The sequence below is a fragment of the Podarcis erhardii genome (genome assembly GCF_964252035.2).
Source record: "Podarcis erhardii genome assembly, chromosome: 9".
Classification (NCBI taxonomy): domain Eukaryota; kingdom Metazoa; phylum Chordata; class Lepidosauria; order Squamata; family Lacertidae; genus Podarcis; species Podarcis erhardii.
Genome location: NC_138512.1, coordinates 53,831,355 through 54,119,712, shown reverse-complemented (window position 1 = coordinate 54,119,712; position 288,358 = coordinate 53,831,355). Strand labels below are relative to the sequence as shown.

At 41.6% G+C, this 288,358-nt stretch overlaps 2 protein-coding genes and 1 long non-coding RNA gene across 9 annotated transcripts; 1 reads left to right on the top strand and 2 right to left on the bottom strand.

The window, feature by feature from the left end:
* The first annotated feature begins 35,931 nt into the window (after positions 1-35,931).
* On the top strand, positions 35,932-74,298 carry UGT8 (UDP glycosyltransferase 8). Of its 4 annotated transcripts, none has more exons than XM_081876948.1 (6): positions 35,932-36,553; positions 57,208-58,031; positions 70,143-70,285; positions 72,323-72,399; positions 73,270-73,489; positions 73,818-74,298. In XM_081876948.1, the coding sequence occupies exons 2-6, from the start codon at positions 57,210-57,212 to the stop codon at positions 74,179-74,181; spliced, it is 1,626 nt and encodes a 541-aa protein (XP_081733074.1). In that variant the 5' UTR covers positions 35,932-36,553; positions 57,208-57,209; the 3' UTR covers positions 74,182-74,298. The 4 variants fall into 4 exon arrangements, with proteins under 4 accessions (XP_081733074.1, XP_081733075.1, XP_081733072.1 ...); XM_081876949.1 differs by lacking the exon at positions 35,932-36,553 and adding an exon at positions 48,371-48,451; XM_081876946.1 differs by lacking the exon at positions 35,932-36,553 and adding an exon at positions 48,525-48,659.
* On the bottom strand, positions 43,931-51,189 carry LOC309350429. Of its 3 annotated transcripts, none has more exons than XR_014160360.1 (3): positions 51,047-51,184; positions 48,267-48,651; positions 43,931-44,163 (listed from the first exon to the last, which is right to left on the bottom strand). It is a non-coding gene; the product is annotated as an uncharacterized lncRNA (long non-coding RNA). The 3 variants fall into 3 exon arrangements; XR_014160361.1 differs by having other exon boundaries at positions 48,267-48,643; positions 51,047-51,183; XR_014160359.1 differs by lacking the exon at positions 48,267-48,651 and having other exon boundaries at positions 51,047-51,189.
* A 56,450-nt stretch (positions 74,299-130,748) lies between the features above and the next one.
* On the bottom strand, positions 130,749-250,851 carry NDST4 (N-deacetylase and N-sulfotransferase 4). Of its 2 annotated transcripts, XM_081876759.1 has the most exons (16): positions 250,322-250,851; positions 231,432-231,538; positions 226,080-227,335; positions 193,873-193,960; positions 187,329-187,483; positions 179,306-179,491; positions 176,883-177,011; positions 147,909-148,091; positions 143,957-144,053; positions 140,557-140,680; positions 139,788-139,962; positions 138,651-138,821; positions 135,363-135,472; positions 133,251-133,353; positions 131,042-131,796; positions 130,749-130,961 (listed from the first exon to the last, which is right to left on the bottom strand). In XM_081876759.1, the coding sequence occupies exons 3-15, from the start codon at positions 227,058-227,060 to the stop codon at positions 131,677-131,679; spliced, it is 2,622 nt and encodes an 873-aa protein (XP_081732885.1). In that variant the 5' UTR covers positions 227,061-227,335; positions 231,432-231,538; positions 250,322-250,851; the 3' UTR covers positions 130,749-130,961; positions 131,042-131,676. The 2 variants fall into 2 exon arrangements, with proteins under 2 accessions (XP_081732885.1, XP_081732884.1); XM_081876758.1 differs by lacking the exon at positions 231,432-231,538.
* Between the last annotated feature and the right edge of the window lie 37,507 nt (positions 250,852-288,358).

The following is a 288,358-nucleotide window of genomic DNA, read 5'->3' as shown; positions in this document are numbered from 1 at the left end:
GTGTGGTGTTCCTGTTCTTCTCTGAGAAGGACTAGAGATAACTTGAAAATATGAAAAAGAAGCAGCAGCTCAAACTGAGGTAAGTATATGATGTTGTGTGTTTCCCGTCGGCTGGGGGCTTTATCAGAGTGTGTGTGCACAAAGTCACCTTGTCCATAGGGCAATATGTTTCATTTGTTTAAATGTCATGTTAAGACAGAGCTTTTCAGGACTTTGTCTGAAAAACCATGGGGCATGTAGAACCTTCCAAAGGAGCTTCAAATTCTGGCTTCCCAGAATAAAAAGATCGGCTGCAGAAAAGACCTTGAGAAGCTTTACTTGGCGTCTACTGCAGTGCTTTGAAGTTCATGCTGCTCAGGAGCTTCCAAAATAGGATGCCCCCACTGCTCTCACACTCCTGGCCGACGTGCATGGCTGAACACCCAAAATGGTGTCCAGGGGTCCTTTACCTTTACCTTTCTTTTAAAGGTGCCACACAATAAACAAGAGGCCCCATACATTTCCAGACCTATGGGAAAAGATTATTCTCCTCTTCCAGCTTAATCACTTTTACATTTTTCCCCCAGAATGTAGAATCAGGCAGAGGAATATTAATGAGACTAAGAGCTGGAAGATCAGGGTTAAAATCAGCCATGTAGCTCGCTGTGTGACCTTGGGCCAATCACTCTCTCTCAGCCTAACCTACCTTGCAGGATTGCTGTGATGATAACATGAACACCAGCCCAAGCTCCTTAGAGAAAAAGAGGAATGAATATAAACATAAACTGATAAATAAGGAAGAATCAATATAAACATTATCTCTGTAGACTACCTGTGCTTCGCTTTGAATTGGGGGAACAGGGCCAGGTTTGGAATCATGAACAAAATAAACCTAAAAATCAAAGCAAGAAGAATCTGGGACACAATCAGGATATTCAAATCTGCAAGCATTGGGCTTTATGTGTAAGTCATTGACAAAACAAGTGTGTGGCTATCTGCTAAAAATGTAAAAATGGTAAATGACCCCTAGACGGTTAAGTCCAGTCAAAGGTGACTATAGGGTGCAGTGCTCATCTCGCTTTAGGCCAAGGGAGCCGGTGTTCATCCACAGACAGCTTTCCGGGTCATGTGGTCAGCATGACTAAATCACTTCCAGTGCAACAGAACACCGAGACGGAAGCCAGAGCACACGGTAACACCATATACCTTCCCACCGCAGTGGTAGCTATTTATCTAGTTGCACTGATATGCTTTTGAACTGCTAGATTGGCAGAAGCTGGGACAGAGCAAAGGAATCCCACCCCATCGTGTGGATTCAAACTGCTGACCTTCCGATCCGCAAGCCCAAGAGGCTCAGTGGTTTAGACCACAGCACCACCCACTTGACTAGGTGGGGTGTGTAGGCAGGTTGTAATCCATGATCCTGTTCTGCACATAGGTTATGCACACTGAATTCTCATCTAAAACATCTTCTGCATGATCCTACATTTTGTAATAGAATGGGCTCATCTACACTTCCATTTGCCCCACTGCTTCCCCCTGGGAAAACCTGTGGCTTAGTGCTGAATCAGAGCAAATCAGAGATTTTCCATGGATTGCCATTTGTTCTGATTTATTGCTAAAGAGTAGGTTTTCCAAGGGAAAGTTGTGAGTCAAATGTAAAACCAAGCCTCCTACATTCACAAATGATTGCAAAAGATGGCATATAGAAACATACACACTCAATCCAGCATCAATTTCTCATAAAAAATATTAATAAAAACAAACTGCTCAAAGTAGCACCCACACCCTTCTCCTGGCTAGCTACAAAGTGCTTCAAGGTGTGGCTGTGGTCCGGGAAACAGCCCTAAGGCTGCTCAGACTTTACAAACTTAATGTTTGATTGCATTATTTGCACTGCATATGCACAGAATGTTTCTTGGGCAGTGGGTATATGTGGATTGTTTGTTACTTGTATTTCTAGAAATTGAAAAATAAAGTTTAGAAATGAAAAAACAAAACAAAACACTGAAACTGCTGGCACATGGGACTAGAATAAGAGCCATATTGATTTTAGACCTGACAAAATACCCTAGAAATTAATAAATGGTAGAATTTTGATCATTTGGGATGTGAGGGGAGAAATACAAGCTGCAGAAGAATTCCTGGGCTAGCTTATGCAAAATGACCTGACAAGCTAGGATGATTAAGAAACAATACAGGGCCATTGGCAACGCAAGAGAACTGTCCAACCCCCTTGCCCTGAGATGTGAAAAGAGACTGGGGGTTTGGAATATTGCCAAGGTAACTGGGTGTGAGGTGAAAGGAAGAATTTTTAGCAAAGTGTTCTGGGAGGGAGAAGGGGGAAGAGAAAAGACGGAGATCCCTCTTGGGCAGGTTGGCTGGCAGAGATGCCTTGGGCTGCACTGCTGTGGGCTACAAGTCCCTCTTGACATAACCATGCTGTAAAACCTGGAGTCCCCCCATGGGCCTGCAGCTAGACTACCCTTGTAGAGGGCACAGCCTAAACAATTAAGCAATCTGCAAAACCAAGTTCACTTGGGCCTCTTCTGATGAAATAACTCCATGCTCATGACAATTATCATGCTACAATCAAATAAATGGAACATCACAAAGGAGAGATCATTCAAACTCTGCACAGCCAGTTCATGAAAATCTTTTATAATATATAATTTTTTTTCCAATAGAGAAGTTGTCTCTTCTATCAAGAGGGGGAAATTTGCTGGACTGTGACAAAGTCATAATAAAAATATTTAGGGTGACCTAGCAAATGTATTTTCTTTTCTTTTTAAAATCCAAGCACTCAATCTCTCTGCATCTTTCTCTCTTAATTTTCCATACTCTGTTTCTCTATTGCCCTTGTCAAAGGGTGATGTGATGCTGGGCCTCAGGCCAATATCATGTGCATTGCACATTTCATCTTGTTCTTTCCATCTATAGCTGAATGACTTATAGGCATTTTGAGAACATCTCATTAAAGTCTTATTAGCGTTTTACATTTGTTCAAAAGCAGATCTTGCAAATCTTCTCATTGTCCCTAGTTTATAGAGGGTGAAACTTGTACCGCCTTTTTAGAGCAGTGAAGCAATTTAGCGACTGCCCAGAGTTTAAACAGATTTATTCTCTAGCCATGCCCTGGGGGAGGGATTTCTACAAGTTCAAGCAGATATTGCCTATGCACAGCACTGATTGACTAACCCCAGTGATGCCACCAAAACACTTTTCAACCTCTGCAACAATTATTTTTAAGTAACTTTTTTATTAATAAAAAGACTCATGAACTTTCATTTGGTGCTTTGAAAAACAAATTTAAAAGTAGACATTGTACACAAAGATTGATAGCTACACCAACATTTAATCTGGTATGCACATTTGTCATTTTGGTTGTGAAATAATATGTCTATTATCATCCAACATTGTCTTATTACGATGTTTCAGGATATTGTTAGAGGAGTCTAGGTTTCTGGCTTGATAACACAGTAAGCGCATGTAGTTAAAAAGGATTTATTGCAAAAAAAACCCCAAGCAGTTATCTCCGGACTGCTCTAGCAAGCCTCTGGCCCCCATCACTCAGTTGACCCTTCTGAGGAGTTCTTTCTGTATCAACAGAAGAGATTGAACCTTTGACCTTTACGTTTCTTATTTTGCTTCTTGTCTAGCAGCCTTCCTATCTGCCTACGCCTTGGACTTATTTGGTCAGCTGCAGCCCCTTCCTGTTCTGAAAAGCTGTCTGTGGCTTTCTGCGCCTGTTTGGGCTTCCGGGGAGCTTTGGCTGTGTTCCAGCCTGCTCTCTGTCCCTCCCTTATCAGCCATCAGTCCAAGGTCAGGAGAAGTAGACACTGGCAGCTGCGGGCTCTCCTGTGCCAGCGTGAAAGCCCAGCCTCCCTGTTCCTGACTGCATTTTGCAGCCAGCTGTGAGATTACACTTGGAGCTGGAGTGTTCATGACAGATATAGTTACAACTGGTTGAAAATGTCCCACTTTCCATCACCAGCATAAATTAGGAGAGCTTCCCCACCCCCTTTTGTTTGCTTCACTGACCTTTAGAAACTTCTGGAGCACCATTCAGCCACCTCTTCTGTTCAAAGAGATGGAAACCTATCACCAGTGTGTGTGTGTGTACGTGTGTGTTTAAAAAATATGTTTCCATTGTAATCATTTGTCGAAGAATGTGAAGCAACTGGAAATCAATCTGTTTTGACTCAATGTGAAAATAGTTGCAGCTCAGTGTTACAGCGCTTGCATTGCATAGAGCAGTGGTATCCAAACTTTTTTCAAAGACGGCCAGATTTAGTGAAGTGAGGGCCGGCCAAAGTTGTTGAGCTTTTTGGGTTTTTTTACGATTTTACCCCAAGGTTGAGGATTGAAGTCACTGGCGGACTTATTCCTTTGGGGGGGGGGCAAAAGTTGTTGCTCACCAACAGGTGGATAATAGATAAACAGGCAAGAGCGGCTGTGAAAGTGCCCGCAGGCAAGTGGGCGGGAGAGCAAGCCACACATTGAGCCGCTGCAGGAGCCCGCAGGCAGGCAGCTGGGAGAGTGTGCTGCACAGGAGAGCGAGCTGCACACCGGGCGCACAGCAGCCACAATAGAGAGCCGCACACAGGGCGCCTGCATGAGCTGGCCAGTGGCCGGGATAGAGAGCCACACGCAGGGCACCTGCACAAGCCAGCCAGCAGCCGGAAAACATAACAGGGTGCATATGTGAGCTGGCGGGTGGGCTGGAGAGCTGCAGCTCTCCATCAATGCGTTGGCTCCTGGGCAAAACAAGCCAAGAAGCAGGCGCTCGGGGGCCGCAACAGATTCATTTCTCAGAATTGCTTGGGGGGGGCAGATTAAATCGACCTGGGGGCTGGATTTAGCCCCCAGGCTGGACTTTAGACATGCCTGGTATAGAGGGTCCCAGCTTCAGTTCTTGGCATTTCCAATTAAAATGTGTTGGATAGCAAGTGGTGGAAAGGACCTCTGCCCTGAGGCCTGGGATAGCTGCTTTCAGTGGAGCAGACAACACTGGACCAGATGGACAGAGAGTGTGACAGCTTCCTGTAGTATTCAATTTCTGAAAACTTTATTCATATACACGGAATTCCTCTTTTGATGATGCAGCCATTAAACAGACTGGTTCCAGAATGAAGCACTGGCACTGCACCCCTTTTCATAAGGTGACAGATCTTCAATTTTGACATTTCCATGGGCACCTATTTCTATGCTGGATGCTTTTAGATTGTTTGAAATGTATGCACTGGGTTCTGAAAAGTGCATTTGGATATATGTATCCCTGAGCAGTTCAAAGCTATTTGAGGTATTTTGATGTAGAGTTTAGACTAATTTTTTTGCAGAGAATGATTGACCCTTTTTATGTTCCATATTTCAATCATCCTTCTTCTTATTCTTTCCTGTAGCTTGCAGAATAGCAGTACTTACAACCCTATGTGTTTTTCTCTAATGTATATGTAATACAATCCTCCTTTTAGAATTCCATCAACCCACACTGAAGGTCAAGGCGAGCATGAAACCAGGCACTGGGAGCAGGCAATGTCACAATACTCTGTATTCAAACATTTGTACCAAAGGAAATACATAATAGCTTTCATTGTCTGCATGCTGCCTGAACCCTTCAGGGACAATCACATCCTTTCTTTCTATGGGCTTTCACTAACCTTATTGTTTGTTTGTTTCTCGATCAAGACCCAACCTAGTTTCTATCAGATTACCAGCACCTTTGATACTAAACATATGATAAGCTTTTTTGCATATGCTGAGTCTGCAGAGTCTAAGCTACTGACAAAATCAGTAAGTTTTTGCAGGTTAGACAAAAACACATAAATAAAAGAACCAGAAATTACCATCAGATACCAGAATACTAGTGTCTCTCTAGACTACAAAGACTTACATAATTAAAGTTGGGCATATAATTAACTTGCTAAACATGCTTTCAAGTTTTTTAAAAAAGAAAATAACCTCTTTTACAGTACATTTAGAAATGACCTATTTTGGTAAATAGTAGTACAAATAGTAGTAACCTTGTATAGGTCAAATACTTATCTGGAGTTCACTGTTATATAGACAGATTATTATGCTCTACACCAGGTTGCTATTGGATTTCGATATTACAATTCAATGACTTTTGCACTGACCTTGGTGGTTGCCCTAGGAGGTTAGATTGAATTGCCTAACTATAATAAGATTACCAGATTTTTTTCAATGAATCCTGGGACACTTTTCAACTTCAGTCGGAATGGATGGATTTTGTCAGGGGACTGATATGTAAATCCGGGGACTGTCCCCGGGAAACGGGGACGTCTGGAAACCTTAAACTGTAAGTTTATATTGACGATCATGGTTGTGATAGACTCTCATCCAAATCCTTGCAAGTGACTTTAAACAAGTTGCTCTTTATCATATTTTTGTTTACATTTAGGATCAGTCTAGATGCAGCTGCATGCAATCATCTGCATGCAACCCAAGACAGTGGTAAAGGCATGCAGTGCAAATGGGGCCACATCAAATGCTTCATGCTTAAAAATGCACCACACTTGTGGGAGTCATAAGGCCATGACAGAGGCTTGTATTGTGCCTGCTGACCTGTTGACCAGCACTCTGTGCCTGGCAGTGTATAGAATGTATTGACCTTATATGAAGTTGTGTTTCCTTTGGGCAGTGATTACCTTATATGGTGATGGGAGTGTAAAGCTATTACCAGGATGTAACGTGAGACATTAGCACACGGCCATGCAGGCTGAGAGAGACAAAGGATAATAAAAGTTACCGGACAAGAGGGAAGTCGAAGGAGCTGCCCCTCCATCCTGCAAATACTTGCTGCCTCTTTGTGTCTTTTTTCTATGCTATGCTAAGCACCATTTAATGACGGCTGGTCTTGCGTCACACACAGCAGACATACATATGGAAGGATATCCTCTTCTGGATTGTGCCCTAGCAAGGAAATCAGTGCTCTTAAGCACCCCGCATTTCACATGCTACACTTTTTTTTTCTATTTGAAAATTTGTGCTGGTTTCTAACAATTTGAAGCATGAATCGTTAGGCTGAGCTAGGTGAATTTAAGAGTTCTCAGAAACTAGTCTAGAGGCGTTAGCGAGTGGAAAGAGAGATTAGAATTTGTTCACACATCTGACTTACAGGTCACACGCCTAGTTAATGAATGACATCCAAACAAGTCTGCTGATGGGAAACTTCCAAAAGGTGGTGCATCCTGGCACCAAATATAAAAATGTACAAGTTAAATACTGTGAGAGAACTCATTGGAATGGGGGAAGTACAATTGAATGAATGCAGTAGTGGGGAAAATAATAGTTGAACCTTCAGTTCTTAAAGCACTGCAGTGGTGCATATGAATGCATTGTAGTTCTTCAAGTCTTACCATGTACTGGCTGTTCGTCTTTCAAGCAAATGAAAGGAACAAGAAACTTGCAACAAAACACTGTAATGTGGAGGATTCCTGTCAGCCAGTCAGGCATATCCTTCTCCAGGGTATTCCACTCCCACTCCCACTCAGTTTTCCACTTTTACTTCATCAGTCATTCAACATTCTTGGCCACTAAGCATGATGAGTCGCCTTAAGATGTTTTGATGTCCCTCTTAGGATTCCCCCCATCACTTCTTTGTGGTCCTGCAAATCTTGGCACTTCCCCAAGCCCGCTGATACCTCCTTCTTGTGTGTGGATGGCATCATTTTGAATACATTAAAATGCACAAACAAAATAAAAAAAATCCTTCCAGTAGCACCTTAAAGACCAACTAAGTTAGTTCTTGGTATGAGCTTTCGTGTGCATGCACACTTCTTCAGATACACACTCTGTGTATCTGAAGAAGTGTGCATGCACACAAAAGCTCATACCAAGAACTAACTTAGTTGGTCTTTAAGGTGCTACTGGAAGGAATTTTTTTATTTTGTTTTGACTATGGCAGACCAACACGGCTACCTATCTGTAATTAAAATGCACACTCACTTTTGAACTTTGAATGGAAAGAAAAAAGATTCTGTTAACATGAAGAACAACTGAAGTTTCCCTTCCCCCTTTTTGCACCCCCGTCCAAGTGATAATATTATCAATGGCCAACAATTAGCAGCAATGGAACTCAGATCATCTTGCTAATGATTTAATTAGGTAGGAAAGAACTAGAATTAGGTGTACTTACAATTTTTATATATCATATGGCAGAGTTCTCAATCTTCATGACAATCAATATTCCAGAGTGTAGAAAAAAAATAAAGGGTTTAAGCCTTCTAATGCAGTAAAACAGAGACTTTATTAGCATTTAGTCCAGGGCCCAGAGAACACAATGTGTATGTTTTGTTAAATCTCATGTGATGAAGAGAAGTCACCTTGGACCAGGCAAATACTTCAGAACATGAACTTTTCTGAGGATGAGGTTAGGAAGAGAGAAGATTAGAGAACCATACTTATTTGGATTGCTGCCATCAGGGAAAAATGAGGGCAAAGAACACCATTACAATAGATTTGGATGAGTCTGGAACAGCATATTGAGGATGCAATATAGACAATATTTAAAAAGCAGAGGGTCTTCTGAGGTAGATAGGGTTCCAGATTCATTCTGTTGCATCTCCAGTTTAATGAATCTCTGGTAGGTAACAGAGCTGGAAAAGAGCTCTGTCTCTGTTGAGCCTGGGGCCTAGCATTCTTACAGATTCATTTGGAGCCCAATTTTGGGAAAGGTAGGCAAGGATCAAATAGGCAAGAGGTAGAACACATACTCAGAAGACAGGCTGATGGTTTATTAGAAAGACAAGAACAAAAGGTCCAGCCAGAGGTCAGGTACTCTCTGACAAGTTATTCTGGGAAACACACCTTGGTGCAGGGCCTGTACTGGTACCTCAAGTCAGATGGTTCTGGTTAGAATGAAGAGCTCCTGTTCTAGCTGTGGCCACCAAAGTAGGTAGTACAGTAACATAGTAGAGACTGAGTCCACAATTTAGTCTGAAAACAGTCCTAGTGGCATATAGTAAGTAAGGTGCCTAAGCTCTGCTGACTGAGTCACGGTAGAGGATGTGGCTGGAAGGTGGGGAATTGTGCAGAAAGTAAGTGTCAGTAATAGAGGTTCCACTTAATTTGAAATGAAAAGCAACAGTTTTGCTCAATGTTAAGGATAGAGTTGAAGCCAATATTTCTAGAGTTTGATACCTGCACACACATTCTTTACTTTAACACAAATATGTTGTATTTACCTTGTTTTTGTTCACAGAGAACTGTTTTAGTAGGGCTTGTTCTGACAGTTGACTTTTCAATTAATGAACCTCCCATTTTAAAAATCATTTAACAGCTTTACATTTTTTTTAAAAAGATATTTATTAAATTTTCCAATTTAATACAAAAAGAAAAACCACAAAAAACAAATAATGCACAAAAAAATAACAAAAATACAAAAATACACAATTAAAACAAACCAAAACAAATATAATTCCCATTACTTATTTCCATTACCATATATCACGGACCTCCTCTCACCTCCCCCCTTTGTATTCCAGTTCAGATTCTTAATTCAGCAAATCCTTATTGTAACTTAATGTAACTTATTTTAGCTTATTACTCAACCTTTGCATTACAGCTGGTAACCACTTAATTTCTGTCCAACATAATTCTAACATTCCTTAATTTTACAATATTTCTGTAAGTAGTCTTTAAATTTCCTCCAATCCTCTTCCGCCGACTCTTTTCCCTGGTCTCGGATTCTGCCGGTCATTTCTGCCAATCCCATATAATCGATCATCTTCGTCTGCCATTCTTCCAGAGTGGGTAAATCTTGTGTCTTCCAGTATTTTGCGATGAGAATTCTTGCTGCAGTTGTCACATACATAAAGAAAGTTCTGTCCTTCTTTGGCACCAGTTGGCCAACCATGCCCAGGAGAAAGGCCTCTGGTTTTTTCAGGAAGGTATACTTAAATACCTTTTTCATTTCATTATAAATCATTTCCCAGAAAACCTTAATCCTTGGGCACGTCCACCAAAGGTGAAAGAATGTACCTTCAGTCTCCTTACATTTCCAACATTTGTTATCGGGCAAATGATAGATTTTTGCAAGCTTGACTGGGGTCATGTACCACCTATAAATCATTTTCATAATATTCTCTCGTAAGGCATTACATGCCATAAATTTCAAACCGGTGGTCCATAACTGTTCCCAGTCAGCAAACATAATATTGTGTCCAACATCTTGTGCCCATTTAATCATAACAGATTTCACCGTTTCGTCCTGAGTATTCCATTTCAGCAGCAAATTGTACATCTTTGACAGATTCTTTGTTTTGGGTTCTAACAATTCTGTTTCTAATTTCGATTTTTCCACCTGGAATCCAATTTTTTTATCCAATTTATAAACCTCCATTATCTGATAGTAATGAAGCCAATCTCGCACTTTACTTTTTAGTTTCTCAAAACTCTGCAATTTCAATTTGTCTCCCTCTTGTTCCAAAATTTCCCAATATTTTGGCCATTTGGACTCCATATTAAGTCTTTTGAAAGCTTTCGCTTCCATTGGTGACAACCACCTTGGGGTTTTATTTTCCAATAAGTCTTTGTATCTTATCCAAACATTAAACAATGCTTTCCTGACAATATGGTTTTTAAATACTTTATGTATTTTAACCTTGTCGTACCACAAATATGCATGCCATCCAAAAGCATTATCAAATCCTTCTAAGTCCAAAATGTCTGTGTTCTCAAGAAGTAGCCAGTCTTTCAACCAGCAGAATGCTGCTGATTCATAATAGAGTTTAAAGTCTGGCAGGGCAAATCCGCCCCTTTCCTTTACATCAGTTAATATCTTAAATTTTATTCTGGGCTTCTTGCCCTGCCAGACAAATCTAGAAATATCTTTCTGCCACTTCTCGAAACAGTCCATCTTGTCCACAATCTGCAATGTTTGAAACAAAAACAACATTCTAGGCAATACATTCATCTTTATAACTGCAATTCGGCCTAACAAGGAAAGCTTCAAATTTGACCATATTTCTAAATCTCTTTTTACTTCTGTCCAACATTTTTCATAATTATCTTTAAATAAGTTCACATTTTTTGCTGTCATATTTATCCCCAAATATTTCACTTTCTTAACCACGGTCAAACCAGTCTCATTCTGAAACCTTTCTTTTTCAATTAATGTTAAGTTTTTCTCCATTTAACAGCTTTACAAATTCTTTTGAAATCCTGCACTGCAGAGGATTGGACTAGATGAGGCTTGGGGTCCCTTTCAACTCTACGGTTCTATGATTCTATGAAACTACATACCACATCAGTACAACATAGTGATCTTCATAGGGCAGCTGGAGGAAACTCAGCTGGATGTTTCCAAGAAGCAGCTTCAGGAACCCCTTGGAGAAGACAGAGCTTTGAGCTGTTCCCCCTGCTATTGCTTATCCCTCATTTCTTTCACCTCCACATTGCTATGTATGGAGGAAGTCAGCCCTTCAATACTCTGGTCCTAAACTATTTAGAGGGGTTTAAAAACAATCACCAGAAATAGATTAGGAGCCAGTACAGCCTTTTCAGTAAGGGAGTCACATGATCCCTATGTGTCCAGGAGAAAGATATTTGTATAATTATTAATAACAACAACGCGTTTTTATATTCCACTTTCCTTCAATGAGCTCAGGGTAGACACCCCCTTTATCCTTTCAACAACTCTGTTAGGACTAGAGAAGGTGAGTGGTTCGAGGTCAGTAAGTGAGCTTCAAGCCTGGCTCAGTCCAGCACTCTCAGTCTAAATAAGAGTCTTTTAAGGCACTGTTTAATGCCCCATTATCTGCCAAAATGGTGTCAACTGTCCAGGCCAGCTCTCCTTTTGGCTTATGAATGGCTGAGCCTATATATAAAAATATAATGACTTACTAAGAATGTTACAACTATGGGGGTGACTGGAATATCTTGAAACCACCCTCAGAAGGCATCAAAGCATAGCTAATTGGCCCTTGCATGTGTTCTCAAATCATTAACCTGTTCAAAATGCTTGAACAAATATAAATAGGCCCAAGTTTGCTCTAGAGAAGTTTCTATTAGTGAACCTTTCAGGTCAGATGAAAAAAAACACAATGCAAAATAAATATACTACCATTTTTTGACACCTGTATCCATAACAAGGTAAAACATACCATCTACTGTGTATTATATTTAATCTCAAGCAAACAATAATGTAAGGGATTTGCCTGACTGGCACTGCAGTCCTTTATTCAAGTATTAGGTTTGTTGGTAGCACACTTATAGTACAAACCTATTCATCTCTGTTTAGAAGTAAGTATTAGCAAGTTCAATAGAACTTACTACCAGATAAGTGCTTGTAGGATCAGGTTTCCTCAGACATTCAAAGCTGTGTCTGCTCTTCTGGTTTGCAGTGGTGGAGCGAGCTTGTCTGCTTCCTTGGCTCTCTCTCATCTGGTTTAGACAAGTTCTTATGAGCTGTGATCCAACATATCTATGTACAAAGGTCAGCAACTATTTCCCCTAGCACCAACTTTCACAAGTGGCTTTGAGCAAGAGTGTGGGTACTTTTTGCTATCCTGGTTGCTTCCAACACACCTCTTGACACACTCATTCACATTTTCTATATATTGCACCATGCATAGCTGTTGTCTATATCAGTTTAGGTTACTTCCCCATTGTCCAAGGTATTTGCTGCAGAAGTATACCAATCTAACCACAAATTAGTAAATATATTCTTGCTCAATAGCCTTCAGTGCAGCACATCTTATAACATAGATTTAATTTTGCATCTTCAAAGTCCCTGTGACATGGCCTTTCCTGCTTCAGTCTGTGTTCTTAGATCCTAGGGACTTGTTTCAGTTCTGGAGTTTGGGGTTTCTAGCTTGTTACAGGTCTCAATCAGAATTGACAGAACATTCTGAATTGGCACCCTTCAAATGCTTTTCCTTCACACACAAAATTGATGGTGTTGAGCGTGCTGTTCAGAGGGACTATATAAATGCTCAGTTAGCACGAAGCACATATTGGTACAAGCTGTTTATCCTTGGACCTGTCCAATGTACTGAAGGCCCCATCTTTGACTACTCTTGCTTCTTGGCTCTAGTTCTTGACCTTTTCAGTAGATACAATGTAGGTGGTTCATTTGGCCTATCTCATGCACTGAAAGCATGTGTAAAGGGCCATTGGGTTGTGATAGGTAGCCCTTCCCACCCACCAATCACATTTGTGCTGGCAATTCCCTCCACTGGACATGCATTTGACAGTTGTGTGAAAAGGTATTGCAAATGCATCAATATATGTGTGTAGAGCATAAGACAGGATTGTGTTTTGCTTGTGTCTGCTGCTATGCACATAGGACCATTTCACATGGCCTTCAAATAAACTGCCAGAGGGGAACTGGCTGGGGTGAGGGTGTAGGGTGAGGCCAGACAGCATGACTCCCTCAGATGTGCTGTCAACACATGAAGAGGTGCAACAGGGCTTCAGTCACATCCTACCTCTTCTTGCTGTCTGCTTTGGACCAATAGGCCATCCCTGAGCCAAATAATAATAATAATAATAAATTTTATTTATATCCCGCCCTCCCCAGCCGAAGCCGGGCTCACGGCGGCTAACAACACTAAAACAGTGCAACATTATAAAAACATTATAAAAATTAATTAAAATCAAAATTGATGGCAACCATAAACTAAAGTTTTGTAAAGATTGCCAAAGGAGGGAGTCAGGCTGCGCCCTGACCAAAGGCCTGGTGGAACAGCTCTGTCTTGCAGGCCCTGCGGAAAGATGTCAAGTCCTGCAGGGCCCTTGTCTCTTGTGACAGAGCGTTCCACCAGGTTGGAGCCGCAGCCGAAAAAGCCCTGGCTCTGGTTGAGGCCAGCCTAACCTCTCTGTGGCCTAGGACCTTCAAGATGTTTTTATTTGAAGACCATAAGTTCCTCTGTGGGGCATACCAGGAGAGGCGGTCCTAGGCCGTATAGGGCTTTGAAGGTTAAAACCAGCACCTTAAACCTGATCCTGTACTCCACCGGGAGCCAGTGCAGCTGGTATAGCACCGGATGAATGTGATCTCGCAGCGAAGACCCCGTAAGGAGTCTCGCTGCGGCATTCAGCACCCGCTGGAGTTTCTGGGTCAGTCTCAAGGGCAGCCCCACGTAGAGCGAGTTACAACAAAGAGGTAAGTGTCTGTACAACCTTTAGAAGACATCTGAAGGAAGCCCTGCATAGGGACGTTTCTTAATATTTAATGTTTAACTGTGTTTTTATATATGTTGGAATCCACCCAGAGTGGCTGGCGCAATCCAGACCAGTGGGTGGGTTATAATTAAATTATTTATTATTATTATTATTATTATTATTATTATTATTATTATTATTAAATAGGACATCCCTATTTTCATTGGAGAAATGTTGGAGGATATACAATGGCAGGCCTGCTTCTTCTGGACAATGGGGCCAGATGAATTACTGGGAGGAGGGTAATAAGCTTATATTTGAATGTACAGAAATGGCTCAAGGCATTATTAATATGTTTTAGTAGACACATAAACTAAGTTATTGACAATTTGCTGCCTTTTAATGGTATCTAAAAGTCCACTACCCAAAGCAGCTGCCTCGTTTTGCCTAAGGCCAGACCAGGCCTGTTGTGCATTGGCAAAATCAAGGCTTATTTCCCACTTTAACAATACTTCTGTTTCCATTCCTGACCAGAGAAATCAAAGTCCAAAAGTAGCTGGAGAGATAACACAGTTAACCTGTTAAACATACAAGGGAAATAGGTACAGACACTGTTTTATAGTTTTGCATGGCAAAAGGGTATGTATGAAACATTATAGAAGTGTATGTTAGCCTTTAAGCGCTATTGTTCTGACTTGAGCTGCAGCCAGGTAATGAATAAGTACATGGTACAGAAACACACACACATTTTAATCTTAACCTTTGTATGGTCCCATTGTGTATTTCAGCCTGCCCACTAAGACACTTGCGTTGAACGCCTTTGGAAACATTCCACTCAGGACAAAGGCATATTTTAGAGATGTCCCTCTCACAAAGAAGTATTGATGGGCCAGAAAAAAAAAGTTTGGTCAAATGACCATTTCATTATAATACAGCCTTTTGTTTATGCTCTTGACATTGCAGGGAATTTTTTAAAAAAAGTTTGTCAGTTCTGTAGATACCAGAAAGTAGCTCCTCCCCATGTTTTGTTATATATGTCTACTATATATTTTGGGAAATGGTTTGTATGTTTGTTTGCTCCCTATACATTCAGACACTTCTCTGTATGATGGTTCCTGATGTGGGAGTGACAGTCAATGTTCGGCTGCCGGCCACCATTTTGAACTTGGCCCAGTAGGAAATTGGCAACCGGTGCAGATTTCTTCGTTAATACCAGATAACGTAGGTATTATATGCTGACAAGACCTCACTCCTGTCAGCAATCATGCTGCAACATTCTGAACTGACTGCAGCTTCCACATCAAGAGCAAAGGAACTCCGACATACAGCACATTTCAGTAATCCAGTCTAGAAGTAGCCAATGCTACTTCAATGTGGCAATGCTTTACCAGTCCAGGAAAGGCCGTAGCTGTTGAATCAATCACAGTTGTCAAAAGTCACTTCTAGCCACTGAGCTTACCTGAGCCTCCAGTGACAGAGATGGATACATAAGCATCCCTCCAACTGTGGACCTGCTTCTTCAGGGAGAGTGCAATCCAATCCAGGGTAGGCAACTGACCAATTTCTCGGACACAGGAGCTACTCACCCACTGTGCCTCCATCTTGCTGGATTCAAGCTCAGCTTGTTCTTCCTCATGCATTTCACCACTGCATCCAAGCAATGGCTCGGAGACTTTATTAAATCAGATGTCATGGAGAAATAGAGCTGAGTTTTCTCAGTATATTGATAGCATCTCATCCCAAAATTCCTAATGATCACTCCCAGTGAATTCATGTAGATATTAATTAGCACTGGATAGAAGATAGTCCCCTAAGGCACCACATAACATAGCCACCAGGGGGCCAAAATGCACTCTCCCAATGCTGCTCTCTGGACTTAGTCCTGAAGGTACTATTGGAACCAGTGTAATACAGTGTACCCCCAATTCCCATTCCCATTCCCCAGAGCTGGTCCAGGAGGATGCCATGGTCAAACTGTCACTTTGACATGACCTTGCCTATTTTATGGCATAGGCTTGGCCTTCTCTTGAGATATTATAGCCAAACTCAGCATAAGGGTTTCTGAGTTGGGGACAGTGGTCTTTGTTGATGTTCAGATGCTAAGCACCATTTTGAATCACTATAGCAGACCAAAATGTGACTTTGCTGTAACTTCACCTAATTTTAATATGACGGGTCCAAAACTCACAAATCACACTAAAATCACAATATATTTTTGGTTTCTAAAAATTTCTGGGCAGATCAATCGATTAGATAAATAGATAGATAGATAATACTCTCCACACAGTAGAGAGTCTGAATCCACACAGTCCGAATCCAACTAGCTTGTCACTGAAGTCACTGAAGCAAGAACTTCAATTAAAGAGAAGAGGCTGAAAGATTCATCACCTCAGTTCATTCTCTTAGAAAGCTAAAGACAACTGTTCCCAGTGATGGGGGGAATCAGATCAAAACAGACGTGGCAGTTTGCAAGGGCGAAGGGGTGTGGAGGCAATGTCACGTGAGTGACATCACACATATGCAACGTCCTGATGTCTGGCGCGTGATGTCGAGATGTTGGGAGGAGCTGGGGGTAGAGCAGCTGCACAGCTTCAATGGCCAGGAGCTCTTCCTCCACCTCCTCCTGGCATCGTCAGAGGCAGGAGACTGCTTCGATCTTCCTTCCTCTCTGCAACAACAGCAGGAGAAGGAGCCACCCACTGGAGTCATGCTGTGCTGGGTTCCGTGCTTCGCTTCTGCACTAATGGGACACTGCAGGGGCCCAGTCCCTACCTCCCAAATATTGAGAGGGCCAAAAAGGGCTTGGCCCCTGCAGCTGGTGCCCCTGGATCAAACCATATCTCCATACTATTCTCTCAATCCATATCTCTTTTCTTCTCTTGGGGTTATGCATTAAGTAGCCACCTGGATCCCTTTCTCTTTTTCACACATTTGTGTGCACGCACACACACTCACCTGAGCTGTTATTTGCTCAGTGGAGATAAACTTTCAGGTTCCTGCATAGTATCTGCATGTTTCCTCCCAAAATAATTAAACCTACCATCCCCCCCATCTGTGAAAGTAGCCATCTACCCTTTTTGATGTGATGATCTAGCTACAGATTTCTTTTCATCTCATATAGTGGTGCCTTTAGTGTCACACTCCACTTAGGCCAGAATAGTCTTCTTCATTTAAACTTTCTTTATGTTAGAAAGCTCTCTCCATTTTTGTATGCAACCGATCCAATGAAAATTTGGATCAATAAGTTGCTTTCTGTACTTCCTTTGAGACAAGCGACTATCCTTAGCACCGTCTTCCAAAGGGGAAGGATCTAGTTCAAGGACTATGGCTATGGGGAGAGCTGTAGTTCAACTGCAGAGCATGCATGTTCAATCTCTGGCATCTCCAGGTAGGATTGAAAAAGGACCCTATCTGAAAGCCTAGAGAGCAGCTGCCAATCACTGTACAGTGGTACCTCGGGTTAAATACACTTCAGGTTACAGACGCTTCAGGTTACAGACTCCGCTAACCTGGAAATAGTACCTTGGGTTAAGAACTTTGCTTCTGGATGAGAACAGAAATCATGCTCCGGTGGCGCGGTGGCAGCTGGAGGCCCCGTTAGATAAAGTGGTGCTTCAGGTTAAGAACAGTTGCAGGTTAAGAACAGACCTCTGGAACGAATTAAGTACTTAACCCGAGGTACCAATGTATACAATGGGCAAATGATTTGTCTTGGTAGAAGTCAACCTCCTATGCTCCTAAGGTAAATGATTAATTTGAGCAAAGCATAGTACTTGGTTTCAATGGTGTGACCTAGTCCTGAAAATATGAATTGATAACCTCCAGTCATTGAGGCCTGTATCTATTCTTGCAGTACTGCAGCTTAGGTGTTGAGAACTTAGGATGCAGAGCTGGAACCGCAAGGGTCATCTAGTCCAACTCCCTGCAATGCAGTAATCTTTTGCACAGAATGGGACTCGAACCTACGACCCTAAGATTAAGAGTCCCATCAAGAGTCCCTATTGGCTATGCTGACTGAGATAGATGGGAGTCCAAAAACATCAGCAGGTCCATGGATTCCCCATCACTGCTATGAGGAACAGACTTGTCTGGCTACGTTCCAGAGATGGATGAGGCAGCTGGAATCACAATGTGACTCTCTACAGCAGGGATGGAAAACCTGTGGTCCTCCAAATGTTGTTAGATTCTCAGTTCCCATCAGCCCCAGCAAGCCCAGCCAATGGGCAGGGATGGTAGGAGTTGCAGTCCAACAACATCTGGAGGGCCACAGGTTTCCCACTCCTGCTCCAAAAATGTTTCCTGCCTGCTATTGGCAATGCTAATGTTACAAGTCACATATGCATGTGTTTCTCACAGCACATTCACAGAATGTGTACCCACATCATCTCATGTTAATTACACACAAATGTAAGAAAAACATGTCAGTGTACTCAAAAGGCAGTCAGACATACCCGACTCCCAAAGATACTACCCCCTTGGTATGCAAAGGTAGATTAGTTGTGCAGTTGTTTGGATGATAGAACCTCTCAAGACACGCCAAACATGTGGGACTGTAAAATCAAGAACTTAGCCACTATGGTCAAAGCTACATTGTAGAAGGAAAAAAGCACCAGCCACTACACCTGCTTAGTAATGGAGGTCAATGTGGACATAGGATTCTGTTGTTCACAATGCATCTTCATTTAACAGGGAATCCTGTGTAAGGTCTCTTTGCTGACATTCAAAGCCTTCCATGTGATCAATGCAAGCTTGTTAAGAGAGCATCTCTCCTTTTGCTAACATGACCTCCTGCAGGAAACATGAAACTGCAAGGGGAATTTAATGAGGGCCGAAGTGAAAGCCAGCTAATCAGGGCAATGAACTTTTCAAGAAGGAAACAGAGATACCTGTTAGAGTATAATTATTCTGTTTAGAGTCAATACTGGTGCATGTGTGCTTAAGTATGTGAATGTCATATGAATGTGAATGAAGAAAATGTTTTGGTGTTGTTGTTTTTAAAAAACCCACACATTTACTTTTTAAATTAATATTGTTAATGGTTTGCAGGGGTCAAAGGTCCTCTAAAATTCCTGGATGCCAGATTCTCCCCATAATTTCTAAAATTAGTATATGTTGAGTTTTTTTAATGGATTTAGCAAGAAGTCAAGCCAATTTCCTCAGGAGCTTGGCTTAGAGGTGTGCCATCCACGAACAAAGGTGGGTGGTGACAGAGATGACAAAAGATGAGACATTTAATGCCAGAAAAGAAAGGGGGAGGCTACCAGGATTGTAGGTGGTGATTTTGCAACAGGCATCTGAAACAGAGATTGCCAGGGTGATGGGGAGGATGCTGGCAGCGGGAGGGGAGGATTTGTCTTCTGCAAAGGCTGCTGCCGCAAAGGAGGAGGAAGTAGGCAGAACTTGGGAGAGGCTGCACAGAGAGAGGGGGGGCATGATACTCTTGGGGTGTAATGTTCTGCACCCCCTCCAATGAAGGTTTCAGGTGTAATATGTGTAAAATAAACTATTTTTAAAAAACACTAGTCTCCGCTGTGCCTCATTCCAAAGGAACACAAACTAGGATTAAGTGCCAAGATTCCAGAGGTATTGGCACTTAATCTGAGTTTGTGTCCTATAACAATACAGTGTATACAGTAGTTGTAAATACTTAGGAAATGAGCACATTTCTTCAGTGCCTGGGCTCAGCACTTGAGTAGATATAACAATACTGATACAAAGGAGAGTATATCTGAGCATGTGTTTCTCCTCTGTACTCAAACACAACTGGAAAGAGTCTGGCTTCCACCATAGCATTTATTATTATTTTTGAAGTAATCCCTTCAGATTATGAAAGCACCCAGGATTAGATCAATTTAATGTTGCCATCACCCTTCAATGTTTTCACCAGGAACCATACTGTTTTTAACATTTGATTGGGAGCCGCCCAGAGTGGTTGGGGAAACTCAGCCAGATGGGTGGGGTATAAATAATAAATTATTATATTATTATTATTATTATCTGACTGTTTATGATGACAGCTAGATAGATTTGTGGCAATCGTGCATTGCCCTTTAACAGAACGTAGCTGTATGTTGCCCTTTAAGAAACCACAGTAAGTCCAGTGAAATTAACTGGCATAACAACAGAAATAGGGGGAGAAAAATAGCTAATGAAATTCATGATTTTGAATTTTGCTCTTCTTCATACATATTTTATCCAGGAGAATTTTCTTCAACTTTGTTAAAATTACCAACTATGTGGGCTGAAATCCCACACACATTTACCTGGTCTAGGGATGACTCCTATTGAATTCACTGAGACTTAATTATGAGCAGACACTGCGCAGGAGGAAACAACGGAGCATGCCCTTCTTTATTGCCAGTATTACATAGATGTTATCCAGCAGATCCTATATAAGTTCTCTGGGTGTTCAGAACAACGCTACATATCCACCAGGACGAAAGCCCAGAAGTCACATATTTAGTTGCCTGATTTTGCACTGCCATGATAGATTTTCGTCGACGGATGGTCTCTGCTACAAATCAATCCTAGGATAAATAGAAGGCCCATATTGTTAGATCCGCACTTCGGAAGACCCACCCCATACAGCTGTTCTTTTTTAACTGATCTCCTTTAAATTTTCCTTATTGGTTTTATTCATCCATTACCTATGCTTAATCAAGTATTCTATGTATATATTTTAATCTACGTTTGGTTCTTGATCCCAATTAATGTAATAATTATCTGCTTAGAGATATTGTTTTGCTATTTATTTAGATGTTTTGTTTATGCTGGTCTGTGATCATAATGAAGTAAATTCATTCATTCATATGAGCAGACATGTTTAGGATTGCAGAGTCGTTCACGACTGGACCAAACCGTCAGGGGGTACTTTACCTTTATTGATTACCTAGGGGCTTGTCCACGCTTCCGCTTGTCCTGCTGCTTTTCCTTGGGATAAGTGGAAGTGTGGACAAGCCCTAAATAAAGGTCAAAGCTGACCTCTTGTGTTAATGAAACATACATGTGTTGGTTTGGTTATAAAAGGGGGAAATGTCATTTTTTGAGGTTAAATGGAGCATGCAGTCTATTTAGCATAACCCCAACTCTTATTTTACAGCCAAACCAGTGCATGTGTGCAAGAAAGTTGTGTATATATGCTTTGAGTCTAATATTCCAGTACATAGTTTAGAATTCAACATGATAATCATTTGTAAGGAAGAGGCTGAAGTTCCATGGTACAGCAACAGGTTCCATCCCCAGCATCTCCTGCTAAGACTGGGAATGTTCCCTGCTCCCAGTCAGTGTAGACTAGTTAGAGTATTTGTCCTTTCAGGTGTTGCTGAACTACAACTCCCATCATCCTTGACCATTAGCCATGCTTGCTAGGCTTGATGGGAACTGTAGTTCAGTAACATCCAGAGGGTCAAAGGTTCCTCATACCTGGTGGAGACATTGAGCTAAAAGGACTAATGCTCTGACTCAATAAAGGCAGCTGCCTAGACTCCTGTTTAATCACTTGAATACTAGCAGTAAACATCCTGTTGCAGGTGGAGTCTCTTTTACACAATACAAAGATGTGGCAACAGTTGCATAATCTTAATCTTAATTGTATAATCTTCTGCAAATGTGTTAATCCTAAATATAGATCTCATAATCTTCTGCAAATGTGCTTATCCTAAGAAACGCATACGGTCAGTTATTACTAGAAAGAGAAATATTCAGATACTGCAGCCCAGACATCTTGACAACAAACTTCATTAGGCATGACAGCAGCTGAAACTAAATACTTAATCTGGGTAGGAAGTTTTATAACATCCACCACCTTTGCCAGCAATGGCCAAACCTGGCCCTCCAGCTGTTTGGGGGCTACAACTCCCATCATCCCTAGCTAACAGGACCAGTGGTCAGGGATGATGGGATCTGTAGTCCCAAAACAGCTGGAGGGCCAAGTTTGGTCATGCCTGACCAAGGCAAAGCATAAAATCCAGACCATTCTAAGGTGTGACTTTGTAAACCTATTTTATCTGGTAGATGTGGAAGGTTAAGTATTCCAGCTAAGTGTTTTTCAGGACACTATGTTGTCCTGATGAAGGAGTCATCCGAAGGCCCTATTATAGTTGAAGGGAAACTTTCAAGGGAATTCTTCGATCTCAACTTGGGGGAAAATTCCATTTCTTTCAGCCGCTTGCAAGAAGTTCCTCGGAAAGACATAGTGCAGAGTTCAGTGAAGCAGGCACATAGTCCTTGAAAACGTGGAGCTTGATGGAACTATATCGATTCCCCAATATGCACCAGAGCAGGGCATATGTCTAATTCAGGGGTAGCAAATGTGGTGCCCTCCAGACTACAACACTCATCAGCCCCAGCCAACACAACACATGGTCAGGTTTGATTGGAGTTTTTGTTCAACAACATCTGGAGGGCACCACACTGGCTACTCCTTGTCTGATTCATATAGCACTGGAAATCCACTGTGACATGGTAGCCATTCCAGATTACACAGTGTTTTTATGTAAGCAAGGAATATTGGGGGGGGGGGGGGACTGCATGCAGCACAACTGCAACATACTGAAGCAGCTGGGCACCGGCCGAAGCTGATAGAAGGCACTCTGCACCACCAAGGCCATTGTAAGATTAATATGGTTTTGATACCCTACAGTCTGCCAAGCCACAATATGAGTATGTGACTGAGGAATCAGGTTTGTATATAGTCTCAATTCTTCCTGCTTCAATTCAGTATTAGCCTTCCTTACCTTCTTTCACATTCCTTGGATGTTTTTAAAGTTGCAAAGAACACAATAAGGGATGCGAGTGGGGATGAACATGAGGAACTCATTGGTAACAACATAAAGAGCAACCATGCAATTTTCTTTGAATACATCAGAACCTGGGAGGAGGATAGACCATTAGATGATGAGTGGATCAAAGCTACATGAAAGCACTGCAGAGGCTACAGAAAAGCTATTAAGAAACATATCCTTGTGCTTGAACCATGGAAAATGTGGGACAGATCTTATTATAATTATTGGCACCCGCCCTGTGGAACGCCCTCCCACCAGATGTCAAATAGAAAAACAACTTTCAGACTTTTAGAAGACATCTGAAGGCAGACTTGTTTAGGGAAGCTTGTAATGTTTAATAGATTATTGTATTTTAATATTCTGTTGGAAGCCGCCCAGAGTGGCTGGGGAAACCCAGCAAGATGGGCGGGGTATAAATAAATTATTATTAATATTAATATTATTACAGATACCCAAGCGTGAACTGACATTTTCCAGCAAGGGGAATATATGAAGAATGGAGCAAACAGTAGTGACAAGGAATGAAGTGCTTCATCTTACTGAACTGACAAATAAAAAATTAACAAATCACCAAGTCCAGATGATATATAGCTATGAGTTCTTAAAGAACTCAAATATGAAATTGCTAGTCTCGTGAGACAAATTACTATTATTTATTTATTTCATATAATTTATATACCTAATGACTGGACCTAATGGTCAGGGGTAGCTTTACCTTTATTGATTACCTAGGGGCTTGTCCATGCTTCCGCTTGTCCTGCTGCTTTTCCTTGGGATAAGTGGAACTGTGGACAAGCCCTAAATAAAGGTCAAAGCTGACCTGTTGTGTTAATTAAATATACATGTGTTGGTTTGGTTATAAAAGGGGGAAATGTCATTTTTTGAGATTAAATGGAGCATGCAGTCTATTTAGCATAACCCCAACTCTTATTTTACAGCCAAACCAGTGCATGTGTGCAAGAAAGTTGTGTATATATGCTTTGAGTCTAATATTCCAGTACATAGTCTAGAATTCAACATGATAATCATTTGTAAGGAAGAGGCTGAAGTTCCATGGTACAGCAACAGGTTCCATCCCCAGCATCTCCTGCTAAGACTGGGAATGTTCCCTGCTCCCAGTCAGCGTAGACTAGTTAGAGTATTTGTCCTTTCAGGTGTTGCTGAACTACAACTCCCATCATCCTTGACCATTAGCCATGCTTGCTAGGCTTGATGGGAACTGTAGTTCAGTAACAATCCAGAGGGTCAAAGGTTCCTCATACCTGGTGGAGACATTGAGCTAAAAGGACTAATGCTCTGATTCAATAAAGGCAGCTGCCTAGACTCCTGTTTAATCACTTGAATACTAGCAGTAAACATCCTGTTGCAGGTGGAGTCTCTTTTACACAATACAAAGATGTGGCAACAGTTGCATAATCTTAATCTTAATTGTATAATCTTCTGCAAATGTGTTAATCCTAAATATAGATCTCATAATCTTCTGCAAATGTGCTTATCCTAAGAAACGCATACGGTCAGTTATTACTAGAAAGAGAAATATTCAGATACTGCAGCCCAGACATCTTGACGACAAACTTCATTAGGCATGACAGCAGCTGAAACTAAATACTTAATCTGGGTAGGAAGTTTTATAACATCCACCACCTTTGCCAGCAATGGCCAAACCTGGCCCTCCAGCTGTTTTGGGGCTACAACTCCCATCATCCCTAGCTAACAGGACCAGTGGTCAGGGATAATGGGAACTGTAGTCCCAAAACAGCTGGAGGGCCAAGTTTGGTCATGCCTGACCAAGGCAAAGCATAAAATCCAGACCATTCTAAGGTGTGACTTTGTAAACCTATTTTATCTGGTAGATGTGGAAGGTTGAATATTCCAGCTAAGTGTTTTTCAAGACACTATATTGTCCTGATGAAGGAGTCATTCCAAGACCCTATTATGGTTGAAGGAAAACTTTCAAGGGAATTCTTCGATCTCAATTTGGGGAAAAATTCCATTTCTTTCAGCCGCTTGCAAGAAGTTCCTCGGAAAGACATAGTGCAGAGTTCAGTGAAGCAGGCACATAGTCCTTGAAAACTTGGAGCTTGATGGAACTATATCGATTCCCCAATATGCACCAGAGCAGGGCATATTTCTAATTCAGGGGTAGCAATTGTGGTGCCCTCCAGACTACAACACTCATCAGCCCCAGCCAACACAACACATGGTCAGGTTTGATTGGAGTTTTTGTTCAACAACATCTGGAGGGCACCACACTGGCTACTCCTTGTCTGATTCATATAGCACTGGAAATCCACTGTGACATGGTAGCCATTCCAGATTACACAGTGTTTTTATGTAAGCAAGGAATAGAAGGCAATCTGCACCACTGGCAGGATTTGAATAAACTTCACAATTTCACTTGAGTAACAGATATTTCACATAAATTATAAGGGATTTTATTTTTGTGTAGGAAAAGCAGGATACGATAAATAAAATCAAATAACTCAGCAGAGGGGGAGTTGAGGGAAGTCCAGAAGAGGGGGGGGGGGGAAGAATAATTGTAAATAACATGATGAATGAGATTTGTATCATTAATTGTTATAAAATTCAAATAAATAAATAAATAAATAAAACTCATCCAAACTTCCAAGCATCTGGGTAGGCTTGTCTAAATAATAATGTATTCTTATGGTAACTTGTCCCTCATGGGTGTGGGTATGTGGCCTCCTTACCAGAGGACTGGAAAGCACTCCATGTAACACCAGATTTTAAATACCAGATGCATAGTTAAAAGACAACCTTTGCTAGTGCAAAACATGGTGTTGGACATCAAATTAAGATGGCTCTAAAGGTAGATTGGACAAATTCATGGAGAATAAGGCCATCAATCATTACCAGTTATGAAAAGCCTTATGCTGTCTCAAGGATCAGAAGTAGCTTACACCTGAACACCAGGGCCTGAGGAACAATGGTCGGAGGATTCCATTGTCCTCGTGTTTCAGCTTTTGCACTTCAAATAAGCATCTGGTTGGCCACTAAAGGAAAAAGCACACTGAACTAGATAAAAGCCAAGAAGTCTTTAAAAAACCTGATCATGAGATCCAGCAAAGTAACAATGGTGGGTTTTTTAAATTACGCGTTTTGTGTTGTCATTTTGTATTTTTATGTTGTGAACCACCCTGTGATCTTCAGGTGAAGAGCACAATACAAATTTAATTAAACAACAACAACAAGTATGATCTCAAAAACATAACCACCAAAAATCCAGGTAAGCAAAAATTTTCAACCTCAGGGGCGACCAGTCCTATTCCCCATCTGAGGTAAAGTGGGAAGATGCTCTCCCCTGCTGCAGCTGCACTTGCTTGTGACACATATCTGCTTCCAGTGAGATCTTACTGGAAGCCACCATTGTGCAACCCTGGCAGGAGCAGCCAAGGCACTCGCAGGGGCATTGCTCCAAAGGATTCTGCCACCTGAGGTGACTGCTTCAATCTGCCAGCCCTGCTCAGCCTGGTGCTTAAAAACTGACAGTGGTGTGCCAGGCATGTTTCCTCATAGAGAGCATTTGTCAAATGTGGGGGCAGAAAGACACCACTGAAAAAGCCTGTTCTTGTGTTGCTCTGCTCTGCTTATCCCTTGGATGAGGCATATGGAGAAAGGCTTCTGATGAACTTCAGGTTCATGTAAGGAAAAGCAGATCTTGAAATTCTGGTGTCCTAAACCACACAATATTTACCAGCCACACCAGAAAGTTTTATATAATATGAATAAGTCATTAAAAACATAATTGTTACTTAGCTTTGCTTTTCACCCAAGCATTTCCTTGTTATGGTAATTATTACATAGGTACTAATTGCACATGTGAAATCAGCCTTAAGGCTCAGATAATTACTTAAGAGTTCTCTATTCACAGCAAATATATAATCATTCTGAATGATATAATCATTTTTTAAAACAAGGAAATCAGGAAAAAATAGTAGCAACAGTAAATGAAGTGCTGCTTATTTTGTTGAGAATAATATCAGAGAATAAGCTTGTAACCGTCTTCTTATTGGCACAAGCTGGGGATCTGGGCGCCATAAACAAAATGTATAATTCACTTGTGATGCTCATTGTCTAAAAATATAAATTGATGCCCAAGAATCTCCATGCTAAAAAGAATCTCCATGAAATTAGATTGGATTGACATTCCCTGAAAATGATGCATACTTTGATACACAAATAAAGCTCTAATAGAAATTATTATTTAATAAATAATCTTCTCAACATACATCATTATGTTATCGTCTCCAACAGGGTAGATTTTCATACAAAATAGTGGAGGATCAGATATTTGAGTTTTCAAAATTAGGATGTTTTTAAAGAAGTTTGCTTTTTGTTAGTACTGACATAAGCATCATTTACATCTTGATTATTAATATTTTTGGGAAATGCAGAACTATTAGTTATCACAGAATATATTTCTCTGTGTTTGCTGACCGAGTGGCTCATCATAGATATGCAACAGATGTTCTTTTGACAAATTATGGATTTATTTATTTTTTTAAAAAAAACCTTTGTCATCACTTCTGTTGCTTTATCGTTTCGGATCATGAACATCACCATACAGCTAGAAGTCTAAGTGTGGATTTTCATTTTACCTCTTTTACTCAAGTACAAAATACTCATGCACAACCCATCAAGTGTGAAGGACACAGCAGCCATGAACAGATCAGGTTTCTACGTCCAATTTTTAAAGAGAGACAGACAACTAATTCAACACACGCACATTCTTCACACTTGGTGGGGCATGTTTATAACTTTTGCACTTAGGCACAAAACAGAGTAAGAATGGAAAGTTGGACTCACTGTGAAGAAATAACTTACAAACAAAATACCATTAGCAGATTAACATTTATCAATTACAGATAAATACATTGGGACAAGATATATGAGCCCTGTGGTGTCCTGTCAGAAGAGACAAGTGAAGAAGAGATGCACAAACTACCCTCTAGAATTTTGCTGCTCGAATATAGTGTGGATGGACCTGTCTGTTCTATTACCTGCTGACCAGAAAAAACATTTCCACAGCTTCGATAGTGCCACTTTAATACCTGAGGCCTCAGGTTGACTAGGCCACCTTTTTAGTAGTAATCACAACTTTTTAAACTAGTGCCAGGCCCATTCCCTACAGCAAGGGTGGGGAACCTCCAGCCCACGGTCCTACTTAGGGTTGCCGGGGGTCCCAGTTCGGCCCACAAGGACAGTTTCCTCACATCCAACCCGCCTGCCCCACACCTGATGTCATGCAACATTAAATGTGGCATGTGGAGCAGATACATACAACTTTTAGAAGACATCTGAAGGCAGCCCTTTATTGGGTAGTTTTTAATGTCTGACATTTTATTATGTTTTTATATATACTGGAAGCTGCCCAGAGCAGTGGCGTAGCGTGGGTTGTCAGCACCCGGGGCAAGGCAAGTAATTTGCGCCCCCTAACCCATGGATTTGCGCCCCCAACCCGTGGATTTGCGCCCCCTAACCCGTGGATTTGCCCTAACCCCAGATGTTGCGCCCGGTGCGGCCGGCCCCCCCTGCACCCCCCACGCTACGCCACTGGCCCAGAGTGGCTGAGGAAACCCAGCCAGATGGGCTGGGTATAAATAATAAAAATTATTATAATTATTATTATTATAGAGAGAGCTGGTATCAAGGAAAGAAGGGCATTAACCCAATCAGGTTGGAAAGCAGTTGAACACAAAACAATATCCCCTATAAATAACCCTTTCAAAACCTTAGTAAGGAACAGCAATCCTTACACCAGATATAAATCTTTGCACTTGTACAGAAGCCCTTATAGGAAGGTTTCCCAAATACAGTGGTACCTCAGGTTAAGTACTTAATTCGTTCCAGAGGTCCATACTGAACCTGAAACTGTTCTTAACCTGAAGCACCACTTTAGCTAATGGGGCCTCCTGCTGCCGCTGCGCCACCAGAGCACAATTTCTGTTTTCATCCTGAAGCAAAGTTCTTAACCTGAAGCACTATTTCTGCGTTAGCAGAGTCTATAACCTGAAGCGTATGTAACCTGAAGCATATGTGGTACTGCTGGCATGCTGAAGGGAATGATAGTCAGCTGCTTAGGAGACAAGGATAGTAGTGACTGGAAGTAGTGGCTCCCCTCCATTTTGTTCTTACCTGAAAACTACGCCTTTGTGATGCATTGGGCTCCTGCCACACTCCAGCCCTGCACCTCATCTGGGAGTGGGGCAGGGCGGGGAGGAAGGCATTTGCTCAGAAGGAAAAACACACCACCACTCTTCTTCTCCATTTTGTTGTTACTTGAAAAGTTGAGCCTCGGTGCAGCCATTAATCTTTTGTCACACTCCAACTCTGAACCTCGTGATAGGAAGGGGGTAAAGGTAGCTCTGCCTTCTCAGAACACAGAGGTGTGGCTGGACTTGCTCTCCAATCAGTACTGAAGTGCACTTCCATCTGTAGATGGTATATGACACCGGCAAAATTAGCAAAAATGTATAAGACATGCAATAAGTGTTGGAAATGTAAAGATAAAGAAGGTACTTTTTATCACATGTGGTGGGAATGTAAGAAAGTGAAAGACTTCTGGGAAAAGATATACAATGAACTGAAGAAGATTTTAAAATATACATTCATAAAGAAACCAGAAGTCTTTCTGTTAGGAATAGTAGGAAATGAGATAAAAAGAAAAGACTGTAAAATTTTTCAATATGCAGTAACAGCAGCAAGAGTGTTACTGGCCCAGAAATGGAAACAACAAGAAATACCGACTGTGGAAGAATGGAGAATGAAACTGTTAGATTACGCAGAGCTAGATAAATTGACAGGGAAGATTAGATACTTAAGAGACCAAAAGTTCATCGAGGACTGGGGGAAATTTGTGGAATATCTGGAATATATAAGTGAGGGACAGATGACGCTTAAGGGATTTAAAGAAGCATTGTGAAAAAGTAAGAAGTATTGTCTAAAGGGAATAGGAAAAAAGAGATAAACAATGTCAATATGAATTTGAGAAATGTGTAATGAAAATTATAACTATGGATGATTTACGGAACAGCTGAGGGAAGTCCAAAAGAGAAATAAGTTGTGAAAAATGATGTGAAATTAATATATTTTGTTTTGTTTTGCTTATTGTTAATTAATAAAAAAATATATGAAAAAAAAATGAAGTGCACTTCCAGCTTTCACCAACAAAGAGACAATAGCTTCTTAAGGAGGACCAGTTATTTATTCCACATGCAAAGCTATTTAGGCCTACAGCCCTTCATTCCAACCGGCCACATGAGTGCTGTCACCTCAGGGCAGCCAATCAGTCCACACGCTACTAGGAGGCAGAAGAGCCTCCCTCAAATATTAACCTTCCACTCAAATGGGCAGTTTGCAGGTTCTTAACAAAACTTGCTAGGCCTCAGTACATGGATTAGGCCGTTTCCGTGGGGAAGGAGACTAATTGCTTCAAGAAAAGAGTGAGAGCAAACACATGCTTCTTCTGCCTCAGAGACATTGAATGGAAAAGGCAGTCCACATAATAAAATGCCAGGAGGAGAGGACCCAGGCAACCCTTTTGGTTCATACCTTCATAGCTTCTCCATAGCTTGCTTGGAATCTGTGAGCTACAATGACTGCCAGGCAGCCACTTAATGGCTCTTTCAAAATAGTGCGGAATGCCATGGCGCAAAGGCAGTCAACATGGTGCCCTCCAGATGTTGCTGGATTTGAATGATGGTGTCCAAAGATCAGGGAGAAGGCGCTACCAGTCAGTGCAAAGGTCAAGCCATAGTGGCTGAGTAGCCCCTTCACCACACTTCTAGGCCTGGATTCATGGAAGAAAGAGGTGCTGCTGAACAGGGGCCCTCAACTGCTTCAATGTCAGTTGCTTTCCGGCTCTGAGGGTCTGAAAGTGGGGGTGAGACACAGGATATAAACCCAGGAAAACTATGTAAGGAGTCGAATGTTCAGGAGCTCTTCTGACTTTGGGGTCAGTGTAGCCAAAACTCATAGCTGCAACCTATCTGAAATAGTGGGGGTGCTGAAAAGCAGAGCTCCCTCCATTGACTCTGGTATGACCGGCCAGCTCTGTCAGGCCTCATTTCCCATCAGGGGTCACATCAGGGCAGCCATTGCATCAGACTGCCTCAATACAGAGCTCATTTCATCAGCTTTGCTGGAGGCCCAGCTTCACCAGGAACCTCCTACCCCTGAATATGCTAGCTGGTTAATTGTAGGTGAGGCATAATTACCTTTCTTCCGCCCTTTCCAGGTATGATTGATCTGTGCTTTAAAGCTCTGTGTCTGAGCACCCTTTTTATTTTTTCCTCTTGACCTTTTCTCATGATAACTTGCTCTTTAAAGCTCAATTGGAGCAAACAGCGATGCGCTTAAGATCTCAATTGACATTTGTGCTGACTTAACATTAAAGACCATATATTAAGATTAATATATTAAACTGAAGAATCACCATTACCAGTACTTTGCTTTTTTAAAAAACAAAACAAAACTTGATTTGTGTTCTTAGAATTTCTGCTTCATGTAATTTAGGATAGTTTTAATTTTTTAAAACTAAAAGTGTGGGCTGACTCCAATTTTTTAAAACTAAAAGTGTGGGCTGACTCCAGACTGGAAAGAGAAGCTGCTGAATTGCAACTTATTACCAAACTTAAAACCATGGAGAGACCTGGTCTGAACAAAGACATTGGATTCTTATCTCATTATACATGACAAAGCCATTTTTCACCTTCTCACCCCTTGCTTTTTCCTGTAAGACCTATTGCAGTCGTTAAGAGTCGTCAACAGGCTCATCACAGCTATCTGCCAATCACCCATTCCCACCACCCTTCTGAGTAATACCCCTCCCCACCTTCTCACTATATAGAAGGGTCTGGTGACTTCTGTTTCAGTGTATCTGAAGAAGTGTGCATGCACACGAAAGCTCATACCTAGAACTAACTTAGTTGGTCTTTAAGGTGCTACTGGAAGGAATTTTTTTATTTTGTTTGGGCTGACTCCATTATCCTCTTTGTTATTTTTGCTGGGAAAGCTCTGGGGGAACATCCTCACACACAAAAAACCATGCTTAGACACAGAGCTTTTAAGCATGCACCTGTGCCTGGAAAGAGTGGGGCAGAAGGTAATTGTGAATAATTTTGATTTTCCTCTTTTCTCCATGTCCCTTTTCCCTTTTGTGTTGTGGGATTAAGATGGTAAGTGTTATGTACTGAAGTTCTCACCCTGGGCCAGCAGGGGGATACTGTAGATAGTTATGCAAATGAAGGATTGAAAGTGACGTTCAGTGATTGGATAGTTTTAGAAAGTTGTTACAGTAACAAGGTAGTGGAGCTCTATATAAGCAGGCTGACTGAGCCCTTCAGCTCAGTTCAGTTCTGGCCTCAGAATAAAGAAGAGCTGTTTGAATAATCACTGTGTCGTCTGATATGTTCGCCCACAACCTAACAGTAACCCTCCAGGTAGGACCTGTCTTCTTTGTTTGATCATATTTAAGCTGCTCTGGAATTCGTTTTGGCTGAAGAAAAAGATGCTAATGCTGTAATTACCGTATTTTTTGCCCTGTAGGACTCAACAGCCCATAGGATGCACCTAGATTTTTTGGGGGGGGGAATAAAGGGGGGGAATTATTTCCCCCTCCCCCCAGGCGCAGGGCTGGGGCGGGGGAAACCCGAGCTTCCTCCTCCCCCAGCCCCCAGAACGGGACCCAGAGTGATGCCGAAGCTGCGTGCAGCTTTGGCATCACTCTGGGAGCTAGCGGGGCTGGAGGAGGAGGAAGCCCTTTGCCAGCCTTCTAACCAAGTCAGAGGACAGCGGGAAAGGCGCGCTGCGCCTCTCCCGCTGTCTCCCGAGTTTGTGGGGCTGGCGACGGGGAGGAGCAGGCTTCTTCCCCCCCCCCGCCAGCCTTCTAACCAAGTCGGGGGACAGCAGGAAAGGCGCACTGTGCCTCTCCCGCTGTCCCCCGAATTTGCGGGGCTGGCAACGGGGAGGAGCAGGCTTCTCCCCCCCGCCAGCATTCTAACCAAGTCGGGGGACAGCGGGAAAGGTACGCTGCGCCTCCTGCTGTCCCCCGAGTTTGTGGGGCTGGCGGTGGGGCTCTCCTGAAGCCTGGAGAGCGAGAGGGGTTGGTGCGCACCGACCCCTCTCGCTCTCCAGGCTTCAGCGAAAGCCTGCATTCGCCCCATAGGACGCACACACATTTCCCCTTCATTTTTGGAGCGGGAAAAGTGCGTCCTATAGGGCAAAAAATACGGTAAAAATAAATAAATAAAATATAAAAAATACGGTGAAAATATAAATAAATAAAAATCTTTAAACAACATTGCAACAGCTTAGAAATGAGTAAAGCCAAAGGCTTGTTATTGCTAAGCAGCCAGTGCTCAGGTGGGTGCTGTGAAGAAAATTCTCTTTTGTGACAACTTACATTGGTGAAGCGAAAGAGGCTATGATAACTGTCCTCTGAAGGTTTTAGGAGGAGAGATTCTGCGACTTGCCTCCTCCTTGGCTTCCCCTGCCATTTTGCAAGACAGTAATGCGACTGAATTAGTGCTGCTCAAAATGGTTGCTCTCCTGGGCTGAGTTCTGGCATCCTGTAGAGCTACCCAGTGGCGTTGCAAGGTGGGGGGGGGGCGGTGCACCCTGGGTTCTGTGTTGGGAGGATGACAAGAAGGCACCCCTTGGGGTGCTTGCCCTGCCGCCCCAGCCTGAGTGTGGCGGCGTGAGCAGCCATTGCACCTCCGCGGCCGCATGTGGAGGATCCTCTGTTTGCGGCTGCAGCAGTGAGCAGAAGATCCCACCGTCCGTACGGCGTTCGAGTGGCGCTGGCAGCAAACTTATGTACAACATATGTGCGGTGTCGAACGCATGCGCTGTACGCAGCAACGCCGCACATGCGCTGTACATAGCGGTTTACCGCCGGCGTCACCCGAGCACCGTACAGACAGCGGTTTGATGCCGCCATTGCCACTACAGCCACACGCAGAGGATCCCACCACCATCTGTACGGCTCTTGGGTAGCGCCAACAGCAAACCACTACGTACAACACATAGGCGGTGTCGCATGCATGCGTGGTGCATAGCGACACTGCACATGCGCTGTACATAGTGGTTTGCCACTGGTGCCGCTGGACCACCATACGGATGGCGGTGGGACACCCCCCCCCCCCCGCTGCCAGCAGGAGCTCGGGGTACTTGGGAGTTGCAGGGGTCAGGCACAGAGGTATAGGAAGGGGGGCGACTCCCAAGCCTACCCCAAGCTGTGTGCGGGGGGGGGGGGGGAGTGACAAAAAAAATTCTGCTCCAGGTACCACCTGGGCTTGCTATGCCTCTCGATCTGACGGCCTGGGAATCTGATTCAGAGGCTGAACCTGAGGAATCCCAGCCTGCACAGGGGTCCCCGCCTCCAGGGCCGGCTGAGCTGGGGCAGGGGCTTGAACCTGAAGGGCCCTCACCTGTGCCGGATTCTCAGGAGCAGACACCATCTGAATCCGCTCTGGCTCCGGAGGTGATCGAGAACCCATTGCCTGCAGGTGCTCCTCTCCCAGCCCTGTCAGGGGAAGGGGAGGTTGCCTCTGGGTCCAGTAACCTTCCAGCCTCTCCTGAGCTGCAGAGGCTCAGGGCAGAGAGGCGGTAACTAAGTTCTCACAGGAGGAGTGCTCGCCTCCAGGCCAGGAGAGGCGAGTCACCTGTGGACCGCCCTATGGGCCACCCATAGGTCACCTGTGGGCCGCCCTATGCCTCAGAGGAGATAAAGGCCAGCCAGCCCAGCCCCAGGTTGCTTTCTGCCAGAGTTCCTGACCACGTCCGACTCCCTGACCTGGACCCCGCTTCAGCCTCAGACCGGACACGGACCACGCCACGCGGTAACCCCCCCCCCGGACCAGCACACTCGAGCTACCCACAATCCTCCCCAGTAGGTTTTGCCCCAGTGAAGTTATTGCAAGGATTGGAGGTCTCCGCCTTCCCACCACTCTCTAAGGCTCATCCCCCAGTTCCTTCCCCAGCAGCCAAAAGCTTCATCTCTTGTTCTCATTGCTCTTCCCTCTTTATTTCTCTGCATGTTCTGGGAGGGTGGGGGGAGGACTGGTTGCAGCAGGAGGGGGAGACTCCCTGGGTTCTTCAGTAGCCTGCCTCATCTGTGTCTCCTAGTCCGCCTCCTCTCCTGCCACAGCCTCTTCCAGCTCACTAACCCTTCTTGCCTCTTCAGCTTCCAGTACCCCATCCTCCCAGTCTGCTCCCTTTTCTTTTTCTGACCATCACATTCTGCTGATTTTGCAGATTGAGTGATGTGATGCAAGTTCTAGGGTTTGGATTTACTGGAATGATGTACCATATTTTTCCGTGTGTAAGATTTTTTTACTTTTAAAAAAATTGTAAAAAAAATTGGAGTCTTATACACTGATGGTGCTAACCTGTGGACAGAAAACCATTTTAAAATTCAAACTTGCATTCCAGCCAACTTCAATTTCACGTTGCAAAGGGATCAAACGCGAGCAGCATTGGGGTGTTGTAGACCGAACACCCTGCGTTTACTCGGAAGCGGACCTAGCGCCGTCTCCTCTCACTTTGAGCCTCGCTGGAGCCAAAAGGATGCAGGACAACGCTGCATCCTTTTGCTTGTGGTGCTGCTGCTGCTGCACCAAGATGCTGGGCTACTCGGCGAGATGCAATCGACACTTTCGCTAATACTTTGGGACCAATGAATCAGGCGAACCCGCCCCTCCCATTTATTTGCACCCCGCTTTGATCGATCACCTTTTCGGTGCTGCAGCGATGGGACAGCCCACCCCACCAAGGCGTCAGCCCCGTGCAGCGTCTGGAAGCAGCTGCGTGGTGGCGTCCTTTTTCGCCCGAGTCCCGATCCCTAGCTCCGCTGACACCTCCTCCTGCCCGAGAGCGCCCCTCTGTAAGTGGCCAGGCGTCTTGGAGAGGGAGGGAGGCTCGGTCCCGCCCGCTGGGAGGTGGGAATAGGGGCTGCCCCATGGAGCGGTCCCTGCTGCTGCTGCTGCTGCTGCTGCACTGGGAGCCGGGGTCAGTGCATGCCATCGGAAGGTGCCCGGGGGGCCACTGAGAGCGGCTGTCGGCGAGGGAGGAGGGGGAGGGGAAACGGATCTCCTCCTTCCTGGAGAGACCTGGACCCGGCGGCGGCAGCAGTAGCAGTAGCTGCCTGACCTTCCCGTCTCTCTCCAGGGACCTTTCGCTGGTGCAGCACGCGGCTGTGCTTGGGAGGTGCGCTCTCAATGTCACGAGCGGTCCATGTGCGCAGCTGATACTGAGGGCCCAGCTCTGAAGCCCGGGGGCGATCAGCAGCAGCAGCAGGAGGAGGGAGATCAAGGGGACGCCCAAGTGATGAGAAGTTGAGGGAACCCTGAAGTTGCACCCCCTTGCTTGCTTGCTTGCTTGCTTCCTCCTCCAGCCCGGAGGCAGCAGCCGAGCTCCGCATCAGGTACAGCGGCTGATAGCGGAAGAGACACCTAGGGGAGCGAAAGGAATCTGCTGCTTCTCCCGGACCGGCCGCCGCCTCCGCAGCGGATTTGGAAAAGAGCAGCAAACGCCCATTGCGTTTAAAGGGGACGGGCGGGACATCGCCGCGGGCTAGACGCTCCCCAACCCTCTTCTCGCCCCCATTTCCGAGGCAAAGGCGGGGGATCAGGCCCTAAAGTGAGGTAAGGAAGCGGAGGAGCTTTGCAGGAAACCGCTGCCTCTTGGCGCTGGCAAGAGAAGGGGATGCTGAAGGTGAAACAGGCGTCGCTGCTGGAGAAGAGGGGTTGGGCAGGTGGGAAAGTTGGCCGGCGGGGCGGGCGCACGCCCGGGGAGCGGGTTGTGTGCGCGCGCGCGCCTGCCTGCCTGCGAGCCCGCACTTGGCCACGAGGGCTGGGGAGGGTCGCCGAGGGGAGACGGAAGCCGGGGGCAGGGGTGGAGTCGACGCCGCGCTGGGAAACTGAAGGGCGCGGGTAGCTTAGGAACCGCAGGTGGAGACAGAGCATCACGTGTGTGCTGTGGAGGGAGCAGGGGTGGGTGGGAGTTGTGGACACACAGCTTAGTATCCCAGTCCGGGGTGTGTGTATGTGTGTGTTTTGCTCTCTCTCCCTATGTATGTGTGTGTGTGTGTAGAGAGAGGGGGGAGCGCGCGCGCGCGCCCAGGCAAGAGTTTGTATCTATTATGTGTCCCCGCGCGCGTCTGTCCCCTTCCACTCCGGGAGTTTGTGTATACAGTATATGTACAGTATGTCTATATATGCGCGCGCGTGTCTCGGGCGAGGAAGTTGGCCGGAGGGCGCCGAGGAGGACTAGGAGAGGGCTGCTTCTGAGAGGAGCCTCGTCCAAATCCTCGCCCGCTCTTTTCTTCCTCCTGCAGAAACTTTCAACTCATTTCCCCGGCCGCAGACTCCTTCTCCCCACGCAACTGAACTCCCGGCTGCCCTTGACTGGCGGGACGGTGCCCGACGCCCCGTTGGGGGCTGGCGACCTTAAGCCCGGGGCCCCGTGGGAAGGAGGCATCAAGGGTAGGGGGTCGTGGGGGTGGGGAGGGGGAAGGGGTTGCTTCCAGAAAAAAGGGGGTTTTGTGTCTGGGGAAGTAAGTTGGAAGTTTCTGGAGGAGGAAGAAAAGAACGGGTGAGGATTTGGACGAAAGAGTACATTAAGGGAAGTGGAGGCAGGCCGTGCACATGGCTGCAGGAGGGCAGGCTTTATGTGTTTTTTGGGGGGGCAGAATTGAGTTATCAGCCATGTGGTTGGCTAGTTAAGTATTATTTATTTGTCCGTTTGTTTGATGGGGGGGGGAGCAGCTGCCCTCCCCGCCCCCTTTGGTTATGCCCATGGTTGTGCATCCAACAGCCCGCTGGAGTGGGGGGGGGGATGAGGGGCTTTGTTTTAAAAAGTGCTTCAGAAAAGGGAGAGTATCTTTGGGGAGGGAAAGAGGCTGGTCTCCCAGGAACAACAACAAAACTTAGTGCCATTGCCATGAACAGATGGGGTGGAGCTCCTAGACCTGGAAGTAGAGCTTATTTCTAGGGCCTCTATAAGTTGTGTTTGAGATATGTAATGCCAGTAGAAGAAGAAAGAAAGAGGGTGTGGGGAGCCTCTCTTGGGCAGCAGGCCAAGCAGGCTTGTATGGAAGTGAGATCAGTAGCTCAGAAGCATGGTGGGGTGAACTAGAGGGCTTATTTTAACTTGCTAGGAGCAGGTCCAGTATTGCAGGCAGGAGTTGAAAGTCTTCTGGGGGGATTATAGACAGTTGTCATTGGAGGGGATATGCATACAGAAAGGGCATAGGCAGTGCTATTTTTCCAGAAAAAGAAGTGCCGGAACTCACTATGAATGCCTCCCTTGTTGTCTTACAATGGTAATGGCTCCCACCTGAGAAGTGCCAGAACTGTGTTCTGGCTGAAAAAAGCCCTGGGCATTGGAATATAGGGAATTAACTAGTGCTGAGTTGCACTGCTCCCCTGATCTGGTTAAGAAGGGTAGAATGGAAGGTGTATCTGAAAAAAACTGAATGGCACAAACTCAAATGTGTATTGTTAGGCTGAACACACCTGGCTTGTAGAGAGAGAGAGATGATGCTTCATGTGGGAACCGATGATGGGTCCTTAACAAAATGCTAGTGGAGTCTCAGCTATATACGGTATTTGGAAAAGGAACAGACTGTGTGGAATAATAATAATACAGGACAGGTACCATCTAGATACAGTCTACTCTAAAGAAGAAGAATAGTGTGTTGCAAAGGCTTTAGGAGAACCAAAATCCCAGGTGCAGCTTGACTTTGCTCATTTGCTTCTGCTGCACCACTGCAGTAAGCACCTCCTCTCCATCTGTTCCAATGCTACTGTTTCTTCACATTCTTTGTCCTTCTTAGAACCGTAATGCCACAATCCTTGCCAGTCATGCAAAGCGTTCATTATTTTTGTATAGGAGCTGTGAAACTGAAGTATTTAAATGACAAAATGCCTTTTAATACAATATGCCTACTTGTACTTTTATCACTGTTTAAAAACTAATTTTGTGTAGATATTGGTAGATACAGATTCATTTTTGTTGTGACATTGAAAGTGAAGTATTCAATTTTGTTTGAATATATTTAGGCACTGGCATAAAAATGAATACAGTAAATAGCCAAAGAAATAATTAAATACAGTAGGAACATATAGCTCTTCAATTTGCTTAAGCAATCTTTTTTTCTGATTAAAATATTTTGGCTGCTAACTTGTCTTTCCATACAGTACGCAATTAAGTTCAACCAAAACTATCTCACAAATAAAAAAGGATTGCGGATTTCTTGATAGACCCCTCCAGTGATGGTTGCTAGACATTACTGGATTATGATTTGTTTAAAAAATTGGAATTTATATTAGTCAAAATAGAAATAGTGGCATAACATAATCATTTATTTTTAATGTACCACATTCGTATCCTCTATCTTTCCTCCAAAGATACTGCCAAATGCTATCTTGACAAGCACCCTGTGCAGTTGCATAGCCTGAGAAATAGTGACTGGCACAAGGTCACTTTGTGGCTATCTGAAATTACATCTCTCCAGTCCTACAGAATAATGCTAACCATGCCCTGAGGGATGATGAGAGTTGCAGATCCACTGCCACACCTGAATCCTTTCTGGCTTCTGCTGTTCAGGGTAGACCGTGGGAAAGGCTATTCTCTTGAGATTTTGCTGTACCAGTTTCAGGCTGGCACAGTAGAGAATATTTTCATATATGATCAACCACATATAAATGGGAGATAGATATTACTTCAAGGAAAAGTAAACATTCTTCTTGACTCATCCTGATGTTTGAGTAGATAAATAGGCACAGAACGCGACAGATTTGCCAGCTACCTTGTTTTAGTGGTGCAGCCAGGAAAAATGAAACTAAGCTTGAGATAATAATGTGTATTTATTCCTATACTTGATAATGTGGTGAACCAGTCATGCTGCATGGGGGAGAACATGCACGTTTTGCTGGATAGGACTAGGAACTTCTGCCCAAAGTCCTGCCCTGAAGGCACCACTGTCCTACACCAGCACTTTGGGTAGAGGTTATGCATTTTTGTACACTAATGGAGCTCCCTCTTCCAAACCTTGATGAAGGTTAATGTTTTACTCAAGCTATGCAATCCAGAGAAATAGGAGTAAGCCATAGCACGGCTTGACAAAGGGCGTTGGCATAAATTAGCAAAATAAGGTGACATTGAATTGGGATAATTTGTTTCGGGACAAGTCTGGTGGAAGTCAAGGAGCGGTGTTTGGTAATGGGGCTTGGTTAAAATGTAAGAAATGCTGGGGGTGAATGACGTTTGGGGAGGCGAATGAGGTTTGGGCTAAGTGAGAATGGGGGGGGGAGTGAAGGGAAGGAGGCCATGCTGTTGGAAATACTGGGGTGCCATAAAAGGAAAAGGTTATTGGTCCTACCTTTTGCCTTTTAGCTCACATGTGACTGCTCCTCAGGAGCTCAGAGTTTCAGCTATATATACATTTTAAATGGGTCTGTGTAAGTAGGCCAGAAGTCATGAAGGTTCAATAGTTGTTACGAGATTTTTTTAAAAAAACCAGCTATACTAGTCACAACAAATGTTCTAGCCACAATTTACAGTCATACCTTGAGTTGAATGTGCTTCGGGTTGAGTGTGTTCGAGTTGCGCGTTACTTCCGGGTTCCGCTGCTCCCGCAGATGCTCAAAATCATGTCACGCGCGTGCGCGGAAGTGGTGAAACGCAGCACGCACAGATGCATCGTCGCGTCTTGCGTTCCATTCGGGATGCGAACGGGGCTCCGGAACGGATCCCGTTCGCATCCCAAGGTACCACTGTATTGAAATCTGAAGAGGTGAAGCAATTTCTTTATTCTTGCACACAATCCTTCATACTCACTGATGATACCCCCAACTCTAAAATGTGAAATAACACTGCTGATAAAGTGAGAAACAGTGATTGCGTGGGTGCCTGAAGTGAGGAAAAATGAAGGGGCTGAGTTATATAATAAAATTTGGGAAAGAGGCATGGAAAGAAAGGTATAGAAATAGGATTACAGATTTATCAGGCTTCTTGAGGAGTGCCCATCATCTTCATGCAAAATGGAAGTGGGAAGAAGCCAGGGGATTTGGAAAGAGCCAATAATTTTTTATTGCTTAACTATGCGTGGTGTAAACAAATGCCTGTACACTTCTAAACAGCCTCCCATCTAACTGTGATAATGAGCATCTCCAAAAACAAAATGAGGGGGTGGCTGATTTTTGGGGTTATGAAATGCAGCAAGTTGTTAGGTATTATTGTAATATTACTACCTGGGGCAAGTACTTGTGGGATTTGGGGGGCGGGTACCATGTACCTGGGACGCAGGTGGCACTGTGGATTAAACCACAGAGCCTAGGACTTGCTGATCAGAAGGTCAACGGTTCGAATCCCCTCGACGGGGTGAGCTCCCGTTGCTTGCTCCTGCCAACCTAGCAGTTCAAAAGCACGTCAAAGTGCAAGTAGATAAATAGGTACCGCTCCGGCGGGAAGGTAAACGGCGTTTCCGTGCGCTGCTCTGGTTCGCCAGAAGCAGCTTAGTCATGCTGGTCACATGACCCAGAAGCTGTATGCCGGCTCCCTCGGCCAGTAAAGCGAGATGAGCGCCGCAACCCCAGAGTCGGCCACGACTGGACCTTTACCTTACCATGTACCTTGACTTGAGTGGTGGGATCAGCATTTGCTGTTTTGCCTCAGACATAATCATGTCTTCGGTTGGGCCAGACTAGACAGGACAAAGCTTTACAAAAGTTAAATCTGCCTAATTTGGAGCCACGAATTATTATTATATATATAAGCAATCAGCCTAGTAATTTTTTTCCACAGACTAGTAAATTTTGCATACATATTGACAAGTCATATGTCAACTTTATATGTTCTGAAGCTACTTTCAATGGTCACCAGTTTAAATGGTTTTAAAACAGGATTAACCAAATTCATAAAGCATAAGGCAGGGGTGCCCAAACTTTTTTCAGAGAGGGTCAGATTTGATGAAGTGAACATGCGTGGGGGTCAACCGAAGTTGCTGAGCTTTTTTAAGGATTTTACCTCAGGACATATACTGCCATGGGGCCTGGATTAAATCGACTGGCGGGCCGGATTAGGCCCCCCAAAATGGACTTTGGACATGCCCAGCATAAGGCTGTCAGTTATAATGGCTATGCAACTGTCTGCAGAGGCAGCATGTTGCTGTATACCAGTTGCTATTGCATTAATATCCTGATTTTGGGCTTTTCATAGGGGTACGGTTGGAAACAACATGCTGGATTAAGCAGGTTTTTGATCTGCCAGGAGGGCTCTCCTTATTTAATTTGTGTTAACAAATTCTCATATACAGCAAAACCTTGACTTATGTGCATTTACGGTAATTTGTAATTACGTGTGGCAAATAGTTGAAAAAAAAATAAAAATAACAAGGGTATGGAAATGGGACAGGGTTCCAGGAAAAATTACTTTGGTAATCCCACCTGTCATTAAACCCAATGTGTTTTGGCTATACGCAATTTTGGCTTTAGGTGGTATCCCTGGAGCATAACCCCCACTTAAGTTGTAGCCAGTGTACTAAAATTTGGACTGTTTTTATTCTTTCCACATTGTTTATGGATCTATCTAACATAGCCCCATTAGTCACTCTTTTTCTTATGAGAAAGTTTCTCCAAACCCTTGACCATTTAAATTGTCCATTTGGTACCAATTTTCAGCTATATTCCAATGCCTCTTTCTGGCTATGGTGCTGGTTTGTGAGCTACAGGCAGTGCTGGGCAGAGATTACTTGGCTACAATACTCCATGTTCTCTTTTTTTAAATATAATTTTTATTGAACTTTCACTTTAAACAATAAACAATAATTTCCAATATGCGCCTACCAATCTCATTCCCTACTGCTCTGCCAAGTTTATGACTTCCCTCCATCCCGCCAACAAGCTTTCCTTTTTCAAATCTATATCTCACAGTTTAGTCTTATATTATAAAGTCTACATCGTAGGATTTATTTCAATCCTGCTAGTGTCTTCAAACTTCTACAGTTATTATTTATATAGTCAATAAATTTACTCCAGTCTCTTTGGAATTTTAGATCCATACTCCATACTCTTTTAACTTCCAGGCTGGACTGCTGCAAGGTACTCTATGTGTGGCTGCCCTTGATGATTGGGAAATCTGGCCCAAAATGCAGTGACTGTGTCACTGATCAGGTAGACTGTTTGGAGCACATATAATTGGGTTTTAAAACAGCTGCTCTGGTTGCCAGTTTGTTTCCAGGCCTAATTCAAGATGTTCATATTGATGTTTAAAGCTATAAACAACTTAGGCCTCAAATGTCTGAAATGCACCATCTATTCCAACAGACCCCATCAGGTGTTAAAAACAGGAAAGAAGCTCTCTTGATAGGTTCCACCACCCTCTGAAGTGTGGTGAATGGCAATGCAGGAGAAGGCTTTCTTTGTGGTAACTCCTAAATTGTGGAACTCCTTTCGCCACAGACGTGTGCCTAACAGTTTCATTATACAGCTCCCATTGTATGCTGGGGTCATGTGTCTTTACCTTGGCCTTTGGCAGTTGAGGAATCTTTGTGGGACCCACCTCTTCTGTTTTGTTTAATCTATAATCTGTTTTGTTTAATCCGTTCCGCGAGTCTCTTCGTCTAGCGGTTTTTTCGTCTTGCGAAGCAAGCCCATTGACGGCTTAGCGGATTAGCGCTGTTAGTGGCTTATCGGCTTAGCGGATAAACAGATAAGCGGCTTAGCAGCTTAGAAAAAGGGGGGGGGAGGAAAAACCCCCCGCAGGAACTCGTAAGACATTTTCGTCTTGCGAAGCAAGCCCATAGGAAATTCGTTTTGCGAAGCATCTCCAAAACGGAAAACTCTTTCGTCTAGCGAGTTTTCCGTCTTGTGAGGCATTCGTCTTGCGGGGCACCACTGTCTGGTTTTGCTTTACAATTGTATAAGCTGTTTAACTTGCTTTTAAAGGATATGAAATTTTACGATCAGATAACTTAATAAGTATGACTGTGTAAGCAGAACTGCAAACAATACTTTAAATATGTATGCACAATAAATTTATTTAGCTGCAGTATACTTTTTCCGATATTCTTTCTAATAATTTCTGACCTAGAGTTTCTTTTATTCGGTCTTGCAACAACCTGATGTTCATTTGTATATTCTTGTAGAGTTAGTGTCAAGAGGGTCACTTTCTCTTGTCTTTTTTTCCCTTGCAGCTCTGGTAAAATCTAGATCAGAGTTTGTGAGCATCATTCAGGTGGTCTGTGGCATGTCTGTGGAAATACAATTAAAAATCATACAGAATTTAACGCAGCACATTACAATAAAATCCTAGGCAATTTTCAAGTAGTCTGGTGGAGGGAGGGGGGGAGTTTAGGAACCACTCGTCTAGATGAAGGAACTACGGGGGGGGGGGAATGCTGTTCTTCAAGGGCGTCATCCATGTGGGGCTGTGGGGGCTGAGCCCCCCAATTTTAAATGAGGGGGCTGGCCCGCCTCAGTATTCAATAGCCCACACCATGAAAGGAGGCCTGATGGGGCATGTCATGCCCTCCAAATGGCCTGCTGTGGCTGTGATGGGCTATGTCGGCTCCTCCTACTGAAGCAGAGACTGTCACAGCCGCAGGAGGGCCCGTCAGGCCTCTTTCCACAGTGTGAAGTCATGTGTGTGCCAGGCCCCCACAATGTTAGACAGAACCCTGTGCATCTGGTGTTCTTTATCACACAAATGTCACATTCAGTTTTGGGGCAAATTCGCAAGGAAGTTGTTCCCACCGAACTGGAGTAAAGTATCAATCCACCTAAAAAAACCTGGTCGATTTTTGAATTAACTCTCCTTAACCATTTTTTATCTTGTCCCCCACACTGAGTACATGGGAGGTTTAGTATATGTATTTCTAATATATCCTGATCCAGACATTTGTCAGCACCTGTCTGTTTAAACTTTAAAAAGCTTCTCTATACTTTTTTGACATCAAGTGCTCTCAGTCTGTGTCAATTATAGTTCAGGTGGAGACTTCTTTGCTTCATAAATTACTTTGAGGTTTGTTTATTTTTACAATCAAGCATTATATAAATTTTATGAAGTAAAATAAATATAATGCATTCTAATACGTTTACACAGGCATCCCCAAACTCGGCCCTCCAGGTGTTCAGGGACTACAACTCCCATCATCCCTAGGTAACAAGACCAGTGGTCAGGGATGATGGGAATTGTAGTCCCAAAACATCTGGAGGGCCGAGTTTGGGGATGCCTGCGTTTACACATCCATGCAAAGTTTTCAGAAACCCCCCTTATCACCTACATGTGTTATCTTTCTGCAAGCTGAGATAGTAGAGCAGGCTTCCTCAACCTCAGCCCTCCAGATGTTTTGAGACTACACTTCCCATCATCCCTGACCACTGGTCCTGCTAGCTAGGGATCATGGAAGTTGTAGGCCAAAAACATCTGGAAGGCTGAGGTTGAGGAAGCCTGTAGTAGACAATTGAACTATTGTTCATCCTTTCAAACCCTCATTCTAATGATACACTCTGGCTTGAAATTAATGTCTGTGATAATTTTGGTTGATTAATGGATCTTCTCTGAGTAAAAGTTGAATACAACCCTCTGTCTTTATTTTACATGTTGATAATTAGCAGTATGGCCCAAGTGCCATTTGCAATGGAGGGTAGGGTTCCTGTTCCTTTAAGAGTACAGTGGTAGCTCGGGTTACATACACTTCAGGTTACAGACTCCGCTAACCCAGAAATAGTACCTTGGGTTAAGAACTTTGCTTCAGGATGAGAACAGGAATCGTGCTCTGGAGGCGTGGCAGCAGCAAGAGGTCCCATTAGCTAAAGTGGTGCTTCAGGTTAAGAACAGTTTCAGGTTAAGAACGGTCCTCCGGAACGAATTAAGTACTTAACTTCCCTCCCAACTCCTGCATCACAAAGACATTCCCATAGCTGTCAACTTACAGATTTGAAAATAAGGGACCAGCAGCCAAAATAAGGGACCTGCAGCCTCACCTGTTCCAGGCACTCCAGTCTTCCTGTCCTCCTGCAGTCTGGTCAAACTCATGCTGGTAGCTTTGATAACACTGTCCAACCAACTTTGTAACCAGAGGTTCAACTGAATAGAATCTGAATCACATGCACCACAAGGCCTATGCAGCCTCAACTTAAGATGGCTCCCCAGCCTGGCTTTGCACTGCAAAGTTTGCAGTAGCACGTGCAACAAAATGGCGTCCAGCATTCAAAAAACCCCTCAGCTTGCATTAACTAGCCACACACAAGGCATGCAAGCTCCACCCCCCAGTCGTTCTTAGACTTCTTATGGGGTGAGCAACACAGCCAAGCAACACAGTTGAAGCCTCCTTCCTCCCTGGCTGGCAGGGAGGGAGGGAGAGGAGCTGCTTCCTTTGAAATTTAAGGGACATCATTTAAGGGACATCCATCAATAAGGGACAGCAGCGGGACATGGTGTTGGAATAAGGGACTGTCCCTTCAAATAAGGGACACTTGACAGCTATGCATTCCTTTTTCTTCATATTCCAAATGAAGACATGTGTGCCTTCACACCTTGTAACCCTGTCTTAAGCAATTTCTAAACACGGAATTGCCATTTGGAATGTAAAATGCCATTTTGTTTTACTGAGTGTTGATTTGCAACAGAAACAGAAAGGCATGCACTATCAGACTTTTAATGCATTTTACATTGAGATTCATTCTGTGAGTTAAATTACAGCTCTAAACAATTACTAGGCATGAAGCTGATAGGAACTTATTTCAGAGTAAGCATGCACAGCATTGTCCAGTAAGTGCAACTAAGTCTGTTAGTAAATCTCACTGAGCTTGGTGAGACTTGCCTGTGAGTTGGCATGTGTAGAATTACACTGCAAGTCATAGAAATGTGATGAGGTCAGAAACAGAGCAAATACCTTATTTCTGCTGTAGAGTTTGTAGAATCCAGATAATTGGCTTTCTAAGCTGCCTCCACACAACTACCGGGAGCAGGGCTACACCTCTGGTATTGGACATACTTCAAGTTGGCCTCTGCATGTTGTTGTTGACTGTACATCAAGAAAACTTACATGTGAGCAGCTTCTCGTTCATCAGCTTCCACATACCTTCCAACATTTCTCCAAAGAAAATAGGGACGTTCTATAGAATAATAACAATACCGTGCCCATCTGACTGGGTTGCTCCAGTCACCCTGGGTGGCTTCCAACAAAAGCATAATAAAACATTAAACATTTAAAAACTTCTCTGAAGGCAGTCCTGTATAATAGAGGTCTTCTAAATGTTGTATAGTTACTTATCTCCTTGGCTTGGGGGTTGCATAACTCCATACCTTCCAACATTTCTCTGATGAAAATAGGGACATCCTAAGGAAAAGTGGGACATTCTGGCATCAAATCAGAAACTAGGACAGCTTCTGTAAATCCAGGATTGTTCGTGGAATATAGGGACACTTGGAGGGTCTGCTTCCATCCATGAATAGAGCTATTCATATGCAGGTTGTCTGGCAGTGTGTTTGATGCCTGAAATTATCTAGCAGCTTGGCGTTCCTCCTGATAATTGCACAGTGTGATTCATAATATTAATGAGTAAAGGGTAGCCTACTGGTGTGACATCAGGATAGCTACCTTGTACCAAGCCAAACGTAATAAGACAGAAATCCAAATATTCCCAAGTTACAGGGAACCAGGCAGAGGGCCTTCTCAGTAGTGGCGCCCTCCCTGTGGAATGCCCTCCCACCAGATGTCAAAGAGAACAACAACTACCAGACTTTTAGAAGCCATCTGAAGGCAGCCCTGTTTAGGGAAGCTTTTAATGTTTGATGTATTAGAGTATTTTAATTTTTTTTGGGGGGGGGGAGCCGCCCAGAGTGGCTGGGGAAGCCCAGCCAGATGGGCGGGGTACAAATAATAAATTATTATTATTATTCTATCTTTTTGCATAGAATTGTTTGTGGTTATCCTTCAGTAGATGCCCCCACCCACAGATGCTATGGTTTAAAACAGTCTTCCTCAACCTCGGCCCTCCATATGTTTTTGGCCTACAACTCCCATGAGCCCTAGCTAGCAGGACCAGTGGTCAGGGATGATGGGAATTGTAGTCTCAAAACATCTGGAGGGCCGAGTTTGAGGAAGCCTGGTTTAAAATTAGGAAATTTAATTCATACTGTCCACTGGTTTGTATCACATGGAATCATACTGAAGAGCTTGACGCTTCCTTTTACAAGGTTGGAAAGACTTTTAACCACAAGCCTGTTGTGCTTCCACCTGTCAATGTTTCGTGAGAAATATTGCCTTGGAACTCTGCGTTATAAGAGACAGTATAAATTAGCAGTAAAAAGATGAAGCCGGCAAGATTAACTCTTAAAATATGTTACTTTCTCAAGTAATCTGAGATTCAAGTCCTCCGGCCCTCTAGAGGGAGATGAAGCATGCATGCCTTTATCTGCAGTTTTTCCTCATTTTAACATGACAATTTGTCAGCCTGCCCTAGATGGAAATCTGTAAAGGCCTTAGGTAGGCCTTCATCTTTCTGAAGCCCTGGAGTGTCCTGTTCATTTATGTATGTTTCTTCTCCTCTGGAACCTTCAGCGCAAGCTGATTGCTTTCCATTTCTTCACTATTTCTGGTTGTATATTTGCTTACAGACTGCATGTTAGATGGTTCCTTTGTCTCCCTCTCCTGTACCGGATATTCTCTCAGAGGGATTTTCTATTAGGGATCTGTTCCTCCGGCAATGCTGCTTTGTAACACACTGCAGGCCTCAGCAGGTAAAAAGATGGTGATTATGCTCATACGTTTTCCATTCAACTTTCAGATTATGCTTGTTCTATTTAGGAAACCGTGAATTGAAGTCTGCGGCCAGTTTATTTAAGAAAGATAGCTGAAATGCTTTGATGGTAGCGACAGAAGATAAATTTTATATAACCACATATTGGGCAAAATTGATGTTAGTGGAAAATAATAGTAAACTCAAGTAAGCTCTCAAGTTAGATAAAAGGGGGGAGGGTATTCCTGTTCCTTTGTATTTCTTGTGATCTTTCAAAACTCATCTATAAGAAACTGCATTCAAGATTAAGTTCTTTGATTTCTTTAGAAAAACCTATTTATGGAGACATTTCAAAAGTTCAGATATTCAAAAAGACACTGCTGTGGAAATTTAGGAATAAGTAAATATTATCTATAGGGTTTATGGTGACATAAGCTTTGTCAGATGTATGTATGAAGGGTGATAGGGAGGAATATATAATTTCATTGTATGATTAACTGTCTTTTGGAAAATGAAGGAAATCAGGTTTTTAGACATTCAGCAATGAAAAAGAAAATATATTACTCCTGACTTGTGTTCAAAGAGGTATATTGCTCTATAATTTAGAGGAGGATTACTAATGTTTAAAATACCGCATGGCTTATGTTGTTGTTTTCTCTCATTCTAAAAAGTGACCTTCAGTATCAGCACTAGTGCAGATTCATATGCTAATTTATTGTGGACTCTTGACTGCACTTGGATAAAACAGAATGCCTGGCAAAACTTCTTGCTGCAGTCCTGGGCTTATTTTACACAAAAGTATAGTATGGTTAATTGTGCAGTACAGATATATCCCTTATGTTTAAGTGGCAAAACTGATAAAAGTTGTGTTACATAGGTTTATAGGCTACTGGGAGAATCATTTAGCAATATAGCTCTGATTTCCCCCAAATGTTTTCCACAGTAATTTTATTATTATCAAATCAGTGAAATTTATTATTCACTTTGAAACTTAGATCAACTTTGATTTTTACATTGTGGATTATGATGAAGCAGGAAAATCAGAAACTGCCTTATACCAGATCAGACCATTGACCCATCCAGCTAGCTATTGTGTACACTGAGTAGCAGTTGCTCCACAGGGTTTCGGTAAAAGGTAACGGTATCCCTGACCATTAGGTCCAGTTGTAGCCGACTCTGGGGTTTCGGCGCTCATCTCGCTTTATTGGCCAAAGGAGCCGGCGTACAGCTTCTGGGTCATCTGACCAGCATGACTAAGCCGCTTCTGGCAAACCAGAGCAGCGCACGGAAATGCCGTTTACCTTCCCGTCAGAGCGGTCCCTATTTATCTACTTGCACTTTGATGTGCTTTCGAACTGCTAGGTTGGCAGGAGCAGGGACTGAGCAACCGGGAGCTCACCCCGTCGCAGGGATTCGAACCGCCGACCTTCTGATCAGCAAGCCCTAGGCTTTGTGGTTTAACCCACAGCGCCACCTGCGTTCCCCGGGTTTTTTTTTTTAGGGGGGGGAGAGCATAAATACGGGATCTTTCGTGTGCATAGCATATACTCTACTACTGAGTTACCACCTATAAAAGTGAGAGGGAATGCACAGTGCAAGCAGTGCAAGAACATTCCTACAGAAGAAAGTGCAACTTGCAATATAGACCCCTGGTGTTGCAAATATACATATTTTTATTTCATGAAAAAAATATTTTGAAATCAGTTGAATTCCTAACAGTAGCACAGTAAGGCTGTTTTATAATATTGGGCATATCATTTGTAAAAATGAGTGATTCTGCAATATATTTATTAACTTCAGTTCTAGTCTGCCCATCTATGTAGATCATAGGGCAGAGTAAGAGTACAAGTAGTATATATTTTCATGTGGCCAGGAACAGTATGTAAAACCCTAAGTGTTTCCACCCACAAAGTTGTGTTCTGCAAGTTCACTGCTTTAACTAAACTGCATAGAATTCTTAATCAGTCACACAGCAGAAGACATCTTTACAATTATGTATGGAACAGAGTAGTTTACAAATGCACATATTTTTGCTCTTCTCTCAAAAACCCTATTCAGATGACCAGTGAATAAACAGAAGGGGGGTGGAATCAGCATCATTGTCTGTTGCGTCACTGACCTCTTCTAATATTCTTTATAGAGTCTCTCTGTGTTGTTCAACTTATACAACAACTTTGGCAAAACAAACAAACCAGTTAGACCAGTGTTCAGTATGTCAAATACCTTACGTAATTCGGCCTACTATATTAGTAGCCTAGATTGCTTTCTGTGTAGCCAGGAATAAAGGACTCTTAAACTCTTCCTTATGGAAAGCTCTGTGTAATTCAAAACAATTATACCAACTGAAGCTGTTCTTCCAAAACTTACTGTTGTGCCTATTTTATATACCTTGGAGGCAAAACATGATCAGGATGTTCCCTGCAGAACAATTTGAAATCACTGCCTGAGTTCATAAAGGCCCTGGAGCATCATAAATGGCACATTTGGCTAATCACCTTCCTCTTTCTCTGACCTAATAGCATAACTGAAGCCTATTGGCTGGAACTGTTCAGAAATGGCTTTCTTGATTTCAAACCACCACATTCTAACTGAAATTCCAACACAAACAGGGGGTGGTCTCTTGATTGAGGGAACTTGATAATTTAGCTGGCTGTTGGGTCAGACGGGGGTCTTTCTGGAGAACTATCAAGATCTTTACTTCGCAGGGAAAGAAAGTAAAGTAAAAAGAGTAGGATAGAAAGTAAACAGTTGCTGGTGTGTGTGGCACTGTCTCTGAGGTGGTGGTACCTATAACTTTGTATGCCTTACTGTCTCAGCTTCAGGGATGTTTCCATAGCACAGTCGCCTGTGTTTGACAATGAAGTAGAGTCGCTAAACTATTATAACTAATTAACTGCTAATTTGGATTGGAATGGCGATTTCAAGAGGTTAAAGACATATTAATTAAGCAGATAATGTGCTAAGAGTCCTGCCCTGCTTTGCTATCTCTTATGATGTAACAAGTAATTTAAAACCTCCTGGTAACATGATGAGTGAGACTGAGGCTGTAAAGATTGCTGAGCTGCTGGCACTAAAGTGCTGCTAATTGGTTTGAAGAGCCTCTCTTTAGCCATGACTTTTTCTTCTTGCTGAAGAGACTTAAACTGCTCAGGAAGGAGCGAAGTGAACTGAACAAAGAAAGATATGAGGTAACGTGTTTAACTGTGTTTTCCCTATTTCCCTGGACTTTTTCACCTGTGGCTGAAATGTCAAGAGAGATTAATGTCCTTATATATTGTAATTTGGTCAATTCTTCTGTTGAGAATAGAGATATTTAATGATTGGCAGAAATGCAGGTCATACCTATCTGAGTTTACTTGGAAGTAAGTCCCACTGGTTTCAGTGGGGCTTATATATAGAGAGAAGTGTGTAAAGGACTGCTGTTTATTTTTGATGTTTCTAGTATTTCCTGAGTTCAGAAAGGAGTTTCCAAACACTTCACCTTATTAAAGGTACTGCAGTATGCTTAAATGACCAGCTTCTGATTGGTATGAGAATTGAGCTTTAGCATGTTAGAAATAATGGGTTGTAAAGCTGTGTTTATCCATTTTGCTTTCCAGTGCCGATTTGCTTTAACCTCTCATCTAGGGAAGGGGGGGGGGTGCGAATTAGATGCAAGAGCCACTTGTGTTCATTTTTATAAGCATGTGGAACTTTCCTCATCCACAGAACAGTTGAATTTTAAAATCAAAAAGGGTGTATAGGCAAGGAGGGTAGAACCCCCTCCTTGCAGACAGCTGAAATCCCATTCTGGAATTGTTGTTATCTGGGTGAAAAGAGGCAATGGGGACATTAGTTGTAGGCTTGGTTCTGTCTGCCCTGCTTGCTTTTAAAGTAGTTTCATAGTTCTGGGGCTACTGACCGTAATGACTATCTGGTGGATCAATAAGACCTATAGATGGTATTGTTAAGGATGTACTCATTGGAAAGCTGGCCTGCTTTAGAATTATGTGGGGCTTAATCTACAAACCCTATGTGTTGTGCTGACATACAGTAATTCCGTGTCCCGTATCAGCACAGACAAACTGCTAGTCATCTCTCGCAAATTCTAAGCAATCCTAGAAGCCATGGCCTGGAAAAACCACAGGCCAGTCACAGAGCCTCTGCCATGAGCTGCAATCATGTAATACCCACATTCCACTCAAAACTAAGGACAGCTCAGGGCCAACCCATTTCTATCAGCAGGAGGGGAATAGGTAGATTTTGCACAGTATTTAGGCCATGCAGTAGTTTGGCTCATAGTTGTGCCTGTGATTGCAAGGGATAGGTTGCTTGAATGTTTTGGAAACGTGGGTATACCTGTAGTGCGGTGCAATTGTAAAACACGCTCTAAAAAGTGTACCCTTTCTTCTCTTAAAATCAATACCATAAAATCTTTGTTTTGTATACAGAGCTTGCCTATATTAGTTAACTATGTTTGAATGTACAGCTTGAATGTACAGGTTTAACAGCATAAGCAGTGTAAAGTGGGTGTCCTTGGACATTGTGCTTGCATGAATCTTGTTGCATATGTTTGAACGAGGTCACAGCTAAAAATGTAAGACAAACCTGCTTGATTCTGCCAATGGTCTATCTAGCCCAACATCTTGGTTGACCAGATGCCTGTGGGAAGCCCCCAAGTGGGACATGAGTGAAAAGCATTCTGTGTGCCTGCAGTTCCAAGAAACTGGTATTTAGGGGCATACTGCCTCTGACATTGGAAGTAGTACATGGCCATCATGGCTAGTAGCCATCATAGCCTTGTCTATGACTGTATCCATTCCATGCACAATTTTATAAACCTTTATCATGTTTCCTCTCACTCACTTCTGCTTTAAACGAAAAAGACTCCAATGCTGCAATCTTTCCTCATGGTAGAGTTGTTTCATCCCTTTGATCATTTTGGTTGCCCTTTACTGAACCTTTTCCAACTCTTTTCTTAAGTCTTAAAGGAGAAACTTGTGCAAGCGTGGATTAGCCCATAGGACAGCCATTGTGGAAGGTTACATGTTGACCCAACTGGTCTGCCTTTTCCTTCCCCTGCTATTTTTTTTTCTTTTGGAGCAGGGAAGAGGATTGCCAGTACCAGGCAAGTTCATTTTCCATTTCTGTTTTTTAAAAAATAGATTTAATTCTGAATGCTTAAAAAAAGGTGAATTACAAGTATTTATACCACACCCCTTAAGCCTAAAATGGTTTCCAAGGTGTCTTACAATGTAAAAACCAACAGTTAAAAACAGGTGGGTCACTTTTTCTTGAGAGCTGCATTCCTGGCCATAATCTATGGCCCCAACCAATAATCTGTTAGTGGGGCCATAGATGACCAGGGACAAGCTGGAAGGTAAATAATGTTTTTCTGGGGTTTGACTGCTGGCCCTGTCTCCACTGTAATAGTTTTGTGCTGTTTCTATGAAATCATGATTATCATAAGTGGAATAAATCACATTCCAAAGACAGTGACAGATAGGGCCACCTCATATTTTTATTTCTCTCAATCCTTCCCTTCCCAACATAAATTATGTTCCTGCACAGCATGTAGTCTTAGAAAACCCTTCCCACTTGCTGCAACTCCCCCCAAAATTTCCTGCTGGATAGCATGCATAGTGGGGGTGGGGGTAAAAGGTCACATTGGCACCACTGAGAGCTTCTTCTGCCCCCCCCCCCCGGCAATCCTGCTTGGTGGGAAAGCGAGACAGATTTCTAGATTTTTTTGTAGTGTAGGGACAGTTTCTATAACTCTGCAAGGTCTCAGCCAAAGCAACGTGCTGAACTAAATCTCTGTTACTCTTTTATTTGGCTTCTTATGTTTTAACTGTTTGTTGAACCCTTCCCTGCAGAGCTAAAGCAGAAGCTTAGTTTATTTGATAGGCTGTTAGAATGGTTAAAGTTTAACTATATGGTGTTTACACAGTTTTGTTTTTGTTTCCACAGCCATTATGCATTCTATCTTGTACTAGTATGAGCTTGTATCTATAAATAGCTAAGTTTTGCTCTAGGTGTGTTTTGTCTAATATAAGTGGTTATGGACCAAGCCTGCCCTATGGGTCTCCTCCCACATGCATACCACAATCCCAATACATAGCAGTCATGAAATACATCTCCTTCATCCCATGCAAATCAAGAAAGAAAAGCTTCTGTTTTCATTCTGAGAGTACATTTTCTGCATTTTTGAAATAACATTACAGTATGGCTCCACTGGGTCTTTTCTGCTGTACCCTAAACATACACTGTTTTTGCAGTTTTTGTTTAACATAATAGCCAGCCTGAGAAAGAGTCCTTCAAAGCTGTTTTATAACCTTTTGGTTAAAAAAAGGTGTTATCCTGTTGCTGTTTTTCTTAAAATTATTATTCTAGTAGATGAGCACAGCTGGAAGCATTTCATAAATAGATCAGTTCTGTCTTAAGCCTTATTTTTTTAGTCTTCATCATTAAAAAATCATGAATTATTTTCCCAAAGTCATTTTCTCCAGATGGCTTAACTTTTCTGGCACCCTGGAAGTGCGGATTATACTTCACTGAAAGTTGTGCAGTTGGTTTTTTTTTTTTTTTAAAGTAATATTTTTTTTTAAAGTAATAAGATAAGCGTAGTAGTTCATGCTTTTCCAAAGCATTTATATATATATTTTCAGATGCAACACTTGACAAAGATTTTTTTTCTGATGTTCTGTTGTGAAGTAAGCATTTGATCTCATATACATTTTGCTTCTGCACATTCTTCAAGCAGCCCTGGCTCCCACTGTCCCTGAGATAAAGATTTCCTTGACCATGGTGTTTGTCCATATCACTTGCTCTCTTACCCTTCTGCTTTTATCACATATCAAACTACAAGTTCCACTTTAACTGCAAATGCACACTGGCTCATCCAGAAACTCAGAATGTTGCTTGTTCTGCTTTAACACTTCAAAAAAATCTCCCAGAATTTGTATAATAAGTATAAACATGCAAGGAAGTAAGTTTCAAGCACGCTCTCAGCAAAGGAATAGGCAGTGTGGTGCCTGTGGGTACCTTTGCACCTGCCAGTAGCTCCTATAGCTCCTTCGAGAATGTTTCAGTTCAGAAGGGACACATAGGTAATCTTGAAAGGGTTGCCCATCTTTTAGTTCCAGCACTGTCTGCAGACCATGTTGTGAGATCTGTGACGTACATTACACTAAATTTAATGAATTAATATGTTTCAAGGGAAGTGCATGACTCTTCCTTTTGATTTTAATTGATGTGATAATAAGGGAGTTGCTGCTTACTTACACTGTAATCACACATAATTCTACCCAGTGGAGTTCTTCTGAATAAGAGGAAGCACTATTACAGAAGGCGTTATGGCCAATTAAAATGATAGAGGCTTTCTGGGAAATATGTAAGAATTGGGTGCTTGCATAAAATGTTGGGTTTGTTACTATTGAGGGCTTTCTTGGGAGTTGCGCCCTCCCTGTGGAACGCCTTCCCATTACATGTAAAGGAAATAACTATGTTTTTAATTACTGGAATTTTTAATTATTAGAACATAATATTTTTCTACAATTTGCCTATTCAGAGATGAGTTTTATCTTGTGGTTTGTTGAAATAGCCTCTATTGTGTTGTGCTATGAGTTCACACGGTTCTTAACTGCAGCAGTGGTGGGTAGCATTTTGGTACCATGCAGGTGACTGCAAACTCATGGTTCTGGGCAGTTTTCAGACTTGATACCTATGTGTTGTATTTAAGCTGATTGCATTGACTGACATTAACTATTAATACTTTCTGTGATTCTCCCATCTATTTATCTCTTGAAAGTTGCACTTAGTGTTAAATAAGATGTAGCAGGCCCTGTGAAATCATACATGACTGATGTTGGAGTGACTTGTGCCTCATAAAATGACTTGTGAAATCTTGTGACTTTGTGGTGCAGAGTCCAGAACAGTTCTGATGGAGAGTGAAACAAATGTTCCACCAAAATTCCAGAGGACAGGGAAGCATCCAGAAGGGATTCTACAATTTACTCTTGCTGTATGAAAGGAGCCTAGCACAGCATGTAGTTTTTCAGTGTGATCAGAGGCCAGTGAAATGGGCCATCTCCTAATTCTTGGCTGTGGAGAAGTCAATGGGAGGCCTAGTGCATCAGAAGTTCTTCAGTGATTGCACCCGGCATGCAGGGAGCCTTGGAAAAGACAAGAGGAGTCCTGGAATGTCTCCTAGGCAGCACTTGGGCTCACTTCATCTGTTGAGGTTTATTTCATGTCAAGCAAGCAGCTACATTGAGCACTGGCCATTTAGTGGTCTGAAGGGCTCCAGGCATAGTGGGGAGATGTAATACTGGAATGGACCAAAAAGCATCAAGTCTTGGGTCCTCTCTGGAAATGCATCTAACCCAATTGGGTAGCCAGAACTTTGCCCCATCTCTTGTCCAGGCTACATTATTTACATGATACAATAATGAACAATATGATGTTGGAGTTTAAAATATCAGATACTTCACATTGTTACTGGGCAGTGTTTATTTTTTTATGTTCTGAATAACATATGTTGAAGTAATTCTTTTTGTTTGTCATTTCAGCTATGAAGTCTTACATTCCATTTTTCATTCTTCTTTGGAGTGCTGTCGGAATCTCAAGGGCTGCCAAAATCGTTATTGTGCCGCCAATTATGTTTGAAAGCCATCTGTATATTTTCAAGACCCTGGCCTCAGCCTTGCACGAGCAAGGCCACCAAACAGTTTTCCTTCTGTCTGAGGGCAGAGACATCCCTCCATCTAATCACTATAGACTGCAGCGTTACCCAGGAATCTTTAATACCAGCACCTCAGATGAGTTTCTTCAATCCAAAATGAGGAGTATCTTTTCTGGGAGATTAACAGCCCTGGAACTGTTTGACATTCTGGAACACTATTCCAAGAATTGTGACATGATTGTAGGCAACAAGAAGCTCCTGCATGCCCTGAAACAGGAAAAATTTGACCTGCTGCTAGTGGATCCTAATGAAATGTGTGGATTTGTTATTGCTCATCTTTTAGGGATTAAATACGCGGTTTTTTCCACTGGACTTTGGTATCCAGCAGAAGTAGGTGCTCCATCACCTTTAGCATATGTTCCAGAATTTAATTCACTTCTCACAGATCATATGAACTTGCTAGAGAGGCTTAAGAACACTGTTGTATACCTGGTTTCAAGATTTGGAGTCAACTTTTTGGTTCTGCCAAAATACGAAAGGATAATGCAGAAGTACAATGTACAGCCAGCAAGGTCCATGTATGACTTGGTTCATGATTCTAGCCTGTGGATGCTGTGCACTGATGTAGCACTAGAGTTTCCAAGACCCACCCTTCCAAATGTTGTGTATGTGGGAGGAATCCTTACCAGACCAGCCAATCCTCTACCAGAAGTAAGGTTTGCAGAGTTTTTTTGTTTTTGTTTTTTACCTTTATGTATGATGATATCGTACAACTACTGTTTTATACTCTATTTTTAAACTATTTTTCTGTGGCTTCTCAAGATCACAGGACAGGTGTATTTTGTAATAAGGTTTTATATGCTCACTTATTTCTAGGACTAGTGCACAGATTGCTAGACTTTTTCAGCCTGAGGGCTGCATTCAAGGTTAGCCAACCCTTTTAAGAATTGCATAGGGGGCACATACAAATAGCACACATGCAGCACACGCACACACACAAATTTACTGGCACACAGTGTTCCATTTTTACATTCTGAGCATGATTTAAATTCACTGACTTGAAAGTAATTGCATTGCTTTTCTAGAATCAGGTCTGTGAAACCAATTCTAGATGAAAGCCAACAGCTTTAAGTTAAGAAAAAGCTAAGAAACCATTTTAATTATATGGAAGAGGCAAGTTGTGGTTGCTTAATATTGCAGAGGACCTTTTCAGTAGTGGTGCCCGCCCTGTGGAACGCCCTCCCACCCTCAAAGAGATAAACAACTATCTGACTTTTAGAAGATATCTGAAGGCAGCCCTGTTCAGGGAAGTTTTAAATGTGTGACATTCCTTGTAGGAAGCCTCCCAGAGTGGCTTGAAAAGCCCAGCCGGATGGGTGGGGTACAAATAATTATTATTATTATACAGATGCCTACTTCTGATGTAGATGGAATACTTCTGACTCTACAAAGTTGCTAATTCTTTTTGGTACTTATTTTTAATTAATGAATTATGAAAGTGGTAAGGCATTATGTCAGTAAACAAGGGCAGATAACACCTTAACTATTTAGTCATAATGAATTTTAGTCTGGAGGTTATTAGGCAAGAAACAAGGAGCAAATTTATCTATCTGTGATTGTAGCAGATGACATACTTGTGACGGTTCTTCATCTCCTAAGTGAGAAACCAGCCAACATCCAGGTATACAGCAGAAATGTGCAATCTTGTCTCTGAGGCTGCATATGGCAGAGCCTGGTGGATTGGGGACTGCATAGATAGAAATGCATGCACACAGGCAGGCAGAGTGCACAAAATGCCTATTTCCATTCTGATTAGCAGCAAAGGAACAGATACTTTCTCCGCTGCCCAGCTGATGGCTCATTGGCTGGGTAGTGGGGAAAGATGGGCATGGATCCCCAAGGCTTTGTGGAGCATACAGAGAGCAGCAGCAGCAGGGTTTGGATAGCCCTACATATGGTAGACAGTGAGTCTATGACAGAGTAGTGATTTAAATGCCACAGTCCACAGTTACTTTAGCTGTACACAAGGGTTTGCATGCTCCCAAATGGACTTGAGGTTTTTGAACTAAAGAATTCAGCATCTTAAATTCCCAAAAGGGTTTGAGAACTAATTTGAGTTGGTTCAGGCTTACAAAAACATTTTCAAGGGGCTATCCTGTCCTGTCCTGTTCATTGTACACACTCCTTTTCTCTCTCCACTCCGAATGATTCTTTATTGTGCCCCCCACCCCACCCACCAATATGCCTGTCCTCTTTCTCATGTGTACTTTATTCCTTTTTCCATCCCATCTGAATGGCAGCTGCTGGTCTTCTGCCCTCTGATTCTTCAGGTGTTAGTGGTGGTTTCCCACAGCGTATTTTGTTCCAATTTTATCTTGGGGAAGTTTTGTTCTTTGGTAATACTGCTCTTTAGGGAGAATTTTGGGTTTTGTGACTATGTAATGCATTGTACACTTTATCTCTTGAGAGTCCTGATTTAAACATTTAGTGCTACTATAATCTGTGGAACCCAGAGTAAATAGGAATACTCTCGTAGATAATTCTCACAATTCTCATTATTTATTTATCTTTTATTTCATAAAATTTATACCCTCCTTAATTGTAGAAAAAACCCTCAAAGCAGGTTATGAAAAAGATAAAAGAATAAAATTATCACCCAAAAATTTACACCCATAATTTGAAATATGCGGAAAGTTAAAACCACAGCAGATTGGACTAAAACAAATGAACAAATTTGTTACTAACAAATTCATACTAACTTTCTAAGCATCTGGGTAAAGGTAAAGGTAAAGGTAAAGGTACCCCTGCCCGTACGGGCCAGTCTTGCCAGACTCTGGGGTTGGTGCGCCCATCTCACTCAAGAGGCCGGGGGCCAGCGCTGTCCGGAGACACTTCCGGGTCACGTGGCCAGCGTGACATCGCTGCTCTGGCGAGCCAGAGCCGCACACAGAAACGCCGTTTACCTTCCCGCTAGTAAGCGGTCCCTATTTATCTACTTGCACCCGGGGGTGCTTTCGAACTGCTAGATTGGCAGGCGCTGGGACCAAACGACGGGAGCGCACCCCGCCGCAGGGATTCGAACCGCCGACCTTTCGATCGGCAAGCCCTAGGCACCGAGGCTTTTACCCACAGCGCCACCTGCGTCCCTACAAGCATCTGGGTAGGCTTGTCTAAATAAGAATGTTTCCAGCAGGCACCAAAATAGAATGTTAAAATTATGATTAGGAAAAGTAGAAAAGAGGCATAAAGAATGAAGGAAAATGCAGCCACCCAAATTTTAGCTAAAAGACTATAATCCTATCTCTACGTACATGGGAGTAAGCCTCATTGAACTTGGTCATAGAAAGAGTATCAGTGTGTTCAGCATTATTCTCAGCATCAACTCACTCATTTTTAATAGGATATTTTGGTATGAAACATTTTAGTTGAATAATCTTTATGCATATGCATAAAAAGCTATTTTTGTTCAGTTTAAGTAATATGTAGAGTTGCTCAGATTTGTTCTGTACGTGATGGTTGTTCTGTTCGTCTTGCCTTCTGAATTAAGTACAGTGATCAATTTTCAGTGGGGTTTTTTCCTTAAAAAATTGCATGTTATGAATGCAAGCCTAATGAAATCACACACACATACATTTGTGCTGTAACTTTATGTGCATTTGCACTCGTGTGAATTGGTGACCTGTAAGAGGGAAAATGGTTTAAATTGAAAACTGACAAATCTCCGCCCTTTCTCAAAGTCTGGAATTCATGAACTGAGGATTGAAGCATTGCTTGCCGGTAGTGCATATGAGTATGTATGCACCTGTGGACGAAGTCCAGCTCAGGCATGAGAGACTCTCTCTTGCTTCCTTCTCCATTCTCCTTGTATGAAAGAAGAGTCATTTTAAGACAGTACTAGCAGCTGTCTCCCAGAAAAAGTTTTCAGGAAGGAACAGAAAGTACCACTTCTTTCCTCTCAAGAAAACGTGGTAAGAAAGGAGAAAGTGCTTCCCCTCTCCCCGTTTGTGCATTTATAGGACGTTGCAGTAGTGACACACTACTTGTATGTTCTGCAAAATGGCAAATACAGTATCTCTCCATTCCCTGAGACCTCTGCAAATGCAGAGGACTTGGACTTTAGAGAAGGTGTCAGTAGTGACCACAATAATGAGTTTTGATAGGAAGCAAAGTGAAAATTTGTGGTGTTCTGTGGATTAACTGAGCACTATCACTTTGCAAAAAAGATTAAATTATTTTGTAACCTTTCATAATGCTTTCAGCTTGGTAAAAACTGCCTTGCCAAACATTTTTGCATAAATAAAGGCGTGAGTTTTATGCAGCTAAATCTATTCAGATGCCTATTTATGTTGTTTATCACTGCAATTAAACTTGTAAAAATGTTTGGAAGTTTCTTCTACAGAATTATACTTAAATAACATAGTTACACAGGTAGGTAGCCATGTTGGTCTGCCGTAGTTGAAACAAACAAACAAAATTTCCTTCCAGCAGCACCTTAGAGACCAACTAAGTTTGTTATTGGTATGAAGCTCATACCAATAACAAACTTAGTTGGTCTCTAAGGTGCTGCTGGAAGGATTTTAAATTATTATTAACTAACATAGTGAGGGTGCAGGAAGCAGCTTTTCATAACCTAAAAAAAATGCAGTATATATTAGGTTTTTGGCCTTTCCGATTTGCAAACACCGGTCATAATTTCCTTTATTCCTTCTTTCTCTGTGCTTAAGAAATGTGAAATGTTTCTTGTTAGATAGTCAGTTTTTCTTTTTCTCAAAAATCCTGGTGATTAGGTTATCTGGTAGAATTTCATAGATGGAAGTTCATAGATGGAAAGCGTTTACAGGGATAAAGAGAACTGTCTTTTACTGAGCCAGGCTCAGTTTTCTCTTGGTCAGTATTGTGTACCCTGACTGGAAATGGCTTTTCCAAATGGGGCCTTTCCTTCTTGGAGATGCTGTGGATTGAACCTGAGATCTTTTGAGGAAAGCATGTGTGCTCTGCCACTGATCTACAGCCATTCTGCCTACCCCATTGCAGCTCAGGGAGAATAAGTTGTAATGTTGAGTAATGAAATGTAATTTTAATTGTTATTGTTGTATCATGAACAATAATTTAAGAACCTGTAGTTCATTCCTCCCTGACTTTAAACTAATCTTCATTTCTAAGGGGAGGAGCGCTTACTATTGTATCACTGCTTTGAAGGAAATGCATATTTCATATTGGTAGTGATGCTTCTTTTGAGCTAAGAACTGCCAGTTTTAGGTAGAGAATGCGATAGAATGCTCCCCCAAATAAGAAGCTATTTGCATGTAGAAAAATGAATGTTGGGGATTCAAGTAGGGATTTCTATTACCAGAGAACAATACAATTCTGAGTAGTTTTGGAATTAGTTTTACCGCATGAAGATCCACTGATCTGTATTTGGCTCAATTCATGCAAATTTAAAGCGATGATATGAAATTTGGAAATATTGCCCAAACTATTGTGAATTGGTTTTCAGGTGTTTGTGAATCAATCCTTGTTCTAATTTCACTAGCTGCTGGCGTTTAGAATTTGGGCAGTCAGGTTTCTTTTTCCGCTGATGGTTATACTTGTAACAGCTGTACAGTGGTCCCCCGGGTTAAGAACTTAATTCGTTCCGGAGGTCCATTCTTAACCTGAAACTGTTCTTAACCTGAAGCACCACTTTAGCTAATGGGGCCTCCCGCTGCCTCTGTGCTGCCGCACAATTTCTGTTCTCACCCTGAAGCAAAGTTCTTAACCCGAGGTACTATTTCTGGGTTAGCGGAGTCTGTAACCTGAAGCGTCTGTAACCTGAAGCGTCTAACCCAAGGTACGACTGTAGTAGACTTGGGACACACTGTGCAGAGGTTAGCAGGGAGGAGGCTGTGCTGTCCTACACCTCTCTCCTTGCTTTCTCCAGCAATGGTGGTCTCACAGTTAGAGGCTGACCCAGAAATGGGGCACTCTCACCATTTGGCAAGTGAAGGGAGCAAGGAAGGCGGGGGGTTAGCTCACTTCTCCTTTGACAGCACTGCAAATTGGAGCGGCACTTGCTGTTGCTTCTGGCAAGCACAGTATGTGCACGAGAGCTCTAAATATGAGTAGAGGACATCAGTAATTGGAAGACATTGAAGCAGCCATTTTCAGATAAATTCTGTATCTCAATTCAGAGTTGCATTTTCGTGCATTGCTTCCATTGTCAACTATAACTAGCAATGTGGAAAGTCACTCATACACACTTTTTAAAAAGAAGTACTTTCTCTCCCCCCCCCCCGCCCCAAAGTTAAATCTAGATTGCATTTTTGACAGTGTCAGACCTAGTTCAAGGAGGTGTTTCTTAAAATTGGTTATACTCCATATTGATGCTAGGGCTATGGCTGAAGGAGGCTAGATATTTGGATTAAAGCAAAATGTGGGAAAACTTTTCATAGAGGTGCTGATTAAGTTCTCCAGGCTTGGACGCCTAACACAGGATTTTACAAGCTCTCTGAGGCTCATCTTAAAAGGGAGGTGAGCTTTATGAACTCCAAAATTATTTTCTATGAGATTAAGAGATTCCTAGTTTACTCACCCAGTGATTTCCCAAACCCATTCCCATCTTTCTATTTAAATTACATTTAACGCGGTGGCTAGACAGGAGCACCAGTGATGATTAGCTGGAATGTAATGAATGATATTTTGTATCAAGGAGAGAGGTAAGGGACTCCCCCCCCCCCATTTTTTCTGGTGTACTGCTAGCATGCTGTTGAAGCCACTGTGCCCTTCCATCCTATCACTTGAGCAGTTTGCCAGAGGGAATGGAAGAAGTGATCTGATTCCCCTTTTTACCTTTAGTTTATCTCTGACATGCTTCTTGACAAGAGTAACTTTAAAAGGAAAGGGTTGCGGGGCTGCTGATTTATTAATTTATTGCAAAAAAACCCCTCAAAGTGGTTTTCCAAAAGACAAAACAATAAAATGCAGAATAGTTGAATGATTTCCAAAGTTAGATTGCCTTGAAAAATTAGCTTCTTATTGGTGCGGTATTAAGAACTGTGAGGTTGTCACTTCAGACAGTGCCAGGATTATTATTTTTATATTTTCTGTTTCTGATCATGGGTTTTCTATTTGGAAATGGACACGCACATGTTTCTAAGATTTGTAATGTAAGAAGAAGTAGACTATTTGTTAGACCCTAATTTTGAGAGCACATCCTTCTAAGATAAAAGTTGTAGCAGCAACATGTACCATCATGTTGAGGTGCTTTGAAACTCCATTGCTCATACAAATGTTACAGACATTGGATAGACTTAGTATATATTCTCAGACTGATTTAATAATTATTTTTATAGATTTATGTGAAACATTGCATCTAAAAATTATTATTTTTAAGCAAATGCATTCTCCTAGAATATCCTCCACTGATTTTCCAGAAAGCATTTATGATGGGGTAAAAGCTTTTTAAATGTAGCCTTTTATATAGTATTTGTAACAAAACTTCAATAAACTTAATTTTACCTACTAATAAAGTAGCTCATCTTTCAGTTTTTTTCTAAATAATTATTTTATAAATTATGTATTCATGGCTTGTACAGTAACATCATCAAGATATATTTTTGTGAATTGATGATTGCTCACAAAAGTCTTGGGCAAATAGGCGCTGATGCTTCTGCATATTTGATTCCAACAGCTGAACAGGGAGAGAGCTGCAGACACTGAAACCAAGTTATGTTTGTATTTATGTGCTTTGTTTATCTGAAACAAAGCTCAGTATTAGGCACCACTGGTTACTGCCAGCTGGGACCTCACACTATAGTCACAGCTGTGCAGAATAGCTAGCTAGAAAAACCAAAGAGAACAAAGATCACACAGTACTGTAAATACAATACCATATCTGTCTGATATCTTGTATTTTTTATATAAATACTAAAATGGTTAAAGCAAAACTGCAGGGAGCACTTTAGTAGTGCTAATTCACAAGCTTGAAACCCTCTCCTAAAGTGTATGACCTTCCATAAGAATATGAATTCATGTGATTTGACATAATGTTTTGTCCTTGCAACAGTTTCCTAAATGGAACCTGCTTTTTTGGAAATGTAGCTGAAGTTTAGGTTTAAAATATAGCTAATACTCATTTCCAGATTAGAACCTGCTCTGAAGAAAGATCTCTGTATGCAGAATGGTACTAACTTAATAGCCCATGTTTCTGTTTCGTTAGTGAAATGTTATCAGTGTTAGGAGGCATGTCCACTAATCAACTTAACTCAGTTCCATTGCTGATAGGGATAAAATATAGTTTGATATGATTCTTACCTTAGAACAATATTCTGGATTTTAATTCAAATGACTTTGATGGAACTTTTGACCAGGGCAACATCCACATTTCCCTTCTTTCCCTTCTTTGTGGTACCCTTTCAAATCCAGTTCAGATTTATGGGACCAGTTCTGATGGGCACGGTTGAAACAAAAATGTCAGGTAGGTAATATAGATGTAAAAGTGCCAATAACTAGGCCTTTGGTTGGTATGTTTGACATCCTATACCCTTTTAAAATGCGGCTCTTTTTTGGGGGTGTGTGTGTGTTATTGGGTGGTTGTTTTTATTCTGATTATATATGTTGTGATCTTTTCTGTGAACTGCCCTGAGACCTCTGAGTATAGGGTGTTATATAAACTCAATAAATTGGTAATAATACTACTACTAATAATAAGGCATGAAAAGGAATATAAGTTGCCTTCATACTGCCCTGGGCTTTCTGAAGTGAAGACTAAAATAAAGTTCAAAGGCCTGCAGCCAAAGATTTGACTGAGAAGTTCCATCAGTATATGAAATTGAGTCCTCATTAGGAGCAATCACTTCTTAGGATTCCCTGGGCCCAGCCACCAACCTACAAAATTTCCCTCACAGGGAGGTGGGGTTTGGGATGGGTTGATTGGGTGGAGGAACTTGTAAGGCCACAGTTCACCTCCAGTCTTCACAGGAGCAAGTTTCCCACTTGAAGGTTTCCGTGGTGCTGACCTGCGTCATGAGTACATGCTATAGGCATTCGGAATATCTAGCCTTGTACTACTGTTAGAGAAAGATGAGCACATGCCAGTCAGTTTTGCCTTCTAGCTGTCGTCATACGTATCCCGTTGGTTACAAGGCTTCACTTACATAAATGCAATACATTTTAGATGGACCTCACCTGTGATTTTACAATTGGAGTTTTTTATATAGTGCTTCTGCTGTGTAAGGTGCTTTGCAGAGTGCAGGAGGGCAGTTCCTGCCCTATAATTTGACACAGGAGAGTGGTAAGGAGTGGCAAGTTGGTGGAAAAGGAGAAGCAAATGTCATTTGAAGACATGTACAGGGAAATCAGAATGAGGAGAGGAGGATGTAAGGCTGTGGAGGACTTTCAGCATAAGAACAAGAAATCTGTGCTGGATTCAGGAGTGGGCAGGAAGCCAGTATAGAGATTTGAAAAGGGGCAGAACAGGCATCATGGCTAGTATCCATGAAAGAGGTGAATGGTTTTGTCTGTAAAGTGCTGGGGGACGGACGGACGGAGAAGCCTCCAGTAAGTCAACGGAAGATCATAAAAGCAAATATTGTAGAATTTAGTTCAAGAGCTGACTGTAATATGAACTGGAGTTTTCACCAAGGGAATAGAGAGGAAGGGCCAAATTTTTGCCATGCTGTAAACACAGAAGCATTGTGACTTCACAGCAAAATATAGGGGAGAAAAGAGACAGATGAAATGTTTGTGTCTATACAGCAGGGTGACAGGAGACATTGTCGACTAATAAGTAGAAAGTACAATGAGAGAAGGGCTTGGGTGGAAAAACCAGACATTCAGAGTTGGCTATGCTAAGACATTAAAGCATTCAAGGAGAAATATCAGGTGGGGATACAGGAGTGGATGAAGGTGTAAAAGTATCAGGTAGAGAGATGTGAAACTGGATATTGTCATTGTAATGGGATGGGATTTGATAAGGTCTCACAGAGACAGTGTGTGAAGAGAGAAAGGCCAAGAATATATGGCTCTCCAGTGGAGAGAGGAAGCACTTCCACTGTGGAAATACTGAAGGAATAAAGTTGGAGTGGAATCAGCTTAGGATAAAGTCATGGCTAAAGAAATCAAGTGTATGGAAGGCAGCAGTGAATTGAAGATGGATGAGACAGAGGCATTCTGATGTGTAAGTGATTTTAATGAGAGTGATTTCAGTGACCTGCAGAGGGTGGAAGCCAGACTGGAGACAGTCAAGATCCAAGTAGTCTGAAGAAGAAGTTAATGCAACATGCTCTAGTAATTGAAGGATAGGCCAAACAACAGTTTCTGGAGGAAAGGGGAGAGAGTACTGTTTTTGAATACTGCAGGAAACAAGCAAGAAGGGGTTGATAATATGACAAAGAGGAAGAATAGCAGTGCTGCGTGTCTGTGTGTGTGTGTGTGCGTGTGTATACAATTTGGAGTTGGTAGGAAAATAATAAAAGGTGCACATGGAAGGGTTAGATGAGGACACTAGTCAATTCAAGGGAGATGGGGATGTTGCAGGAGGTGTAGGAATATGGAAACCTCAAAGATTCCTATCCTTAAATTAGAAAATATGTTGACTTCACTAAGGGCTTGTGAAAATTCTAGGACCAAACCCCCCCAATCTGCCTCAGATGAAGTGTCGGTCAGTAAGTGAAAAATATTCTGTAACTTTCAGATATTTGGGTTCTTTTATTATTCTTTTGGGACGCGGGTGGCGCTGTGGGTAAAAGCCTCAGTGCCTAGGGCTTGCCGATCGAAAGGTCAGCGGTTCGAATCCCCGCAGCGGGGTGCGCTCCCGCTGCTCAGTCCCAGCGCCTGCCAACCTAGCAGTTCGAAAGCACCCCCGGATGCAAGTAGATAAATAGGGACTGCTTACTGGCGGGAAGGTAAACGGCGTTTCCGTGTGCTGCGCTGGCTCGCCAGATGCAGCTTGTCACGCTGGCCACGTGACCCGGAAGTGTCTCCGGACAGCGCTGGCCCCCGGCCTCTTGAGTGAGATGGGCGCACCAACCCCAGAGTCTGTCAAGACTGGCCCGTACGGGCAGGGGTACCTTTACCTTTACCTTTATTATTCTTTTATTCTTGGTTACTGATTTACCTCAAAAAGTATTTCCTTGTGTGATGCTAATCTTTGCTACTGAATAAAGTAAATAAAGTTTATGTTCTGCAAGCATATAATTAATCACTTATTCTACTGGCATTACCCCAAAGTTTCAATACTGTACTGTTGCATCAGATCTCCCATGAGTGATTTGGCTGACTTTGTGCTGGAATATGAGAGGCAACGTTCACGTCTTGGGGTTTTCCAATTACATGTAAAAATGTGTGGGCCTTGTATTATTATAGTGATTGTAATATTCTGGATTATATTTGTACTGTTTTAAAAAACTCTGCTCAGAGTGCTGGAAATTTAAAAGTCTTCAGGAACAATATGTAAATTTGTATTACCTCCAAAGTTCAGGCTGTAGATGAAAAGCTAAGAAAGAGTCGCTTGCCTAGTGCTTCCAATTAACTTAATGGCTAAGGCCTTCTGGGTCATAGCTCATGTATTTCACTGTCCTGCCACATCCGTCCACAAGATGGCCCACACTGCAAGACTTAGAGGTTGCAATCATACATATGGCCAAGAGTAGCAGTCCCTGCTATGACTGCATCTCCCTCAAGACTTCTTCAGCCAGACACAGGGGTGCCAATTTGAATGAAATATTAGAGGGGCACATGTAAGCCCTGCCCCACATAAATAAATCATCATGGTACGATGCACGCACACAATTTGAATGGCAATGCCCATAAACTTGGGTGGGGCTCCTCCCTCAAATATTTTATGGGGGGGCTGAAGACCCCTCCTATAGGAGTTGGCTCCTATGGCCAAGCATGTGTCTCTTGGCCCCCATCTTTGCAAACTGCCAACCTGCCTGCTTTCCCTGTAAAAAAGTGCTGCTTCCTCTTTTAGCTGGGGAAAAGGTGTAGAGGAAAAGGGATTGATCCTGAATTGCTTGGCGTTTGAGTCACCATTTGACCACAGCCACACAGCTGAGACATTCTTGGCTCAATTTACACTCTCCTTATGAAACAGGTCATTTTTTTTAAAAAAAAAATTACAGTTACAGACAATAAACTGTGATTCAGCAGTTGAATCCATTCCTGAAAGTCATAGTGGTATTTGCATGTTAGAAATGACTTTCGGAACTGTAAGACTCATTTGATTATTAAAAGATAGATTAAGACATATGGCTTTTGCATTAAGTGCTTTAGGCACAATCTATGCATTACCCTGCATACCAAGATAGTGTATGAATCCTTGGTGCAACTGATCAGCCCCCGGAGGATGCTCAGGTGTCCAGTGTGTATGCCAGTTTGTGGTTCCATCTCCACCTTAGTCATGAGATGCCTCGAGCTATGGGCAGCAATAGGAGAGCCTCAAAAAAAGTCTAGTTTGCTCATGGTTTTGATTGTGCAGGATCCTCCTGACTTATGGGATGAGGAGGAAGGACTTAACTAGTGACATGCTCAGGCTACTTGATTACTTCCTCCTTTTATCCCATCCATGACTCCCTAAATATCGGATGCCCTGTAGCGGGTGATGGAAATCTGTTTCCCTTTGAGTATCTAGTAATTCCATGGGCTGGGTTTCAATTCTGCACTTGTTGCATTTGTGCTTTCTGGATTGTACTCACAGTTGTTTTTAATTAATGAAATAATGAATCTTCAACAAAACTGCATTTATCGTATGGATTTGTTTTGACACTGTTTGATGATAAGGGAGCATTTCACTTTGTGGCATGGCGTTTGCTAGCCGTGACAGCAAGCTCTTTATTTTCTCAGGATCTCCAAACGTGGGTGGATGGTGCTAATGAAAAAGGCTTTGTCCTTGTTTCATTTGGAGCAGGAGTCAAATACTTGTCAGAAGATATAGCACATAAATTGGCCCATGCTCTGGCAAGACTTCCTCAACGAGTTATTTGGAGGTATGTATAATAGCACAATAGCTTTGTCAATGGGTTTAAAACATTTATGGATATCCAGGACCAAAGTCCATGCATTTAAAGCATATTGAAAGCACATTTCTCATTCAAAGAATTCTGGGAAGCGTAATTTGTTTAGGGTTATAGGATTTGTGGTTCTGTGAAGGGTAAATTGCACCTGCCTGCTTTTTTTTGTGGGGTGGGGATGTGCTTTGAATGAATGGTGTTTATGCAGCCCAAGTCTTGTCTAGGAGAGTGCAACACAGGCAGCAAAAATTACAAAGGAGTGGCACCGTCTATTCCAGGCACATTCACTCACCTTTCTGTACCACCTGCCCACAGAACTTTTAAGTTGCAGTTCACAACAGGTGGGAAAGAAGTGTAGGCCAAGAAAATAACTCTTAAGGTCCAAATCAAGGGGGGGGGTCTAAAAATGTATTGCAAATATTACATGGTTGTTTAATTTAAATTTTAACAGTCTTATTTATCATCAGTGTGTTACATTGCATGTGCTTTCTTGAACTGAAAACTGATCTGATGTATTTGGCTTTTAGCCTGTTTGTGAAACTTTTAAAATCCATCCCCAGTGTGCCTCATTTGATGCACCTGATTTTCTGCCCTTGTCCTAACCCAGGGCAGAGAACTCCACCCTCCCATGGGCCATGTTAAACAAGTGGCCTGCCCCAGTCCTGCCAATCAGATGTTAGTGGTGCTTGCAGTGAGACACTTTGAAACCCTGACAATGATCTGATGCTTCAAAGCGCCATGCAGCTATCTGCAAACCGCCAGTCAGGGCTTCCAAAGAGCCACAAGGTCTTTGTGGGCACCATCAACCAGCTGATTGGCAGTGCCTGCAACTCCCAGTTTTTGGTCCAGCCACAACTTTAGCTGCCGCACACTTCATAACATGTATTTATTTTATTTATTTCATAAGATTTAGGTACCACTCAAAGCGGTTTACAAAAAAGATAAAACAGTAAAATTATCACTAGAAAATTTACAAAATTACAGAAAGTTAAAAACCACAATGGAAGAGAGTAAAACAAATTAAAACTCATACAAACTTTCTAAACATCTGCATGTTTAGAAGGGGACCCCTGACCATTAGGTCCAGTCGTGACCGACTCTGGGGTTGCGGCGCTCATCTCGCTTTATTGGCCAAAGGAGCTGCCGTACAGCTTCCGGGTCATGTGGCCAGCATGACTAAGCCGCTTCTGGCGAACCAGAGCAGCGCATGGAAACGCCGTTTACCTTCCCGCCGGAGCGGTACCTATTTATCTACTTGCGCTTTGACGTGCTTTCCAACTGCTAGGTGGGCAGGAGCAGGGACCGAGCAACGGGAGCTCACCCTGTTGCGGGGATTCAAACCGCCGACCTTCTGATCAGCAAGTCCTAGGCTCTGTGGTTTAACCCAAAGCGCCACCCGCGTCCCTAAACATCTGCATAGGCTTGTCTAAATAAGAATATCTTCAGACACCAAAAAGAATACAGTGAAGGCACCTGCCTGATACCAGTAGGCAGGGAGTTCCAAAGTTTTGGTGCTGCCACACTAAATGATTGTCTTCTTACAGATGTGGTGCAAGTATTATGTGGCAACTATAAAATGCCTGTTCCTCCAATTGAAGCAGTTGATTGGGTACATATGGGTAAACTGGTGTCAAGTTGTTAAGGGCATTGTATACTAATGGTAACACCTTGAACTCAGCCATTGAAGTGCATCAGCAAGCAGTGCACAGCATAGGTGTTAACATGCTGAGAAGGCGGCAACATATATGATGTCAGCTATAGGACAGATGTGTTTCACTTGGCCAAAACAGCCTCTTGGGTAGCCCTGGCAGGTGTATTTTGGCCCGAGGTCCAGAAATTGCCTACCCTTGTCCTAACACATAAGCTATGTGTTTCTGTTTTTAATGAATTGCATACTGGATTTTAAATCCTTTGATTTGCAAGTCACTTGCACAGTAGAAAAGGAGCGAGCAAATTGTTCTATAGATCTTCCTTAGAATGCATTTTGAAACTGGTTTCTTTTCTCTGTGTTAGGTATTCGGGGAAGAAACCTAGGAACTTGGGTAACAATACAAAACTCATAGAATGGTTACCGCAGAATGACTTACTGGGTAAGTAGAATTGGAAGTGATGTTTAGTTCTCTCTGCTCTTAAACACTAAAATCCCATTGTATCTTATTTGTATAATACATTGGATTTCTAGATTTGGTATTTATTATTAAAAACCCAGGTTCTGATAACTCAAATAGTGTTTCGGAAAGATATGTCCACTTTCTGTCTTCACTTTTGGTTGTGAATATGGTTTTATTTGTTTATTATTTATTATGTCAGTATACCACCTTTTCCTCCAGGGAGATCAAGGTGGTATACGTGCTTCTCCGCCTCCCCAGTTTATCCTAACAATAACAGCCTTGTAAGGTAGTGACTGCAGTGGTCGCCCAGTGGATTTCATGACTTGAGTGGGGATTTGAACCCTGGTCTCCCAGGTCTTAGTCCAACACACTAACCACTACACCACACTGGCTCTTTTCTTTGCACTACCAAAGTTATACTAATGTTCTTAGTGGTACATCAGCTATATTATCGCTAATAATGTAGCATTTAAGGGAGATTGCCTCTCTTGGCAGTATATACACCTACTTAGCATCTGCTCTGACCATTGTTTGAAAAGTGAAGCCACTGATGTTTTTATTGCCCACACTTTGAAGCATGAAGACAGAATTTAGATCTCGTGTGTAGTTCGAAAAGTGGCTTGGCAAGCAATAGCTTGTTTCTGTGTTCTGCAGCCATGGCAACAACACTGCCACATGCACATGTCACCTGCAATGAAAAAGCACTTTTCCAAGGGAGATGGGGAAGCCCTCCTATTCCCATTATAAGTTTATGCAAATGCCTATTTATACATAGATACGGTATTTTATGATAAGTTAAAGCTAACATGAAGCGTTTTCTTCCCTACACCTTGCCTCTTGCCGCTTTAGGACACTCTAAGATTAAGGCCTTCCTGAGTCATGGTGGTCTGAACAGCATTTTTGAAACCATGTACCACGGTGTACCTGTGGTGGGAATTCCTCTTTTCGGAGATCATTATGACACTATGACCCGAGTGCAGGCCAAAGGCATGGGAATATTACTAAACTGGAAGACTCTTACGGAGGATGAATTATATAAAGCACTAGTGAAAGTTATTAATGATCCCAGGTAAGATTCCTTTGCTAAGCTTCCACTAATGTGGAAAAACAAGTCTATAAAGTAGTTATAGTAGCCATATGCAACTGTCCACTGAGTTTTAATGGTTGATATTTTATAGATATTTATGATTGTGTTGTATAATATCAGATGTATTTTATTTTATATTATAAAGCCCTGGGCTCCTCTGAAGGAAGGGCAAAACAGAAATGTAACAATATAATAAATAGATTTCATAGATTCACCTCCAGAAAATTACATTCAGAGGTGATGAAGCAATTAATTGGGGGAATTGCATAGATGCAATATGCTGAATTAGTTCTGTTTTTCCACTTCACAGCTACAGACAAAGGGCCCAAAAGCTGTCTGAAATTCATAAAGACCAACCAGGTCATCCTGTTGATCGAACAGTCTACTGGATTAATTACATCCTTCGTCATAATGGAGCACAGCATCTACGCGCTGCTGTTTTCACAGTCTCTTTATATCAGTATTTCTTATTGGATATTGCCGTTATTGTACTGCTTGGTACTGCCTTACTCTGCTACGTTTTGGTCAGGATAGCAAAATTTATCCGCAAGCAAAGCAAACATCTTTGGTCCACTGATGAACATGCTACCATTAATGGACATTACCAAAATGGGATACCAAATGGCAAGTATAGAAGAAATGGCCACATTAAACATGAAAAAAAGGTGAAATGAGCCAACTACCCAATGTACATTAGCAGCGAATCAGTTCTATAATTGAATTTTATAGCTGTAACTTAGTCTAACACCTACTTAAAGCAAAACAATAAACAGTTCTAACGCTCCCCTACAGTATGTAATCTTATGCGATTAAATTTTGCAGAACTAAGGAAAATCTTTAGAAAAATGAAGCACAACCTAAAATGCAAAATGTATTTTATTCTTAATACTGATGCAAAAAGGTTATTCTGGCACTGAAGTTTTTTTAGAAGCCTTAATTCTCTGAAGTAATTCAATAAGTATATTTATGACTTCTCCATTTGTGAATCTACATGTGTGCGTCCCAGATAAGGAAAGGTTCACTCTTACTTGGCAACTATTCTTCATTTTTTTCATGTATTCATTCACATTTTTTCAGAGAGAACTTTGTTTTGATTCCTTGAAGTTTCACTATGTTATCTGGCAATGATGTTAAAGTCATCTTTCCTGGTGTTTGGTATATAGCAGTGAACAAACTGCAGAATCATAATGCAGCCATATAAATCATATTCTTAAATGGCGCTGAAGAATATGATAACAAAACACTAATTTTGATATACTTCTTAACTCTTCCTTTCTCTTCCATTTCTTTAGAGAAAAGGAAATTGCACAAGAGTACCGTAAGCTGTAATTTTATATTTATGTATATTTTATCTTCCTTCTTCACTTTCCACATATCCATTAATTTATGCCATTGTAAGGGTGTTGTTTTATTTTGATAATTACAAGGGCTGTGTGGATAGATTAGATAGATTTAGAAAAACAAATGAAGCAGAGGGGAAAGAAAATCTGCCCCAGGCTCTTTGGAAAAGGTCTTGCCATGTCCCTTGAGCAATGCAGAATCAAACCACCTTTGGGATTTGTTACAAAGTTGAATGTCTTTGCTTTTATATTATTGCAATTAAGTTCCCCACTCGCACCCCAGAGCCATGGTGGTTCTGAGGTTCACTGTCAATAGTTCTATCTGTGTTCCTTCTGCTGGTCTGGGCCACACAATCCATGTTACATAGTTGCCAACATCAATTCTCTGAATAAATTGGAGGCTATCCTTTTTGTCAGTTACTGCTGTCTTTGTAGAGGTTTGATATCATGCATGACATTGAACCTAGGAAACCTAGTTGGAATGTTTGTCTCTGCCCACGCCCATAGCTACCCTTCTGCACAACACTTTCAATCACTGTAGCCGATACCAGACTTTTCTGGCTTTAAACAGAGAATGGGAACATAGGGCGTTGAGCAAATATCAGGACGGTCCTATTGAACCAGTGTTGGCAACTATGAGTTTATTAATTTCCATGTCATTCTGTTTACTTGGAATTTGCACTGCACATGTTGTGAGTGTCCGCTGTATTTATTTGCAGTTTGAAATCCCATGTCTTAACAGCAGGGGGCTGGGGGGGCGGGAAGTCTCTACTGAGTGTTGTTCACTAACATGGGAAGAGTTCTGAACAAAACAGAATGCTAAAAATCATCTTCATACACAGTGACATGGCATTCCATTATCATCCCATCAGGAGCCTCTATCTTGTAGCAATAAAGTAGCATTGCAAATGTGCTTCTAATATTCAGTACAGGACAGTTGTACTGCCTTTCCAAATACTTGAAGAAAAAATGATATTATCAGTAAGTCTGTTAGCTTTATCTTTTTACAATCCTATCAATATGTGGCAACTTAAAGGAACACAAAGAGGCAATGAGTGTTGGGAAAGTGACAGGACCTAGAGTGTATGAATGAGTTGGTTTTAATGTTTTTCTTATTGATGGTACACAAGCACTGACCGGATGATTAAGAATAATTTAATCTCCACTGTGATACAACTTAAGCAATAAACATGGATTTAATATAGAAACAAATGGTTGGAAGCACATCTTTATTCAAACACACTTGTCTGTTTATGTGTATACTTAACAGCTATACCCTTTGTGTGCATGGCTAATATCTGTTAGGTTTTATATTCTTGTGTGCGTATGTTCTGTATATACACTCAGTCACACATTACATAACACAGTTGAAAAGAAGAAATGCTCCTATTTCCTCATGCCTTTGGTCCACTGTCAGTTTAATAAAATGGGCTCACTTAAGTCTGCAACATTGTGTTCTAGTACAGTGCAGTTTTTCATCATACGGAAATTCTTGGACATTGCTCACTGTGTGAAAAATAAAGCAAGAAAAGAATCAGTGTGGTACCAATATTGAAGTTATTTAGATCGAGGAATAGCTAATTTCCAGAAAATCTTCCAGGTATCTCTATCTTGTACCTAGTTTGTATGCTCCCTAACATACCAGACACTTTTTATTCTAGATATGTTTGTAGACCAGACCATTCGAGATATGTTTGTAGAAGTAAATCCCTACTGGGAGTAATGGAAGCTAGGGTTGATTAGTGTAACTATTTAGGAAGAGCTACTTTGACAAAAACTTCCTTGTGTTTATTAGATGTGTCTGTGAGGAGCACTGTTCATGTGAATTGGCTATCGTGAATATCCCCAAAAGGCACATCATGATCTATGTGCGAAAATTCACCCAGCTTGTCACGTGCACAGCAGCAACTTGTCCTTTTGGCAACCAGTTGTCACAACAGATTTGCAACAAATGTTTTCACATAACCTCAAAGTGGTTGCTATTGAGTCCTGTTTGCCCCCAAAGTTTTGATGATCTTGTAGTCCTTAGTATTATACCTTCACAATAAATTGGTTGGGAGAGACTCTCATGAGACTGCTGTTCCCAAATAATTAATTTCTTAGAACAGTAGTCCCTCGGGTTAAGAACTTAATTCGTTCTGGAGGTCTGTTCTTAACCTGAAACTGTTCTTAACCTGAGGTACCACTTTAGCTAATGGGGCCTCCTGCCGCCACGCAATTTCTGTTCACATCCTGAAGCAAAGTTCTTAACCCAAGGTACTATTTCTGGGTTAGCGGAGACTGCAACCTGAAGCGTCTGTAACCAGAGGTACCACTGTATAGTTAAGAAAGTTAACTTGCCATGTAATTTTCCTGAGTTTGTTTATTATCTATTATTTTATTTCATAAAAATTATACACCACCTGATTGTTAAAAACCTCAGAGTAGTTTACAAAGGGAATAAAACAATGAAAGCTGGATGTTGGCATTTCACCCAGCTGTTTCTTTTTCTCCTCATTTCCCTTCAGGGAAAGATGATCCTTCAGAAACCTCAATGGGAGCAGTTCAGGAACAGCAAATTCATTTGAGCCATTGTCTTTCATATGATTTTTATAAATCAAGATTGCATCTTGTCAGCATTGTTGGGTGATAGTGTAAAATTAGCGTTGCTCAGTTTGAATAGTGAAGATGGAGTTAATTTTTCTGCTATTCAGTGAATTAAAACGCGTGTTACCTGAGTACTCGGAGGGGTGCTTAAAATAACTGAATAAACAGAAATTATGACACGCATTTAACTAAGCTGCTTTTGTATTGGCTCCAGAAGAACACACAACATTTTAAAACACGCACAAACAAACAAATAGTTTAAAACACACAATTCCACATTGACATTGCTGTTTAGCTCAAATGTATCAAATTGTATCCCACCTTCCAGCTCATATTCTGGCAAGTTTATGGGAGGAATGTGAAGGAGAAGCCCTGTTATGCTAGTAGACACCACCTTATGCTATGTTGGAACTCACCCTGAATCTGATTGAATTTTCCTATATTCTTCTATACCCCAAGTTTCTACAGTGTCCCATCATTCATCTTTATTTCTTTATTTCTTTTCATTAGTTCTTTATTGTAATTAAGTGTTTTGTGGCTTTGATACATTTATTTATCTTTGGTACCGTAGGCCTGATGCAGTCAAAATTGAGCAGTCTTCACTGAAATAAAAACGAAAGGACTTGAAAGTGCCAAATACTGGATGGATCACAACCATTTTGAGATACCCTTATTTAAAAACACATTAGCTAGCTTAGAATCTCCCACGGTTATTTCTTAATTCCTCAGGGGTAGGCTTAACCCTGGTCCTCACATTCCTTCAGTATCATGCTCTCTCTGCTGTGTTATCTCCTAGGGCTTTAAAAAAAATAGCATTTGTCAAGTATCACTTGTCTATTGTAGAAAAAGATTTGGAGACCTACTTCTGTCCGACAAGGAGTAAGACATAATTCAATGTATTATAATATTCAAAACCATCAGATATATTTTCAAACTATAATGTGATTTTAAAACAATCCTTCAGATAGGTCTAGGGGTTTTTTGTGCTAGTACCTGTGAAGTTTATTTGGGTGCTGGTGAGAGAACTAAAGGGGATTTGTTTCTCTCCTTGTGGTTTTTGTGGGTAATAATTTTATGATGAAGATGGGATAAGTTGTACTGGTGCCCTTGCGCAAGTAGACTACAATGTTCCAGAGGGATGGGGGCAGGTTCTAGGGAGTAAGGTGTGTAGGGGGACAATTACAGGCATGTGTTCCCCACAATTGGCACCAAAGATCACAGAGATGATAAGTAGTTGTTTGAACAGGAGTGGATGAATGGGCATATAGCACAGAGGCAGAAGGATACGAATGTCTGGAATTTTCTGAGCAGGGACCATGAGTAGAACTAGCAAAGTACTCAGAACAGACAAGAACAAGACAGTAAGTTACACCGATATCATTCCCCTAAAGCACTGTTTTTGGAGAGCCCTGTTAAAATAATCTCTGGTTGAAAGCTAGGCCTGCTGTCACAAAACAGCTTCTCCTTTCCCACCCTGCATTTTAGTATACATGCAGGTCTCACTATCCTAATGCAATGCATTCTCAGGCAAGTGTTCACACAGTGAGTTAATGATTTCCCTTGATGCCTATGGGAAAATTTATAATGTGTTCCCGACCATGGAACACTGCAATGTTGTTTTTAAACATACAAATCTCTGAATCTGAATCTGACAATGATAAGGGCTTTGGTCTCCTTATCTAAGCTGACTTTTTGCACTCTTAATAAAAATACAAGCATGTAAAATGGGGACCAGAAGAAAGTTTCCCAATCGCAGTGCAGGTATTGTAGATAAGTGGCTCCTTTCAGTAAAGAGATTCTCATCTCATCCATTCGCATGTGTGTGCACAAAAGCGTTTATCATTGTGTATATAAATATGCAAGACCTTTGATGTGCATGGATGATAAACAGGTTGATAGTGCAGTCCTGTAGAGCAGTGGTTCCCAATTAGCTAAGTACTGCAGACCCCCTGTTTTTCAAAAGCCAAGCCATGGAGCCCCTAGTTTTGAAAATTTCGATATCTCTGTGGTAGTTTTTGTTATGGGAATGGTGCCATGGACCCCTTGGGGGTCCGCAGACCACCAATTGGGAACCACCATTGTAGATTTTGCCTCCTCTATTTTCCCTCTGTAGATGGGAAGGTGAATACGTCACACATATAGTCTTAAACAAGGCATGCATGTTAAACATTGAATGGCTGATTACAAGAATAGATACAATACACATTAGCCAAGAGACTCCATTAGTTCAGTGTGCTTAAGGTCACTTTCATGTTTCCTGGGCATTTGGCTCCCTGCCCTGCAATGCAAATCACTTTCTGGAAGGGTCGATTTGAAGGCACCTACATGAGGTGACAATCTGCTGGTTAAAGACAAAAAATTTAATTTTCACTGTGTAGGCTCAACATTGTGGGGGCATGCAACGTAGCTTTTTGGAGTACAGCCAGAGTATATTCTTTTGATTCATCCCATATGTATTGCATACTACTGCCAGATATAAGTGAGGTTCAGTAAGACTTCCCAGCTGGTGTGCCACTGCCAGTCAACATTTAAACCATCAAATAATATAGGTCTCAAAAATAAATATAAATTGCACACATGCTTTTCTCTTCTCCCCTTTGCCTTTTGTGTGGACCCTTAAGATGCTCAGACAATGGACACTAGAAGCAGAAACTGTAGCTTATGTTCAAGAGCTTACAAAGACCAGGATTATTAAGCCTGGAAAAGAGATGCAGAGTGACCTCATTGAGGTGTTTATAAAGGGCACAGTGAAAGCTGAGCTGCGTCTCCATTTTCTTTGTTGCATAATAGAGGAAAGGAAGCACCTTTTGATGGGCACAAAAAGGGAAGAAGGCTCGAAGGACGGAAAAGAAATGCCTCCTTACACAGCATGTGGCTAATAAGACAGCTCACTTAAGACATAATACCAGAGAGGATTGTACAGGGAACACACACCACACAAGTCAGATTTTAGCCACAAGCCCATTGCAGCGCCGTAACATCCTACACTTGGGGAGAAGGAGAAGCATCCTTCCATTGCGCTCCTTGAGGCTGCTATTTTCAGTGTTAATGCATAGCTTTCATGTGGGGCTGGTTTTGAACAAACTGCCCTCCAACTGGAAAACTATCCTTACAGAACAAGTTTGTTAGCTCAGTCCAGCTTCTTTGGGCTGCCATCCCAAGGGGCAGCAGGAGGAAGAACCCGCCTGATCCTACTCACTGCCAGGCTTGCAGCAGCAGGACAAAACTGAAATTAGAGCAATGTTCTTCTCTCCTTCCTAGTCTTCTTAGGAACATAGGAAGCTGCCATATATTGAGTCAGACCATTGGTCCATGCAGTTCAGTACTGTCTGCAATGACTGGCAGCAGTGCTCAAGGGTTTCAGACAGGAGTCTCTTCCAGCCCTACCTGGAGATTGAACACGGGACCTTCTCCATGCAAAGCCACTTCTCTGTCACTGAGCCAGCCCCCCTTCTCGCTCCATGTTGGGAGTGAAAATACATATGTCAGACACAGGCCTAATATATACTTTCCCCCATGTTAAAGGGATGTTAGGAAACTGGCATGTTTGGGTCTATAGACTTCAACCAATCTACCCTCAGCACTTTATAACCCCTTTTGATCCCAGAGCTCTGATGTCAGGGGTAAGGTCTCCCTCTTTGAAGGTGGGCATCTCTTTGCCTTCAGAGAGGGAGATCCAAAACATTCTATCCTTCCAGGGACCATAAGGTTGAAGGCCCGGTTCAGTCTCAGCTGAGACGGCCACAGGGCTGAGAGAGAGATTCAATACACCATAGTTTTCAGAATATGGAATTTTTGTTTCAGCCTGTGCATTCATTTCTGTTTCCTTCTAGCATTCACATAGGAAAAGGATCTTGTGAATTTCAAGGAGCCCGCAATAAGTAAAACATTGTTTAACCGAGATAACAGTAGGAAAACTCTGGCCAGATCCTTTCAAATAAACATTCATTACTGGTTTTAGCAGGTAAAGTACTGGCAGACTGATAAAGCAACCATTAATGAAAATGCCACAGGCAAATGAAACCATTTTTATCAACTGTCAGGCAAAGGTTGCTTCTTGTATGTGCAAAATAATTTGGACACTTTAAGCAATGTTTCCCCTCCAAAAAAAGAGAACAAAATAGAAATCTCCTTATGCTTATAAACAATGGCTTCGATCCAGACTTAGACATGTTTATTGTGGACCCATTGAAGGCTAATTTCAGTCCTAATGATTTTGGTGGGTCTTCTCTAAGCATAACTTAAGTTGGATCCAATCCTGGAGGATTATGTTAAATGTTTGGAAATATTTACTTCCAGCTGGGTCATCGTCAAGTGTGCAGGTGCAAAGAGGAATTAACACCACAATGCTCTGAGTTACAATTGTTATTTCCTGGCGGTGATTTATTTAAGCCAGAGTATTTTTCATTCAGCACACCAATATGGGTCACAACCTGCAAGAGGCAGGTAAAACCAAGTCTTACATTACCTATTTCATGCAGCTTCATGATGCATAATTAGGGCTGTGTGCATGTTGCCTCTTGAAATTCTCCATATTTGTGGTCAAAGAAACGGGGGGCCATTTCACCAAATTTCTTCTTGGGGGAGGCAGAATTCTTATATTTCTCAGGGATGTGCCCTAGCACAGCTCCTCTCCTCTGGTATTTCTGTGCTTCCACAATTCCCCAGGACCTAGCATCATTTCAGGGTTCTGTGGAGGGAAAATGGTGGCCACCCAAAGGAAAAGAAAAGTGCACAAGTACCTGCTTTTTCTAGAAGGGAGAGAAAAGAAAATTTCAGGATTTGTCTCAGAAAAATGTTTTCTGGGAAGTTTTGGCTCAGCTCTACTCAGAATGCTCCACGTAGAGATATTTTCTAATATCTGAGCATATATAGTGCATTTTATGACTTATGCTTACATCAGAATGAATCCACTGTTTCTGATGTGGTTTAAGATACATTGGGCTCACAATGCAGTGCAAACACTGATCCTAGTTCAACTGGAAATAGTTCTTCCTTGGGGTTATTGTTATTCAGTTTTTGGTTTCTGGATTGCCCGCACCAGATAGTCCTGCCCACAGATTCAACCTGATAAAACCCCCAGTAATCTTATTAACCACCACAGTGAAACCTGAAATGGACAGAATTATCTCTACCACAAAAGCAATTTGATACTTATCCTCCAGTATTATTATCTCCTCACACTGTTTCATATTTATTACAGATTTTACTTTTCCTAAAAGATCTGGGGTCATTGCACGGACAGGCGGAGTCCCCCCAACCCCAGGCAACCCCCGAGCAGAGTAATGACTCAAGACAACGTGCTATGGGATTAAAATTGGCAACAGCTTTATTAAGTTTTAGATGTGGGGAAACCTTGGCTCAGGCATTGGGCATTTATCCTTCCCAGTCCCCAGCTGGGGGGTTATCCAGAATGTGTGGGGTTGGACTGGCTCTGGAGAACATATGTTCAAGCAGATAGCCCATCCCCTGTTTCGCTGCCGTTGGAGGGGTAAGCAATGACAACCTCTCAGCTTATGGCCAATACCTCCCCTCAAGACCCCTTTAATGGGGAACCCTGGTATCACTGCCTCAAGGGGGGCATGGGTCACCACTTCACGCCCCTCCCCCCCATTTAGGAAGATAGACTAAAGGATTATGCCCAAGGCCTGAAACCTCCAAAGTTGTGACGTTTTGCTACGGGAAAGGCAAAACCTGCCAGTGCAGGAAAGTTCCTTTCCGGCCCTTCAACAGCGACCCTGACGTAGCAGCACCTGTGAACCTGTGAAGAAGGGTAAAGGTAAAGGGACCCCTGACCATTAGGTCCAGTCGTGACCGACTCTGGGGTTGCGGTGCTCATCTCGCTTTATTGGCCAAGGGAGCCGGTGTACAGCTTCCGGGTCATGAAGAAGAGGTTAACTTGCAAAAGAAGACAACTGAAGGAGGGGAGGGTGGGAGAAGCTCTGGAGCCAACTGCTGCTTCTCAGGTAAGATTCACCTACTGTTGTGTGGGCAGGGCGGTCCCTCCCTTTACCCGGCCAATCCCCTGGCAACGCCTCCCCAGGCGGGAATTGGGCGATTGGCTGAGGTAGGCAGAGACCTCCAGGTATCCAGCCTGGGAAGGATGAAGCCAGCCTGAACTACCAGGAGTCGCACTGGGATCCGGGGGGCTGTGCACAACCACACAAAAGGTGCCCCCCTGTGAACTGCCTTGAGATCTATGGATGAAGGGCCGTAGTAGTAGTAGTAGTAGTAGTAGTAGTAGTAGCAGCAGCAGCAGCAGCAGCAGCAGCAGCAGCAGTAGTAGTACAAAGCTATTTAAAAATATAAATCCAGATATAATTTATTTCAAAAATTATGCTATGAAGCCTCATGAGTACCAATAGGCTTGCCATATGTCAGGAAAATTCCTGGCATGCCCTGGTTTCCATGTGATCGGCAAGTCCTAGGCGCTGAGGTTTTACCCACAGCGCCACCCGCGCCCCTGTTGGGGGGGGGGGAGGTTTCCCCAAAAAAGCTCAACAATGTTGGTGGTTTCCTAAAAAAGAAAAGAAAAGAAAAGCTCATCAATTTGGGGGGTGTAATGAATTTTACTTTTTGAAATATGGCAATCCTAGTCTCAACAATAATTTTTTGAATTTATTACCTGCCTGTCCCACCTTTCCTTCAAGGAGCTCAAAGCAATGTGCATTACTCCCTCTATTTTATCCTTGAAGCAACCCACAGGGATAGATAAGGCTGAATGATGGAGACTGGCCTAATGTCAGCCAGTGAGTTTCATGACTCAATGGGGAGTTTAAGGTGTTTCCACAGTGACTGTGTTACAAAGGTGTCTTGTTTGTGTGTGTACACGCGCCAATTATGTGGCTATAACAAGTAAGAGTGTGCTTCTGTACCTAATTAGGTTAGTGGGAGTTTTCTAAAGTGGTTTCAACAAAATGGCTTCCTATGAGCAATTTTTCCGGTGCACAGGGTGATTCTCCTGTTGTTTCTCTACTCAGTGTTTCAAAATATGTGCAAGGCAGCAGTCATAAAATGGATGCACATCTTTTCCTTTCCTTTCCTTATAATGTAAAGGTAAAGGTAAAGGTAAAGGGATCCCTGACCATTAGGTCCAGTCACCGATGACTCTGGGGTTGCGGCACACATCTCGCTTTACTGGCCAAGGGAGCCGTCGTACAGCTTCCGGGTCATGAGGTTTAGACCACAGCGCCACCCGCGTCTACCTAAGAAGTGCTCTGGCATCTCCCAGGGCTAGTCCAACTGCACAAGCCATCCAAGATGTTGTAAGGCATATGCATGACAGGGTGAGCTCCCGTTGCTCTGTCCCAGCTTCTGCCAATCTAGCAGTTCAAAAGCACACTAGTGAAAGTAGATAAATAGGTACCTCTGTGGCAGGAAGGTGAACAGTGTTTCCATGTACTGTGGCTTCTGTCACTGTCCTCCGTGCTCCAGAAGCGATTTAGTCATGCTGGCCACATGACCTGGAAAGCTGTCTGAGGAGAAACGCCGGCTCCCTTGGCCTGAAAAGCAAGATGAGAGCCACACCCCATAGTCGCCTTTGACTGAACATAACCGTCCAGGGGTCCTTTACCTTACCTTAACTTATGCTATCAAAGATAAAACACCTCATGCTCTCTTGCCATTTTGTACAGGGTTTCAGAGTGCAATTCTTGATTTAACATGAGGCAGGGCTTTTTTTCAGCTGGAACTCAGTTCAGGCACCTCTCAGGTGGGCGCCATTGCCATTATAAGAGAACAAGATAGGTGTTCATGGTGAGCTCCGGCACCTCTTGTTCTGTAAAAATAGCACTGCAATGATCTGAGAATTACACCCCATATTCTATATCAGTCTTGGAAGAATTACACTGGTACCCAATTTGCTTCTGGGTCCAGATCTTGACTTTGACATCTAAAGCCCCAAATGACCCAGGTCACAAATAGCCAAAAGAACTCTCCTCCCATTCAGGCCAGCTGGGAAGTTAAGATAAGCAGGGAAAGACTTGCTAGTAATTCTGCCAACTTCAGAAGTCCATAGGATGGCACTATGTGGTAGGGCCTTCTTTGTGGTGGTCCCCAGACAGAAACAAATGAGTTATTTTACAGTGTGGGCTATATATGTTGCTGTTGTTAACTTTGCTGTCTGGTCTTTGACCGCAATAAAAATTGATTTGATTTGATACATAAAAATCAATTAACTTAAGTGTGTGATGCTCATGGTTTACTCTGAGTATGATTTAATCTGATACAATCCATACTTATTAAATATATGGACTTACTTTCCAAGAGCGTTATAATCAATGCCTTTTTTTCTAAAAAAATATGTTTAGGGGTACTCTCATTTTGGCTCAACAAAATCACCATTTTATAGTTCAAATTGGGAAAAATAAATACAGTAAATGGACAAAAGTACAAAGATTCACAAAATGTTTAGGGGTATGCGTCCCCCCAGAAAAAAGCACTGGTTATAATGTAATGAAACCAAGGCACTTTTTTTCCTTGTTTCAAATGATATATTGACATTTTATGTTCATCTTTTAAAATATTTCTTAGCCTTTGGTGACATCTAGTGGTGGAAATAATTCAGTTTTCTTTGGATTATGTCCAACTGTGAAGAGCACCTAACTGCAAGCAGCATCTCAGGAGCCAAATAGCAGGCAGGGTGGGAGTAGTTTTTAGCAGAAAACAAAGATAAGGATATGCAGATATTGTCCTTTACTCTGGTTCAGCGCATTGTCAAAACTGTTCTTTAAAATTACCCGCAAACCACCTGTTCCCAAAATTACCCACAACCCACTAGTCTCTTCTGAAATACTGTGTTTTGATGCAGTTTCCCCAAATTTTCACTCTAGCCCCATCTGCACTATCTATTTAAAGCAGTAGCAAAGCAACTTAAGTCATCATGGCTCCCCCAAAAGAATCCTGGGAACTAGTTTATTCAGGGTGCTGCTAGCTTTTAGGAAACCCTATTCCCCTCAAATAACTAATTTCCAGAGTGTTTTAACAGTCATTTCCTTTTTTTCCAGGGAACTCTGGAAATATTATCTCTGTGAGGGAGACAATTCTCTGTGTGGTAGACAATGTATGTATTTCCCCCACCTGCAATCCCATAGCCTCCAGCATTCCTCAGATGAAAATAGGGACATCTCTCCCCCCGCCCCCGGTTATACCAACAGGACATAGCACACATGTCCTCCATCCTCCTGAGAAAACCCCTTGAGCCATCTGCCCACCTGTCAAAATGACCTGCAGATGGTGGAGATGGTTGGAATCTGGCCCGTAAGTCAGAAAAGGTTTTCTTCTGCAGTATAGTGTATGGAGAACAGCACTGCCAGTAAAGGTGCAGGTTGTGTACTTTTCAGCCAATGAGGAATTAACTGCAGAAGCAATAACAACATACATTCATAAGGACAAAAGGCAGAAACTGGTGCGGGAAATAACCCAATTAATATTAATCCACTGCTCACAGATCCTCCAAGTGTTCCTACTTTCCAGGGACAGTCCCAGATTTGCAGGAGCCTTCCTGGTTTCTTTCTTTCTTTCTTTCTTTCTTTCTTTCTTTCTTTCTTTCTTTCTTTCTTTCTTTTTATTTTTTATTATTATTATTATTATTATGTAAATTTTATCAACATATAAAACACATACATATACATTTGCACAATTACACAATACACGTACATAACACACTACCTTATATTCATAACATAGAATCATAGAATCATAGAATCATAGAATCATAGAGTTGGAAGAGACCACAACGGCCATCGAGTCCAACCCCCTGCCAAGCAGGAAACACCATCAGAGCACTCCTGACATATGGTTGTCAAGCCACATAAAACATACCTACATTGCAATGTACTCTTGAGTATTATACCTACCTATACTGTACATATCAACATACCTACACACCTACCCCACACGGACACCGACCAAGTGACTTGACTTCTTGTTACATTCTTGTTACACTACTTTATTTTTCCAACTAGCTTAAACACATCTCATTACTTCTTTAATCTCTTCTTCTATCTTAACTTTACTCTCCTTTCACTCTAATCATTTTCTGGATTCACTCAATATCTGCCAGAAATTCTACTTTTCCCACATAAATTTTGATATATACCTTAAAGATAGCCCACTCTTTATTCACTTTTTGTACCATCCTGGTTTCTGATTTGATCCTGGAATGTCCCGCTTTTCCTTAGGACGTCTCTATTTTCATCAGGTAAATGTTGGAGGGCATAGAGTTAGGCGACTCCCCCAAGCCAAGGAGATAAGTAACTGTGCAACCTTTAGAAGACATCTGAAGGCAGCCCTGTATAGGGAAGCTTTTTTAAAAAAATGTTTGATGATTTATTGAGTTCTTGTATCTGTTGGAAGCTGCCCAGAGTGCCTGGGGCAACCCAGTCAGATGGGTGGAATAATAATAATAATAATAATAATAATAATAATAATAATAATGGAATAGGACATCCCTACTTTCATCAGAGAAATGTTGGAGGGTAGGTGCTCATTCAAATACATTTCAAGGACTTTTAACATTGGCATGTGGTGTGCAGTAAGTATATATGATCTCATCCAAATGGTAATATTCCAGCAACTGATCACTCTGAGGTCCAACTGATCACTCTGAGGCTAGGATGTCAGCTTCCAAGGAATGGCAGGGAGTCAGAGTCTTTACACTCAGATTTTAAACTTCTTTATCTCAAGCCTGTGGGATACTTGCAGATGCCACACATCCATACACTTGATCAAAGTCTGAAAGCGTTTGCCTCTCTTGACAAGTAGCAGCTAAGAGGGGTTTTTTTTAGCAGTCAAGGCAGCTTACAGGCACCTTCTAAGAAAGCGATGGTAAAGCAGTGGCCCTCTAAATGTTGTTGGACTCTGATTCCTTTAAGCCCCAGGCCCATGATGCCAACAACATCTGGAGAGCCATGGGTTCTCCACCTGTGATCTAAGACAACAAACAACAACAGTTTTGAAACACATAATTTAAACAAATAACCGTAAACTATATATGTACAATGGTACCTTGACTAAAGTCCAGTCTATTATAAGTCCATCTTGGACTTAGTCCAATTGCAACCTGGAAATGAGTGCTCTGGGTTGAGTCATTTTTTGATATAAGTTGGGCCCGGCTGCTGTTTTAGGGGTTGCTTTTCATCGTCTGGTTGCTGCTGAGTGTGTTTTGCTGCTAATCAGAGGCTTCCTGTTGAGACTGCTAGCTGTTGAGTCCCGAGAACCCACACAACACAGAGGTAATATTTGGAGGTTTTGTTTTTGCTTTTTTTGCGTTTTGGTTTGTGTGGCTTTTTCAGTTTTTTGGCTGTGACTTTGTTTTATGGGACTGACCTGTGACTGTGGCTTGTGGCTTTGTTTTTGTGACTTGTTTTTGTGACTGTGTGGAACCCAGTTCAGCTACTGGTTGATTGTGTGACTGCAGAAATGATTAAAGCCCCTCATCCAAACAATGACTATCATCAGTGCATGTAAGGGGGGGGGGAATGTTATTTTTTTCCATCTACAATATGGTCTTATTTATTTTATAATACAGTACATTGATTATTGCCTTCATTTTATGGATCAATGGTCTCGTTAGACAGTAAAATTTGTTTTAAATTGCTGTTTTAGGGGGTGTTTTTCATTGTCTAGAACGGATCTATCCATTTTCAATTACTTTCTATGGGAAAGCATGCCTTGTTTTAAGTCCGCTTTGTTTTAAGACGGGACTTCTGGAATGGGTTACGGTCTTAAATCAAAGTACCACTGTACACCTTTAATAAATAAGGCCAATGTCCATTGTACACCTACAAGGGACTAATCCATACTGAACTCTGTTAGCCCTGCACCTAAAATTAATCAAACTAGGCACCAGGCAAAGAGCTTGGGGACAGCATTCCAAAGATGAGGTGCTGAAACAAAAAAGACTTGGGGTAAATGCCTTCACACTATCACTTCTATCAGAAATATGGGAAACAGGGGAAGTGGTAAAATTCTTGAACCATGTTTTCATGCTACATATGACTGGCTCCCCACATGGTTGTGAGTCCCCAGCAGTATGTCCCCCTCTGGTAAAGAGTTACCTTTTAATCCCAAACTTTTTGCTGCTCAGAGAGAAAAGAAGAAAGCACACATCAAACTCCTTTGCAATCGCTGCAGTTATATAAACAAATGCATTGCTATTACATTTCAGCCAAAATGGATTTAGAACAAGGACGAGATCATATTAAGGTGAAGGATGGTTTGACTGTTTCCTTGCAAAGGTATTAAATGAGCGCTGTTTGTTAGCACAATTACCATTACACAGTCACCCCTCCTTTTAAAGTTCACATCTTTCTTAGTCTGAAGAATAGTCAAAGCTCATAGCTTCCTCCTTGCAGAGTTCCTCAAGGATAAAAAAGGTAAAGGTACCCCTGCCTGTATGGGCCAGTCGTGTCCGACTCTAGGGTTGTGCGCCCATCTCACTTAAGAGGCTGGGGGCCAGCGCTGTCCGGAGACACTTCCGGGTCACGTGGCCAGCGTGACGAAGCTGCTCTGGTGAGCCAGCACCAGTGCAGCACACGGAAACGCCGTTTACCTTCCCGCTATAAAGCGGTACCTATTTATCTACTTGCACTTAAGGGTGCTTTTGAACTGCTAGGTGGGCAGGAGCTGGGACCGAAAGACGGGAGCTCACTCCGCTGCGGGGATTCAAACTGCCGACCGTGCAATCGGCAAGCCCTAGGCACTGAGGTTTTACCCACAGCGCCACCCGCGTCCCTTCAAGGATAGATTCCCCTTTATCACTTTTCATTGCAGAGTTCCCCAACCCCTTCCATATTTGATGGGATGAGATTAAAGTGATTTGCAATTAGAAGGGTTCCCAATTGCATGGAGAAGCCTATGGAAACACCGCTGTATGCGCACAGAGTCCATTTCATGCTTCCACTGGGTGTGCGGATGGCAGGCCACTTGGCACTATTGAACTCTTATGCCCATGCATACATACAATATCCACAGGGAAGAACAAGGGCTCTTTGCTTGTGTGGCAAATGGCTTAATTTTTCATGTTGTGCTGCTTTTGCACAGCCTAGTATCTGGTAAGTCAGCAATGAGGAAAACTTGTGGTCCTGCAGACACAGCTGGAGTCCACTCCTAGGGGCCATGGGGTCTTAATCTTCCCCACAATAAAATATTTGAGGGGGCTGGGTCCCCCTCAAAGTTGATGGGCACTGCCATTCAAATGGGGTGTGTGCACCCCATCATGTGATTGATTGTGTGAGACGGGACTTGCCCCTCCAATTTTTTGTTCAAGTTGACACCCCTGGCTGGACTACAGCTCCTATCAATCCTGACTCTTGGCCATGTTGGCCGGGGATGTGAGAGTTCAGCAATACTTGGGCAACCACAGGTTCCCTACCCCTGAGGTAAGTGGTGACTATTTAATTAAGGTAAAGGGACCCCTGACCATTAGGTCCAGTTGTGACCGACTCTGGGGTTGCGGCGCTCATTTCGTTTTATTGGCTGAGGGAGCCGGTGTACAGCTTCTGGGTCATGTGGCCAGCATCACTAAGCCGCTTCTGGCGGACCAGAGCAGTGCACGGAAACGCCGTTTACCTTCCCGCCAAAGCAGTACCTATTTATCTACTTGCACTTTGACATGCTTTCGAACTGCTAGGTTGGCAGGAGCAGGGACCAAGCAATGGGAGCTCACCCCATTGCGGGGATTCGAACCGCCAACCTTCTGATCGGCAAGTCCTAGGTTCTGTGGTTTAACCACAGTGCCACCTGTGTCCCTATGACTATTTAATTACTACAAAATTAATGCCAATTAGAATTCAAGCTGATTAAAATTTGAGAAGGATTGATGCCAGTGTCCAGGGACTGCATAGTTAACAACAGCATCAGAAAAAAGCAGTGAATTAGGTGATAAATTACTTTATACTTGCCAGTGGCAAAGAAGTTGATCAATTGGGTCTTCACATTAGGTTTACTGTTGATTGAGGGCTAAATCTCTGCACTGAATAAGAACCGAATGTAATTAACTTCAGGCAATAAAAAATTCACAGCAGGTGTGTGTGTGAAGTACTGAAGTTTCATTATGCATTCCTATACTATTCCCATCACACTTATGTTAAAGATACCAGTGAGCTTTAGCTATTCGATATTTGCATTCAGATTATGCATGTCAGCATATCCTTTTTTTCTCTTTTCTTGGCTATAATGCTTGTCGTGTGTCTGTATTTTAGAATCAGCCTTTAATGATAATTCATTTCACTTTTCCATTTGAATCTTAGTAGCCATTTCCATCCGGTTTCCATTTAAAAGGCAGCCAAGGGGAACAGTATCTGCGATAATGAGATGGCAGAGCTGGAGGAAAGCAGATCGTAACATTTAAGGAAGCAGATCTGTCGGCAGTCACAAGACGGAAATACAGAAGAGAAGACGCAAAAATGTTCCCAACAGTTGGATGTTTTTAGTAATGTCACCATTTACAAGGTATACTTTCACATCCTGGAGATAAACCAAAGAGGCTGCCAAGTGAAGCCCATTTACCTTTGATTAATGGCATCCTCTGAAACAAAAAAAGTCATCAGATAGATTTCATCTCACACAGAAGATGCCTTGTTGGGGAAAACAAGATATCCAAGGCTGTAACGTTAGCTATTATTCAATGACAGTATAGAACCCTTAGTAAACTCGGGCTGGAGGTAAATGTATTCCTTTTTCTAAATGCTACAAAGACAGGGAATACACAGTCCAGTTAATAAGAGTACAAGCTTCAGGCAGGAAGGATCACAATTTAGAATGGGAGCAAATATCAAAAATTGACTGAAGTGCTGATGTTCTGCATGGTTATGAGATAGATTTGTGTGTTGTTGTTTTAAATTTGCTTCCTATCAGCAATGAGACAGGGACAAAGAGATGCACTTGTTCTGTTAGGGTTATCTGGTTTCTGTTAATTGTTGCTGATAACTTTTAGGCTGCAATCCTGTGCACATTTACCTAGAAGTCAGCCCCATTAAACACAGCGGGACTTACATCTGAGTAAACATGGATAGGATCATGCTGTTAGACGCATTGATCATCAACTGCTTGCTAGAAGTCTCTGCTTCTCAGCCCAGTGGGAAGTTGCAGGCAAGAATTCGCAACACAGCTGTAGGCAAGAGAGTTGCTTTCATCCGTGCTGAGGCTGTGTTATACATGACTGGCTTAAAACACAGTGAGGCTCCCCACTGCAACATATCAGAATGCATTTGTGCATTTCCAAGTCACCTGCTGTCTGTCCACACCAGTGGGTGGAGAAAGGGGGTCTGGATGTCTTCATATTGCTCATGCTTTCCTGACACAGTATTTCTCAAGAACCTATGGGATAGATATGGATTGTGGCTAACACCATGCATACATGGCTTTACAAACCAGTAGTGGGAGCGTGCTGGTTGCAGAGTAAATGGGTGTGTGTAAACAAAAAAATTCCTTCCAGTAGCACCTTAAAGACCAACTAAGTCAGTTCTTGGTATGAGCTTTCGTGTGCATGCACACGTGTGCATGCACACGAAAGCTCATACCAAGAACTGACTTAGTTGGTCTTTAAGGTGCTACTGGAAGGAATTTTTTTGTTTTGACTACGGCAGACCAACACGGCTACCTATCTGTAACTGGGTGTGTGTACACAGCCTTAACCTCTGAATATTAATGCACAAGTTTATTGGGCTGGCTATGACGACAGTTGGCAGGAGGTGAGCATTCTTCCACCTACAGACATTTTGTACTTGCTTATCTGAAGGTTTCCATCTGTAAGTGTTACCGCAAGTTGCCTGCCAGCGCTTTTAATACCTTGATGCTTTCTCTCTCACAAAAATAGCAATGAGGAACATATGCTTGCAGAAGCCAAACATTAGGCACACCGAGGTTTCAGTATGTTTCAAGATAATCAGGAATATAGCACAGCTCTGATATGAAAGCAGACTTCTTGATTGGAATCTGACTCAGTAAGGACTCAGTAAGGAAAAAAGGGAAATATAAGTTTTGAAATCTATATATATCTCCCCACCCCCCAACTTTGCCACACACAAGTGTGGCTGTGGTGGTGGTTATTTTGAGGCCCAGGATAGCAAACATATCACCAGTGTAGAACATAGCATTCTAGAAAACAGAGCCCCTGTGGTGTAGTTGATAGAGCGTTGGACTAAGACCTGGGAGACCAGGGTTGACGGCACTGTGATCTAAACCACTAACCCTCTTTGGGCCTGCTGTTTGGAAGGTTGGCAGTTCGAATCCCCATGACTGGCTGAGCTCCCGTTGCTTTGTCCCAGCTCCTGCCAACCTAGCAGTTCGAAAGCATGCCAGTGCAAGTAGATAAATAGGTACTGCTGTGGTGGTTTCCATGCATTCTGGCACTCATCACTGTGTTCTCTTGTGCCAGAAGTATTTAGTCATGCTGGTCACATGACCGGGAAAGCCGTCTGTGGAAAACGTCAGCACCCTCGGTCTGAAAGTGAGATGAGTGCTGCACCCCATAGTCGCCTTTGGCTGGACTTTACCTGCCGTGAAGTTCCCTGCATGGCCTTCGACCAGTCACCATCTCTCAGCCTAACTAACCTTGGATAACAATGAGGAGAGAGGGAGAACCGCATGCACCACATTGAGCTCCTTTGGAGGAAAGGTGGATATATCTAAATGTAATAAATAAACAGTTACAAACAGTTTAAAAATTATGCGAGTGATTTCAGGGTTGCCCAGAACAGTGTCTTTCAGACATCAAATGCCTGGGCAAACAGGAATGTTTTAAACTTTATCCTAAAAGCCAGTCGGAGATAGATGCACATTATGAGGGAGAGCATCCCACAAATGGGGAATGACTACTGAAAATACCAGCCTGCAACCCTCAGTGGCACCAGCTATAAGGCCTCACCTGAGGGTTGCAGTGTCTCAGATAGTTGATCCTGGGGAAGACACTATTTTAGGTTAGCCTGAGAACCAGGACAAATAGCTCCATGTTTGATCGTTGGTTTTTCCTGTTGTAATTTTTGCTTCATCAGTTAATAGTACTACTATTTAAGATGGGAAGAGCTGCAGTTGATTTGCCACCACAAATTCTTTTCACAGTTCTCACCTGTGAATTGTAATGGCAACTGTTCACTGGATATTTAAATGTTTCCCATTTAATAGATAGTTGCTTGTTTATTGCATTAATATGCCTCCCTCCATATTTATCCCAGGGTGGTTTATAACAGGTAGAATGGGAGAAAGTGGGTCATCCCTAAATATTTATTTTCTTGCTGTGAAGTACCAAAGAACTATATAGTTTTGTAATGAATTGCATTTTCTTTTCATTGCTGGTGAGAAATCAGCCCTGGTGCTTTTGTATTGTTAGCAAACAGATTTTATTAACAGCTTTGCAGTTTAGATAAATTGTTATTAATATTTTGTTCAATGCAGCTAAGAACACCTCCAAATCATATTAGAGGCCAGAGAAGTGCAACTACAGAAATCTGTTAAAGTGTATTTCTACCTAATGAGGTCTGTCTTTAAGTATGAGCTGATCTAGGCAGAAGTTTGTTCCCCTCACATCCTTCAATTCAATGCAATCATAAAGAGATATGTTTTAGAAGGAAATAGACCTTCCTTCCTTCCTTCCTTCCTTCCTTCCTTCCTTCCTTCCTTCCTTCCTTCCTTCCTTCCTTCCTTCCTTTTTTTTTTACCTTTAAAACATATCACATAGTAAGAGCAAGCTGCAAACTAGGCTAGAAATAGAAATCTTTTCTCAAAGTCACAAGTTAATACCAATGACATGGGTTGTGGGAAGGAGAGAGAGAGAGAGAGAGAGAGAGAGAGAGAGAGAAGTACTGACATGCTTGTAAGCCACATATTAAAGGCTTAGGTTGGTTTGTTGTTGTCTGTTGACCAGGGCTGGCTCAATACATTTTGCCGCCTGAGGCAAGGGACAAGATGGTGCCCTCCCACAGCAGACCCTCCTTGTTCCTATTTTCCAGAGATATTCCTGATTTAGAGACGCCATCCCGGTTTCTGATTTGATCCCAGAATGTCCCATTTCTCCTTAGGATGTCCACATTTTCACTGGAGAAATTTTGGAGGGTATGGAGTTATCCGACACCCAAGCCATCTGAAGGCAATCCTGTATAGGGAATGTTTAATGTTTAATTATGTTTTTATATATGTTGGAAGCTGCCCAGAGTGGCTGGAGCAATCCAGTAAGATGTGTGGAGGTATAAATAGTAAAATTATCATTATGGAATGGGATGTCCCTAATTTCATCAGAGAAATGTTGGAGGGCATGCCACAAGACACAAAGGGAAGCCAATCAGATGGGCAGTTGACTCTTACTTCAATGGTGGTGAAAGTATCTTCCACTGCACACAAGGGCAGCATGCTAGTGTAGGAGGAACAGGACACGCAGTGGTGGACATTTGGGGGGCCCTGAAGCTCAAACTGTCCTTCACAACCAGCAATGGAGGGTGTCTAACCCAGGCCTGCAGCAGAATTTCTCCTTGTCTAAGTGGAGACAGGGGAACAGCTTGGAAGGGATGTCGCAGTTAATTCATAGTAGGGATGGGAGATAAATCTGATTAGAGTTTGCATTTCAAGAAAAAAACCTGCCTAATTCACACTTTCTGAAACCAGGGGCAAACGAAGGCGTCGTGACACCCAGGGCGGGTGTTGCTACATAGGGTGCATGTGCAGGATCACTACGTATGGTGCGCCGTCCATAGTGACGCTGTACATGTGCTGTACATAGTGGTTTGCCGCCAGCGCCGGGATCCTCTGCTCACGGCTGCAGCCGCGAACGGAGGATCTTCCACATGCGGCTTCGGCGGTGCAATGGCTGCTCTCGCCACTGCGGTGGTGCGAGCCCCCGCGGGGTGCCTTCTTGTCACCCCCAGACATGGCACCTGGGGTGAACCGCCCCCCCGCCCGCCCCCCCATTTCAATGCCACTGACTGAAACAATACATGGACTGAAACGTGTCCAGCCTTTGAAATTCATGCTTCTCCAACGTTTGCAATGCTGTTTCCTGTCAAGTAATTGGTGACGATGATGCATATACTTGGTGAAGTGCCCATTGAAAAGTATATGTCAGTGAAAATAATATGCATTATTTCAGGGAAATGCATTATGTTAGGGGAAGTAGCTTTGCAGAAATATGCATATTCGACAAATTTGCATACAAGCATGGGTGTACTCAGAGATATTCTCACTAAATTTCTGTAGTTGACCTCCTTTGTAGTGGGTTTTTTTTAAAAAAAATCTGGAAGATAATATTTTAGTTTTCTGTTAATTTTGTTGCTTTGACTGTATACTTTACATTTGACTTTCTTCAGAAATGTTTGATTCTGGATTATTTTATTGATGTTTTAATATGCTGTAAACCACTTTGTGATTTTTCTTAAAAATATAAAGCGGTATAGAAATGAAATAAATAATAATAATTCTGATAATTTTTCATAATTTAATAATTAATTATTTATTGCGAACTGGTGTGGAAATGTGGAGAACTGACCTCAAGATTGGGAAAAATTGAAATTGACAGATTTGCCCATTCAGGATATATACTCAGTAGATATCCATAATGTTCACTTGGTAGATTCAGGTATTCCTGGGAACATACCCAAAATGTTGATTCTGTACATCAATAACTCCTTCCCCCGTAATTTTCAATGACACAGATACCAAAAAGTTGGAAACAGTGACTACTTCATAGCAAGGCCAACTAATATTGGTGGGAGTTTGTCCTGTGGCACATCATTCCTACCCCCAAAATCAGAAATCCTTATGCTTTGGCTTTCAGCGAAACAGGAAAAGCATTTGAAGGGAGGATAGCAAGGAGGAAACAAACACTGTTTATTTACTTCCAAAAATGCTTTGCACCACAATCTCAAGTATCAGATACCGAAGTGGTTTAACAATTGCCATATAGGAACAATAAAAACCACATAAAAAATTAAAATTAAAGAGCACCAGCTAACTATCTCAAAAAAAACAGAAAAAAGTTTTTTCTTAATTGCCTGAAAAAGCCTGCCAGCATAAAGAAGTTTTCAGCAAACGTTTAAACTTTAATGCGGAAGACACCGGCAGAATCTCTTATTAGAAGTCCAGTGACATGATAGGCTTGGTTTTGTGTTTGTACAATGAACCTCTCCAACTCAGGGGAGAATCAGTGATGTTTCTACAGATGCTCTCAGCGATCAAGCTGGGATATAAGAGCACAGGTTGTCCCCAAGATACCCTGGAGCTAAGTTGTTCAAGTCTTGTAAATTAATACAGGGAACTTTAACCTGGCTGGGTAATAGATGGGCAGCCAGATGTTTTAACAATTCTGTCCCATTTTGTCGGCAGTCTGGCTGCTGCATTCTGTAGCATCTGGAGTTTCTGGTCCAGCCCTGAGGCCAGTTCTACATAGAGCACATTGCAGCAACGCAGCCTTGAGCTTACCATCTACAATGCTCAGGCTGTTGTGATACAGCTTGTTCTGAATTTCCAGATGTCAAACCACAAGACCATCATTTCTTGGAACAGAACGCTAGATAATATGCAACTCTGTCAATTTCCCTCTATAAAGGGAAGAGATATTTTTTTTAATGTATATAAAAAATAAAAAGTACCAATCCAGTAGTTTTGTAGGCCCCCAACAGGCAGAGACCGGTTTAAGGCAGTGTGACCAGTTCTGCTGCACTGGGCGCTGAGCTTTTTTTGGGGGGGGGGAGTGTGCTGTAGGGCATTGCAACTATGATGTAGGAAATTGAACAGAACGGAAGGTGAGAGGCAGGGTGGAGGACACCAAATTTTGGCCTCGCCTAGGACACTGCTGAAATGTGAAAGGATTCTTGCAACAGGAAAGCAGATGGCATTTCCCCTCAGATTCCTCCGTTTTATCAGCTCTGCCATAGAGGAAATAAATGCAGAAAGACATCATTCAAAGAGGCAAGGAACTGAGGGGGTGGGGTGGCATCATAATAGGCCAGTTTGTCTCAAATTGCAGCCACTGTACAGCTTGTGGAGACTTTGCCTTTTATGTAGTGAGCCACCAGGATCAGAACGCTAATGCAGGCCTTTTGACATGTGTCACAAAGCTGGACTTTGTTCTGAGAGTCCCTCTTGAATTTCTGCCTGGTCATTGTCATAAGGCGGATAAGCAGGGAGGAGATTTCACTGCAGCTTGTCGCTGACAAGAAGGGCAGCTGTCGCTATGCTTTTTCAGACGATTGTTTCCTGACAGCCAACTCAAATTTGAACTTCAAGATGATACTAATTCTAATCCCATTCTCTCCCCACCCCCGTCCCAGCTTTCATTCTCAGCAATGTAAATGTGCACAACAACCCACAACAGATTGAGAAGATGTGATTGTGCTTTCCCACTGCTGAATATTTAACCCTGTGGATTTAACCACTTCTCCTTTCTCTGTGGAACCTTTTGTGAAATGACAGGTTTAACCTGAGGCTCATTTATTTCATGCAGAGTCCATATTTATAATAAATAGAAAGCCCCTGGGTTCAAATAGATTCTCAGGGCCGGTTCACAGTTTACACACTGTGTTTTATTTGACGCACATATACATTAGAGGTGCTTATGGAAGAAGGACTGTTGATGCAATTTTGCTTTTGTTGTGGGTATATATCAGCAGGTATTGGATATATATTAGTGATTCCTGTGTCATGGTGTTAAGCAAGAGCTATTCTGAACTTTAAAATGGAAAGCGTAATGCTGGTGGTCAACAAAAGAGGTTTAAAGACTGTCACAAGGCAAATCTAAGAAGAATGTCTTACAGTCATACCTCATGTTACGTTTGCTTCATGTTATGTTCTTTCAGGTAACGTCCTGTGGCGACCCAGAAGTACCGGAAAGGGTTACTTCTGGGTTTCGCTGAATGCACAGAAGCGCTAAATCACGCTTCGCGCATGCGCACAAGTGCCAAATCGCACCGCGGACCTGTGCATATATGGCACTTCAGGTTACGCTCTTTTCATGTTACGAATGGGCCACCGGAATGGATCCTGTTCGCAACCAGAGGTACCACTGTATAAACACCGACAACTGGGAAACACTGGCCTGCGAGCATTCCAATTGGAGAGCAGCCTTTACCAGAGGTGTCATGGGCTTTGAAGACACTCGAACTCAGGACGAAAGGAAGAAACATGCTAAGAGGAAGGCACGTTTGGCAAACCCTCACTGTGATCAACTCCCATCTGAAAGCCTATGTCCCCACTGTGGAAGGACGTGTGGATTCAGAATTGGCCTCTACAGTCACAGACTCACTGTTAAATCCATGTTTATGGAAGACAATCTTACTCAGCTATGAGTGAGTGATCAGCAAAGAAGAAGTTAAAAACAGGGTAGAAAAAATGTGCCAGGGTAGAAAAAATGTTTTTCTGCCCCATAACACCAGAATTTGGGGACAGCTAAGGAAGCTGATGACGCGGGTGGCGCTGTGGGTTAAACCACTGAGCCTAGGACTTGCCAATCAGAAGGTTGGCGGTTCGAATCCCTGCAACGGGGTGAGCTCCCGTTGCTCAGTCCCTGCTCCTGCCCACCTAGCAGTTTGAAAGCACATCAAAGTGCAAGTAGATAAATAGGTACCGCTCCGGCGGGAAGGTAAACGGCGTTTCTGTGTGCTGCTCTGGTTCGCCAGAAGCAGCTTAGTCATGCTGGCCACATGACCCGGAAGCTGTACGCCGGCTCCTTTGACCAATAAAGCGAGATGAGCACCGCATCCCCAGAGTCGGCCATGACTGGACCTAATGGTCAGGGGTCCCTTTACCTTTCAGGAAGCTGAACATTGGATGATTCAGGACAGATGAAAGAAGGTACTTCTTCACATGCTGCATAGTTAAACTATGGAAAATGGATGCCACAAGTGGCAGTGATGGTTACCACCTTGGATGGCTTTAAAGGAGAATTAGACAAATTCATGGACCATCCATGGCTACTTCCCGCAATGGGCTATGTTCTACATCTACTGTTGGAGTCTCTGTGTCTCTGGATACTACTTTACTACTTCCCAATCACAACTTGGGAAGAATACCTTTGTTTTCAGGTCCTGCTCGCCAGTTTCCTGTAGACGTCTGCTTGACCACTGTGAAAACAGGATGCTGGATTAGATGGGACTTTGGCCTGATCCAGCAGAGCTCTTCTTTGGTTCTTACCTCAGCTTCTTCACTGGCAGCTTTTACCTAATTTTAACACTGGATGGTTTGTACTTATGGCTGTAACCTACTCTACAGATGGAGGGTGGGATTTAAATATTCAAATAAATAAATGCACGAATAAATAAGGAGTTCCCTGGTGTCCATCCTATGTCCCAGTCTCCTGCACACTTACAGTGCTTGCTGGTAAATATGCATCAAACACATTTATGGCATAGTTTAAATTGGCGCCCGATGAAAGCTATAGGTGATATATGGAGTCTTTCTGACTCAGTTTGCCACCTGCTGACCAGTAATGCTCACAAGCTGTGTTGCAGTGTTGTGAGAATGAGCAAATCGGCAAAGCCCTTTGTGTATTAAAAGCGCTAGCTAATCCATATCTAAATCAGCCACTTCTGCTCATGGAAACCACAATTAACAAATGTTTGAACTCCATGTCCTAGTGTGGCATCTGAATATAGACTGCATTTTTAATCAAGACTTATATTGGCTTATATCTTGATCAGGTTCCTAAATTAAATGGGCTTAGATTTTCAAATGTTTCATGCCAGGCAGAGAAAACCTTGGCCATTCTCCTAAGACAAGAGGGCCCCATTGATTTATAGTAGAAAAACAATTCTCAAAGTCATAAAAAGGGGAAATTACATACACTGCCCTTGCAGGCTGAGAAAACACAATTAAGAATAATACCAATGTGCCTCCCAGTAAAATGAGCCAGATCTTCTTTCTAAGGTTGAAAGGCCAGGAGCAAATGGGGAAAAATATTTAGCTGACAGAAAAAGAGAACATTTTTGAAAGGTCTCTTCTAAAGCTGTTTCTTAAACTGAGAGAGTTAAAAAGGTTAAAATGTGTTAAATGTTGGAAAGGCAACTGGCTTGGCAGAAGAAGAAGCTTCTTCCTATTTTATTTTGAGGCTGGAAAGGGGGGTGAAAGGGGGAGGTGTACACTGAAGAGGCTTCTTTTAAAAGCTGTGTTTTACTGAGTTTCTTCCTTTTTACTTTGAAAAGCTTTATTCTTTTAAGAGGCTACCTATGATAAATGTATGAAATATATTAGCTTAAATATATTGGCTTAAATGTAATTATGCAAAGGATTTAAGAAATGCTAGATTCTTATTTCATAGAGTCATATTGCAATAGGAGACCAGAGGGGCAAATGAGCCTAGCCCCCCTGCCAGACAGAAGACGCCATCCAAGCAGTCTTGATATATAGTTGTCAGGCATTTGTTTAGAAACCTTAAATGAAGGAAATCTTTCAATGTTGATGTGAAACTCAAGATCCTTGACATCTGTTGAACATAAAAATGTAAGATTAACCATTTGTTTTAGAAGGCAATAGGGCAAGGAGGGCAAGAGGTGAGCTGGTAATTAAGATTCCATGTAAGATATATTATTACTTATATGTCATATATATAGCTCTTTGTCTCCCTTATAAGGGCAAGGAAATGGGTGTATCTTTTGTGGGTGTATCTTTTGTGATTGGTTCTAGCAAACAGCCAATAGGAATTTCAACCAGGCTGATTGGACAGAGGCAGCCACAGGAGGAGCAAAGGGGGCTGGATTAAGGGAATATAAGTGCTGGCCAGAATGGCAGGAGGCCAGGCCAGAGCTTGGTAACCATGTACCACTGTGCCTCTTATTTATTTGTCTGACAAATAAATTACTATTTTAATTTCTCTATTGCTGCGTTGAATATTTCATTCCAGCTAAGCGTTAACCACAAGCAGGGTGCTACACTAGGGCATTCCTAGGTCATTTTCCCCTGCAGTGCACTGTTCCATTGCCATGTGCCTGGTGTCTGGGAAAAATCTTGTGATGGAAAAGTTTTTTCTAGTTCTTATGGAGGGCTTAAAAGTATGATTTTTAATGAGTATCAGGGGCATGCTACAAGGAGCTTTTGTTGGGCTCCAGGTTCTGTGCAAAGCCTGTGGCTTTAAGAGAGATTTTAAGCACCACCTTTTGCTTCCCAACCCTGTCTTCCATGTTAATGATAGCCTTGTTAGAAACAATACAGTTGTTCCCCAAGGAGCGTCCTGCTCTGCTCTGTTTCTTGATCAGGAGCACCTACCTTGTGAGAACTAGACTCCAGGTATGTATGTGCCTTGAATTCTAGGGTTGCCATATTGCCAAAAGTGAAAATCCAGACAAAGCTGTTGAGCTTTGGGCGGGGGTGGGGGCAGCGGGGAGTGTTTCTTTGATTTGTAAAGCATTTAAAGAACAAAAAACAAAAACACCCTACTTGCCATACGTCTGGGTTTCCCTAGACATTTTGCCGATTCCACAAAAATCCGCCCAGACGCCAATTCTGATTACCAGATGTGACTAGGAAAACCCAGACGTATGGCAGCCCTATAATTCAAAGTCAACAAGATGATGCTACTCCTAAGGCATGTCCCAAATAGAGACATGGAAGCGTTCCTGAGGTATTTTGTGAAGCTGGTCTCAGCTTAGCTGTGCCTGATTTTACCGTTAAAAGATCCTTATTACTCTTTTTAGGGGTGCGGGAAATCAAAGTGGAGGTAATGAACATGATCAGCCACTAGATGGCACAACACAGAATGAAATACCGTGAAGCCAATATATGGAGAAAAATTTTCTTTATGTCCAGCTGGTTAATCTAAGTGACTAGAAAAAAGAGTATTAGGAAGTAAGTATGACTGAACTAATTAATAATAATAATAATAATAATAATAATAATAATAATAATAATAAACAAGGCCAATGTTTATGACATCAGTGCTCCAAAACATGCACTTTGATATATATTGCAATACAAATTACACAAAGAAGCACTGATAGTTTATTTTTTTGCTTGGGTTGTACTGGTGAATTTCATTTTGCATTTACATACCCCTATTTCTTTACTGTTACTTCCTTTCCTTTTTTTTGCAGAAAGTAAAATAGTCATAGACAATTTATTTAAGACACTGCTAGAGTATAAGACTGAGTGTGGGAGTTTCAGCCGAAGGCTATCGTGCTCACTTAAGTCTAGAGAATCCGTCATATAGGGGAATTGTGCTTCTGTCTTTAGGAATAATTTTAGTTGTTTTTATCCATTATATGCTTTTTTTGAAATTTTTATATACACTGCTTATTAACTTGGATGATTAAGTGGTGTATATAAATAGTTGGAATCAATAAATAAAATGTGTTGTGGGATCTGCTGTGGCTTGAAGATGCAATTTGAACAATGAATTTCCATTTTCAAAATACTACATTTTTTGCCCTCCAAATCATGGCAAGCTAGAGCCCCTAAAGGCCAAGTTGTCTATTCGTTTCTGATGTAGTGGATGTTTCTGATCACACCTCCTTGTGTTAAGTTTACATCCTGCACAGCCATCAGAAATCAAGTTCACATTATTATGAGGGAGTTAGGTGTGTTTAGCCTGGCGGAGAGGAAACTGAGAGGAGATAGGATAGCCATCTTCAAATAACTAAAGGACTGTCACATGGAAGATCTGTTTAAGATTACATTAATGAAGCAAACTTGTTTTCTCCTGCTATGGAGCCTAGGACCAGAACCAATGGATTCAAGTTACAAGAAAGGAGATCCTGACTAAACATTGGGAATAATTTTCTGGTGGTAGGAGTTTCTTTGACAGTGGGTTAGACTACCTTGAAAGGTGATGAACTATTTTTCCTTGGAAGCTTCTAAGCAGAAGGTGGGTGGCCATCTTTCATGGATGCTTTAATTGCATACTCTGCAAGATCTTGCACAATTTCAGACCTGATTTCAGCTGAAATTGGCACCGCTATCAGTGCTGCTTCTGTGGAGGTGGCAGGGTGCCTGCAAGGCTGCCACCTTTGGGCTTTTGCGACCTGAGGCAGCCGCGTCAGTCTGCCTAATGGCAGAGACAGCTTTGAATGCGGGGAAATGGTCACCCTCCTGTGGTTACTTTGTTGTTTTGGTTACATGCATCCTATTAGATTAGAATAAAAACGTGATGGTCCTTGCAGCCCAAGGACTGAACCTCTGCAAAAGTTCGTGTTTAGTAGCAAACTTCACCGCCTCAGTTGCTTTTTATCTTATAGAAACCTATCTAATACAATGAATCGTCTTTGGTATCTCCAGGTACTGTTGCCAATGACATAGTAGTCAATGTGTAATATTGGATGGCTTTAGGGACACTAACTTAATAAAGATTATCAGGCTCCTTGTTTGAAAATTAAATTGCAGTGCCAAATATTGAGCAAGATAGTTGACTTTGGCACTGAAAGTTATTCACAGTCTGAAGCTCTCTTGTGGCGCTTTGTGTTTCAACACACATTTCCTTAATAGTGTTGCCTTCCCCAAAGACCTGATTTATCAAATCCAGTAGGTACAACTTCATCATTTTGCACTACCCTACGATTCATCAAGCCTCTTCTGAAACAGTCTGAAGAGAAATAAAACAGAGGCAGTAATGTTGTCTTTGGCAGCTGGGTTAGTCGTTTCACAGTGACATAAATTTCATCTTTTCAGCCATCATGTAAGTCAGTTGTTTGACTTCAGGACAAGCCCATGTTTATTCAGACGAACATCTTTTTGTCTTCCTGAGCTGGATTAGCACCAGTCACAACAGATTAATATTTTAGCTATTACTTTGGCCTGGCAATCTGATACTGAGCACTGGGAGAAGAGCATGAAAAATCAGTGCTTTTTTCTCATCTCAGTCCTTGATATGTTTGGTCCACTCTGTCAGTAATGGCTTTCTTGTAAAATGCATTGAATTTTCTGAAAGCTTCAATAACCACAGAATACCAAAGTTTCAAACAATGGGTTGTTTTCAATGTTAATCCTACTCAGAGCAGACCTGTTGAAATTAATGGGCATGACTAACTTAGAGTCATTAATTTCAATGAGTACAGTTTATTCAATTTCCCTGACATTTCTGTTAATTTCCGCATCGTATTTGAGCTTTCACTCAATGTAAAGGCCACTTCTGGAAATATAGTGGAATGTAGCACAAGTTTAATGGTCATTTGTCTGTTATTTGCAAATGGATTTCTTCCCCCTGGAAGCAAATGGCATGGAAATGAGTACTAAACTTGTGCTATATTCTGCTATATTTCTGGAAGTGGCTTTTAAAGCTCAAATATGATGTGCAAATTAACAGCTGGGGAAAGGATGTGGAAATGGAATAAACTGTTGTGTGAATGCAACAATAGCTAGTTACAACCCAATGTAGTTAAAGTAAAATGATATATACTGTATAATTCTTTTTCTGAGCAGCTTGAGTAGATTGAAACAACAACAGCAAATGGTCCAGCATCTCTCTTTTTTAGCAGCCCCATCCAGATAAATGCTTTTACCTGCTGATGTTTCTTGTATCTTTTGAATAAGGATCTCTATTTGACAAGAACAAAAAGAGCATAGCAAAATGGTCAAAAGGACATCCAATCTCTCAGTTCAGTAGGGACCAAAATAAAGGAAAACCCAGAACATTTTCTCCTGGTGGCACCCGAATCCCCAGAAACTGAGTCTCGTTTTTAAAAAGAGTAGCGTTCATTGTGGGAAAGGCAGTGAACTACTTGGCACTTTCTTCCACATGTGGTGGAAGTGGAAGTGGAAGAAGCATGTTGGGTTCAGTGTTTAATAAGTGCTACAACATCACAAATGATAAGAAAACATCCCAAATGAACACTTCTATTCATTGATGAGGGGGACAGTGAGGATTTTGACATAGAAAGAGTTGCTAATCTTTTTTTTATTTGCAGACTCATAGAAATTAATTATTATTATTATTATTATTATTATTATTATTATTATTATTATTTATACCCCACCCGTTCCGGTTCAGAAAACTGGGCTCAGGGCGGCTAACAACAAATTTAAAACACTTAATTGATGCAACAAAAAAAACAGCATAAAATACAGTATAAATGTACAATGGAAACCTTCTGCTTTTAGAGAGTTGTGGTAGTAACAAACCTGGAGCATTCAGTCCCTAGAGAAACTTTCAATACAAGTAAAGAAAGGCTAAAGGACAAGGAAAGGAAGCTAAAGTATCTTTGTATGACTTAATTACATTTCTAAACAGAGAAAGCTAACGCAGGGTGCTATTCTGTGGAAACACAAATCATCATGGTGTGATACAGTTCAAGGCAGCGGGTGGGAGACATAACATCTTAACTGTTAAACAGAAGCAAGAAAGACTCTGTCACTTTCTCTCATGCTCATTTTTTGAACATTTCATTTATGTGTTGTATTGTTGATTTACTACGGATCTGTAAAATCAAAGACAAAGAAAAGGGGGGGGAGAGAAAGTGGAATCTCTACCTGCTAGTAATCTGGCAGGGGTTGCAATATACTCAAGCTGCTGATATATTATGTTGTTCTGCTTCACTTTGCAGATTTCAGGACTGGTTCCAGTCTAGAGGCAATCTGGAGCAAGGTTCAAGAGCCAGAAAAGCCCGGTCCTATTTTAGAGTACAATGAGAGATTAAGAACTCAACATATGCAGGACTGACTTGGTCTTCAAACCAGAATGCTGAACGGGCCCTGTTAATAGGTGTTAAATAATACCCATTCTGCACTTGCAAGAAATCAGTGTTATAGTGTGGCAACACCTGCCCCTTGGCATTAGGCAAGCGTGCCTATTCAGCATGCCTCCCAGCAGCCACATATTACTTGTAGTGAGAAAGAGGCTTGCTCTCCAGAATCCGTGACCAAGAGAAAGAGACGGTGGAGGAAGATTGGAAGAAATTTAAAGCTTATCTTAAGAACTTTTATAAAATTGATGAGTACTAAAATGTCAAGGGAAAGGAAGATGCAGAATTACAGCTGAAATTGTTTGATGAATTAAGATGAAACTGAGAAAGAATAAGTTAAAACTTATTGGAGTAAAGGGTTGCTGAAAAACTGTAAAACAAGGATGCAGTGAGGGTGAGGTATGGGGAAGTCTGAGAAAGAAGGTTTATGAAAATGAGGTTATGAAATTACACTTGTTTGTATGTTTTTGTTTGTTGATGTTTGTATGTCATTGTGTTGTAAAATTGGAAAATCATTAAAAAATTATTATAAAAAAAAATGAAAAACACCAATTTGAAAGAAGCCCCCCCCACAAAAAAAGAAAAGAAAAAAAAGAAAGAGGCTTGCTCTCATACACCTGTACATGCAAGTATACTTCCTCCTGGTCAATAATCCTGAGTGTCCCAGGGCTCCCATTCCCCAGCAGGAAATCTGTGTGCATTCAGCTGTACATGAAGAGGCACCTTTCTCACTAATGCTCAATGCATGGCTGCTGGGAACACAGCCCATGGGCATGTGGGAAGGCATGCCTAGTGGGCACAATCCTGCTTCTCTTTGCAAATTCATGAATGCAGAGGAGAGGGGTAGTGCATATAGGGCTTCTATCTGTGTATTTTGGAGTCTGAGTTTCTTTCCTCTGGTTTAGAAAACAGCACCATTTCTCAGATTTTCCTTTCCTTTTTCTAAACACACAAACACATACAGTATATAGACACTTATACAGAAAGCTGTGGGAAGGCTTAATAGTGAATATTTGCATTATGCTTTGAAGATGTAAATGTACTTAAACGCTAAGCATTATTATTTCATGTCTGTACAACGCAGCAAAATTCACCCAAGAATGTTTACCCTGTGGGTTTAATTTATTTCTGTGAGGATTGCTAAATAATTTATAGAGGAGGCTTGAGGGGTCCCTCCCCCCTCTCCAGTGAGATACTAAAATTATTTAAAGGGAAATAAATGGACTAATGTATGTATGTGCAAGAGATCAAAATAACACTGCTGATTATTTTTTAATAGCAAAACTCCTGGAGACATACCATGTTGACAAGAAGTGCTAAATTGTAGAACAGCATTAGCACCCCAGAGTGTGATAGGAATTAAGTGTGTTGGCATGTATATATGAAGGAAGATTTAATCTACCACTATCAAAAACTGCAAGGAAAACTGAGCAGTAATTCACTATTTTGTCTAAATCTCCACACTGCAGTGCGTATGTAAATAAATGCATATGGACTTTCAGCAAAGCTTCTGTCTGCTCAGAGGTCCTATTGAATTCCCAAGTAAGAGGGGTTGGGATTGCATTCTTAGTCAAGGATTTAAAAATGCACAGGCATCATATCCAGTTGAAAAGGAATATCTTAACACCATACAAATAATATAATTATAGTTTTGCAGAGTTGGAAGGGACTCTTAGGGTCATCCACTCCAACCCCCTATAATGCAGGAATCTCAACTAGGGTGGAACCTACACATGTTCTGAAAAATGCTTTTTAAAAAAGCGTTTTTAAATATACATTGAATTTTCCATAGGGCTCACCATCGCCATCTAGTGGCACATTGTATATGTCACTTAAAACAAACTGAAAACGTTTTATTTGCAGCTGTGTAGCTGAGTTCTAGATCATATATGACAGGTGGACGTACAACCTCTGCTTGAAAACCTCCAAAGATGGTCTATCACATCTGGAATAATGTGTAGAGTTCTGCTTGTTGGAAAAGGTCCAGAAAAGGGCAAAGAGAATTATTAAAGGGTGGACCAATTTCTGCTACTGGAAATCCAAGAGTACTGATAATATGGACTTAGATGAATTAGGGATTCTTTAGCTGTGATTCTCACATTGCCGGGGCTTGGACTGCATGACCCTTAGGATCCTCGCAACCCTACAATTCTATGAATCTATGAAACAATATTTTTCTAGCCAAGCAGACTAGATCTGGGGGATCCTAAGTTACTGACACCCTGCTCCCCAAGCACCCTGTTCCAGAGTTTCCCACTTATGAATGCTGCAGAAGAACCAGCAGCTGAAGCTTTCTGCCAGCTCAGGAATACCTGGGGTGTCTGCTGTGGCAGGATCTGTATCCACCAGCCATGCTCCTCTCTGTAACAAAGTCTAGCAGAGAAGGAAGTGCAGGCTAGCAAGGACAGTCATCAACATACGGGTGCAGGGTTAAGATTGTACTCTTAGTGGTTTCTTTGAGGAATCCCTGTCTTCAGCAGAAGGCTGTACACAACCTATGGCCCAGGCCAAGCCAAAATGTAGGCAAACTCTCAGTGTTTCCTCCCTTACCTCCCTCCCACTGCATTAATACTTGTTCCTGCTTTGCCAACTTCATCTCCTCCTGTTGTAGTTTGGGAGCACAAAGACTCAGAAATGCCAGGGAGGGAACTGGTGGTAGGAAGAGGAGGAGAACATGGTAATCAAACGTGGTCTGTAAAGCTTCATGTTGCTCTTTGTGTTTGCTTTTCTGCAGGCACAGAGCGATGCATTATTCAGGGCATCTCTCTCTTCTTGCAGCTAGACAGAAGGAAGGAGCTCAAGGTTCTTCATGGAAGTTTTCGTCAGCCATGCAGTTAATGATCTGCCATAAGTCAAGGTACAGAGAAGGCTGAGAAAATAAAGCAAAATATTCACCGCTGTGCTAAAAAAAGTGCTGCATGCTTTCAGCGAAGAAGCTATAAATTGACTATGTTCTTTGTACTGTTATTCTCTGGTGGAGGGGGGGGGAGAGAAATAATTGTGCTTGTATATAAGTTATTTCCTGGTGGCTTCGTCCTCTCTTAACCTGATGGTGGTGCTTTTTTGAAATCTGCAACAAAATGTTTTCTAAAATGTCTAGTTGGGCTCTCAGAGCTCACCAGGAACCAAAGCTTCCCTAGAAGAACAGCGTGACATGTTAAAGACTAACAGATGTATTGTGGCATAAGTTTTGATGGACCAGTGCCTGTTCAAATGTAGCAAATGCATATTAAGTTAGGTACATATGTTCCACGCTGAAATATTGACAACAGTTGTAAACAGTGGGCCCAAAAGTCCAGTGGTACAGTCTGTGACAGCTCCTCAGATGTGTTTTCCCCTCAGTATACTTAGCTTATTCACTGCAGTTGGTTGAATGGTGGAAGGAAGATGAGCCTTAGAGAGGGAAACGTTTTGACCAGCGTGTTTGCAGCTTCTTCCTTAAACATTCAAACAATCTTCAATTAAGACAAAATAAACCCATACTTGGATAAGCATGTGAATGTAAATACTTTGCATATGTTTTTCTTTAGCTATATATTCTGCAAGTAGGAACATTTGAATATTTTGGCAAGTGTTTGGACATTGTTATAATTTCAAGAAAAGAGTCTGTATTGCACATGGTTTGGCTTCCTGGCTGCAGTCTAGCTACAGTGGTACCTCGGGTTACGTACTTAATTCGTTCCAGAGGTCTGTTCTTAACCTAAAACTGTTCTTAACCTGAAGCACCACTTTAGCTAATGGGGCCTCCTGCTGCCTCCGCACTGCCGGAGCACAATTTCTGTTCTCATCCTGAAGCAAAGTTCTTAACCTGAGGTAATATTTCTGGATTAGTGGAGTCTGTAACCTGAAGCATATGTAACCCAAGATACCACTGTACTCTGCTAACAAGGCTTCCATGGTCTCAGGCCAGAAACAGCCACCAGTCAGTGCAGAGACAATACTGAGCTAGATTGACCAATGGTCTGATTTGGTATAAGGCAACTTCGTATGTCCATGTAAACAGTAGCATAGCTGCCACTTCAGCTGCCAGAAATACCTGTAGTTTTTTAAAGCAGGAGGTTGATCTTATATTTATCACGTAAAGGTAAAGCTATTATACAACAAATACAAATTGAGCCTGGGCCCCTGTCACCTAAGAACTGTGCGGAATAGCTGCAGTTCATTGCTATAATGCATCTTCCTCTTTCATAGGCAATTTGAACAGCCAAAATCAGAATTTGTCCCATGTTCTCTTCTGACACCTGTACCCACAAAGTTCAGCTCGGTGCTCCAGTGTTGAGCTGACATTGTTATTTCTTTCTGTGGAGCAGACCTGTGAAAAAGCCTTTGTGTTTGCAGGAGGGGGAATGGTTTTTTAAATTGTTATTATTGTGTATTTTGCATTTTCATTTTGTATATGTATGTTGTGAACCACCCTGTCATCTTCAGACAAAGGGTGTTACGCAAATTTAATTAAAATAAACATTGCACATAACTTTGAAAACCAAGAAATCATTCATATATATATATATGTATGTATCTCAGCATATCCACTCTGATATTTATTCTTCTATATTACGTTGGCCTGCTTATCCCCCACATTTCTTCCTCCAAAAATATCAACCCTATATATATAAGTTGCCTTGGTAGAATGTGGTGAAAGGAGAAAACCTTGAAATAAATCTTCCAAAATGACCTTTTATCTAGGCAATCAATATTTTTTTAAAAAAAACCAAAGAGCTTTGCTTTGCTTTCTCTAGGTAGGCATTGCTCCGGATCCATGCATAGCATACACTGTTGGTGTCAGCTCAAAAGGTACAGAAACTTTGTAGATCAATACGAAACACTTATTTAAGTATATCAATTCACATCTGTCCAGACTGATAGCTTGATACGTTCTTGTAAATTACACTTCTGTCTCTATGTAACATCACGCTCTGGGTAGTCTGAGACTATAAGATTATACTGCATTTGAGACCTTCAACAAGAAATTGATTTCCCTTTCTGAACCACCCAAATATGTAAACATTTGGGCGTTGTTGTTGTTTTTAGCGGCACAGAACTCGTAGTGTCCATGCCATTTATTAATTTTTTTAAAACCAAACACTTCCACTTCAAAATTGTTCAAGAGCACGTATTTTTCTGGCTTGCATGCATACATTGCTTCCTTGGTTAATTAGGTAGCAAATGGCAAGTAATGATTCTCCATGGTCTTCTCAGTCAAGCCCACTTTGGAAACCTGCTGTTGTCATGCTCCCTAACTGCTGCCTATGATAACACTAAGTAACAAACGTCAGACAAAATCACTTCTCTGCTTGCCTCTGAAGAGTGATCGTGCCATTTAACTCCAGGAATTATTGGTTTGCCTTCTGTTGGGCACAGCATTCTACCCTCTTTATCCCAAGAACTCATGCCTAGAGAGACATTAGGATGCACTTCCAGAATTGCAGGAATTTCAGCTTCAAAACTACACTACTGCAGTATCAATCTACTGATACTAAGACTATGCTGCTGAATTTTTATGGGGTTTAATCCCCACCCCCGGCATTGAAGCTTTCATCAGTAGCAAAGTCTGTTGCTTTACTAATCATTTAAACACCCTTTTCAAGTTATTCATATGATTCATAATGGTTTCCCCCCAATGATTGTCATTGCCAGGATTCGGACACGGACATTTCTGCAGCCTAAGAGAGCTTCTGGGATGTCAGTAACTGAGAATGTGGGAGATCCCTCTCTCCGCGCCAGCTCAGGAAGCAGTCATCAGAAACTAAATGGCATTGAATTCAGCACATGGTAAGATGGAAGAGAAGCCAATGACACAATGCAGTGAAATGACCATGTATATGCTATTCTTATAACTTGATTACACTTTGCATATCAGTAAATTAAGGTTCAGGTGGAAACAGGTGGGCCTCAACAGAGCTTCCTTGTTTTAAGGCACAGGTGCTCTCAATAGCTGAAAGAAAAGGCTATTTCACTGCAAAAAAATTGAATGGGCTTCTTATGAGCTGGATGGATTCATAATGTTCCTTTTATCCGATCTGAGATTCCCATGCTGTTATCTTCCAGTATTGTTGTTGCTGCTGTTTTATTAGTGATGGTGAGTTACATTAATCAACTGAGAAAAGTACAGTCTATCTATGTGGTGTGCCATTCAAGGCCCCTGGAGCCATGCCCTTAAACTTCAGTTTGCTTTCTCAACCGAATAGAGTTTTGGGGCTGAAACAAGTGTCTATTTTTACCTGCAGCCTTCAATTTATGAGCATCCATAACAACAACTTGAAAAAGTGCAATCTGCAAGTATTCTTCGGCTTAAGAACACTGAATCATGCTTCCTTTCTCTCCATGGTTTTATGGCGTGGGATTTCAGAAGTACTTTTAGCTATTTTAGAGCGTGACTCTGTACAACACATAGGTGATCCGAGAGGGGTTGTTTTGACGTGGAAAGTATGTGGCAGAAACACATCACTTTACTCTTTCACCTGCCTTGCTGAAAAATACCTACGCATCTAAGCTATTGTGGTGCTAATGACCTCTGCCTCCCCCTACACAACAAAAGAACTCATGAGGTGCTCCTTATGTATGAAGAGCTGTTCAATATCCATGCAAACTATTGGATTTCCTCTGCAGGGAAGTTTGTCTGGTGCCTAAATTGATGTTCTTCAGTGCCTGGTGAAGATTTTTTTTGGAAGGGCACACCTTGAATTAACTTTTCTGATCCAGTAGGGAAGGAAACTCTATTTTCAGCACTATAACTGAGCCATCCATTCTTCATTGTGAATGGATTTGAGCAGGGCTTTTTTTCCAGCTGAAACTCACTGAAACTCAGTTCCAGCACCTCTCAGGTGGGTGCCACTGCCATTATGGTGAGTTCCGGCACCTCTTTTTCTAGAAAAATAGTACTCGGTTTTGGAACTGCGACCTCGCAAGGTGCTTTTGTTTTAACTGATTTTTTTGGTGGTATGTTAATTTTGTAATTGCATTTCATCATAACTCATTGCAAACGCCCTGGGATAGATCTGTACGAAGGACAATATACAACCCCCCCCCCAGTGGATGGCATATTGAAGAGAAAGAGGACTTCAAAGAGGAAGTCCTGCACATTGTGGCCCCCCACACCCTGTAACTGCAAGAAGTCACTGCATTATATGGGGTCATTATATGTCCAATTTATATATAACAATATGTTTATTTATTGATTGTATATTATCTACATACATTTTGCTTTCTGAAGACTGAGTGTTGCTTTCAGTGTTATATTTCCTTGCTTGCATTCTCAAAAGAAATGCCAGGAAGTCGAAACCATGCATCCTAATGATGTGCAAATTGTTGCAGATGAGTTTCTAACACCCTTCTGATAAACCTTTTGGGAGTTTCTGTGTTAGTTGTTGCTACTGCTGTTATTACATATATACATACATAATTTTATTTGTATGGCACCTTTCCTTAGTTAAAACAATGCTCAAGGCAGTGCCAGAGGTATGAAACAGCCAGCCGAGTTGTTAGGAAGCTCACACAGGGAGCCTGCTTCAAACTAGATCCCAGCTCTGGAGAGACTTCAGGTCATTTGTGATCTGAAGCCTTGCTCTTGTGAAGCAAAAGCCCAGCAGACTTTTCCCTGCGCCCTCTCTCTTTCGCATATTCACATGCTTTGCTGAGGGAAGTAGGGGAGCAGCAGATTTGGAATGGGGAGGCATCAAATTTCATCTGCGTGTGCCTCAATTATATCAGCATCTCACCTGAAGAGAGAAATCTTTAGCTTGGAAGAGGTTAATCATGGTCACAAGGAGGTGTCTAATCAAAGATAATATTAGATCAGTTGTGACGAAAGAGCAGCATATAGGAAGTAACTTCACTTCACGCCTTGTCAGTATTGGATGGTGCGACTGAAAAGAGTTTCAAAGAGGGCACCAGCAATGAAATGAGCTCTGGTGTGATTAACACAGCTTGTCTACCAGTTTAACTTTATTTTAAGATTGTGCGAAATCACTTCATTTCTTTCTTTTTTATCCTAACATGCATATTTGCAAAGAGGTGTTACAAACAGAGTCTTGCACTAACTATAGCTTGGCAAATAAAAGCAGTCTATTCCTGTTTTTTCTTTATTTGGGGGCAAAATCCTTTCATGAATATGTGGGATAACCAGCCTCATATAACCAACATGTTTAATTAATGCATGAAAGGGTTAAGAGCATAGAGTAAGTTGTCCTGCCAGGCTTAGCTCACCTTGGGAGGAACAAGGTAATTAGACCTACTGTTTTCTCTCAGTCTACCTGAGAAGTTCAACATGTGATCTAAGCTGGTTGCTCTAAGCTCAGACCATATGGCTTTTACAAGCTATTATTTAGGTCCTGTACCAGTACTTCAGGAACTAAACCAGGTTTTATTGCATGTGTTTTCTGGCTGCTCTATGAAAAAAACACCTGACTCTGACCTTTGGAGATTTGTAAGTAAACAATTTTTTAACTTACCAGTTGTGTGGTCATTTTTCAATGCTAGGGAAAGAGGTGAACTTTGAAAGGAACTTAGAAGTAAATCTTTTAAAGGTCTTTCATCCTATAGTTCCACACTTTTCCTTTGTTGCATATTTTGTGATTTTAAATCTCTGCTGGGGTTCTCTCATCAAAGAATACTTGCTCCATATCTTGATCTTGGCATCTAGGGAATACTCCTTTTATATCTATTTTCCACTTTGCCACCAACAGAATATGCTCTTTTTAAGACTGGCATTAACTTTGCCAACCTTGTGCCATCCAGCTGTTTTGGACTACAGCACTGGAAAGAGACAGATTTGCCTGTCCCTAAAAAGAGACTGATGCACTCCAGAAAGTTCCAGATGCTTAAGCCATGTTGTTGAGCTACTGTATGATGCACAAGACTGGAAGTCTCTGTTGATGGTCACAACTGACTGGAAACTCAGCGGCGGAGAAGCCATTTGGACGCCTGGGGCGGCATGCCCAGGGGTGGGGCAAGCTGCCCATAGGGGCAGGGTGAGCCACCCATAGGGGCGGGGTGCACCGCAGGGCTTCCAGAGTCTGCCTGCCTCCTCCCACTCTGCCGCCCTACAGCTGGGGGGGGGGGGAAGCAGTGGGCAGACCATTTGGGCAGTGTGGAGCCTGTGCATGCCCAAGCCACCACGACTCTCCCAGGAGAGACGCATGGCTCGGGCGTGCTGCAGGCACCATGGTGAGTGCCACCCGGCATTTTGTCACCCCCCTCAGTGGTGACACCCGGGTCAGACGCACCCACTGCACCCCGCTTCCTCCACCCCTGCTGGAACTCTCTAAGATTCTGATATGTTTCCTAGTGGAACCAGATATTTCCAGACATTCTCAGACGTTTCATGCAATCTGGATGAGAAAGCAGGGCAATTTCTAGTGCTGTCAAGTGGTTCAGCCATTTCTAATTTCACCTAGGGTTTTCCGCTGCAGTCAATACGCAGCTCACATGGTTTTAACTGAGGTCCTTTAGGTCCATTACCAAGCCTTTCTGGCTTTAATGATGTCCAAGAATTTTGCCTAGTGAGATACCCTTTCAACATAAACTTGTTATGCAACCACATAGTTTCATCTTTTATTGAAAAGACATAGGCAAATGTTAACAAAGCTTAGAGTTGCAAGAGGCCAATTAACAGACTACAAGCTCTTTGTATCTGGGGAACCTGGTGTGTGGTAGCAGAACAGCTGCCTGGTGGGAGCGCAGACTATTTGCCTCCATGCCTACTCTGTGAATTTGTAAATAAGCCAATGCCACCAACTTAGATGGCTTTCAAAGAGAATAAGATCATAGAGGATAAGTCTATCAGTGGCTGCCAGCCATAATAACTATGATCTACCTTCACAGTCAGAAGCTATATGCCTCTAAATAAATGCCAGTTTTGGGGAATCATAAGTGAGGAGAATGCTGTTGGGCTCAGGTCCTACTTGTGGGCATCCCATAGACATCTGGTTGGCACTGTGAGAAGAGGATGCTGTGCTAGATAGGCCCTTGGCATGATCCAGCAAGGGTCTTCTTCTGTTATGTAAACAAAAACTCTATCAGTCTCCAAAGAGTGCCTTCCTTTCCTCCCAAACAAGGAAACACAGGACATGCTTCCCTTGGAACTACTCAACACTTGGGGGAGTGGGGAGTAATGCAGTAGTATTTTCTGTTGCTCAGGTGACTGTCTGCTCCATATTACTGCCACACACTTCTGTCTCCAAAGCATAATGTTCAATCAGGAACAGCAATGTCCTTCACCTTTGTTGAAGTGTTTGCCATTTTTTCCTCATCCACATTATTTTGGCACTCTTAATGGCTTCAAAGCTTTTATCCCCCCCAACCCCCTTGCAGTCATGCCATATGGTCTCCGTTTTGGAGAAGGGGATGAATCAGCATAAATAACCAGGCTATTAGGCGGTGACAGTGAGCGATGTGCTGTGTCACCTGCCCTCGACAACCTGCTCTATCAACAGGCACCGAGTCCGTGTGGGCAGGATTCCAATTAATCACCGCCTGGCAAGACAAGGGCCTGGGTGTTTAAATAACTGTGAGGCAATCCTTTGTTGGCAATGTAAATTATGCAGTCCAAGCTGAGGATAGCTCCCTAACTGCAGGAAGGCAGTCTATCAAAATGTCATTAGCCGGTGTGGAAAGCCAGGCTATTACTGTTAATGCCTGTGCACGTAGTTGGAGATTTTGCTTAATGATGAATTTGATGAAGTCTGGATGAATCACTGTTGATTGCTCCTCCATATTCACGTCAGGTATCTTTCTCACAAACATGCCCAACTTCTTCTTCTTCTTCTTCTTCTTCCTCTGTGATCACTCGTAGCCGAGTAAGATTGTCTTCCATGGACACAGTCTTAACAGTGAGTCCGTAAGTGACGGTGGAGGCCAATTCTGAATCCACACGTCCTTCCACAGTGGGGACATAGGCTTTTGGACAGGAGGTGATCACAGTGAGGGTTTGCCAAACGTGCCTTCCTCTTAGCACGTTTCTCCCTTTCGTCCTGAGTTCGAGTGTCTTCAAAGTCCACGACACCTTTGGAAAAGGCTGATCTCCAATTGGAGTACTCGCAGGCCAGTGTTTCCAAATTGTTGGTGTTTATACTGCTCCCCCCCAAAGATGCCCAACAAATAGCCCTACCCTTTCATTAGCCTTGCTCTTTCCATTATAGCCAAACTATAAGGGAATAATTGGGAATTGTCAGTAAGGCAACAGAGAACCGTGCAAAAGATGGTGGTGGGTCTGTCTTTCACTCGGTGCTTGAGGGATCTAGAGGACTGGGGAAAACAAAACCTCTTGTTTGTGTCCTTTATTTGTTAGATGACAGAATTGCAAAGAAATGGCTGAGGGCTAGGATATCTGAGAGACCCCCTGCTCCTGCGAGAACCTGCCTGTAGGTTGAGATCATCTTAGGAAACCCTGTTGTGTTCTCCTCCACCACCAGAGGTTCACTGAGTGGGAATGCAAGACAGGGCAGCACCTGGTGGTAGGATTCCTCTGCAAAGGCGGCAGCACTGGCTCCATTCCTGATGGTTCTTTCATGCAGGCTTTGTAAACATGGTTATTCTGTTTTGCATTTAACGGTTTTGAATATACGATTGTTCTTGTATGTGTGTGTGTTTAAAAAAACCCTGCTGCTTTTGAATTCAAAGTTACAGTTTTATTTTTTATTTCAGAGAATGTGTGACCTAGGAGCAAGGGTGTGACCTGGGGAGCATCTTAAGCACCAGCTAGAGAGGCTTAGAAGACCAAATTTTGCGCCAATCCCTGCCTTTTGGGAATTTATCGCAAGCATTTAAATAAAGCATCTCCCTATGCTTCTGCAATTTGTAAAGAACTTTTTTATTTTTATAAAGATAGATCATTTGGCAATTCTATCTGAACATAAAATAACTATGTATTGTTCCATCAGGATGATTTGATCTCAGCAGGAACTGGCAATGCTATGTTACCCTGTTGAAATACTCTTTTTTATGGAGTTTCAAGCAGGCATTTTGGAGAGTTTTATCTTTTACAAAAGCCAATATGTGATTCTCATTATTTCATGCCTTTCTAAAAGTCCCAAATCAGATTAGAGCAAACACTAAAAATGCAGCACAAAAAAACATTTGCTGGAGCAAACTGTGATTCCAATCTTCAGGAAACATTTTATTGCTGTATTTGTTGTACTTTCTACTGATCAAAATCCTATTGAAGAAGTCTTCATTTATCAAATTGTATTATAGGCCAGATTCAGAAGATCAAAATAACCAAGGGAATCCTTTTCACTAAATCAAGCAGTGAAGATGTACGCAAAGCTTCGAACTCCATAGAAACTTTATTATAAAGAATGGAAGTATAACTTGCATGCCCAAGCACCACAGCCCCCAATACTCTGACTTAATAAAAGAACCAGTCACGACATGATATACAAATTTTGGGTTAAATAAGACCGCATCTTTTATTGATTGCAGATGTAATAGGTTTGGCATAGGCATTGGGTATAACCATTAACAACAAGCCCGCCTGCTGGAAATATTTCCATGGGGGTTGCCCCTGAGGTGAGGAGGACCTATGACATACATAAAAAGGGATCACCCCCGCATGAGTGCCGCCTTGAGGAGTGCGATGGCCTTAGCCCCTGCCTGGGCATCCAGATAGAAGCACCTCCTTCAATGGGATACCCCTTTCCTTTGGAGGGGCAGACGAAGGCTTACAATGTCCCCTCCACCAAGACTAAGTCCAGCCCAATGCCTAGACCGCCAAAGCTGTTGCAATTGCTATGAGGTAGGCAAAACCCACAGATAGTGCCAATTGGTCTGAAGGACAAAATCCTGCCCAGCCCTGAATACGGCGACCAACGTTGTCCATAGGAAGGTCAAGTACATAACAACACAACAGACAAACAAAGGGAGGGTGTGCAGGTGAGCAGACCCTGCAGAGGACAGCGTAGGCCTCACTGAGTGTACTTTAGTGAAGCCTGCAGGCTCAGTTAGTCCCGCCCCCTGAAGAGCATCTGCCCCTGAAACTACCTACCATTGGTGAATTGGATCCAAGAGGTCTCCTGCATCCTCAGCATCTTCCTCTGAGGATGGGAAGCTGGAGCCCTATGGCATGACAGCCAGGCCCAAGTCAAATGCAGCCTAAAGTAACTTCAAGTAAACCCATTCTGAATTGAGCAGTGGGGTGCTCACCTTTCCACTAGCTTTCTTGTAGTACAGAAATAACTTGAAGTTGTGATTTTGACTATTGAGAGTCTAGAGATTTTGGGTTTTGTTTGTTTGTCCTGCCCGGACACTGAGGTCCAGCACTGAGGGCCTTCTGGCGGTTCCCTCAGTGCGAGAAGCCAAGTTGCAGGGAACCAGGCAGAGGGCCTTCTCGGTAGTGGCACCTGCCCTGTGGAACACCCTCCCACCAGATGTCAAAGAGAAGAACAGCTACCAGACTTTTAGAAGACATCTGAAGGCAGCCCTGTTTAGGGAAGCTTTTAATGTTTAACAGACCACTATATTTTAATACTTTGTTGGAAGCCACCCAACAAATCATCATTATTATTATTGTTTGTTTTGGGGTGGGGGATGGAGAATGGGAAGCGGCCATCTCCTGAGTCAGAGCAGAGGGCTATCGAGCTCAGTACCATCAACACTGACTGGCCGTGGCTCTCCAGGGTTTCAGGCAGGGCTCTCTCTCACCCCCACCTGGAAACATCTGGAATTGGACCTGGGCCTGTTTGCATGCCAAGCATGCACTTTACTACCACTGAGCTACATTTCTTCCCTGAACTCAGAGAGAGAAACTAGCACCGAAGGAGTGAAGCAGGTCACCAGAGAGAGATTATGCTGTACTGTAGGTTTATAGATTTTCTGCTGCTTTTGATTTATTTTGACTGATTTACTATCCGATCAGCAGCCATTTCCCCTTCTTTGTTATTACAAACAGAAAAAAAACAACCCCAACACAACACCCTGAATTATGAAGAGGCTACAGGAGAGAACTGAACACAAACATCTACTTCCAAGTCTCAGGCAGGTTCTATGCAATGAGTCTTTGATATCTGCATTTAATTATGTCTCAATTGGATTATAATAATCCTTTTCCTCCTTGTTTCTCGCTTACCGTTTTCTCCACTTGTCTTGCACTTAATTAAAAATGCAGGCAGCGCAGCTAAGATGGTGAAATTAAGGTTGACACACAGGAGAATTTTGCTTCTGCTGGATCTTTTTTTAACCTGTAAAAATCTGAGCCTTGGGGGATCTTGGTGGGTGATTTTTTTTTGGGGGGGGGTTATATGTGTTCTAATATAGGAAAATCTGACAAAAGCAATTCCACTGGCATTGCTTGAAGGTGAGATAAGATTCCTATGAGATCTGTCCTAAATAAAGTCATCCTTTGGGGGGGGACCCCCCCAACATCCATGTTATACATCCATTTGGAGCGGGTTTGTGTTTTTAAAAGTGTAATTACAGATGTTCCCCAGGGCTGAGGAGAAAAATTCTATTAGTGATAGGAACAAATAAAACTAGCGGATAATTGTGATAGTCCAGCCCAGCCCACTTTGTGCTATTCTACACCTGCTGGGTAAGGGCAGTTTACACGGTGATCACAAACAATGGGAAATGAAAAGCAAAGCAAAGCAGTTCAAAGTCGTTGTAATACAGGGATATTCTATATTTTATTCTGCTATTCCCCTCAGTCCAATAAATATCCCTCATGCTTGGTCTCTTCATGCCCTGCTGAGAGCCATTTTGTTGCTTGTTGTCTACAAGAAGGGACAACATAATTGCAAAAATCCAGCTGGGGTCACACCTGGATCCACAGGATTGTGTGTTTGCATCCGTAGCTGGATAAGGAACCAGATATGCAAATAGATGCTCTGTGTATTTGGTCTTTGATGTGATCCAGCTGCTAAGGTTTACCTGCACATAGTCCTAACGTGGTCATTGACAAGATCCCCGAGTATAGCCATCCCCTTCAAAGTCCTTCTAAACTAGTAGACCCTCAACCTGTTGAATAACCTTTTCTTTGATCACCATGGTGATTGCTTTTTTCATTTTGTAGTTTACATCTAAATTAATCCTAAAAGCTACCTTTTTTGATCTGCAATCCCTCTGAACGCTCTGTGTTGAGAAGTTGTTTGTTCAGAAACCCTATTGTTATCACTGCCTGCACATATTGAGTACTGTCCTTCTGCAATAGGTGTAGCCAATATAGCATCTTCCAGATGTTATGGGCCTACAACTCCCATCAGCATGACCAGTCAGGGATTATGGGAGATGTAGACTAACAACATCTAGAGGATGGCATGTTGGCTCCCCCTTCTCTAGAGAAGAGATAGTTGGATCCTTCTTGTCATAGCTACAAGGGCTGAGTGGGCTCTCTCCAGTCACCTACCCAGAGATAGTCATTGGTTGGAGAGAGAGATCTCATTCCCCAGGCTAAGGAGCCTTCCCAGCATCCAAGTGCTAAGTAAGAAGGTGCTCTTGAAGTTCCTGCAGTGTTCCAGGTGTAGCTTCTTCTTTTTTGGTAGGAAAACTTCCTGGTCAGAAACAAAGTCTTATGTCGTATTCAGCAGTACACAAGGCACTTCTTCCTGCCCAACAGGTACCCCATGCCAGCTACCCACCACTCCTGAGAGCAGACAAATTAGCATTGCAGGGAGTTGGACTTGATGACCCTTTTAACACTACAATTCTATATTTTTACATTTTTGATTGATGGAGAATGACACAAATTCACTATTTTTAAAAGGATGTGTTGATAGTGGGCTTCTAAAGACTGGGGATTTTTTCTTCTTCCTCAAGTGTTATTGTCGTTGCTGCAGTAAGAGTGTGTTAGCGGTGAGTTTATACTGGACCATCTACACATCATTGTGTTTTATTAGTTGTTCTGTGAAGCCTCCCCAGTGTAACTGCTCTCTGGAGGGGCAGTCTTCTGCTTTGTTGTTGTTGTTTAATCGTTTAGTCATGTCTGACTCTTTGTGACCCCATTGGCCAGAGCACGCCAGGCACTTCTGTCTTCCACTGCCTCCCGCAGTCTGCTCATACTCATGTTTGTAGCTTCGAGAACACTGTCCAACCATCTCGTCCTCTGTCTTCCCTTTCTCCTTGTACCCCCAATCTTTCCAAACATCAGTGCAACAAAAGTGTGAGGAAAGGCAACACCCCTGAAACATCTGTGGTATGAAAAGTTACATGGTTTTAGCAGGTAGCTACAGGACATGGACTGACTGGAAATAAAGGAGTACGCCCATCACAAACCTTTCTTCGGGGCAAACAGTACTGAAAGGGGGATTGCATATAACCACTCCCATACCATAATGAGCACAAATAAACATGAATGTACAATGAAAAGGACATCTGGAGGAGTCCTACGATAAGAGGGGCAGCCTGAGGCATTGGCGCATCAGCTCAGCTGCACAAAGGCTGGCATCTCTTTAATGAATCTGAAATGGACATGGGAAGCATTCCATTTTGGCATTTGGGTGTCATTTCAGTGACTGAAATGCATTCCTCCTTTATGACATTTTGAAATCCTGCAATACGAGCCTTCAAAGTACCAAATGTCTGTTTACAATCCATTTGATAATTGGATGGTTGAAGAAGAGGACTGGGTAGATGGAAGGAAATTTCATATCCTAACATGTTGGATGGTCTCTGAAGGCTTTCTTAGATCTTCATTCTACGGGGCAAGGACCAGGAATGAAGGAAGATTCCAAAATGGGGCAGCTCTAAATGTGGACAGATAGGCAGGCTGGCCCCATTTTGAGTTGCATCCTTTAAGCTAGGCCTGTCTGGAAATGGGGCTCACGCCATACCTGTGCTGCTCTCCTGCCTTTCCTGACAGTCTCCCCACAACCAAGGGGCAAAAAAGCTTTGCCATAGGGTAAGGATGGGGGAGAAACTCAATCCACTTTGTAATTAAAGATGAATGCACATCTGTCAAGTTTACACTAAATTATGTCAAACTCACACGGTACAAATTCCTTCTATTACTACCATGGGGAAAAGTAACAGGTGACATGTTCTTTTTGACACAGGAGAGACTCTGTAGGCCCTCTGGCTAAAGAAAATCATTTCTTGGTGGGGATCACCAGTTCATAAACAAGCCTACAATTTGTGTCTAGAAGGGAACATTTTTGCAGGGGGGGGGGACCCTCAATATTTGTTGAGTGTTAATGTCAAATAACCCAGTTAACTTTTTCAGAAATGATGGAAGGTGCTTGCAAACACAACTTTCAACAGCCTAATGACTCCTCTCCACAAAATTAATGTTTACTGGCGCTGACGTATCAGAAGAGACAGAAGTTGCTAGGCTACTCCTACTAATCTCAATATCCTCATAGGAGTGGATATCACCACATATGGGCCTAAAGGTTTCTGCACCTCTGACTTATAGGAATGTATCAGAGCATACCCCACCCTTCTTTCTATAATTATTTAAAAGAACCTTTTATACTTATGAGTTTTAAGTTAGCAAATATTTAATATTCCAGAAGTGTGCCAACGAAATGCTTCAAGCAAATATAGTTGGAGAAAATATAAACTTTATTTACATATTATGTGTCATCAAAGTATTGTTGTGTCTATTATTTTTTAAAGCACTCTTTTGGTGGGGTTTTTTACATTATTATTAGTTGTTAAGTTATTAGTTGCTAATTATTAGCTGTGACAATGATAACAAATGTGATAAACTTCATTATTATTCTGGAATCAAACTTGCTGTGGGCCTAATTTTCTATCTCTCGCGGTTACCCTCATTCAGAGCTACATATTTGCTCCAATAAATACATAGAGGTCTTATCTTAGAATCATAGAATTGTAGAGTTAGAAGGGACTGGAAGGGTCATCTAGCCCAATGCCCTGCAATACAGCAATCTCAGCTAGAGCATCCATGGCAGATGGTCATCCAGCTCTGCTTAAAAACCTCCAAGGAAGGAGAGTCCATAACCTCCGGAGGGAGACCGTTCCACTGTTGAACGTCTCTTACTGTCAGAAAGTTCTTCCTGATATTTAGTCAGAATCTCCTTTCTTGTGACTTGAAGCCATTGGTTTGGTCCTACCCTCTGGAGCATAAGAAAACAAGCTTGCTCTATGTTCTCTGTGGCAGCCCTTGAGACATTTGAAGATGGCTATCATAACTCCTTTCAGTCTCCTCTTTTCCAGGCTAAACATACCCAGCTCCCCCTGGAAAAACACAAGTGCTAAGTCAAGAACAAACCTTGGCTACAGTGCAGAGTTTGTCTGGAACAAGACAAAACATGAACCTGGGTGTGGATGCATTGATAAGCCAAACCATGGCTTAGCTCCAGGTAGCATGGGAGAGAAGTGAAAGGGCCTTATATTTTTCCTCAGAGTACTTTCATCCTGGCTTGTCCATGCTTAGCCATGGTTTGGGTTTGCATTGTGAATGAACCAGGCATGTATGTGTATCTCTTTCTTTGGTGGGCTCATCTGAAACACCGGGGTTTTGCTTTTTAATTCAAGGCAATAATTATTATTATTACCAAAGCCAGCCCTCCCACTCCTTTTGTACTACAATAACTGTGCAGAAGAAATGGTTAAAGAGCTTACCAGAATAATCTAGATTGTTTCCATTTGAAAGTGCTTCACTGCTTTGGTGTTAAGTATGTAGTAAAAAATAAAAAAACCAGCTGTAGACACAACTGATTTCATTTCCCAAAATGATGTGGCAGCCACCAGCCTCAAGGAAAGGAGCAGGTTGAAGTGCAAATGGTCAACATTGCATTTAGAATAGCTAATAATAGTAATAATCCTTTATGCTGTTGTAGAGCCTTTTATGTAAGAACGGAAAAGGTCACAGGAATGCAAAGAGTGACTATTTCATGGCTGCACACTCACTTAGTGTCCTTTTAACATTTCCACAAGCTCAAGGGGGGGGGCAGAGAGAAACAGAGAGAAATAATTGTAAAGAAAGTAACTAAATATATTCCCATACTGATGAGGCAGAGAGGATGAGTGATAATACTGGGGGCCACAGCATTTGTTGACCCTATAGCTATTTGGCTTCCAGTAATTTCCCTTTAATGCCTGCACAATTGTCAATGGGAAGACTTTAAGAGGATTGGCAGCACCATTCCAGGACTGTTGGTTATGAGAATCCACCCCATTTCAACACTGAAAATATTTACTGCCAGGCTAGGATCAATGCAGACAAGAACTAGCAGATATCCTGACTTGCCTGCACTAGGTACAGACCGCAGGCTGGAGAAAGTATTCTTTCACATAAAGAAAGTTACAAATATTCTGAATATTTCAGATAGGGCTTTCCAAGCACCAGAGAGATCTCTTAGATATGGCTGGCCATATCCATGATGAAGTGTGGGGACAATGTTCCAACCTTAATTTTGGAAGCAAGCCTCAAAGAGGTGACTTTCTCAGGATACAAAGGCTAGGGGTGAACTACTCCATTTGTTCACTTCCATGCAAAACTTAAAGGTAAAGGTAAAGGGACCCCTAACCATTAGGTCCAGTCGCGGACGACTCTGGGGTTGCGGCACTCATCTCGCTTTACTAGCCGAGGGAGCCAGCGTACAGTGTACAGCGTACAGCAAACCAGAGCTACGCACGGAAACACCGTTTACTTTCCTGCTGGAGCAGTACCTATTGATCTACTTGTACTTTGACATACTTTCGAACTGCTAGGTTGGCAGGAACAGGGACCGAGCAAAGGGAGCTCACCGTCGTGGGGATTCGAACCGTCGACCTTCTGATCGGCAAGCCCAAGAGGCTCAGTGGTTTAGACCACAGTGCCACCTGCGTCCCTCCCACATACAAAACTTACCATTCTTTTAACAAAATGCAGCTGTAGAGATTGCGATCTGCAGTAGGAAGACCAATGGGGATGGGGAAATGGGTAGGGAAAAGTACTTCTTAACTCTTTCTTACCTCTGGTAGGTCTCCCCACCTCACACACCTAAAATCTCCACCACTGCTTTTCCACTTGCAGGGGAAAAATAAATCTGTACAATGTGTGATGTGACATCACCATACTTTGTATTTCCAGGCACAGCCACCAGCAGCCAATGACGTGAGCAAATTGTACAGTGTGATGATGCAAGCTCACACCTTGTGCGACACCAGGCATGAAACTAGGAACACAGGAAGAAGGGAAATGCCTTTCGCATTTCCTGCAGTGTCCAAATCTACCCACTCGGCAGGGAACTGAAATGGGGCTTCTCCAGATATTGGATATTGCTTTGTGACTAGTCAATTGTGACCCCAATGCATGAATTCCCTACTTATGGGCTAAGTGCCCCTCCTCATAGGTGCTGGGATGCACAACATCAATAAAAGGAAAAGAAGAAGAGGTCAAAAACAGCAGCACAGCTACCTCTGTCCTCTGCCAGGAAACAGCACTGTGTCCCATCCATTTCTTCTGAACTTGATGTGAGGCTACTGTCTTTGAATCAGGTGTTGCAGGATTATTCCCCCAAAGGCCATAAATGTGATAAAAGATATCCTTCAAGCCAATCATTTGGAGAAGCCCTTAAGACACAGCACTATTGCTAAACATTCATCTGTGCAGCTTCAGGACAAGCGCCAAGGCAACTGGAGGCTGGCAGAGGAGGAATAAAACTATTGATGGAGTGGAAACCTTTACGTCTTGAACTGTTTAATCTTCAGTGCTTAGGGACCAGGTGGTAGGACGGTCGCTTGTGCACTCATAAAAAAAGAGGATACGGTTCAGCAAAATAAACAGGACAAAATAGGACACTGATTTGCATAAAAATTGCATAAGCTAATTTATATGAATAGGTGCAGATTTTAAATGACATATCACAATTTAAACAGAAATACAATCCATCTCACCATTGTGGGGAAGACTATGACTTGGTGATCTTTGTGCCTACTCCGTCTGCTTAATGGATTTGAACAGGACAGGACAGCCTTCCACATAGAGCTATATCCTTTGTACAGTAGGCCACATGATGATCCTAGGCATCCAACCACTTGGAGGCATCATAAGAAAATAAGAGGAGCCCTTCTAGGAATCCAAAGGGAAACAACGCGAGACCATCTACAGAATCTTGCAGCAGAAATGTTTATTCTGTAGAAGTGTGAGGAAGAAAAAATAAGGTGTATGCACATAGTTTAGCCCCCTAAACAAACAAAGAAACCTAAAAAATATTCCAGGGAGATTGAAAGTTTTGTCCCCTTTAGTTCCAGCATCAAGTATATATCCAGGCAAATGGGATTTGCAACAGTTCGGTAGAAAACAATCTATTTTCAAGGCATTAAACATCAAAGTACATATTGGAATTATTTCCCAGTGTGTTTGTGTGTGTGTGTGTGTGTGGGGGAGCGATTATGTTTTCTATGTATATTTATATAAATCCAGTTCTTGCACCGTGGCAGATGTAAGAGTTTGTGTCGCTTGTGAATCTTTATTCGTTGCTGTAGATGCAGCAGTGTTGGGGAGCATCCAGTTCTTGAGTCCACACTTTATAAAATGCATAGGAAAGAGACACTGGATGCAAAGAAAAAGAAAACATGTTTTCTTTAAATGAAGCATTTATTACCACCCCCCTTGACGGCATCGCTACTCTGGAAACTCCACAAATTCGCCTTCGCCCCCCTTTTAAAGCTATCTATGGCATAGACAAAACCCCTCTACAAACACTTTTAAAACAGCTGCGAGGTTGCTTGCATGTACTAAAGTGGTGAGAGATTGTAAGGAAAAATAATGCTAATATTAAGAAAGCTTGCAAGACACTGTGATACCAAATTAGAGCTTATGGGGAATCTTAACAAGGAAGGCAAATTTTATTGTATGGATATTATTAGGCTAGAGAAATTATGAATATGGGGCGGACTCTTTTCTGTTGACACCAAGTCAAGGGGAGGAAGCCTCAGCTCCTTCTACTCAGAACCAATGTTCAGTGATGCCAGAAGCATAAATGAGTGATTACACCCCACAAGATTGTCACGGCTAAAATGGCCGCCGTTTCTTTAATGCGAATAAAGCTGGCTCAGCATGAGTCAGCGGCCTGCACCAAGTTGTATATGTAGAGTGAGAAATGTTAGTTTGGTTGCTGGTGTTTGGGTTGGTTGGTTGGTTAGTGTTGGTGTGTATAGTTGTTCAGTCGCTTTTGCACAAAGACTTTTAAGAATAAAACTCTGCAAGGATATTCTCGTGGACTCTTTTTGTGCCGACAAGGGTCCAAGGACCAGGCTGAGGAGACAAAGGGAGGTCAGAACCTTTTCCTCCTTCTTTTTGCTTTTTACAAACACTGACAAAGATCAGTTGTTTATCCAACACAAATGTGCTCCTTAGCAAACCCGTTTCAGAGAACAAGTGTACGGCTTAGATCTAACCTATTGTGGAAATTGCTCTTAAGCTCTCACACAACAGCCCACACAAGCCTGGAAGGCATGCCTGAGACTGGTGTTCCCAGCACAGAAAGAGCTTTTAAATCTCTCTGCCTTGCGGTGCATTTAATCTGTGTGATGTCAGCTGGCTGACGACCAACCACAGAAATCTGCAATTGCGTAAGTTAAATGCATGCAACTTAAGAGTCAACTTTATGTCTAAATTGTCAGGAGATGTGTCTTGTAGAGTTAATTAGTTCCTTCCCCCAAGATACATATTTTATTTCATTTCATAATTCAAGCATTGTGAGAATTGGATCAACAATTATGCATGTATATTTCACCTCTTCAAAGCACACCATATCCTCCATACTAAATAAATCCCTGCACATGGAAACCTAGATGCCAAGAAGGGTTGTTCTAGCCTAGTCTCCCCTGACACACTAGTTTTCTGTGTGGGTGCTCTTTGTTTTTGTGTTTGGTTTGTTTTGAAATGTGAAGCAGTACACTCCATGAGACTAGGCCTATGATACCAGGAAGTGGTTTCATGTCTAATCAAAACAGGACAACAGAAATGGTGTGGGTCACACAAGCAATTTGTGGTATGCTTTGTTAAAAATCACACAGCACCTTCCTATACACATCTATTTAGAAATTTCACTGAGTTCAATGGGTCTTGCTCCTAGGAAAGAGAGTACAGGCTTTCAGCCTTAAGGCACCATTAAAAAGTCACTGTTGAAAATCATTTTTAATACTCCATGATCCACTTTGTCCTGTTAATCAACACAGTTCTTTCTTTAACACAACTTTGTGATACTATCCCTTACCTGATGTGTGACATACTTTATGTAAAGTCCTCAGCAATACACTTAAAACTTATTTCGAAGCATGGTTGCTACTCAGCACGAAAGCTCCCATTGAAGTTTTATCTGGGTACTTGCCGAAAAATTCTTGTGACAGTCACAGAAAATCAGCATTTTGTTTGGTAATGTAGGAGGCAGTGGCGGCGCTTCATGCTCCGGCACTGGAGGGCGGAGAGCAGGTGGGGAGCTGGAGCGTTTCCTAGGGGCACGACGTGCCACCCGCAGGGGTGTGGTGTGCATCCTGGGCGTGTGGCACCCAGTGTGGGTGGGAGGGCAGCCGTGATGGCACCCCAGCAGGATTACACTTCCAGAGGCACTGCGCTCCCCCCGCACCTCTCTTCCTCCACCAGTGGTAGGAGGTGATTCATGGGGAAAGTCACCATATGGAGGTTGCTTGAAGTCACTCCACATACTGGTACTAGGAAGATAGGGCTTTAGGGAAAAAGCCCAGAATGTGCAGGAGGCCCCCAAACACAGCAGTGCCGTTGTCTTACCATATTTGAAAATTAAGAAAGACACAGCGCCATCTAAAGAGGGGAGGCCTTGTAAGACTGTTATGTCTTGAGTCTAAAATCACCTAACGGCACAATGACCAGTTTCTTGTGTGAAGTCTCACAGCACATAGGTGAGACAGTTATTATTGCTACAACCACTCAAAAGTGTCAACCTGAGGCCGAGATGCTATACACAAGCTGGTGGCCACCATGTGGAATAATGGACACCGCATAGTAGCTGTAACTTTGTAAGCAGCAACGTCTCCTTAAGAAACATGCTACAACAACAGACTTGAGCTTCTGCTGGCCTATATACATATACATATACATATACATATACATATACATATACATATACATATACATATACGTATACGTATACACACACACACACACACACTGACTGAAGAGTGTTCTATATTATTAAGAAGAAGGAATAAAACAAGCAGCACAGAACAAGCAAGCATACCTACAGGAAAGCAGACCCTTGGAGAATGTAACTGCCTTCATTTTACTGGGGGGGGGGAGGAGGGGCTAGCTGCAAGATGAGCCCCAAAATAACAAAGGAGGGAGGGATATAGAAGCTGACTAAAATTGCAGTTGTCAAGGAAATTACAAACCTCACAATCCACCGAGAGATGTTTCCATCCTTTGCTTGTGTCTTGACAGACTGTAATTTGTCATATAGGATGAAGACTATCGATCATACGTACAGTTTCTGTGACTGTCTGGTAAACAGAATAAGTCTGAGCCCCAGACTGGATAAAGAACAATGCCTCATAGCTCAGAATCTTTCCCCAGAAGCTGACTAAAAACGGCTACTAATAACTGTCAGCCTGTGCATATTTAACAATTTTGCTCTTTTCTGGTTGTGTGTGTGTGTGTGTGTGTGTGGCCTTTTAAAAATTTGCTCTTGAGAAAGAATTATTCATGAGATCCTTCACTAATAATCGGATGTGAACCGGGAACTTGAAGAGTGGGAGAGTGAAAAAAGCAGGGCATCGGCGCTTTGGTGTCTCTTTGCTATCTCACTTTCTGAAGTTCTTGTCTTAGCCATGATGGCAAAGGTTGTCCCAGTCTGTGCAGCAGTTTGGATAGTTCCACATTGTGATCTCTGTAGTAGTTTGAAAGGAATGCCCTAGACTGTCAATAAGAAAACAAAGCAACTGTCAGACTGAGTCCTCTGCATAGGATTTACCTAAAACAATAATTCTTATAAATACCTTTTCTCAGTCCACTTGAAAGCTATAGGGGGATCTCAGCCAACCCCTTAATAAACTTGTTTCTTTGTTCTACAAATCAAAACACATGCATAGCTCATATATTTTATTCACGGCAGTCTTACTTTTCTCATGTGATGGATGTGCCTGCTGGGCTATATAGATTCATCTTAAAATCTTGGCTATATGTAACTCCATCTTGTAATTTATTTTTTATACTGAATATGCTCTGTGTATGTTTCTGCTATTTTATGTAGGGCTGTTTGTACATAAGACTATGATAAATCAATAACAATTAAACAAAAAATGGATGTGCCTGCTTTTGTGAACAAAGTCACATGAAGTCAGGTGTAATGTTTGATCACTGAACTTGGCTAGAGGGTTCCTGAGGTGGAGTGGCAGACTTCATCACTGCTTGGACACTGGGTGACATTTTGAATCAAAACATTACTTTGGCATGACTTCACCCCGGTTTGGCATCGGTTTGGATGCCTCTTGATATAGCGTCCACAAACTTGGCATGAGGGTTCCTGAAGAGGGGATGGCAGACATCAATGATTGGATGTTGGGCACCATTTTGATTCAATATGGCAGACCGAAATGTGACTGTGGTATGAATTTGCCCCCCCCCCCAAACTTGGCACAAGAGTTCCTAATTTGGGGGTGAGAGTCTTTGAATGCCAAGCACCATTTTGAATCAAGATGGCAGATGAAAATGAGACTTTGTTGTGTCTTCACAATTTTTTTAGCGTGATGGGTTCAAACTCATAAATTACACTATCCATTTTAAAACCACAATATGTTTGTTTTTTAAAAAAAATTCAGGGCAGCACTAGGCACACCCCACTAGTATATTATATTTCTGATAATAAGCTTTCAACAGAAATCACTGCTATTAGCCCTGCACAATAAAGGCACAATTCAGTTTACAATCAGGATCAGCAACGAGGGTTAGCAGTGTCAAGGCTCTGCTGAGATTCCTGCCTCTACAAGTTGCCCATCGTCATCCCCTCAGATCTTCCGGTCTTACTGCTTCTCACTGCTTCTGCTAAATGTTTGGCTTCCCTCTCTTGGCACATGAGCAATGACAGGAGCAAGGAGAAGGGGCAGCAACCTCTGCTTGCTTCCCCCCTCCCTCTGGTAGGCTATGTGGATTGGTCCTGGACAAAAAGGGCAAGCCAATGGGCAGCAGCAACAGAAGGAAGACCCACTCAGAGACGGGAAACTCCTTGGTGGCATCTTGCAAAAGACCTCCAATTGAACCTGGAGCTGGTACTGCTCCTAGTAGTGAACCCCCCTTTTTTCTTCATTGAGACATTAAAATGGTACCTAATGTTAGTATAGCTGTAAAGTTTAGATATATGAAGAAAATTGTACCTCTTGATCCATTGGTGGGTATTTTCGGCCTTTACTTTTCCCCAGGCATTTTGTCTTTCCTCCTTCCAGTAGTTGACACCAAAACCCTTTCTGAGGGTCAAACCTACAAAAGTTTGCCTAAATTAATGGAAGATATACATGGGGGAAAGCCAAAGCTTCACAACACTCAATGGCAGTTATCTCTGGCAGTCATTTTCACCTTTCCAATGCAAAAGAAATCTGGGCAAGAATTTGAAATGTCAAATCAAAGATGGAGGAACTGTATTTTTTTTTTTAAAAAAAACAATCATACTAATGAAGGAACCAAATATATTAGTTCTGAATATACTGTCACAGCATATGTAAAATGCTGGAAAAGTTTGCAACGTTTTCACTATTTAGCAGATGTTTTGGAAGGCCGCTGAATAATTGGTTGGAATATAACAGTAATTAGCTGCCAAATGTATTTTTTTTTCCTTTGCCTTGGGCTTGTTCCGATAATAGCAATGAACCTGAATATACCCACATATAAAAACACATTTCAGATATAGAGAAGTATTTTCCCTCCCAGCTCGGTCTGTTACTTCTATTCCTCAGCCCCTAAATTGTATTTTAGTTGTGGTATCAATTAAAATTAAATAAATCATTGATTTAAAAAGGATATATTGAGAGGAGATTCATTTCTATCTACAATTTCCCAATCTCCTTTTTGCATAGCAAAGTACTTTTGCTAGCTTCCAGTAATTTCCCAAGAGGAGAAGCAATGTCACTGCCTATGCACAAGGAAAGAAATAAAGCTGTAGAACTTATGCTCCAAACAATATATATGCTTTCCAGGAAATGTATATAACTATACCAAGAAACAGTGCTAATTTGACAAGCTTTTAAAAAGTTTCTCCTTTTAAAATCTAACCCCAAATTACTTTCCTCTTCCTCATTCTCTATAACTACTCTCTTTTTCCTTTTTACTCTTTCTCTTTCTTTAATCAAGTAAAACAAAGGCAGGCGGATGATTTGGTGCAATGGTGCCCTTTTAAAAAAGGGGTGGTGGTACCAAGGCACCTGAACTGACCATAAAGAGGAGTGGGGAAGTGGGCAGGTTGGAGGAGTGGTATCCTACAAATTATACACCTACTCATGTTAGGACACCAAAAATAACTGATTACAGGAGAAATAATAAGGTGGAGCTGAGGAAAATCAGGACAGGCATCTGTCAAAAAAGACCAGAACAAATGTGCGCTTTGCTGCCAACTCTGGATGAGCCCTAAGCAATGAAACTGCAGAAGCTTGCATTGATTTTATAACCACTGTGGAGAGTGGGCACAATCCACTGTTGTAATATAGTTACTGATTCACACTTGTGTGCATGAAAGGGTTAACCAGAGCTCAGGCTGCCAATGAGGTGGAGCTTAGCAGGCTCCCTAGAGCCTTTTGTTTTCTCCCTCCCAGTCTTTCTCTTTCTGTTTTGTGGAACAAGCAAATAGCCATGTGGCAATGGCTCACTACAAGTGGGCTGAATCTCTCTAAAATGATATTTTATAGTCTGCATCTTTGCTCACCCAAAGATAGCATGATCCTTTTTGTAAGGAAACCAAGCACACTGAAACATGCTTAGATTTACATCTGGATTCAACCATCTTTTAAATAAACCTTTAAAATACTTAGGCAAGAATAAATCACAGACAGTTAGCTTTGCAAATGAGGGAATATTTTATTCACAGAGTTTCCAGAAGTTACAGCAAACAAGTCTCCATCCATGGGCAGTACATCGAAGATGAAAAAAGGTTCCAAATGACTTAAAAAGGAAAAGAACTTGGTTTCCTTACAAAAAGAATCATGCAATCTTTGGGTTAGCAAAGATGCAGACTATAAAACCCAGGTTGGGCTTTATTTTTATGTACATCTGTATGCATCCTGAGCCCACTGAACATGAAAACATGAGAACCCCCCAAGACGATAATGTGACTTCAGAATACTGAGCGTTTCCAGTCTGTTACCCAATAGTGCAATGGGTGAAGATCTTTATTCTTGTGTAAACTTTCGCCTAATAACCATATAATAATTACCTGTGCAAAATTCAGATGCAGAGGATGACAACCAAAGGGTTTAAAAAAGGAAGTAAAGGGGACTTACGTTAGGGCTTCTGAATAATTATAATGAGGAGAAACTCCCAAAAACTTTTGAACTTCATCCATTACGGTTGCTGGGTCACTTCTTAGCTGCTGTCCATCAATTATTAGCAACTGTATGGATAGATAAATTGTTTGTTTAAATAAAAATCTCAGATGAAGTGTGCAGTAGTGTTGCATGAATTACAAGATACCTAGACAAAAGATGAGTATGTGATTGGATCTTGTTTTCTATGATACGACACTACAAATGCATTTACAAACTGTAAAGGTAACATATTTGCAAAATAAACTTGCCAAATGACCACAGAACTGTGTGAATGCTTCCCCCACCACCCCAAAGGTATATACTGAAAAGTGAACACACAAAGAAATGATGTCAGTACACCCACTAGTCCTATCTCCACCTCTGCACATTCACATTCAGTTTGGTGCCTACATGCATGAAGCTGTAGACCTCAATGGATCTATAGGAGTAACATTCAAGGCATGGGGCAGGCTCCTCCAAATTTTTCAACCTGGTACTGGGCAGATTTGGAAAAGCTGGTACTGTGGGTTAAACCACAGAGCCTAGGACTTGCCGATCAGAAAGGCAGAGGTTCGAATCCCCGCCATAGGGTGAGCTCCCGTTGCTCGGTCCCTGCTCCTGCCAACCTAGCAGTTTGAAAGCACATCAAAGTGTAAGTAGATAAATAGGTACCGCTCCGGTGGGAAGGTCAACAGCGTTTCCGTGCGCTGCTCTGGTTCGCCAGAAGTGGCTTAGTCATGCTGGCCACATGACCCAGAAGCTGTACGCCGGCTCCCTCAGCCAATAAAGTGAGATGAGCGTTGCAACCCCAGAGTCGGTCATGACTGGATCTAATGGTCAGGGGTCCCTTTATCCTTTACCTTTACCTACAAGCACTCCAACATTTAAACTGTTTTTAATTCTGAATTTTAAGTTCTTCTAATCAGCCCTTGGAACTGCTGGTGATAATAATAATAATAATAATAATAATAATAATAATAATAGACTCCTACGAATATAGATGAGAAATATAACATGCTGCTATGGTTGCAAGAAGCTGCACACAGCTTTTAAAGTTTCCTTGCTGGATATCATTTTTGACTGAGCTTATTTTAAATTATTGAAATTCTGAGTGCACATTATTAATTATGAGTGCCCCACAACTGCACTTTAGCACAGTTGCTAAGTGCTTACGGTTACTAGCCTTTGTAACACCAACCGGGCAAGCTGCGAAAGAGGCTCATTTTAGAAGAAAGGAAGCAGACTGAAGGATCTGCAGTCACTCTGATAAAATCAGAGCTGGCATATGTGTTACATTTCTGGCAATGGTTGGCAAGGCTGCAATCTTACTACAACAAGAGGAGGTTGATCAAACTCCTAGTGGGCCACTGGTAACAGTGTGTGGGCTGTGTTTGGCTTGAGTTGCAAATTGTGTTCTCATGCCTCATCATGGGCTCAGAGAGGTAGGCACCTCTGGCCCTTTCAAGCCTACTGCTGCTCTGCATGCACACAAACATCACAGACCTCTCTCTTTCGATTTCCCAGTGTTCTTTGGCACAGATAAAAGCCACCTTCAGGCATTTGCCTGAACATATGAACACAAGCATGCAATCCCGCCAGCCCCAGCGTTCCTGGGCAAGCCAGGTGCTCTTTAGATCTTTGCACGACTAGCATGAAGGTCTGGTGAGTTTTTAAAAACTGTTTGATTGAACTTACTAAGGAACCTCCTCGTGAGCAGGAGAGCTGGCTTTTTTCTGGGATGTTTTCTAAGTGCTTTTACCCAGATATGTTTTATAAAACCCATTAGAGTTTGCACTAAGAGTGTGAAGATTCTAGAGCAGCTGGCATGCCTGGAGAGAATGGAGGATTCTGCGTGAATGCATATCCTTGCCCACATCCCTGGTACATTCTCAGGCTAAAGCAGTAAAGCAAAGTGTCATGGCAGGAGGGAAAGAGGAGCCCTGCAATTCTATCAGTCCTGGGATGCAGAGCAAAAGTGATGTCTTCTCAGCATTGGATTTGCTGGAATTCCATGCTGTGGCTGAATTTAGGGGGTTCTTGCCCTTCCATGGCACATTTGCAACAACCTCAAGGCAGAGAAGGAGAATGTGTGGTCTTCTAGATGTTATTGAATAGCAGCACACATAATCCCCTAACCATAGTGTAATGGTTGTAAGGGGTTACTTGTGCGTAAGTTGCCTCCAAGTTCAGTCAGATTGCTTGGTTCACCATGCCTTAGCTGACAGCCCACACTCCGTGGCCGGTCAGTCGCTTGCAGAATCCGTCAGTGGCCGTTTCTTGAACCTCTTCCAGCATAAGAGCTGTTTGACGCCAAGTCTCCTCCTACTTTCCCTGCGCGGAACTCGTCTGCGCAAGTAAGGGGAAGGCAGAGGCGTGTCAGCGCTCTCTCCACTAGTCTCTGGTGAAGGGTCTTGGAGCCCTGTCTCCAAATCCTCCATCTCCTTCTCTTCTCTACTGGTGTTACGCTGAATTCCTTCCCCCCTGCTGGTCCCCTCTCCCGCATCGTTTTGGAGCCTTGCCTCTGCCTCTCTCTCCGATGTCAGTTCCCTGACACATAGGCTATGCAGGCTGGGGCTGAGGGGAGCTGGGGTTCAAGAAAACCTGTAGGCTCTCTCCTGCTTCTCCTAAGGTCAAGTTCACACACAAATTATTATTATTAAAAAGCAGGGCTAGAGGAATTTATTTATTTTTAATAAACTTTAGGCAGCAGCAACATATTTACAGTGGTACCTCGGGTTACATACGCTTCAGGTTACATATGCTTCAGGTTACACACTCCACTAACCCAGAAATATTGCTTCAGGTTAAGAACTTTGATTCAGGATAAGAACAGAAATCGGGCTCCGGCGGCGCGGCGGCAGTGAGAGGCCCCATTAGCTAAAGTGGTGCTTCAGGTTAAGAACAGTTTCAGGTTAAGAACGGACCTCCGGAACAAATTAAGTACTTAACCCGAGGTACCACTGTACTTCATTTTTAGCAACCTTCTAGGGAAAATATTTCAAAATTCCTCAGCAGAACCCCCAGTTTTTAGATACCAATGGGTTTTTCAGCTCTTTAAAAACTGAACTTGTGTATGAATGTGTATGCTGAAGTGCTTTGTCTTTTAAGATGAGCCACAAGATGAATGATTGAGGTTTATCAATCCATTATTAAACAAGCTACAATATTGCAATTCATTATTAAGCATGCGACAATATTAAACATGTTACCAAGTTATGATTATCATTTATCACAGGGAAATTATTGGCAGAGAGGGAAAGTTACCTGTGAAGTGGGGAAGTGTGTTAGCCACCTTTCTATGTGGATAGCATACCAGCCAGGGGTCAAACATCTTTTCTGTAGAGCCTTCAGGTCACTGGGTGCCCAGTCATCAGAAGTAATCACTTCATAGAAATTGAATTTTAGGGCAGCTGAGTCCTCATGAGAACGCTGGTGCTAGTTGAAGAAAACTGAATGTTAATTAACCACAAGTCAGGTTACAGATAGGTAGCCGTGTTGGTCTGTCAAGTCAGGTGGAATGCCTGATATTTCCCAATCTTTTCTCCCCAATCTAGCCACTGTCATTCACTGTAGTGAGTTCTACATCGGAATGCCCCTGAAGACAGTTTGGAAACTACAGTGGATACAAAACACCACTGCTCTCCTTTTGACTGGTGTCGGCTGGTGAGAACCTTTTATTTATATTATTATTTATATTAACTAAATTTATATTCTTCCCTTAATCCAAATATCACAGCGAGGTTTACAACATAAGAACACAAAATAAAAATGCATAACATAATAGCAACTCCTCCCCCCCCCAAAAAAAAACACCTCCCCACCAACCATTCTGAAATACCTGGCTCACTGGAACCAATGGTCACTGATGCAGTGGAACATAGGTGAAAAAGATTCACTTGCCAGTGTGGGTATCTAACACTGTGTCTAGGTATTTGACATCTGATTTGTACTTGACTGCAGTACAGTCGTACCTTGGTTTTTGAACAGCTTAGTTCACAAACAACTTGGAACTTGAACATCGCATACCCGGAAGTAGGTGTTCCGGTTTGTGAACTTTGCCTCGGAAGCTGAACGTCTGGTGCGGCTTCCAGTTGGCTGCAGGATGCTCCTGCAGCCAATCAGAAGCTGTGCCTTGGTTTCCAAACGTTTCAGAAGTCAAATGGACTTCCAGAACGCATTGTGTTTGAAAACCAAGGTACGACTGTAGTGCTAGAACTATTTGCTCATGGCTTCTTCTGCCCACCCATCTCTGATAAGGTGAAATGGGGGCAGTGCTAACAGAGAAGGAACCAGGTCCTTTGGTAAGGCATAAGGATATGGCTCCTATGATGCCCCAAGTAGTGTATATGAACTAGACTTATCACTACTGTTAGATCACTTCTTCAAGTACAAGCTCCATACCTGATACCAGGAATATGCCCGGTCTGATGGATCGATGAGAATGGTGATGATTTTTGCCTTGGGGATCAAGGAGAATGCACGCCTGGGAGCGTCTTCTGAATGGAAGTAGTTGGCACTTTTCTCAAACACAATATCAGTGGTGAGGTTAGAAGGAGTAGGAAAAAAATTCATATACCTGCAAGCAAGTAAAAAACCAATGTCAGCAATGCTGATGGGGGTGGGAAAATACATTAAACCAGTTATTTCCTCTCACTCCAAAGTAACCATTACAACACTTGGAAGCCTAAGCAGCACGGTCAAAGATATACATTGGGGTAACGAATGAACAAATAGATGCCCCATCAGTTAAAATAATAGCAAAATGATACTTCTACTTTTCCTTTCCTTTCCACATTATTCCCCACACTGAACTTGAATTTTTCATTGCTACTGATAATAATTTATACAACATCGAGAACAGGCAATTAAAAACAAATTAAAAGGGACATAAACAGAATAAAAATGAAAATCTAACTATTTCCTCAACTGTGTTTGTTTATGAGGAATGCAAATATTGATACTGTAAAGTCAGACGGGATGAAAAAAGTGCAACATTTTGGCAAGCATCACATCAGTACAAACTAATTTCTTATTCATTCTCAAAGCACTATGCACCAAAAACTTATCTGGAAATTATGTAGATGTCACAGATACTTCTATAATTGCTCCTTTGTGGTTTGGCATATGCTAACAATGGACATTTGCTTTGTTTTGTTTTTCTTCCACTTACCAGTCAATTCCCTTGTGATAGTTGTTGCCATTAAAGAACTGAACCTCTTCAAAGGTTTTTGGACTAGGGAGATTACTAATGATGGAAGGATGCATAAGGAGAAATAAATAAAGCGCTGTTGTTCCTACAGGGGAAAAAACACAGAAGGAAGGATTATATGATAGTGTAGGGAAGGGTAAAAGATGTAAAGCATCTCAGTAATGGAAAGGTATGTTAAAAATATGTATTTTATATATCAACCCTGGCAAAGGTTTATTTTAATTGCTTTTTACTTAAATCCTTCTCTCTGGTGAGTTAATGAGGCCCCTACTGACTACAGTGGGAAGTATGCATATATGTTTAAAAGTAAAATTTATCCCGGATCTGAGAAATCTTTTCAATACGATAATGATCTACTTTATTTTCATTTCATTTTTAGATGTCTTTCTGGTTTGACATGTTCCTGTCCATCTGAAATATTAGGTGGCTCAACCCTTTGTCTAAAATAGGTAAAGGTAAAGGTACCCCTGCCCATACGGGCCAGTCGTGTCCGACTCTAGGGTTGCGCGCCCATCTCGCTTAAGAGGCCGGGGGCCAGCGCTGTCCGGAGACACTTCTGGGTCACGTGGCCAGCGTGACGAAGCTGCTCTGGTGAGCCAGCACCAGCGCAGCACACGGAAACACCGTTTACCTTCCCGCTATAAGGCGGTACCTATTTATCTACTTGCACTTAGGTGTGCTTTCGAACTGCTAGGTGGGCAGGAGCTGGGACCGAACGACGGGAGCTCCCCCCGCCGCGGGGATTCGAACCGCCGACCATGCGATCGGCAAGTCCTAGGCACTGAGGTTTTACCCACAGCGCCACCCGCGTCCCTTTGTCTAAAATAACAGCTATCAAAGCAAACTCACTTTTAAAAGTTCACTTTCTCTGCCACTTTTCTCTCAAGAGCACATGGTAGGTATTCACAAATCCATTTTTCTTTTCATTTGCACTGTCCTGTGAGGCAGGCTAGGCTGAAAGTACTATCCAGGTACATTGGGGTTGGAGATGGATCTGAACCTTAGAGGTCCAGCCATATTATGTTGTAATTATGTTGTGGCATCTAAAGTATAAAAAATGAAATGAAATATTGGGCTAAAATAATAAAAACTGGTTTAACCTACTCCCAATAAATGCAGTTAGAATTGAAGTATAAGTCTGCAATCCTAAACACTCATTGAATACCACTGAAGCCCATTGAATACAGTTGGACTTACTTCTGAGTAAACATGTGTAGGATTGTGCTGTTAAGTCTCCTATGCCCAAATCCAACCAAGCAAAACTGGACTTCTAGAAGTGAAACCAATTAAGTGAATTCATGGCTTGGTCACAGAAGATGAAATAATTTCTGATTTCAAACTTTCCTACAGTAGCAGATTCCCCTCATCACCAAAGAAACAAAAACAAAACTGTTTTATGTAATTAGTTTTAGATTATTTTAAAAGCTGTCTTTTAGCTGCCAAACTAGGTTACGTGATAGGAACTCCTGGGGTTTCTTTAAGAATGTAATACGAAGTTCTGTGGGAGGAAAGCTGCAGTGGCTCAGAGCTGATGATGGTTTTTTATGAAGAGTGATAATCCATCAATTGCTCAGCGCCAGCTAACTTTGCACTGTTGGTGAAACATTAACTTCTAAGTTTTCAATTTGTGGAATGCTCTCCCCAGGGAGGTCCATCTGGCGCCTTCATTATACACCTTTAGGCGCCAGGCAAAAATGTTCCTCTTTAACCAGACCTTTGGTTGATTTGATTGACATCTTATGCCTTTTTAAAATATGGGGTTTTTTTGGGGGGGGGGGTGTTATTGGTTTGTTGTTGTTTTTATTTTGATTATGTACTTTATGGTTTTTGTTCTGATTTTATCCTGTGAACCTCCCTGAAACCTGCGGATATAGGGCATTATATAAATTCAATAAATAATAATAAAAATGATAATCCTGAAATCTATAGATGCAGATCCATAGCAGTGCATGGATATTTAAAACATGGTAGGGACTTTCTATACAATAAGTTGCAACAAACCTGAGTTTGCAACCAAGTCAACCAGGCAGATGGCTTTCTTGGTAGTGGCGCCTGCCCTGTGGAATGCCCTCCCATCAGATGTCAAGAAAATAAACAACTATCTGACTTTTAGAAGACATCTGAAGGCAGCCCTGTTTAGGGAAGTTTTTAAATTGGATGTTCTATTGTGCTTCAAATTCTGTTGGAAGCCATCCAGAGTGGTTGGGGAAACCCAGCCAGATGGGCAGGGTATAAATAAACAAATTATTATTATTATTATTATTATTATTTGAAAGGAACCTGTAGCCAGTCCAGGTTCTCTGATTACTATACCTCTGTGCTATATGGGTATACAGTACTTGCTTTCAAATACATGTCTCTCTTATTCACTTATCACACTTTCAAGTTTGCTTATGCAACCCTGAGGTGGATATGTAAAAAATACTATTTGTCACTGGGTTCTTTTGTTAAGGCATGCTGGACTGGGATTGGCTAAACAATGAATCTTTGGTGTAGTATCTCCTCCTTCGCTTCTTTGTCACTGAAATAGAAGCAGCTCAGCAATTGTGTTTCTGCCTTTAGACCACAATAGATTTACTCAGGAGATTGCTAAAAAAAATGGAGTTTCTCTCTTTTCTGACCTAGTTTGTATCTCATCTCCCAATTCATCAGTTTTGTCTCTTTAAATCAAGAGACATCAGACAATTGCACAGAGGTGAGACAAGAAGTGGTTATAAAGGGAACAGCAGGAATGACTTTTATGGTGGAGATTATTCCTTCTCCTTATCTCCATGGATATTGCATAGTCACAAAAACGGAGAAGCCTGTAAGTTCTTAAACTAAAAACGTCTGGAAGAGAAAGAACAACCCAGGAAGTTTTCTGAGCTTGAATAGTGGTTTCTAAATTTATGAATGAAAAATGCCTACCAGAGAAAAGTGGAAGACCAAATAATGTCACTATTTTAGGATGACATTGTGTGGGTTACTAACTATATGGTCAATAGTGTGTCTGGGGCCACATGATTACCTGGTATTGGACTACTTGACTGCAAAACAGCACCAGTGGTCAGGTAGTAGGACTGTGAGACCAAGTCCGGCATACAGTACAGTAATGCAATGCAATGTAATGTAATGTCCATCCCTACTTTGATAAAGATTCAGTGTTCAGCAGGAGAATTCTACTCCAGCAATCAATATCTTTCCATGCTCAACACTTGGTCAAGCACTGAAAATGTTAGGGTCCACAGGAAAGCTCTCTGAGTGCGGTTCATGGCTTTTATCAAGGTCAGCAGCTCTCCAAATCACCACATCCTGGACAAAAGGTCGAATCCTGCCTTACTTTTGAATCTTGTTTAATGATACCACTGCAGCATTCAATTACCTGTTTTCTGAGGTCCAATCACAAGAAATTTTGGTAGATGGTCACACGTTTTATCCCTAGACCAGATATCCCGATGTCGTCTGTCATCACATGGATTCTGATTGAAAGAAAGGAGTGGGTTAATTCCTGGAAGAAATTCAAGTATTCTGACATTCTGTCCGACTGAAATGTCCTGTGTAGTGAATTCTCCTCGCTTCCTGCGATGGAATGCAAGAAGAATCCTGCCACTCCCTGGTTGACCACAGATCTGATCTTGAAGCCCAGGTGCAAGAGAATGTATCCAAATTAATGTTAATGAGAAGGCTGAAATTAATTTTATATGCTGTAACAAAACTGTCACTTGAATATCATGCCCAAAGCTAGGCTATATTATAAATTATTTATTCTGACAAATTATTTGGTAGTTTTTTTCTCTTTGTGGTTGTTTTTCTTTTTAACAACAAAATGCTATTTCTCCCCACTGTTTGTAGGTGTGTATATTCTTCTCATTAATAAGCTTTCCAAAATAAGATTCAGAATAAAACTTCACACATGAAGAAAAACCTACACTTAAAATACGTGGTTTGATGTGTGCAATTATAGTGTGAAAACACCATCCTGTAGTTTGCCTGACAAACCACAGTTGAACAACTCCGTTTAAATTGGAGCACTCGGCATTAATTTCTGGTCTGTAAGTTCAAATCCCAATTTGTATTGCATTTGTCTATCTCCAGTGAATTTGCTGACCTTCTCAGAACAATGCAGCATAAAAGAACTGCCTTGTGGCAACAGACTATCTAGCACAATGCCTTCACACCAATGTACTGATGAGACCTTTCTGTGATTTCTTTTCTGCACATATACACCAGCGTTAGTTGCTGCTGTGCATAGTCAGCCTGCATAGGCTGGGGAACATAACCATTGCATATCACCCTACTAAATAGTCAACTAGAGTTCCCCAGATGTAAAATAGGGCTATTTGCATCTTACCTCACAAGGCTCTTAGGAATATGTGCATCGCAAGGTAATGTTTGCACTTTATGTGCTACATCAATGTTTAATAATGGATGTTGCCAGTTCTGATATTTGATTATCCAAAATTTACAGTTTGCTTGGTTTTATTTCTTCTTTTAAAAGAAGCAAATCAATGGAATTGTTACTTAAAGTTAAATTTATCCACTTCAAACTCAGGTGGCAATTAAGTTTCCAAGATAAAGTGTTTTGGCAACATTGAACATTCTCAGGGCGACACAAAAAAAGCGAAAGATCGCAGATCGAGGTTATTTAGCCATTTATCCTTCTGCCACGCGTTAATGAGAAATAAAATGTGAGAAGAAAGTGAAAGGAGGCTCTTCAAAAGAATTACCATGCTGGAATTGCCTTTGTAGGGGATCCTGGTGTGTTAAATACAGTGTGCTAGATATTCAGATGGTATTGATCATACAGCTTTATTGCAGTCCACAGGCATCATGGCTTAAAGCAAATGGGTAATCCTTTCTTTCAGCAATGAAAATTGTAGTGAAATTTGTCTTTCAAGGTTATAAGGAGCTGTTTCTCAGCCCGGCCCCACTAAGATACTTTTATTAAAGTTCCCAGGAACAAAAGTTAGGATGGTACACATGAAACACCCTTTTACTGGGACTGTCATTTGCTGTAATTGTTTTTAGGACTGAATATTAAATTGTTGTAACCTATCCTGGGACTTGCTAATGAAGGGCAGGTATCAAATGTATAAAAATTACTATAATAATATACACACATGTGGTCAACGTGTATGGCAGTTACCAACTTGCTGACTTCAGTTCTTGAGGTACATCTGCTACAGTTGACTGAATGATATGGCAGACACGAATTTTGCTTTCACATTTTTTTTAAGCCACCCAATGTAGATGACAATATATTAAAATAGGTGAATCTGCAACCCTGGAAGGTCACCTAGTCCGTCACTGTTTCAAAGTGCATCACACAATTTACATGTTTTTAATTAAATTGTAGTCACCCTGAGCTTGGGAAGAGTGATTTGGAATATATGAGGCAAATAAGTGATTAAAAAGTCAGAGTACGGCATCTTTCAGAAAAGTCCAGAGGACATTAGTGTATTTGAAAATGCACAATGAAGAGTCATGAGGTGGATCTAAAAAGCCATGAAAAAGAGACCAAATTATAAGTTACTTATACTGTAAAAATATGTAATATCCATTGCACGAAGAAGCAAGAGACATTTGATAGTATAATTAGTAGGCCTGAGACAAAAATATTTATTGTATTCATTTTCAGCAGTTTTGAAAGACAGCCCCTCTTACAATGAAGTTGAAAGGTACTCCCTGTTTTTAAAGAAATGCTTCTGAAATTGTTCTCCTGATCATTTAGATTTCCTTTCTTGCTGTCTTTGTCAACTGACTTAATTTGCCTTCAGTAGCCAAATTGATTGGCTGTGTCAACCCAACCAGCTACATGATCCCCCAATTGCTAGGATCACCCACATCTAATAATCTAACAAACCTAGCCCTTACTCTCAATGTACTTTGCCTTCACTGACATCATCAAGTATTGGCTATATAGAACTGTGATGTCATGTTGTTCACTATGTAATATTGGCTTGGATAGCTCATGTGACTAATCCAGGAAGAAGAAGAAGAGGAAGGGGGAGGGATGATGATGAAGAAGAGTTTGGATTTGATATCCCGCCTTTCACTCCCTTTAAGGAGTCTCAAAGCGGCTAACATTCTCCTTTCCCTTCCTCCCCCACAACAAACACTCTGTGAGGTGAGTGGGGCTGAGAGACTTCACAGAAGTGTGACTGGCCCAAGGTCACCCAGCAGCTGCATGTGGAGGAGCGGGGAAGCGAACCCGGTTCCCCAGATTACGAGACTACCGCTCTTAACCACTACACCGCTACACCACACTGGGATGGTACTAATACAGCAGCAGACACAGGAATCCATGGCAGGGAACAAGTTTGAAAGAGAGCAATAATTTAATTAACATTGAAGGATTTGGGGAAAATATTTACATTACTACGTATCCCTAAATTGCTATTTTTGGTGGAAAAATTGAAATGTGAAAATATTTAGTCCGGTTCTAATAACTGCAGCTTTCTTTAGACAAGGAATAATGAAATGGTAGATATTTCAGTATTTGGGGAAACTTTCATCTGCCCTACTCTCTTCCAAACTACATAAGGACCTAGGCTGTACTTATGCCATATATATAACAAGCAAAGAATCTTGGAAACTGTAGTTTACCCTTCACGGACCTACAATTCCTAGCAGTGTTAACAAATGACAGTTCCAAGGATTATTTGGGGGAAAGCAATCTGTTTTAAATGTGCTTTAAATATATGGCATCTATGCAGCCTAATCGGGGCAAGAGTTGGCGCATTTTGACCAGGGGTGCATTTTTCCTACGGCACAAGAGGCTATAGACCCCCTCCTTAGTTAGGTACTTGTGTATATTTTCTTCAAAATAGTCAAATAAATGAATCCCAAATGCTACCATTCCTCCAGGTTGCTTGCGGTAATTGGAGTTGCAAGGATTCCATGTTATAACATGGCTTGTCTGCTTGCTCTGTCTGTAGTCATCTAGCCGGCTGTTCATCAAAACAAGTTAATGCAATGCATCAAGCAAATAAAGGGGAAGGCATGATATGAAGAGCACACAAACACTCTTTGTCTCTTATAAACAACAGTCAGTGTAATAGCTGTTATTTTACAGCCTAGCTCTAGGCAGGTGCTAATGAAGGTAATGTGACAGACAGTACCTTATCTTCTAGCTAATATATTCCTAGGCCAAACTGCTGACTTTGAAAGGGGAATTAAATGATTTTGAAAGGCCATTTAAAAACAGATTTAAATGTCTTAATTAGTAGACGTTGCATTTATAGTTCTCCCCCTCCCCCCGCAGCAGTCTTCCCTAAAACAATATTGTGAATGAATGCCGGGCTCCTGCTGTTCAGTCAGCTGGGTCTCCTTACCTGCCAGAGTGGGTCTTTTTGCTCAGGGAAGAGCTCAAAATACTTGTGAGCCAGCTGAATGGGACGCAGGGTCTGCAGCTTCAGGTTTGTCCAGCTCTGAACAAAGCTGGCCAGATTGACAAACGTGTACAAACCCAAGCGGTCATTCCCGTAGTTAGACAAGTGAGTCATGAAGATACTGATCTGAAAGGTGAACAGACGAAATACTTGTTTGTTGTAGTAGCAGGAGGACATTGCTAGGTGGCAGCAACTATGTTCCCAACCTGAAGTTAAAACATTTTTGTTGTTATTTAAAGTGTTCTAACATCCATTCCCTTCTGTCGCTCTGCAAGGATGCTTTTCAGCAAATGTATATCCTGCATTTGCTGTTGTTTTTGTTTTAAAGGAAGGACGATAGCAGTTTTTACAGCATCTCTGTGTACAGCAGAATATGCCTTGGATTTCACAATAGTTTTCCACCTTCTTTTGCTGTTGCATCACAAGGTGTAGTAGTTTTCAGAGGCTCTCACAGCTTCAACTCTTAAATCCACAGATAATGGGATGGGATAGGTAATCACAGTTGTAGCAGCATCTGCACCAGATCTAATGCACTTCCCTTTTTTCAAGGTGTGATGAATGTTGTTAGCTACTAGAGACTCATATAATTTGCTTACAGTCTTGAAAAGAACAATATGGCTACAATCATTCCCTTTGCCCATGTCAATTGGCTCCAACAATGTTGTGTTGTAATTGTGTAACCAGCCCTAGGATCTTAGGGTGAAAGGCAGATAATAAATTGTATTAACAACAACAATAGCTCTACATGGGATGAATGCTTCCTTTTCTATTCAGGGCTTAAAGGTAAAGGGTAAAGGGGACCCCTGACCATTAGGTCCAGTCGCGGACAAGTCTGGGGTTGCGGCGCTCATCTTGCTTTATTGGCTGAGGAAGCTGGCGTACAGCTTCCGGGTCATGTGGCCAGCATGACTAAGCCGCTTCTGGAGAACCAGAGCAGCGCACAGAAACGCTGTTTACCTTCCCGCCAGAGCGGTACCTATTTATCTACTTGCACTTTGACGTGCTTTCAAACTGCTAGGTTGGCAGGAGCAGGGACCAAGCAATGGGAGCTCACCCCGTCGTGGGGATTCGAACCACTGACCTTCTGTTCGGCAAGCCCTAGGCTCTGTGGTTTAACCCACAGCACCACCCGCATCAGGGCTTAGGCCAGTGTACCAAAGTACTGCTTTAATCATAGGGGAGATTGCATTCCTTTTTTGCAAGCTTTTTTGTTTTTTACCACAATATGGCAGAGTGAAGGTATGAACCATTTCTCTTAATTTGTCTTGATATCTTCTTATTGACTATGTTGCATTGTTATCAAGGGCTATAAACAGGTGGGGAGAGATCCTGAAAATAGTCACTTGGGAATTTTATGTGCATGATGTGGTTGGATCTCATGGAGATTCTGGCTGGGGAAATAAAGTTTAAACACAGAAATCTTGATAACAATCAGATGGACCCATGTCTGTTGCTTTCAGATTCACCCACCCACCCCACCCCATGATTGCTAATCATGTTGCTAATGTTGCATGTAGCTGAGCAGATAGATTCTTCGTTTGTTTACAATTTCACAATCCTATTTAGCTGGTTTTCCAGCTCCGTATGCCTCATGGCACTGATGTGTTGGACATTTGATCTGAAGAAAATATTATTTCTCTTCAGCTTATCTTTTATACAAACTTATTTCATTTTCTCTTTTGCCTGATTGTGGCTTTTTGGATAGTGACACCACTTTCAAATATGAACAGCATAGAGGACAATTCATACAGAGATTTAAAATTAACTTTCATGACTGCAAAGTCAGTGCTTTATCAATTGATGCTTTCTATCCAGCTTTCTGTCCATTTAGCCTATCTTTGTTATTCACAAACTTGTATACACTGGATTAACTAAAATTAGGGTGTACATGGAAAATGAGTTAATTATACAGTTATCAAGAGATAAGAAAAGCAGTAAGCAATTATCATACTTCGCTTTTGTTTCCAGTGGATTCACTCCTGGGTTAACAAGAAATATGCATTTTGTCGGAGGCAATGTAAATTAACTAATGCCACCACTGCAATTAGGGAAAGACATGCTAAACAGTATGTTTTGTAGTCATTATGGTACGCTTCTGACAGCATTATGAGGAAAAAAACTGTGGCGGAAGCGTTTTCCCCCTTAGCATCTGAGAAATATAGTGATCTCTCAGTAATATATTCCCTGGAGTGGCATTTTGCTGTAGTCTGCTAATGGCATCTCAATGTGGAAAACAAAAGAACAGCCAGGATTCTACATTTACTGGGCATTTGTAATCAATGACAAATTTCTCTTTGTCTTGGGGCCAATGTGGACATCACAGCCAACTTTCCAGTGCAAATAACTGCTCACTAATGGAGCAGCCGACTTAGGGCAGGGTTGAAGAGGATGGTGGCAGGGACGGCTAGTGTGGAGAGTTCAGAAATGGCAGAATCCCATCCAAGGATGGCTATCACATTGTCTCTTGTCTCTTCTTCAGGTTAAACACACCCAGGTCCTTCAACTGGACTTCTTCATAGGACTTGGTCTCTAGGTCCTTCTCACCAGCTTTATCACCCTTTTCTGCACACATTCCAAGCTGTCGCTATACTTTTAAAATTATGGTTCCCAGGACTAAACATACTCCAGCTAAAGTCTGTCAGCAAAATAGAGTGGCACCATTAACTTATAAGCTGGACATTATATTTTTGTTGATACTATATCCAACTCTCAGCCCAACCTGCTTCACAAGATTGTTGTGACAATAAGAAGGGGAGGGGGGAAGGAGGAACCATGCACGTCATCTTAAACTTCTGGAGTAGTAGTGGGATATAAGTAATGAATAAATACGTGGTGGGAAAGGGAGTGCAGGGTTTGTTGACATCTAGGCAAGCCACCTGAAGGCAACCCAGTTTGTTGACATCCAGGCAACCCACTTCAGGTGGGCCTGAAGTTCAGAAAGGCTTCTACCTGGGAGGAATGACTCATAGTTTCTGAACCGGCTTTTGCCTTCACATTTGTTACCATATGTGCACACTAATTTATATTTATGGGCATAGCTAGGCATTATTTAAGAATATCCCAGGTAGATCAGAACAAGACTCCAGCAACAGCCGGCCAGATGTTTACAAATAGCCTTTATGCAACAGGCCTCTCACCTGATCTCACTATCTAGAATAGACGTGTCCTGCTTCTAAAAATGGGGGTTTCGTTTAGTTATCATGACTTATAGACCTATCCTGCACAGATTCATGCAATCCCACAAGTTAATTCTTGCAATCTATAAAGATGCATGTACTTACTTGTGTGTAATGGAGGAAATGTAGGTGAGTACAATTCTGGGACTTGAACATATGCAGTCAGAAGTAAGCACTACTTAGTCCCAGGAAACTATGCATAGTATTGCCAACATGCTATGCACTATGGCTTTTTAATGTGTGTGTGTACAGTGGTACCTCTAGTTATGAACTTAATTTGTTCCGGAGGTCCATTCTTAACCTGAAACTGTTCTTAACAAGAGGTGTGCTTTCGCTGATGGGGCCTCTTGCTGCCGATGCACCCCCGGCAAACAATTTCCGTTCTCATCCTGGGGCAAAGTTCTTAACTCATGGTAACTCTTCCAGGTTAGCGGAGTTTATAACCTGAAGCATTTGTAACCTGAGGTGTTTGTAACTTGAGGTACCACTGTATGTGTATACATATCATCCACACACCCACACACCTAGAACTGTCTGCATTTCTGGACATTCCTAGTGGACATGGTTATGGGGCAATCATAATGAGCTCCTGTACTTCCATGTTTATCACTACACCACTGGAATGGCAGTGCCATGTAACTCAGAAATGAATAGTTCTGCTGTAAGTGTTTTTCAGGCATGGAGCTGAAGGGAAAGCCTTGAAAGCCTGCTGAGACCTAGAGATCTGCATTCACACCCTCCTCTTCCGCTTTCTAGAATAACCGCAAGATAAGGAGCCATTTGCTTTTCCATTTTCGCCCCTGCAGCTTCTGCCAATGTGCCACTTCTTTAACTGTGGGTTCACAGTGTTTAAAAACATGTCCATTAGTTTGCTAAAATATTTATAAAGCTTTTAGTACATCCATAAGGTGAAGATGGATGGAACTTAGGAGGAAGTGTCCCTCATGACCCATCCATAACTGTGTTAGCGCTGTATCCACTTTATTTCACAGAAGGTCATTCAGGCTGTTTTTGTCTCACTCTGAGTCTCCTATCAGCAAAATGTGGTGAGCTCACTGTATATTTTCTGCATCAGCTGAGTGAGGCACAGACAGCTGGTGCAAAATCACTGGATGCAATTGGAGAAGAATGCTGTACTATGCAATCAACTTTAGACCTTTTTGGTGGCCCTCAGCAACATATGATGCCTCCCCCCCCAGCCCTCACCTTGCCAATGCAGGTAAGCAAGGTGCTGGCCTTTGGGAAGGAGGCAGGAGGGCTCTGACTGGGTCCTAGAGCCCTCCCACCTCCTTCCTAAATCCTAGTTAGTGCTTTCCCAGCTTTGGGAAGGAGTTGGGAGGTCTGGTGGTGGTGGGACAAATTCTGGCCTCACTCCCCCCTCCTACCTAACAAGACAGTGAGTGGCCCATGGGTTCCATGTCAAAGTACTATTGTGGCCCATTTGGTATGAATAGTTGGAGCACCCTGACTTAGAAACCAGCGAGTTCTTTGGTGTTTATAGGACTGCACTTGAAGCTCACATGTACATTTAATCTGCTATTTAACACCGTTAAGTTGCTAGTTGTCATTTAGAAAAAAATAAACTGAGGAAATACCATTTGCCATTTGCATTGCTTTTTCAAAAAAAAAATTTCCTTAAGCTGACATAATGCAACAAAAATTGCATCCTACATCTGGCTATTTACTAGCTTCCCGGAGTCTCATTCATAATATTTGGTTAGTGACTTATTAACAAATAGGAACTGTTTTGACGTAAGACAGATGAGCTTGTAAAGACCAATCTTCCCGAATAAAAAGCCTGGACAGTGACTTCATTAAGGCATCTTTAAGAGGGCAGCTGTTCAAACAAAGAACAGAAGGCTCTTGCTGTATTTCAACCAGCGATCGCTTGACAAACCATTTTTCTTTCCCTTCCAGCACAGACCTGATTCATTAAAAAGGCAATACATGCTAAACGCAGTGCTATTAATTCTAGGTGAAATGCATTCACACAGCACTTGGCTGCATTCTGAGGGCTCTCTCAGCCATTATGCTGATCCTAAAGCAGTGCTCATTTAGCAGGAAACTTCACATGGCAAGATCTAATGAGCAGTTGATTCCAGAACCTAATTTCTGAAATAAGTGGTGCAGTGACTTGAGGCTATAGCATATATAGCTTACTGAGTTAGAGACTACCAGGATAGGCCCTGGAATCTATTTTGAACTCTGCTTCTTCCAGCTCAACAATGTTATTGGGATGGAGAATGTATTTGTTTTTGGGTGGGTGGGGGGTACTGGAAAGCTTAACATGGGAGCACCCTCTGCTCAAATTAAGTTATTTTTAAGAGACCCTGCAAGTTTTAGGCTGCTACCCTAACCTCACTTACTAGTGAGTAAGCACTATTTAATTCAGTAGGACTTACTTCTGAGTAGATATGCTATAGATTGCAGGGATAATTTCTCTTTTCTACTAGAGGCTGGGGCAGGGTTTACCTTTGAGAAGCTCTGAACACTAAGAAGTGCTCTACAAATGTCAAGAATCAAATCTGAATGTGACCAAGATATAGAATTCAAGTTTGCAATCTGATGGTGGAGTGTCTCATCTTAAGGCTTGGTTACATCTCATTGTCACACTTAAAATGTGACCAAGAATAAGAATCCAAGCTGGAACAACATTGAGGAAGTGTAAGACTACGTGGATAGTGTGGACGTATATTCTAAGTTCTGTCTTACTGTCACATGTTCATTGAGAAACAGAATCTAAGTTTTGAGTTATGTCCACAGGGTCACCTGGGTATTCAATAGCTCCTACTGAGAAACAAGAACATGAAAAGGCCATTTTATTTACGGATCAGGATCATGTGCTTCAATTGGCTATGGAGTTGCACTCTGAAATATGTTTTCTTTATTTCATCCAAACATGTTAAACTCACTGTCTGACACACTATCTCTACTGTTTTCCTGATAGTTTTTGCCTTCGTTTTTGGAACTTTGAGAGCAAAAATGATACCTGCAATTTCAATTTTATTTCTGAGAGATAGTTATACTACTTGCTCTTTTTCTTCTTTGAGCACATCATTTGTTCCTTTCCTGCACCTGTTACATAAACTGTAACCAATAGGCCCTTTTCATGCTGTAATGTTTTGTGTAATTTCCTTTATCTGCTTTTGTCCTCTACTCTTTGAGGATCAAGCATGGAGATACATGAAAGCAATGAGTTATCTGGGGGTATGAATTCCAGATGTCACTCAAGGGGAAAACATACTTCTGTCAAACTGGTTATAGTTCGTTCTCCTGAAGGAGACATTTTTCTTTCTTTCTCTCTAACTTCTGTCCTCTGAACACCACCCACCACATTCCCAGTTCCCTCTCAGCTAGTGGTTTGATGATTATTCAAGGGTTAGCGTTGGTATTTCCTGTTGCAAACTCCACTGATGAAAGCATTGGGGACAGTGCAGAGACAGTCCAGTTTGTTTAGATGCATTAGAAAAAAAGGAACGTTTGCCTCAAAGAAAGAAGTGAGATGAAAGTTGAAGAATAAGATATAACAAGGTAACTATGATCTGGTTTGAATATAGAGGGGGAAAAGATAGATAGGACTCACAATTGGTTTCATAGGAAATGTATTTAATCAGTGCTTTTTTCTGGGGGAACACAGGGGTACACATACCCCTAAACATTCTGTGAATCTTTGTACTTTTGTCCATTTACTGTATTTATTTCCCCCGATTTGAACTATAAAATGGTGATTTTCTTGAGTCGAAAAGAGAGTACCCCTAAACATTTTCTTTAGAAAATAAGCACATATTTAATAATATGGCCAGTTATGACATCATAGAATCTCAACAAACATGGCAGTGGCTTTGCTACCCATTCCATCTCCTCCTGTGATAGTTCAGTAGAGTAGCAGAAAAAATGTCCCAGGTTCGGTCCTTGGGCTCTCCAGGTAGAGCTGGGAGAGAATACTTCCTGGAACCCTGTGGAGCTGCTGCCAGTCCGTGTAGACAATACTGAGCCAGCTAGGCCAGTAGTCTGACTCAGGGCATGTACACAATGAGTAATAAAGTACATTCAGTGCTGGATGCAGGCATCTTTCTGGGATGCTGTACACGCAACGTCATCCCCAAGTCGTCCCTGTCCCACCTTGTGTGTACAGACACAGTCGCTGCTGTGTTAGACGGAGTTACAGCATAAAGGCATGTACAACTGCAAACCACTATGTAGAAAAGTACACAGTGAAAAAATGGCCCCTGAAGATTTTGAAGGCTATGTGTGCACACAGCCTCAGTATAAGGCAACTTCCTGTGTTACAACCCTGCCAAGACAGAGAAGTCTGAAGAACTTTCTAAAATAGATGCAGTATATTTGTTTAAAGTCCTTATCATTAAGTTCACAGAATCATAGAGTAGAAAGGGATTTCGAAGATCACCTAGTTCAACTCCCAGTCAATGCAGGAAATCTACTACTACATCATCCCTGAAAGGTGGCCACTAACTTCATACATTAATCACAACTTTTAGAAGTTTGCCTCTTTAGAGTGTCCATAGACCTGTTGTTAGGATAGTATGTTCAGGGGCAATGGAGTATGGCCCTCCAAGTTCCTGTCATTCCTTTGTTGCCATGTATACATTGTATGGGACACGGGTGGTGCTGTGGTCTAAACCACAGAGCCTAGGGCTTGCCAATCAGAAGGTCGGCGGTTTAAATCCCTGTGATGGGGTGAACTCCCATTGCTTGGTCCCTGCTCCTGCCAACCTAGCAGTTTAAAAGCACGTCAAAGTGAAAGTAGATGCCTTCCCGGTGGGAAGGTAAATGGCATTTCCGTGCACTGCTCTGGTTTGCCAGAAGCAGCTTAGTCATGCTGGCCACATGACCCAGAAGCTGTATGCCAGCTCCCTCGGCCAATAAAGCGAGATGAGCGCCACAACCCCAGAGTCGTTTGCGACTGGACCTAATGGCCAGGGGTCCCTTTACCTTTATACATTGTGCAGGCCAGCTTCTACAGAGTTCTTAGGTAGCCCAGCCTTGTTTGATAGGCTCTCCCCTTTACTAGCCGCATTCAGCTAATTCATCCATTGCACCTGTTTCTGCAGCTTAGGTCCAAATCATTTCTCCTTCTAGGTATGTGACTGATGAAAGTGTTGGCTTTATACATACAGGTGGGTTCTCAGGCTCAGGCTGTAACTTTCCTTGAGAACTGATAAAACACATGCTGGCGTTTTTCAGGTTTGTAAATATAATGCAATTATTTGTTGTCTCAAATGAAAAACATAAATTCAATTTTACAAAGAAATTAATAACAAGCAAAGTTCCCAGAGAGCATGCATTACTTTTGTAGCTGAATAACCAGCTTTTGGTGCAGCAGGCTCTGTGGGAGAGCACAAAATATTGCTCTGGCTGCAATTCTGATCCAAGCAATGGCATTTTAATTTCCCATGTAGGTTTGTCAATACATCTCAGACTTGTAAATTCCACTGTTCTAGCCCTGGGTAGAAATTCAGTAGATCAGGCTTGTTGTGAGGGGCTTATACTTATATAACATGCCTTATTACCGAGACCTATGAGGAGTTAACAATACTTTAAAAAATACAGCACATGCACAGAATGTAGAAGATGTTATCAATCATATGAACATACGGAGATATAAGAATCGGAGGGCATAGCAGAACTTATATCTACTCTGGGAAATAGGCTAAAACTGCAATATTATTCCTCTGTAATATTGCAACACTTGCTCATAGAACCACACATTACTAAACGCTTGCAAGTTTTTGAAGCTGCACAGGAGTTCAGCATCTTAAACTTTTCAGGAACTTTCTCAACACAAAAACAAGAAGATACAGAATCTTATTAAGAATGAAGAGCATGGAACAATGCCCTCTATCGATCAGATATACTGCTTATACAATCATTACAATGCTTTATGCCCTTGGCATGGCCTTAATGAAACAGGATATAATTTTATAATTGCATCCATTTCATTCACTCCTGATTTTTCTTTTGAATTTATGATCAAAAGCTCCTCGTGTTGAACTTAAATTATAATTATAATGTATAATTAATTATAATGTTCGTTGTTCATTTCATGTGATTATTCCACATGAGCACCCACCTTTCTCTTTGGTTCATTGGTTTTACATGTTGGTTATTGTTATTAGTGGCATAGAATCAGTTGCTGGCACACAGGGTGCATGCGTGACGGACAGGGATACCAGCCCAGCCCTTGCCGCCAATGCCAGTAGAGTAACTCCAACACCACTGGAGCAAAGCAGGGCTGTCCTGAGCTGCCTGCCCACCCATGCAGGAGGGAGACCAGCAGATTGACGCAGCCCTTAGCAGGCGGGGAGGAGCACCAGGCCATGCTGCACTGGGGTTTCTTGTGTGGGGGCACCTGGTTTGCACCAACGCAAAAACTGTGTGTCCACGGCCACAGTCCCCTTAGTACCCCCAAACTATTCCCCTGATTGTTATGAACAACTAAATGGGCAATGACTGGGCAGAGTGGGGGGTAATATTGCTACGACTCACATGAGGCTTAAAAATGTAACCACAACAAATGCTTTTTAACATGCACTGGCATTTTTGGGTTGCAATTATATATTGAATATATCCAATTCAGGTTCTTGAAGCTGACTCTGAATTCTGCCCACCCCCCATTTAAAATGGCATCTCTGCAGGGTGCCAGTTACACTTTCCCAATCAACACTGATGCTTTCATTCGTTCAGAATCTATCATGGTCATATCATGGTCATGTAACATTAAGCATTTCTTCTAAGACTTCAAGCCGGTGTGGTATTAACATTGACTATAACTGTACAAGCTTAATCTGGAAGCACAATCATGTGGTGGCATTATGTTGGTATGAGAAATTCACCAGTGAGCGTGCTAAAAGTTGCTTCAAATGTAAAACAAATGACAGATCCCCACATTTTGAGGGGTCTATTTCCAATGAGGGCAAAATAGAACAGAACAGAAAAAGATGGCAACTGCTAGCCCAGTGGAGCCACATATGAACTCTGGTTTACATCCATTCACCATACGTACCAAAACTGTATACCCATCCTCTGAATCAGTTGAAATGTATCCCTATTCTTGCCTCCTATGAAATAGCATCCAACACACCCCAGATTTTAAATGTTGATTAAATTTGCTATACAGTGGTACCTCGGGTTACATACACTTCAGGTTACAGACTCCACTAACCCAGAAATATTACCTCGGGTTAAGAACTTTGTTTCAGGATAAGAACAGAAATCGTGCTCTGGCGGCGCAGCGGCAGCAGGAGGCATCCCATTAGCTAAAGTGGTGCTTCAGGTTAAGAACAGAGCTCCAGAACGAATTAAGTACTTAACCCGAGGTACCACTATAGAGAGAATGAAGTAATTTCCCCAAAGACTGAAGGATGGGGTTGTTGTTTTTTCTTTTCCTTTTAAAAGTCATCATGAAAATCTTGCGTTCTGCTTCTACTTTGCTGGCAACAAACTGATCTTTCCTTCCTTTGAAGGAGTCCAAACATGACATCTATATGTCAAGCAATATTAAATCTCAAACCCCAAAGGAACGGATGATAAATAAGTGCCTGCGCATGTTGGTTGAAGCTGTGCAATATCTTTACGCTTATGATTTTTTGCATAAGAACAAGAGAGCACGCCAATCAAGAACTTACATCAACAACAGAACTGTGCTTGGCTCTGGGAATTCACCAAACATGAAGAAAGGAAATTAGTAATGGCAGTACCAAGGGAGAATTCTGTTTACCATTTGGTGGTACTTGTATTGATCTGTTTACCAGAGAAAAAATGCTACTGCTTGGCTAATGGCATCCTAGTCCCCAAGAGGTGAAAATAGGAATGTGTTTGTAGTACCCCAATTCTTATGATAAAGATCACCCCCAAGACAATTACAGTGCCTTAGCTTGGGGAAGGGGGTGCTAGCCAGGCTTTTTGCCCTGAATGAAGCCTCCCAGACTTTGTGTGTGTAAGCAAATGTGCTTCAAAGAGGGGGTGCCAAACTGGGTCTTTGACCTGGGCGAAACAAAATCTAGTTTCATCCCTGACCTTTGGTTCATATTGCTGTACTCTGCCTCCCATCTGGTGTATTCATTTATGTTGCTGCAAAACTGGTCCTGAACAGATCCTTCTTCTTTTTGTTAAAGGTGCATTATAAAAGCTTTTTTTTAAAAAAAGGTTTATTGAGATTCTTTTAAATGCTCTTTATTGTATTTTATATGAATCATCTAGGGAAGAATTTTTTCAAAGGAGGTGTAGAAATGCATTAATTTTACTTACTGAATAAATAGGTAAAACAATCGGCAGAAAACAAGAGCAGCCTACGGGATTAGGCCAATTGCCCATCTAAACGAGCATCCTGTTCTCAGAGTGGCTAATGAGATGCATACACAAAACTCACAAGCAGGACCCGTGCACATGAACACTTCCTCCACCCCACTCATGGTTTCCAGCTCCTGGTATTCATAAGCAATGCTGCATCCAAGCATGGCAATGTGTTATAGCAGTTAAAATATACTGCAGCAGCAGCAGTATACAAGATGACCAGTCCTGCACAACATGGTGCCTTGGTGTTCATGTGCATGCATTTATATGCATTTGTTCCAAAGACCAGAAGCATTCATTATTCTCCTACCCAGAGATTTAGCATCTAGTGACCCTGGAGATCTGAACCTTGAAGAATGGCACTAGCAACTAACACTGATAACATTTCTCAAAAAGCAACTCTAAAAGAGCCAAAATAGGGACGTTGATTTCCAGGAAGAAGTCCCATGAAATGTGACCATTCCCGTAAACAGGGAATGTTGGAGTGTATACTAAGTTGCTGATAAAGGAAGTAGCATACATAGCATGCAACCTCAGTACACAACAGTTTATATTGCAAATTTGCTCTTCTGGCCAACAAGTTGTGCTGTGCTGTGATATATGTTCTGTTTCATATTAGACAGGGCTTCTGTATATTTAAGAGCTCTGAGGAAAGAAGAAAACAGAAAGTGCAGCTGCTCTCATCACACTATTGAAGACTTCGGGTGACATGTCCTCCTTCAGAACTCTCAATGCCGAGATGGCTTCTGTACTAAATCTACCCCATGAAGCAATTTTATCTGTCCCTGCTCAGTCTTAGCAGTTTTTAAAATCCAGGTTTGAATACAGATTTTATCACCATTTCACCCCATAGCAAAAGAAGGACATTTTGAAAAGCTTTGAGAGAGATATTACATACAGTATTTTTCGCTGTATAAGACGCACTTTTCCCCTCCTAAATGTGTGTGCGGCTTATGGAGCGAATGCAGGCGGGAGGCTCTACTCAGCACTCCCTTTAAAGAGTCGTGTGTGTGGCTTTTGCTGCCCTTCTCCCTCCTTGGGAAAAAGCCCCCAAGAGCCGCACACACGCTCCATGTGCTCTTTAAAAGGAGCGCGGCTCTTGGGGGAGCCTTAGCCGTGTGCAGCCTCTCCTGGGCAGGGGATCCCTCTTGCTGTCCTGGCTTCTGGGATTCAGAATATTTTTTTTTCTTGTTTTCCTCTTCCAAAAACTAGGTGCGTCTCATGGTCTGGTGCGTCTTATAGGGCGAAAAATACAGTACATACAAGTCCGATGCAAGCATTCCTCCCCTTTCTGGGCTAAATGCAATGAGGAAGCACAATGGCTGGACTTGCCCCAGATATGATTTCGCACTGCTGGTCCACCCTCTGACATTGACATAATCAGCAGAAAGTCTACAAAGTGCAGCTTATGTACATAAACCTGTACATAAACACTACCTACAGTTGGTAGCCTTGCACAATCATACTGTTGCAAGGCTACAGTATCAGGGGTGGGGCCGGGGTTACAAAACCATTGGGGTGGGATTGGTAGATATGATCCTGCTTCCCCTCCATGTGTTTACCCTAAATGAGATTTATACTGGGGTGGGGGGTTGTAGCCACACCTGTTAATTCATAACCACACCCATAAATATGTTTCTTCTGCAAATCTATATACAAAACATCAGGACTTTTATAAACAAAGTGTAAGATTTTCTAACTAATGTTTTAAAAAAGAAACATACTAGAGAAGAAGCAAGATGCAGGTTGGTAGAGACTGGAAATTTTAAAAAAGACAAGTCATTCTTTTTCATAACTTTGTTGCTGTCAGGTTGCAACTCTTGCAGTTTTATGAAAAGCTGCCTGTTTTATGTTATGTAGAGTCTATGAATGATGATTAATTTAGCCATTTGGTGCCCAACATCAAGCAAACAACTGAGTTAATTTGATCCTTCTCTGTTGGTTCGGGAAATAATGCCTTTTCAGTCTTTTCTAGGATAGTGCATACTTCAGCCGCCTATCTTTCAATTAAAGCTGAATGCTGAAAACATTCAGTGGCAATTTTGCTCCTGTCCATTATGGCTCCATTTTTGTTAATCAGAAAATTTTTTTAGTCAGCTTTCTTCTTTCCGTATACAGCCTTTTAGTTTTTCCTTCTGACACTTTAATAAATGATCTTATGGAGAGTGCTGGAGGTAACAGATTTTTTTCACTTCCTTTGCAACCCTGTAGCTGACACACAGCTATTTATTACTATTTCTGTCATCTCCTAAGTTACTTGGGACTAATTCTGATGAAGTGCCCTCCACCAGGGCACAGGACTAGTTTTCCTTAGAGGCAAATGTTATGAAAAGGAATTTGCAAAGATGATAAGGTAGATGAAGCTGCAACTGTCATTGAAAAACCCCAGTGTCCTAATAGCAGCATGTGTCAAGGATGTTTAAGTCTCCTCCTTTCTATGCCTTATTATTTTTGAAATTTTCAGCCACTTAACACTCCATATATAATCATTAATTCCCTCCTGCCATTGCTTTAGGATACGATTGGCACCTTGGATGGGTAAATTAAAGTAGCAGTCATTGTGGCTTTTAAAAGGGTGAATACACATGACCATTTATCTTTTGGAGAAAAATTAAGCCATTGCCCCCAAAAGTAGTGCCTCAGAACTGATGTCCCAGGATTCTGTAAAATGTTTCCAATCTTCCCCTCAGAAGACAGGTTCAACCTCAGACAAGGAAATCTGTCCTCATAAGGCCCTTCTGAATGGCTGCAGAAACTCCTATGTCCCTTTATGAGTTGTGAGTTTAGTTTCTGTTTCTCCTTCCTTTCTTGCTTCTGTTGTACTATGTAATGACAGAACATCTTCAGTTAAGGAAATTGTTTAATCCTTATTGTCTTCCTTGAAAGAAGACAATGAACTGGATCTGCAACACAGCCTTTAGTTCCATACCCTAGGGATAGGGATGTCCTGTTCCATAATAAGAATTTTACTATTTATATCCCAATCATCTGACTGGATTGCACCAACTACTCTGCAGGGCTTCCAACATATATAAAAACATACTAAAACATTACAAAAACTTCCCTATATTGGACTGCCTTCAGATGGGTCAGGGGGTCAGATAACTCCATACCCTCCAAAATTTCTCCAATGAAATTAGGGACAACCTACCATACCCTCCAATATCTATCTGATGAAAATAGGGACATCCTAAGGAAAAGCAGGACATTCCAGAATCAAATCAGAAACTAGGATGACATCTGTAAATCTGGGACTGTTCCTGGAACACAGGGTCTGCAGTTCTCCCCTGGTTTCCTGGTAGGATTGTACTTCCCACCAGGCTTTGAGCATATGCCACCAGTTTATGTGCAATTTTTATTCTAAAGTGCATTTCAAAATATTTTGTTTTATTAAAAAAAGTGTGCCCGAGGTTATGTTTCTGCATCCTTTCCACAACTAGGCTCAGAGAAACAAAGCAAATTAAACAGAAACATTTTTATTAATGCCCAGCCTTACAGAGTGGGAAGGGAACATATCTCCTGTGGAAATCCTTTGTTAACCCTTCTCATTTTAAATATTCTGCAGTTATATTCTCTTCTATACGAATGATGAGAAGGAACTAGGAAACAGGCCAATCTAGGTACAGTACATGTGGGAACTGCATAATCTAGATGTAACGATTCTAAATGAACAATAACCTCTTAGTTACTGGGAGGTTTTTATAATGTAAATGCCTTAAAGTGGCCCTGAAAATTAAAAATGTCCCATAGCAACTACAAAGAATTAGCCTGTATTAGCTTTGAGATATCACACTTCTCCCAGCATTATTATAATAAGCTCTTTGTATAGATTTTGTTCTAACCTTTCTGTATTATGTGGCTTCTAGTCAGTCACTCTTACTTTTGCCCCCTATCCTTAAACAATTTGTGCAAAAGTAAAACAGCAATTCTGGCAGATAATACACCAGTTTCATTTTTGTTCTAAAGATGTTTGGGCCAAAAAATAAAAGCAATGAAACAATTTTGCAATGGAGTATGGAAAATAAATTGGTTTGGCTGAAGTCAATGACAAAGTTCCATTAACTTAAATAAGCCAAGATGCTCCCCAGTGTGTGCTGAAAATTAAGTCACACTTCAGAAGATTTTTAATTGGTTCTAAGTCTTAATATCCATGGTGGCTTGACCTAGAAACTCTCAATTTTTAAAAATTATTATAAGTTTTACAGTATTGGCTTTGGTGAGGAGGAGACCCATTTAGTTTGCGAGAGATGGAGCAATGAAAAACAGGTGATCTTATAATGACCAGAAAAATATCTGGCAATAATAATAATCTGGCAAATATCGCATACTGCCAAGCTGATTCATAGAGCAGAGTAACACTGGAAGAACCTGCCGAAGACCTGCTCAGACCTGGCGTTCTCTTACTCTCATTCTATGCTGAACAATTTGCTGTGCTATATTCAGAGCTCCAAAATTCTGAAGTACTTAGTAAATATGTGTAATACCTTTATTTTTCATGGCTATTTTTGCTTGTCTGGCGATTGCCTTCACATGTTCAGCAGTCTTTGTACCAAAAGCTGATATATGATTTTTATAACGTTTCCATTATGGTAAGGGAACATACTGAGACTGCCTCACACTTGGATCATTAATTCAGCTAGCCTCAGACTAGAAATGATTCTCCAAGCAATCATACACAAATCTTTCCTATAAATTTATTTTTTCAAAAAATAATAACATAAATTTGACCACTTTCCCTAAACACTCAAAGAGTGTTAGGACATACTGTAAAATAAATCCTATGTACACTTTATAGATAGTATGTCCTGTTGAACACAGCAGGGGTGTATTCTGACGGGGTAAGTATTGTCTTACTTTTCCTGATTTTAATGCTAGGGCTTCTGTTTTGTTTCCTAATGCTCCTTTCACACTGCAGTAGCTGTTGCATTATGGAATGGTTGCTTTTTGACTGATATACCAGCATGCCATGCCAAATTTCATTCACAGGAATGAATGTGGGGAAACACAACAGTGAACATCATTGGACAACACTGCTATTCCCCCACCCTTTCCATACAGGATTCACCCTTGAAAATGGCAGGAAAGAACTACATGTTGGTATACCATCCCAACTTTCATCACTTTACTCTCACAATTTTTCTGGGTTAGTTTATTGTGGAAGCAATTAACATGGAAATGAGTTGCTACACTTCCATTGTATTCCCCAAGATTTCTGGAAGTGGCTTTTACCATGTGTGAAAGCTCAACTTAAATGTGGAAATTTACAGTGAGAGAAATATTGGGGAAGTAGAATAAACTGTTAAGTATAATTGCTTGATTGTACATTTAAATGGAAAATAACTGTGTGTGTACTGCTAAATGCATAGGATGGAAACTTCCACTGTAGGAAGGAGTTGATAATTAACGTAGAATGTATCTCTGCTACTCCATCATGCGGTGTTTAACTTTAGATCACACGAGAAAGGTATTCAGTTGCAAATTTCCATTTTGTGTGAGTTGGTCTCTGAAGCTGTTTTCAGCTCTGGACAAAGTAACTTCACATTTTTAAAAGGCTGTACCAGTACTTGGACAGACACATGATATTATGCAAATATTTGTATGTAAAATTGTTGTTTGGAGCAGGCATCCCCAAACTTGGCCCTCCAGATGTTTTGGGACTACAACTCCCATCATCCCTAGCTAACAGGACCAGTGGTCAGGGATGATGGGAACTGTAGTCCCAAAACATCTGGAGGGCCGAGTTTGGGGATGCCTGGTTTTAGTAAACTTTGGAACCATATTTCTGGACTGGACAATTTGTATTTCAAGAAGAGTCAGTTTTTATTCACCCTATTGCTTCCATATGTACAATATTAACAGAAGCATTATAAACTGCAATGTAAAAGCAGCCTAGGACATCTGAGTAGGCATGCATAACATTGTACTGGAGGGGAGAGGCAGGAAGAGTATTGAAAATAGTTGGATTAAATGCTACATGAGTAAATTAGTAACAGTGCAGTTTTGCATATATCTTACATGGGCTTAGATTAAGTGTACACAAAATTTAAAATTAGCCACAGATTGATCATAATAACTGCAGGCTGCAAATATTGTGTATGTATGTGAAATGAGTGTGTGTGTGTGTGTGTGCGCGCGTGCGTGTGTGTGTGTTTCTAAAAAGGAATGGAGTCACTTTGCTTTTTGGCAGCTATATGGTATAAAATACTTCCTCTGATTAATTTTTCTGGCTTATTAAGAAGCTAGCCTTGATGGGCTTAAAGGATTATTTTAGACAAATAACCCTCCTGTCTTAGTTGCAAGGAGATAATATTTAGAGGTGTATTTATCAGCTTATCTTCTCTGTTAAACATTTATGGACCAGTTCTTTATAGTCTGTGGAGCAAGGGAGTAAAGGAGATGAACTGGAAAACAGCTAGTGTGAGACCTTGTGGACACTGAGCACATGTGATATATAGCCCCATCTCAGGGGATGCTTTAAATATGCCAGAACACTTCTTTGCTTGACTGAATGAAGAGTACCGGTCAAGGAGTGCAGGGCAATTCATTTAGTGAACTGAAAAAATATATATATCAAAATTGTCCTTGTATAGTCTCTGTGGAACTATTAGTCTGCAATTCTGTGTCAAGCGGCCCATGCATAATTCCTATTAAGACCAAGTGTTGCTCTTTTTCTTTCATCTTTGATGCACGAAACTTGGGATATTTGGGGCAAAAGTCTTGGCAACTTCCTTCTAATTTTTATAGAAACAGGCTTTTGTATTTCTTTGGAATGGTTTTGAATCAAACTCTGAATTTGTTAGTTTTAATAGCTGGTAAAATTACAACACTTAAACACTAGGAAAAAAATCCTGAAGTAAATGTCTTAACTGTCAGCATGACTGAATTAAGTAGTCTGTCTGCAGTTATATATAACAGTTATTATGTCAAGTAAATATCTGGTGCATAAAAAGGATGATTTATAGGCTCTAGTTTAGTTGTCATCAAAATGGTTCTATTTTATTATATTTGAATCTTTATTGTAATGAATTACCAACATAGAAAATCATTTTGGGGAATTGTTTTTAAAAGTTGAGCAAATATTTTTTGAGGGGGAGGGAAATGAGGAATCGACTTGCTCATAACGGCATAGAAGATGTCAAGCCTCACATCTCAATCCTAAATACATTGTTTTCAATATAGGTGGCTTATATCCAGGACACATAATGCCAGCAAGGTCAATCAGCAGTTCAGTGCATAAAGGTAAAGGTAAAGGGACCCCTGACCATTAGGTCCAGTTGTGACTGACTCTGGGGTTGCGGCACTCATCTCGCTTTAATGGCGGAGGGAGCTGGCGTACAGCTTCCGGGTCATGTGGCCAGCATGACTAAGCTGCTTCTGGCGAACCAGAGCAGTGCACGGAAACACCATTTACCTTCCCACCTAGAATAGAACGTATCTACTTTCACTTTGACGTGTTTCAAACTGCTAGGTTGGCAGGAGCGGGGACCGAGCAACGGGAGCTCACCCCATCACGGGAATTGGAACCGCCGACCTTCTGATTGGCAAGTCCTAGGCTCTGTGGTTTAACCCACAGCGCCACCCGCGTCCCTTATGCATTCAGTGCATAGTGAGGCAGAATTAACTCCCCTTCCAAATAGAGGACTGGTACGTTCACAATTTTATGAATGGGCATGCATCAGCCTTCCTCAAACTGGTGCCCTCCAGATGTTTCCGACAGCTACATCCATCAACTCCTGCCAAACTGGGTGTGCTGGCTAAGATGGATGGGAATTTTATCTCTTATATAAAACACACACAGAGAGAGTGCACCAAGTTGGGGAAGGCTACTCTACATGCATGCAGCTAGTAGAATAAGTTATATACGTATCTATATATCTATCTATCTATATATATCGATATATATATATATCGATATAGATAGATAGATAGATATAGATATATATAGAATTATTTCATGATAAACGAAGAAGACAGAAATTGCAAATTGAATTCTATTACCAACAAATATTATTATCAAACATCATCATTAGTCCCATAATCCCGACTGGATATATTTACAAAGTAAATGTTTATTCACAAAATGAATATTTTGACTTTTTAATGCAGTCTTCAAAGAGAATGTTAATTATATCAATCTGTTTCTTTTTGCTCTGCATTTCAAGGTCATGCAACTGTTGTATTGTCGTACTGAGAATGGGCAAATAATAAAGGGTTGTTAAGTCTCCGAGATGGGCTAATCCTGAATGATACCAAAGTTAAATATTCAAAACAACATGGGAATAAATTCTTGTGTGGTTATTGTTACAAAAGTTGTATATTCCAATGCATACTAAAGCAGTACTTTATTCCAACTGGGATGTTTCTGATGCCGTGAGTAGCCCTGAAATTGCACTGGGTGGTGAAAATTGATCTTCCTGCTCCAAAAGCTATGAACCACAATAACGTTCAAGCTTGCAAGAGAACAGATAAGGGGGATATAAAGGAAGGGGGAAGAGATGCAAGTGATTTTACGGCTGAAACGAAAATGGCAGGAAATTAAAATACTATGGAGGACAGATGACAGAATACATGGGAAGTGGAATACACAGAAAAAATTGGGATAATTAATACATAAAAATGGATATGATCATCACCTCTGATGTTATCTCTAAAGCTGCAGCAATTGACACTATCACATCTGTGTTCGTGTCATTCTTAACAATTTTTTCCTTAACATACTGTTCTTGTAGCCTCACAGATAAAGTCTTAGAAAAAATGACAACTTTGCATATTGTACTAAAAGTTTATAGTACATGTAGACATTCTTCCTCCTGAAACAGCTGGATTCAGTGCTCCAGTTGGGTAGTTTTAGGCTTCGTCAGAACTTAATGGTCTTCTAGAGATCCAACTCTTTAGAAACTAATGTGCAGCAGTTCACTAACTTCAAAATACAGAAAGCCAAACTTCCTACTTGTCAGGACCCTCCTCCTGAGTAAGATCTGGGACGTCAGCCCCCAAGTCCTGCTGCCTGATGGCCCCCTTGATTGAATTGCTGCCAGAATATCTTCATGTACTGTTAAAACAAGGGGGAAGGAAACAGTGCTTTTTTTCAGAGGATACTCAAGGATACTTAGTACTGGCACCTCTTTTTTGTTGTTAAAAAGTGTGGCACTTACTGTAACAAGTTGTAACATGGTGAGTACTGGAACCTATTTTTCTAGGGGGGAAAAGCACTGAAAGGAAAGTGTCAACATTGAAACTGAAATAGTTTCCAGGGTTAGTGAGGAAAGGGAAACAGAAATGTTGCTTAGTAAGCAGCCCTGGACAAAATGATGTTTGTGTGTGTGGCCAAGTGGCCTTTGTTAGATAGGTTTGCTGAAATGTAACTTTGCTAAAGTTTGGAGAGAACTGATGGGACAGATGCCAATATGATGGACATTGCAAAATGTCTGTTCCAGTCATTTGTGTCAATATTCGGGGGCAGTGTGGCCAATTTTAAATCCCAGAATGTTGTCCTGTCTGGTTTGTTTGCACCTGTTATTGCCTTGGTTTTGTCTTCTGGAAGGGAGACACTACATGTAGGTCAGCAACCAGGGTTTAACCAACAAGTTTTAAACCAGTTGAGCTTTGAGGATCAGCTATAAGGCTGTAGATTTAATGTTACAATTAGGTAAGTGTGCTAGCTGTTATTTTCCCCCAAATACATTTATTTATACATGGTGTACAGATTTTGTTAAGGTTCTTATTTGCTGTTAAGTCTCCTCTTTTTAAATATGTGTTAGATGCAAAATTCCATCTGGTGCAGTATTTGGGTGATAGAAATGTTTCATGTGTCATAATAATGATATAATTGCTTGTTGTTAGGAAAATAATACCTATCATAATAATCTGATTAAACCTTGCAGTTTGCTGCTGTTCTGCATTTTGATAAGGCCTTAATGCAAACAGCCTGAAGCTGCTGATTTTTTTAAAAAAACACAAACATCCAAGGCATTCGATTCCACAGATACACATGTAGGAGATCAGTGCCAGGAACTTGAACAATATTGCTGCATTTGTCTATGAATATTATGCAGTCATCAGATATACATAAAACTCTGGTACTTATCTGGTATTTCAAAAAGTGATGGTTATACAAATATTAATAATTTTCTTGTCATTATACTGCATAATAAGGTTTTAAAAATTCTGGTTACAGATAGGTAGCCGTGTTGGTCTGCCATGGTCAAAACAAAATAAAAAAATTAAAAAAATTAAAAAAATTAAAAAAATTTAAAAAAATTAAAAAAATTCCTTCCAGTAGCACCTTAAAGACCAACTGAGTTAGTTCTAGGTATGAGCTTTCGTGTGCATGGTCTTTAAGGTGCTACTGGAAGGAATTTAAAAATTCTGGTTCAGCATAAAAATTGCTCAGCCATCTCAAAGCCACTGTTGAGAAACATAATTTTGAATTTGCACAAGATATAATATTAAAACAACCAGACTGGGATAGAGAAGCATTTCAGCCAGTTGACCAACTGTTTATACACATACAGTAGCAAAATACGATATGGTAAACAGACATTTTTACAGCCAGAACTGCTACTTGAACAGATTTACGAATTAGAGTTGGCCTAAATGGGCTAAATTGCCAAAGGCTTAACCAAACTGGGGGCAACAGAGAGAACAGACCTGGGAATTTCAGTGAAATACAAAATTTCTATTAGATAATGGAGAAGGAATTTGAAACCAAGAGTTATTTTCACGTAGGCAGCATTTTTATTTACACTCCATTTGGGAGATGTCATGCAGAGTTTAACTGGTTGTAATAGCAGTTTTGGAAGTCTAGATAATTCACTTGGTCCCCCTTTATACTTTGCACTGCTGATTCTTCAAAATTTTCTTAAGACACAACTATAAATCAAGACATTACTTGAGGCTTTGAAAACCTGTATTCTAAATCATCCAACCCAGTAATTTTCCAGCGCATGCCGCAGAGCGAATGCAAAAGGTATGCCTGTTCATTGAACAGAACCACAACTTCTAAAACTCCACTGGGTGCCATCCCAAGCTCAGTCAGCGTCTTAGCCTAAAGATAATTGCCCAGTGACCTGTTGCATTTGCGTGCGCTTTGTAAAGAAATCTATTGGATCAATACTTTCGTAACTGTGGAACATGCTATCCTCCAGTGACAGATAATGGAATTTAGCTTTGACAATGTCTCATGATATATTGCTCTGTGGGTCTCTATTCATGCCAAGTGTAATTCAGCCAGTTAAATTATCTACATAAATGCTGTCCTTCAGGAATAATGCATGCTATCATCTGTGCATGCAACTCTAAATTTCCCTGCTCCCCCCCTTAATGCACTATTATTTATTGAATACATTACCTATTGTTATTCCTCTGGATAACTATAGCATTATTCAATATCTCTCTCAGTGAAATGTTAATGATACAATGACCATACTACTGTCCTCCAAGCTGAATGCCTTCTAGACTGCTGGGGAGATATACTAGCATATACATCCCTCTCCAAATGAATGGTAAATGCTGCTGACACTGCAATTCAATCTTAAATTATAAACCTGCAGCCAAATACTCAGCTATTTTGTCCTAATCAGGATATAAAATCTAATTTCCTTGGCTGCTTTGGCTGTCTAACCCACTCAGCTGAATTTATTTTCTATTTCCCTTGCAGAGTGTGTACAGTTAGAAAATACAATAATGGCAGGAGGTTATGTTGATGAGTTGGTGAGGGCTCTCAGGGAAAATACACCCTGGTTTTAGGAGAGAGATGTGCAGCCCAGGGATGTGTTGCTAAGAATTCATTTTGCCAATTACCCAGCATTAATGATTCCAACACACCTCAATTAAAAGCTCAAATCTACCTGCAAATTGAGGTTAGGTTTTACAGATCATGCCCTCCTGGTTGTCCTGTTGCTTATTCATGATATTGCAATAACCCACCCTTTGGGATTCCTTTGCCTGATGTATTTTAGCATTTGTTAAAATCTTAGGACAGTATCTAACTCTCTAGCCACTAGAGTTAGTGCAAGCACTCTTGGCTGCATAAAGAACTTCCCTCCCCTTCTCCTCTCACTGCATGCCCCCATGTGCCTCCTAAATCTGCTCTACAGGGTTAGAAGTTATTTACACCCCACCTATCTGGCAGGGTTTTCCCAGCCACTCTGGGCTGCTTCCAACACACATAAAAAAATAATAAAATATCAAAGTGTATCGAAAGCAGCTGTAGTCAACCTGGTAACCTCCACTTTTTTTTGTGTACACCACAACCATCATAAGGTCTGGCCCTTTCCTGGCTATGCCTCATGGGAGTCCAGCAACATTCATAAGATACCACATCATTCCCTGTTTTAAAGGATGGTGTCAAAAATAATGTCATAAAAAGTTCCTTGTTCAGACAAAGACTGTTATTTGGAACAGTGCAATGTTAATGACTAGTCTTTTCAAACTGAAGACCATAAAAAGACCCCTAAAGAACGGGGCAGATGGGCTAGAGATGATTTCGTGGAGAATGGCTGGAAAGTATGACATTTCATGCAGAACATGAACGTTCCAATCAACAGGACAGAACAGTTAAGAAAACAGGCATCACAGGGATCATTGTCTACTAGATTTCAAGTTAAAATGCTTCGACTTCTTCAAGGCCTCCTCTTGGGTAAATTTAAAAGGTAAAGGTAAAGGGACCGCTGACCATTAGGTCCAGTCGTGACCGACTCTGGGGTTGTGGCACTCATCTTGCTTTATTGGCTGAGGGAGCTGGCATACAGCTTCTGGGTCATGTGGCCATCATGACTAAGCCACTTCTGGCGAACCAGAGCAGTGCATGGAAACACCGTTTACCTTCCCGCCAGAGCGGTACCTATTTATCTTCTTGCACTTTGAAGTGCTTCTGAACTGCTAGGTTGGCAGGAGCAGGGACCGAGCAATGGAAGCTCACCCCGTCACGGGGATTCGAACTGCCGACCTTCTGGTCGGCAAGCCCTAGGCTCTCTGGTTTAACCCACAGAGCCACCTGCATCCCTTGGGTAAATTTACTCAAGATATATTATGGCGTGCTGCTGTGAACACTGCTCTGCAAAGTTTCTCTCAATGCCAGCAATTTCTTTTGGGGATTCAAGTGGGCCACAGTCTCTCTTCCCCTTTGTGAAAGCTTACTCAAGGAGAAACATGGTGAGACTGCAGAGATGGTCTGAAAGCATAGGATGCAAGCTTCAGCACCTTGGCCAGTGCCTAGATGAGAAACTCTTGTTGTAAGCTCCTTGGAGGAAATGCAGGGTATTAGCAAAAAGAAAAAGGAACTTGCCATTTTAAGAGCAAGCTGTTTGAAAATTTTTGTGATGGCATGCTTGAAATGGTGAATCAATCAAGGGCTTCAGCGTGCTATTACATCAAATAAGTCAGAAATCTAGTTTCAGAATTCAGAACTTCAGAAACTTCAGCAAGCTGTAGTTCAGGGGAAATCATAAGAAGCTTAAGCAGGAAGTGAAGGTACATTGGAAAGGATTAGAGTGAAGCAAAGGCTTGGTCAAGGAATGAACATTTTCTAATCATAGTGTAGAGACAGTGATAAGCAAGTTTGGAGACAGAAATGTCTTCTAAATAATAAAAGCAGAGTTCAGAAAGAGCAGTTCTCTTTACACTGAGGTATAGGTACTCTTATACTTAACATTTATTCAATAAAAGTGCTCCGAATATCTGAATCTACTCTAAATCTCTTTGAAGTCAAACCATGCTTTATTCCTGAAGTCCAGACATCATCATTTTAATATATAGGTGTCTAAAACTAGACTCCACAACACATACTTAAATGATGACCTACTTTTTTTAAGCTAAAATTTTGTCTATCCCAATAGAATTTCTTGCACTTTAAAATAAAATTATTCTGGACAACTGGAAATTGGGATATTTTGTGGAACATAAGACCAACTCCCTGAGAGCACCAGAAACAGTCCAGAAAAAGAACAGGACAGAAATACATCTATTTATGTAACTGTGTGAAGAACAGAGACAGCTAGCACAAGAAGTTTAAAAAGTCTGGGCCTAGAAAAAATACTCATCAAGAGCTCAGTTTATTCATAACCTTTAAATCAAGTAACATATACGCATGGGAAACTCTTGCTGGAGGTCTTAAATTAGTGGGACATTTAATGGGGCTTGTATGGGTGAGATCTGATGCCAATGGACATAATGGAATAACCCTTTCTGTCCCCCCCCCCATTGCAGCTCCACACCCTCCCAGTCTATTCAAGAGTTTTCCCAAGACTTCCCAAGATTTTGGGGGTGCACAGGGAGAGAAAGTGTAAGTCCCATTTGTGCAAGTGGGATTTGGCTATCAGCACATTATTTTAAGGTATCACAAATATCAGGTCATAACTGTGCTGGAATGAATGGAACCTTGAAAATCCAAAGATCTGGTGGATGGTGAAAGTGAATTACTGACTCAGCTTGACTGATAAATGATGGTATGTTAAGAAGGCATGTAAATGGAGTGAAGAAATAGCAAGTTCATTGACAAGCCTCAGGATCAGATGATAAAACTGATAAACTGGCAAACAAGAATTATAATATCACTATTGCTCAATGACCTATATTTTTGATAAATAGGGCATTTCATTATAAGTCAGTTATCATAAAATAACATGGTACATTCTAAGTACAAAGGAATGAGTGACTGTGATAACATATAAACATGGAGGTGTGGTTACCATATTCATATACTTTCAGAGTAAGTTGACTGTACTTTCAAAGAACAAAGCAACTAAGCAATGAAAATTAAGAAACATATGATATTTATGTCATGCAGAAGAACATACAGCTTGCAAAAATAGTGAAGATTGAAAGAAGAGGCAAGCTTGTGACCAGCATGAGGTAATCTATCTCCTACAGAGAACCAACTGCAGAAAAAGGCCTTTAGATCATGGAGTCAGGGAGTAAAGCTTAGGGTAGCTGCCTATGGATCACCAAACAATAGAAAATGCATGACAACAATTATCACCTGGACCTGTGTGCTTCCTCAGTGTGGTCCAGGTGATAACTGTTGATGGGCAACTTCAAGATCCCTGATCTCCCTTCCTGTGTCTCTTTTATCTTTAAACCCAACTTGAACTGTGCAGCTTTTCAAATAGAGGGCTGTCTACAACCACCCCAATAAAGCCCTCAAATTGTATACTGTAAGAGCTGTTAGAAGGTTGGTGGTGGTAATGTATTGCCAATGTTCATTGCTTAAAGAGTTAATTAAAGGTCCATCTGCTTTAAGCCTTTTGTTCCAGCTAATGGTGTGCCTTACCAGTTTGAAAGGGGCTCATCCAGAAGAACCACCCGAGGCAATCAAAAGTGTACATGGGTTAGAAAATAAAAACTGAATAAAGAAGAAGTCATGGAGATCATTGTTGTTGTTTAGTCGTTTAGTCGTGTCCAACTCTTCGTGACCCCATGGACCAGAGCACGCCAGGCACTCCTATCTTCCACTGCCTCCTGCAGTTTGGTCAAACTCATGCTGGTAGCTTCGAGAACACTGTCCAACCATCTCGTCCGCATATTTTTTTAAAAAGTGCTGTATTATAAAGTTTGGAAAAATTCTGTACCGGGAAGTATATAAAGGGAGTGGCATTTTGCACATGGCGACATGTTGCTAAGGACGGCTTTATTTTTAGTGGGATTTTGAAGGAATTTGTAAACAAACAAACAAGCTTGCAGCTATTCATATTAAGCTTGTTTGGTAAATCGTTGGTGGGACAATCATGCAACCTTTTAACTCAAGTTAATTATCTCTTAATTGGCACTTATCTCAAGGCTATTCTGAAGTGAGCCTTTATTAACTTATTGTGCTCCTTGTGAGAGAAGCTGTGTGAATAATATATTAATGTGAGGGTAGCTGCTGAGGGGGAAATCAGGGGAAATTATTGGCTTGATGGTGCCTATAGCTCTTGCTGTTTTCTATCTATCGTTGCTCAACCTACCTCTGAGCATAAGTAAAAGAGAGGATGAGAGGAATCAAATCAGCCCTAAATTGGCCAGGTTCACTTTCCTGTGAATGGTCACCTTGCCTGAGGTGACCTTACCCCTTCCCTTTGCAGAAATTCCTTTCAAAGTCTCCTTCAGGTAAGGGGTGGCGGTGGAACAAATTCATCCCTGCTCATGGCAGGAATGCTATTCTCCTATATATGATAACCTGAAACCAACCTTTTTTCAGCTGTGGTCCCCTTTCGACCTTGTTTCCTTCCTATGCCCCCCATGGATGTAGCCCAGGAGGGCAGCAGACGCCCATAAGTAAAAATCAATACAAATCAATACATATTTGAGTTTCTGCCCCCCCCAACAAAAGCCTGCTCCATAACAAAAATCCTGGCTATATCATGTACCCTCCCCCATCCTACCTGTAGGAAGGTAGCTATTTAAATATTTTGTTTGTAAATAGAACATTATTTTATTTATAATTTTTATAATTTATACAAAATACAACTGTATAAAATGATAGGGACAGAATGAAATATTGCTGATACAGGAAAGCCCTCTATTTACACAATTTTCACCTGTGGCCCCCTTGGAATATCCTGGGCTCCCCTGTTGGGAAACACTGGTTTATGTTTTGCTTTGCTACCCGCAATGGAGGAATATACAGATTTATTCTGTTACTTTATGTGGGTAGTTCCTGCAACATACTTCCATTATGTTGAGGTCTCTCCCAGTCTTTTAGTTCCTCTTAACCTTTCTGCTTGGGTGTATTTCCTACAATACAAAATTCTAAATACCTGGACTTTATTCAGTCTAGGAAGAAAGAGTGGGCACTTCTGCAGGGCAGGAAAACACATACTCAAATTTAGATTTTTTTATGGACATACTATCACTGGAAATGGAGACACAATGTTGCAAAATATATTGTAATGGCTCTGCTGTGTTAATGGGAGGAGTTTAAGTGAAATAAATCCAGGACTAGGCACATATCGGAATGAAATATTAATGTAGCATAGAAGCTAAGGCTGCAATCCTATGCATACAAACTGGGAAGTCAAAACTAGTGAATTCAAAACTACTAAGTAGACACACCCTAAGACAAACCGTGAATTCCTTGGTTTGAATGCCCTGCTGTGAACTCACTAAAGGATATTAGGGAAGCCAGACTTAGCTCAGTTCTTCCACCCCACCTTGTATCTGTAAAAAAGGGGTCATAATATTGAAATTGAATTAGACCATTACGACAAAATGTTGCATGTGGAGTGTTTTGAATAAGTGGCATTTAAATACTACGATATCAAAATCACAATAATATATTGAGATCCTTTATATATAGCACCATTCAAAAATATAATATGACACAGTGATTGTACTGGATGCAGCTCATATAAGTCTCAGACCAAACTGATTTTATTTGTGCTTTGGAATGAAAACCACCACACAACCTCAGTTATACTATAATTGTATAACAATAAAAGGAAGTACATACGGGGTTGAGAAGGATGGTAAGAAACAGTTCACCTCCTCGTATACTTTTGTCTAGTTCTTGAGGCCCTCCAGGATATTCTTTGTAGAAAATTGTGTGGGTGAAAAGTCCACACGTCTGTCGAGGGAGCACCTGAAAATAAAGACAAAAAAGATCTATATGTGTGTGTGTGTGTGTTTCCTCCATGTCCTAGATCCCCTGATAATTGAAGGTCTGCTATTACGTCATAGATTTATTTTTTCTGATCTAAGAAAAGGCCAGATCCAGCTGAGAGGAAGGAGGTACTAATTGCTTTAAAAACCCTCCCTAATTAATTCACTTCAATCCTAGGCCTAATCTTTAAACACAAAATTTCATGGGATCTAATATTTATTTGACTAAATCAGTTAGTTTAATAGATGCAAAAGCTTTTGATCAACTAAAATGGTGCCAGGGACTAAACAGACACCGTATATCATTTTTCATGTTAATTATTTTTACTATAAAAACTTATATAAACTGCAGCTACTGAGTACAGTCTTAGAGGATATCTTCTACTTTGTCTCTTGTGCAGGTAGAAACACCTAATATGGAACCTGCTACAACACATATATGTATATTAAACAAGCAAATAAACCTTAGAACTCTCTTTGTTACTTACACAAAGGGGCAAATGTGGTGAGTAGTTGTGTGGAACTTGCAACCCCTTTCGTTATGCTTCTTCTCTTCATACAACTAACACCTGTACAGGGCTTGTGTGGAAAGAAGGCTTTGGGGGTTGTTTTTCTTAACCATCAAGTGGCATATAAATATTATGAAACAAGTAAGTAAGTAAGTAAGTAAGTAAGTAAGTAAGTCAGTAAGTAGAGCCCAGCTGGATTAGACCAATGGTCCATTTAGTCCATTCTGTTTTCCTACATTGTCAAGTCAGATGCCTATGGAGATGAAGGCAATAACCTTCTTCCATTGTTGGTCCTAAGCAGCTGGGATTCAGTGGCATATTGCTTCTGATCTTGGTGTCTCCATAAAGCTAACATGGTTAGTAACCATGCATTTGCCCAAATCCCCTTTCAAAGTCATCTAAGCCGGTGATCACTACCACATATTGTCATCATCCCCTTGTTGATATTCAGAGTACGTACATTACAGCATGGTCTGAATCACCCTGGTCTCTAGTAAAACATGGTGTTAGTGACACCATAGAGTACGTAGATGCCCTGAGCATCCTCACAAGTAGCTATTTGTATTTCCATCTTCCAATGTATGTAGTTCTTTTTCAACACAAATAAACCTCTGGCCATAACTGCTTCCCCAAACAGTGCAGATAGTGTAGATATAAATGGTTTTTCATGAAAAGGTAATCCTCTTTACTTCTGAAGAAAGGTTTGAAACCACTTCTTTAAGTCAAAACTTTCAACCACAGAAGCATTCTGGGAACTGCAATAGTGTGTTTGTTTCTGTGGCTCCAACTTTCTCCATTTCAGAAACCAATAAAGGGCTCAGAATACATGTTGGTAATCATGTTACCTGTTTCATAGTGAGATCCAGAAAAAAAAACTACCCTTAATTAAACATATTGAGCCATATTTCCTACTGGTAGAGTACTGAAGGCATGTAATTTGTGTTTCTGATTTCCATCTGCCTAAAATTTCCTTGACGTTTCATTTGGAGATAATGTTAATCTGTGGTCCCCCCCCCCTTTCTCCAATCTGTTCTTCTTGCTAGTTTGGTTAGTACAGCTGCCAGCTAGCCAGAGCTTTTTTTCCTCAGTGATGGGCCAAGTTAATCTAGGTAAACATGACCCAGGACCAACAGCTTTGACCTCATGCCATGACATTCAGTGGAAAATATAAACAGCTGTCCTCTCTGTACCTTGGCTGGGAATTGCTTCACTTTTATGCAGTGGTGACTGTTGCTTGAACCCTGTCACAGCACACTGGCAGGAGAAATATGCATCCCATCTGAGTTTGTTGACCACATGGATAAAGTATGTTGTTATCCTATACAGAAGGGCAGCCAGAGGAATAGCTCTGAAGTATAATCATGCTCCCTGTCTGAATGCTCACTTACTTTACAAAGCATGATCCAGAGGCATTTAAAATCTTATGCAAAATAAATCAGTAATTTTGCCTATAGTCAAACCTCTGTAAAGTGATTCATGCAAACTGAAGGGTTATTTTTTTTTTTTTTGCACTTATTAATTAAAGAAATTTTTAGGTTGGATATTCTTTTCAAGTGCCCTCCCAGTTTCTGGTGAAAGCATGGAAGGGAACTGAACCACCAGCTGGTATTGCAAATGTACAATTCAAGTGTGGCAGCTTCTTAAAGTTCTTTGTCACTGATGGTTTTTAAAGACCATGTTTAAAACTCCAAGCAATGTGAATAATAGCATTGCTTTAGCCATTTTTGCCAAGATACGATTATGAAGTAATGGAAATGCAATGTACCATGATGCCATTGTGGATGAAGCCCCGCCTGTACCGTGCAGGTTTCAGATGAGGGTACTCTTCAGTGCTGGTGACTTTAATACCCCAGACTTTCTTCCAGGCTTCATAAAGCTGAATATGAACAGGGTAGACGCCAGAATGGTGTGGAGCCACTGCATAGCCCATGTCAGTTGGAATACCATGTTCCTGGGGGCGAAAAACAAAGAACACTACTCCTTGTAGGACAATACTATAAAGTATCAACAAGTTTATCATTAGAGGAAGCAGTGGTCAATGATGTGTAAGCATTCATTCCAAACTGCACCACTTTGGGGAGAAATATCACCTGTCTCTTACCCTACTTATTTTTGTCTATCGTTTTCCAATCATTTGCTAGTCAGTGTGTTTTCCACATATAAGGAAGGTTCTATAGCAGGAGGACTGATCAGAGGCAGAAGGGTCAACCAGGCGATCCACAACTGCTTGACAGACTTTGTTGTAAGCCCCTCTAGCTTGCAACAGATGTCACATCAAATGACTCACCAATGGTGCCTTGCAAGCCACTCTCCAGTTTTGCTAGTACAATATCTACAGCTTGCCCTTGCACCCAGAAAAAAGACTCAGGTGATAAAGAAGGCTATATTCATTGAAACAATAACTTTTTATCACAATCCAATTAAAAATAATAAAATAAAATTTTAAAAAGCCAAATTACAATCCAAATTATTAATTATTAATTTTTCAGGCTTCCCATACTCTGGACCTCTGAAGTATATCTCCAATATTTTCATTTCTGCCTTCTTCTTGTTGTTCTCATATTTTCCACATTCCAATCTTAACGCTTTAAAGTTCCCCGTCCCTGGCTGTGCGATTCTCAATCATGTCAGAGATCATATATCCTTTCATCCATTTGGTACAGTTTTATTTGTGTATATATATATTTTCAACTGTCAATTTGCCAGCGCAGATTTTCCTGACTTCATTCCAATTTTCCAATCTGGGGTGATCTGATGGATTTTTTAATTGGATGTTCTTATTGGAACACTAATAAACATGATTTATAAAAAAAAGAAAAGAAAAGAAAAACAATTTTTTAGAGGATCTCCTGATTATTTAACCAACTAAGTGAGGGCAGGGGGATCAATGATGGCATGAGAGAGAAGCATTCTTCACCCTTCTGGGCATGAAAGCCAGCAGGTTATTTGCTCCCTGGCCAAGGACCGGGAGAAAAGTCTTTCTCTTTTCTAAGACAGTTTTGGGTAATTGAAGCCCAACCTGAACACCTGGTGCATCATTATTTAGGGTATGACTGAAAATTGCTATAAGAGCATGTTAAATGTACGGTATCAAAGTGACCTATGCAACCATAAATCTCACAATGCAAATCGTTCTGAAAACACCAGGGAAGAATTTGATGTAACTTGAAAGCTTGGTCTCTTGCTCCTTTCAAGAACTAGCTCAATGTGCTGGAGAGGATTTTCTTCTATGACTTTCTTCCTCCTTCACCTTTTCTTGATCCTTATCCTGGGCTCCTGCTCTTGAGCTCACAACTTCACTGCTGATTCACTTCCCCTTGTTAAAAATAATTTTTTAAACCCGCAGGGTTCTGATGTGAAAAAGGATCCAGCCTTCTAGCATAGCCTTGGGGAATAGCTTCATCAGCACCTACCGGGGTTTGATAACCTGCACCTTGTTTCAGGGCTTGTCCCGAGGCAGCAAGATTGTCATGTCTAATTTAAGGCAAGCTATTTTGCCAGAGGCAGCTGCATCATGTACGGGTCCAACTTGCTTCTTTAGAATTCATTTATCAAATTGCATCTGCATGGGGCTTAAGGCTTAACTGCCTTGCCCAACTGAATACCCCATGCTATAACTGGCATCCAGTTGACTTTAGTGTTCCAGAATTACTGTTCTGTGTTTAAAAAACAACAACGTGTATAATCATATCCTATGATCAAATAATTGTTGCACCCTGTTATTTGGCCAAGCAGACAACATGATTTACTGGACTGTTCCTTTCTTCATTTGAAATGCCAATAAAAATGCATAAGACAAAAAATCAGTAGGGCCCTTGTCAAGCAGCAAAGGTGTTAATTATTATCACCCTTGAAAATGTCAACTAAAGTAGCTATTAGGTTTTTTCAGTGTTAAGATACACTGGAGGAAATTTACAAGGGTAGGGAAATGCTCCCCAAAACTGAACAAACAAAACAGCTCTATGTCTACATTAGATTGATAAGTAAGAAGGATAAAATCAAAGAAAGTGGACAGAAGCTAACATATTATTGAAAGGAAATTTAATATCCTTCTCTTCTCAGTTGCTGGAGATGAAATTTAATATGTAATAAATCGGTGGCCTTTTTCTGAAAAAACAAAACAAAAAGAAGGCCATATTCCACAATGAAAATGTAAAGTGAAGAAGGGATCTTTGATGCTTGATCACTATAAAATATTGGAATGTTTACACAAGGTTGAGTGATCCATTCAAGCATCAGTAAATTCTGATACTGTACATTTCATTGCTTCTGTCAAAATGCCAAAATTAGTCACCTCCTGTTTTCACAAGTTCTAGAAGTGCAATATGTGCCCTTGCAAAGTGAATTATTTACTCTTAACACTTCTGGGTTTAGACTTGGCATCTGTAGAAAATGTAAAGGGATTCCCTATTACCGTACATTCGGATATTCTTACTAAAAGTAAAATGGTACTGGTTGTTTCACTTCAATCCTCTTTGCGCTTCAGTACATTAGTTTGAATGCTTAAATGAGCACCTTTCAAACTCGCAGTTCTGCTAGGCACATTCCTTGCACCAAAGGCTTTACCAAATGCTTTCTGAATGAAGATGATGACAGAGAACAATGGAGGAGTTGGGATAGCTCAGTTGGTAGATCATGAAACTCTTACGCTCAGGGTAAGGCAAAAGGTTCCTGCACTGAAGGAAGGTGGACTCTACAATTCTATGATTCATGTAACTTCTTAGTAATGTATAGAGATGTTACTTTCTATGGAGCAAGGCCAAATCAGAGACAATGGTAAATATAAGAATAAGGTAAAGGTAAAGGATGCCTGGACAGTTAAGTCCAGTCAAAGGCAACTATGGGTTGTGGAGCTCATCTCTCTTTCAGGCTGAGGGAGCCAGCGTTTGTCCACAGACAGCTTTCTGGGTCATGTGGTCAGCATGACTAAACTGCTTCTGGCGCAACGGAACACCGTGATGAGCGCACGGAAACGCTGTTTACCTTCCTGCCACAGTGATACCAATTTATCTACTTGCACTAGTGTGCTTTCGAACTGCTAGGTTGGCAGAAGCTGGAGCAATGGGAGCTCACACCATCATGCGGATTCGAACCATTGACCTTCCGATCAGCAAGCCCAAGAGGCTCAGTGGTTTAGACCATAGCACCACCTGCTCCCGTTACAGTACTATAAGTACTATATGCCTGTTGACGTATTTGCAGCAAATTTGTTGGGTGTGATTTAGAACAATGATGACAACACCCCCGACACATTAAAGTCAATCACATATTTGATATCATGTCTAGTTTGGAGGATCTGTAACCCAGAGAAAGTGCATCCAAAAAGACAGCTTGAGCTTCAGCACCTGCTTGGGTAAATTGAGTGCTGAACACTAGCTGAAAAATTATAAAAGAACCTGCTTCTTGAACATATGATCTCGACAGATCATAATAAAACCCAATTGGGTTTTACTGCCTGCATACTTGCCTCAAGTAAAAAGATAGGGACTTAAAAAAACACAAAAAACCTACAGCTGTAATGTCTGGGAGTGGCCTGAATTGAAATACCCCAGGGAGGGAGCTGCCCCGAAAGTCCCGTGTATTTGTGGCCCTGAAACAGACACCTGTCTGTTTTAACATAGAAGATCCAATGTTTCTAACAGTCTGAGAAAGAAAATCGTTTTGTCCTCTGTTGGCATAGCAAGGCTAGATGAAGAAGCGATCCCTGATGAATTGCTTTCAGTTTTGTCAAAAGCAGAGAGGTGATATGTTGGCTCTCAGCATTTTCTAAGCTGTCACCTTGCTGAATTAAAAGATTTGCATAAGCTCTTATCTACTTTTAGCACTGGAATGTGTTTTTTCTAGTATTGTTCAGGCAGGCTGAGACTTCCCCTAGGAGATTATTTTTTACTGTGTCAGCTTAATGCATTATATTATTTTTGTAAAGTTTCAATTCCCACCCGCCCCATTTTGAACCTATCAACAACCCTTCCAGTTTTCAGTATTTCAAAGTATTACATGTTTATCCTGCTGTGTGCAATTGAGGACTACAGCTTTAATGATTGTGTGGCTTGTGAATATTCTGGCCACAATCCACTGAAATCAATGGGGATGAGGTAGGGAGCTCTGATATTCATGGAGCTGTGTTGTATTATGCCTGGCTGCAAGAAAGAGCTTAAGGTGCATTTTGGAAAGGGAACCAAGAACCACAATGAGAGCATGTGGTATGGCTCATGTTATCTAAGGGTGGAAGTGAGATTTGGGCCTTATTGGGCTTTAATTTCCCCCCAAAAAATATGTGTGTGTGTGTGTGTGTGTGTGTGTGAAGGTCCTCTGAGCCTCCTGATATATCCCTCTTGTTGATAGCAGTGTCTAAGTTTACTATTAGTATATAGGATACATTGCTCTGCACTGCAGTTGGATCAAATTTAGCAGTAGCCTAGTGCTAAAAAGGGACGTGGGTGGCGCTGTGGGTTAAACCACAGAGCCTAGGACTTGCCAATCAGAAGGTTGGCGGTTCGAATCCCCGTGACAGGGTAAGCTCCCATTGCTCGGTCCCTGCTCCTGCCAACCTAGCAGTTCCAAAGCACATCAAAGTGCAAGTAGATAAATAGGTACCGCTCCAGCAGGAAGGTAAACGGCATTTCCATGCGCTGCTCTGGCTTGCCAGAAGCGGCTTAGTCATGCTGGCCACATAACCCGGAAGCTGTACGCCGGCTCCCTCGGCCAGTAAAGCAAGATGAACGCCGCAACCCCAGAGTCAGTCACAACCATACCTAATGGTCAGGGGTCCCTTTACCTTTTAGTGCTAAATAGGGATGCACAGCAAAGCTACAGCCTTTCCTTTGTGTGGCATGACCAGTTTCCCAATGTTAAGGTAAGGAGACTGAGAACTATGCTGATGTGAAAAACACTATAAAAATGTTTATGTGTATGTAATATCAGCATGTTGTCTCAAAAAGGCATCTGCAAATCCAGAATATTGCATGAATATATTTTGATTGATGTAGACAGTTCGTTTCCTTCCATTATTGCATTCTCACACTCGCCTCCCTTCTGGTTTTGACGGTGGCTGAGGTTATTGAGAAGGCAACACTCGGCAGAAAAGAGAGGCTGTAACTAAGACCGAAAAAGCTTCTGACAGTGATGTAAGTGTAAATATTATTTTGCTTCTATGCTGAATTTTATCACCCACCCACCCCAAACAAGTGGGCCACTTATGATTACACTGTATGTGCCAGAAACATCTTCCCTTCATCCAGCTTGGATGGTAGTTTTGGTATAAATAGCAACATTACATCTTGACAACTTTTCTTGGAAATGGAGCATTTATAGAAGGCTTATAGAAGCATGCAATTCAGCTTCCCCCGTCCTAACAAATTGACGTCCGTTTCAATATTTAGAGAAATGTAAGAACAGTTATCATTTTACTGAAATCTTACTGATGGGCTGAATAATTACATAACGCTTCAGAATATTGACTACACTCTGAAAATGATAGATACAATTTCTGATTCTGCTCTTGGGGAGGACATGGAACTCTTTCCTAGTTGGGATTTTGCCTCAGCAGCTTGTTATCTGGTGCCTCAGCTACAAAATAAACCAATATATTGGCATTTGTGTATTTGGAACAGAAGGACTGGAAATATTTAAATTTTCCATGTTCCATCATGTAGGGACTGCCTTATAAGAAGCCAGACCATTGGTCCATCCAGCGCAGAATCATTTGCATTAACTCACAGCTGCTCTCAAAGGTTTTAGACAGGAGTTTCCCCCAGCCCTATCATGAACTTTGGACCATCCTACATAAAGCAAGTGCTATACTGAACTATGGACTTTCCTTGGCCAATACAGTGAGGCATGAGTCTCCATGTCAAAGCATGTCTGTTAACATGGAATAGTTGCTTTGGAATGAAGTGGTGGTAGGTAGGTGGGGGTGGGTAAAAATGACTTTTTCAGCATCACTACCAAATCAAGATTCTCTGGATGCTTATGGGGAAGGCATGAGTGCTTATTATTATTTATTTCAAATATTTAAATTGTTTATATCCCACTTTTAAGAAAGTAATAATCAAAGCTGCTTACAGTGAATAAAATGTAGAAAAAATGCAGCGTAAGAACAGAGTAAAAACAGATGATTTGGACCAGGGGTCCTCAAACTATGGCACACAGGCTAGATTCAGCCCGTCAGGGCCGTAAACCCACCCCACCCCCATGAGCCCACCCCTGCCAGTGGTTCCACTCTACTCACTCGTATCTCTAGTTATCTGCATGTCTTCTTTCGCACTGGGCATTTTCCAAAGTTGGGCCGGAAGTGCCCTTGAAGGGGCCTTGAAGGGGCCTCCTTCCTGCGCCTCTCTCTCTGGTCCTCCCAGGCTTTCTCCCCGCTGCTGTGAGGACCTTTCCATGTCTCTCTATAGCGGTGGTGGTGCTGCGCAGCCTGGTAGACCCTGTCTGCAGGACCTGCCCGTGGCCATGGGGCTGCTGGTGGCCCTGGCTGATGGGCAGTAGGCCGTGGTGGCGATGGTGGCCGCAGTGGGAGGCCCTCTGGTGCTGGCTGTCCACCTGGCGGGGTCTGAGGAGCAACTGCTGCTGCTGTGCGCTGCACTGCTGGAGGCCGAGGCAGCCTTGGGGCTAGAGCTGTGGCTAGGACGGGCCTTCCTGAGGCAGCTGGGCCTGGCGGGGGGAGGCATGTGTGGGTCTGGCCCATGAGGAGGCTAGACTGGGTGTTACTAGTGTCAGCAGGGGCAGGGCAAGCTCCGTGACTTGTGGCCGCCTTGGGCTCCAGCGTCCTGGTGCGGCATGGGGAGACGCTGCCAGACTCGGGGCTGCTGATGCTGGAGGCCCTAGTGAACCTGCAAGGGCTGCTGGGCACTGGCATCCACTTGGCTGTGACTGAGCTGAGGGGCAGCGGTGGTGGGGAGAGCTGGGACCGGAGCAGGGGGCTGCTGCCGCTGCCGGTATCTGCGTAGACACACGGCAGGGAGTGGCTGGTGAAGGCGGAGTGGGGCCACGCTGCCCTGTGGGGAGGGGAGGACAGTGAGATCCTGTGGGTGACACCCAGCAGCCTGCACAGCCTGGACCTCTTCCACGGGGCATGGGTGTCCATGTTGAACCCTCAACCCCCGGCGGTACTTCTCCCTCACTGAGGACAGGCGCCGCTGAGGAGGAGGACGCCTTTCCGCACGAGAGGGCACTGCTACCTGTCACCTTGGCCTTCAACCTGTCCTGTGACCCTCTGGAAGGGGCGCTCCTTAAAATCCAGGTAGGCGGCACCTGTGCAGAATGAGGTGCCCAGCTGGGAAAACAGGTGCTGAGCCATAGGAAGCTGCCTCACACCATGTAGGGCAGCTTTCAGACTACCATGGTTCTGTCTGCCGGCACTGGGAGCGTCTCCCAGATGTTTCAGCAGGCAAAGCTACCGGCTATAGGCTTTTTACCAAATGTATGCCCAGCTCACATATCTGGGAACTGAAGGAGGGAACTGAAGGAGGGAGAGTAATGCCCCTAAATCTGGCTAATGCCACCCCCCTCCCCCGGAGCAAGGGTAAAGTTATCCAACTTTGGTGTGGCTTTTAAATATTGTATTTTTCCTATTTTTTGTGTACTACATATTTTTTTCAAACTATAGTCTGGCCCCCAACAGTGTCTGAGGGACAGTGAAGTGGCCCCCTGTCTAAAAAGTTAGAGGACCCCTGATTTAGACCTACTAAAATCATGGATCTTATCATTACCTCAAGGATGAAAACTATAAAATAAGCAATGTGGATCTGCTCGTAATGATATTTGAAAAACTAGAGGTTACTCACTAGTGCAAATTCCTTGTTGAGGATCATCTGTTCTACCAGAGATGACTCGTTGTGGAAGAGATGAGGTTGCATGTGGCTCCACATGTGAGGAAACCACCAGAACTCATCCACAGAACTCAACAATAGATCATCACCTTCATCTTCTTCAATGGTTCCTACAAAATGAATAATATTATCTTCTGGTGTGGACATGAACAGCTTTTTCCAGGTTGATGATAGTTGATACTGGAGTTTATGTAACTTCATTTTTAATAAACTTCCATATCATGTTTATAAAAGGCAACAACAAAGAAGAATGGTTACCTGTGGAGGATTCCATGCACTGAGCATCACATATTAACTGGGTGTCTGGAAACATTAACACAATATGGATCCGTGGCCCATAGGTATGTAGTGCTAGTATGCTGATGTTGCACATCCATATGCCATAAGTACATCATTATCCCAAGAGCATTGAACTCAGAACAGCTAATTTTTTAAAAAAGCACCAATGTGCTGTTTACACTGGACATGAATAAAAAAACCTGAAGATTTGCATTGTTACAGTCTACCATCATAGCTGAAGACTGAGCTGTCATAATCAATGCAACATCCAGTTAGATCAGCGGGACATCCTGCCATCATCATAACTACGGCTGGTGGAAATGCATGAAGGGATTTCTTTGTTGCACAGCCTAGGATGTAATCCATTTCGTCTCCACCCTGACGATTTCCGCCCCTAGCATACAGCAGTGGAGGCCAGTTCATTAGGTGAATGGGGCACTGTTTCACCAACTGGAGTCTGCTCTCAGACAGCATCCACCTGCTGTTGTTTTACTGCCAATCAGGAGGTGGCTCTGCCTGCTATTGGCTCTGGTTCCGCCTACTGCTGGCCTCTGCTTTCTGCTACACCAGTCCCAATGCTTTGAACGCACAGGGTTGCCTTCAGCAAGCTACACTCCCTCAGGGCTCTTCCAGACTTTGCTTGTCCTGTGCCTAGAAAGCAAGGATCCAAGCTTGTCCCGTGCTTGTCCCATGCTTTCTGGGCATAGACTTGAGCAGTTTCCCCCTCAAAAACCCACTCTTTACCACTGAACGGGAACAAATATCATTCCGTGGAAAACCCATTTGATGTCCAATTCAGTGGTAAAGAGCGGCTTTTCCTGAGGAAAAGTGGCAGGAAAGTCATCAGTCTCCCCATCTGCAATATGGGAGATAATAACACTAACTTAATTTATGGTTTTGGGGCTGCTTTAAGGATTACAACTAGGTAATACCAGTCATGGGATTGTTGTCTTTCACATGACGGAATTCTAACAATACCTATGTAGCCCTTGAACACCTGAAAGCACTATACAAATGCTTACTGATGTTGTTATTGCTGGCTGATACTGGATTTTTCTATGACTACTGTCCCATTGTTATTCTAGTATGTCAGTTAGGCTTCCTGTTCATGCATCTTTGCTTGTCTTTTTGTTGTGTTTATTGATTAAACTATGATATAAGCCGACTCAAGGTATTTTAGCTGCAACAGAAAGGTGGGATAGAAATGTTTTTATAAATGTCAGCCATGATGAATACTGTCTCTTCTCTTTTAAGGGTTAGAATACCAAGAGAAAATGTTCAAAAGTTCACATTTTTCATGGATAAGGCATGACGCTTGGAGAGTGATGGTTTCTTTGAGTAGTGGTGATATGCATCAGTGCAGAAGCAACAATTAAACTCTATTAAAGCTGTTTCTTTTTCAGGTTTATCACCCAAGCAATTCCTTTTTAAACTGCAATGCTGGAATAAATATTGTTATCTAGGTTCAGTAATGCTGGCAGCATGTGTTCCTCTTATTGTACTAAAAGCCTGTGGTCCTCCAGGTCCGTGTTCAGTTCTGAAACTGGGAATGTAAGTGCACGGCTGGATCAGACCAAAGGGCAATCTAGTCTAGCATCCTACTTCCCACGGTGGCTAACAAAATGCCTCTATGAAGTTCACAAGCAGGACATCTTGACAATGACCTACTCCAGCTGTTGGCCATCCTCCATGCATCGCTGCTGGCTGGCATGTGATGTTTTGAGCTTTCAAACAGGAGCAATCACAAGAGCAAGCACTCATTTTCAAATGGACATAAGCAAGATCAATGAAAGCAGGACCTCCTGCTCACAACCTGTTGACCTTATTCCTATGGACATCACTCCCAGCTGCCCCTCCCCCAAGGGCTTTGGGGGTGCACAAAGGAGGCAGAAAGCACTTCCTTCAAGACCCTGACTGAGCATGTTTTGTTGTTGGGGATAGTATGCTCATGTATCCCTAAATGCAGAATCAGAAAGTAGCGTGCAATAGCTATGTGGCGCTCTTATAACTGTGATAGTATTATAAACCTTCTGACAGATTCACAATTCTGTCTTCCTTTCTGGAACCCTGTCAACTCGACTTTAGGGATGGAGAAGCGAATTGTGCATTAAGGAAGAAGTCAATAAGGCATAGCAGTTTCAATGTGCTAATAAAACATGTTGAGCATCTTACATTAAAAGCCTCCTTGGGTAAACAAGCTACATTTACAGTAATTAAAGAATACCTCTCCATGTTTTATTTATAATGAGTCAATAAAGTGTATGTTTGCATGGAGAATACTTTGACATGCTGCCTCTAAGCTGAAGTGACAAAAAACAATGCTAACTTTTAAAGTGGGATGTGCTTTCGATCTAGGACGCCTGGCATATGCAGCACAGCAGGTCTCTTAACGGAAGGCACTGACGTGCCTCAGTTCCTTGAGTTACTTCATGGTCTTTGAGTGAGCCTTTTAAACTGCTGGGGAATACATAGTTGTAGGCACATGCATACCATCTCAGTCTTGGAATAGTCACAAATTCAATATTGATAATGTTTGAGTCAAGTGGGAAATAGAAAGCATTAACAGTCGGTATGTGATACAAATTTTATCAGTGAATTCCCAAAAGGCATCCAAGACAGACAGGAGGAACAAAAAGAAAATAAGTCAGAATCAGCAACAGTAGGGGCAAAATCTTTCTCATTAGGAAAGTGAACAGCACTGGAAATACAAGATGTTCCATTGTTTATATTGGCATGAAACATTTCAAATGTAGATGTACTTAGAGAGGTTGGTAAAGTGACCTCTTCCTTCACCAACCCCTCCAAGTACACTCACATTTGAAATGTTTCATGCTGATATAAATGATGGGAAGAACTTGTATTCTCTTCCTTCTTGTAGGAAGGATATTACTTTAACCCAAGTGATGATTGCAAAGCATTTATCTATTCTGCAACAATTTATGAGATGACTGAGACACTTCTAAGGGATGGTCAGTAGTCTTAGACATCTTCATTTTCTTACAGCTTGCTCAGGTCTCACAGGAAATCATGCCCTTTGACCTGAGTATTACTCCAGGGCTGCTTATTTTCATGCAGCAATGAGGAACTTTAGCTATCCTTAAAGGGAGTCTTTTATTCCTCATCATGTTACAGGGAAGAGCCCAGCACTTGGGGGGGGGAGCGCCTTCTAGGATTAAGTGATGTGATTCTGTGAGCATGGCTCAAATTGAACTTTGCTCTTCTTCACTTAGTTTGAGCCAGCAGAAAGTGCTTCCGCTCATGCACGGCAAGGCATTTTTTTTTTTTTTTTTTGCCAGTTCCCCTTACCTGCAGCTTCCCTTCTTGTGATATTGCATAGTGCTCCAGGAACAAATTTTTAGGGGGCACAGAGACTTTGGTGGATAGAGGAGACAGTAAAAAACAGGTGCTCTGTGTTGTGCAAGCATAAGTGCTTTCTGCTAATGCACAGTCACCATTGGAGAAAACCTATTCTATTGCGTATTGTTATGGGACTGGGAGTTGGGCTGGACGGCCTCTCAGAATCCCTTCCAACTCAATGAGTTTTGATCTAAGATTTCCCTGAATAGGCTCTCTGTTGGTGTAGGTTGCCTGACACATACCTGATAAGAGTCTTGGAGTCTTATTAATAGCCCTGGTAAAACTGCCCAGTACCTTCTCTTTGTTAGGTAAATTAGCTGGTGGCTCTCTATAGCTGGCCTTAACAACAGTTGAGGAACTGACCAGGGACTGTTCTGGGAGAGATAGACATTTTAGAAAAGAGAACATGTCTGCCTTCAGCCACCTCCTTCCGCTTGCTGGAGATGATGTCAACAAGCTTTGCATGTGAAGAAATTGTATTTTAGAGAAAGGTAGATGAAGAACAGGTAGAGAGCTGAACTGGCACTGGACATATGCTCTGGATGACTTCCATAGTTGCTTTTCTTTCTGCCCAGAGATTTATTAGTTATTTGGTATGTATTTAGTATGCTGCGCCACTGAACTCCAAGCTTTCGTCTCTTCAAGTCCCATTAGCTGGGACAGCTAGTTGTCAGGGATGATAGGAATCGGTTTTCCAGATGTTTCTGGACTACAACTCCCATCATCGCCTTGGCTGGGGCTGGTGAGAGGATGAAGGTCAGTATACAAATTTAAATAAGAATAAGAAAAGCAGCAGCAACTGTCCCTGGGGATCCCCAGCTCCAGAGTTGACATCACTACAGTAGCAATTACATGTCCTTGCAGAGTCTAGACAAGACGACCTGCCAGAAGTCTTGACAAGGAGACCTGCAAAAGTACAAACCCCTGGGCAGCCCATATTGCTTTCACAGCTTGGATAATAATCTTTGTTTTATTATTTGCCACTGGCTACTTTCATATATTCTCTCAGGTGGCATGTCAACCTGCTCTTTCATAAGTTGTTCTCTTCAGAACGAAACCTTTACTCGGCTGCCACATACACAAAATATCTTGCAGTGAGAGCTCATCCACAAGATAATCCCAAACTGCAGAAAATAGGCCACCCTGAATTCCCAGAGGATTTTGTCAATATGCATTCACCCCATAGACATCAGTATGCTTTTAGAAACTTGCCTGAGGCTGCAAAATTATTTGCACATAGAGTAAGGCCAGTATAGACATGGCACCATCAATGTAGCTAAACCATTTCTGTGTAGCATTCTGCAGGGCCAGTGTTTTAAGTAAACTGTCGTTTGCAGCAGGTCATAGCAGAAAAAGGCTTCTCTACTGTGTGATCATGGTCAATACTTTTGTATCTTTATTTCTGCCGTTTTAACAGTTTTCTAAGAAAAATGTTGGAGCCTGGATTAAGGAAGCAGTTCCAGACTCAAGGGGAAAACACTGAGCATTTTACTGCCCTAAAACTCTGCTTACCCTTAAAGCTGTATCTTCACGGCGAAATATAGACAGGAGGATGACATTGGGAAAGTAAAGTTTAAACATGTAAGAGGCGTGAAATAAGCAAATGAGGGCAGATAGGAAATGCAAGAAGAAGTCTGGAAGCAGGTAATGCTAATCTGCAGAATCAGTGGGCGGGTGGGCAGAATCAATTAATTACTTAGAACTGGAAAGGTGAAGTAATCCTCTTTTCATTTAATTTAAATTCCCCTTAATCCAAATCTTTTCTCTCTTGGGTAGGGCAGTGCACTTTAAAAAATAAATAAATCCCACAGTGCCTCCTCACTTAGGCGACGGACGTATTTCGGTCACCTCAGTTCATAGCCGTGTGAAGCAAAGGCGGAATGTGCATCACACAAATACGACTCCTGTCAAAAGTGGACAGAGAACTTGGTTTTGCAACTTTCTGTCTCTTATTCTGCTTGACAGGATAAGAAAGCCAGAGATGGCACCAGCTTTGCCTTGCCTTGCGTTGGCATAAATACCTGGCAGTTATGTCTACTTCTTTTTTTAATCCTTCAACTGAGATTATCTGTTTAGGAGAATGATCCACAGTGCCTTCATATTCACACACACACACACACACACACACACACACAGAGAGAGAGAGAGAGAGAGAGAGAGAGAGAGAGAGAGAGAGAGACTGTATATACCATTTACTTTAGTATGTTTTAGAAATCCGCTCACCAATTCAGAAGAGCCATTCCTAACAGTGCCAGCTCTAGGCTTTGGAGGAACTTTGGGCAATAAACTCCATGGGCTTCACTGCCTCACTAGGACCACCTCCTCACTAACAATTTCACCATCTATCATCATTGCTATCACTGGCTTCCTTGCCAGGCAGCTAGCCAGCAAGGAAGGCCTCCTGCTTTTAAACTCTCACTAATACCATTGTTTGGACCAGAGGGAGAGGAGGTGAACAAGCAAGTTGTGATGGAGAAGGGAGAGAGCAGTTCCAGGGGACTCTTGTCAGTGCCCCTATTGCTGGGGCATGGACTCTCAGTAGGTACCTCAAAATGCTGACTGCTGATGCCAAACCAGATCCAGAAGATCAAAGTTCTTTAGTCAGCAAACATATATATTGGTGAACCATTTTTCCTGATGAGGAAGGGCAATTTGTTCACTGATATTTTTTAAAGGATGAATCATTCAAAACTCCAATATCATAACTAATGTTAAATTAGATTTAGAGAGGGAAATTCTCACACCGTTATTTTTTAAAAATGAAATATAATTTCAGTATTCTGTTACTAGCTACTGAGCAAAAGACAAAATGGTTTCAATGTATTTCACCTGCTTAACCTGAAACCAAATGATTCCTTCTTACCTGTGTGGTAAAACTTTCCTGAAAATCCAAGGTTGAAGGTAAAATTTGCAACCTGAGTGCGTAGTAAAGTTTGAGTCTCTAGTAAGGCCTGAAACAAATAAGAAATAGCACGCATTTAGGGGGGGAAAAGCCTCTTTTTTAAAACTGATGTTTCTTGGGCTATAGCATTTAAAATCCTTGCAAATATGATCATATATCAGTGAATTCCACTTCCCATTTCTAATCTAACCTAGAAACAGGTGTAAGACTTATGTTAAGGAAAACTAACATTACAGTTTAAAATTTATCATTAGATTTTATAAATTTGCGATGCAATCACCTGCATGTTTATCCAGAAGTAAATCCCACTTTAGTCAACTGGAATTACTCCCTAGTAAGTGTGTTTAGGATCACAGCCTAAGTTCAGTAACCACAGAAACTCCTAGTGATGTGGTGACGACAGAACATCTGGATCTGGTTCACTGTTTGAATTGAGGTCTGTGTTTTCTCCCTCTGTGTTTCAAATTGCATTTGCACTTGCTGTATGCACCAGAGAGGGAGCAAGGTTCACTTCTGCCAATGCACATTAACTGATTTGTTTCCCTGTGTCTGCAACACTCCCCCTGCCAACTCCTATTCAATGAAGTGGTCATTTGTGCAAAGGGACCTTCCTCAAAATTATCTGATGGACTGGATTTAGGTTGTCAATTTGCTATTAATGTTTTAATCTTATAGTTCATGGGTTGCCAGCACGGCACCTATGGATGCAATGGTGTCCTTGATGTCTTCTCCTGAGATGCACAAATCTATGAACCAACCATCCCCACCCTTACTGCCATGAGGCCATGGAGTGGTTTGGGCCAGTTACCTTTTCTTCCCTTGAAAAGTACATACAGCTGAAGGAGGAAGTTGGAAGGATGACGGTCTTCCTCACTTTCTCTTTCAGTTCTACCTACTTTTCAAGGCTCAGATCAACTCTGCTGCAGTGTCCAAAGGGAAGTGGCACCCACAGCACTCACTCAAAAATCTTCATGTGCCCTAAAAATGTTGGCAACCTCTGTTTTAGGTACTCTGAGATGTAAGCAGTCACTAGATTTATTAGAGTTGGTTAGAGCATGGTGCTGATAATGCTCTAGGTCAGTGTTCCTCAAACTTGGGGCTCTGGCTGTTTTTGGACTACAATTCCCATCATCCTTAGCTAGCAGGCCCAGTGGTCAGGGATGATGGGAATTGTAGTCCAAGAACAGCCAGAGACCCAAGTTTGAGAAACACTGGTTGTGGGATTGAGCCCCATTTGGGACAACTTCATTTTCCTGCACTGCAGGCGGTTGGACTACACCATCCTCAGATCCCTTCCAGCTCTATGATTCTATGAATTCCACTCAATTATATTTTACATAGGTTAACCACTGTTTCTAAATTAGTTGCTTGTCAGTCTATTGAACCATAGGAGGAGCAAAATGTATACATTTAAACTGAATCAATGTAGTTAATCTTTTTTTTTTTTTTTTGGCATGTGTTTACGGAATTTGTATTCTAAAACTGAATGTAATTAGTGGATGCGAATGCTTACATTGCCCTCTGTATAAAATAAATAAACCACATTGAACAGCAAATATTAGTATTAAACTCTCCCTTCACTTTGCCCCCCCATCTATTCTAAATTAGATGTAATATGTGCTTAATACATTATTTATCTGTTCTTAAAGAAAAGTATTGGAAGTCAGTAGCCAGCATTCAGGGAAAACAATCAGATTAAAACTGGTATGATAGGAAGCATATGGCAGCAACATCCCAGAGGCATACTCAGTGCTGCTATATTATTTAAAGTTTGGGGATGTCATTACTTCTAACAGCAAGCTGGGGTGGTTTAGAAGCAAAACACGCACACGTACCCATAAGGGAGGCATGTCTACATACTTAAGTGGAGTCCCTAGCTAAGTAAAAGTGTGCAAGTTTATAAACTAAAATTAAAAAAAAGTTTTAACAAGCAGCCGCCACCCACCGTAAGAGCCTGACAAGAATCTGCAAATATTGAGATGTTGCCATGAGTGTTAATTTTTAGAAAGAACAATAGTAGGGGAAGATGGAACTGGTTTACTCAAGCGCCTAACAAGCTGAGAAGGCATATTTCACGAGCAGGTAAATTAGGTTGGGAAGGATGTATGCTGTAAGATCAAAACACCCCAGAGATATTTCAGGAGGAAAGAAAGGGGAAAATACACTTTTTCTGTTTCCCATTCTCTACAACCCCCTTCTCCTACTGCCATAATGTTTTAAAATGCTGAGGTTCAAAGCTGGCAGCCAGCCTAAAGTAAGTGGGAATGGACTGAGAAGTATAATAAAAATTATGCTTCTCGTAGACTTCAAATATGAAATCATATTTGTTTTTAGGGACTTCTACCCACCCATGAGTTTAGCCATTTCCCTCTCATTGAAACTCAACATAGTTTCAGGATTTTTTGTATTTTTTTTTTTAAAGAACAGAGTCTTTCAAATCTGGTGAAATAAATATTGCTTCTCAAGGAAAGGATAATCAGGAATCTTTGCATTCAGAAAGGCTCACATCAGAATGCCTAGTTTAGCAGTTTGTATTCAACAAAGGAATCAAATGAAGCACTTCAGTCACTCAGAATCTTTGTGGAATTGTTGGTTTCATTATATTAATTGCTTTTCTCCTTTGTTCGTAGGAGTATGAATCTCTCCTCAGTGTCCACAGGATAAGTCTCTTTATTTATTTATATCTTGCCTCCACTCGGCAGCATTTTAGATTCATCCGTGTAATTACATTTTGTAGGTTTGAGTTGCCTTGTCTTTATTCTTCATAATTGTCACATTTATTAAGGCAGGAGTGATATTTTCCCAAAATGTCCTTGTTAATTACAACTATCTCCTTCATTTGCATAATAAACTTTTTTTGGAGGGGTGGGCGCTAGTTCTCCGGGAACATTTCATGGCTAATAGGAAGCAATTTGCTTTCCTTTATTAAGTACATTAAAACTTCATGCCCCAGACATCATTGACTGTAAACATTTGATTCTGCTCAAATTTAATGCACCAAGGCTTTTTGCTCTGCCATATTAGCTTTATTTATGTGCTGTGTTCTGGATTGTTAGCTACTAATGAGACTTCAGCTCTTATTGCTCTAAGGCCTGAAACACTAACCTCATTTTAATGAGATCATTATTTGCTGTCTTCTGAATGGAAGACAACAAATTTGCCTTTTAATTAAAGGTCAAAACACCTCTAGCTAAGGAGAGTGAAGAGGTTATCAAATCCTTAGAGAAACCAGAGGAATAGCTTTTTTCTCTCTGCCTTACTTCTGCGCCAAGAAAAGGCAAAACCAGACTGGGTCGGCAACGATTCCTCTGGCACAGAAAAACTCTAAATATAAGCTAAGTGATAACAACACTAAAATGTGGGAGCTATGGGCCCCGAGATGCTGTAAAAAACAAAAGTCAGCCAAAGTAATTAAAGAGGCTTTGCTTCTAACCCAAAAGGTCTGCCTCGATCAATACCTCTGTTGAAGCCAGATCCCTTGTTTGCATGAGGAATAGTTTATAAAGGTAGAGAAGACAGATGCCGGATTAATTGAGTAAAGCCCCCCCCCACCTAATCTCATATTTCTTATCAGAAAAGGGAGGCAAGTCTAATCAATAACCTGAGCCATTTTAGTATCACATGCATGGATGTGACTAATTGAATACTTATTTTGTCTATGTTGTAAGGATATGCAGAGAGATATGGAAATGCCATGGAGACTAGAGCTAGTCTGCACATGCCTCTCTTCCTGTGTGTGTACCTGGGCAGCCAGGTTTAATGGCTCAGTTACAATTACAACTTTAAAATCTGTTCTACAATACAGCTCTCAAGAAGGGGAAAACTGAATGATAGAGTACATTTATATTACACCTTTCTTCCATCATGAAATTCAAGGCAGTGATTGGCAGCTGACTAGGCCACACATCCCATGAGATCCCATGTTATTGAGCTCAACTGAGAGGGTGCATGTGGTAGACCCAAATAAGAGGCTGGTGCCCTTGTGCTGAAAACAAAGGGAAGCACACTCTGGGTTCTTTCCACTCCACACTCCAGGGGACCTAGAGCCTCTGGAAGATCATGGCAAAGAGGAGAGACCAACCTGGTCCCATCTACTGGACAGTGAAAGAGCAGCTGCAGAGAGCTTGCTTCCCCTTAAGAGCAACACAATTGAAATGCAGGGTATAAACTTTCTAAATCAATAACAGCAAAGAAGAATAACACATAAAGAGCCTGCTGGATCAGGCCATTGGCTGGTCTAGTCCAGCATACTCAGTTGGTTAGAACATGGTGCCGATAACGCCAAGGTTTCAGGTTCGATCCCCAAATGGGACAGCTGCATATTACTGCATTGCAGGGGGTTGGACTAGATGATCCATTCCAACTCTACAATTCTATGATTCTATGATCCCATTCTCACAGTGGTCAGCCTATGCGAAGCCCAGATGCAAGGCCTGAGGACCTGGCTTGTTCACTCTTATAATTTGTGAAGCTAATCGAGAACAAGACTTTCCTTTACAGGAAGCCCTTGTTTGTGTTCTTGGATGCTTGAACACTTCCAAAACCTGAGCTTTACATGTACTAGTTCTAATTATATTTATATTGTTTAGTGACTACGTGTCTTCTTTTGTTGAACAGATTGTCTAAATATTTTTTGTAAGATGCTACAACAGCTCTAGGGAACAGGGCGTACGCTTTAGTAGTTTGGTAGTTACTTTAATACATTTTAAAAGTCCCCCCCCCCAATATATAATTAAAATATGTGTCAGAATCCACAACTTCAGATTTTTGGACTTTCATGGTATTCTTCATGCTTTCTGAAACCTGTGGAGTGGCACAAATAAAAAGAAGTTTTATCAGCTCTTTCCCATGTTAGCTGTACTGTAGATGCATTTCCTAACATGGTCATATTTCTAAAACTGTCTTTATTCAGCAGAGAGCAGTACTTAATTGACCTCTTATTTAATATTAATAGATGATGTACAGACTGGAAGAGTAGTAAAAAATAAAATCATATTTTCTCCCAGCTCTTCACACTAGAAGTAGTAGTACTGTTACCAATAAAACGCCTTATGCTGCTCTTTTGTACCTCTAAGAATCCGAAAACTGTCTGGAATCTAATTACCCATAATTCAGGGTACCTGCCTGCAGCCATGCCTCTATAGGTTACCAATTTCTGCTGAGCGAGATGAATGGTGTAGCGTGGAAACAAATACACCAATTACTCATGAGTTATTGACCATCGGTATTGCTACTACTGCAACACCCTATTTAGTTGTTTGCATAAAGCTGCTGATAATATCTTAAAAATGAATGACCAAGAGAAAAAGTTTGCCACTTTTCTAGGAAAACAAGTGAGATATATGAGGTAGGAGCCTTTCCTAATTAAGAATTGTAGATTAACTGTTAAGACACCCAGAGTTAAATATTACTTATGGAGGCTGGGAAGAATAAACTACCTTTTGGGGCGCAAACTCCTACAGGTAACTCAAAATACGCTTTCATTATTTCGTCCAGTATGGTCAATATAAACAGTGATGCAATGATATTCTAAATCTGGCATAGAGTATTGTCTGGCCCTTCCCACTGATCCCAGTAATATTCCTTCATTTTCAGTAACAGGAGCATTTCTTAACCAGGGCCATTCATAACCCAGAGACTCTGGGTTAGTAAAAGAGAATCAGGATGACTAAAGATTGGAATTCTGGGACACAGCAAAACTGCTGGTTCTTCCAGAAATACATAACCATCTATTTCACATGGCTGAAATGAATGGAAGAAAAGGCCTGAGACTCTAGCGCACTATTTTCTTCCTACTTGAGACTTGGCATCTCTTATTGGCAGTAATAGCAGTTACTACAGTGTATCTGGAAGGATATACTGCTAGGTCTCAAATCTTGCTGCTCAATCATGTCAATGGCATTGCAGTGTCCTCGAGAAGTAGTGAAACACTTTCGATTGTGCAGTTAGAAGTCTCACAACCCATCCATTATCAAAACCCTTTTATACAGGGTTGGATAACTTCACTTTGGAGAGATGACAACAGAAATCCACACTAGGAAGCTGAAGGTAGGTAAAAATAAGCCTTGTAATGCGGTGCTGGGGATTTAATAGCTATAGCTAGTTGTATCAATGGTGACATAGCCTAGTAAGCTTATCTTAATTGAGCCTTCATCAAACCATGAAAAGAAGACCTTGAAATCAGTTATACCCTTCAGCAGAAAAAAAATTGAAATGTTAATATTAAAATAATAATAACTTTTCAAGGAGAGAAATAAAAGCATCAGTGAAAGGAAAGAGGTACAATTAAAACCCAGCATTTAATGGCCAGGATACAAGCTCTGAATGTCATGCCTTGTGTGGATACTTCTCTTTGCATCCTGCCTTTCCTGTGGACACAATGCATTAGATAATGACTATTGTGGGTTCTAGAGTTCTTTATGCCTAATGCTCACTGGGCCATTTTAACTAAGCCCTTTGGAGCCATCTCAATAAAATTATATTTTACTGTATGCTTGGCACATGGTTTGTAAAGCATTTTGAGAAGATGCGTCCTTGAAAAGTGGCATGCAAATTTATTAAGGGAAAATAAAATTTAATATTATGCCCAATTGTATAAACCCCACTATCTTAGCAGCCCCCACCTCCTTTCTTTTAGTGCTGGATAGCACCATGATGAATGGAGAGCTGGACCGGCAGGAGGAGCTGGTCTAAGATAGGGACTCCCCAACTGGACATTAATATACAGTGGTACCTCAGGTTAAGTACTTAATTCGTTCCGGAGGTCCATTCTTAACCTGAAACTGTTCTTAACCTGAAGCACCACTTTAGCTAATGGGGCCTCCTGCTGCCGCCGTGCCGCCGGAGCATGATTTCTGTTCTCACCCTGAAGCAAAGTTCTTAACCTGAAGTGTATGTAACCTGAGGTACCACTGTATTTGGGGTGAATAATAAAATAAAATAAAATAAAATAAAATAAAATAAAATAAAATAAAATAAAATAAAATAAAATAAAATAAAATAAAATAAAATAAAATAAAATAAAATAAAATAAAATAAAATAAAATAAAATAAAATAAAATAAAATAAAATAAAATATATATTTACTGTTTTATACATGTTACTTTTTTGAGGTGCTGTAGAACATTGAATTCCCCTCTTTGCGGCCTGAAGGAGAGAGTAAGAATGTGTTAGAATCCCAAAGAAAAGCCAGGTGAAAATGTTCTCTGAAAACATTTCTAGTTGGAGAAACTGCACCCAGTTTCTTCAGGGAGAGAAGAAATTATCCAATAAGTTTTCAGAGGGGTGGACCCTCACCATTAGCAGTGGTAGAATAATAACTCCCTTCTTTTTCCCCTAAGGGCCAAGTAGTAACAGCAACTGGCTTGAATGCCATTTTGAATCCTCCATAACTTAATGTCTTTCTGGGGGAAGGACAGCGGGAGGATAGCTGCCACAAAAAGCATGGTGGAGAAGTTTTGGAGAACATTCGGCAAAGTAACCTTCCTTTTTAAGCAGGGACGGAGGTAAAAGAAGGAAAATGTCACAATTTTTCTCAGAAATTCATCATCTAGGAAACTTTGGCTCAGCTATACCCTTTACCCCAGAAAGCACGGTGGGAACCCCCTGGGCAAATGTGGACCCAGACTGAAGTACTAATTGGGCTGCCTTGCAGCTGCAAATATGATACTTGCCAATTGTTTTGAGAGCCGACTGAGCAAATATGTGTATCTTTTTAATTGAAATAATTATAACTATGGAACCAGTTTTATTCCAGAAAACAACAGCAGCAGCAGCATTGTGCTCCAGGAATCAAAAGCTGGGGAAACACTGATTTAAATCATTATGAAATATTCATTATTTATAATTAAAACGTTATTTTGGGAGGAATTACAACCACTTGTGGGCTAAATATAAATGAGATTGTCAGAGAGGGGGGGAATCATTTTCTAACAATACACAACCTACTGCTTTTCCTAGTTTGCCATCTGCTTAGTTTTCCACATCTGAAAATAAATCAGAATGATGAAAATGAGTTAATGTTTTATACATCTAACTTTTGAAAGCTAAAAAGAAAGAAAGAAAATTCTTCAGGCCATTTACTGGGCCCGCTAGACTTGTTTTCAGTTCCACTAAAATATAATCGGACCTTTCCTCTCAATTCTTTATTATTCCTGTAAATTATTTATTTGGGTAACCTTGGTTTGTTTGTTTTTAATCCCTTCACCCTCCGTTGCATTTATCTCAAACATTTATCTTAAACTCAGTAATCTTAATTCTATGCTCAAAATTTACTGCTTACGAACCAGCCACAGTGGGAGGTACATGGCCTGTAGTCATATATGTGTTTTTAGCACCTCATTTCTATTGCACTATGTGTAATACATAGTGAGAGAGAGGGGAAGTGACTAGAAGAGTGAAGACCTCTTCAAATCTCCAATTTTCCTGCAGTTGTCATGAGAGGTTGTGTTTCCTGTGGACTAGATTCACCTAACAGGATTCTCAAAACCTTTAAGTAATAGACTCTAGGCCTGTTCTTTCCACCACTGTTAAGTCCAAGGTACAAATTAAACAAATATAGGAGGTCTTTCTTTCCTTTGTCCTTTGCCAGATAGTTACAATGTTGCAAAATTACAGGGTAGTATCCAGCAAAGTCACTGTTCGTGCAAAGACTTCCACATGCACCATGACACTTCCTCTTCCTCTGCCAACATGTCCCCTAAATCTGTTCTGGGGTTTCACTCCAACCCTCTGAAGCAGATTCAGGGTGTGTTGGGTGGGAATGTAATGAGTATATCATATTCATTAGAGATTTATTATATGAATGGAGGAATGAATGTAGGCCTGTTTTTAGGCTGAAGAACACCACTCTAAAATGGAGTCTTCTTAAGACTTGTGGGACTGATAAGGTTGGCAAGCGAAGTGAGGAAGATGCGCTGAGCTCATGGGACTTGACATACAAACAGGCCGATAACAAAGGACGGGTGTTGATCAAGATTGACTAAAGAGGATGTGAGGAACTACGTGATAAACAACTTGGACGAGGAACTGATGGCTGGAATGTCTGGTTGAAAGTATATAAAGTGGAAAAGTGTGCCAGATTCCCGGTGCTGCAACCTGTCCTCTTTCCATAGCCTGATCAGCTATTGGTGTAGAATTGGTGAGTATGATTGAGAATGTGTGTGTGTGTGTGTGTGTTAGGGACTGTGATTTTGATGTGTACAATAAAAGTGTTTTACTGAGTTTCAACTCTCTGGGTCTACTTGTGTTTCTTTCTCCTAAAAACCAGCTAAAAATGGATCCAAAAAGAACCATTAATTTGTAACAGGACAGGGAGAAACAAAGAAGTCCCATTACACAGACAGAAGTCCTTGCACTAATGAGATTCCTTTGTTGGATACAACCCACTGACTGTGAAGAATGCATCACATTTTCACAATAATGATGTCCAATTTTGAACAGCTTCCTTTAAAAAAAAAGCGACATGAATTATTTACATAATTGCCAAACATTTTCTCGGAACAGAGTTGGCTTTAGGACTTTGTGAGGTGCTGGAAAAGACGCAAGGTAAGAGTGGATGGAATGGACACAGGACAGAAGCAGACCAGAGTTCTCTACCCATATAGATCATAGTAACACCACAAGCTAAGTACCAGGTTGTATCAAGATGGCGTATGCTACTTTCAGCAGAGGGCAATGCCAAGCCTAAAATAAAATGACAGCAAACATCCTGTTGTGCTGTTGCCTGAGATGTTTCTCCAGTTTCTTCATGCCTTCTTATGGGGCTTGCTTTCCTTCCAAGGGCCCCAATGGTGAATCCATCTTCCAGGGGCTCTGAAAATGACCATGCTACTGAAATATTTTGTTCACCTAACCTCAACAACCACTAAACACTAGAAGGGATGAGCATGCAGCTGTATGCACAAAACACATAAAGGTGACCATGACAAATCAGTGTTGCTAAAGGAGACTCCATGCCCTGCAGTACTAGTCTTCCTGTTCTTGTTGTTTGGTCGTTTAGTTGTGTCCGACTCTTTGTGACCCCATGGACCAGAGCACGCCAGGCACTCCTGTCTTCCACTGCCTCCCACAGTTTGGTCAAATTCATGCTGGTAGCTTCGAGAACACTGTCCAGCCATCTAGTCCTCTGTCGTCCCCTTCTCCTTGTGCCCTCCATCTTTCCCAACATCACGGTCTATTCCAGGTGTCTTCTCTTCTCATGAGGTGACCAAAGTATTGGAGCCTCAGCTTCAGGATCTGTCCTTCCAGTGAGCACTCAGGGCTGGTTTCCTTCAGAATGGATAGGTTTGATCTTCTTGCAGTCCAAGAGACTCTCAAGAGTCTCCTCCAGCACTATAATTCAAAAGCATCAATTCTTCGGCGATCAGCCTTCTTTATGGTCCAGCTCTCACTTCCATACATCACTACTGGGACTAATCTTCCTAAAAATCCTAAATTCTTTTTGCACATCTTTTTAAAGCTCTGCCCCATCACTGGGGCCCTTGCAGTTGTGTTGATGTTTCCATAATACGTTCATCCCATGCTAAGAAGTCCTCTGAGAACAGAACAGACATCTAGTTTGCAATTTAGGAACCTTCCTCATCCCCAGCAGTGACCTACTGCCACCACTCCTCTTTCTGCTATGTTAGAGAGGGAAAATCTTGCACATAGAGCGATGTAAGCATAGGCTACTGCTGTGCCTTAATGTTTCCTCTATCAAGAACACAAGGCTAAAGAATAACTATGTGGCCTAGTGGTCAGAGTGTTCAATTAGATCTTGGAGTTCGGTAGTTCAGATCTCCATTTTAGCCATAAAACCCGCTTGGTGGCATTGTGGCAATTTCAGCCCAAACTGTCCCACAGTATTACTGTGAGGACAGACACTCTCTCTCTCTCTCTCTCTCTCTCTCTCTCTCTCTCTCTCTCTCTCTGTGTGTGTCTGGGGGTGGGGAACAAACACTATACACAACACCTCAGGATGGAATGGCAGGTTATAAGTGCAATACAAGACAAAAGCATAAAGATGGAGGCCAAATTCAAGCCACTTATAGGGAAGTTGCTCAAATAAGAGAGGAGGAAAAAAAGAGATGTGAAAGTAAGACACCAACATGGGATATTACTTTGATCCTAGATGAATTACTAAAGGCAGGCTTCTTTTTTAAAAAATGAAGCTGCTTTCACTGTAATTTTTCCCACAGCAAATGTGCCCTCAGCTAATTACATAAATAAAGCATTGGTGTAGCCTGAGCAGAGAATAATATTGATTTTTTTAAATAAAATAGCCCAGTTTTTTATTTTAAAAAAATCAGTACCACAGTCTATTGTTACAGCCTATTCACAATCTATTGAATCACATCTAGAGTTTTGTTTTGTTTTTAATGTGAGACACAGCGATACTGCAAATAAATCCCAGTTGTTTGATGCAAGGTAAAAAAAAGAAAAGGTATCCAGATAAATGGCAGAAATTGTATCCAAGGAGTTGCTAAACCGCAGAATATTCTTTTTCCTATGACTAGGCTAAGTGCTTTTCACCCCTTACACATTCTTTTTCAGTGAAGGATGCATTTTCCAGACTTATTTCCTTACTGTGGCATAATACATGATGAAGTCTAATGTAACCGGCAAGAGCTGTAAGTGGCATCAGAAAAATCCCTGAATCAGCCAAAAGACCTTCCATAACTACCAAAGCTTTGGGCCACTTAGATAGTTTTAAGTGATACACTCAGCAGTTTCTAAATACAGAGACAAGGGCAGCAACTCTCTAAAAGGACAAAATGGAGGCAGTCCCATCAATATAAGGTCTGAAAGGATAAACTTGAAATTGCCACATGTGTTTAGTAGAATCTCTGGTACAATATCAACCTTGCTAAGATCTTCAAGCATTGCTTGATTTGATTATGCTCTGCAAGCTGCAATCCTGCACCCACTTACCTGAGAGTAATATCCACTTAACACAATGGAACTTATTTCTGAGAAGACATTTACCATTACATTGCAAGCCAAAGTATAAGTACCTGAGAGAATAATCTGCAATGACCATGATGAGACATTGCTAGCACTGCACTGGCCATTTACTGTATTTCTATTTTTACACAAGACATGAAGAGAGACTATAATGCCCATTCTACAGGTATTAAACTGAGTCATATGCTGCAAGTCTATGCATGGTCATTTGGGAGCAAGGGCCAAACATGTGACAATGCATGACCCCAATCTTGAACATGCTCCTGTTCTACTTTCTGCAGAAAATCACCTGATGCTATTTGTGAGCTTGTATTGCATCAGGGACCAACGGCTGATCCAAGAGCAAAACTAAACACGACGTTACAAATATACTTTAGGATTGTAACAATCTAATTAAACCTGCAAATGGCCATTGGAGAGACCAGTTAGGACTGGGGTTCCTGCAAAGGGAATTAATAATGCTTTCCCATTTGCTGCGGTTTCTATGAAAATTGCTTCCACCCCCTACAGCGCCTGACATGAGCTCTCATTGGCATCAATAGATGCCATGCCAAATTGGGAAGAGGCCACATGGCCTTCTGCCAACACGGGGAGGCCTGGCAGGTCACTCCCCCAATGCGAGTAGGTCTGGTGGGGCCCAGCCCCTCAAGATTGGGAGGCTCAGCCCCATACCTGCATACTTGTGGGAGCTGAGTTGTCCTTAGCCCCATAAAGTTGGTGCCTGTGTCTCCTCCTCTCTCTCATCCAGACAACAAAAAGCCATTATCAGAGTTCAAGCACACAATCAGGCCAGGCAAAAACATTCAAGGTACCAAGCAGGACCAGTGAGGTGTGTGTGTGGAAACAAAAGCCAGAATGCATGGAAACGCCGCGTACCTTCCCGCCAGAGTGGTACCTATTTGTCTACTTGTGCTGGTGTGCTTTCGAACTGCTAGGTTGGCAGAAGCTGGGACAGAGCAATGGGAACTCACTCCATTGTGCAGATTCGAACTGCTGACCTTTCATTCGGTTTAGACCACAGCAGCCCCCACATCCCTGTTTTAATGTAAGGTAAAACAAGCAAAGGAGGGAAATGACCTGATGCCTGCAAATATAGTTTTGCAGACCAGGGGATAAACATGTCCAGTTAGATCCTGCATTGCACTTCTCTTTTAATCTAGGAAGACCATGATGGGCTCTCCTGGTGTTGTTGGCTTGCTTATTCAATTTGCATCCCATATTTCATTCCCAAGGGGCCCATGTTTTTGGATGACAACTCCCAACATCCCTGACCACTAGGGAGTTGGAGTCCAACAACTTCTGGACTACAGGTTCCCCACACCTATATTAAGGGAGTCAGGCTGCAACTGGATAGGCCAGGGGTGAGGAACCTCTGGGCCAGCGGCTAATAACACCCTTTTAACACTGGTTTATGGGAATGGGTTAGAACCTAAGAAATAGTGAGCTTACATACAGCTGTCTGTCGTTAAGACTTCAAGGCTAGTGTCCCAAGGTAATAGTGTGGAAGAGGTGAAGACCATGGTCTAATTTCCCATAAAACCTGGATTGGTGGGAGCTCTTGGCAGCCAGCCAGCCAAACCAAGGTCAGCATCTATTTGGGCTTTTGACAGCATCTTGTTCCATTGCTCAGCCTAATGATATTTAAGTGTAAGTGTTTATGCTAATTAGCTGGATAAGTTAGGGTTTGTTTTCTTACCTTCTGAGCTACTTTAATCTGTGTAATTATTTGGAGTTTTTTCCTCTCTTGTAGAGTTTTGTTTTAGTAAAGTCTGTGTATGATTGTATGAAATTTGGTCTGGTCTGAGTTCCTGAACCCTTTAATTTTGACCATGCTTTTCATTAGAAACATGCTTCTGCACCACATAAAGATATCATGGTGGGTTTCATTAGTCCCAGGATTTACATGCTTCCCCTTCTTTGTGTACCCAAGCTACTTCTCAGCTTTCAGAAGAAACCTCTGCCAACTGTTAATGGATATCCAATCTACAGTGGCCTCCCAGAATTATTTACGGCACCTCTGGGTTGCTTTTATTTCCGGATAATGTAGTAGCAGCATGTTTCCAGTTACAGCAGAAATAATGATGAAAACAAAAGGGAAACCTTATTCCCTCCCCTAATAACAAATACAGTGAAATTACACTTTACAATACTACAGTGGTGCGTTTATAGCGTTTTTGGATCTCAGGATGAATCGAGCAGCAAACACATGGCAAGCATCTGTAATATTCCAGAACTCACACTATGGTTGGATTACTATTTTTACAAAAGGGGTTGGGGAGAGAGAATAGGAGTTAAATTTATCATCAATCTGATACTGCACAACCTAGTTAATTTGCAGTGATATTGGGAGAGACTTGCTGGGAGAGCAAAATCAGTGGGAGAGATATGGGGGTGGGGTGAAGTTAGCAGGGAAGGTAGCGTGTTACAGATATATTATATTCTCACTTAAATATTTGCAGTGTGGCATTCTAAATGTTTTGTAAAAGTGGTATGAATTTCCATTGCATTCATAAATCCAGAATGTTAAAATAGACACAGGCATTTAGGTTATAGCCAAAGACATAAAGGAAGCACATTAGTACCAATTTGACTCACTGACGAATGGTTTTTAGTGGCGTTATATAATGCCATCAAAATACTACATTTTAATTCTGTGGTTGGTAGATTATGTTGTGTGGTAGCACTGGAGGTGGAGGTGCTTGATGGGGTAGTAAATGCCATATCTTTGCAAAATTTGGCTCAGAGTTGCAGCTAATCTCAGCCTCAGTTTTGGAAAGGATTTTTGTGAGAGTTGAGTAACCAGATTCCAAATCTGATAAGCCCTACAACAGTGCATACTGTGGCATAGTTGTTTAGCATATAAGCTGTTTGTTGGAAGTTCCCAACTTGGGCCCCATCTGCATTATAGATTTGAAGTTGTATCATATCACTTCAAAGAACGATTGCTTCCCCTAAAGAATCCTAAGAAATGTAGTTTGATAAGGATATTGGGATCTGTTAGGAGATCCCTATTCTCCTTTCAGAGCTATAGTTCCCAGTGTGGTTTAACAATCAGTGCCTCCTCCCAGGGAACTCAGAGAATTGCAATTCTGCCACTGAAATTAATGGACCTAACTTAGCCATTTTCATTCATTTTAGTGGTTCTACCCTGAGTGAAACTTAGTAGACTACCAGACTGTGTGTTTTCTCTCAAAATATGCACAGTTAAACCTCAGTTGTCGAATGTAATCCATTCCAGAAGTCCGTTCAGCTTCCAAAATGTTCGACAACCGAGGTGCAGCCTCTGATTGGTTGCAGGAGCTTCCTGCACTCAAGCAGAAGCCATGTCAGATGTTCGGCTTTAGAAAAACGTTCAAAAACTGGAACACTTACTTCTGGGTTTTCAGCTTTCGGGAGCCAAAACATTCCAAAATGGAGGTGTTTGGGAATTGACGTTTGACTGTATTTAAATGTATACATAACTGAGATGTGTTTTTTGAGACGCTGAAACTGCATCCCAGCATTCAGGGAAGTGTAAAAAACTAATGGATGTGAATGAAAGATCAAATTCAACACTTATACTGGTTGCAGCTCAACCTATGTCTGACTCCTGAAATTCTGAACATTGCTTGTCCACCTATTTGAACACAGGTTGGACTATTGGCAATAGCAGAATCCAAATGTGATGTTCCAGAGGAAAACTCAAACAATATTTTTCAGGAGTGAAAATTTGTCATGTGATTCCATCCTAGTTTTGTCTTTGAGAATAATTTTTCATAGATGAAGCTGAAAACCCTTCACGTGAATCTTATTTTGCACAAAGTGCATGGTGCTGAGGCAAACATACAGTAAGTTTCCTCTTGACATAGAAAGAACTGAAGTGAATCTCATTTTCTTTGAGCTGTTCCCAACTGCAAGTGCTGAAGAATTGTTATCATGTCATGCCAAACTGCTAAGTGATAAATTCTGGAATACATAACCCAGAGAATTTATATCTATTCAATATGCCACTGTAGGAAAAAACAACAACAACCTCAAAGTAGGGGGAAATGTTATTTCAACAGAAATTCTAGAATGTTCTGGTGGATGATATGGATATTAATGTTATGCTTAAATAGTGTATACACTAATTATGCTTCTGATTCTTGGGGATGTTGAAAGTATTTTTTTTAAAAAACAGGCATTTCTTTCATTGGCTTATCCCCTCAAAAGTATTCCTTGACTAGTATTACTCATTTTTGAAGTATATTTTTAATACTATTTTGCTGTCTCTCCTAACATTCTACAGTCAAAAGAGTCCTTCATCTTTCTCCACAGAGAGGGGGAAAAATCTGGGTGAGTATGCTACCATTGCCTGAATGAAATCTGTTACTTATGACATCATAAAGACCAGCTGAGATCTCAAGTTCTCGCAGACATGTTTTGCTGTATGAGGGTATTTTCAGAAGAAAAGTTTGGTGTGTGAAAATCAAATAAAAAAGTCACTTCTTTCAGAACATAAAGATTAATGTGAGAACTTAGCATTATTGAAACTGCCAAGCTTAATATTTGCACGTTGTGCCCATCACAATGAAAGAGGCATATGTGTGTCTTCTTTTTCAATATACTCAGCATTTTTGACTCTCCTTCAACTCATTGTCCCCCACTTTGAGGTCCATCACTGTTTGTGTCTCTCTTGCTCAAAAAGCAAGAGAGGATCCCACACAATTCCACATCACCTCACAGGTTGAAAGCATGTGTGAGATAGTCATGGAGTCCCTGCAGCTTCCCCCACCCTTTGACCTGCTCCCCACAACTGATGGACATGCCTGCAGAAAGCTCTAAGTTTGGCAGCTATGTGTAGACACACTGGGTTTCTCCACTGTAGAGGAAATCTGGGTCAATCAGGATTCCCCTTTATATAGAATAGTGCTCTTCTAGAGGTTGTTGAATTACAGAATAGTGCTCTTCTAGAGGTTGTTGAATTACAACTCCCACAACACCCAGTCAGCTTAGCCAATGGTAAGAAACAAAGGGAGTTGTAATCCAGAAATATCTCAAGACCAAAGGTTGAAAAACACTGATGTAGGGGGACTCTCTGTATGTTTGGTAGGTACTTAAGCCCCTTTACATAGTTTTTGAATTGTGAAGCCATTGGGGCAGGGTGGGGAATTGGCCCATACTTCTAGTTTCTGGAGCTAGCCAGCAGTGAGACCCCTACACACATAGTTTCAATGCAGAAGGGGATCACATGAAACCTTATCATATATGCTAGTGTCCCAAATACCTTTCTTTTCTATTCTTTTCAAGCATGCCTCATGAGGTGGGAAAAGAGCAGAGAAGTGGTGAGGAAGAGAAGGGTGCTTAAACATTTACAGCCTGTCCCACCCCACCCCATCCAGTTCAAAGCACACATTTGTCCTAATATTAGCCTTAAAGATTTAATTTGTCCTTAAGAGGCCTCCATCACAAAATAATCCACTCACAATTTCTTATTAGATTTAATACAGGTTTCCTTTGGTTCCTGAGTCCAATGCACACATACCACAAACTGGCTGAAGGTGTGTAAAAATTCATATAGTGATTACGTTAGCTTTCTATATAACATAGTTTCCCACGGTAAAAAGGCTCTCTCACTATACCGGGACAGATCAATTGCTGAGATACAATGATTCAAATGTTTGCTACGGTGGCACTGGAATTGCATCTGCACAAAGGACATGCAGATAACAGAGCTATTAAATCCATGAATAAGATATAAGGCCAACAAACAGGAAGCTAAGGCTAAGCTAAAACTGATATTGGCGTCAAGCTACTGAATCGAGAATGGCACAGCAATAAAAAAGAGCAGGAATTTAATCTGCCGGGTGCATGTGTTGCTAGCAGCCTGTGTAGGGCAATAAATAAATGGATCGGGCTGATGCATAATACATTGATGGAAAGGGAAATAAACAAATTAAAGAAATTCTCCTGGTGGTAGAAAACTGAAAACATTTTGAGAAGACTCCGAAAGATGCAGGAAATGAAAGCATAAGCGTACTAGCCGCTTCACCACATTCTTCCCATGGCAGGGAACTTGTGGTCCTTTAAGATGTGAAATAGAGCTCTGTTTTAAGAGGCAGAGGTTGGGAGCCGAAAGCTGCTTTAGGCCAGCCCCAGTGCTTGTGCACACTGAATGGGATCACTGACCTCCCCCACCTTTTTATTTGAGCAGCTCCCTGTGCCACATCATACTGCTTCAGCTTCAAAAATCAGCTTGCCGTGCAGGATAGAAAGCTGCTGGTGTTCAAGAGACATGCAAGAGCAAAGCACCTTAACAGCTGTGCTTGTTTGACTCCTGATCTGGGAGTTAAAGGAAGGTTGACTCTAGAAGTTTTACCGTTCAAGTTACATAGCCTTTCTTGAATTAGCCATTGCCCAGAGCAAGCAGTGCTTGCAGGAGTCAACGCAGGGGGTACTTTGTGTTTTGTACAGGGGCATCTGTCATTTTATAGTTTTAACATCTAATAATAATAATAATATTAAATTTTATTTATATCCCGCCCTCCCCAGCCGAAGCCGGGCTCAGGGCGGCTAACAACACTAAAACAGTGCAACTTTTTAGATCTTTTGAAATGTTTAAATTATTTTATTTTTAATCATTTTGTTCTGTCACTTCCATTTTTAACCTCTCTGTGTCTTTTGAGGGGAAAGGGTAGCACGGAAATACAAATAAATGAATATGTAAGCCACTCTGGATTGTCTTGGGCAAGATAAAGTGACTAACAAATTTAATAAAACACACACACACACACAATGGATAAATAGGCTTACTTCACAGCTAACACACAGGCAGAAGTTTGAAAAATCCCTTCTTAAATTGTTTGCCACTGGGAACATGATTCTCTCTATCTAGTTCAATTTAAGTACCATCTTTCCTTTCCTCAGTGTACTGCAGGAAGGGAGGGGGTATTCTGTGCATTACCTGAAAAAAGACTTCTTTGTGCCTTTACCAAGTGCTTCCTACTCTGGATTTTGATTTCCTTTTCCAGGTCTCACCCATCATTCTGCATCTCTTGTTTCCACTGTAGTCACTTGCATTGCTGAGTTGGTCTGCTGCCTTTAATTAAGTCTTAAAATTCATGCTAGCTTGGCTCATTGGCATGTAGTGGAAACCTTGAAGACATGCCCCCTCCCTTCAGCATTTATTTATTTTTGCTGTTTTTGCAGGGAGTTGCAACCTGAAAATGGCCTGAGTCCCCTTGCATCCTTTCTGCTTCTGACTTCCAAGACTTTGCTTGCTCCTTTCCAACCCTTGGGACTAAACTCTGAGAGCTAAATGAGATTAGCTTCTCAGTAAACAGGCAATGGAATGGGTTGTACAAGATGTGAGGAAGAGCCCTAAAAGTCATAAGAATTCCTTTCTTAAAACAATGTACCCATTGAATAGGGTTGGGGGAGAAATTCAACCCACTTTGCATTGAAAAGCAATTCTAATTTGAACTTTCTGAAGCAATTCTCACTTTTCTGAATTTTGCAATGTGAAGTGATGCATACGAAAATGCATAGACTAGGGCATAAGTGAGTGTAAATATGCATTTATTAGTGCAAATAACATTCAAAAATGTTTTGCAAAAATTTATCTATTGGAATAAATTTGCATTGAAATGAAGAACTTTCACGAGGGCTTTTTAAAAAAGAGCAAACTGATACGGAAATATGGAGAACGGAATTCAACAGTGGAAAAATCTGAGAAATTGGCAGATTTACCCACTGCTACTGTTGGAGCAGCACATGGATGATGCCAAATATCTGCTGATGTTTCAAAACTGACTGCTGCTGATTCTGTACAAGAATGCCCAGGCAGTAAAGTGTAAGGAGTTTTGCTCTACAGCCACCATTCTCCTCTCTCTCTTTCCATCCATCTGTCTATTAGGCATACACTCCAATGAATTAATAATGCTCCTGTCTGAACTGGGTTGCTTGGAAATTTCTTGTATAATGATACTAAGTGGTGCTGTTGGCCTCAGAGCTATTTCTTCTCCATGCATTTAGAAGACAAAGACCTATTTAAAGAAACATAAGTAATATTGTTACTAGCGGAAGTGCATTACAACTGACATTCTTCGTGAAGTGTTTATTGCAGCGCTGAGTGCTTTTAAGACAATAATTATGACTGCTCTTTAAGTTTAGATTAGCTATCTTTTCTGCCATGGCACTGATTCACAACTTAATGTGTTGTTTTCTGATGCAGGAAAAAATGGGTGGTGGTTGTTTTCCCTTTTTCCTGTTGATTAATGTGCATTATTGTTTAAAACGCAGGTAATTGTAGAGTTCTATGAAACATGACAACAGTTGACTTCAAGATGTTCCATGCTTTTTTAAAAATGAAAAAAGTGATTCATCTGCTGCAGTTGCTTCATTGCAGAGGCCAATTGAAAGGAACCTGGATAACATGCAACAATTCCAGCACGTTATGGACTTGAAAGTTATCTTTATTGTTATTGCTAGTTATAATAATAAAGTTTATATTGCTACCCATCAATAAATATTCATTGGGCAACATACAAGAAAATGGGTCAGGTTGGTGCATCCATTCATTATGGAAGTGAAGCAATTCTAATACCAATCAATCAGTTTTGTGATGGACCTCTAGAGACCAAAAACCCAAAACAAAACCCTATGCCAAAGATGAGGTATAAAAGACTGTGTGCCAGCAGGAGGAAGAGGAGTTGTCACTGGACACCACAATGTAGACTTGCAATGTCACACACACACGCCTGCCCATCGCATTGCAGTGGCAGGCACACACAAGGTGGCACCGCTGCATTACAGTCCAAATCCCGAACCAAGTTAGGCAATTTTGGCAAATCCAGACGTTGACTGGATTCAGTAGGGATAATATCCAATCACCTAGGTCAGGTCAATCCACCTGGAGTGATCTGGAGCTGTTGAAAGATGTTGGGTGGAGGCTTAGAAGGAAAGGCAGGAGAAGAAGAGTTTGGATTTGATATCCCACTTTATCACTACCCTAAGGAGTCTCAAAGCGGCTAACATTCTCCTTTCCCTTCCTCCCCCACAACAAACACTCTGTGGGGTGAGTGAGGCTGAGACTTCAAAGAAGTGTGACTAGCCCAAGGTCACCCAGCAGCTGCATGTGGAGGAGCGGGGAATTGAACCTGGTTCACCAGATTATGAGTCCACTGCTCTTAACCACTACACCACACTGGCTCTCGTCTGCAAAGAGCAGCATGGAACTGTTTGCAAAAGGGCCTTCAAACAGCCCCCACTGTACTTTTGCTGCAATTATCTGGTTTGCTAGTTCATTCCCTGCAGGGAGCACACTAGTGAAGCAGACCTCAGCAGGACCAGGATCAGATGGAGGGGTGGGGGTGAGGCTGCACAGCCTAGTTCTTATCTAGGCAGCAACTGAATGGGAGAAGGGGAGGGAAGAGACAGTGCACTAATGATCTGCCTGCAGCGGACAGGAGATTAGAGTGGGGAGCCAACCCACTATTGAACAGTGCACCTTTAAGTAAAAGCCACAGTAAGACTCAGAGCAGATTCAGGAATAATGTTAAGAATTAAGCCCAATGTTGGCCAGTGCCAGTTGTGAGAATGGTTTGGTATCTAGTGGAACCCAGGCAAGCTCAGCAATGCCCACAAAATGCCACATTTCTGGAATTCTGCTGGGCTCTGCTGGTGGAGATATCACCCTCTTTGCCCACATGTTTGGTGGCCAGCAGGAGAATGGCTGAGCTGGCAGAAGTGAGCAGAGCCGTGGCATGGGAAGGTTCAGATTGCCTCCCCTAGTCATTCATTCCAGTGGTTCCACTCCCATTTTCTCTCAAAATAACAAAATAATGTAATATATATATATAGCTTGCTAAGGTTTTGAGATGAGAACTTCATTAGAATATATGGCAAGTGCCAAAGTCAGTTCCAGGCTAAATAATTAATCCACACATTAATCCAGAAGATGTAAACAAGGCCAGTTTGTATTAGAATTAGCAAAGATAGAATCCACCAAGTCTCCCTACTTAAATACATTAGACGGTCTTGAAGCCTGTCCACATGAACACGGCGAGCTTCAAAAGCTGAAATTATGTTAAAAGTTGAGCAGAGCATGCCCCGAAAATTTTCAACTTGAAGCATTCCTAGTGTTATGAATCATTTACGAAACAGGTGCCATGGATGTTTACAACAACACAGGTCTACAAAAGTGCAACAAAACAACAACATAGTGTTAGAAGAAAATCTAACAGCAAATCCACTGTTTATGTTGAGCTTAAGATTTGGCAAATGCTTCTCACTAATTAAGGATAATTAAATTTAGTGTTTGTGGGAAATAGAAGCATTTTAAGGTTCAGAATGACTTGTGGGACAAAATAGAGGCCATCTTGATGGAAATGAAAAGAATATGCAACCTATATTTGTAATTATTATTTGAAAAGGACATAAGCAACTTTTAAGACATTAAAATTGTTTTATAATTTGTGTAGGGAGGAAAAACTATGCAGAATATCATCCAGATATAGAGGTGTCCTAATCAGAGTAGACCCAGTCCCAGTGCTTTTTTCCTAAAAAAATGTTTAGGGGTACTCTCATTTTGACTCAGGGAAATCACCATTCTATAGCTCAAATAGGGGAAAATAAATACAGTAAATGGACAAAAGTACAAAGATTCACAAAATGTTTAGGGGTATGTGTACCCCTGCGGTCCCCCCCCCGAAAAAACAGACTGAGTAGACCTATTGAAATTAATGGACCTAGCTTAGCCATGTTCATTTACTTCAGTGGGTCTACTCTGAGTAAAACTTAGTTGAATACCACCCAATGAGGAAATTGACTTTATCCATTGCTTTCTGCTGGTGGTTAAACCAATTAACAAGGCATATTATGTGTTCATGTCCAGTTTGCATGTTCCCCACAGGCATCTGTCTGGCCACTGTGACAATAGGATGCTGGACTAGATGGGCCAGTTGCCTGATCCAGCAGGCTCTTCTTATGTTCATGTGGTCTTCAAAGGCATACTTCTACTTTAACCAAAAAAGGGAGTTGCTTCCTTTTTAGCTACCTCCTGTCTAGCTTCCTGAAATAGTAAGGCAATGAACAAAACCAAAACAAGTGAACAAACTATTAATACACTGCTTAATTTTGCCACACTCTCCTAAATATTTCACATTGTTCAACAAAGAATAGAGAAGCTGAAGAGCTCTAATTGGAGGGAATTACTTTGGTTCTCTGTGCGAAAAGGACTAATTGATTTAATTCCTGTTCCTGGAAATGTACATGCAACTGTTCATTAATTTAGAAGTTCATATAATCCTCTCAGTCCAAACTAGAAATTCCTTTCCTGATAGGATTCCTGCAGCAGTTCCAGTGTTTGTTCCTGAGCCATGTTCATTGAAGGCCAATTTTCTTGAAGAAGGATGACAGCCTGATATTACATGTGGTTAGGGACAAAGATGGGTCAAAAGTCTACCCCAAACGCAGATTGCATTAGCACCAGTGAGGAGGATGGGGAATGGTGTGCACAATCCTATTAAGGCACAATCCTATTATATACTGGAAATTACACACACTGGGTGGAACGGGACATGTGAAAAATGTGCTATCTCTATTCCCTGTTCCCCAAGCTCTCTGCAAGTTCAAGGGTGCAAGATTGGCACCAAGGGTTGACATAATCATGTTCTTGCCAACAGTAGGCCCCACTAACAAGACCTCCATAGACCAACTCCACCTCTTGCCCACTGCAACTTGTTTGTCCACCAGCCTTTCACTGTGGCCCTGATAATGGTGGTAATAAGAAGTAGTAGATGCCACTGCCTGCTTGATCATTGGCCTGGTGGTAGCAATGATGAGGAAGAAGAAGAGCATCTGCTGAAGATGGTGATGAAGAGGTTGACTCACTAAGAGAGGGAGGCCCTTGGAGGATGTCTTGCCCAAGGGCATTACAAAACCTGGAACTGACAATGACTGTCAGATGTTGGGATCTTGCTTCTACATGTGTAGGCTTCCCACATGATGTAGAGCCCAGATTTTCCAGGGTTCTTGATCACACAAAAGCCTCTGAGTACAGAAGGCTTCATTGCTTCACGCCGGTTGTGAGGACCCTTTGGCTGCTGAGCTACATCTCCCATTATTTCAGCTTTTTGAACATGCTTGCTGAGGGTGCTGAGAGTTGTAGTTCAGCAATGTACGGCGGGTCAAAAGTTACCCACACCTGATTCAGTCAGCCTCAAATTCCTGGAAGGTGAGGGGAATGGGCACAAGGGGGTAGAGTTAATATGCTTTGCCCTGTGTTCCTCCTTGTATGTGGCATTTTACAATAACGCCTGGATAAGGCTATGATGGTAATTAAAGACCAGAAATCACAGCGTGGTCTGTCATTTGTAATGTGGCATCTTTTGTGGGAATCTCTCTTATTTTTAATGAGGAAGATTAACTAACTAATGAAGTCAAACAAGTTCTTCATCCCACAGGTAAGCAGAAACCCTGAGAATCGTAGGCTTGCCTCTGACAGTTTTATTGGACTCAAACACATTCTTTGTGCATCTTTTACAGTACCCTTAAGTTGGCATTCAAACTGGATGCAATGAAAATGGATGGGAAGAGGAACACCAGACTCCTAGTGTGTGTAATGTTGAATGTATGAAGCAGGGTGCAGCCATGAACTTGTTTATCACAATGCTCCCCTTCCTTTCATCCTGCTCCCCTCACCTTCACTTGCATCATATCCAGGTTGAAGGCATGTTTGTTAAGTCTTTAATGCTCTTGGGCAACCAACACTCTGCAATAAATGCCAAGAAAGAAGAAATGCACCTAATGTAATTTATACTATCAACATAGGGGTACTCACAGACTTTTGATTTTATACACACATTTTATGCCAACTATATCTAAAAGTTTGGCCACAGATGGGGAAGGATTTGGGATGGGGGGGGCAGCCCACATTTTCTTTTCTGTCCTTTGTATGTAATAACATCAGTGATTCTTTCAGAAGGATCAGAGAATGTACCAAATGGAAGCACTATAATTAGTTTTAGCGCACCTAACGCCTTCTCCAGAACACATGTAGGATATAGTCCCCTGATGTTATGGTGCTATTTCATTCCCTATGATCAAAAGATCTGTGTGACTCTTATATGTATTTGTGTCTTTATGGCACTGAAATGAGAGCCTCTTTCAGAGTTCAAAGTGCTTTTTAATGCACAAAGACCAGGTGAGGGTAAAAAATAGAGGCCTTCAAAAATCCAAGGAAGTGTCAAAGACTAATGGCATTTTATATCATTTGAGAAGTAAGGGATGAAGGTTAATGCTTAGAACATGCGAACCAAAGGGAATGTTTGAGGGTCATGAGGCCCAGAGGGAAATGGAATAAATGCACAGAGAAGGCTCCTAAACCATGCCATGCACAATCACTTTTTAACACCTAATATCATATAGGAAAACAAGTGCCCTTCTAACAAGAAATGTTTTATAATTGCACCAGGTATTTAATGTATTTCTAGTTGTTCAGAACAAATGAGAAACCATACATTTGGGGTGCATTTTTCCATCTTGGCAGATATACCTGAGCACAGAACAAATAATAGTCATGGTTTATTCCCCCCCCCCAACTGAACTGAACTGAATTGCCCATTAAAAGGAGAGGATAGGGATACTGAAAATAATAAGGACTGTGAAGTCGTTCACATTCAGTGTTGATTAAGTGTGAGAATAAGCATGGTTACTGTTGTTGTTTTGTTGCTTCTAATGATTTTACTGTTTGTATTGCTATATGTTTTTTAAGTTATACTTTAAATTAGTTTCATGTGCTTTGAAATTTTGCAAACCACCCTGAAAATTTTATTGAGGTCTGGGTGTAAAGCAAACAGATCAATCAAGAAACTACTCCCCCTTCCACACACATTTTGTCAACCTGGAGCATCATGTTTGCACAGTCTGTTAGCAATTTCTTTTTCTTGAATATTTGCATCTCGAATGGGAAACTGGTTTGTGAAAGTCACTGCTGAGTACACTGTGAAATATTCAGACAGTTCTGTCCTTTGAATGTGAAGCTGGTGAATAGTATGTTGCAAATGCAACATAACCAAACCAGAATTGTTTTTTTAACAATTCTGGGCAATAGACAGCATAATGCAAAGCAAAAATCCAATGCTGTACAGTGGACCCTCGGGTTAAGAACTTAATTCATTCTGGAGGTCCATTCTTAACCTGAAACTGTTCTTAACCTGAGGTATTATTTCTGGGTTAGCGGAGTCTGTAACCTGAAGTGTCTGTAACCTGAAGCACCTGTAACCTGAGGTACCAGTGTATTACTCAGCAGCTAGCCAGGTCTAACTTTTAACTCAGTGGTGGGGTGCTATATCCTTTGATAAGGAACTTGCTTCCACCCCAAGTTAGGGTTTTTGGTGGGGCTTGGAACTAATGCCATAGGAAAAAATAAAACCAGTGTACCAAAAGGTCAGGAAGGCTGTTGTACTAGAATTTTGTTGTCTTCATTTTTCTTTTCATGCACAGGGATATTTTATCGTGGAGACCCATCCAGATGAGCAGCCCTCTTTCCAAGTATCCTGAGATGGAATAGCCCTTTGAGGACTGTACCATGGACCCTTCCTGAACATTCAAATCAGGTATTAGTGTTTTAACACAGCAGAAAAGAACAATCTTTTTAAAAAAGAGCATTAGGCAGCCAGAAATACATAAACCACAGCTCTATATGCTTTAGATTTAATCCATTCTCCTTGTCTCCTCCTGACCTTTTCCTTCTCTTGCAGAGTAGGTTGCTTAAACTCATTGGGGAAGGTCATGCAAACTGATTTTCAGTTCTGTGAGTCTTGATAGATAGTTTTCTAAGTCTCAGTAGTTTTCCCTTACTGTAAACCAATCACTGAGATTTTGTTTTTTCAGTACTGTATAATGTTCATTAGGAAAGAACTTGGCTTGGATACTAATGGACTCTAAAATTCTATGGCCTGTAAATGACTCATTAACAAATACCTAGAGAAACCAATCTTATTTGAAAGCAAATAAAATAAAACACTAAAAATCAGAAGCTTCTGCTAAAAGCTAAATGCAGGCTCCTAATTAATCTCAAGCTGTTGTATTATGCAGGTATCCTCCCTCTTGACAGCAAACATCTTTTATCAATAGGAAGGTATTGATCACAGGTAGCAAAATGGATTAAGGCTGTGCCTCTGGCTACTCCATTCATGCATCCATTGAGTGCAGAGAAAATTCTGATAGCTGTCATGTTTTTCTGCTGCAAACTTTGTGAATGAAGCAAACAGGAAACCAAGGAACTTTACCTGAAGAGCGCAACTCTTATCATTGAACCCCATTTGCCATTTTAATACCCTTCATCCAGTTCAGAGAGATCCTTTCGGAGCTTTTCACAATCCCTGAACAATTTGTTGTTGTCAGTGGGACACCACCCTGCTCACCTCTATGAAACAAGTTTAAAAGCACCAGTCCCAATATAAATCATTTGGGGAGCCCACTTCTTACACCCCTACTTTGTGAGATCGGTCCATTCATTCATTCTCTCTGCTTCCTTTCCTTCAGCCATTACTGATCCATTAGATGATCCATCCTCTTACCCCATGAATGCTAAACTTACTCAGGAGTCTTTGGTGAAGGAGACAGTGCCTACTTCACCACTCCTATCCATGAGCTTTTTGTTCCTCTCAAAGAACTCTAAAAGATTAGAATGCTGTTCTTCAGTACTTTTCTCGAGAACTTCTGCCTTCCATACAGCCATATGGAAGAATTTTGGTTCCTAAAATCAGTGATTATCTGTAGTGTTAATACTATTTTGAGCTCTCATTGTGTTTATTAGAGAGTCTGCAGTGTAGTGGTTAAGGTGTTGGAATAGGAGTTGGGAGGATTTGTGTTCAATTTCCAATTCAGCCATGATGCTCACTTTTAACCCAGCACAATATTTCAGCATAGCCTTTCCCATAGAGTTTTCATGAGGATAATAAAAACATCTATTCTATGCGGAGCTCCTTGGAAGAAGGATTAGGATACAATAGATGTGGGAGATAGGGTTCAACAACCACTTTTTGCATCCAAACCCCAAATGCACTCCCCACCCCCACTTCCTGGTCAAACCGTAACGTAGGCTACTGGTCATATCTCATAGGCATTTATTTCCTGGCAAACCATAACCTTAGCTCAAGTCTAATGTGCATACCACATCCATTTTGGTTAAACCATAAGCAACTTTCAGATAATCTTCACCAAACACAATTGGTCAATTAACTGTCTAATGAAAAATGTATTTAAATTACACATTTAAGCCACACAAAGTGTTCACCAAAAAATATAGCGACATTTAAGTACCTGCTTGATTTTCTGGAAGGCATATAGTTTCTCAAAATGCAATTCTGATACACGCTTCAGTAATATGAAAATATCTCCTGATTTTGCAAAATGTCTAGAGAAATCTGTCTGTGAGTTCCCCATTTCTTGTGATGGAGAAACCTACAAGACCAGAAATTTTATAGCCCAGAATCACTACAGAAATAAGGTTGTTGTTGTTTTACGGCAGAAAGCATTTTTGAACACATAGTTGGCTGTAATGTCTGAGTTATATAGCTTCATATTCTCTCACTTGGTTTTCAAAAAATAAAAAATACCCCAAATATTAGCCTGCACAGGAGCAGCCATACCAGGAACAGAGTCACCTTCCCAGAGAGGTTCACCTGGTTTTTTCCTCTCTGATCATTTCAGCACCTTTTAATTCATCCAGGGTTTAAATTGTTTTAAGTTTTGGTTGTAAATTGTTTTATGTTGTCTCACTGTTGTTGTTGTTGTCTTTTATTATTTATTGTTGATTTCTCTTATTCTTCCTTGCATTTTTATGTTGTTTTGTTTAAAGCCACATGAAGAATATCTATTGATAGGTGGCTATAAAAATAATAAATACATGCAAATAAATATAATATGTGAATGAGGCAGGCATGTGGATGGCTGCACTCATCACATCTACTTTGCCCCCAATTCTTGGAACTCTAATGTGGAGTGATAGTTTATAAGTTTGGATCCTAAGTGCAATTAATTACAGAAATCTGACTGCAACAAATGGCACTTTCTTCCAAGTAAATTTAGTTACATTGAGGCTGCAAGTCTGCTGTTATGTTAACAGAAGTGAGAAGTGTGATACAATATTGCATATAACCAGGAAAGCCACCATAATCTGATGGACTTGATTTCCACTGCAAATATTCTAGTTCTGTAAAAATAGAACATCCCCAAACACACATGTATGTATGTATGTATGTATGTATGTATGTATGCATGCTTATTCTATTGTTCTCAAGGTGTGGCATTAAGGCAGCTTCTGAAAATAACACGGGGGGTGGGGACCCACACATGAAACAGCAACTAGTAACTGAATAAATGAATGAATGACCTATTATTAGTTACAGATAGGTAGCCGTGTTGGTTTGCCATAGTCAAAACAAAATAAAAAAATTCCTTCCAGTAGCACCTTAAAGACCAACTAAGTTAGTTCTAGGTATGAGCTTTCGTGTGCATGCACACTTCTTCAGATACCAGATATTCTTCAGATATCTGAAGAAGTGTGCATGCACACGAAAGCTCATACTTAGAACTAACTTAGTTGACCTATTACTAAAAAGCATTTGAGATCTTCTAGTACCATTTGAAAGAATGGGATGGACTTTGCCCGGGGCATGAAAGATAGCAAAGATGGTGCCAAGCAAGTATGTTAACTGAGTTTTGTAACTAAGGTGCTGCTATCAAAAATGCCCTATTAAGTCTCTAATCACCAAACCCCAGAAAGCAGATATGACCAGACAGGAGCCTCAGCGTATCTTGATTAATGGATAGCTTATGCTGGAGAAAACTGTCATTTTGATGCCCAGGTTCTATATGATTCAGTCTGATTTTTTTTTCCATTAGGAAAAAGTATTGTCAGAAGCTCAAAGTGAAAAATCTTGGACAAGATCCTGCTGCTGGGGTTGAGAATGAGGAATGCACCATTAAATTCCACCCCAATGAAAACAAAGAACAGTCTCTGGATTTGGCTGGCATCTGGATATGCCTCTTATTTATTTCTGCAGCTCCTAACATCAAGGTTATTTGAGACACTATGCATGGGGTGGAAAAGCAAAAAAAACTCTGCAAAAACAAAGAGAGAGGTTTGCAAATCCATATATACAGAAGTCAACAAAGAATTTATTCAGAAAGCAGATTGTTTGATTTAAGTGATGCAACATTTTAAGGCTGTGGTTGAAAGTATCTCATTATGGAACCTTATACGGGCCTTTGTTTGATTCATTAGGGAACAGCTGGAGTTTCAGGTTTCTTTTCACCACTTGCTGTCCTGGCCTGAATAACAAAGAAATCAAATGGTAAACGTTTGATGAGCCATGCCCTATCTTTATGATTTGATTTCTTTGGAATTGTGGCCAGGACAACAGGTGAGGAAAAGAAGCTCAAAGAGGGTGCTTATATACGTGTATATATATTTGTATATATCTTAGAGAGAGAGAGAGAGGAAAAAAAAAACAGCATTTACAAGGTGAACAATCACCCATAAATGAAAATCTCTCTGTACTGAAATGGAGAAATTGTTGTAGTTTTGGCTCCCATAATGATGATTAATTCGATATTTAGATACATTTAGACAATTCCCAGGGAGAATTTAATTAGGTATATCGCTAGTCTTGCTAATTTATTTTTAATCTCAAAATTGTATGTAAGGCTTGCCCAGTCTCTTCCCTGAGGATTCCTTTGGCTGTAACTTCCAAGAACATTTCCCTTCAAGTCAGCAAGAGTGTCTTAGCAGGATGCAAACTTTATTAGTACAAAGGCACTTAATTGTTTTACATAGTGGCCCATGGGTGCATTGAGGCCTACTAAATCCAGAGCTCAGTGAGCTCCCTTGGATGACCAAGTTGTTTATTCACCATTTTTGGGTTTGCCACCCTTCTGATGCTGTTCTTACTAGCAAAAGCATTGGTCCGCTAGCCTGATGATCATTGCTAAGGTGTGGAGGACAGGTAGTTCTGATTAGCTTCCCACCTCAAAATTTACCCTAGCAGAAATGTTAGAGACAAGTCCTCTAACTGGAAACAAATAAATCCAGACATTTTAAGCCTAAATACAAACAAAAATCAGTGTGGTGTATTGGAGACAGAGTGTCAGACTACAATTCGCCAGCGTATCCTGGACGTAGAATTACAATGCCACATGAGCGAAATGATCAAACATCTGGCAATAAGGGACTATGGAAGAGGTTTCTCTCCAGCTAACTATCTGTCAGGTCTTCAGGTACCCAAATACAGACGGTCTTTTACCCTCGCCAGATTTAACGTTCTTCCTTCTGCCTTACTTCAGGGCAGATTTGAGGGTAAACCTTACACAGTACGGGTCTGTCCTTGTGGTTCGTTGGAAGTTGTAACTACCTCACATGTACTATTACGTTGTCGTCTTTATGAGGATATACGTTTGACTTTTATTACACCTGTTTTGCAAAAGTCCAGGAAAGAATTGGAATACCATAGTTTAAAACTACTGTTAGAGGACAAGAATCCCAAGACTACATTAAATGTAGCTAAATTCTATGCGTCCGCAATCAACTGCAGGAAGCAAGTGGTATCCCATAATGTTCAAACCCCTAAATGTTAATTACTGGGGACAAACTAACAATTAATTTTAATTTTTATATTTAGAGCCTTGTTATATTCATATTGTCCCTTGTATTTCTGATATTTTTATGATCTGTGATATTGTGTGTGTGATGCTGGTCTGTGACCGTATTAATAAATTCATTCATTCATTCAGAGTGTCAGACAGGGACTGAAGGGACCTGGCTTCCCATTCATCTGTGAAGCTCATTGGATGGCCTTGGGCTAATCAGATCCTTCTTCCTCACCTGCCTCACAAGGCTGTTGTGAAGATCAGATTGGAGGCAGGACTCATATGTTCTTTTGAGAAGTTTGGAGAATGGATAGGTTTACAACAGGCAATGAATCAATAAATAAAACGCCTAACCTCTATCCTTTAAACACCTATAGCAGGGATGGCAAAACTGTGGCCCTACAAATGTTGTTGGATGCCAGTTCCCATCAGCCTCAGCCAGCAAAGTCAGGGATGATTGTCCCAGGTTCTCTACCCCTGAGTGAAAGGATTGGTGGATGCTTGCAAACTGCAGGACAAAACACTGTTGAGAGGTATTACTAGCCTTCTGATGCTTTATGTGTCAGAAATGTATTGCTGAGAAGAGCTTTCACCATTCACTCTTGTCTTACCTTCACATCTTTAACATTCATCCTTGTCCCTTCCTTCCCAACAAAGATGTCATCGATGTCGACAAGAATGTATCTATCCAAGGACAATGTAAGCCTCTTCCCTGACAGGAAGGAGATGGCATCTATAAAAATGAGTTTGTGCAGCCAAAAGTTCAAATTGTTTCCAAAAAGAACTCTTTGAATCCCATCATGAAGTCCCAGGTCCTGAATCACTGTGGCATAGAGAGAAGCCTTAGGCAGTGATACTGGGAATGGTTTGGAAGCTTGAAATTCTGTTAAAAGCACTGGTTGATAAGTGGAGTGATTATATTGGAAAATGGTCCAGTCTTCACCAGGTAATGGGCCTTTCTCAACCCTTGGGGCTTTGGTAATGTGAAGCAGAGGAGACTGGGGGTTTACTAAGCAGTTTTGCAGAGCGGCATTATTGTAGAGATGTAATGGAAATCCTTTGAGTTTAGTGCTCGACAAGCTGTTCTCATTGGCTTTATGAAAACCAATTATGCTAACACTGTATTCCACACAGTATTTTTCCAGGAGTTCTCTATTCCATGAATCCATGGAGGTGTACTTCAAAATATTTTCATAGATTACAAGGATGTATTTCCCTTTGCCATTGTCTGCCAGTGGAGGAAGGTCCCCTTTTCCTGATGCAATCACCATCTGAAACTGAAACCGACTTGACTCCAGAATGGCTATGATGTCTTGGCCGAGCTGAGAGTACTGGCTCTCCACAAAGAGCAGCACAGTTGGGTCAGTCCTAGATGGATCGATGGGCTTCACTGTTTTAAGCTCCATTGACCTGTATGGCAAGAGTTTAAGATCCTCACACTCCGCCCCTCCTGTGGTATCAATGAGGGCTATTTCCTGCTTGTGACCTGTATACAAGTAATAAGCAGAAATGACTATGCTCGCTAAGCAGAAGGTGGCTAAGAGAACGACCAATGTTCGAAAACTTCTACGAAGCTTCACAATAAGATTCATGTTTTTTGCAGCACTTTATGTTTGTTCATTTAGTTACTAAAAGAACAACAATTGGCTTCTTCCTTCTAAAGTGCCATTATAAACAGAGCAAGTGATGGTGTCAGTACCACTCTCCAAACGTTCATGTGACCATTGCAATGCATTTATAAGGGGGGTGTTCAAAACTATGAAACTCTCAGAGCTGGAAGTCCAAAGAGTTGGAAATCTATATTGGAAGTCGTCTTCTCTGAATGCGCCAGTTGCCAATAATCAATGGAGAAGACAATTAACATTATCTGCAACAAAGTGAGAAATTAGAGTAGGTTAAGAAAAATCCATACAGCAATTAAAATGTGTTAATTAAATAAGCTAGTCACCTTTTAAAAAAAAGTTCTATTGATTCCACCATAGATGACGACAGTGGGATGCCTTCATGGTGTCATTTAAGTGTGGAAAAATATTTATAATTTATCATTATTATTATTTTTTAAATGCTACAGTAATTAGAGTTGGAATGAATCGTGTTACATAAAAGCAGAATTAAGGTTAAGATAACTTGACTTTAAAGGTTAGTTGCAAGGACAGCAGAATGATGGCAAAGAGGTATTTTAGGTTAAGGTAAATCTTAACCAAACATTCAGCAAGTGAAATCTTTGGAATTTTTTGGTCTTGCTCTCAGAAGGGTCATTTGCATTATAGCAAGGCTGCTGGCAGATTCTAGACAACAACAACCCTATATCTAGTTACAGATAGGTAGCCGTGTTGGTCTGCCATGGTCAAAACAAAATAAAAAAATTCCTTCCAGTAGCACCTTAAAGACCAACTGAGTTAGTTCTAGGTATGAGCTTTCGTGTGCATGCACACTTCTTCAGATACACTGAAACAGAAGTTTCATGGCGGATTTAGAACAACGTTTCCTAAACTCCTACCCACTCAAACCTCTCTTGTACCTGCGATACATTGATGATATTTTTATCATCTGGACACATGGTCAACAGACCCTGGACACCTTCCACCAGAAATTCAATGATTTTCACCCCACCATCAACCTAACAATGAATCAATCTATGCAAGAAATACATTTTTTGGACACTACTATAAAAATACAGGATGGGCGCATAGACACCACCTTATACCGTAAACCAACTGACCGACAAACATATCTACATGCCTCTAGCTACCATCCCAAACATACCAAACAGTCCATTGTATATAGCCAGGCACTACGTTACAGCCGCATCTGCTCCAATTCTACAGACAGAGACTCTCACCTAAGAGATCTACAGCAAACCTTTTTAGAACTAAAATACCCAGCAGATGAAGTTAGACAACAGATCAACAGAGCCAGACTGATACCCAGAGAGAACTTGCTGCAAGACAGACCCAAAAAAGAAAATAACAGAACACCTCTAGTCATCACATACAGCTCCCAAGTTAAAACAGTACAACGCATCATCAGAGATCTACAACCTCTCCTGGACAATGACAGTTCTCTTTCTCAAGCTCTGGGAGGAAGACCTTTCATTGCCTCCAGACAGCCCCCCAATCTTAAACAACTCCTAACCCACAATAATACTATAACCAGACTTAACACGGACACTGGCACCAGAGCCTGCAATAAACCCAGATGCCAACTTTGCTGCCACATACACCCGGACAACACCATTACTGGCCCCAACAACATCACACATACCATCTCGGGACTATTTAATTGCTCATCGTCTAACATTGTGTATGCCATAAAATGCCAACAGTGTCCTTCAGCTCTCTATATTGGACAAACAGGCCAGACCTTACGCCAAAGAATAAATGGACATAAATCCGACATCAGGAACCACAAGACAGAAAAACCAGTAGGAGAACACTTCAATCTCCCAGGACATTCTAGACAAGATCTCAAAGTAGCTGTTCTATTACAAAGGAATTTCAGAAATAGACTGGAAAGAGAAGCTGCTGAATTGCAACTTATCACCAAACTTAAAACTATGGAGAGACCTGGTTTGAATAAAGACATTGGATTCTTATCTCATTATACATGACAAAGCCATTTTTCACCTTCTCACCCCTTGCTTTTTCCTGTTAGACCTATTGCAGTCGTTAAGAGTCGTCAACAGGCTCATCGCAGCTATCTGCCAGTCACCCATTCCCACCACCCTTCTGAGTAATACCCCTCCCCACCTTCTCACTATATAGAAAGGTCCGGTGACTTCTGTTTCAGTGTATCTGAAGAAGTGTGCATGCACACGAAAGCTCATACCTAGAACTAACTCAGTTGGTCTTTAAGGTGCTACTGGAAGGAATTTTTTTATTTTGTTTTAACCCTATATCTGTTTTGGAGTGGTGGGGTGAAATGTTTATGTTTCTTGGCACCCATATCAATTTTTTAAGAGTCCAGGTGACTGGGAGAATGGAGACTGGTTTATAGCTTGGCCTTCACAATTCATGTCTTACCTCTAAGATCAGTAGGTGGAGCAGCCTTGATAAAATGCTGGGGGGGGGGGGGAGATACTTGTTCCTTTCACAGAAGTCTCTAGTCCCTTTTAATGACATGCTCCAATCTATGGGCCAGATAATTCAACCGCATATACAGCAGGGCCTGTTCTCTTCAATATTCTGAACTGCCAAGCATGTGCTATGTAGGGCTGGCCCAAGAGAAATTGCTACCTGAGGCAAAGTACAAGATATCACCCTCCCTCCCATGTAGATGGCCTTGTAGCTGAACCTTATTTTAAGACTGGCCATAGGGCATCTTCTTCCACTGCACATGAGGACAGTAGACTAGCTTAGGAAGCACGTGGCAAATGTCATCCTAATGCTGTAGCAGAGCCAGCCCTGGCTCTGGGTAAATAAAATAACAGAATTGTAGAATTGAAATAGGCCACCAGGGCAATCTAGTCCACACCCCTGCAATGCAGGAAACTTTTGCCCAATGTGGGGCTTGAAACCGCAACCCAGAGATTAAGAGTTTCATGCGTTGCCGACTGACTACCCATAGTAGTTTTCTGTTTAACTTCAATGAAGTGTATTCATAGCCAGTGCTTTGTAGATTGTTACCAAATGTCATAAGCTTGGTCTTAGATGCTGTGATACATCACTTGGGCCACCTTGCTGCTGCTTCTTCTCAGTCATTAACGATGACTTTCAGTCTTCTCCATGGAAAGCCAGCATACCCCACCCTCCATTTGGAGAGGTCTGACTCGTGGCAATTATAACTGCGATGTTTTTTTATAAGTCAAGCTTCAATCTTTTACACATATACTTGGAAACAAGGCTGCAGACCTAACTATACTTACCTGGGAGTAAGCTTGCTGTATTTAATAGGACTTCTGAGTAGGCGTGCATAGGATTGTAAGTTCATGGATGTCAGTGAGTCTTACTTTTAAGCATACATGTATATGATCGATTTGGCAGGCCCCCCAAACATGACAATTGAGTAAATATAGAAATGAGAAATTAATGATGTTAAAATGGATATTTATATAATACTTATAGTATGCAAAGTGCTTTACACTCTTAACCTTGCTCAGCATTAGAATGCTATTGATTACTGCTCCCATACTACAGGTGGAGTATCAAGGATTAATATGTTTTCTAGATAAGGCTTCAAAAGCAGAGACAATATATAAAAATGTATAACTGGAATATTAGAATGTATAACTGGAAAGTCCCCCCCCCCAGCAAAAGCCTACTAAAATGTAATAATACATATAGCCAGTTTACTGCGCCTATCATTTCTACTACTGATATTACTACAGCTAGTAACAGTTCAATTGCTGCTTAATTACTGAGATCATAATCATGATTAAGCCAATGTTTATAGATTTCTTGCTTAACTGTAATGTTTCAGATGCTTCCTGCAAAGCGATAAGGCTCTAGACAGATACAGCAGATCATGTGAAATTCTCTACAAGAGTTCATTGCAGTTTTGAAGCTCTGGTGACACTGATAAATCACTGCAACTTCACTTTTGGAATACATCAAATATCACACACACATCTTGGGCTTTACAATCTCATTAGGGTTATTCACTGTCCCTAAACAAATCAATAAGTGGTCCTTACAGCAAGCAAGAACAAAAAAAAACCTTTTGAATTTTTGCTACCAGAAAGTGGGGGGGAAGGAGAGCATTCTTAGATGAAATCTCATTTGTTTTCATTCCAGTTATATATTTTTCAACACTAGAGGGCAATATGTTCCCATTTTTCCTTCATACAAGAATTGCTATCACCTCTTTTACTACCAAGACAGCTTACAAAACAAAGGGCTTCGCAGTCAACCTCAGAGTCGCAAGGATCTAAAGAACAGGTTTAAAAGTGGATTGGAGACTTTACTGCTAAAACAATATAATGTAAATTCTCATAGATAATATATTGCTGTCATATTAATACTTGCAATATTTCTTACTTTGGACCAGTAGAACAGGTGAAATTAGAAGGCTGTTGTTTTCTCTCTTTTTGTCTTTCTTTCTCTTAAGGTGAGTTGGGCACCAGAATTCTAAGCTATGAAAATAATATTTGGTGAAAAAGAAAATCTGTTTTGGATTAATTTATTGATAATATAGCTAACAAAATCCCAATCATGAGGAAACATCTTGACAGATGCAGGTTTATTTTTAAACACTCTCCTTCTGTTTTCTAATTTTGGAAATATGGAGGCCAAACTTATTCTGCTCTGTTTCAAAGCAGCTCATGGCACAAACTAGTCAAAATTAAGTACATTTAAGTTCTGTTCACATCAATGAAAGTGTTAAGGATATGCTTAAAAGCTCTCATTAGATTTAATGGGATTTAAAAGCACTTAACTTTGGTGGGGTTGTATCTATGATCTGTAAATTTGTACGGCTATAGCAGGGTGATATTGAAAACAATGGCAACTTGTGACTGAAAACATAATATTCCTTGGAGTTATGAACAATATAGAAGATAGAAGCCCCCCCCCCTTTTCTCTCTCTTCTCTCTTGATCCCCCCCCCCTCTCTCTTGATTGCATAACATACACATTTCTGTTTGGAGAACTGTATTACAAAACTCAGAAAAATGCTAATTTCAAAGGCCAGCTGTGTTTATATTTGTGTATATTTAAAGGAAATGACAATTACACATTTTTCATCTTTATAGTGAGCGGGTTTCTTGTCTATCAGTTTCACCACTGTTTTTTCAAGCCACTGTAGTAGAAAGAAAATAATGTCTAATACTGTATTATTGTTTAAGATGGGATAATTTTGTGCAAAGATTGTGACAGACAGCAGTGAAATGGACAGTCTCTTCCTTCCACCAGTTACATAACAAATCGGAAGAAGCTCCTTCGCTTTAATAGCAAAACTTACAATGGGCTTCAAAATCAAAACCCCTAGTCAATTTCAACTCTACGACGAAAGGAGCAATTCCTTCAAGATGGGAATTTACTTCAGCAGTTTTCAGTAAGCAATGTGATCTAGACACTATTTATAAACTTTCTGTCCTTCTTAAAACTTTGATGATATCTCAAGAGCCAAATGCAAAGCAACCACTGTTCACTCACTTCTCAGATTTAATGGGCAAAAGAGTGGAACTGTTCGAATGCTATTTATGAAAGAACTACTGGGCAGTTTCCCTCTGAGTATCTGTTTATGGGAATCACGGGTGGGGAGAAAGCAATTGCACTTGGGTTCTGCTCATGGGCTTCCCATAGGGTCACTCTGAAAGCTGGATGCTGGATGAGAAGGTCCAGCAGTGTTCTTCTTATGTTCTCATCTTAACATTGTCCCTTGACCTCATTGAACTTTGAACCCCAGAGATGACATCCCTTGGTGAAACTGGCTCCCTTAACACCATAGGTCTCATGCTCCTCAGTGCCTGTTGAGTGTGCAGAGTAGGAGCCAATTCATTGCTGGTGGAGTTCTAGGCTCTAGGCCAAAGGACTATCCCTTTAAGGCTTCAAAAGAGGTGAGTGGACAGAACTTAGGAGAGATAAAAGGCTTCAGTTTAACCCCAGACCTCGCTGGAGCCAGTTGTCTGCTTTGAGATACCCAAGATCCTGCAACTTTAGATTGACCCTAATCTCTACTTCCTTGATGAAGTGTTCATCATATCCCATGGACTTTTGTTCAGGACAGTATATCAACACTGCATATACGTTCTCTTTATATAGGGGTGATGCTAGTCATGTGGTTGAACTAGCCAGAGGCCACTGCATGGAATGCATGCAGAGAGAGCTTTGCGGCTAAAATTTGTCTCTGCTGTTAATGAGCAGTTATGGATTCTTCCATGCATGCCTGTGCCACACATTGCCTTCCCTGTCTCAGATTCTCAATGCTTATCTTCTCAAGCCTGGACTGAGGATGCAGTTGAGCCGCCGAAGACAGAAGGATGCACAAATGAGGACTGTTGGGGAGATAGATTCTGTTTCCTGTTGTTGTTTTTTTGACCATTGTGAATGTTTCATTATATAAGGACCGTTGTACTGATTATGAGCATTTATAGCAATTATTCTTGAGAGGCAGCAAAGTGCAAGGCTGCAGACAACATCTCTTTGTCAGAGGTAATAGCAGGTCTTCAACAAAGTTTCACTCAGAGTAGAAACATTAAATTAATAGACCTAACTTAGCCATGTCAATTCATTTCAGTAGGTGGATTTCAGTGTAGCGTTAACTGGGATATGCATGTGCAGAATGAGGTCTGCTTGCACACCAGGATTGCTCCCCTACATTTCTTCTGCAGGTTCCCCCAACTCTCCAGAGCTAATTTTGGGAGCACAGGATGCAGGTGGAGGAGAGGCAGGACAATCCCATTGCATGAGAGAAGCTTGTTCCATGCATGCAACAAGTTAGTTGAATCCAGCCTAATGGGTCTACTCTAACATAAAGTTAGTTGAATGCCACCATGTATAGCAGCTGTTCCCAGAGGGTTGGCTATGGGTCCATGTGGCTCTCACATTGACTAAACTGTATTTGAAGTGTGTATTTGGGTGTGTTTTGTAGTTTGTGACAGTAAACCTGTTGAAGGTTTGGTGCCAGAGATTGATGGGTGATGAGCAGCATCTGGCACAGAGCACAATTCTTTCATCTCTGGGTCTTTCATTATAAAAAGGACTCAGTCCCATGATTCCCTTTTATGCCTATGCTCATGTTTCCAGAATTTGCAAATCTAATGATTCTGTTCCGAACCACTTCTCTTCTCCTAAGTAATATACAGACTGAATACTGAAACAAAACTGTGGCCAGCGCCTAGACAGTTTCCAAGATACTACAACTCAATACATTAAAGCGTATCATTGGGATTTGAAAATGGGTTTTGGCTACATTTTGGACCATGTGTCAAGTCATTGCTCTGAGCCAATTTGATTTAATTGAATTTTGCAAGTAACTTTTTTTTTTTTGTGAGACACTATCAAATGCTTTTTGGTGGAGTCCATATATATTACATTTACAGCTGTTTTTGTACTGCTGCCAGCAACACAATCAAGTTTCTGAGGTATGATTTGCTTTCCTCTTTCAGCCAGGAGACCTGCATTAATGCAACATTAAGGTAGCTCTGTTAAAAATAAAAAGAGCTGGGTGATGCAAATACAGAGGCTCAAACAGCAGCATTAATATGCACAGATACTCAGTGGGTTTTATGGCGCACAGCTGGTGACTGAACAGCGATGGTAAACTAAAAGCAAAACAAGGAAAATATTATCAATGTGATAGATAACTCTTTTATTTTATTTGTCTCCCACTCCTCATTTCTTTACTTATCCTTATCCGTTGCTTTTGTATCATACAGTACTCAAGAACGCAGTTAACCACCTCTCTGTAGCCAGGTCTCCTGGGACTAGATAGCATATGATGCCACATATCCTCTGCTGGGATATGATATAAATCTCCTTTCCCCTGCAAGCTCTTTGCATATGCCAGGGTTTACAAAGAGCATGGGATTAGAGCCAACAATAAGTGCAATGGGAAATAGATACCCACATACAAACACATTAAGGAATTCATACATTTGGTTCCTCTCAGTTTCTCATTTTTCAATTCCACATTTCCATATCACTTTTGTGACTTAAAAAATAATCCTAATGAAACTGCATCTGCATTTTAATGCAATTTTTACTACTTACATTTTTTTAAATGCAATTTTGCGTATAAAGACATTTCTGCAAAGCAATTTCCCCTATTGTAATGTATTTGTATGTTATTTTCTCTAGCACGTATTTGTATGTAAATAAATTTTTATTTATACCCCGCCCTCCCCAGCCAAGACCAGGCTCAGGGCAGCTAACATAAAATATCAAATACATTAAAACACAATCAAACAATTGATTAAATTACAGCTTAAAATTAGAATCAGGATAAAATTAAATGACTGCCCATGAATTACAACCATAGGGGTCGGGAACCTCCATGTTGGTCCCACATGAGCCGATAAAAGGGCCAAAGAGGTAACTTGCAGGGTCCCATAGAGGGGGGTAAAACTGGGCCCGGACCGAAGGCCAGGCGGAACAGCTCCGTCTTGCAGGCCCTGCGGAAGGATGTCAAGTCCCGCAGGGCCCTGGTCTCCTGTGATAGAGTGTTCCACCAAGTTGGGGCCAAAGCCGAAAAGTATATTTATATGCACACTTTTTGAACACATTACTTGGCTGGAGAACTGCATTGCGTAATTTGTTTCAAAGACCGTTGTGTTTTGGTTTGCATATGAATTTGGAATGTGCACTTCCCAACCCAGCATGCTGGGGATCCGGTGTGCAAACAGAGCTCTGTATTACCAGAAGCTGTCCTTTTATCTCCTAAGAGTTGTGGACTTTGGGGTATATGGCAGGAATCCCCACATCATGGAAAAGAAAGAGCGTCATCTCAGATTGCAAGAAGTTCCGCTGTGCACATAGGAACCCTGCAAAGTTTTGGACCACATACACAACATCCAGCAGCAATATGTCGTAATAGAATGTTTTACCAAGGAATGTAGAATATTTGTGATAGAGATGATATGCACTTAAAGTTAAGCTGCACATGGAACAATTAATGGTATTACTAGACCACTGTTGTCTAGTCCTTTGTAGCCAGTTTGGCTATCTCAGCCCAATTAGAAAATCAGGATGTGAGATAGGAAGAGAAATATTTTTCCATACATTTTTTCTCCCCTCTCTACAACACTCCAGTGTTTTGATTTATAGTTGCTTTAGAAAAAGAAAAATCAGATTCAAGAGACATATGTCTTGTTTGACCATTGTGGATTACTCTTAAAGTGCAGGTTTGCAGGACTACTTCTACTTAAACTCTTCAGAAATCATACCTCATTAATGAGGTATAAATTAACTTTTGCTGTGTGCATAGCTTAATACCATGCACTCCACAGCTGATCCTTCTGTATCACAGGGAAGAGGTGGTAAATCTGAAGTCACAACCAGCACTGTGATACACAGGATAAATAACCACCACCACCACCACCACAAATTTCACTTTAAATGTTCTAAGCATTGTAAAGAGATAAAAGGCCACGTCACTCACTGCAAGCTCAGACTAACCTTCCCACACCATATATTTAAAGCACAATAAAAACACATTGAAAGCATCTTGGGAACTGTAGCTTGTTAACTGTAGTTCTGTAATAGGAAACAACAGTCTCCAAGAATCTCTGAGGGAAAGCTATGTGTTTTCATTGTCTTTTCAATGTATGTGGTGGATGTGATCTCATGATACAAAAGGGGAAAACTGGGCTCCTTCAGCTGCTCCTTTCTCTGGTCGATAGATTTTTAAAAATAACCTTTGCAATGTGCCTTATTTCACTTTCTGGTTTTGTACTGCACCGTCTTGTGTTTTTAAGCTTCCTGGTGTGGACTGCACTTAAAAAGAGAGCCTGTCAATGAGTTCGTGACGATAGATGGGTCCATACTGATCTCCTTGCCATGGTGGTCTTTCTGGGAGGCAGCAGGTGCAAATTCCCAGTGACTCTTGGTCCCCTGAGTGTATTTTCCTCCTGTTCTGCAGACCCAGGACAAGAGATAAATGCCAAGAGTTGTATAGATGTGGAAAGAATAAGTGAAAACTTCCCTAAATCCTGGGTTGTAATACAAAGGCATTTGTCTGATATTCAACTAAGCCAAAATCGTGGTCATAAATTTTAATGGGTCTGTTCTAAGTAAAACTGAGCTGAATACCACCCTTTTAGATTACATGCATTTTTACATTTCTTTAGTTGATTTCACTTGGCTAAACAAAATGGGAACTGGCAATGTAACAAAATCCTAGCGCCTTTGAAGTAACGGATTTGGAGCGTGCATCATTTTCTGTGTGCACATTCAGGACTTGTTTGCCTTTCTGAATGTAGATAAAACTCATGACAATGTTGGGGAAAGCTACTGAAGTTCATTGATGTGCTTTGGCACTCGAAAGACTAGCTCAGGTTAAATTTGCCATTCCTTTAGAAGAGATTTGCCGATGATTACCAAGGTGTTCCAGCTCTCAGCGCATGTGTGAATCAGCGCATGAATTCTACTACCTAGCACTTTTGTGGTGCACTAGAATCTTACAGTGTTCCATTACATGCTGTCTATGTATATGACTATGGTTGGGGCAGCAGGGATATAAAAGTCCATAATGCACTAAAAATATCACAAATGCAGCATGAATGCAAAACTCCACAAACCACTAAACATTTATGGTAGCAAAGAGATTGCATTTCCCTTTACAGCATAAAGTTTCCCGAACTTCTACAAACAGTTCAGCTGTGTTGTGTTTCCAGGGTTAAAGCTGCTGCGGCATTCCTGCCCCCCCCCCCGAATGCTGACACTATTTGAAGCATCTGACAATGGTTGCTTGAATACAAACACAAAGCAAATTAAAAGGATTTCTTTTTAATTAAAACAACAACAACACACTGATAGTGAATACAGAATACAGTGGGCCTGGATTGGGTTCTGCTCTTGGTTGTGTTAGATAGCCGAGATTATTATTTCTTTGTCTTTCAAACTGACCAATTTGTTCATGGAGCAACAACCCCATTTTTAAAAAAGCAAAGTTTGGTTCTGTCATATGCCCTTTTTTGAGTAAATCCCATGGAAATCAGCATATGGAAAAAGATTACATTATGCATGAAAATCCATGTTGGTTTCGCAAGAAAAAAATAACTGAGTGGGATACTAGAGTCCTCCACAAGAATTTTTTTGGGGGTGGGATTTTACAAAACATTTTGAATTCCAGCACAGTATTATTTTCCGCCTATTGTTTTATGAGAACCACTTTATAAGCATGGTGGTGTAAGAAATTGCTACATAATAGGAGGTCTAAAGTCTTATTAAATGATTGAATGAACTCTTGCACTTCGAAACAAACCTGGGTCATCAGTCCCCACTGATTTCAGTAGGTCTGAAACCAGATAAACTAATGTACTTACACTTCAATGATTTGTAAAGAAGGCTGTATGAAAAATTCCCTATACATTTATTTTTCTAGCTATGATTGCTCTTACAATTACATTTCTATGCAATCCTTTCAACATAGCTTAGGTCAAGCAATGACTCGTTATATGAAGAATTCTTTTGTGGCGCTATGTGATGGAAATGAGGCAGGTACAATAAATGCACTGTTCTTTTTCCACCTTAAAAGAAAAAAAAAATCCCTTTATTTATTTATTGCCTCAAACCCAAGGAGGTTTACATCGACATGACCAAAGTAAACTTACAGTAATATTCAAAGTGACAATTCAAAGGCAGTGATACATAAATTTCCAAAAAGTTAAAACATCCAGCTTCTCACATAAATGCATGATGTATGACCCACCATTAAAAACAACCCAGCAGATGAGAAAACATCACCAACCCAATGCTTGGCAGTCAAGGACTGGCGCTGAAAAGAGGACCATGTTTATGAAAGGCAGCAACCCTGAAGAGAACACTCCATAATTGGGGGCCCACTATTAAGGAGTCCTCTGTCCTATAGCCACTCACTGTACTTTTGCTGGAGGATGGCCACAAATGATTTCCTAAGGGTCCAGACAGGTTTATGCAGAGAGATATGTTCTCGAAGGTATGGGTTTGTCAGCCACGTAAGGCTTCATAAGTCAAATCCAGCACTTTGAATTGTGCCCCCAAATGTATTAGAAGACAGTGCAGTCATGCCAGAACTGGTGCTATAAGTCTGAACTGCTGGTCCTCATTAGCAATCTGTTTGCAGAATTCTGTACTAGCAGATGCTTCTGGACAGGCCCACATATAATACATTGCAGTACTCTAACCAGAAGGTTTCCTGAACAAAGATAATTAAAACTAGGTTACCCACATACTGGCTGTGGCATTTTTAAAGGCACTCTACACTACAGGGACCACTTGGATTACCAATGATAGTGATGGATCCAGGGGTATTCTGCAAGCTGCAACCCTACTCCATTGGGGGGAGGGCAACTTCACTGAAGACCCCACTGGCACCACACTGCCAAAAATCTGCAGCCACCACCTTCCCATCAGCAGATGCTTTGGGATGACATAGACTTTTTAAGTCAGGGTGGCTAAATATGGCCCTTCAGATGTTGTTAAGACTCCAATCAGGCCTTACTCCTAGCATGATGGGAGCTGTAGTGCACATCATGTTAGACACCTCTAATTATATACCTGCTGGGGCTGTGAGAGTTGAAGTCCAACAAATCTGGAGGGTCACAGGCTTCCCATTGCTATGTTATATGTGAATTTACACTAGGGATGGAGGAAAAAAATTGATTCCATTTGCATTTAAAGGCAAACTGACCAAATTTGCATGTTTTAAAACAAAACAGGAACCAAAACCCAGCCAGTCTTCAAAATTTGCACTTCTCCAAATTTTGCAATGCTGTTCTGCAACCAAGTGTACAAACATGAATATACTAGGGTGAATTTTGCATCAACGTGCATATACTGATGGAAAGAATGTAAAACAATGCAATATAATAGAGGAAATTAGTCTGCAAAAATGTGCATATTGGGATAAATTCACACTAAAGTGCTGATGAGTTTTCATGATTTTTTTTAAAATTCAAACCGATGTGGAAATGTAGAGCACTGAAGTCAAGACTGGGAAAAGGAGAAACAGAGAGAAAACAACATTGACAGATTTGCCAGGCTCAACAGACAGCAAGCTTAAAACTCCCACCTCTTACAGTTCTTGCTCTGTAACTTATATGGGGGAAACGTCACAGGAAAGAGGGAATCTGCAGAAATTTGGCAACTTTACTTCAATATACATGGGCTAGGATCCAAAGAGACATTTTCTGGATATTTGTGCTTTTCCAAACAACTTCTCCATATGTGGAGTTCTTCATCCTTCCCCCCCCCCTCTCAGTCTCCCGCACAAAGCAGTTATGACAATCAATGAATTAAGAGCAATGTGATGTTAGTGGACATCAGCACCTGGATGCACAACTCAGCCTTTGTTTTGTTCCTCTCCAGCTAGCTTGCAGAAGAATTTGTTTCACTAAAATGAATGGGGGTTTTGTGCATCCGGTTGCTAATTTTAAAACCAGGCAATCAAAAAATTGGTGGGAGGTGGGGAATTGTTCACAACTACAGAACAACAATATCTATATCAGAAATCAAGCAGGGCACATTAGCCTGTTTATTTACTTATCCATTTAACTCTAGCCTGGTTTCCAAGTTGCACAAAGTAATAATGCTGCTTTATTCCTCACTATTCCTCACAGTACTCCACATCTAGAGTACTGTGTACAGTTTCAGACATCACATTTTAAGGGTGTAGACAGCAGCAGGGGTGAGGCCACAATGCTGGCTTCTCAGCAGTAGGAGAGGCAAGCCAGAAGCAAGTTCAAGATGGTGGGGATGCACCAGTGGAGCCAATCCAGCATTCCCACTGGTGCACCTGCACAGCCCTGACCTCGCTGATGGCTGGCCCTCCCTTCCTCTCCCCCCATTAACAACAGCAACACTTCTGCTGGGAAGCTAGAACTGCAGCTCCACCCTACTGGGTGAACCACTTCTGGATTGGTAGATTGGAACAGGTTCACTGGAGGGCAGCGAAGATGTGGAAAACAACTGCCCCCCAAGGGTGCAATTGAAGTGTTGGGGTGCAATTCAGGCTGTAGGCTGACATACCTTTATGAGAAGGGTACCGAGAGAGAAACATCTAACCTTCCTAGACTGTCCTAGTTGTGCAGACCTATTGACCTTCCTTCAGTGACACCATCAGTGCTGCTGACCTCATTTCCTGCTTCCTCTTCATCATCACCTTGGAAGAAGAGACACCAAAGCAATCATAGCTCTTTGTATCTCCACCTTAGTTAGACAGAACTAATATCTTTCCTATCAACTATGTATTTTCCTGAATACATTTTTCTTTCTTATTTTCCAAATCCAGAATCTCATTGCAATTATATCCACAGATAAAATGTGCTCCTCCAACTGGGATTCAGTTAAGCTTCCAAGCTGCATATTAACTCTAAACACCAACAGGGCGCAAATTATAGGAAGGTCAATTTCAGTTGAACATTAGGAGGTGCACCAAGCAGAGGGGTGGAGGGAAGATAGCCACATGTTTGGCATATGGGTTTCCTACAGTGAGTTGGAAGAGATGTCCTGCCCTGCATGCCCCGCTCCAACTCTAGGGTTCTATGTGTTTCTCACATGCGGGATTCTGTCTTTTAATTAACTAAGCAGAATGTGTATTTGTCCCCCAGGGGCTAAAAAGAAATGCTTGCTGCAGAGAACTGGCTGAGAAGAGGCTCAGACATATGGCTAAATTACCCCTCCAGGACAAGATACATCTTGCCAATGCAAGTCAGGATGTCTCATCCCCACTTGCTAACCTGTGCTTTGGGCCATGGGCTATTAGGCTTCTGGTTACTGCACACTCCTGCTGTCAATGTTTGTGCACATACCACACCCTATTACATTTCCAACTCCTTGAATGATAGAGGCATTCTGAGTGCATCAATATTGTGTTGGGCTGCTGCGTTTCCCAGCACACTCTGGGGTGTTATTAAAGGATGCCAAATGTTCTCCTTCACACATTCCGTGGCATTCAAGAGCTGATGCTTTGTTCTCCATCTCCTTGTCTATCAGGATTTGTGAAAACTGCAGAAACAACACTTCACTTGTCGCTTTGCACTTTAGACCGATTTCCCTAGCCGCAACACACAGGTCAGTCTGTATTATGAACACTAAACTGCATGCAAACAAAACATGTATATTGCACATCCTTCCTTCTCACCGCTTGCTGAAGTTGGTTCCTATTGAGCAGCCCTGAATGCCCCAAGATTCAAAGGTAAAAGTACACCACATTGTCAGAGTAGCCTTCCCACTATTCCAGCTATTATCTCACAAGGAATGCGGAATAGAATTTGTGAACAGAGCAGAGGCCAGTAAGGCTTACATGTTGCATCTTCATCTTAGTGCCACTAACATCTGCCAAACTGTCAGTGTTCATCAGGCTGAAACTGCATTCCTAAACATCACTAGCAACACAAATATGGTACAGACGATCCTATATTAAAACTTAGAATAAAAGAATCATAGAGTTGGAAGGAACCCCAACGGACATCTAGTCCAAACCCCTGCAATGCAGGAATCTCAACACACAGTCCCCCAACCATACTAGACCCTGCTTAGCTTTGCAAACACACTAGCAGTTTTATTGCTGCACAATCTTCTGCATTATGAACTTTCCTGCTTGTTCTGCTAAGTGGGGCCCTGGACATCTGTCCCAAAGTTTAGCCCTGATGGCACCACAGAAAATGAAGCAGAGAGGGGCCTCCTATGGAAAGGGTTGTAGCTCAGTGATAAAGCATCTGCTTTGCATGCAGAACATCCCAAGTGCAACCCTTAGCATCTCCAGGACAGGCTAGGAGAGAGCCCTGTCAGAAATCCTGAGTAAAAAAATGTTCCCCACCCTTATTCTACGTGAACTGGAATATACACATGAATATAGCTGGTGTACCACTGACAAAGATTTCTGTGAACATGGGAGCTTGAAAAAGTGCTACAGACAGAATCCACACATGCCTAATACTCATATTATGTTATGTATACTTGTGCATTCATAAGAAAGGTTGACAGAAAGACTCCCATAGCAGCCAATACCTCTTCTGAAAACAACCTGTACATCAGCTCCCCTTAAAAAGATGGGTAAAAAACCCCACTTCTCCAGATTTACAGTTCAGAGAAGGGGGTGTTTTCATGACCATCTACTATTTCCTGAACTTGGAATGCTTGTTGACCTACCGTATTTTCCCATTGTGTCTTTCTGTACCCTTTCACTTCCCAACTCAGGTTCTGCTTTCTAAGTCCAGCCTTTTTCTCAGGAAGTGGAGAAGAAACAGGTTGGTCTCAAAATCTCTGGATCTGAGCCATCTCTAATGATGTGCTGCAAGAAAGGCAGAATGGGAAGCAGCCTCAGGTGGAACACCCTGAAGATGGCCCTCAGGCTATTCAGACGAATTTGGCGTCATATAATATTAATAGTCAGGAACACTTTGGGACCATTTTTAACAAGACAAGAAAACTGTAGATGTAACCACTGCTCACTGTTAGTCATATTGAGATGGGGTCGAGGAGACGGCAAAATATGATCAGGAAAAGAAAAAGCTATTCTTTAGCTTTTTGATGCACTCATGGGAAAACCTGCCAAGCCTTCTAAAATGTTCAGTGGTGCAGGTAGGTAGTTTTAGACACTGGGCTGAGGGAAGATCCACACTGTACATTAAAAGGATGTTCAACACACATTTAAAGCACATGACTTACCCCAAAGAATGCTGAGAACTGTCATTTGTCAAGGTTGCTGGAAATGGCTGTTTTTGTGAAGGGAAAACGACCATACCCAAGATCCTTTGGGAAAGTTATGGGCTTTAAATGTTGAATATACTTTAAATGTATAGTGTAAATCTACCCTGGATGGCTTGATCCCCACCTATTTAAATTGAAATGTGAATACTTCAAAATGTGGTATACCATCCATACAGTTTTTGAAGGTCCTTCTGCTCATTCTGTCAAATGGGGCTCTGGTCATTGGCCCTAAAGCGTCACAGCAAATACAAATAGCACATTAGGAGAACATTAGGGTCACTGCAGATGGCATGTTCCACTTGGAGGGATTGGGCACAAAGCCCAATGCAATATGGTGCCTCCTTTTCCAAGATACTGCTTTATGCATGACCCAATATTCAAGCACACACCATTGTGAGCATGAAACAGAACCGAGAATGAGACTAGTTAGGCAGAGAGGAGGAGCTTTGATTCAATATCGTATGACATATGAGGCACAAATCAGGCAGCCCTGCATCCCTTTCCTGACTCCTGTAAAACTGCATTGTTGCCATACACTCCTTGGGAATGGGGAGGAGAGGCAATTTTGTGGTGAGGGCTTGCTCATGTTATTGAGTGGTCCAGCACTCACTCACTAGGATCCTTTGTGATGTGTGTGTGAGTCTGTGCATGTTATGTATTCAGTGGTCTGTGTTTCATAGAATCATAGAATCATAGAGTTGGAAGAGACCACAAGGGCCATCGAGTCCAACCCCCTGCCAAGCAGGAAACACCATCAGAGCACTCCTGACATAGGGTTGTCAAGCCTCTGCTTAAATACCTCCAAAGAAGGAGACTCCACCACACTCCTTGGCAGCAAATTCCACTGTCGAACAGCTCTTACTGTCAGGAAGTTCTTCCTAATGTTTAGGTGGAATCTTTTTTCTTGTAGTTTAGAACCATTGCTCCATGTCCGCTTCTCTGGAGCAGCAGAAAACAACCTTTCTCCCTCCAGCTTGAGTCTGGACTCAGGATTCTGAGCCTCTGTGGTCTGATTCGAGACATGATATCCAATCAGAATATTTCAGGATTTGGGCCATTGCCATTGGCCCTTAAACTCTGGGTTATGATTCATAGCGTGGGAATTTAGACAGCCAATCCCATTGAGAGTGGGAGTGGCCCAGGCCTACAGAAATGTACATAAACAGTTGCTTTGCCCCTGTTGCCCAGTTCTGTTAGTTCAATACAGGTTCTTGGTGTTATCACTGCATTTTGCTTCGTGGGAACCCACCAACACTTCAGTGCACACTGCATGAGTACTGCATCTCTGCAAACAGAGGATCCTGTGGATTCTTGCAATATAGTCCTCCCTCAAAGAGAGCACGTGTTGCGGTGAGACCTGGAGACTGACCTCCTGTGTTGTGGGTGGGTACATTGGACAGCCACAATACCTGATTGGTAGGTCCCTCATTGCTGGGTTTAATCTGACCAATGGGGTGCAGTCTAAGCAGATTGAGGGACCTATATATGCCACTGCACATGACCCAGAGCTTCCTCTTTTGGCTCATGCATCAGAATACTTGGCAACCTCTCCCTATATTTAGGGAATTTTGCAATTGACCTTGATATGCCGTCGTGTGTTGTCTGTCATTGGGACAGGGGCACGGCAGGAATTTTCCCCACTTGGCTGATTGGCTGGTGCCATTTGGGTTTCACCTGCCGTGTAGCAAATCGTCACAACTTGTAAGGTTGTGGTTCAGGTGATAGGGATGGGAGAACGGTCTCACCATCCCTATGTGAAGGGTATTGCGTTAAAGGAATCGAGGGACTCAACTTGGTTTGGTCCACCCCCAAGAGGGGGTTGTGCCCGTGCCTGAATCCAGGGGAGCAACTGGGGAGTGGACATAGTCTGTTCCCAGCTTTCCACCTACCTCAGGTGTTCACCCTTGGCTGACCTATGCTGGAGCCCTGGGTCAGCGCTACCTGCTAGGGTGCAGGGAGCTAGTCGAACCATAGCCTATGCAACCACTCACTTTCTGTAATCAATAAAGTTGTGGCCTAAATTCTGCCAAAAATCAAAACTAAAATTTGAGTCAAATGTGTGTTTCTTTAGGGGGGAGGTCTCTGGGTCTGAACACGCAAACAGGCCCTTTATACACATTGTGCCCACCGTAAACAATGGCCATTTCACTAGGACTTTCTTTATATGCTCCAGAAATACTTGGAGCCATTCTGTAAGGTAGGTCAGTATGATCAAGTCCATGTTACAGATAATAAACATGTATATAATGGATAGAGAATGGGTCAGGTGTGGCTGAGAGGTACCACCTTGCCAAAGATAAGCGAGTGAGAATGCAGGTGAGAGAACAATTGCCAGCACATAACCACATCAGACCAAACAAGCGAAGGAGCAGGATGATCCTGCATGGATATGCCTACAGGTAAACATCTATTCTCTTAGCAAACTCCCAAGGAAGACTAACTTTACGCATTGGGAGGCATTCAACTCAGTGTTACTCAGAGCAGACTTACTGAAATGAATGAATCACTGAGTTACAGTCGTTCATTTCAATAGGGCTTCTCTGAGTAAAACTGAGTTGAATACCACTCTTTACGTGCTAGATTAATGTTTTGCCATACTAAGGCACAATTTAACACACATCACCTGCAGTCATGTATTTTAACAATTGCTCAGATTTTGGGTTAATATGCATGATATTCCTTTTTTTACACCACTCATTTTTATAGGTTAAACTCCATTCACTTATAAAATGATATTAAAGGATATTTGCACTTCCTTTTTAAAAAATGGATATAACACTCTTCTGCATGTCTTTCACAATGTACTGTATAGGAGGAGGAATTTAAAATTATTATTAAGTACAGCTACACTAGCTTCTCATTAGGAGAAAAGGAACGCTTGCCAATATGAAATGGAAACTTTTCTGAGACAAAGCTAAGGTACAATAGTGTGCTTTTACATAATGTTTTAATGAAATTCAACCCAGAAAACATTCTTCTCAACAGCCATACCTGCCTAGTCTGGCTCACAGCCAGGTACTAACATTCTCATTTTCTTAGCTAAGGTTCTGCAGAACTTGGAAATCAGAGATGATGGCCCAGGCATCAATGAGCTACCCAGGAGTTCAGCTCTCTGCTGTGTTACCCAGCAGGAGCCCAGGGCTCTGTTATCCGTCCATCCATCTACTTACCTACCGGTACCTATGCAAATATAGGTGTGTGTGTGTGTGTGTGTGTGTGTGTGTGTGTATAAAGTCTAGCAGCATTAGCCACCTAATCCCTGTACTGGCAGCCTAAAAAATTATTCATGACATACTTCCTATATTGCAGTCAGCTAGCATTTCCCTACATAAGAGATTATTTCCATGCAGGAAAATGATAAGATGTGAAGCAGCCCACCAAGTGTTAGATATTCAAATACTATATCCCTAGTAAATATGTTTGTATTCCAGTCCTTGAATCTATTTCTTTAGAAAAGGTTATTAAATGATAATTCATACTGTTGTAGCCTAATTTAAGTAATCACTAGATCACTAGATTTTCATGCAAATCGGGGGACAAAAGTTCTCCTCCTCCCAGTTTGTGGAAGTGGGATTATAAAGTGAAGCATCAAATTGCTGAGAGCCACTTGAATTGCAGGTGGAACTGAAATTCTGACCTAACTCTGTCAAAAATTTACCTACCAGGTATGGTAAATACTTGCTGTTAGAAAATGTTCACATTGGGTCAGAAAGAACATGCTTACTAAGCCTTTGCAATTCTCTGTTTCTTAGGCTGCAATCCTAACCCCACTAACATTGGAATAAGCCCCACTGAATTTAGCAGAATTTAATTCTGAGTAGATGGCTTAGGATGGCACTGTAGGGTATGCTCTTGCCCTGTAGCTATCCCAGGAGCACGATATGCTAAGGATTGCAACCAGGAGACTTATTTATTCCTTCATTGACCTCATTTTATTTTTATATGTGTTTCTATAAGTGTTTTTGCTTGAATTTTTAACTCTATTTCAAAATATAATTCCAGGAAGAAGAAAAATCCGAAAGCTATCATTAGATTTGACATCTCTGTAATGTTGGAAACATTTGCTGAGTAGAATTTCTCATCCTGTCAGACAACTTTTGAGAAGTTAAGTTATAATTGACCTGGAAAGGAAAATTATTTTAGGAATATTGGATGTGAGCCAAAGGAAGCCTATACTTTCCAAGAACAGTTTCCTAATCATTCCATGCACAAAGCAATTCTAGGCATGTCTACTTGGAAGTAAATCCCACTGAGTTAAAGGAGACATATTCTCAGATAAGTGTGCTTTGTGCTGTTGCCCAAACTTTCAGCCTGTCTATATATATTTAAAATGCAGGATTATTTCATGTAGTTTCTTTCTTTCTTTATAAGTGTGGTATGTACATTATATGCAATTTGTGTTTGTAGGTGTGTTAAACCTATGAAACAAATTTGTTCCGCCCAGTACGCTATTTTTCATTTCTTTCTAGATTTCACAGCAGCCTTGCTTGTGAGTAACAAATCTAGTATACCAAGAACTGACTTAGTTGGTCTTTAAGGTGCTACTGGAAGGAATTTGTTTTGTTTTGACTATGGCAGACCAACACGGCTACCTATCTGTAACTAAATCTAGTATGGTCAACTTTGAAGGTTAGCAACTGGAGGAAATGCCCTGTTTCTGCAGTAAGGCATGATCACTGAGAATGATGATAAGTTTGATCACTGAGACAATTATGACAATGATGCCTTGCCATTGTCGAACCATCCAGCAGTTATCACAGTGTTTATAGACCCATGAAGTTCTGATCAAAGTTGCTGGAGTTGAAATTGTGGGCTTTTAAAAAGCCTATATACAGACCACTTGCTTGTCATTAACTTTGATTTCCCTCTCTATATACAAATATATAATTTGTATATAGAGAGGGAAATCAGAGTTAATGACAAGCAAGTGGTCTGTGACTCAGCCATTGCTATTTATATTTAAAACTAATTCACAGGCTTTGTTTTATTCTGTCAGACTGATGGGACAGAGGGGAACTATTCAGTAGCATTATAGAAAGTCCTCACCCTGTGCCAGGTTGGCACTGAATTGTGAACATTTGCCTTTCTGGAGACTATAAGACATTACACATGTGCTGATAATCAAAGAAGCCCTGAGCTTAAAGAGTGAAAGATAACTTTTAACATTTCTGCAGAGAGCTCAGCTTGTGAAATAGACAGTTTCTCTGACAACATTTAGAAAATTTGCAAGCAAAACTTTCCCCTTGTCTTCCACGAGACTTTGGCTTATATCAGCCCCTTTACTCTACCTGAGCTCCATTAATGTCAGTGAAACTGCTTTCAAGTAACATATTGGTCCTGGGCAGCTTTACACACTGCCCTGAACAGATGACTTGAATACAAGTCTTCCTGATTCAAAAGTTTCCTCTGTGTTTAGCTTTTGGAGAGTCCAGGATCTTCTGCTGTGAATTAATTTCTTCCTAAGTAGTCTTTGAAAGAGGACAGTTCTAAGGCTGCAGTCCTGTGTCCACTCACCTGGGAACAAGCACCATTCAACATTTCATCATTTACTTCTAAGTAAACACGCACAGACTGCATGAGTAACAGGATCCAGGAATAAAATATTACTTTGCTTGGACTCTACACTTCTAAGGCAATGTATATTAAGGGACATAGAAGCAGGTTGTATGGGAAACATACAACACAAGTGGCTGTAGCTGCTTTGACTTCTGGCTTATGTGAAGAGTATGAATCACTTCGAGGAATGGCTCTGTTTTGAGTACTTCTTCCTGGCAGCAGTGTGACTGGGAGCCAGAAGATAAAGCAGCTAGGATGCCCTGTTTTTCTTGCTGTAACTCTAGAGCAGAAGGCACTTTCTCTTCCAGTCTCATTGCACTCCCGCCCCCGGCCCCTGTTTTCTCCCATACTTAAGCAATTGGTAGTTGCAAACACAGAACAATCAGTCTCTCTTAAATGTCCCGGACAGATGTTGTTCAACTACAAAATCAGTGGAACAGAACAAATTTGCCTGGGCTGCCTTCCTCACAGATTAGTTATCAAGGGAAGAGCTTTAAATGGTTCAGTTTAAGGATCATCCCAGATAATCATAACCTTTTGATCTGCCTTCCTTGCCAGGCTTTTAATAGTCTCTTCTGTCAAAAAGTGTGGGACAAAGAGCATGAAGTGCAAGTCCAGACTAAGATCCTCAACTTCGTTCCTCCCATCCCATTTCCCACCGTTTTCTAATTTGCTGCTAACTTATTCTACCCTCCTAACCTCGAGACAGACATCCATCAACAATCACCACAGTTATGCCTAGTGGATCGGAATACTTCAGCTTTGAAACCTGACTGAAAAGCATTTGGGTTTGTTTGATTATGCTCCCCAGTTTCCCCACGTTAGACTTTATGAATAGTGGGTGTTATTTGGTCATTTCCTCCATTCCACCAGGCTTCATATATACTACAGAATTATGTATATACATGCAGTTATTCCATATGTACACATGCACACCATATGTTTACAAGTAAACACACACAAAACTCATCTGAAGCCATGCTCTGTGCAAAGTATGGCGCAACTTACCCAAAGATAATTTATTTTCAAGTAACGGTCCATGAGGGGAAAGGGGAGTCTGGTGTTGAGACGTCTTCATCCAGTTCCCGGCAAGGCAGGAGTTGTTCCTTTATTTGAGAATATCATACCCACTGCTTGAATAGTATCCCGGAAAGACTCCTTCTGCTCTGCTCCCTGTCCGTTGGATTCCTTTGGAACAGTCACATTTTATTTATATACACACAGTCCTTTTCGGAATAAGCAGCCAGCTGGAATGATTCAAACCTCTGTTCAGCACACCGTTAAAATGCAGCTTCCTTTTCGGACATAGGAATTACACCAGGGAGCAGTCACCGAACAGCATAGAGGCAATGAGAACTACTTAATCACCCGAATACCAGCTGCCGCTGCTGCTGCTGCCGCTGCTGCTACGCTGCCTCTTTCCTAGCTGTGCTCTTCTCTTTCTCCCTCCCTCTCCGCTCATGTCTACAGAACTATAAAGGCGGCTTTGGAGGATTATGATTGGCAGAAGCAGCCAATTCCTTCAGCTAATCATCCTCAAGGTTTTCAAGGACTAGAAGCTGTTGTGATGTCATTCAGACAGTGTGGGGTTACACACAAACACATTCCAGCAGAAGCTAATTCAGAGATCAGTTGCATTCCGCTCACACCCTAGTGATTGATTAGCTGCTCCTGAAGGATTTGCATAATCTGTCATTGTACAGTTGGGCCACCTCCTTTATAAACCTGGCCAAATTAAATCCAGGAGTGGAAATGCCACTGGCTGCTTTTTGACACCTGCAGCCAAAGCTGTGAAAATAAAATCACAGAGAAATGGGGGCGGGGGGGGGGAGAGAGAAAAGTTTGAAGAGTGATTTCCCGACCATCAAAAAGACAGACATGAAGGATTCTGGGATGGGGAAGGAGGAGAGGAGAATCGTAAGACAGACAAGGTCTCACCCTTCCAGCACAGAATTCATAACGGTATTAGGACCACTTTAACCCAGAAATGTCACAAGGCTTGTAGGTTTAAAAACAAGGGGCGGTCACGCACCTCCTTTTCCATGTATTTTCCGTACTGGGCGGGAGGGAGTCAAGTTTTGATTTGAGAAACCCCAATTCCCTTGATTCTGATAAATTAAATGCACATTACATTTATTTATTTATTTATTTTAACTATTCATTCTGGTGCCCACTGTGCTTGCTTACTAGAGAGCAAGTCCTATTGAAATCAGTGGGATTTGCTTCTCAGTAAAAAAAAAGGAAAGGATTTTGCTGTGATAAGCAAGAGCAAAACACTATTGGACCAAGAAATTCCACACCTGGACCACTGATGATCTAGATCAACTGTCCCTTCCTTAGCTATGGAGATTCACCAGATGCTTCCCAAACACTTTCAAGTCAATCTTCTGAATCCTAAGGATTAGAAACTTTAGGGTTTTGTTCTGTTCGGTTTTTTTAAAGGAAGGACCAAATTTTAAAGATGCTGAATTTCGTGCCCAATTTTAGTATAAGTCTCTCTCTCTCTCTCTCTCTCTCTCTCTCTCTCTCATCTATCTCTATCTATCTATCTATCTATCTATCTATCTATCTATCTATCATCTATCTATCATCTATCTATCTATCTATCTATCTATCTATCTATCTATCTATCTATCTATCATCTATCAGCTATCTATCTATCTATCTATCATGGATGGATAGGTAGGTAGATTTTGTATGTGCTATACATTAACAGGTTTTGTTTCTCAAATATCCTCCTTTTTGACTGTTTCAGTCAAAAGTACAAATCATTCCCCCCCCCCAACAACAATAAAATGCTACTCAATAACAGTATTATCTGGCAGCTTACAAATAATACCAAACCATTTTTTTGTTTTTTGTTTCAACCATTTTTAGGGAACTAATTTGATTCAGTCCTGGTCATTTGTTCAGCATTTTTGGATTTTATATTGGATTTTTTATATTTTATGATGTTCCAACGATTTTATTGTACACTGCTGTGATACTTTCCCCCTATGAGTTGGCAGTTTGTAAATACTCTTATAAGCAAGCAAGCAAACAAACAAATATATGAAATATGAAAATATAATAGTCACAGAACAATAAAAGCAGCGAACTAATTCCAGCATACAAATTCCAGTCACAGAAAGTAAAACAAGGTAGTGTCTCAAATATGCAGAAAGTAAAACAAGGTAGTGTCTCAAATATGCAGCAGCAGAAATAATTCCTGCCATCACTTGTGTCTGTTGGTATTTATTAAATTTATATCCTGCATTCCCTCTCAAAGGAGCACAAAAATAATAAAACAATACCATTAAAAATAAAATATTTTTTAAAATTAAAAATGTCTTACAAACATGTAAACAATCACACACTCTCACAGTTAATAATTTAAAGGTCACCAGGAACAGGAGATGACACACATGGAGATAAAAATAATAAAATTGGATATGGAAAACTTGGGTTCAAATTCCTTCCAGTCCTAAACAGCCAACACCAGGCCTCCATCTTTCAGCTTCAGTTCCCATGACAACAGAAGCATTGTGGGAAATACAGCAGAATGCTCAGAAGTACTATATACATGACTAGTAACAATAATCACCCTTGGGCTGCTGTGTCATTTGCTCACCGCCTGTCTCATACAGGTGAATATTAGCTGAACTCCACACAAACTGTTCCTTTTGAACAGAACATTGCACTTCAGAGCACAGCAGCAGCTTTGTTTTAAACTGTGTGGCTGAAGAACAGATGCCTCTGTGCCAATCATCCTAAAAATATCTAGCAATTATCCTTGGTATTACCCTATATCTAAGGTAATCTCCAACCTCTAGTGCAATATCTTATCAGTTGTTTATTGCATTTTCCTTACGGGTCCCTCTCCCCATCCTTCTGGTGATCATGGAGACATGAAAAGACCTGCCAAAAAATGTGTGAACAATGACAGCATTTTCAAAGTGATCAAAGTGGAGCATCCAATGCATTCCTCATTCCCAACTGCATAGCATTGTCCTTTTATTTAGAAAGCAAGCGAGCAAGAAAGAAAGCAAACCAACCTGTCATTGTTATCAAAGGGGATCTGAATCACAGGTGCAGGAATGAACGAAATCAGCACTTGTTATCTGGCTCAGTGATGCGCTTTTTCTGGAAGAGCTTTTCTTCCAAGAATAATTTCCTTAGGTGCATAGGGTTATATCTCAGGGAAATCCTAGTTGGGCCAGGGATAGCTTTATTGCCCTTATGTTGGCAAGTGACAGATGAAATCATTACAACAGGCACACATCAGCCTCCCTGTGTGTTGAGAACATCCTTGGAGTCTCTGACCCCACTGTCTGAGATGAGTGGGGAGAGGACCTTCTCTGTTGTGGCACCCAGCTTGTGTTTTCTTCCTAAGGAGGCTTGCCTGATCTGTACTGCATTCAGACAAATATTGCTTAATAAGCGAGAGCTGAATGAGCCCCCTGCTCCAAATGCAGCTGCTTCACTCCATAATTTTATTTCCTGGCTTGTCTTTTAAGCCATTAAACATAGTTTCTTGGTTTCGATGCAACAGCCTTCCTGGCTTCTTCCAGCAGTCATGGAGCAACTGCATGCGGGTATATGAAGCTCAGTCATATCTTAGCTTATTCAGCTAAGACTTGATCATCCAAACACAGTGCCAGGTAAAATACTTTAAGAGCTTGAAAGCGGGATATCTGAAGTACTACCTTCTCTTGCATATGTCTACCTAAGCTCTGAGTTCTGCTTCAGATATTTTTTTGTGGTTGTCTGGACCAACTAAACTGAAGCTGCCAGGGAGAGTGGCTTCTTGATGGTGACACCCCAGTTTCAGAAAGCACCCCACCCCCAAGAGGTTCGTCTGGTGCCTTCTTTTTGAAGAAAATTTCTCCCAGGACTTTTTGAAAAATGTGGTTTTACTGATGAGTTCTCCTGTTGGTTTATTCTTCTCTCTGCTGGAAGTTTTTAGACTGCATTGTTCTTTTACAATATTTCAGTTGTGTTTTATCATGTTATGTTTGTGAGCCACCTAGAGAACAATGTTACTGGAGGCCATATACGAAAAGAACAAGTAAAAAACACCTCAAAATGCCTTTACCTTAATACATTTTTTAATGCTGCTCTATAGCACATACATTTTTTTGCAAGCAATTTCCCCAATCTAATGCATATTTTGTTATTGTCACTAAAATATACATTTTAAGAACACTTTTCAGTACTATAATGCATCTATGTGCACTGAAGACTTGCATTGCAAAATTTTGAAAAGTGCGAACTGTGTTTGGTTCAAGTATTGGTTCAAAACCCTGAATCTGGTAGTTTCTCATTAAAATGAAAACAAAATTGTATATTTTTTTAATAAATATTTATTGAGGTTTTTCATAATAAAACAAAGTCAAAGAAGATACACCAATAACAGCAATCAACAAAAAAGAAAAACAAACAGAGTCAAAAACGGCACAACATAACAAAAGAGAAATAGAAAAAAAAAGAAAAAAAATATTACTTGCATTTACTATCTCTAGAAACCTCTTTCCTGACTTCCTCACGTCTCCCTTTTCTGTGTTCTCCTTTACACAATCAATTTTAGCAATTTCCTATCCTCTTTCCAATCTTGTTCCATGTTGTATACTTCAACCTATTATGCATTTACTTTCCTTCTCTTTTAAACACTATTTCACATATTCATTATAACTTAATCCCTTATATCATTTATTTAATCACAACATAATAATGCTCTGGTCTTACCCCTTCTTTTCCACATCATTTTTGCGTATTTCTTTTTACCAATTTCCTAATGCCATATTATTTTTATATCCAACATCATTTTAACATTCAAACATTTTGCAATGTTTTTGTAGGTATTCTTTGAACTTCTTCCAGTCCTTTTCCACCGATTCTTCTCCCCAGTCTCGGATTCTGCCAGTCATTTCTGCCAACTCCATGTAGTCGATCACTTGCATCTGCCATTCTTCCAAAGTGGGCAAATCTTGTGTCTTCCAATGCTTAGCGATGAGTATTCTTGCTGCGGTTGTTACATACATAAAGAGTGTTCTATCTTTCTTTGGCACCAATTGGCCGACAATGCCCAAAAGGAAGGCCTCTGGTTTCTTAGGGAAGGTATATTTAAATACCTTTTTTAGTTCATTATATATCATTTCCCAGAAAGCCTTAACCTTTGGGTAAGTCCACCAAAGGTGAAAGAATGTTCCCTCAGTTTCTTTACATTTCCAACATTTATTATCCGGCAAATGGTAAATTTTTGCAAGCTTGACTGGGGTCATGTACCACCTATATATCATTTTCATAATATTTTCTCTTAAGGCATACATGCCGTAAACTTCATATGAAAACAAAAAACAAAATTGTATTTCTTCTCCATATAGCTCCCATCAGCCCTAGATTTCTGGAAAATCTGCTTTCCCTCCCCAAATTCCTAAGGCATCTCTAGCAAATTTACAGATTAAAACTCAGTATCAAATATGAATCTCACAGAATCCAAAATCCTGAAGCAACATAGGTCCAGTTCTGATGCAAGAAGAATTAAGCTATGGTATTCCTTCTAATGGAATGTTTAGGGTGGAAGGTATCCATCAATGTATGTTACTCAAAGAGAATCCTATGAACTTTTACCAACCAACCAACTTTTACCAACCAACCAATCAGTCTAACCAACCTAGCCTACCTCATAGGTTTGTTGTGAAGATAAAATAGGAGAAGAAGCAGGCATGTCATGTTGAGCTCTTTAGAGGAAGGAGGAAGGAGATGAATACTGATGTGTGAATCAAGACTCTAAAGTTATTAAAATGGGCCTTCTAAACACAAATAGTTGTGCTCTCTCTCTCTCTCTGTGTGTGTGTGTGTGTGTGTGTGTGAGAGAGAGAGAGAGAGAGAGAGAGAGAAATAGATGATAATCACAACAAATACTCTAAATATAAGCCTTTTTACAGTGCAAAATGTATTCAAGTGAAATCAAGACTTTGGGATGTGTTTGAAGCTTTCTTCTCTCTCAGCTTTAATCCCTCCTACTGAAATCAAACATATTGCAAACCTTTAAGCATATAAACATTTTAAAATTTTGTGTGGAAAGGTAGTTTCCAAGACCTGGCATCTTCCTCTTGCCTTTCTGCCATGCGTAGCAAGACACACACCATGTAATGGAACATCAATAGAATGCAACAGCACAGATGCTCCTACTGAGGGACTTCGGCCAAGTGGTTAAGCTTGTCCTCCGAAATTTGTTTTAATTTAAAGGCTAAAATCAATACGCTTAGTCTGTACCAAAGCTTTGTTGCTTAGCAGAATAGCCTGCTATACTGGAAGAATCCAGCATAAAACAGCTTGTCTAGTAATATATGTACTACCTCATATTTCCCTGTACCTTACAAGTATCTTGAATGGGAAAGCAAAGCATCCTAACTTTAGAGAATCTGCCATCAGAAAAGACATCCAAACTGTGTATTCCTTTCAAATCTTTCAGATCCAAACTTGAGCTATTATTATTATTAATTACTACTAGGCACGGGACTTCTTATATATATAATTTTTATTAAATTTTCTGTTTTACAACTTAGAACACTCATTTAAACAAGCTTAAAATACCAGTGACTTCCCTTCTTCTCTTTCCATGGTTCATTTTGCATATCATAAATCCCTGCATATTTTACATAAACCAAACCATTCAGTATTCCATTATTATATCCATCAACACATACTTACACTGTTGAATTTATCTTAATGCAGCCAACGTTTTCAAGTGTACACAATTTCCCCCCATATATTTAATAAACATTTTGCAATCTTCTTTTAATGTATGTTCTTGTTCTCTTATTCTATATGTTAGATCCGCAAGCTGTTCATACTCCATCAGTTGCCACTAAACATGGGATTTCTTACCTGCTCTTCAACATAAGGTCTCTCGGTGGGTTACAAAATAATATAAAACTACGGTATTAAATCAGTTAAAACAATTTACAATAAGATGAATACCGTGGGCCCTAAAACACATATATATTGAGTTGCAAAGGCCAGGATGAAGAATATGTGTACTTTCAGTTTTTTGCTCTAACACTTTATTGACTCTACCTTAAGGGTGCTTTCTTATTTTCCTACTCCTAAGGTTGCCTGCTGTTATCAGACTATCCCAGATCCGGTTGCTATGATCCCCTTGAATCAGATCATTTTTTGTCCATTTACCCCAGTATTGCCTGTGTTGGCTGGCAGCAGCTGTTGAGGCCATCTCTCCCAGACCTTCTTGGTGACACCAAGATTGAACCCGAGTTCTTCTGCAGGCAGAGAAGATGCTCTACCATGGAGTAATGGCCCTGCCTCCGTGTATAGTTACAATATTTGAAAATGATCTGTGCAAGTGGAGGCACGAACACATCCAAATAAAGTAACCTGACAATCTGTACTTTTTTGTTTTAACAGTACGTTTCTAGCACTCATGTTACATCAGGAGAAAAAGTGCAGCTATGGATCCAAAGAAAGGAAGCAAGTAGAAAGAAGCCAGTCCTTTTCAACAGCTGTGTCTCCTACAGCAGTTTTCTTCCCCCTCACTTTTTTGTGTGTGTATGTAAAATATTTGTACTGATTTGCTGAAATATGGCCAACAAGATAAAACTAACTTTGTAACAAGAGATGAAAAAAGGCAGTCATCAACACACATTATTCGCTTCTGTGTTTTCTTTTTCAGAATATACAGGGCAAAAATAGAGGCAGAGGATAAAATCAGTAAGGGAAAGAGAAAAAAAGCAATTAAGGGCGAAGAAGAAGAAGAAGAAGAAGAAGAAGAAGAAGAAGAAGAAGAAGAAGAAGAAGAAGAAATGAAAGTTCTAGCTCCAAGATAAAAGCAACATACAGTGGTACCTCGAGTTACAGACGCTTCAGTTTACAGACTCCACTAATCCAGAAATAGTACATCAGGTTAAGAACTTTGCTTCAGGATGAGAACAGAAATCGTGTGGCGGTGGCGCGGTGGCAGCAGGGGGCCCCTTTAGCTAAAGTGGTACCTCAGGTTAAGAACTGTTTCAGGTTAAGAACGGACCTCCAGAACGAATTAAGTTCTTAACCCGAGGTACCACTGTATGTGTTTATGTCACCTTCCACCAACTTGGCTGGACTTATAGAAGATGTACTCTGAAGCATTTGGAGGGCACCAGGTTGGGAAAGCACTGTTTACATTGTTTACATCTCAGATATCCTATACATTTCGCATGGCAGACTCTTCCAGTTAGCTAGGTTGTAATCTATAAACACTATAGATTGTCAATTCGCTTGTCATTAATGGTTTTTGTTCCCATTAATGGGAAAGTTATAGATAGAACCCTGAGAATGCTGGTCAGTTACCTGCGTCAGACAACAATCCATCTTTTAATTAACCATTTTGTATTCTATAGATTCTTTCCTGAGAATGTCCAGAAATGCCAGCCACTATTTTCACAAAACCTATTTTGCCTGAATTGTGGTAAAGTTCTTAATTTTATTGCCTGCCTCTGCTACAGGAATGTTTGGGGAACTATAGGTCCTGCACTTTATTACTATCAAATGCACAACATTTCTGTTGACGTTTTTATTATCGTCTTCCAGGAGGAACAGCAGATGTGAATGTGTTTCTCTCATATATATATATATATATATATATATATATATATATATGAGAAACCTATAGTACCAAGGGCATACACACACACACACACACACACACACACACACACACACACGTATATATGCACTTCGTACTATAGGTTTCCAGAGTTATCTTTAAAAACAAGTCTCTGTGAGTTCCATGTGCCTCTCAGATAAATTTAATGGAGGTAGGAAAGAGGGAGAGGAAACAGGAGAAGAAGCGGTAGCAAAGGGAGAGAAAGAGGTTGGGGAGAGGGAGTGGAGTAGGTGAAGAAAGAAAGAAAGAAAGAAAGAAAGAAAGAAAGGGCTGCAGAAAGAGAGAGAAACAGTGGAGAGACAGAGGGAGGGAGAAAGGGGTGACCCACTTACAGCTGGCTCTTATCCTGCACACTACTGGCATACAACCCACCCCAAAACCCCTACCACCCAAATGTGGCCTGGAGGAAGTATGGCAGACTAAGACCCAGTCCCTCAGCTAAAGAATTTTGTCTAGAATCTACATGCCAAGGGGTCATGAAAACTGGAATTTAGAAATGGACATGTGTAAAATTTATGCTAAAAAAACCCACCCACCCACCCACAGGATGGCTTAGATCTCTTCCTTCATTTCTTCCTGGATTTTGAAGTTTCAAATTACCTGGTCTTGTTTGCAAAGAAAAAGAGGCGTGTAAATCCTCCACTCTGCACATGCGTTTTGCTGAAGCCTTCAGTTACTTTAGCTGATGTGCGCCCTTCCCTCTCCACTTTGCATCACAGATGCAGATGGGCCCATTGATAAATGAAAGCAATCTTGATGTGATTTGGCCCAATATTATTCTTTGTGTGGTTTTATTAGCATGCAGGCACTCATGTGCACATTGGTTAAACATAGCAGAGGGGTGGGGTGGGGAGAATCTGAATGCAATCATAGGTACAAAGCGCTGCAAACACATTGCAATTGCTTTTTTCCCCAGAGTCCTATCAATTTGCAGATTCATATTGGTAATGTAGAGGGGAGAAACTGCAGGAAATTGCACATGCTTCAATTATGGAACTAATTCTAACAATTCTCCCACTTAAACAGAACTCAAAAGGGTCTGCTGATGGAAGGAATCCATCAACGAAATGGGAGTGGGAGGCAATTTGGGGGCATTCTCCACCCCTTGCACTGTACCCAGCACTCCCACTCCGCAAATCTACTCCCGACTTTTCGGGGGTGTGTGTGTGTAATTGTATTGGCTGGGGTAGGGCAGGGTGAGGGCAATCACCCTAAATTGATTTCCTGCTAGTTCTGCTGATGTGTTCCTTCTTTCAGCAGAAAGTCAGCACTGGATACCACCCAGAAAGAGTAGAATGCAGTGCAAATGCATATGGAAGGCATCTTCCTTTAAGAAAAAAATGAAAACTGGTCATAAAATGAATAAATGGGTATGCTTCTAATCCTAAAACTTCAGTATTGGAAAACAGCCACTAACAACTCTAGAGGTATGGTGGGATAGAATATGGAATATGGTCCTTAAAGGTAAAGGTAAAGGGACCCCTAACCATTAGGTTCAGTCATGGCCGACTCTGGGGTTGCGGTGCTCATCTCGCTTTATTGGCCTAGGAAGCCGGCGTACAGCTTCCAGGTTATTTGGCCAGCAGGACTAAGCCGCTTCTGGTGAACCAGAGCAGTGCACGGAAACGCCGTTTACCTTCCCGCTGGAACGGTACCTATTTATCTACTTGCACTTTGATGTGCTTTCGAACTGCTTGGTTGGCAGGAGCTGGGACCTAGCAACGGGAACTTACCCCGTTGCGGGGATTCGAACCACCGACCTTCTGATCGGCAAGTCCTAGGCTCTGTAGTTTAACCCACAGCGCCACCAGCGTCCCTAATATAGCCCTTAAGGAGAAACTAACAAAGAAACTTAGAGTGCTCAGAAACACAAAGATGAAAGATGATTTTGAAACTGTATGGCACATGTTTATTCAGTACATCACTAAGGATAGTGTTGCCCTCTCATCACCATCCATGCACGGATGTCATCAATTTCAAACTACTTATAAACCCAATGTTTGACTGTATTATTGGCATGGTATATGCATACAACGTTTCTTGTAGGGTGGGGTTATATATCCAGCATTTCTCCAATGAAAAGAGGGGTGTCCTATATCATCATATTTATACCCTGCCCATCTGACTGGGTTACCCAGCTACTCTGGGTGGCTTCCAACATATATAAAAACATAATGAAACATTAAACACTAAAGAGGGCTGCCTTCAGATGTCTTCTAAAGATTGCATAGTTACTGTGAGTGTCTGGAGGCGGTTGGAGGATGGATGGCAGGTAACGGATTGAGGTTGAATCCTGACAAGACAGAAGTACTGTTTGGGGGGGCAGGGGCCAGGCAGGTGTGGGGGACTCCCTGGTCCTGAATGGGTAACTGTGCCCCTGAAAGACCAGGTGCGCATCCTGGGAGTCATTTTGGACTCACAACTGTCCATGGAGGCACAGGCCAATTCTGTGTCCAGGGCAGCTGTCTACCAGCTCCATCTGATGTGCAGGCTGAGACCCTACCTCCCCACAGACTGTCTCGCCAGAGTGGTGCATGCTCTGGTTATCTCCCGCTTGAACTACTGCAATGCCCTGTATGTGGGGTATCTTTGAAGGTGACCCGGAAACTACAACTAATCCAGAATGCAGCAGCTAGACTGGTGATTGGGAGTGGCCGCTGAGGCCATATAACACCAGTCCTGAAAGATCTACATTGGCTCCCAGTACGTTTCTGAGCACAATTCAAAGCGTTGGTGCTGATCTTTAAAGCCCTAAACTGCCTTGGCCCAGTATACCTGAAGAAGCGTCTCCACCCCCATCATTCTGCCCAGACACTGAGGTCCAGCTCCGAGGGCCTTCTGGTGGTTCCCTCACTGTGAGAAGTAAGGTTATAGGAAACCAGGCAGAGGGCCTTCTCGGCAGTGGCACCCACCCTGTGGAACACCCTCCCTCCCTTCAGATGTCAAGGAAATAAACAACGAACTTTCCAAAGACATCTGAAGTCAGCCCTGTATCAATTTTTTTTTAATGTCTGATGCTTTACAATTTTCTATGTGCTGTAAGCCGCCCAGAGTGACTGGGGAAACCCAGCCAGATGGGCGGGATGATTGACAAGCAGTGACACCCCTTGGACCAATTGGAAGGCAGGCAAGCAAGTGGAGGCTGGTTGACAGCCAACTGAGGCTGAAGAGGCAGGGCTCCATTTCCCCCAATGGTTGAGCCTTCACTGAATGTGCAAAGAGTCACTAACATTCCTCCTTCCACTTTTGCCTCTGTCTTCAACTGCCAGTGGCACTCAGACCCCAGAAGGTTCCTTATGAGGAAATGCAGCCCTGGGGCTGAAAAAAGTTCCCTGCTCCTACCCTATGAAAATGCCCCCCCCTCCTCCTGGATTATATGGGGACAACGACAATATATTGGGTCCATAATGCTGCATAGATCTAGAACTGAAGTGGCTCTTTCCCGCACCCATTCTTTTGAAACATCTTATCATTAATAGGGATGGAAGAGAATTCGGTTTGGTCTGCATTTTTAAGACGACTGATTTAATTCACACCTCCCAGACTAACTCATTGATTGGAATGCATTTATCCTTTGGATTTTGCAATTCTCTGAATTTTGCCAGATAGTTCTCAGCTCAAAAGGTACCAAAATGCATTAAAATGTGTGTTTTAAGATAAAATGTGTGTTTTAAGAACTGCATACATTGAGATAAAATATGTGTTTAAATTTATTTTTTTGTACATTTTTAAAAATAATAATAATTGCACACTGATGCAAAACTAGGATAAAATGGACTTCTGAATGAACATTCTGAAATAGGCAGATCCATCCATCCCTAACTACCTCTTCAACCACAAAGCTCAATTTGACATTGGATGGAGTAAGTTTTGTTACTCCTTTTCTGTTAAAATGCCATTGTATATTTTACAATTTACATTAATTTTTCAGGATTCGGTTACATTCTTTTTTTTATCTACAATGAAAGTCTTTCATGGGATGCATTTTCTTCTGACTAAAGTCAATACAAATCCTCCTTGCTTTAAAAAGGAGTGAGACCTAGAAACCACAAAAGGCTTTCATGCTATGTAATATTAAACAATGTGATTACTCCAGTTTGTTCTCATAATATAATTTAAGAATAACTGAAGGTATAGGGATGATGTTCCAGATTGTGATATAAACATGCTCTATGGTATTGGCTTTCTAATTTCAAAATGGTAATACAGTGGTACCTCCAGTTACAAACTTAATTAGCTCTGGAGGTCCATTCGTAACCGGAAACCGCTCCCAACATGAGGTATGCTTTCGCTAATGGTGTCTCTCGCTGCACGTGTGCCGCCAAAGCGCGACTTCTGCTTGCATCCCGGGGCAAAGTTCGCAACAAGGGGCATCTACTTCTGGGTTAGCAGAGTGCATAACCAGAAGCGTTCACAAGGGGGACGGTACGTAACATGAGGTACCACTGTAATTGATTAAATTGCATGTGGAGACATATTGATGTTTTAGAAAGGGAAGTACAGTGATTGAAGGCATTGCTATCAAAACGTAGGCCTTAACTTTCCATAAGTACAGATGTCTTACAGAACATCTCAGCAAGAATCCCTTTTACCAGCAAATATGCATAGAATGAATGCAAGGAAGAACCATGCTAGCATTTCTTGTCCTCTACTTCCTGTCCTCATGCAAATGCTCATACAACTTGAATATGTATAGCCCTCCTCCATTCAATCTGTGCCTAGGGTTTTTCAGGGATCACAATAGCTGACAAAGTTGCACATATATAAACTTTGGTTCCACTTTTGAAATAACATGAAGTCTGCAAATGCTATCCTTATTTGTGTTGCTTTGTTTTATGTGAAAGGAGCTAGAGAATGCAACACACAATAAATACAAGACCTGCCTTGCCATGAAGCAAGCATCAGATTTTCAATGGGTGGTGGAGGGTGATTTTGGGCTAAAGGGGGTCCTCCTCTGCTTGTGGAGCTCCCTGAAAATCAAGATTATAAGATACATGGGGAGCCCCCAGGAGTACAATGGTCTCCCCACTTTTCAATATTGCCCTCTAAACATGGGAGATAACAAGAATGGTGACAAGGGGAGTAGAACTAGCACATTAATCCCTGCTGAATCCCTTATGCACTGACTTAACCTTTTCTTAGTAATACCAGAAGAGGTTCTTTGTGCCATTTAAAAATGCCTAAGACAGAGGGAGATAACCTGTAACCCTGCACATATTATTGGATTCCAGCTCCCACCAAGCCAGGCTATGATGGTGAGAATTGTAGCTGAGCAAAATTGGGAGGGCCACAGCTTAGCCATCACTGATCTAAAGCAGGAGTTAGCAGACCCTCCAAGCGTCCCTTTTTCCAGGGACATCCCTGATTTAGAGAAGCCATCTTGGTTTCTGATTTGATCCTGGAATGTCCCACTCTTCCTTGGGATGTTGGAGGGTATGGTAGAATGTCCCTATTTTCACTGGAGAAACGTTGGATGGTATGGAGCTATCCTACCCCTGAGTCGTATGAAAGCAACTCTGTATAGGGAGGTTTTTGTAAGGTTTAATGTTTTATTATGTTTTTATATATGTTGGAAGCTGCCCAGAGTGGTTGGGGCAACCCAGTAAGATGTGTGGGGTATAAATAGTACAATTATCATTATGGATTGGGATGTCCCTATTTTCATTGGAGAAATGTTGGAGGGTATGAGTGAGTTAGAGCTATGCAGATAGGCTTGGGCTGCTTAAGCTTCTGCAGGAAAATAAAGCAGCTTGAAATCAGCAAAGACAGGAGTTGAAAGGCACCATGCCCCCCCCCCCCATGAACTCAGCTGCTACCTCAGGCATGTCTCTCAAGAATCCCCACTACCTTCTCCCATTTTTATGAATGTCATTCATTATTATGAGAGAGCATGAAGTTCTGCAAATTGACTCAAGCTAACCCAGCCTATACTAAGCCGTCCACAATCTACAGACGGATATCGTGCACTTCCTGAACCTTGTCATTTTACTCCTGTAAATATAAGTATGAATATATTGGATATTTTGGTAGCCCTTTCATAAAAGGCAAAGGCAGTGGGGGGGTTTTGGGGGGGAGGACTTAAGGGTACGCAGTACCAGCACTTTTTTTTTTCTGGAAGAAAAACTCTGGTTAAATGTGTGGCACTTACTATAACAACTTCATGGTGAGTACTGGCACCTTTTTCTAGAAGAAAAGAACTGGGCAGTAGGAAACAGATGTTCCATCTCTCATTTTCTGTTAGGGTATGTGAGGTAAAGGTAAAGGGTGAAGGTCAGTGGGGTTGCTGACCTTGAGCCAGACGTCCTGGAGAGTGAAGTCAAATGGGACTTAGAAAGCACTGCAAATAACAAGGCCAGTGGAAGTGATGATATTCCAGCTGAACTATTTAAATTTTTGATGCTGTTAAGGTGCTACACTCAATATGACAGCAAGTTTGGAAAACTCAGCAGTGGCCAGAGGATTGGAGAAGATCAGTCTACATCCCAATCCCAAAGAAGGGCAGTGCCAAACCATACAAACCATACAATTGCACTCATTTCACACGCTAGCAAGGTTATGCTTAAAATTCTACAAGGAAGGCTCAAGCAGTATGTGGACCGAGAACTCCCAGAAGTGCAAGCTGGATTTAGAAGAGGCAGAGGAACCAGAGACCAAATTGCAAACATGCGCTGGATTATGGAGAAAGCTAGAGAGTTCCAGAAAAACGTCTACTTCTGCTTCATTGACTGTGCAAAAGCCTTTGACTGTGTTGACCACAGCAAACTATAGCAAGTTCTTAAAGAAATGAGAGTGCCTGATCACCTCATCTGTCTCCTGAGAAATCTCTATGTGGGAAAAGAAGCTACAGTTAGAACTGGATATGGAACAACTGATTGGTTCAAAATTGGGAAATGAGTATGACAAGGCTGTATATTGTCTCCCTGCCTATTTAACTTATATGCAGAATTCATCATGCGAAAGCCTGGGCTGGATGAATCCCTAGCCGGAATTAAGATTACCGGAAGAAATATCAACAACCTCAGATATGCAGATGACACAACCTTGATGGCAGAAAGTGAGGAGGAATTAAAGAACCTTTTAATGAGGGTGAAAGAGGAGAGCGCAAAATATGGATTGAAGCTCAACATCAAAAAATGAAGATCATGGCCACTGGTCCCATCACCTCCTGGCAAACAGAAGAGGAAGAAATGGAGACAGTGAGAGATTTTACTTTCTTGGGCTCCATGATCACTGCAGATGGTGACAGCAGCCACAAAATTAAAAGATGCCTGCTTCTTGGGAGAAAAGCAATGACAAACCTAGACAGCATCTTAAAAAGCAGAGACATCACCTTGCCAGCAAAGGTTCATATAGTTAAAAGCTATGGTTTTCCCAGTAATGACGTATGGAAGTGAGAGCTGGACCATAAAGAAGGCTGATCACCAAAGAATCGATGCTTTTGAATTATGGTGCTGGAGGAGACTCTTGAGAGTCCCGTGGACTGCAAGAAGATCAAACCTATCCATTCTTAAGGAAATCTGCCCTGAGTGCATATCCTGAAGCTAAGACTCCAATACTTTGGCCATATCATGAGAAGAGAAGACTCCCTGATGCTGGGAAAGATTGAGGGCACAAGGAGAAGGGGACGGCAGAGGATGAAATGGTTTGACAGCGTTCTCGAAGTTACTAACATGAGTTTGATCAAACTGTGGGAGGCAGTGGAAGACAGGAGTACCTGGCGTGCTCTGGTCCATGGAATCACGAAAAGTTGGACACGACTAAAGGACTAAACAACAACAACAAAAGGACCCCTGGGCTGTAAAAAATACTTTGATGTGGTTAGAGCGTAGTGCTGATAATGCCAAGGTTGCAGGTTCAATGCCCGTGCGGGACAGCTGCATATTTCTGCATTGCAGGGGGTTGGACTAGATGATCCTCAGGGTCCCTTCCAACTCTATGACTCTATATTACTTTTGGAAAAGTCATTATGGGCTAGATCCTGCCTCTTGCACAGCTCCAGAATTTGCACGCCCAATACATACTCAGTTCTCTCCTTCCAACCCCCCATCTGCCTCTGACTTCCTACATGATTTTCCTACATGCATTTAACACAGCGAGAAGGGAGGTTCATTTTGGGAAAATGGGGATTAGCACTTTAATTCCTCTAATTGACGGCAAGCAGTTTCAGTATGTTCCTTGCCTGTTCAGGTTTTTAACTCTCAAGTTTGTCAGGTACAGGGCTGGTGACAGTACTCTAATCCTTTCACTTAGAAAGGCTTTACTTTATTTTTGTCCCCCTGGGTTGCAATTCTTCTGCCATATATTGTTGATTTGATTTATGATATATTGTGCTTATTTTCCTTGACTATACGGTCTGCATCTTGGGGTGGGCGGTCTTTGGTTCCACATGAACCACAACAACAGTAGCAACAACAATCCTAGTTAGTAGCTTACTTGGAGGCAACTTTTGAAATTGATGTGACCAAATAATCATGCATAGGACCGGGTGGCAAAACAGCATAGAGAATGAAGCCTTTTGCAAATAAAAGCTGGGGTTAAATAGGAAGTGACTGTCATTCCTATCCTGCTGATCTCATAGCATTATAGAGCGTGGAAACAAAATGAAAGAGTATAACATCATTCATTGACATGTTCATCAGTTGCATGTGTCAGTCAAAAGAGCTTTGTAAGAAAGGACAGAGAGAAACAGATTGCTTATATCACTGTGGCACATTGTTCTACAAGTGGGTAAAGCAGTATGGCAAGACTTCACATGTATTCTTTGAAGAGCCAACAGTCGAAAGCTCACGCAAGAGAACAAACGATCTAAAGAGTCAAAGCCTACTTTGGCTCACAAGTTGCCTAAAGGCACATAGATTCTAATAAACAGAAATCAAAAGCAGCTTTTGGCAAACCAATCCTCACATCAGACAGTGCCATTCTGTAACCCAAGCCATGGCATGCAAATACCAGTCTGGGGGTTTTCTTTCTCCTTGATGGTTCGAAATCAGAGGGCTCTGCATTGTGAGCTCTTGGTTTAAGAGCTTAAGTGATTCTTTCTATTCCCCCCACTCTCCTCTTGTTATTCAAACATGCTGAAAGGCTTATAAAGTGCCTTAATTAGACAGACACCAGTTCCAAAGGGAGACTCCTTTAACATATCCATGGAGGTGGATCTTTCATTACCCCAAGACATTGCAGAATAAAAGGTGAAACTACAAAAGGCATTTTTCAAAGGTGAAACTACAAAAGCATTTATCTTTCCCTTTTGCAGCAATCCAGATATCAAGTTTCCATTGCACTTTATCGATCATTTCTTTCCACACTGGCTCTTACAACAGTGGCTAAAATAATTTGAAACCCCCAAACCCTTGGTGCATTCCCCCCCCCACAATAAAAGCACATAATCCTACTGCTAAATTCATTCAAATCACTGTAAAGCTTTAATCTGCCTAATTATGGGCTTCTAGCTTTTATGTTAGCCCAACATAATTTATTTTCTGTTTATGTGTTTTGTTTTTTTTAAAAAGAAGCATCTTATTTATGAGTTCCTCTTACTAATGTTCCAGCCAAAATGGGAACTCTTAATGTTGCACTAAGATTCCCGCAAAGGGTTTCTGTTCTTTCAGGTAGCTTTCTCATCTGTAAAATACCACTATTCTGTGATGAAGTATTGCAGCATTGCCTCCTTCACCTTTTCCTTCTCTCACACACACATTAACAAATTGATTTTGATTTTCAGTGGATAGGCAGCAGAAGAACACTGCTCAGTTTGAAAAGATGGTTCAAAGTTGCCTGTGATGCACCTAGCACGGTGAATGTCTTAGGGGGAATGAAGAAATTCAGTTTGAAAGTTTCTTCAAGAGCGAAATCCAACTGGCCTGACACACACGTAGAAGCAACATTTTGGAATTCAGTCAGAACAGCAGAGGGCTCGGCACTGATGTGTGTCTTCATGGAGCACCATCAATCACCATCTGCATGCTTGCTTTCAACTAATGCCACCAAATTCCACCCAGTGCAAGAACAAAGCCAGAGAATTCTTGCGTGACATGATCGTGACAGCCTCCCATTCATATCGCCCTGAATGTGTGAAACATTTGAATGCTCACATTCTTTGGGAACTGTGACATAAGCCACTTATTTCAAGGTCTGACTTAATTTCTTCCCTGGACCATAATGAGCACAATGACCAACTCTATCTATGTTGAGATTTGGGGGTGGGGGACAAGACACAGAGAAGGGGAAATCCCAGGGCATTCTTAACGTAAAAAAGAATGAAAGCACCATTAAAAAAATATACTTGTTCATAAATGTGCCAAAAACACTGGGTGTTGCTTTTTTGGTTATTATTTCAGACAATATTATTCACCTGATCAATATAATCAAAATGCTTGATAAAAGAAGAGCATGATCTCACTCCATTTTAATATTAAAAATATAGTCATCTTTGATTTTTTAAATTGCCTTCTAAACAACTGTCTCAAAGCCACACACAGTAAAGATTTTTTTTTTAACTAACACCAGCATAGCAAAAACATTTAAAACAAAACTACAACCACACAAAGTGGACGCTCATGGTAAATATCTACTTCTTGACAAAGTAGTCTGTGACTAGTGGATACCTGAGTTATCACAATGAGATATTTACGTATATATGAATAACTGTCCTATTTTCATCATAATGTGCCCTGTTGAATATATTTTCATGTAAGTCAAACTATTATACACACAACTCAGTCTATTATATTCAAGACACTCTGGTACTCATTCACATGGTTTTCCAAAAATCTTTGAAAAATAAGTAATTTTTGCAAAGTATCAGCTAAACTAAATATGGCATTGGGAGAATTCCAAAAAGTAAATGCACTAACATGACAAATTGGCTGTATTTTCTTGCTTGCATTCATCTGGTCCAGAGGCATGTGCTGCAGAGGCTTTTTTGCACCCACCCACCCACCCACCCACACCCCAGCATCTCCATTCATTTCAATAGAGAAACACTTGCACATTCATTCCTTTGCACATATGGAGTTGCCGCTTCCTTTGAAATGAATGGCACAGCTCACAAATGTCTGACTAACTACATTACTTGTCATATACTTTCTTAATTTGCACCATCAGTGCAAATTATGTCCATTAATATGCAATAATTATTATGTAAATATACATGCAGCCATATCATCTCTCCTTTCCTTCAAATCCTCTAAATCATTGGTAGGCAAACTAAGGCCCAGGGGCTGGATCAGGCCCAATCACCTTCTAAATCCGGCCCGTGGATGGTCCGAGAATCAGTGTGTTTTTACATGAGTAGAATGTGTCCTTTTATTTAAAATGCATCTCTGGGTTATTTGTGGGGCATGGAATTCATTCATTCCCCCCCTTCAAAATATAGTTCAGCCCCCCACAAGGTCTGAGGGGCAGTGGACCGGCCCCCTGATGAAAAAGTTTGCTGCCCCCTGCTAAATACACCTTTGCAGAGTGTTTTTAAAAATATTTATCTTCCTTTTGAAAACTAATCTAATCCTTAGGTCTCACTTACTTGAACCTGTGGGCCTGTAAAGGTAAAGGTAAAAGTATCCCTGACCATTAGGTCCAGTCGCGGACAACTCTGGGGTTGCGGCACTCATCTCACTTTACTGGCCGAGGGAACCGGCGTACAGCTTCCAGATCATGTGGCCAGCTTCTGGCGAACCAGAGCAGCGCACGGAAACGCCGTTTACCTTCCCGCCGGAGCGGTACTTATTTATCTACTTTCACTTGATGTGCTTTCCAACTGCTAGGTGGGCAGGAGCTGGGACTGAACAACGGGAGTTCATCCCATCATGGGGATTTGAACTGCCAACCTTCTGATCGGCAAGTCCTAGGCTCTGTGGTTTAGACCACAGCGCCAACCGTATCCTGAGCGGGCCTGTAAAAGGTATTAGTAAATATCCCCCTAAGAATCTGTGAGAAGTTTTTCCTGCTCAATTCCTTTTTGCACTGGCTCAGTTCCTTTTTGCACTGGCTCAGCCTCCCCTACATTGAACGCACACTCTGAAACATGCCTACATTTGATTGGATGCTAAATTGTGATGCCCATCCTCTCATCTGTTTTGAGCAGAAGAGTAGTGTTATGTGTTAACACCACAGCAGCTGATAAAGGTGCATTTCCCGTGTTAATAGGGTGACTGAAACATGGGGCTTGGTATGTCCATGCCATTTTGTGGGTCTGCCTCTTTTAGACCTGGAAGTCATTCCCCATGGCATCAATTTTGTGTTTTATCATGTCAGCAGCTATGTTGTGAATGGTGCCTACAGCGCTTCTTTAAAAATCCAAATATTCCCACCAGCCCCAAAAGCTTGACAGCCCCTGCATTAAGCACATGTACTGGCAATAGTTCACATTCTTCCCTCCTTGCAGTTGTCTATTCCTCTTTCTCTTCTACTGTTTCTCCACTGTATATTTCAATTTGTGATCTCCTTGGACCAGGGATCTGTTTACATTTCCTATGCAGCTTAGCAAGATGCAGTGTTTTATTATGAAATGTCAGTGCTCTGATTTCAGGGGGCGAAATACATAAGAAACCCAAAGGGTTTTATGGCTAAGTAATATGCATTGCTATTGTAATATGATAGCTCTGAAATAACTACCTTTGACAGAAATAGGATAAAAATAAAAGAACCATTGCTACCCAAATAGGATTTTTTTTAAAGCAACTTGACAAATACAGGTACAGAAAGTCAGCAACTTAGGAAAAAGCTAAACATCATAGATAGAGAAGTTTGTTGCTGATCTAGAAAATATCTGGTGCTCCCATAGAGGGCAATATTGCATAAAATATTGGCTACTGCAAATGAACTAGGAATCTGCCAATTCGTCTTTTAATATACTTTAAAGAAAATTGCTGTGACAATAAATTTGATGCTGCATTTCCCCTCAGTGAGGCTATGACTAATACATACAATAATGCACACAAAACTACAGAACAGAGTCTCATTAAAGGTGAAGGAAATTAATTTTGTAGACTGCTCACCAGCAGAGTACAGAGGATAAACAGCCACATTTTAACTTACAGGTTTTCACCAAATAAATGGAATCAGAGTAAATACAGGGATTGCATCCCTATTAAAAATGATTACTCAGACTAATTACTAATTACAAAACATGCCCTTTTATGGAACGTTTGTTATGTGAAGTTCAGTAATCTGCTAATCTAACCTATTGATCAAGGCACAAGAATATCAATGTTTTGAGATTTAAAAAATCACCATGTACAATAAAGAAAGGCACAACTATATGATTTACTTTGATATTTATTATTATTTTTATCATTAAATTTAATTTCTGTACCACCCTTCTGAGGATCACAGGGCAGTTTACAATAGAAAAACACAAAAATACATTCCTTCCAGTAGCACCTTAAAAACCAACTAAGTTAGTTCTAGGTATGAGCTTTCGTGTGCATGCACACTTCTTCAGATACACTGTGTATCTGAAGAAGTGTGTATGCACACGAAAGCTCATACCTAGAACTAACTTAGTTGGTCTTTAAGGTGCTACTGGAAGGAATTTTTTTATTTTGTTTTGACTATGGCAGACCAACACGGCTACCTATCTGTAACAAAAATACATATCATAGTAACACACTTTGTATCCCCCTTTCCATTCATCGAGCAAAACATGATGTACATAATGATGTTACTTTATCGTCCTAATGATTGTATAAGGTTGATCAGGAACCTTTTCTACACAAACTTCATTTGGTTGCCTGCATATGCTCCACAATTCCTATTTATTGGGAACTTTCCTTATTTTCTGGCACCCTGATCAAACTCCCTCTCCATATCATGTTCCTTTTTTAGCCTTGGGAAGAGATGCCTTGATAAAATATTGTTGGTGTGATTTGCTACTGTTGTCAAATTAGTAATGATAAGCAATGCATATTATTCCCCTCTCTCTGGGGTGGGGGTAGCCAACACTGTGTCCTCCAGATGTGGTTAGGCAAACAACAACTCCAGTTATCCCTGCATATTTGTCCACTAATCAAGCCTGATATCCGACTATAAGTGGAGGGTACCACATTGGCAACCCTTGATAAGCATGCAGAATAAGGGTACCTTTCTACATCATCACACATCAAACATTCTTGTTGGTGAGATACAATAAGTAACCAGAAACATGGGGAGACGCCTTCCATCTAAAAGATGAGCTGTTTTCCCATGATCTCTAGAAGTTTAATTCCTTGATAGGGAGACGATGCATTTTGTCCATAGCTCATATATATTTAATTATGCACACGATAATTAAGAGCAAATTGTGATCGTCAGGAAAAATAGCTTTCCAGCCTTGCAAATAATCAGAGACAAAAGCCCCATTTAAAGCAGCATCATGCCACTTTACACAGTCACAGCCTTCCCCTAAAGAATCCTGGAAACTATGGCTTGTTAAGGGTGCTAAAAGTTGTTTGGGGAGCCCTATAACCTTGCCAAGAAAGGTCCGCATAGTTAAAGCTATGGTTTTCCCAGTAGTAATGTATGGAAGTGAGAGCTGGACCATAAAGAAGGCTGATCGCCAAAGAATTTATGCTTTTGAATTATGGTGCTGGAGGAGACTCTTGAGAGTCCCATGGACTGCAAGAAGATCAAACCTATCCATTCTGAAGGAAATCAGTCCTGAGTGCTCACTGGAAGGACAGATCCTGAAGCTGAGGCTCCAATACTTTGGCCACCTCATGAGAAGAGAAGACTCCCTGGAAAAGACCCTGATGTTGGGAAAGATTGAGGGCACAAGGAGAAGGGGATGGCAGAGGACGAGATGGTTGGACAGTGTTCTCAAAGCTATCAGCATGAGTTTGACCAAACTGTGGGAGGCAGTGGAAGACAGGAGTGCCTGGCGTGCTCTGGCCCATGGGGTCACGAAGTGTTGGACACGACTAAATAACTAAACAACAACATAGCCCTCCCGGAGCTACAATACCTAGAGTTCCCTGGAAAGGAGGATTCACTGTTAAACCACTCTGAGAAAGCCACACACAGGCAATGACCATTTTAGGCGCGTCCAATTGATGTGCAATTCCAGATGCATGGGTCCTTTGGGACCTGGAAGAGGGAAGAATGAGGGTGCAATGGGGTGGGGCAGGTGTCACATGGTTATCCACACTTTCTTGGTAGTAGTTAGCCTGTTTAGTACCCCTTTACCCATTGAAATGCACCTCTTGGAGGCCCCAAGACAAAAAGATGATGTTACCAACATTTATAAGACGGCCCCCAGCTCTAGTGGATATGATGTTTGCATGGTGAATCCCCAACCCACCAGCTCATGTGCAGCAAGCCTTCCTTTCCTGCTAACTTTTTTGAGGGCCCTATTAATTGCCCTAGGGTCCTCCTCACAATTCCAAACTATGCATGGTAGAATGTCTGACCACACAATTTTAACATCAGACCAATAGGGCTTGATTAACTGAAAATCCCAGGCGGCTGAAGGCTTAAAGCCTTCGTTTCAAGCAAACCCAAATCATTACCACCCAGGTACACAACCAAAATGTGGGCTGCCACTTTCGGCTCGAATAGGCTGCAAAGAATGTCTCGCTGGCTGGCACCGATGTGTAATGAGCAGCAGAACGAGCCATTTTCAACTTCTGAAAAGGAAGCCTTGCATTATCATTGCTAACTTAAAAAAAAAAAGATCCTTCATATTTTATTTTATTTACAGAATGTTTCTCTTTCTGTTTAATTGCCTCATTTCTTCTGATTGTATTAGACATTCATTTTTTTAAAATTGCTGTTTTATTTGGTTAGTTATTGATGCATATGTTTCAAGTAGCATATGTTTGCTACTTTGGAAGTGTATTTTTTACCAAGAGGTAGATTAAACATTTTAAGTAAATAAACAAGGCAACAGAACAGGAGGGACTTTTAGTTATCAAGAGAAAAAATGAATTACAATGAGAAATAGATACATGGCTACAGCTGAATCATGTGATAAATGCTATTTTGCCTGTGTCTTCAATTCATCATATAACTTAGGTATCTGTCATTTTTTGTCACCACAAATGGAGGGCAAGAAAGAAGGGCCATCTGCATATCTAAACATCTAAGCATAGCAATGGTGCAGATGGTGAGGAATGACCAGGTATTTAAAGAGGGAAATGGCTTGCAGGTAAGAAGGGGGGGGGGGCAATCACATTAAACATTAAGGTGTATCTATCTATCTATCTATCTATCTATCTATCTATCTATCTATCTATCTATCTGGCAATGGAATAATTTAAGCAGGGAAAGCAAATGGCAAATGAAACATCATTACACAGTGCGGCAATGAAGTGAAAATTCAAAATAAAAAGTGGGGAAATATTGTACGGTAAGAAAGTAGTAGAAGATATCCTTTAGGGAGCCATCTTGCAATGGCAAGGCATTAAATGTCTAATATATTCCTTAAGCCTCTTCTGTTTAAAAAAGTTCTAGTATTTTAACTTTCGTGGTTGTTAAGAGGCTAGATGGAAAGATTTAACAAGGTGGGTCACAAGATCCATAAGTTGGCCCTTTTTTTTTTAAGATCCCTAATGCATAGCAGAGAAAATATTATATCTTGCTCGAAATGCTAAAAACTAACTGGCACTTAAGGGATTCGTATTAGCATTTCTCCCATACCGTCTACTGCTGCCCACTGTCCAGAAGCAAATTAAGCACTCTGTAATGATTATGCCCGTAATAGGCAATGGTTGTAATCTACAATATATACTGCTCAAAGACTTGTAGCAATCATAAAGATTACTTTCTGTACTGTCAGGTTCCTGTACTGTGGAATTACAAGGATTTATTGTACAGGGAGAAAGAGAGAGAGAGGAAAAAAAGCTGTCTGCTGTTAAGATCACATATCAAAAATATGCAAAAAAGTTCCATCTTCCTTTGGCTAAAAGATGCAGCTGCATTCATCTCCTGCATTCTAATTTGACAAAAATATAATAATAGGAAGAACATAAAGAATCCTCCCCTACAATCTTCTTGTACCACATTCATCCACTTGGGTGAGAAGGGAATGAGATTACAATTATTCATTGAGGATATATAGCTACTTTATAATGAGTCAGGCCATTGGTCGTTTTAGCCCAGTGTTGTCTAATTCAGAGATAGTCGATGTTACACCCTCCAGATGTTGTTGGACCACACCTCTCCTCATCCCAACACTTCTGATCATTGGCTAGGCTAGCTGAGGCTGATGGGAGATGGAGCCCAACAATATGTGAAGGGCACCACATTGCCCCATACCCAGTGATGGAGGAAGCCTCTCTGGCACCTGAGGCGGGGCGCCGAGGGGTGGGGTGAAGTGTGGCGGCGTACAGACTGCACGTGCGTGGCACCTGTTATGTACTGGAGTTCTCACCCTGGCCACCAGGGGTATTGTGTATATAGTTTTCACTTAGGTCCACATAAGTTAATTTGGCGGGAAACCTTGGGCTGTAGTTGTTACAATATTGACAGCCGACTGCCTATAAAAGCAGGCCGGCTGAGCTGTTTGCTGTTCAGTTCAGGTCCAGCTTATTTATAAAGAACTACTTGGAGAAATCTCTGTGTCGTTTGCTATGTCCACCCACTACTTAATAGCGCCCATATGGACTGTGCATGCGCGGCGCCCATACGGACAGGGCTCGGCCGCTCTACAGCTGGGGGGGGAGGCAGCGGGCCATCTTGTCACCCCTCCCCCTGACGAGAACCAGCTCGCCATCCGTAAATAATCAGTCTCACGCCAAGATGGGTTTAAGAAGTCTGGCCGCAGCTCTCTTCTTTGAAGCTGCTGTTGCCCCAACCTTTATTGAGTGTCCACGAAAAGATACAAATTCAAGGAGAGAGCTTTGCCTCAGTCAGCAGATAAAAGACAATACAATGCATTAGTCTCATGTTCTCACGAGTTCCAGCGTGGTGTAGTGGTTAAGAGCGGTAGTCTTGCAATCTGGTGAACCTGGTTCGATTCCCCGCTCCTCCACATGCAGCTGCTGGGTGACCTTGGGCCAGTCACACTTCTCTGAAGTCTCTCAGCCTCACTCACCCCACAGAGTGTTTGTTGTGGGGAAGGAAGGGAAAGGAGAATGTTAGCCGCTTTGAGACTCCTTAGGGTAGTGATAAAGCGGGATATCAAATCCAAACTCTTCACACCAGACCACGTATTTGATCATGTTATACTACGTGGACCAATCATTGGATGGCATGAGCTGTCCACGCATTGATCATGCTTCCAAGCAATGCTTTCTGCTTATGAAATCATCCTTGCAATAAACTTTTGCCCATGCTCTTATGGACAAATAACCATATTCCCACATCCCCTCTTTTCTTGTTTATATTATAAGAGAGAACCTTAAGCAGAATCATATATCAACCAACAATACATGCAATTACAATCAATAATATTTTTCTTAACTATGTACTATTAGGTAGCCAAGAAAACAACCATTCCATGGATCAAAACCTTCGGGTGGATTCAAAGGATTATGGGCTATCATTTGTTTCATATAATCAGTAGTAGCAGAGATATTAGTCAATTGATCAGATATATACATACAACAATGAAAATGAATCAAGGCACAAACTCCATCTTAGGAAGCAAGGATTACATAAAAAAATTTAAGCGCTACATCACTTATTTCTGACATTTATTTCAAAATCATTTTTCTCAGCAGCTAAAAGGCAGTAGCCAGGCATATCCCGCTTGCTGTAACTAAAAAGATTGCAACAAGGTAGAGAAAAGAGCCCATTGTCTTCTCAGGCCCTGCTAAAGAACCACATTGCAACTTGCTCTCTGTCCGGGAACCATGCCAAAGCACAAGAATGAAACAACTGGAACACACCGAAACCTCCTCACCCCCTGTCCTGCCAAGAGTCCACAATAGTTCCAAGACAGCTTTCTGTACATGCTCAGGGGAACACACCATGGGGCAGGCCTCCTGAGGGAGGAGAGAAGAAGAAGAGATCTGGGGGGTAAAATCCAAACAATGCCAGTATAGCGAGGGCATCCTTCAAAGCCAGGTTCATTTCCCAAACAAGAGGCGGCAAAACTGTAATGATAAGTGGTGGTCAGTGTAGCTTCCCAGGGGGAAGGAGAGCCAATGCGGTATGGATGAAGATGGCCTTTCAACGTGCCAGGAAACACTGGAACAGCTGTAGAAGGTGACTCCATCCAGGACACGTCAATATGGTGATGTCTCCAGCTGCAGGGCGGGTTGAGGTCAGAAGGCAGATTCCCACAGGCAGACAGCGTAAAATATGGTTGCAAGGCGCTGGTGTCTCCTTGGGCGAAGACGAAGTGAAGTTTAGCAGGCGTAAAATCCTTTCTGCCAAATACCCAGGGTGGCCAGTGTGAGATCTAAGATGTGCTTCATAAAATTGACAAGTCCTGGCCTGTATCAAAGATGGGGCACTTTGTGCTGGGGTGACATTGCTGCGCGATAGATCTGCACTGCGCATGAAAATGACCCACTTTGCCACATCCAAAGCAGGTTTTATCCTTGGCAGGATTCTGAGACACGGTGGAAGTCAAAGCCGTGGCTAGAAGGCGAGCTTTATTCGTCTCAGTGCCTACTGACTGGCAGGCTTTAAGCATATCTGCAATGGCTATATTGGGAGTTGTCATCAAAGGGCGTAGTGCTTGCTTACAGTCCTCATTCGCATTATCAAATGCAAGCTGGTGAACAATCACTTCTTGGGCTGCCATGTCTTGAACTTGCCGCTTAAGGGTGTTATACAAGCGATCGACAAATTGTCCAGAAGGCTCTGTAGGATCCTGTCTGACGCTGCCCCAACGGCCATCTCGCTCATTTTTGTCATCAGGTACAGAAGACAAAGCTTCCTTTATGAATCTCAAATCAAACTGTTCGTGCCGTGCTGGGCCTCCCCCCGGGGCGGCAGGAGCAATCACAGGAAAGAGATTAGGAGTTGTAGAATCAAAGGCCAGCAACGGAGCAGTGGCGCGAAGGGCCTCTTGAAGTGGGGTGGAAGCGGTGCCAGATGCCTTGGGCAGAGGAGGTGGGGGCTTTGGAGGGACATAAACCGGAGGATTCGAAGAAGGCAACGTGGGATGCAGAGGCAAAGGAGGAGCCAAAAGGACAGGTGAAACAGGCAATGAGGCAGCCAGGAGGATATTTGCAGGAGTTAAGCTCGACATGGCTTTGTAGACTTTACACCAGGCATGCAAAACTTTGATATCAATTTTAGGATGGTTCTGGAAAAATTGCCCTATTTTTTCCCAGTCTTTTAAATTCAAAGTGTCATTTTGAGGATACCAGGGGCAGTGGGTGTCCAGAGCTAATATAAGCGCTTTGAGGTCGGCATCAAGTACAACAAGGTTGTTACTGGCAAGAAGGAACTTAAGTTCATCAAAAAATTTCTTTTGTGGCGCTGAAAGAGACTGCCCCATAATAGCAAAAAGGCCGGGAACACTCACCGGGGATCCAAAGTGGATGAAAGACGCGTCTGAAACCCGTGCCGGGCGCGGTGAGTGCTGAGAGGGCCACAGCCCCGAAGTCCGAAATCAGTCGAAGTCCGAAAGAGACTGCCCCACAAAGGCAGAAGGACAGGGAGCACTCACTGGGATCCGAAGCGGATGAAAAAGGTGTGGTAAGCGCTGGACGATGAGAAACAACGTGAGTCCGAAGGTAGTCACACGGGGCACCAAATGACGAGAACCAGCTCGCCATCCGTAAATAATCAGTCTCACGTCAAGATGGGTTTAAGAAGTCTGGCCGCAGCTCTCTTCTTCGAAGCTGCTGTTGCCCCAACCTTTATTGAGTGTCCACGAAAAGATACAAATTCAAGGAGAGAGCTTTGCCTCAGTCAGCAGATAAAAGACAATACAATGCATTAGTCTCATGTTCTCACACCAGACCACGTATTTGATCATGTTATACTACGTGGACCAATCATTGGATGGCATGAGCTGTCCACGCGTTGATCATGCTTCCAAGCAATGCTTTCTGCTTATGAAATCATCCTTGCAATAAACTTTTGCCCATGCTCTTATGGACAAATGACCATATTCCCACATCCCCCGAGGGTGGCACCTGGGGTGGGGTGCCCCCCGCCCCCCTTCGTACGCCCCTGCCCCTACCTGGTAATCTGACTGGCACTGGTTTTGTTTTGTTTTAAAAGGATTCAGCAGATGTCCCTTCTGCTTGCTGTATCTGAATGTCCTTTTTCCACTGGATATTCACATGGTCAGGATCAAGGACCTTTTGAATGCAAAGGATTCACTATACTTTTAAGCTATGGTTACTCTTATTTATTTTGACAATCCATATATGTTATAGTCCTATGTTGCCAGCCATGGCAGAGCTCAGTGGAATAAAAAGCCAGCCAAGCAGCCAAGTCTCAGGGGAGTTCTTGCCTGCTGGCAGAGTCCACATGCAAGATTCAGTCCAGTCCTAAGATAAGGAGTTTCAGTTCACGTAGTCAGATGATCCGGGGGTCAAGAAGGCTGAGGGTCCAAGGTCATGAGAAGCAAGAAGCAGCAAGGTCTGGCCTTTACCTTTACCTTACTATTTAAAAAGAAACAAAATCTGCACCAAGATTCACATTTAAATAAATAATTTTAAAACATTCCCCCCCCCACAAGAAACACATCTTTAAATACATTCTAATGCCTTTACAAGCTAAGCATTGTTTTAGAATGTTCAGGAAGCAAGAAAGCTTTGCTGATCACCAAGTTCTGATCGGCGCATTACTCTGGGAGGTACAGATGAGGTCAGCTGGTATCAGAATTCACAAAGATTGAAATCCTCAACCTTCCCTAATCCTGTTGAGTCTTGTTTCAATTCAAGACAATCTCTCTCACTAAGACTAGAGGTTCTCCTGAAGTCATTAATACGACTGTGAAGGAAACAGATATGCCACAAGCTTTTTTAAAAAAACAAAAAAGACACTAATTATGTTTGCTGCTATCATCCTACATTAAGTGGCAGCTGTCACAGCTATATTCTATTGATGAGCAGAGCCTTAGGTGTGAAGTTTTCTCTCTCTCTTACGTGCTAAAAAACATGTGTGCCAACAGCTGCAAGTTACTGCTCAAGGCATGCTATAAAGAGTCAAACCCTTTCAAAAAATTACTGGAAAGCTTGAGATGTTCAACTGAATGTCAGTCATGTTTGACAGCTGCCAGGCATGGATTATGTTACGTAAGGCAGAGTGGAGCCCCTATCCATTCATTCCCCCTGTTCAATTCACATGCAAACTCTGGGAGAGGTTTAAAGGGAGCAGGATTAGGATCTGAATTCAGATTGTGAATAGGATTCAAATATGTGTTTGACTCACCACCAATATGCCAAGGGAACTGATCTAGGAGCTTTGAGACTCTAGCCCAAATCATACAAAATGCAGCGTTGTCCCACAAGAAAAAAGATCAAAATCTGCTTTTTGGCAATAGCTTTATTTGACCAATCAAAATGATACAATACAATGTGCAAGCTTTTGATTTTCAAAGAACTCTTTATAAGGCTAGATGGCAAAGTGGTACCCCTCTTTGGGAAATGGGGTGGGATGGACAGAGAAAAATATATTTACTTTCTGGTGAAGCTATCTCTGGTTGCATTTTGTAAGATGGAGTGATGGATGAAATAGCAGACATTCAATCTGGTATCATCATTATCCTGGTGCTACTAGATTCTCAGAGCCCAGTCTTGCTAGATCAGGGGTAGCCAACCTGGTGGTCATACCAGCGGAGGCTGATGTGAATTTTACTCCAACAGAAGTAGATGGACAATGCAATGTTGATTATCCAGTGCTACTGGATTCCAAGTATACTCTTACAGCTCCTTTGAACAGTATAGGTGACCATCTTAACTTCCCATTCGAAAAGCCTGTCCACGTGGGTGGGTCCTTTTAATGATAGGTTTGTCTGTCTGGGCAGTCAGCCCTTGAGAAAGGTTGAGATTTCCAGCCATTACATGCACTTAAAGAGCATAAAAACCCAGGGTTTCAGCCAAACCTATTAAAGCGACTGCCTCAGCAGGAGTTCCGCTTGCCAATTTCTCATGCCAAAATGATGCTAAATTAAAATGCTTCTCTGCAAAAAGAGTCAATGCTTGCAGCTACCTCATCTAAACTCAAGTCTGAAAGAGAAGTTGCTTGGAAACGATTACATTTAATTTTACCAGGACTTTAAAAGAGATTTTAGCTATAGAATTTGTAGAAGAACCTGCCAGAAGAAGATTCGAGCATTTTATGATGCTGCTCATTTAAATTCTCAACAGGTACTTATAAAAGCCAGCCATATTTTACATGTTACTATATTCTTTGAAGTATTGGCAGCTCCTGCTTCATTTACATGAAAACTCTCTTGAATTATAGCCTCCCCAAAAGGCTGCAAATTACTCTAATGTTATACTAATGTTTTTATGTGCTACGGAATCAGAGAGTCTACATTCAATTCATCCTGTGACGGTTAAGGTTAACAAGTTGACATTATTTACTGTAATATTGTTTGGGGACACTACTGACAGTCAATTCCTAACACAACGAAGCACATTTAAAACCTTGTCCTCTGTTGAAATTTAAAGTGCAAACTCTATGGTGCATGAGAACATTAAGAAATGCCCTGATGCAAGCAGGATTATTTAAGCAAGGCATTCTGTTTCCAAAGTGAGATGCCTATGGGAAACCCCAGAGCAGGACATAAGTGCAGTAGCCCTCTCCTGTAGCTGTTCCCCAATAACAGGTATTCCCCTCTTCCTGCAGGTAGTATATTGCTATCATAAATAGAAGTAGAAGTTTAATCTTTCTAAAACTGTTTAAAGTTGGTGGGCATCAACTGAATTCCATAGTTTAGCTGCTTCTGAATATCAGTTGCTGGAAACCGCAGAAGGGTAGAGTACAGTTGTGTTCAGGTCCTAGTTATGGACTTCCCCACAGGCATCAGGTTGGCCACTGTGAAAACAGGATGCTAGATTATATGGGCTACCAACCTGCTCCAGCAGGACTCATCTTCTGTTCTTCTGAATGACTCTGAGTTCTAGCATTATGAGTGGCAGGAGGAAAATACCTTTCTATCTGCTTTCTCCATACCATGAATAATCATATAGACTTTTATAAGATTTCTTGAGTGATCCCAGGGCAGTCTCCAACATAATACAGTGGTGCCCCGCAAGACGAATGCCTCGCAAGATGAAAAACTCGCTAGACGAAAGAGTTTTCCGTCTTTTGAGGTGCTTCGCAAGACGAATTTCCCAAGGGGCTTGCTTCGCAAGACGAAACGTCTTGCGAGTTCTTGTGAGTTTTCCCCCTTCCCCCCTTTTTCTAAGCTGCTAAGCCGCTAATAGCCGTGCTTCGCAAGACGAAAAAACCGCAAGATGAAGAGACTCGCGGAACGAATTAATTTCGTCTGGCGAGGCACCACTGTATATTTCTTTTAAGATAAAGCAACAATCAAGCAAAATACTATAAACCAATCATGAATAAAATACAGCAGTGCCGAGAGAAAAGCTTGAAACATTAAACAGCATCAACTAATTTCTTTCAAGCGTCTAGGAAAGCAGATAGGTCCCTCGACTCACTCATTCTCCTGCTGGAGATTTGGAGACTAGTGCTCCCAGTTCTATTCTTCAGTAGGGAAAGATGGTCTTCTGGGGCCCTGGGAGAACCCACCAGTGTCCTCAAAGTTGGACCTTGGGGAAGTGAGAGATGATGAAGTGAGAGCCTGAAGGGAGGCCACTACTCCCTGCTCACCTTGATCGCGCTTGTGAGTAAATCCTGATAGCTACACGTGAGTTGCTGTCAATACCAATGGCTACATGTCGGGTCCACTTAAGCACTGGCTGCTCCTACATGCCAACTGTCAGATTCTATCAAAGACAAGACCTTCAGATGTCAGATGCAGATGCCAAACATAAAATATTCAGCAAATATTCACACTCCCAGAGAATATTCACCATCAAAATTCAGAGGATAATTCTGAGAAGGAAGGGTTGAGGACAAATTCATTCAGGTCTCTATTTTGCCTAAGGGTATGACTGGCCTGCTATCCTAAAGTGCCTGAGGGAGCCTGATGCTGTTGCTTAGATACAGGCTAGTAACCACTGCTGGAATACTTACCTGGCAACACAGTGGATTGGATAAACAGTGATTCTTGCAGCAGCTGTGGATCTGAAAAACTGGTTCCTTGCCACTGCATCTAATTGGTTGCCAGAATATTATATTCAGCAGCTGGTGAGGCTGATTGGTTAAAGTGAAATAATAGATTGGAGAAACAAGGACTGGAGCTAATACTTGCTTGTTAGTGACCTGGACTGGAGCTAAGTTGTTGAGTACAGTATTTATATGAATATGTTGTGTTCTAAAGAAAGTCGTGTGCAAGAGTTAGGATTTTGTAAGTTTAATATCTGTATTGGAACTGCATTTTTGACAGCTTTATTAGGGAAATAGTAACTGGCTTTTGTACTGAAACCAAAGTGTGGGAGTCAGAAATGGGAATATGGGAAGCTGCCTTATAAAAAGTCAGACCATTTGTCCTTCTGGCCTAGTACTGCTGACTTTGACTGGCAGTGGGTTTTTTTAGGGTTTCATATAGGGGTGTTTTCCAGCCCTACCTGTGGATGCTGGGTATTGAACCCAATGCCTTCTACATGCAAAGCATGTAGCTACAGACCTCCGCCTCTGACAATTAAAATGTGCCAACAAAGACTGAACATGCTGATGTTCTAGATGCTCACGCCTCTTTGGGACCAGATGCAACACCCCTACACTTGGGGGCATAGGGGGAGGGAAGGAAGGAGTAGAATTCAAGTGGTTTCTGAAATTGCTGTGAACATACTGTGACAATACTATTTTCCTTTTTGACAATCATTTCCTCATTCTTCTTTGTTACAGTAATTTCAGCAATGAGCAAACATGTGCCAGCCAGCCAGCCAATGCACACAGCCATTGCCTTCCCAATAATCTAGTCTGAGCAACCCAGACAATACAAATGCAAAATGGGTATTGGAACTCATAATATTCTGATTTATTTATTTTTTGTGAGCAGAAGATTATCTTCAGGTAAGGGCAGCTTGTCTTCTCAAAATATATTTGTATACTGCAAGCTAGCTAAATTTGTATTGTGAGCCAGATGTTATCAAACTGTGAAGGGGTGTGCTGTTTCACTCAGGTCCTGCTTTTGGGCTTCAAATCGGTATTGGTTTGGGTACTGTGATGACAGAATGCTGGACTCAATGGGACATTGGTGTGATCCAGCAAGCTCTTCTTATCTTCTTATGTGAGCATCACTAATGTTTGGTGGTAGATACTGCTGACTGAGAAACTTTTGCACCAGCTTAGATAATAGAAATTCAATCTGTCTGGAAGACTTTCCACTAATTTTGGTATCGTTTCTGAAGTATACAGAGTTCACTTTTGTTTCAGTTTTCTTCAGTTCCATCATTTTGTCAGAGGTAGCCAACTTTTTTCATGATGAAATGCATTCAGTCTACAAATATAGAAAACATTTTAAAACAAATTTCCATAGATTTTCAAGAATATTAATAACTCGGCACAAACAACCAAAGTTACACACTTTTAAGTTCCATTGATTTCAGTAGCAGAAGGTGATGATTCTTGTCAGTTATATACTGCTTCGTACTTCAACGATGTCTCAAAGCAGTTTACAACATTGTAAAAATATCACAAATGAATTAAGCACCAACTTCAAAATTCTATTTTCTGTGTTCTTGAAGAAGGTTTGCAGAAGGTAACCCTTCAGCATAATTATTTTGTAGGAAATGAAAACTTTAAAACCATCACCAGCTGTTACATTTTAAATGTTGCTTCTTCAAAGAGGGATAGACATATTGGATTTGGGGAACACGCCAGATGAAATAGGTTCAGTTAGATAACTAGGAAAACAGGCTCATAGGATGCAAAGAGATGGAATTGTTTTCAGTTGCGGGGGGGGGGGGGAGGGGAAAGTGCTGTGTGGGAGATTGGATTCTGTATACACTCTAAAGTTCCATTATTCACAGGAGCTTTGCTATTATTAGCCAATGTTAGTTGATGTGTGACAGGTTAGGTCTGATCTAAAGTTTTACCTGAAATACAAAGACATATTTCAATTTTTCAGAGAAATGTGTTGTGGCAGCTGGAGAGCAGAGTACGAACAATGTAAGTGAGAAGGATACTGAGAAGAAAGCAACTCCTGACAATTAATCACAAATGTCAAGAAAAAATCAAGAGGATCCATTGGAGTGGACAAAACAGGGCACTCCAGACAGCCCATCTTCCACGTACTGATGTGACTCTCTTGCTATATCGCAAGGTGCAGATTGTATATATTCCCAGCTGACATCATGAATGGACTGTGAAACCGGGATGACATTCCTGTCAGACTTTTGGGAAAGTATCATTTATAATAATATGGTGCCAAGTGTTACCTTTTGGTGATTCCCATTTTGCTTCCTAGCATTTTGATGTCCGCCTGAATAAGGCCCCAATTAAAAAGGTACTTTTCTTGGCATCCATCTGTCTCAAGACACAATAGAGTACACCTCCAGGGGAGAACTCAATTTGCTGGAGAATCACAGCACCTAATATGCCTCCAGGAACCAGTAACTCATAACTTCTGCCTCCTGTGTTGTTTTCGCTGCATGAGCGGTACCAAAGTGACCTCTTCTGCATGCCAGCCTGCGTAGCGTGTATAGAGGTCCTGGGTTGCCCCCTCTTGGCCTTGCTGATGTGGTCCAAAGGAAAACAGACCAATACATTGTCCTGAACTCCTGCCCTACATGGCAGCAAGTCAGTATGTCAAGTCACCAGTCCAGGGTCAATCCATATGTCCAAAGATGGCCGAGGTCCATCAACATGGGATCTTCAGCAGACACAGCATCTCAGCCCTGTTGGCCTTTTATACTATGCATGCTGATTGCAGCTGTGGGCCCTTGTCTGCCTCTGCCTCCTAGAGTGCCTTGCCTGCTGCTCCCTACCATGTTTGTGGCGACAGGAACCCCTCCGGCTCTGGTGATGGGTCCTGCTGCTCTGGTTCCTGTGCACTGACCACCATCCCTTCATCCTCCTCTGTCACCCCATGAGAACTTCCTATGCCATCTTCTCCTTCCCCATCCCCAGCTTGCCCTGGTGTGTCCCAGCTACACCCCTCACTGGGATCCTCTCCCTTCTTTTCCTCCTCCCCATTGTCCTGCCAGTTCATGATATACAGTTGGCAGCAGCTTGGCTGCAGGTGTTGCCAGAAGGAAGTGTACAAGCAGAAAACTGGTTGGTGCTAACCTTACTTCAGAGGGGAAGGCATTTCATAAGGGGGTGCCAACACAGAGAAGGCCCTAGTAAAATGTATCTCCTCTAGTAACTGGACAGTGATTAGGTTCTCCTCTAAAGATTTCAAGACATGGACAGGATGGTACAAAGAGAGGTGTTCCTTCAGGTATTTGGGTCCCTTGTCGTTTATGACCAATAAGACCTTGAATTGGCCACAGAAATTAAGTCATGTTTGTACTTCATTTTTGACTGCCTTATGTAAGGTCATACTGTGCTCAAAATAAACTTCCACAAATAAATATCACTGAGTTGTAATGCTGAGACAAAATCCTAATCAGTGTTCAATCGTAAGCTTATAGGAATGTATTATAACATACAGCTTTCACCTTCATTGATTTCAAGGACTCTGTCATTATGCCATTTTCTAGGTTGAGGTTATTTCTAATTATGCAGATTCTGGTGTTTAATTCCAAGTGATAAGCTTGAAACGAATAGTTGATTGGCAGGAGCCCTTTACATTCGGAGGACGACATATCATTGGTAGAAAACAGTGGATGAAAAACAAACATTTGAAAAGCAGTGGCCATTGATGGTAACGAGAAGCATCAATTCCATACTGTCAAGTAACTTTTAAACAGTGCTCACCTGCAATTTACTTGCAGGACAAAGATATTCATTCTATTTTGTCCTTTCCAACCCTGCCAGACAGCACTCTAAACCCTAGAGTTTAAACTATGCCAAAATAAGCAAATTGTTTTATCTTCTGAACTAAAGAACATCTATACAAGGAACAGAAAAGGTTCTTTTCATGGCTCCATAGGAGTTTTCCCCCCTCAATAACCGGGAGGTAAAAATTGAGATTATTTCATATCTAGTGACAGCTTTGCTTTATACATTTCTTGTTTGTTTGAATTGTTATAAAATCTTACCTGTGAATCATTGCTTTTGTTATATTCCTTTGCAGAGCTCATGAAGAAATAAAGCACATAAAATGTCTACATGTGTTATGGTTTGCCTAAACAAAAATGTTTTAAGTAGGCACCCAAAAGAGTACAGCGAAGACACCTGCCTGATGTAGGGTTGTTGTGTTTCAAAAAGTAAAAACCAGGACACACAAAAAAATTCCCTGCAGACATCAATTCTGCCTTTGAAATCCTGGTAATATCCAGGAACATCTGCACATATGGCAGCCCTAGCCTGATGCCAACAGGCAGGGAGTTCCAAAG

Bases quoted from the DNA above. Each gene is read 5' to 3' on its own strand.
- UGT8 (XM_081876946.1), top strand. From the start codon at position 48,626: ATGCTGCTTTGTAACACACTGCAGGCCTCAGCAG. The intron at 70,286-72,322 runs GTATGTATAATA...TCTCTGTGTTAG, and splicing joins CCTCAACGAGTTATTTGGAG to GTATTCGGGGAAGAAACCTA. The intron at 72,400-73,269 runs GTAAGTAGAATT...TTGCCGCTTTAG, and splicing joins ACCGCAGAATGACTTACTGG to GACACTCTAAGATTAAGGCC.
- NDST4 (XM_081876759.1), bottom strand. From the start codon at position 227,060: ATGAATCTTATTGTGAAGCTTCGTAGAAGTTTTCGAACATTGGTCGTT. The intron at 193,961-226,079 runs GTAAGACAAGAG...TATTTGTTTCAG, and splicing joins TGAATGTTAAAGATGTGAAG to GCCTTACTAGAGACTCAAAC. The intron at 177,012-179,305 runs GTACATTGCATT...CTTTATTTTCAG, and splicing joins TCATCCACAATGGCATCATG to GTGCTCCCTCGACAGACGTG.